Here is a 283,629-nt window from a genome sequence, read left to right as displayed (position 1 = left end):
TGCCCTCCAAGTGTGAGTACTGGTGTTTCCATTAAGCGCCTGAAAGCTCAGAAAGCATCCGGAGAAAAAGTAAACTCACGATTAGACCGAGCATGACTTTTTGCTTGAATTTCTGCAGAATTATTACAAGTAGTTTTACAATAGGAGTGAGGATCACTCTGTAAATTTGAGTGGCTCTTCTGACCGCCATACAGATAGGAATACAGATTTATCCGTCTGAGAGTATTTGTCTAAAATTATTGCTGTCAAGATCTGTGTGAGGAGACAGCATACAGAGGAAGGTTGGAAACAGCCCTAGAGCCACACTGAACTTTGGGAAAGCCCAAATCTGGACCACGCTGCCTCCCCTGCCCTGTCTCCCCAGCATGACCCCACTACCACGGTGGGGACACATCCTGACATGGGGGTTGCATCATGGCCATCATTCACACATTATACAGACCAGGTCTTCTGTCCCGACAGCATGGCTGTGAAAGTTATAGCATCGCCTGCACAGGAAAGCTACGTTAGAAGACTAATTAATGTATTTTGGCTGTCTTCTAATGAAACTCGGCAGCTGGAAGCAGGCACAGAGCCAGCGCCACGTGACCGCTCAGTACTTCCTTGGACACGTTTCAGGAATCTCTTTGCTGATGTATCCAGTTGTCCTGCACAACTTCCCCCCCCACCCTCCCCGAACTGAACTAATCAATGTCTGTCTGCTCGATATCGTGGAGGGACAGGGAGAAACGCGCACAGACAAGCTGTTGTACATCAACCTCTGTATTATAAATATGCTGGTGATAGAGCTATACACAGTATTTTACTCCACCATTTATCTTCACGCAAGCAGAAAGGCTGTAAGCGGATGAGTGTCTGCCATGGAGAGCAGTTTTAAGTGACGTTATTGCATTCTTGACTTAAGCCCATTTTTCTGGTTTCCATGCAAACGTCAATGAATTTTAAAAGGGAGCATTCAGTCCAGACCTTCCGATTCAGACAAAATACAGTATCTCTCTATATGGGGATTATACTCTTGCTTGGCAGAGGGATGAATCCAATGGATTTCTCCTGCCTCTCACAGTTAGGACCCCGGACTGTCTCAAAGCACGCATCCCCGTTACCTCCACCGTTTGCTGCGGCAGCTCTCACAAGCGCTGGGCAGGAGCGTATATTCTAAATGCATAGGGATGTATATGCTTGCACCTCATACATGTATGTACGCACACATACAGGTGTGTGTCCGGGACCAAAGACAACAGGAATGTAAATATATTTTACGCCTAATTATGGAAAGTACTTTGGCAGGAGGCAGCCAGGGGCACAAAGAGCTACTATTGAGATTCCTCAAGGCATGGCCTCCATTCAGTACACAATCGACAATATTTAGACAGTATGGGCTAGTTCCTTCCTTCACAAGGTAACTTCCTCCGCCTGGCAGCCCTCAGGCAGGCTATAAAATGACCTTATGTTTAAGGACAGTGTCAAGTTAAATAAGCAGTCAAAGGAAAACCGCGCCTGCTCGCTCTCCCTGTATCTCCACCCTTGTTTTACGGTTCTCTTCTGCTTTGTCTGCAGAGCACAGGCAGCTTCTCCAGCTGAACGGAGCTGAAAAGCTGCCGAAGCCGATGCCACCGCGCTGCCCGGCAGCAGCCTGAGTAATCCCACTGCATGGCACACAGCGGCTGCTCTGAGCAGGCTGGCAAGCAGCAGGAAGAAAAGTGAAAAGAAATGATGGCATGCAAATTAAAACTTACATATTAATCCCAAAGGAATTTCAGTTTGGGTTCTGCCCCTCTCATGTCGCCCCCTTCTATGAGATGCCCAAACATTTTCTTGCCTTGCTGCTGTGCAGCTTCACTGGCCATCCCCTCTCGCTGTGCCGTGTCCCGTTCCGATCTGCTACCCGTAACTCTCGGTTCCAGACCACAAGGCACATTGGCTTCTGAAAGTCTGGCTCTACAACCAAATAAAAAGCTTTTCATTGACACTCAAACATATGTGCAGCAATTCAAAAGCCTTATTTTTGTGTTTTACAGTGCTCCCACCTGAATAAATTCATTTTAAGTGCCACTTTTCCATTTGTGCATTATGAAATGTTGGGAGGTCTGGATGCCATAGCCAGGTACCAAAAGGCAATATATTTCCCATTGCAGGAGTCTGTTGGTGCTGCTCTAACCCAGAGCCATCCTCCCGCTAAAGCTTTGCGGAGCTCTGACCCACGCAGCCTCCCAACATGACCAGAGCCCTGCCTTGGACCCACAGCCACAGACAGACGGACAGACAGACAGCCGCACATCCGCCGCTCGCAGGGAGGGATGGGCGAGTAGCCTGGTAAGCTGTAAAGCAATGGTGGGACTTGAATGTGACATGTCCCAGTGGAAAAAAAATTACCAATATAAAATTTTTCCTAATCCACCCACCTTCCTGCTCCCCGCTGGAGCAGAACAGCTCCATTATACCGCGGGGTTTGCTCAAAGCCAGAACCTGCGCGGGGAAAGGAGGGCTTCCCCCGCCCCTCAGTACACACACACACACAACTCCGATCGGACTGCATTTCTCACAACCACCCAATTTAAATACAGATGTGATTCTGGCCATTTTCAGCTATAAGCACAGCATCGCCTTAAATTACATGTGTATCTGTGGGTGTAAATGCCTGTGTATGCAATAGATACAGGTATACTCACCTTACACATTAACGTGTACAACAGAAATCTGGAGAAATAAAGTAGCATGGGATTGTTGCCTCTGCCTATATTTAATTTTCCAGACATTTTTAATCACGTGGAATGACGGCGTAGGTGTATCAGAGCATCACTGGCTACCGATCCAGAGGACAAAGATGCTCCATGTGCACAGCTAAATGATCTGAAGCTCTGTCTGTAGTGGGAACATGTATCATCCTATCAAACACAGAAAATACCAGCAAGTTCAGCGTCTTTCATAAAGAAGGATTAAAATCCAGATCACAATGACTCCAAAAGCAAGAGGTACTATATAAGCTCGCTTCTACCCATTCAGTAAATGACAGGTTTGCCCCAGCCCTCGGTAGCTCTCAAGCAAAACACAGAAGGTTTAAGTTTATTCTGCCGGTGCAAGGAAACTTCTGTGAGAAAGCAAAGAGGCGTCTGGCCGGGAAGGCTGCAGCACATGGTTCCTCACTCCTCGCACATACCAACCTTTCACAGTAATGCAGGGACAGAAGCACTAGGTGGCAAAAAGAGCCAACAGGTCCTTATTAGCTACACTCTGGAAATGAGCATTAAGGTATCTATAAAGTTTCAGGTAGTTTAATAACAACCGCGATGGATATCAGCCCATATAGCCATCAGCACGGTTTATTGTTCCTGGTGAAGGAATGGAAACGAGGGCTCACAATCATAGAAAGAAAAGGGGGAGAAAGGGGTTAAACTCCAAACTGTTACTGAATAAATGTTAGCAAAGTACAAATAGCATCTTGCTGGATTTCTGTGCGCTGTTTCCTTCCTGCTAATGGCAGTGTAATAAAGCATCAAAATAAACAGTAATCAAAAAAAAATGGCTAGGATCGGTCTGTATTCCAGATGAGAAACATCTGCAGGGGTAGATCAGCAGATCTTTTCTCTGTTTCCTGGGCAATTAGTTGGACAATGCTGCATTCTCGTAGGTAAAATCATTCTTCCAGCCTCTTCTATCACTTCATAAATTAAATCAGTATTTTTGGAAAGGAAGGGAAAAAGAAAAATCAATAAATACCTCTAGATAAATAAGAGCAAAAGACTCCCTTAGATATAGTTTAGATCCCTGCCTTCACGAACATTTCCTGTACAGCCCTTCTCATCTCTAGCTGCATTTTCTCAAATGGATGGGTGGAAAAAAGAACCCTCAAACAAACCCAAAACCCTTTAAAATTTAAAAATGAGAGTATAATTTTTCCTATACTAAAATAAATAAGAGAAGGGTAGGGTTAGACCAATGTATTAACTGTCTGACTCATTACCAGACAATAAACAAGGACAGTCTCATTAATTTTGGAACCACTACAGCCAATTATGAAAGCATTGTGTTTGCCATACACATTGATTAGAAAAGCTGTTTATTTGAACTAATAAAGCAGTAAATGAGCTGAAATTGTCTTTTCTTTATTTTTAATATGATAAATGGAATAAACTATGAGTACATCTGTTCCGAGCCTCTTTTCCACAATATGGTACATCTGAAAAGCCTGAAAAATGTTCTTTGCTATTCCAACATTTCAAATTAATGATTTTCTGCAAAGCATCACCTACAAAACATCCGTCAGTGCTTGCACAGTTTAATCCTCATTCTGCATTTAGTTCACATTCTAAACTAAACCACGTTACGTGAGGAGGAGAAAACGGGTATTAGCCAACAAACAAATGGTGGGTATCATAGCCCATGGACCTTGAGCCTCCCCCTGGCAGGATAAGCCCCTGGTCATCTCAAACAGGGATATGCACACAAACTGCTCTTATTTTAAAAAGATTTCCGCCAAAGAGCAAAAGAAAGTCCATACACAAATCCACGCCCTACTGCAGCAGCCCTCTTTTCTAGAGAGACACCACACTATTGTGTTTTTCAGTGGAGTAAATGCTGGATCTCATTTTTTGCCCAGGAATTGCGATGACTGAGCCCGTTAATCCAAATACATGGTCCAGGCTCAGGATGTCCCAGCTGGAGCTGGGATCCCAGACCTGCTCCCTGCACCACCTCTGGGAGGGAGCTCAGTAAAGCAGGAAATGGGGCAAAAAATGTCAGCAGATAATGAACACCTTATTTTAGGCCGTGGTCAAGTAATTTTCTTTTCTGAGACAGGATTTTTTTTTATTGTATTTAATGATATTTATTTTTTTTAGGGCGGCCACAGTGAAGTTTCTACATAAAGGAAAAGCAAACAGCAGAAGAGTCTTTCTTGGACTTTGATCCTCCCTGTCGATAGCAAACCATGAAGTGTTTGTTAAAATCCTAATCCGATTTAAAACTGCTTTTGAATGTGTTAGGGTAGGAAGTGCTGGCACTCGCTGTCCCATCCAGCCCAGGATTTTAAAGCCGAGTTCCTCTGCTTGTGCAAAACCAGTGTCCCCCTCCCGGGCAGCTGTTGTTTAGGCCAAGAGATCCCACCTGGAGATAAAGCCCATTGGAAATGGACAGTTAATACATCTCTTTATTTGGGTAGCCTTTTACTCCCTGAAGAAAGACTCATTTTCTCAGCAGAGGTAACAACATGGCCCACTGGGGTGCCATGGCTCATCGGACACCACCAGCCTAACTGGACCCTGCCCAGCTTCCCAAATCCCTCGCTGCATTCCTCGCCACCAAAGCCAAGCAGGACAGGCAATCCCTGTGAGCGTCCTCCCGGGCTGGGACACATAGCGGTTGCCACCTCCACCTCCTTTCCAACACAGGATTCCACACTGGTGGGAGGTGGGTCAGCACAGCCCCCTGCCGCGGTGTAACCCCAATCGCTGTCAGGCCGTCCCAAAAGTCCTGACTCCACGGAAGAGAACAGAATGCTTGTATCGGCAATATTGCAGAATCAGCCAGTTTCTATTGATCGCTAATTAATGAGTCGCTGGAGCTCTGTGCAGCTCTCTCTCAACTGCATAAAGCAGGGGAACAGTTCAAGCAAGAGCAAGCGCCTGCTCCGTGCTGGCAGTCACTCAGAAACACTTGAAAATAAGGCAAGTTAGATAGTTGCTTAACGCACGGTTGACACACCGGGGAGCCTGAGCAACGCCTGGACACCCAGTGCACAAACACACAAATCTCGGATCATGGAATATGAATCCCAACAGGAATGAAACCCCGTAGGAATGAAACCTGCCGTAGCAGGCCCCAGAGCCACCAAACGAGTGCTCATCCTGGGCAAAGCCCTGGCCCTCGTCTGAGCTTTGCTGCCACGAACCCCGCTGACAACACGACCCTGCTTACAGCCATCCCAACAGCAACGGGCAGCTCTTGCACCGACTGCTAAAGAGCACTTGTGTGTTGTGGATCTGGAACAGTATTTTTCTAAATGTCTGTTGAACTTAGCACATAAAACTATTTCTACTTTTTTCTTTTAAAAATACCATTCCGAAGGGAATCAGTATCAAGCAATCTGCAAAAAACTAATACCATGATCGTTGACCAAACTTCAGCTGCTCCATCTTGCCCTTGTTGAGAAAGGCAGACAACCTGTTGTTGGGAAAATGCCATGCCACAACCCACCCGCCCTCTCCAGGGCTCCACCATTCCCACCCAGACCCCCAGCAGGTGCTCGGGGACCAGCAGTCCCATCCAAAAGGCTTTACTGACCAGCTTCAGGATAAACTGTTGGCTAGATATTTTGAAACTTAAGAAAATACACATGCACAAGGAGCAATCAGAGATGCTCATTTCCCTGCAGGTCTGAGCTCAGGGCAGGCAGTGCACTGCAAAACCTAATGAGCGAAGTTGTTTTGAGAGCACAAAGTGTCCTTATTCTTCACAAAATGGAAAATTCGTAAGATGTCCGCAGGCAAGCCAAGCAAAACACAAACCGCATGCTGCCGTGGCACGGGGGCACAAACGCTGTTATTGTTAATGTGACAAAGTCACACATCTAGTCACACAAATTACCAGAATGCAGAATTCCTCAGTTTAAAGAAGAAAAGTAAAAGTATTGTCAAAATGAGCCACGCTTGGGTCCAGGGCCAGCTCAACTGCATTCCTTCAAATGGTACGGTGCTTCCTTTCTTTTGGGAAAGGAGAGGGAGGAAATGGGATCCCACTTACTCTATATCAAGCAGTATCTATAACTTAAATGTACAACAAAAAAAACACTACAAATGTCTGAAATAGGCTCCGGCTGCCCTGGATAAGCCATACCTCCACCCAGGCAACCAAAGGCCCGGCAGAAAGCCAGCAGCATCAGGAGCGACCAACCCCTCGCAGATGCAGCACCATGGTGGAGCATCCTCTGCCACCTCCACATCCAGCTGCGCAGCGAGGGTCCAGAGAGCAGCCAGGAGACCAGAGGCTAAAGACTATTCATCTAAAAAGACCCATATTTCTACTCAGGGCAGAGTTAACAAGGGCTTAAGGCACATACAGCCTGCCCAGAAGCGCTGGCCTTGCTCTACGACTGCAGGTAGAGCTGGGCTGTGCCTATGAACACTCATGTGCATCACAGCAGCATTTTCACAGCAGAGCTCTTTCAGGATTAGAGATGTCCAACTTGAGAATACCCACATTTCAGACCAGGAGGACAGGGGTGCAGCAGGAACGCTGGCCAGGGAGCGATGCTGTGCAGGGAGCGGAGCTTGGTTACCTGCAGGTCTCACAGCACGTCAGCAGATGGGTTTTTATGCCACCCATCATTTATTACAATACCTTATCATTCTCTGGACCTCTGTTTTGCTGTCAACAGGGAGCATCACTCTTTGTTGAGGGATTATCTGGAAATGCAACTTCAGCATAGGTACTCCTGTAGCCCAATGACTCCGTTATTCCAGAGCCAGAGAGGTGTAAGGCCCTGCTACACCCTGTGGTCTGGAACGACAGCCCTTGCTTCAAGGAGTTTATGAAGGAGAAAAATAGGAACATTAAAGATTTAGGATCCTCACATCTGGATTCTGTCATCGCAGCAGGATAAAACAAAGCTGTGATCCAACCTTCTTTGGTCAAGTGTGCATCAGAAGATGAACGTACACACCTCAGCTTGGCGTGTCATTATTTTCTACATGTACAGTCTACTAAGATTGTCAGGAGCAGAGATTTCGACATGAAAACTAAGGCCCCAGGACACCAGGATCAGAAGTGTGCTGGTAACTGGCAAGATGTCAGAACAGTTTCCTCGGCTGGAGCCGAAAAGCAGCAATTTTGCCTTGGAACTGCTTATGAATCCCAGCTCCAGAAAAGCTTAAGAGACTCAATGTGATCATTCACACAGTAAAACGAGTCTGCGTGTTTGCAGGACGCAGGTGTCAGTTCCGGGGAGATGGAATAGCGTGGTTCTTCGGGGGGAAAAACTCCCTTCCATGTGCCAACGCACATTTAGTCATGACTGCAGCTCTCATGTCACTGGATCCCAGCTTGAACACGGTCTAAGAGCTGCTTCAGCCCAACAATTACTTACTTAATGTTTTTCAGAAAGTTTCAGAAGGCAGGAACAGGGGACAGACAACATGAAGCACCACCCCTCCCTTCCAAGAGCAACTTTGCAATAGCAAAATGACCTTTACTTCAGGAGAATGTGCTTATGTAGCAAGAATGTTATATTTTTTTAAATGATCTCTTTTCAAACAATTAAAATACACACCCACACCATATGCAAGTACGCAAGTCAAAAACCTCTGCTTTACATCACACACAGCACTTTTAAATGACATCTCCTTTTTCCGGGGTGGAAAATCACAGTCAGCATTTGTATATAAATATTATTACACAGCTTGAATGTACAAGCCAGGAAACAGAGAGTGCTGCATGACAACGTGCTAAAAATTCCTTGCTGCATTTTTTTTTTTTTTACGTTAAGAACCCAGCACTGTTTGTACAGTTATTCCATTGTCACACACCACGTTGTGCCTACAGTGACTGGCAGTTCACGCAGCTACAGAACCAACGATTCGTCCCCAAACCAAAGTACAACGGCACGTAGGAAATCGTCTCCTCATCTTGGGATACTGATGCACCGCTCTCCAGAAAATCACAGATTAATTTAACCTGTGCATGCATTAAATCCCAGGCTGTTGTTAGGCGCTGACTACACACATACCTATGAATAGTAACATTTTAATTAGGAGTGTGAGCATGTCCTCCAAAAAGAAAGAGATGAAGAGACCATGTTGATCATTCTCTTTAAAGTAATATTAGATGTCTTAATAACATTATTTTAATAATAAAAGTAGTTATAATTAGATAGATTTTCATGCACAACAATCCTATTTTATAACCCACAAGCCACTAACAAGGCCAAAGACTAGGACTTGACTTTGTTTGGGGCTAAGATCACACTTAGGATCAGCTTACAACGCAATTGCTTGAGCGGGGCTGTTGAGTAGCATGAGATCCCAATTTCTCCTGGGAGATTTTAACTTGCTATTCCAGGACTAGAGAGACAGTAGCTTAATAGTCCAGGACTTTTCCATCTCCAAGCAACAAATGACAAAACCTGAAATTGAAGTCTTCATCAAATCCTAATCCCCCTGTATCAAATGGTGAACTCTCTACTTTGCTGCTAAAAATACACCAAACTGGCCTACGCTAGCTGTTTAAGCATCCATAAATAGTGGTTTGTTTTTTGAAAGCCACACACTTCCATGTGTCCACAACGTGCTGTTTGACTTTGAAAACAAAAACACTTCCACTGGAGATACACACTGTTCCATTAAAAAAAGCCTATCCAATCCCTAAAGCATGAAAGCCTTAAATGGGGATAAACCACGTCCAGAACACGCCTATCACAAATGTCCTACTGACAAAACACTGGGCGCTTTTTGGGATACTGCAGCATTCACATTAAATTCGTGTTTGTAAGCACTAAGATCGTCAAATACAGAGCAATAAAAGAAAGCCCATTACTAACACAGATACACCGCAGGAATCAGCGGGACGTACAAGTGCAAGAAAGGCCCTAGGTAGGGTTGTCCTTAAACAATCTTACTGGGTTCCTGCTGGACAAAGCAGAAGTAACATTAGCATCTTTGACAAGTCATTTCAGGGTTAATAAGAGAACCTGGGACAAAAGAAGGACACGTGACATCCCCCTAAAAGTATATTTTTTTAGAAAAGAATTGGCTCAGCGCTAGGACTCCTGCTTAGGCTGCAGAAAACAGAAGGGGAATAAGGAGGTGGTTCCCATTCAACTTTGGGTTTCACCACTCTACAAATTTCACTATAAATTGCCGAAGAGCAACAGCAAAACCTTCCCGGCACCCTTTGGAGCTTCCGACCTCAGAGCCCTTCCGCTGAGTCCACAGCAGCCGGACGAGGGCTCCTGTCTAAGAAACCCCTGGGATCTTATCAGTAGGACAAATCCACATCATTTTATTAATCGTATCACTGAATTTGTCTAGATATGACAAAAAATGATGAGGGCTCCCTGCCCCATTGACTGCCAAGCTCCTGTCAGGGATATTAATTAGCAGGTCAGCTATCAGAATTTGACATTCCCAACAGTTTGGGGGTGGCAAAATTTGATTTGATTTTGAAATTCAGAGTCGTTTCCAGACTTTAACCACTCCACTTCTGAGGACTTTGATAATTAACACAAGTTTTGAGGTGAAATCTCAATTCTCTTTCAACACACACCTTAATGAAATTTGCAAAGACAACAAATAAACAGGTCAAAGTCTCTACAAACAACTTTTCCCTTCTGACGTTAACCCTTTCAAAGAGTATTGTACATAACTCAATAGTCTCAATGGACAGTAGACTTCACTTTTAAACTGAAAAAGTGAGGGGTTAGACTGGACTGAAATACAAATCTCGTAACTCCTGCAACTCTGGGCCAGTAAGCCCTTATGTATTTTTCTCTTCTTTTGTTTTCCATTTCCCAAACATTTTCCATTTATGCCACAGATAAGAAAAGCTCCTACACTGCGCTGTGCACCAAAGCTTCAGTGAAGACGTGCACAAGGACTTCATAGTATTTTCCCTCTGAGGAACTTGACCGTCACGTCCCATTACATTTGAAATTCAGGCTATTTTTGCCCATGTGCATCATTCAGCGCTTGCCCTCATCGGCTCTCGCCTGCCAGGACGATGACTAACTTTCTCCCTCCACTTGTTCCCTCCACCCCTGAGAACATTCACATCCATCTGGAGTTTCTCACAACAAAATATTTTTAAGCTAACCAAAACACCATAAAACAGGATCAGCAAACTCCACTCACTTGTCCCCATGTCCTCCCAAGTGTCGTCACCCAGCTCCATCACAGCCCCGGGCTGGAACCGAGCCGGTGCCCTTGACCTGGGGCTGGTGGAGGCTCCCATTGATGCCAACACGGCTCTGCAGGGCTCCCTGGGGGAGAAACCCTCTTTGAAACGGGGTCTGTACAGACCTCCTCTTAATCAGATCCTGTTCATTGTCGACCATTTAATTTAACGTCCCATTTTAAAAGAAACAAGAGAATCACAGGCTGTCAGGGACCTCTGGAGATCATCCGGTCCAACCCCCTGCCAGAGCAGGGTCCCCCAGAGCAGATTGCACAGGAACATGTCCAGGTGGGGTTTGAATATCTCCAGAGGAGGAGACTCCACACCTCCCTGGGCAGCCTGTGCCAGGGCTCTGCCACCATCAAAGTAAAGAAGTTTTTCCTCGTGTTGAGACAAAATTTTCCATGTTCCAGTTTGTGCCCATTGCCCCTTGTGCTGTCACTGGGCACCACTGAGAAGAGCCTGGCCCCATCCTCTTGCTACCCGCCCTGTAGATATTGCTGAGCATTGATGAGATCCCCTCTCAGTCTGCTCTTCTCCAGGCTGAACAGCCCCCGGAGATGAACAGCCCCAGCACAGAGATGCTCTAGTCCCTGATGGTCTTCAAGGAGCCCACCTGTCCTCCTGCTCCAAGCTCTACAGCCTGACTTCTACTCTCCATCCCAGCCAGAATATGAGGCTCAGGAGGATGCTTTACACAAACTACCCATATTCTACCCAAAGAACAGAAAGCTGAGGAGGGACAGAAACAAAAGGATGCTATCAACTGAACATGAATTAGTTACATTAATTAGCAAGTGGGAACCAAACAAGATGTAACAGCATTAAGCTGCAGCAGAGAGCATGGATTTCGAGGTGCAGGAATATCCTGGTGATTAAGAACGGTGTGGCAGAGACATCCCCACCATCAGGGATGCCCAAGGCTGGCCTGGAGACGCGGCTGCTGGGAAGGGCTGAGGAGGAGCTGCAGCCTGCGGAGAGGTGACGGGAGCTGGCAGCTCCAAAGCCCAGCCAGCCCCGAGCTGCCGGCACCCCTCACCCCCAGCCCCGCGTTTTCGCCTTTCCGCGCATCCTCCTCCCAACCTTAACCTCAATATTGCAGAACCCACGCAGTGCTGCCCCACCTCCCCTCCGCAAGGTCAGAAAAGCAGGTCTTGCAGAAGCAAGCACTTATTAATTTCAAATACTATCTGGTTTTGTTCATCAGCAGCCGGGGCTAATTACTATGCTGAGGAAATATGTCGCCTGAAATTCGTTGCCCCGACTGCTCGTCCGTAGGCTGTGAGTACCCCACATCAATAAGATCATCGACTCGCGGGAAGAAAGAAACACTCCGAAGAGAACTAGTGACAGCAGAAAGGAAGAACATGAGGGTGCCCAAAAAAGATTTTTATGAGTAACAAAGCAAGAAAAAAAGCTTTTTGAGATCCATTAAAGGCAAATCATTTAACTTTCCTTCCTGTTGCTGTTTTAAGTTTCCACATTACTGCACCATTAATTAGGCAAAACTTGAGGAAGCGATGGGTATTTTGACAGAGCATGGACTGCTGGACGCGGCCCAGCAGAACTGTCATAACATTTTGATATACAGCATTAGGGGAGCTGGGGGGTTGAGATTTTTAAAGAAAGAGGGGGAAAAAATAAAAACCACCACCAAACCCCAGTAATTCTGTGAAAGGTAACAGGTTAAGGCAGCAAAGAAAAGTGGGTTTTAAGTGTTAAAAAAAAAAATCCTTGGAAATCATATATTTTCCAGTCTATAACTTTTTAATGGATCTAATCTGGGTATTTTCAAAGCAGGGACAGGAGGAAATTGGTCAGGAAAATATTTAAGTGTCAGAATATGGTAATTATATACAAGTATGTGACTCTGTAATACCCAGCAATACTTCAAAGAGGGAAGGGCTGAGTTAATTTTATTCTACTGCCCTACCCTGTGGAAGAGTAAATGCACGTGGGATGGAGCAACAGGAGGATGGGAGCTGATCCTGCAGGGAGAGACAGAGCCCCCCTCACCAACGTGGGTCTGGGGGCGAGGTGCAGCCCCCCTGCTCGGCTGCTTTATTTTGATTTCTTGTTTGTAAATTCACTTGATGAGTTGAATCAGGACCCACACTAGCTCGGCTCCCCCCAGCCGTCGAGGGTCAGATGCTGAGCGAGGAAAACTCTCCTAAGGATGGCAGTGAGCTGCAGGGCTTCATTTTATACTGGTACTTTGTGCTAAAGCCAGCTTGGCTGGCAGAGGTGAGATAATTTATTAGAGCAACAGATACAGCTGGAAAAAGCTCTGGGGAAGGCAGTGCCTTCAGCGGGCCAGTGAAAAGCCGGAGGGATGCAGGCGTCTTCTCCTGCTCCAGCCATTCACACGGGACAGGGAGGGAGAAGAGGGACCTTCGCTTGACACCTCTCCATAAGGAGGTATTTTGATTTCTGCGTTACCTGAGGCTTTCCCACAGCAAGGTGCAACTGCAAAGCTGCCCAGCACCCAGCCAGGGCGAGCCAACACCCACCAACCCGCTGGGAAGTTCACGCAAAGGGTTAACAGGGAACAAACTGGCGCCGGTTGCTTGAGGAATGTTACTTTCCTGAAGGAACCTTGCCTTGGAGGAATATTTTGTCTTGCAGCTTATTTCAGGAGTTATAAATCATTAATGAAATGTTACATTTCATCCTTTTCTATTGTAATATGTATTATATGTACAAAAATTAAAACCAGTTAAATATTACCGTACGGGGATGGAAATAGGAGCCACATCAAACCCTATGAGTGTTACAGGGCACAAAGGAGCTGTGGTTAAAATACACAGTTAATCACCACCAATCCTGGGAAAACAGCAAAGAACTACAATACAGAACGGTTTCATAATATTAAAAAAAAAAAACAAAAACAAAACCACACAATTGTTTTCTATCAGCACAGCCACCTAGCTATCCGCAGCGTCCAGACACCATCTCCAGTGAAGTCCTTGCATTTTAAACCTTAACCTCAGAAATAACAGAAATTAGTTAACAGACATACTGCTAACTACTGCAGCAGCTAAATTGGAATTCAGTATGTTCCTTTTTGCTACAAGTTTCATAAACTTAAGCCCAGAAATGCAACAGGAAAGAAACATTAGCGCTGCCTTGGCAATCAAACACTTGAAAGCTCAAGTGATTTATACATTCGCGTTGTAGGACTTCAGCTCTTTTTAAAGAAATGGCCCCAACATCTTACCCAACAAATCAAAACTAATTACCCACAAAAAATATTTTAAAGCTGAAAATAAGTTATTTAACTGAAGAGACCTCAGAGATCATTCTGCTGTAGTCTTTTTTTCAGGGCGAGCTCAATTCTACAGAAGGGAAAAGGAAGGAAAAATAACATAACAGTAACTTATTGGAGGTTTTATGGCAATACAATTCATGCAGTATGGCTACTAGTGACCAGCATCCCTGTCTGTATCAGGTGGAAGGTATAGATTTTATTCCTGCAAAAATAAAGCTGGATTTGCTGTTTGCTTTTGATCACTTCATATGTGCAAAAAAAAAGAAAGCTGATGTTTAAGTGTTTGCTTTGCTGTTCGTTAATTACATCATTTCTAAAAATGGAGCCTTGCAGTGAAAAACTATCTGGCTTTTTAGGAAAGCGCTATAGCTTTTTCTATCCAAAATATAACTCAGTATTAGCGAGGGTTTCAGGGAAGGATGCAGCATTTTTTCAGGCTGCTGTCAATAATTCGTATCTCTCTTTATAGACTGGTGCCAGAGAAGTGAGAACAATCCCAATACTTGGATTTTTAAGGCTCAAACTGGCATGCTATAGCAATACAAACACCAAGAGGGCTGGTAAAGCACCGCTTTATAGTCACTCTGACTTTTAATGTCAGTGCTTTTCCATGATGTTTCTTTGTTTGCCAGGGAACACAATTTCCTCCATATGAAAATTCATTTTCTTAGTCACAAGCAAACTGGGAGGGCTTTGAGAAAGGTGTGCCGGCAGGTAACAGGCTGGTAGCACCAGTTCTTCCTTTGCATTTGAAAAAAATAGATATATACCAACCATTACAAGTCTATAAATCCATTAGAAAGACAATCCCCAGCTGTTCCAGACCCAACCGAGACAAGGGGCTGCGCCGTGCCAGGGGACTACATTCTGCCAACCGGGGGCATCGGCCACATCTGGCAGCAGCTGGGCACATTCGCCCAAAGGGACGGTGACCAAAGGGACAAGAGTGAAGCCTCAGGCGGGCCCAAGGAGGGGGGACACGATTCGGGGTACTTCAGCAATAGATTTGTTAAAACCTTCTGGGCTGAACGCCACCGTCACAGCCTGCACTGCTGGGAGAGCGGGGACGGGCTGTCCCCATGGCCCCCTGCCCACCCCACTCCTGCATCCCCGTGCAGCCGGGGGGACAAAGCTCCAGTGGGGCCATGGGACAGAGAAAGCACTATATTTGCATTATTAAGTTGCAGGATGGCCAACATCCCTGCGCAGACCTGGCATTCCATTGCAAGCCCTCCCTCAACACAGGATGCTCCACAGAAGGGACATCCTCCTTATCACCTTTCAGGTGACCTGGGGCCAGGTCTCCCAGGCACTCAGAGGGAATATGGATAGCAACACTTCCACCGCCCTGAAAATATGTTTGCATTTGTTCACTTAGTTGCTAAAAATGCTTGAGTCACATGGGAACGCCTGGGAAGGCAGCCCAGGAATTTCGTTTGTAAGCAGAATTGTGTTTCTGGAGATTATTGACCTGAACTGTAAATAAATACTCAGGAAAAAAAATAGAAATAGTCACAATTTATGGTCCTCAAGATGATCTATTCAATCAGAAACAGAAGTATTTCCCATAGGGCCCTCACCAGTCTACTATCAAGTGCCCAAGTCCTGTAGATTGGAAAATAACCCACAGCCCATCCGCGGAGGCTGAGTGGATCCAGTTTCAGACCTGGAGCCTATGATGGGAAAATCCATATCTTAGATTTACAGAGTCTCTGCCTGATGACAAGCGCTGTCGTTCTGCCAGTTGGGCAGCAGGAACAATCACAGCAGCTTCAGAATCTTCTTTATTCGTTGCAACCGAGCCCTATCTGCTCTCTACCCCAAGGATTTCTACCTGTGCAAGCTGCAGTTGTGCAGAACAGCCAGTCTAAAGAAATCTGTATTCTGGTAAGGAATCAGCTTCAGAATTTGCATTTACCTCAATGGAATTTTTTATCCCAGTGAACAGCAAATTGCTCTGATATCCTGAGTTCAGATTTTGAGACTAAGCCAGCACACAGCAAACATGAATCAGAAAACTACATCAAACCAGCAAAACTTTGAAAAGCAACTGCAAAAGACGGTACACTCAGGTGGAATTAAAGTTGCCAGACAGTCGGATAGAATTGCAAAAAATAAAGAAGTATCATACCTGATCCTTCAAAAAAACCTTACATGCAAACCTACAACCCAATAATCCAAATAATTCCCAAATGGGGTTTTTATCCCATCAATGACAGTTAACTGCCAGTGCCCAGAGGTTTACATGTGCCCGCAGCATCCTGTCACTTTAATACTGAGCCGTTAGATATTCTTTGGGATCACAGGCAAAATAACGTGGTTCTGCCCAGTCCTATGTCAGACACATACACATATATACCATGCTGAAGTATAAGGTAAATATTATATATACAGATTTAAGTGCATAAGAAAAAATAGTAAAATAATTTTTGCCATTGAGTGGGGGGACCAGTCAAACTTAACCACAGCTTATGAAAACCCCTTTTCAAGAGAAGCTGTTGAGCAAGAGCTTGCTATTGTCACCTGAGTGCAGAAGAAACGCTAGCCCTGATCTTGATTTTTGACTTGATAGCTGCAAGAATCACGTTCTGTTTCCTGCTTGTACCTAATCTGAGCGGAAATGGAAGAAGCAACAGGCCAGCAAGAGGCAAAGGAAAGAGTTGCTGCTGGCATTCCTAGGAGAGAGGGCAAGTCAGGGAGACTGGGTGGGGTGTAGAAGGACAGGCAGAGTTTTTGCCCTGGATTCTCTTTGCTCATTCAGGATCTCCTTTTTTGCCCCTCCATTGAAGAATCCCATTTTTCCATCTTCCTCACACAGACCATCTTTCCAAACTCCTCATTACCTTTTGCTTCACACTTTATGCGCTTTTATAGTACCTCACTGAGCATGAGCTTGTTTTAGTTAATGGTGTAGGTTCAGTTACTACAATTGTTCCTAAGCACCACATTATTCATGTAAAATCAGGTCAATAGTTATTAAAAGCTGAAGTGAATTACCAAACACAAGTGAATCATGAGTTACTGCAGCAAGCAAGAGTGCTGGCGTTATGGTTCCCACCTCAAACCCTGGATGTACAGGTGGTGTCAGTGCTGGAAATCTCCCAAAAATACCCGACAGTGACACTTGTTTTGGAATATGGTTCCCCTTGGTAACATCCCAACCCGCCTCAGAGCATGTCGCGCAGCTCTCCATCACCCAGCTCCCTCCTCTGAGGCAAAGCCGCCGCAGACAGAGGACTTGCCATTTTCTGAGCACAACTTTCCAACTGCAGCCTGCGATTGCTCCACAGACTTTTCTGTAGGTGTGCTTCTTTTTTTTTTTTTTTAAGCCACTCATCAGGAACTTGTATGGAATTTCCCACCCCAAACTGTGGCCAAAGCACCAGTTCAAGACTAAAGAACATCCCTTATACCAAACTAAAATATTCTCATCTTTTATGAGCCGATGCCCCCGAAGCTGATTTCCATTCCTTGTGTTAATACTCAAAAATAACTCGGAATGTTCCCATAGCCAGGTAAGGCCACAGAGCAAGACTGCGAGAGAAGGAAGGAAATGAAACACAGTTGGTGCTAATTATGCAAAACAAGATGTGACCTAAAGGATGTGAGTAATGTCTGGATACAAGCAACAGGTGCCTGATAAGAGAGGAGGAAATCCAGGCCTTTCATCTGTGCCGCAGAAGCGGACAACAGCGATAGCTTCATTTATAGCAGAGATAACGATACTTAGTCACCTCCAGGGTGGATTACAAAGCTTATAAAGTAATTTCATAACCAGAAGAGGAGATGTGCTGCCCCCATGTCAGGGAGCCCGGCTGCCAGGGAGAAGCCCCCGCCACGGGCCAGGATGTTTCAAGGCAGCAAGATAACACTCAGAAACACTCTTTCATGATTTATCGCTGCATGAATGGGACCGGCACTCCCCTTCACCCACCAGAAATATGGGGTCTGCTTCCACATCCGTCCATCTCTCTGGGTTACGAGAACGGGCTTCCCTCTCCCTTCCCACGGAGGCTAGGGTGGGATCCAGAAGGCAGCTCCTGAGAAGTGGTATCTCCCTGGGGAGCAATAGGCTCGATCACTTCCAGTCCTCCCAGATCCTGCTAATCTGCTAAAGCTCGCAAACACAGCCCTGCAAGAACTGCACCCAAGCCTAATATCTCTGCATGGAAGCAGGCACTTCTGTTTTCTGTTTGGCATCTGCTTTGCAGCACCTGATTTCTCTTTGGCGTCTCGACACAGACCCAGTTCAGGCTGGGACTGACAGCCCACAGTACCGCTGCCAAGGCAGCGGTCACCGTTTCCCCAATATTTTTGCTATTCCACACCTACCTTCTCTTATTTATTTCCAGGCATGATAGACCAGCACAGTAACTGCCGTTAGCGGTGCACAAGGGGAGGAGAATTCCTATAGCAACATCCAAACAATTTACCTAACATATCTATGACAAATGTTTGCCACAATACATCAGTAAATTCATCAGTAGGTCCAATTTTTCCTACTCTGCCTACGGCTAGAAGCATCACAAGTGTCAGACAATCAGAAATACACGATGCTGCCTTGGATGGATTTTGCAGCAATGCATTTCCATGCAAGGGGCATGTCACCTCAGTGGATTAAAAGATAAAGATCCAGTTATCCAGGTTTTATGAACTACTTCTAAGAGTTAGGTGATAAAAAACTGAAAATCCCTTTTCTCATTTTTCATAGGAAATTTTAATCTACGGTTTCCATCCTTATAACATACACAGAAATGGTTAAGTAAATAATGAGAAGGAAAAAGTTCTCCTCCTTGTATCTCTAACATATGGCAAAACCACCCATAAGGACATCCTTTGGTTTCCAGGGACGAGGCCAAGTTTAAAAACCACCTCTTCTGTGGTTGAACCCACTGCAAGCAAATTAGAAAATTCCATATGCAGTATCAGTTTGGGCAGGGAATTAGCGACTTCTTCACGCAGGAGTGCTGCTCTCACCCTGCCTTACCATAAGCCTAGAAACCACAACCAGAAAGGATTTGGAGGTACATGAAAACCTCAGCAGATGAAGCCTACACATGTGCTCTTGATCCAGCTTAAAGATAGTAAAACGCCAAGTGACCAAAGATTTAAGACAGAACATGGCTACGCATTCAAAACATCTCAGAAGCACAAGCCGTGCATTCCCCGGGGGGTTGCACTTTCACTTTACTAAATTGCCTGCATATTTGCTTTTTTCTGATGGTAGATTAGGAACCGTGCATTTCCTTAAACCGCCAGCTTTTGGCCAAGACACACACGCCCTTCCTGGAGCCCTGCCAGCCCGGCCTCGCAGAAGAGGCGGATCCAGAGACCCACGTTCCAACCTGAGCTGCCCCAAGGCAAGCCCAGGAGCCGGCCACTGGCCATTGCCCGGTGCTCCCCACGGAGCCAGCACTCTCGGGCCGGGCAGGCGGCAGTGCACTTCAAAAGAAGAAAACTTGGCTGAGGAGCCTGACCCCTCTGAATCAGGCCCAGGGTTCAGCCTGCCGCATTTTATTAAATCTTTATACAATAATTTTGCGACAGTGAAAAGCGCAAATTTGAAAGCTCAGAGGAATAAGCCCGTGTTCCATCTAATGTGCCTGGCTGTAAGGGGAACTTTTTTTTAATTTAAAAAGGTAGGGAAAAAAGGAATACAACCTTAAAAACATGGGCAGTAACACACATTCCTCTAAGGCAAACCCAACCTGTGAGCCCCAAAACCCCTGTGTGCTTCCAGAGGCGGGTTATGAGTGTGCTGCACAGAGCGGGCTATACAGCCTTCGTGTGAAAGCCCCTTAAATATTCTTTATCTGTGACTCTGCTCAGCGCTCACACACATGGCTGCTTCATGCAACGCCATCTGCTGCCTCAGGTAATCAGGGAGAAAACTGCCCTCCAGCTGTCCCCAGGTGTGAGCTGCTGAGAAACCCCATCCTCCAAACCGGCCCCGTTCCCTCCTCCAGGCACACACGTACAACCGGGATACCTGACCTGCGCTGCGCACGGTTTGGTGGCTGGATTGTGGCCTGGCGAGGCACAGCACTTTAAGGGACATGGCCAGAAGGGTATCTGACATCTGAAGACACTCGTCCCGCTGGCAGGGGTGAGGAGCAGAAGTGGTTGCTCAGCACCACCCGGGCGATGCTGTCCGGTGGCTGTGGGAAGAGATCATCCACCGTTGCTTTAGCAGGGTAGTAGCTGTTAAGTACCCGAGACTCTCAGGGCTTTACAAGTAACGAATAGCAATAGTAAATACAAATGCAAGTAACTAATAACATGCACCTTACAGGATCAGCAGTGGTTAGCAGAGTGGGGTACAAAACGTCCATTTCAGATGTCATCTTACTGTAGTCCCTTCATAGCATCACAGCTCTTCCCCTAATTGCAGGGCATCAAAAGTTGACTGCAAAAGGGTTTATCTAGAAGATGATGATGAGTATTTTCTGTTCTCATTGGAAAGGAAAAAGACAGGCAAATAGTGGAGGTTCCAGGCACAGGTAGTATTAGTCATTCTGCTGCTCCATACTGTTTCAGTAAAACAAATAATATTACCTGATCCTGACAGATAAAGTAACACAAAGCCCTACAGAAGATAAGGGTGCAGCCTCTATCACAAAGCGCAGGCAACTTTTCAGCTTTTCCAAGGATATGCAAGAACAAAATCAAAGTATTTACAGGCAATGCAGTTGCAGCACTGCCACAATTCATCCCAGTGAAGAAATCACATTCAAAAATCTACAGCCATTTCAGGGTGTAAATGTGCATGAAATGAATAAGCAACTAATTTCCTGCACAAGAAAGGAACGTAGAGTTCTGCATCACTGGTACTGCCAACACGTATAAGTGTATTACATGTCTTGGGATAAGTGGTATTTCTCTTGAAGCCTTGGCTTCCAGAGTCCCAGGATGATAACGTGACGCTCCTCCCTGGCAGTCTTTATCAACCCCACAGACCCCTCGCTACAAGGACAGTCTCACCCTTGCAGGCAGCAGCACAATCTTCTTTTTACAGCAGAACAAGGAGATTTGCAAAGCAGAGCAGAGCACCAGAGGGGCGGCAGAGGTGGGGGGAGACACCAGCCCTCCCATGCACATCCCACCCCAGCGCGGCAGCGAGTGCATCTTCTCGGCTTCTCTTTGTGAACAGGAGGAGGAAGGAGCCAGGAGGTTCCAGAGAGCAGACAACCAGCACACCACCCTGCTGCTGGGGCTTCGCTTTCGTCACCCACAGTTCAGCTTCTGAATCCCAACCCAAACTGGGTCCCGCTGGCACAAACAGGAACGGCAGCTGGGAGGGACCCACAGTTCCAGTCCAAAGCAGCCGTTCTTGCTGCGTAGCAAACATGATAAACTCCAGCAAGAAACACCTCTGTCCATAGGGAAGAACACCAAATATGTTTTAAATATGTGCTAGGGATAGAGGCAGAAGGAAGAAGAAATGGATTAACTCAAAGATTGCCCATTTCAGAATTCTGTGCTTAAAAAGGTTTCATACAGTTTGCAGTGATACCAGCAATATTCTGAGTTCTCTCGCTCCACGTTTTCTCTCCCTAGAGCCGTATGGCCAGACCCCATTTCCTCCTCAGCCCTCCACACACACATGAATAATAATTTTTATTTCCTCTCTTCAGTTTATTGCTAGGGCTTTTGTCAAAAGCGTGCTGGCTAGCTGTGCTTTGCCTGTAACTAGTGTGTAATTACAGTGTCAGCCTTCTTTGCTACTGCATAGCAGTCTGCAGTTGCCACATAGGCGGCCAGGGGCTCATGGGAAGATGCTCACTGTACTGCAACAAAGGGCTTCCCCTGTGTCTATTGTAGATGTGCCCCTGAAATACAGAACTCAGCATTCATGTAGAAAAGCCTTTCATTATGAGATGCTCAACTCTCACACTACTGCAAAGCTACAGCAAAACTCAAATCAAGAGTCAGAATTTATGCACACATGGCTGTTGAAAAATGATGGGGTCAGAGCAGATTTTTTTTGCCCAGGCATTTGAGTCTCTCTGCTTTGAGCTAGTTTCCAGCACTAAATACTGTGAGATTTTTTTATTATTATTATTTTTTCCTCTATGTAACCTTTTTAAAAATTGCATTTCCTTCCATTATCCATTTATTTGCCAGTTTTCAAAATCACAGACAAGAATTCCTATGCTTGCCTATCCTTCAAGCAGTATTATTTTGTAAAGAACGTGACCAATAACAAAGCGACATTAACAACCATATTCTATTTATTCTGAAAAGCAAGCATCAGTCTTGTATACTTGAAATCTAGTAACATTTTATGTACCACTCAGATAAGCTGTTCTTTAGCGAGTCTCCTTCTTCCGTCCTTTCCTTGTTAAATTGCATTTGCCCATGACCCATGAACACTGCTCCCACTTGGAAAGGTCTCTGCCCTCAGAGACAAACACATACGTAACCAAACAATCAGTCTTAGAGCAGACGCTCTCAGAGAGAGAATCCTTTTCTGTGGGGTTTAGCTGCAGTAACAGACAATGTTCATATTAGCACCGAATAAACAACACAGACATTTTTTCAGTGCTGTGCAAGCTTTTCAGTATACGTGCCATAAATATGGCAGGAAATGAGAAGGGGCTTGGGTTTGTACTCTGAATATGTCTCTTCACACACATTAAAAATACACTGTTATTCTTAATGCATTTTCAGTGTGAAGCAACCTGCCTCTGAGGATCCCAGAGCACCCATGAGGAGAGACCCAGCCTGTAGCTGCTTCTGCACCAGCTGAGAACGGAGAGAGATTCTCCATTTGCTGAATGGGAACCGAAGCACAGAAGGACATTTCAGAGCTCTCAGCACACAGTGAGGGCAAGGTTTTCGGGGAAGCTCAACACCCAACGGCAGAACAGCAGTTACTTGCTAAAGCTCATTCAAAAATCTGGCCCTGAGGGCCTGCCCCGGGTTGCCTGCAGATGAGGTCCAACAGGAATTACAAAAAGCTAAACATGGTAAAAATTGCAAAGCAGAGAACAGCACAGAAATCACCTCACTTCCACCAAGCTAGACCATCTCCTGGCTCTTGGTGGTTTTGTGTAACCTGCACAGCTCTGCGCTACCTCTTCTACCATCTCAAGAAACAAGAGCCATAAAATAAATATTTATATTGCATATGTGACATGCAAATATAGCTATGGCTTTGGCTTACATTTTCATACAGCTATTGCCAGCAAATCGCACAGGGGAAGGACGCGTGTGTGTGACAACACTGCAGTAAAAGGCACGAACCGCAGGTCTAAAAACAGGAAAATGAAGCCGGGCACTGAAGGAAAATCATAGGATCGTGGAACAGCACCAACACCTCCTCGATTCACAGTCGCACACCCCAAAACCGGGGCTCGCCAAAGCCTCCAGCCTCACACGGCCCCGCTCCTCCCGATACCGGCAGAGGGGTAGCGCGGCCGCCCGCCCCTCCCCGCCTCCCACCGACCTGCCGCCCCCCGCCCCGCTCCACAGCGACGGGAGGCGGGGGCGGCTCCGGCGGCCGGGGAGGCACAGACGGGCTCTGCTAAGGGCTGGGGACATCCTGACGGCTACTCTCGGCTACCGGCGATACCAGCAGAGGGGTGGCCGGGGCAGCCCGCAGGGGAAGAGGGGGGTCAGTGGGGCCCCCCCAACGGCCGGGAGAGCGGTGCCCCCCACTTCCCCCGCGGCGGCGGCCACCGCCGTTACCTCCAGCCCCGGGCGGGGGGCGCGGTGCATGCGCAGCTGCCGCTACCCTCCATTCATAAAAAAAAAAAAAGGAGAAAAAAAAAAAAGGAGAAAAAAAAAGGAAAAAAAAAAGCGCAAGCCGTCTCCGTCCTCCGCAACTCGCAACAAGTTCCTCTCCAGCCCCCCATTCATAAAAAAGGCAGCCGAGCATGCGCGGTGGCGCCCCGGTGCCCACCCATTCATAGAGTCGGGAGGCCGCGCATGCGCAGAAGGAGGCGCTGCCCTCCCATTCATAAAATAGCCATTTTCCCAGGCAGCGGCGGTTGCAGCATCGCGGCTGCCGCTGACAGCGCCGCGCTCGCAGGTCCCTTCCCGCAGCTCCAGCGGCTTCTGCCAGGATTTTCCCAGGTCCAGCCCCCCTCGTCCGCCTCGGATTTAGGATTAACTCGCCTGTGGAGAGATGGTCTTAGCTGAATTACTTAAAGTAAGTACGAGATCTGTGTTTGCCAGCAAATGTTAAATATTTTTAACTAGAAAAAATAAAGCCTGCTCCCCGAGGGAAAATCTTGCGCTCTTTCTAGATGTATTCATCTAGTGCCTTGAAGATCACTGATCATAACCATGTTTCTGACTATGACTTTTCTAACAGCAATTATCTATAATTATATACAGTGGATAGCTGCCTGGTGCTTCACAACCTAAAGGAGACTTTGTATTCTGAAGAAATATCCTGTTTCTTGCAGAATTTGCATTTGTGTTCCTGTCTTTCTTATTTATACCTCTCTTCTGTGTTCTTTCATCAACATCTGCATTTGGTGTATGTATATGGCAGGCAGGCTTCACCATACTTGCGTTGGGTTTATTTGCAGGGCTTTTACAGCAGAATAAGGCTCCTCTTTCTGTTGATGGGATGTCTTCTCCTTCATCCCTTCTTCCTTCCCCAAAAAAGGAGCACAAATACATGGTTACCTGGGCAGACAAGTAAGAATTGAATATTTCTTGCTTTGGAATATGAGAACTGATTATACGCATTTCCTCTCTTTTTCCAAAGCCTTGTGTCTTGTTAGTGTCAAGTAGTTCTGAGCTGTCTCCATAATAGGACACTTCAGAGATCAACCACTGGTGTGTCAGATCTTTCCTGCATGACCTTTGCTCTTTAGCATTTTATTTCATGCAACTGTCTTTTTTTTTTTTTTCTTTTTTTGGCCTCGTTGCCTTATTCCATCACTGTTCTCTTCCCTGTCTTGCTGTACACTTGGTTGCTTTGGTTTTAAATCTGGATGGATTATATATTTTAAAGGCTAGATAAGTAATAAAAATGTGTACCTAGAATAATTTCATAAAGGTATATGAAATACACTATATATGGAAGAAAACCCTGTCTTGGTGCTCTTCTCTACGAACTGCGTAGCAAAGATAAGCCAGGATTTTATTTTCTGGTACCAGTCCTGGCGTCACAGAAAGACAAGCCTAGAGACGACATGTTCTGAAAATTCATTATCAGAAGGGGAATGGGAAAAACAGAAAAGGGCATATAAAAGGCACAAAGGTCTTAGAGGAAAGCAGGACTGGAAATGCAGACCTTGGAAATGGAAGTGCAAATGAATACAAGCATTAATCACAGGACGAAAAGGCTTCACTCTTTTTCTTCAAGTGCCCACAGGTCTGATTTCTTGATTTAAATCTTTTATAGCCATAAGTTTTTTCTTTAAAGGGTGAAGGAGAGAAAGAAAGAGAAAAGGAAAAGCATCACTGAATTATCCGGAGTAGAAAAGGCATGTTCTAGATTCTTTAAAACTTCTTCAGCTGCTGCCTTTCTTCCCTGCCATGCTAAGGGTACAGGATGTCAAAAATCAGCTCAGGAATTACTGTTTAATTAGGTAAAGAGAAACCCAGCTTTCCCAATATTAAGGCTTCCCCCCTCTCTCTTTATTTTGGGTTAAAGAATAAAGCTCCAATTTGTGCACTGAATCACAATGATCCTGATGACTGGCTTCCCCCTTCTCCATATAAAAATGAATGATAGCAGGAGGAGGGGTTGTTCTCAGTTATTGGAACCCCACTGGGGATGTCTCATTGATAAATGTGCCATTTTCCATGGGCTACTGTGTTTTCTGTTGCTAGAAGGGACTCTATATTGGTATTATAAAATTAAAAGGACTATTTCTGAATACTGCAGTCCTTTTGAAATTCCCCGTGAGGTATGCGCAGGGGAGAAATTATTTGTTCTCCTCCTGAAACAGCAAAACAAAAGCTGTTTTCATGGAATCGTGACTAATTCCCAAATCATACTGGGAAATGCAACATCTCAAAAAGCAATTCCCCCCTACCCCCCCCCCCCCCCAAAAAAAAAAAAATCCTGTTATCAGACTTCAGTGAAATTAAATTTACAACCCTTGCAACACTACAGCAATAATTAATTCTGATTAGTTTTCCAAATATTGCAATTAGTTCTGATATTCCATATTCCAATTAGTTCTGATAGTGTTCCAAATATTAACTGTAAAACCAAAAAATTCATTGATCATATTGCTATACAATTTCCCAAATTCGGCCCAGTACTGAAAACTGCCTCTTCATAGGCAAACAGTTGCACAAATATTGTTTGTTTTTTATTCTTTTCAAATGTGATACAATGTATTTCCTTAAGAAAATACAAAATCCTTCTAATACGGTTATCACTTAGTACCATTAGCTTATTAGATCATATCTGAGCTTAGTTTTCTGGCCTTAAAATAAATGTTCTTAGCCAATAAAAAGCCTTGACTAAGAAATTTGAGTCCCTAGAGATCTGCACATTACTAGGCCAAAATGTGCTTTATTCACTCGCATCACAGGAACAGGCTTTAGCTGGACAGAGACAGCTTCTTGGAAGTCTACAGGTCTCATTTCCCAGCTTCTGAATTTCCACGCTCTGGCAAGAATTTAGTGTCTCGTTTTAAAAATGGCAGGTTTCCCTAATAAGCTTTCTAATTTTTTTTCCCTTGTTACTTGTAGAGAAAATTCTAGCTGTCCTTAGATAGATAAGGCTGCTAAGACAAGGAATAAAAAGAATTAACATCAATATTTTGTTAATATTAATACACACTATAGAAAAAAGCTTCTTTTTTTTTTTTAAAGCATTTACAGCTTGACTCAAAATTCAGACAGCCTAACTCAGTCTTAATGAACTCCGACATTATATATTATTCTTAATCGCACATTAAAAACATATGCTTACTGAAAGGTCTCCTTTAACTTCCAGTGTCGTCTTCCCTCATTAAAAGCTTTTATTGAACCTTTTGATTTCCGTCAGTAGCAGCATGTCCCTCGTCGCTGCCGGGAGGTCTGGACAAGAGGATGTCCTTAATTCCAGACAAAGGCAATGGCAGAATTCGTTCCCCTATCACCAGCTCCTCCTCTGTGGGGACTTGGGATTGAGTCCTTTATTGATCCCTCTTGTTTGCTGTGGTGGGAGCGAGTCCTGGCCGAGCACCTGCCTGGTCCCAGCTCGCTGCTCCACCAGGCCAGCCCCACATGGTGCATATACTCTATGAAGCCCTATGGATCTTCAATTTGCAAGTATTTTTTGATAGCAAGGACAGGTCTTACACCAGACACCCTGGATTCATTTTCAGTGTGTGTCCAGGGTATTTCTTTCTTCTCCAAACGCCTATAAACTGCTGGGAGTCCTGGCCTCCAGCGCGGTGCCAGAGCCAGTGAGGCAGGGCTTGTGCACATCCCCAAAGCGGGGATGCAGCCGTCATCAACACTTCCTAGACAAGGTTTTCTAGTCTGTGTAACCAAACCACCTCAGGATACAGAATAGTCATGACTGTTCTAAAAGCATAAAAGGAATTTTGCATTGTTTACCATCAATTCTGAACGGGGTTGACTTGCACAGGCCTTGGAATATATGGCCTCCCTTGACATTATACTACTTCAAAGTATATTGTTTTCAATTATGATAATTTCTTTGTATGCAGATGTATCTGTAAAGATTCTATTGTTTTTTAATTGTCTTCCTGTTGCCCCATTGTCTCAGAAATTCACATTTCCCATATAGCAAAGAAAATAGGCAAATTTCTGCAGTACGTTTACGGCAACTATTACTACAAATATGTTAATCTTGAAGAGGTGATTGTCACATCTCTTTCAGAGACTGTAATTCAGCTTTTGCATGGATAATAACAGGTCTAGTAGCATAGTAACCAAGAGGAGGTGTGATCCTGCTGTTAGGTGAGGAGGTCCAGAGGTCTCTGGTCCATCCCCTCACCATCGCTGACACAAAGCAAAACTCCAGCAAGAAGTTCAGACCCTAATGCAGCCCCAGTGCCCGGCATCTCTCTCCGGCAAATTTTTATCCCTTCTTCACAATAGCTTGTGGTGCTTCAGGATTTGGAAAATTCTTGGAAACCTTATTGAAAACTCAAGTTTATTTTACCCTGCTAGAAAAGCTTCTCTAGGTTATGGTAAGAAGGCAGAAGGCAACTCTTTCCATACCATTACTCTCCATCCCACCTAGTACCATTATAACCATTAGAGATGTTTCGGAGCCGGCCACCACTGCCCCAGCGATGGGCAGCACTGCCCCAGCTGCATGTTCAGCAGCTCCCCAACATTCCAGGCTCAAGAGAGGGAGCACCCACACCATTACAGAACACGCAGGGGACAATGCGGCGCCAGCACTCCCAGGAGAAGGCCTGGATTGCCGACGCAAACAGCTCTTCCCTGACACCGGTGCTGCTCAGACACAACAGAAGGCACAGGCTGCTCGTGAGGTGTAATTAAGGCGTAATTCATTAGAAGGGGGTAAAGTGACCCCTCATCTGGTACTTGCAGATTACAAAGGATAGAAAGAGCTGACGGTGGCTACGTTACTTCTCTGATCACACTGGTGGTCTGTCTATTAGCAAACACGCTCCAGGCACCACGTTTGGGGCATTTCTGTCCTACGACATCTAAGACTGAGTTCAGACTCAGCACATCAGCATCTGCACATTGACATTTTCTGCATCTTTCAGCCTTGGATTGGGCAAAGCTGCAGTACCTCGTACCTGGTGCAGGGTGGGCAGGAGGTGGGTCATGGGAGCATGTTTTCCCATTTTCCTGTTGCCTTCCCCAGGGCTGTGGGCACGGGGGATGTGTCAGGGTCACACCAGTGCTTCTCAGGGCTGGGATTTGCAGAATTGCTTCCATACGGGACCCGATTCTGGGCTCCAAGTCCCCTATTCTCACTATTCTTTTGTTACTGCATACATCTAGAATGTCATAAAACATGTGAGAAAGAACTTATTAAAATTATTAACTAATAGGTAACCGAGCCAGTTATAAACACTATATATGTCTGCACTCATTAGACATGTAAGTCAAGATACATTTTGGTTTTTTAGTAACTGGAAGACAAGTTATTCAACTCCACTTGGAAAATAAAAGTACTGGAACCTTGTTGCTTCAGAAATTGTTCTGCAGACATTAATGAGAATGAGCTTTCCTGGGGGTTTATATGACTTTCTCATGGAATTGCCTACAAGGAGGTAGCTTTCTATAAAATTACATAGACAAGTTCAAAATCCTATTCAAATATAAGATCACTTCTGTTTTAATTTCATATGACTAAAGAATCTTACAAAACTTTCGACTCTGAAGTAATACCAAAACACTTTAAAATAACGGTTGGTTTCCTACAGCTTTAGGACTTGTAATTATCTAGTACAATAGTAATTTTAAATTGGCAGTATCTTGATGAAGAGATGAAACAAGCACTGCAGCACACTTATGAACTTGACTTTTGAATCCAATTTTGCTCACTTGGAAGGAAGTATATTTTGACTTGAAAATTGTATGTGGTGAGCAACCATACAGTCCCTGGATGGCATGGGGGAAGAGAAATTTTCTCTACATGGGAGTTTGTTGACATTTCTGCTTTGAAAAGAACTTCATTGTTTCACCGACCTCTAAAGAATGAATAAATGTAAGAACATAATCATGAATTTTTCTTCCTGTTGTCTACATTCAGAAAATTGCCTGTACAATTGCAACCAGTGAATTTGTGCCTACATTAATGCTATAATATGTCTGTAATTACTGGTGATCCAAGATTAACTAACCTTGTTTACAAGTATTCTGTATGGCATTTTTTCCTCAATTAAAATGCAATTTACAGTCAGGCTGGGTTAGCGCAGTGGCCAGCAAAGGCACTACATAAAGCTTCGTAGCTTCTGCAAAGTTATGGTGCTTAAGTATCTTAAATCTTCTACTCTGCTTTGTTATTATCTCTTCTTCCATTTTTCTTCTTTTTAAGCTTCAGTTTTCTTCAAATGACACATCTTGTTATAATAAATCTGTTCAATCTGAGCAATTAATTCAGTGTCTGCAAGCAGCACACAACTGCCATTGCCAGAAAGAGAAGATCTGTTCACAACACTGGTAAGAATGGACTTCAGGCCTTTCTTACCACAGCAGATGAGCCCTTTGAGCAGAAATGTTCTTTCTTAGGGGTTTTGACACGTGCAGCTAATCTTTAGTAACCAGCCCCTTCTTGGTTAGCCAGACTGGCTGCCACAGGCAGCTTCAGGCCCTCTAAAGGTGGGGAAAGGGGGACATGGACATCTCAGCCTGTTCGTTCTTGCTTTCCTTCCCAACCAAAGTTGCTCACGTTTGTCACCACTTCTACCTAGGGCTGCTTCAGACATGCAGTGGCCACTTCCATGTGCCATACGCTGAATTCAGTCACTTCAACATCTGAGCCAATGCCAGCAACTACAAGACACAGTTGACCACTATGAACCCCACCTTGCTCACCTGCACAGGACTTCAGAGCCAATGCAGAGTCCCAAGGTTACACCCCTTTCAAGGTCTTAAGTTCTGCCAGGTCACCCCAAACACTAATTTTGAGGGGAGACGTGGCTGGAACAGAAGCTGCAGTTTCTAAGATACCAACGTTGCTGCTCAAGGCAATGTTGTCCTTGCTGACAAACGCCCTGTGTGCATGAAGGTTTCCTGGCAGGGAGATGGAAAGGGAGGTGAAAAAGGGCAAGGCGTCTTGCTTCTGCAGTGGGAATGAGCTTTCCTGCTGCTGAGCGGACATCTTACCTCGTGATTGTTTACAGGAGTATCTCGTATCCTTATATCTGCCTGCAAACCAACTGCCTTTCAAAGGGTGAATTGCTTGTGCTGTTCCTGTCATCCTGGAACAGTTTCAGACTTGTTGCAGCTACGTAGGTCCCTGTGGGGAACACGCCAACCAAAAATGGTCAAGTTCTGATGCCTTTGGGGATCTTCCAAGGAAGTCCCCAGGATCCATCCACATACCCAGGCAGGCACACCTCAGCCTGCAAGGTGTCACGGGAGCAGTTTGGCTTCTTGACTTGCTTCTGATCCAGCACGAGTCCTTAACCTGAGAACTTCCCTGGATTCCTCTTCTCTGCCATGAGAGCTGGAGCGCTGTGCACATACACAGCTACCTAGTACATTTTGCTGAAGTTTTTCTTTTCATGGGATGCAGACATAAAGTTTAAAGCAGAAACAGCTCAGGGAAAGGTGTGCTCAAGGCACGTGCCAGTGGAAGCACGCAGACACAAAAACTGAAGCAACCACACCATAAAATATTGTCATTGTCACCTGAGCAGATCCCAATGGAGGAGAACCTCCTTGCACAACGAACGCCACCCAGCTCACTCTCTAGTTCAGCACTGGAGATGTTTGACCTGGATCTGTCACCAGCAATCTTACTGCACCGCTGAAACTTCTAGCAGCAAGACCATCAGCAGCAATGTAGTCACGGTCCTTGGAAAATTCCATAAATATCAGAAATTTATGTCCCTTAAGTGTAGCTCAAAAGGGGAGAGCAGTTAACTGTGGAAATCCTCTGCTCAGGAGCAAGAAGGCAGGGCAGAAGTTGAAGGACCATGTGTCCTAGCACCAAAAACTGGTGGGGTGTGTATGTATGGTGTTTTCAAGGTGATCTTCAGCAAGAGAGACCTTATGTCCAGAGCAGGGATCTGGGAATTAGGAGACCTGGGTCTTATTTGGCTGTCTTCTCTCCAGAGGTTTTATCCAAGTAGATCTTGTGCCCAAATATCTGCTGGGTCTTTGAGTTTGCCGAGCCAGGGCTTCCATTCCCCTTGCTCTGCAGTAGTTTGCCTGTTAGACAATTTGAAACAGCATTATAATGAAAATAGATTATGAATAATTTTCAGCATTAACTATCCCAAAGTGTGGTGTTTGGTCCAGGGTTCATCTCCTTTCTGTGATAATCGACTCGGAAATCCTGATTAGCATTATCTCAGTTAAGCCATCTCTTAATGTCTGCCCGCATATGGCCATGTCTGTGTACCAGGGGGTTGGGTGTTTTAAGAGTGCCGGTGGCTATAATCCCGCTCCAAATTAACCTGATGACCTAACTGCTACATGACATCATTGCCAGCTCAGCACCATTGCAGAATGTGCAACTACAGAGTTAACAGAAAGCGCAAATGCCAGCTCCTGTCCTGGGGAATTGGGGGGGGCCCTCCCGCTTGCTGCTTGCCGGGGCGAGGGGCTCCCCACGGGTGCCACCAGCGATGCAGGACACCCTCAACATGCCACCCTGGCTCAGAGCTGCCGTGTCGGGGAAAAGCAGCATCGGACCAGCCTCGCCGCATCGGCAGAGGCGGCGGATGCTGCCTAAGGGCTAAAGAGCTCTGCTCAACACAGGCGCTGGCACACAGCGCACCTTGGAATAAATAACGGTCCGTGCACCCAGCCTAAACCTTCTGCGGATGGACCAGACTCCAGAGACTTGGTAACAAGTGGGACCAAGGTTAGGCCAGAGCACAGAGCCCCGTGCTGGAGGTTATTTAAAAATTCTGGAGGGGCAACGAAGGCAGCGCTGCCGGTGACATGCAGGAGCAGACAGACAGGCTCGGAGCATCGCTCAGCGTGCCACCATTTCCTCCAGCGACCTCCCAGCTAAGATCTGCACTGCTGCACTTACCCTGGCCAGCCAAAACAGCTGCATCTCCCTCCTTAAAAATAACAAAACAACTGTGAAGTCAAAGTCTTCCTGCAAACACAGCACCCAGCCGATGCAGAACTGGCTATTTTGTTAAACTCTGGCTTGAAGCACTTTTATCTATTGAACTATTTTTTATATCGTGACACTGGATTCTGATGTACAAAAGAGAATCAATTTTTCCCTCTGCATGTCCCACAGTTGTCAGAATCATTGCTTCTTTTTATTTTTTACATACGGTAAATAAGAATAGATGCTTTAAAAACTCTCTTGTTTCTCGAGTCAGGATGTCAATGAGCTATGAATAATGAAAAAAAAAATTTGCATGAATGGCCAAGACCCAGCAGAGAATTTTAACTAGTGAAGAGCAACAGCATAAGGAGCTGCATTACAATAATGATTCATTACTGCTAGATAAAGCGCTTCTTCCTGCTCGTCCTGAGCAGTATGTGCCGTGCTGAGCAGGGGCTGCTGCTCCGGCCTCCCTGCCCCGGCGGCAGCCCCTCTCCCATCCATCTCAGGAGAACTGGCAGAGCTTCAGCCCCTCAGATGCCAAGTGATCTATCCAAGCAACGATTTACCAATGTAATAGTGGACTCTAGTAACGTTTTTCAGTGGGTAAAAATGCACTTCCCTTTCTCCTTCCAAAAATGCATAATTAGTTCCTGCTCCAATTTTTGTAGCACTGTATTAAATTGGGGGGGTGGATATGCTCTTGCAGGAGAGCTGTACATTTAGTCACACACACACATTTCTCATGTGTGAGTTGGTCGTAGCTGGATGCAGTTTTTTCCTGACTTTTTTCAGGCTACTGTAATATTAAAATCCTTCATGCTGTTGGAAAAGGTTAATTTGTTTGTCTGAAGACAAACAACTGGCAATGCCTTAGGCTGTTCGCTATTTCCTTTTGCTTGATACCAGAAGCTTTTCCCCTCCTGCAACTCGCTCTGAAGCTTTACTCCCCGCTTCTTTAAACTGATCTCCAACATTATATTATTGATGAATAAAGGTCACCCCGTGAGGAAATGGCACATCTACTAGAAAACAATGTGCACTTTCTAAATTTGAACCAAGTCGTTTCCGTTCTTTGATTTAAGTTTAGTTACTTCCTGTGGTTTCTTGTCCTACGCCGCTGCTGAATCTTTGGATCGACTCCAGGATAAATTGCACTCTTTCAATGAAATTAGAGACTGCGGCAGTACACAGCTTAGCTAGCATAGCTAGTAACCAGCGCTTCAACTAGATATTAGTCCACTTAGTGTTTTGACGAAGAGTGCCTCATTACCTGCGCGAGGTGACATGTCAAGTCTGAGCCCTGGACCTGTCCACTCCCACCCTGGTTTGCAACCGGACAAGCTGCTGAGCAAGAGCTTCCACCTCCCGCAGCAGGGCTGAAAGCAGCCTTTGAAACCAGCAACTCCCGCCGGAGACCGGACACTTCCCCGCCGAAGCCGAGCCACCCTCCCGCAGGCAGGTCCTGGGTTAGCGAGGACAAGTGCTCAGCCCCGTGCTCCGCAGCATTTTCGTATCGGGCCAAGGCTCCCGCGAGCCACGATTTTGCATCAGGTTTTTTAGGGATCGGAGTCAACTGAGGAAAAACCCTGAACCTTAGATAAGGCATTTCAGGCAGTTTGCTCACAAAAATACGTGTGAATGTACACCAGTAACCCTAAGATGTGCTTTTCCTCAGTAAAAATGATGGTCGGGCACTTGAGGGGCCCACCGTAGTGGCAGCCCTCACAGGATCAGAGGAGCTGTATATGGCCAAGCTTAGGGAGAGGAGCACGATAGCAAAGGAAGGGTGATGCACTTTACACCAGGGCGAGTGCTCTGACTCCCTCGCACAAAATTTTACCTTGTAAGACCTTCTGCATAATAACCAGCCTCAGTAAAGAGTCCTGTTTGGGCTGAGGCCACAGGGTAACTCAATAACCATGTGCTCTTTCTCTCCCCCACCCCTTTTTCTTTCTCCTTTCCTTCCCCCAGGACACTTAAGAGCAGATTTTTCACCAGTAATCAGACTGCTTTATCAATGGAGCCCCGGATTCCCCACAACATCACCGTTGTCCCCAACTCTGTGATGGTCCAGCCCTTGCTGGACAGCCGGATCCCCTATGGGCGGCTGCAGCATCCGCTCACCATCCTGCCGATTGACCAAATGAAGACAACTCACATCGAGAACGATTACACCGACAACCCCACCGCTTCCCAGCTGGCAGCCCAGAAGCGTCCCCGAGCCCCCCATGAACTGGTCTTGACCAACCAGCACCTGCAGCGGTGTGAGCAGGATGTCACCCACCCCTGGATTTCCTTCAGCGGGCGTCCCAGCTCCATCAGCAGCAGCAGCAGCACGTCTTCAGACCAAAGGCTCTTGGACCACATGGCCCCAGCACCTGTGGCGGAGCAGTCCTCCCCCCGAGCGGTTCGCATACAGCCCAAGGTGATTAACTGCAAACCCCTGGACCTGAAGGGACCCGTGTCTCAGGAACTGGACAAGCACTTTCTACTGTGCGAAGCCTGTGGGAAATGCAAGTGTAAGGAGTGCGCGCTGCCCCGGACTCTGCCTTCCTGCTGGGTGTGCAACCAAGAGTGCCTCTGCTCGGCACAGAACCTGGTCAACTACTCCACCTGCATGTGTCTCGTCAAGGGCGTCTTCTACCACTGCACCAACGAGGATGACGAGGGCACGTGTGCTGACCACCCCTGCTCCTGCTCCCACTCAAACTGCTGCGCCCGCTGGTCCTTCATGAGCGCCCTCTCCCTGGTGCTCCCTTGCTTGCTCTGCTACCTGCCAGCCACCGGCTGCGTCAAGCTGTCCCAGAGATGCTACGACCAAGTGAGCCGGCCCGGATGCAGATGCAAAAACACAAACAGTGTCATTTGCAAGGCACTGCCGGAGAGCAAAGGAAGCAGGCCAGAAAAGCCCTTTTGATAGTTTGGGAGGACGGGGGGTGGCGTTGGCTCTTTTTAATAACCTGTGTTCTGAGGATGACATTAGCCTTTTGCCTTCGGAGAAAGCAGAAGCAACTGTTTCCACAAACTGAAGCACTTTGGGTTATTCAGGGTTTTGGAACTGGTCAGAATTTAAATAGATGGGGCCAAAGGAGGAATCTTAATAATGTAGAGTGAAGGCTGAAAACCTATGTATATCGTGAAGTACAGCTGCTTAAAAACTCCCGGTTCGGAGGGACGGACGGCTGCTCACCATGCCTGCATACCACAAGAACCATTAACTGCTCGCTTGGCAGGCACGGCAGCACCAGCAATACCTACTCCCTTCTGCAGAAAGCTGCACTGGATTCGCGTTCAGGGTGGGATGCTTGGTTTTGCTTTCCTTCCAAACTCCAGTGTGCTCCCAGCAGCCTGCTGAAGGCAACGGGTTCACTCCCTCCTTCCCCACCCGCACACCGTTAGAAGGGCCAGTTGCACACAAAGTACGTGTTTCTCAAAAGCTTTCTGTGTCCCTCAAAGATTTTGAGCCAGAAGTAAAAATACAGTTCACTTGCTTAAGGGTCTCTTAACATTCAGACATTCAGCTTTCTTGGAACCCACCCGGCCACGTTGATTTGGACCCTCTTTTTTAAAGCAAGATGGTAGCAGTGTTGCTCCCTCCATGGGAAGAATGCGTTCAGGCGGTTGTGTCAACACCGTGTCGTTCTCCCTGTAAGCTGATCCGTAGCATCAGGTTTCACTCAATGGAATATTAATTTTACATCAACACTACAAACCCGCTCCAGAAGGATGGTGGTCGAATCCCGTTTCCCCAGCGCGCCGCTTGCTCCCCACTGCTGGAGCAAAGGGCGGCTTAATTTCCACAAAGTGAAGACGTTCAGTGTTTGCTTCTCTAAACCTCTCAAGCTCTGTTAAGAAGTCACAAAAACCTAAGCATAGGACACACATAGGTATATTTTTATAGGGATATCAATCCAGTACCTCCTCTCCTGGAACAAGCTCTTCTTTGCTCATTAAATATTAAGTTCTTTTTAATTTTTTTTTGTCTTGGGGAAGAATGGCATTCGCTTGAAGTACAGCCCGTTCCCCCATCTCTATTGCTGCTGTTCAACTTTTGCCTCCTCTGTCCAAAAGTGTGTCTTTTTAAATGTAGAGAGTGCTTTTAATGTTTATTTTAGTATTAACAAATGCTAGGGAAAGCCAGGGGAGGGAAGAGAACGTATTTAAGAAATTTGCCCGTGGTTTTCAGTCAGTGAATATCATTGGCTTTGTCCGTGCACTCATCCTAGGGCCAGTTCTGCATTCTCATGAGATGCAGTAACCCCTTTATCTTGACAACTACAAGGTGCTAAAGAAAAATCTTTGTCCAAACATGCAACACTGTAATATGTAGGTAGGTACTTGTTGCATGCAGAAAACTGATCTAGTCTCTCTTTTTTTTTTTTTTTTAATTAGAGGAAATTTCCTCCGTAAATGCACAGCAGTGACAGTGAAATGTCATCTCTAATTAGATAAGCAATAGGCAGAGCTCATGTAGCATTTCCAGGAATCCCATTTGCTTGGCCGCAATACAGTTGGAGCGTAAGGGTTGGCAGGAGCATGCTGATGGGAGTTCTGGTGTCTTTTGTTTTAGGAATTCATTTAACCTGGATGACTTGGGGTTTAGTTAAGCTAAATTGTAGATATTTATTGAATGGAGAATTTAAAAAAAAAAAAACAACCAACTTTCTATATTTATAACATTTGCTAGCTTGTGTCTGATAAATCATAGGAAAAGGGATACTACATCTGTCACCAGATACCAATTCCTATGGTTTATCCTTGTCTTGACTGTATGGGGACACCAGAAAGAAGGAAGCAGGTGGGGATCCAGAGCTGTATCTGTTAGCTTGCACAAATGAGAAGGGAAAGGGTAAAAGGAAAACCAACCCCAAACTAGCTGAGCTGTTGGTCGAATGTATAAGGTATTGTATTTAATAAGAGAAAACCTTTTCCTATGATGCAAACAGGCTACAAAACGCAGCAGGAGAGCTATTTACCTGCTGCCCTCCTCTGCTGGGACCATACATATCCAAACGGCCTCCACCTATGGTTGTTTTGCCTTTTTGACCCTCTGTCCTCGGCTGTTCCTGGGGGATCTGTGCTGAAAAACTGCAATAGCAAAGCCCGTGGTTTAGATGCATGGTCCTTGCAAGCAAATACAACGCTGGAGTGGTCGCCACTGTGCCAATCTACACTCATGTATATACACCCAGCAATCCCCTATGGATTTCCTTTCATTGTACATAGCTGTAAACTATTTCTCTGTTGGTTTCTTTTAATATATAAATCCTGCTATGGTGTAAGCCGATCCCGCGCTGGAAGGCTGTAAAGCGTTAGTGGATGTGTTAGAGCAGTGGTAAATGTAGCAGAGCGACCCTCCCTCTCCTCCCGGCGCAGCGGCCGGACTCTGCTCCATCACCTCCTGGCCCAACACACGGCAAAAACTCACTGAGCTCTTTGCAGAGGGCTCGGAAGGGCTCGGGGCAGCCGAAGCGGGGGCTCTGCCGGTGGTGCTGCACCGCGGGGCTGGCGGAGGGTACGTCTCCGGTCAATAATGTCTTTATTCCCTTCTTTTTCCCCACCCCAACGCCTCTGTTCCCCATCCCTTTTTAAGGTACTTGGGTCTCCTGCCACCCCTCAGCCGTACCGCGGGCACGGTGCCGTGTAACCCAGCCCCGGCGAGGGCAGGGAGGGGGCAGCTCTGGCCATCCTCCCTGCAGGTCGTGTGCCCCCCTTGCAAACTGACGAATGGCTGCTAATTAGCACAGGGATGTGCGCTCTCCGGCCGTGTCGGCACGGTGCGGTGGCGCCATGAAGGCAAGAGAGGAGGGCAGGCTCCCCGGGACCGGTGCTGTGCCACCGCAAAGCAGCTCTGGAGGAGGAGGAGGAGGAGGATGGCAGAGCAATTAGACTTTACCACCTTCAACTGCTAATTGCTGCAGCACGTTCGTATCCGGGTGTTCTCCTCTGCCCACACACAGAAGCCCAGAGAGCAAGAAGGGGTGACTTTATGACGCATTGGCAATGCCACACCATGTCCCCGGAGCTGGAGCTCACCATCAGCAGAGTGGCTTCAGCAGCCGAGTAAACCATCACAGCACCCTATGTCCCAGCACCTGCCGGGCACAAGGACCAGCTACAAAATTCACACCGTTGCTCCCCGGGCACCGGGTTTCCCACCCCGACGAGCCCTCGCCCTTTCGCAGCACGGGGTGTTCCTCTCCCCTCCCACGCTCCAACAGGCCGATAAAGGTTTCCCCCTTCTCCTGTTGCCACCCCACCACATACACACCCTGAAAAGTTACCACAGAAGGTTTTCTTTGTATAGAATATTTATTTTGAAGCTCTATTTTAATAGTATTTATTTTAGAAAGTCTACTATTGTAAGAGTTCTTCTGTTTGTGAAGAAAAACAAGTACTGATGAATGTACTGATCTAGAAATTATATATATATATATAAATATATATTGTTAAATATATAAATGGCTGTTGTGGTTTTTAGAAAAAAAAATCCCAAAGAATGTTTATAGCAATTATTCTAAAAATACAAGCAGAGAGTAGCCCAAAATCAGATATTTGATACTACGCACAGCAGGAGCGATCGAGGGAGTGGAGAGCCCGGGTGGGAGAACTCGTAATACAGATGGCACGCTGGCCCCGGGGACGCTGGCGCGGGGGTGCGGACACCCCCCACCCGAAGGGGAATCGCAGATCCCGCTATGCACCAGTGATGGTTGTGATATCCACCAGTGCCACACGGGAAAGCCGTGGCCGGGGCAGAGCTTCCCAGGGGAAGAGGCACCCCCAGCCCCCCGCACCTCAGCGAGGGGAGCCCCGCTGCTGGGGGGAGCCCCAAAGGCACACAGCCCCTCGCCAGGATGCTCTCCAGTCCCATTTTATTCCAGCTGAGGACCTCAGGGCGATGCTGGGGCTGTTCTGCCCTACAGCCTGGCTCATCAGGGTGCACATCATTTAAATATTCTTCAAGTCACCTGCAGCCGGGAAGAGCCTCAGCAAGAATACCCTACTCCGTCCACTTGTAGGAGCAATTCTCTCCTTCCCTCCGCCTATAACATATGCCTGGGAGACTTGCACTGAAGTCAGGCTGCTTCTTCCACAGGGCCAGAGCTCAACTTGTAGTACAAAAATTTGACTGGAGATTAAAAAAACCCCACAAAGTCAGTGGTACGCACCGCGGAGAGGGATTTTGCAGAGAGGCACATCCCACAGAGCCTCCCTCGACCCGCTCCCTCCTGTCGTGCTTCTCATTGCCAGGAGCAGAGCCTGTGGTATTTGCACACCAGGCAGTTCGAGACGGGTCCGCTCGAGCGCCACAGCCACCCCGAGGGAGCGAGGATGGACGGACCATGCAGGACAGGGCTGGAGGTCAGAGGAAAAGGCCAGGGGGCTCTCCCCTCCCGCTCCTCCTCTTGCTCTCATTCAAACGTTCATAAAACCATAAGTACATGGCCTCAGGCAGGCATAATTTTCCTAATTTATGAGCGTCCAGGACAGGAGGGGAGCTCTCAGCTGCCCCCAAGGTGCTCTGCAGGGCTCCGCATCCCCCCCATCACCCACCCGTGCCTGCAACCCTCGGCCACCCACGATGAGGGGCACCTCTGCACGTAGGGAGCAGGAGGGGACAGAAAACCCTCTTCATTTCCCCAAGTCATTCAAAACCCTTCCCGCATTGACACCGATATTAGCTCTCCGCAGCTACGGCGGTGCCCCAGACTCCTCCCGGAAAGGGCCGTGCAGGGCAGGATGTGGCCCCAGCCCCACTAGCCACTGGCGTGGGGGGAACGCAGCCACCGGCACCAAGCATACAGCGCGCCGAGGACAGCACCGAGCCACTCACGTGCCAATGCAAGCAGCCACTTGCTTACAGCCGCCTCACCAAAGAGCCGGGCATTGTTTCCTTCACCATTATTTATTTTTAGAGACAAAAAGTCAGAGCTGCTCCTACAGCATGATTTACCCCGGTGGGGCTGTGCTGCCGACAGCGGTTGCCGGTGCCCTGGCTGGATTCCGAGCATCCATGGCTCCCATCCACCGGGACACAAACCCCGACCTCCCCCCGGCCTCGGCTGCTGCCTCCCACCTCACCAGCATCACATTCGACTGCTAAAAATAAACTATCCAGGTTATTTTTCACCATTCCTGTTATTTATTTGCACGCACTATGGAGCTATGACTCATTAAAAGACACGCCACGTTTTGTGTCATCCGCGAAGGTAACCTGAGTGCTTTACCTGGCCTGAAACAATACTATTGAAAAAATAATGCTGAGTTAGTCACTGGATCAGATAAAGAGACAATAACTACACTGTACAGATCATGACATCTGATGCCAAAAAATCTGCAATAAGGAGAAGACGCTGAATTTGTTATGCTGGTGGTGGTGTGTTGTTTTTGTTTTTTTAACAAACAGACTGAGCCAGGATGTATAAATTTAAATCAGAGTTTGGCAACACTGACTGATGTCTTGCACATAAAGCATTAAAAATATCAGCTCATCGTTCACGTCTCTCTGCTGGAAGCGAACCAGAGGACTCTTGTTGATTTGACTAGTAGATGTTAAAGCAATATTTTTTCAATCAGAATTATCACCTCTTTTAAATCATTTTTTACACCATTTTCAATAATTGGCCATTGAAGGGAACCAATTCCAACAGCACGAGCACAGGTTATAAGGTGGCAAAGAGAGTTACAGAGCTAAAAGAATAACAGACTTCCCAGTTCACTGTCTGCTCCGAAGCAACCACAGCTCTTGGAGGTCAGACCAGAAAGAGAATTTCTAGTGAATCAGAGTACCCAAAATACCCATTAAGCAATGCATTAATTCTGAGTGAATGGGCTGAAACTTATAGAAATGAGCTAAAAAGCTAATTTTAAAGTTTCCTTTAAAGCTATTTTGCTAAAACATGTACTTAATAAACCTGCTGAGATTTTTCCAAAGGTTTAAAAAAAAAAAGCCACCGGTGATGAGATGTGAGGTTTGTCGGCGCTGCCAGCAGCGGGAAGAGGGGACAGGGAGAGCAAACAAGTGACGCTGGGCCAAAGTTGCATCCATCCTCGAAGACAAAGGCAGCGATTATATGGCTTCACACCAAAGACTAAATAAAGCCCTGAAGATGGGGCTTTTCATTCACTGGCAGCTGGGAGGTGGTTTGTTTTTTGGCCAGGGAGCAGGACGCATTCTTCCATGCTGAGACGCCTCTGCAAGAGCGAGGGGAACAATAGACGCGGCGGGATCCAGGAAAAGGCAGGAATTGCAGCGGGCATCGGCTGCCCGGTGGAAAGCTGGGGCTCAAGGGGCGCAGGGCTTGCTCAGCACCCTGCCATGGGGGACCCGCAGGATGCGGCCCGCCCAGGCCACGTGCCCAGCACCGCTCGCCCTCAGCCCCGGGGCCAGGGCAGAACCCGTCCCCCACGTGCGGTTCGTGGGGGGCTGCAACACCAACCCGCCCAAGCTTCTCCAGGAAGGGATATTTTTTTTTTTCAGTTCTTTGCAATTCTAGAAATGTTGTCCCACCGCACGTACACATGCCTGCAGGTCTACAGGTACGTACACGGAGCCGGAGTGGGGTTATTCAGTGCCATTCCCCTCAGTGAGCACCTCTGCTCTGTTTACATGGACATTAGATAAGGGATTCAAGGTCTGGTATGTCTTTTAAATAAAAAAAGGGTTATTAAAAGTCAGCAGAACCACATCCATGATCATGCTGCTGGTTCAGGAGCTTTTCTTTCCTGTCTTGAATTTCCAGGCATGATGCTGGGGCAAGCATGGCAAGCAGGAGCCTGGCTGCGGCACTGAGGAGGGCTGCGCTGCTCCCAGGCGGGTACCAGCTCCCGCGATGCTTCTTTCCCAGTAATAAATAATTTCTATTGCCAAGATTAGACACCAGTGGTGAATGGGCATGACAGCAGGAAGGAGAGCCCTGAGTCCCAAGCCCCATCCGGACAAGGAGCCGGCTCCTCGCAGGGGATCCACAGACCGGCACATGTCACCCACGGATGAAGTTTGGCCTTTTGTGAGCAGCAGACAAATGGCCAGGATAAAGATAAATTGCCTTCACATTTTGTTTTACTTCCTAATGACAATAACCTCCTGTGTGAGACAGCGAATCACCGGGCTGCCCGCTCCGACCCCCACCGAGCGCTGTAAAACTTTAAGGATCTCCTCAAAGAGCCGAGAAGAACCACGACCCTTCAGAGGGCACCTGTGCTCCCACACAAAGCCAGTGCTTCCTTTTCAGGGACATTACAAGACGGCTGTAAAGGTCAAGGCAAAGCCTTCCAGCAGGGAGATGCGGATCTCTCCCCTCCTCTTGCACCCCACGCCAGTGGGGCTCAGCCTTGGCCACCTCCGGGACGAGGGGCACGGAGCCACCCGCGCCTTCAACAGACCCCGGGGGCCCGAGAGGGACACCGGGTGCTGGGTTTGGAGGCAGAATTGGGGTGAAAGGGGTTCACAGAAGCTGCTTGGTCCACTGGAGCCCATCGTAGCCCTGGGGAAAGCAGCCCTGGGCACCCAACCTGGGCACACCAAGGCTTCTGCTACTTCCTCAGGGGTTATCACAGGTTAAAAAAATAACCAGCAAGCTGCAAAAAAGCCGTCAAAGGCATGACTAGAGGAGATATTCTTCATAAGATTTTTTTTTAAAAAAAAAAAAAAAAAAAAAGAAAAAAAAGACAGCTGCATCTATTTTGCACTGGGTCAGCAGTCACCCGGCAGCAGCTTGGGCTGAACGACAGCTCGGGACTCAGCGCTCCCCCCACCCAGCAATCCCCACTGCCTACTAAACCCAGAAAACAGCAAAGGGGATAGGGCAGAGTTTCCAAACCGAGCGGGCAGGATTTCCAGCCTCTCAGGTTTCTATATGCTTCTGCCAGACCGTCACCCACCAGCCTACACAGGCCGTGGGGCAGCATCCCTGGGGGCAGCCCCAGCAAGGGATGGGGCAGGGTGAGCATCCCCCCCAGCATCTCCCGCTCCCTTCCCAGCCCGGCTTGGCTCCGCAAACCCAAGCGGGGTTTGTCCTCCCAAGCACAAAGGCCCAAGAATTATGAAATAATTTCTTTTTCTGTATACCTGAACTGAGGCTCAATTGGAACACGTGCTGCCCGCTTGCTCTGCAGCGCTGCAGCTTTCATTGACGATTTTTCTCCCCTTACAACAAGGGAATAAATAGAAATTTATGCATGAAGACATTCTTATGAATAAATCATAAAACCAAGCTCCGCTCGGTGCCAGGTATGTTTGTGATTATGTGATGCCATTATGTAACTGGGTTTTCCTAATCAGAAACATGATATTCTCGGAGCATGAAACTGGGACGTTCTGCACCACGTCCCCTCGCTCCAATTACCGCGCTGGAGCGTCCGACCGTGCGCGGAGCAGCAAAATCCTCCACCGTGAAATGTCCTGCTCTGAGCTGGGAAGGAAACGGTTCACGTTGCCTCTTCCCTGGATCCGTCTTGCCCAAGACACAGTAAAGCATGAATACACGAATAAAAAAATCCATTGTTGTTGATACGGTGTTTAATTGCTTTTCACAAAGAATGAACTGTTAGCACAGATTCTCCACTTTAGACCCTATGTGGGGGTCTATGGTCTAAAGTGCCCAGGGCTCCACCAAACCCAGATTTTTATCATCTCTCGTGTTCGAGGATGAGGAGTTTCCATTCTGTTTTCACCAGTCTCATGGCGCTGCTGCCCTTCTGCAAACAGCTTCAAGGCTGGCAGGAACCAGCGCTCCTGATATTCACATAAATAACCCTTATAAAGACAACTACCAAATTTATTTTTTCCTTTACATGGGTGTCTGTATCCACTGCTAAGAAACTCCCCGGCTGTATTTCAGAGCAACTGAAATGCAGCAAAGCTCTAGCTGGGGGATGTTCAGCTACTGGGAATTAGGGACAGGACAAATCCCAGTTCACCGGCAGAGATCTGCCTAAAACTCTGAGAAAAGCAACGATGCCCCCGGTGAGGTCCCTGCCACCCGCAGCATCCCTCTTCACCGGAGCATCGGGACGCGGCACCCATCCGCTCTCACCCAGGAGAGAGAGTTTTGGCCACACGGTTTCTGAGTGAATAGGAGGTGGGGATGTAAAATAAGGCCAGAGAGCACGCACTGAGGTCCCGAGATAAAAAAAAAACCCTGAATTGGAAAGACCCCACACTGCTGGGAAGTGATGGGCTTTTCTGCCGGTCCCAAAGAAGTGAGTGGAAAATGCGGGTTAGGACTCCGGCAAGGCAGCAATATATCTTAACGATCCCTCAGCCGGCTCCTTTTCAGCGTGAGCCTGGCTAAACGCTGTAAACTGCAAAGGAAACCCAGAATGACAAACAATTGTAGGAACCTAAAAAACCAAGTTCCTCTGGATTTCATGGGAAGTGCGATTTTAAATACTCCGACCTGTCTGTCTGGGGGGAAGTGGGCAATAAATAGCAGCCTGGTTGTTATCAAGAGGATGTGAGCTATTTATAAAAAATTCTTGGGCTTTTTGAACTCTGTTTAAAGAGGCAATATCCTTCACTTGGGTAATTGGGGGACTAAAATGCTAAAGCAAACAAGATTACTCAGCCACCTTGGGAAAGTTTAGTGCTTACTTGTGTGTTTCTGAAATTTCGAGCCTATTTAAACAGCTGCGCTGTTATTGTCCCCAAATCCAGAGGAGAGAAAAGGTCTTTCAGACCGTTGCGTACACGGGGACATACCCGCAGCCAAGAGCTGCCCCTCACGCACGGGGTCTGACCATCACAGCTCAGTGATCCCAGCTGCTGGCAGCTACGTCACTTCATTAAATAATATCTTACATCAATTAAATGTCTCACCTGAAAAGGGGCTTCTGAGTGCCTTACAACACGCTGGCTTCCCAGCGGGATTAAACGATCTCCAACGCTGAGGCAAAGCATGGGCATCAACTCCTGCGACGGCAGAGGAGGGGGAGGTTTTGGTGGGAGGGCAAGGGGAAGAGGAAAATGGGCACCTGTATAAGGCAGGATGTGCCCGGCAACACAAATGTCCACACCAAGCAATAAAGACCTCCTTCGCTCCAGGGAAACTCATCCCATCCCTCTGACAAATAACTATTTTTAATTAATTAGGAAAAACTTTGCCACCTTTGCTGGGACAACCACCTCCCCATCCCCGGCGCTGCACCCCACCTTCGGGTGCTTCAGAGAGAGCGGGGCTGAGAGCCCAGCGCCGAGCCTGGGGGGCACAGCCATCCTAGGAGGGATGGGAAAAGGCCCGGGTGGCCTTGGCCGGCGTGCCCTTACCCTCCCTGCGCCATGCAAGTGACCAAGGAACGATGGATTTAGGGTTGTTGAACTGGGGAGCTTTGAGGGCAAGCCTCGGAGCTGCTCCCCTTCGCGAGGTCCCAGCCCCTGCGGTGGAAAGCAACGCCTGAGACATGGCAGGGAAATGTCCCTCCCGCTCCTTCTCACTGTCCCAGGACCCGCATGTCAGGATGTGGCACCAAACAGAGCCCTCAAGGGTTTCCACTGGCTGCTTTTTTTATTTTTCTGAGCACGGCCGTCAGGCAGACAACATTGCTCCTGTGTGGGAACCACACACAAAGTGTCCTGACAAAATGATGGCATCCTCTAAAATATACAAACATGCTCAAAAGAAGGAAAACCATGAAATTAAGGATAACAAACAACAAAGAGAAACTCATACACAGAATCTGTTAGTGTTTATGAGTCACTAAGGCCTTCCTGTCTCCTCTTATAAATTGTGGGAATCCGCTGTGGTCCATCCTCTCCTCGCAAACCACCGAGGTGCTATTTTCCTCACAGCCCCAGTGCCCGGCGTGGGGGGAGCCTGCTGCACAAATGAAAGATATTTTTTTTCCTCTTTCTTTCTTTTTTTTTTTTTTTTGTCCTTTTTTTCTTCAAAGTAGGAAACCAAATCTGAGGAGTAAATGCTGCAAGGCGCGTAAACAGAGGCGACTGCAGAAGCCTTCGCAGTGAGATCACCGAGCGCCTTGGCCCGGCGCTGTTTTCCGACAGCAGAGGGCTTAACAATGGAATGGATGGGAAATGCCAGGAAAAGTTAAAGAGCTTTGGACACGAGGGCTTTGTAAAAAGCTCATTCTTTATTATTAACAAACAACTTCTCCCCATCCTCCTTCCTTTCTCCCTTCAGCAAACAAGAATTTTCTTTCTTAAATATAATTTTTTTAATCTTAGCATTTTTAACCTCTCCCAGCGTGTCCGTTCTGCTCCATCGAGGGCACCCCACCACATCGGGATGCCAACCACTGCATCACACCTCCACGCACAGCCACCATCACCCTGAGCTTTGCCCTGACTTCAGAGCCCCAGTCTCCCCTCCAGGTCGCTGGTGGGTTTGCAGGACGGTGCAGTCCCCCCCCGGCAAAGGACAGACACTGCAGGACCCCCCAGGAGCAAAGAGCATCACCCTTTGGGTGGGCAGAGCCTGTGCAAATGCTTCCTCTAATCTGAGGGAAGGATGCTCAGCCCATGCTTCCTGGCTAAAACTGGAATACACAAACTAGAACCAGGAACAACAAGCTTTTTTGGATTTTTATGTGAAAGCCTCACACACCAGAGGATCCCGGATGGCTCCAAGAGAAGCCACCCAGACTCACTCAGAGCAGGGCCAGCCTTGAGCAGCTCATCCAAGCTGCAAGGAACACACTGGCTGAACACATTTGCATCTGTGGGGACTTTCAGTACCAACTTTGTGTGCAGAGATAAAAATACAAACAAAGATTGCAAGATGCTCTAAAACGGCATTTGATACTAAAAGGCGATACCGAGCCTTTGGGAGAACGGTACGTAACCCCACACAGCGCCTCGACGCGACGGTGTCGAGCACTGCCGAAAGCTCAAGGGAGACTAAATCTTGTGGTTTCACTGCCAAAATTCCCTCCTTGCCTTCTTCCTGGGGAAACGCCGCTGGCCACTGACCAGTTCCGTAGTTTGTAGAGCCGCAAGGGAAGGACAGAGCGGAGCAGCGGGTGCTGCTCCCACAGCCGGGAGCGGGGCCCGCGTGGCGGGGGCTCTCAGCAGCACACCTCCACTGAGATTTCCGCTCACTTCACACGGTTCCTCCTGCCAGTTCTCAAAACAGTTTTCCTGCTCCCTCTGGATTTCTTGGTTTCCATGCCACAAGCACTGGAAGTAAAATTATTATAATAATGATTACGCTACAACAAAAAGGCTACCCCCAAAATTACAGACTTTGGAAGAAACAGGGGAGTTAAAAACCCCTGAAACGTCAGCCATAAGTGTTATAATTTTATGTTTGCGCTAACTGGAGGACATGCTTCAGCTGCCCCTTTCATCACCAGCAGCATCTCCTTCGCCGGAGGAGCCCCGTGCCCAGGGCAGGGGCTTGGGGAGAGGCAGAGACCCCGCTGCTGAGGACGCTAAAAGCACCGACAAAAAACTATTTCAATACTAACAGTGTGAGATATGGAGTGGAACCAAACCAGGATTCTTACAGCTACTCTGTACCACTGCAAATGGCTGCAGAAGGAGCAGCAACTCCGGGGCACCGAACCCGCTGTACCCAAAGGGAGGACGGTGCCTCCGTGAGACAGGTGCCTGGAGCTGAACTCTTCATTCAGATTGAATCATTCAGAAAGTTGTACCCTCTAATGTCAAGGAAGTCTCTCTCACTCATATGCACACTGTAAAAATCTGTACTACAGATTTCTACCCCTCAAGAGCTCCTAGGTGGGTGTGATTTACTGCAGAAGCAGCCGTAGCATCCAGCCCGGTGCCCGACGTGAGCCATGCCGCAGCGACAGACGCACGTTCCGCACAGAGCCAGCAGCGCCACTTGAAACTTCCAGCTTTATATAGACTGGCAGTTATCGGGAAATGTTGCAGAAACCTCTCTATTCCCCCAGGATTATTAAAGAGATAGTTAAAATAAAACCAAAATAGTGTAAATTTTTTCAGCATCCCCACGAGTTGCGATTTCTGGGGTGTTGCAATGGGCCTGTTCTTTCAGTATTAGGTTCCTCCACTATATGACCACTTGTATGACAACGGAGTATAGAGCCGGGGAGCCCAATGCCGTAACCCTCCCCACAACCCGGATTGCCACCAAAATGATCCACACGCCCCACACATGGCTGGGAGCAGCAGGGGCGGGGGGGCCGCGCCAGGGCTCCCTGCCCTGGCACCGAGCTCCAGCCTCCCCGCCGGCTCCCGACACCTCCAACTGCTTTTTAGCTGTGGGAACAAATTAATTCCCTTTTCTGCCTCAGCCAGAGGCAGGGGAGCCGAAGCACTACTCGCGCACAAAACGACTCTCCTCCTCCTCTCGTCTAGTTTTTTTACTTGCTTTTCTCCTGTTTCACACAAAGTTGATCACGTGTTAGCAAAGGTGCTGGGAAACTCGCCCACCCGAAAACGCATCTCTGCTCCCTCAGCAAGCCGGAGGATGGCATGGCCCACGCCACGCAGACACGAGGGTGGCCTTGCAGGGGACCCTCGCTCCAGGTATCGAGTTTGTGCTGTTTGCCCCAGTGCTGGGCCAGCCCCAAATCAAAGCCATGCCCGCAGGCCCAGATTCATATATAACCCCGTGGAAAAAAACCCTGGTGTGGGTGCCCTGGGATCTGCTGGGGTCTCAAAGCCCCTCTCACACGTGGCATCAGGCACATCCCAGTTTCAGTACATCCGTAACGCGGAGCATGTGGCGGGCACTGGGAGAGGCAGGGCTGACAAAGCATGAATAAAACAATAGGTACCACTCATCGCCCTGAGGGCTTCCCCATACCGGGACTTAATTTCCCTGAAAAACAAAGAACAATTCCCCGCATCATGTATTGATGGGTCTTGGGTTTGGTCCCCAGTACGGACACACACAATTTTTTTCTTTTACATTTTTGTGTGATGACTTGCATGACAAGCCTAATAAAAGCCTAGACAAATAACCCAAAACACACAAAAATGTAGTACTGTTTCATATTAACTTCCAAAGCACTTCACTGGCTGTAGGAATAAGCGACATTAAAACATCGGAACAAAAAAAAAATTAAAAAAAATATCAACCATGTATGGAAAAGATATATTTGTAAAAATGCCCACTTAAAAATCATTCACTGTTATGGAGTTGACAATGAGAAAACCTATCATGGAATGGTTCAGGTTAGAAGAGACCTTAAAGATCAGCCAGTGCCAGCCCCTGCCCTGGGCAGGGACACCTCCCACCACACCAGCTTGCTCCAAGCCCCGTCCAACCTGGCCTTGAACCCCTCCAGGGATGGGGCAGCCACAGCTTCTCTGGGCAACCTGGGCCAGGGGCTCACCACCCTCACAGCAAAGAATTTCTTCCTAATATCCAATCTAAATCTCCCCTCTTTCAGTTTGAAGCCGTTACCCCATCTCCTATCATTACACTCCCTGATAAAGAGTCCCTGTGGGCAGAGCTGCTCTTGGGGCACCTTTGTGCAGGGGTGACCGATCTGGAAACACCGACGCAGGCAGCTGCAGCCCTCCAGCAGAGCCCAGGGGCACAAGATATTTAGAAAAAAAAAAATAGAAAAAAAAAATCCCACTCGCTCATCCGTCAATAGCCCTGTTGTGCCCCGATCCCTTATTTGGACAAAGGTTGGTGTTCTTGGGCCACAGCTGCAAGGTTGGGCTGTGGAGTCAGGGGAGGTCCTGGGGCGGGAGATGGTATGGAGGAGCCTCGTGGGCCTTGGCAGGTCAGTACAGCCCCACTGACACCCTGCCAGCTCTGGGGAAAACCTCCCCGAGAGCCTATGCCGGGGTTCTGTGGGAACCACGCTCAGCCCCGGCGCAGGACGCAGCGTTGGCATGCGGGGAAGGACAACGTGGTGCCAGCCAGGGCTGCCTCTGCGGGACCCATCGGATGCCACAGCTTCGGCCCCGGCCAGCTCAGATGATCCGAGATCTGCCCCTGCCTTCGGAGCCCAGGGCATCACCCCAGTAACTGCCAGCAGCGAGGGGCAACAGCTATAAAGCCCTCCCTACACCAGAGCAGCAGCATGGCCTGGGGGGGCAGGAGGCGTCCCCATCCCCAACCTGGGGACAGCCCTCATGGGAAAATAACATCCATCCCACCGGAGAGAGCGGGGCCGTGGCAGAGGGAGAATCATCTGGTCTCAGCAGAGCGGAGAGGCCGTTCTGGAGAGGTTTTTCTTGGCAGGAGCCGATGGGGCTCTCGCTTCCTGCCCGGCGGGGGGACATCCCCCCCCAGGGGACCCTGAGGTCGGCGCATCCCATTTCATGTCCTGCCTCCCAGCCTCACTCAACTCCATTCCGGCCAGCAGAGAACAGCCTCTACCCTCCAGCCACACGGGCATGCCGTCCCAAAAAAAATAAAGAATATTAAAAAAAAAAAACAAACCTACCAAAAAACACCAAAAAAACATCTATACTGTAACAGGAAAAACAAACAACATCTGTGCTTTAAACCAGGATCTCTCTTCTCTTCACCCCCCAATATATTTATAACCTACCTGTGGGTCTTCTAAGCTTTTTTTAATCTAATGACCCTAATGGCTTGGGGAAGCAGGCGGTAAAAATATGAAAGCGTGATCTATATCTACATGAACTGCTCTATGTAGAAATGAGACAAGTTCTTTGCGAAGCTGATAGTGGACTGAAAACAACCTTTTCTGACTCTGATTGTGCCAAGCAGCTGGAAGAAAGAAACACCAGCAGGAATGGAAAAATGTTTCCACTTGTTTTCCTAGGCTGCCTGCCACGGCAGAGCCCCCAGAGTGGGACGGGGGGCTCGGCAGCCAGGGGTCCCCGTGAAACCCCCCGGGGCTTTGCCCAGCTGCCTTGGGCAGGAGGGAGATGTTCCCGGCCCCTCGGTGCCAAGCAACCAGCCCCACTCCCAGCCTTGCCAGCCACGCCAGGGGCAACCTGAGGTGGGTAAGTGGAAACCGACCCCCGCTGTGCAATGCAGAAACCAGTAGCTAAACTTTAAACCACTTCCTCTACCTCCGAACAATGCACAGAGGAATTTCCACAAATCCCAAGGCTGCCCTGACTTCCATTTCTAAACTTGGAAAAAGAAATACCAGGACATTCCTTTGTTGTTCCAGCTCACTCGCTGTTTGATCTGGGTTTTTTTTTCTCCAGCTGAGCCAATTAAAGAATCCCAGTTTCCCCTGGAAAAAAGCATAAACCAGTAACAAACAATGCGCTTGCTTCTTTGATTTTTAACTAATTGTTTTCGAGTTGGATCAAAACCTGCCACCTCATTCTCGTCGGCATGGTTTAATGCTTAAATAGTGTCTTGGCCAGAGAGGAGAGAGCGATAGAGGCATTTATACTGCATTCCTGTCCTCTGAAAGGAAATGGCCTAGCGCTGCGTTTATTGAACAGTTGCTATTTCATATCACAGGAGTGGCTTGGAAGATATTCCCCTCCAAAAAAACCCCACGGCCAGCCCCCAGCCGTGCCCGGCGCAGTCCTACAGTCCCACACCAGCTGCTGGGGCAGAAACTCCTCGACACTTACACATGCTCCTGCGAAACGTTTCTATTCTTTGCTTTTATTTTCAGGGCTTTCATCCTTTTGTCTCCCTTTTCCACCTGCCATGCCGCCCGCTCGGATCCCTCCCATCCCCGGACACCTTCGTCCCCCAGTACCATCCCCTTCACCACTCGACAGCTCCTCTCCCCGTGGGCAGCGTCCCGGCTGTCCCCTGCCCCACAGCCAGACGTCCCGCCGCAGGGACAGCCTCCTCCACCAGTGTCTGTGGCTGTCCCACCAGTATCTGTGACCATCTGCCATGGAAGCTCCGGGCACCAGCAGAAGGAACTGGGAACCAAAGCAGTGACACCCAGCAAGGTCGCAGTCCCTGCTCGCCCCATGGGGACACGGGACCTCATGCATGGGCATCTCCTGCGTGGCCTCCGCATTTGTCCCCTCCACTGTCCCCAGGGGTGTTTGGATGGGAAAACACCATTTCCTTGAACTTACAAAGAATCTGTCAGCATAAATCACCGTGCTGGAAAACAAGACACGCACTCAGATGCGAGGCGCTTGCCTTCCGTTTGCTCCAGGAGTTTTTAACGGTCATGGGAGCTCCAGAAGCACTGAGGATGAGGTCTGGGTGCCTACGCTGGGCAGAGATGTACACCTTGACTTGCAGTGGGTGAAACTGATAATACGGTATTCCAATAAACCCCACAACCAAAAATACTGCAAGCAGCCACCTAAGCACAAATAAATAGCAAAGCTAGTAGGGAGACTCTTGCCTCAAGTGTAAGGAAGCATCTATTCTTCTGCCAGGAAGAAAGAGAGACGCAAACCTTGAACTTGAGGAGGAAGGACCGGGTTCCTGTTGTTCAACTGCAGTAATTAATTGCATACGTATCAAGAGAGGCCAAAAGGGGAAACACGAGCTGTTCGTGGAAAGCCAGCACGGAGCCAGTGCCACTGGCGGGTGATGGTGGGAAGATGCGACTCCTCCATCACCTGGGCTGAGGCTCTACCAGGAGGCTCCAGGGGCCTGGCCCAGCCCAGCTGGTGGCTGAAAACCATTGTAATGGCCTGAATCCAGCCCTAATGGCTGGAACGAGCCTTCAAGTTCCAGCCCAGAGCAGACAACAGACAATCGTGTCCTCAGCAGGCTGGAGCCCGAGAAGACCCTAAGAGAGATATGCTACTGTGCAGCATCAAAGTGGTGTTGGGTATCATTAGTGAAATTTTCTTCTCATGATATGACAGAGCTGAAGCTCAGACCACTCTTTTTGGTTTGGTTTTTTTTTTTGGTGGTATCTTATCATCCAAGAGCTCATTAGCCAGGAATTCCTCACGCTGTTTATTTTCCATTTGTCCATATGTTCCCCACAAACTCAGCCTAGTCTCTGTTTTAAGTTTATACTTAGAAGCAGTAATTGGAAGGGATGAACAAAGGCACGAAGGAAGGCAACACAAGCACAAACAAACTTACCAGATGTTTTGGATTCCTGCATTTCCCCAAGAAGCAGGATCCTTAATGTTTTGATCATGTCATCACAGCACAGAGCTGTTGCAGTCCAGAATACAACTGGCTCCTCTCTTCTGACTACTGGCCACAGAGACAATAATTCAAGTCACCACGAGGAACCCAAATCTGCTCTTACCGCAAGCAAAAGCAAAATCCTGGGATGTGCCTATTCGGCATCAGTGCCTATGGTGCGATTGTCCCAGGGATGGATTTGGCTTTAGACTTTGAAACCACAGGACAAAACTGAATTCCTCAATCCACACAACCAGCTTCCAAGGTGGACCAAGAGCTCGCGTGGCCCCGCAAGTGCCATGCTGAGTTGAGAGCCAGAGGAGAGCCACAAAGCCAGCACTGGGACACCGTCCCTGTCCCCTCCCCGTCTGTGTCTCACTGCTCCCCCACAGACGGTTCACCCTGCCGAGTCCCTCTGCATCGGGGATTTGCATCCTCAGAGACCGGCACCGCTTTGGCTTCAGAAGCAAAAGCAACTGGTTTAGTTGTGTAGGTGTGAAATCTTTTGTGCATTTTCTTCTTTCAGTTCAAGAGTGCTTTTTTCCTTTAAGTTTTATGCCAATTCAAAATCCAACAAAATAAAACAATATTAATCTGAAACGGGGCGTTGAACTAGTTAAATTAAAATGGTGTACGTTTGCTTGTAGATAAGGCATTGTTTTTCAATACAGCTATTGCAAAACACTTGGGACAACATCGAGATACTCTACAGAACGGAAAGAATTAAAATGAAAAAGGGATACTGGCAATTTTGCACGGCCCAAGGAGCAGCAGACGAGAGCCGCTAGAGTGGGGAGACGACATTTACATTATGGTTAGGAGCCTTCTCTCCCATTCAGAGTGCAGCAGTGAAAACAGGCCGTGAGATTAATGAGAGGAAAAACTGCGACCGCAGCAAATAGAATGACTCATGCCTACTCGATGGTCTTAATTTCTAATCTGGAATAGTAATTTTCTGCTGGACCAGATTAAAAATATTTCTCCTCCTGCTGAGCCCATAGCCCATAGGGATCCGGCAGCCGACACTCAGGGCGCCGACCGCTGCTGGGGTTTAATGGCTGAATGAAGCCAGCCTCAGAATTACCCAAGCTCTACCTCAGGGACGCACCCGGCAACACCGGCTGGGGGACGAGGAACAGAAACGCACGACAGAGAAATCCCCGCCGTCTCCCTCCCGTTCTACAGAGCAACGAGCCCTTCAAACACCGCCACCACAGGCTCGCAGAAATCGACTGAATACACGGAATTAATTAAAGGGAAAGCACTAAAAGCAGACTAAATACTGGAAATCATGTACTAAAGCACAGCTCGCATCATGATCGGAAGGGGAACTTCCCAATTTGATTGCAGAAAGCAATTTACTTCAATTAGCAGGGACATAAACAGAGCGCTTGCTTAATAGAAGTATTGCATCTCCAAAAAAGCAAGCTTTCGTAATTGCATCTCCGCTCTTGGCACTTGCTGAACTTTCAAAGCCTGGTTTATGAGAGACGGGCCAAAATAACCCTTTGGTTTCAGTCAGTCCTGCCTCCTGCCCAAACGCACCTTCAGCAGAGGAACGCGGGCGCCTTCCTGGGGGGAGATTTAAGCCACGTCCCAATAAAGGGACACTGTGGGGACAAAGAGGAGATCACTGAGGGGAAAGGCAGCAGCCAGAGCCTTCCTCTGCTGCCTCCTCCTCCCCGGGCGTTTGCTAAGGGCAGCAGCATCTACAGCTGTGCTTTGCTCAGACCCGAGCCCCAAAGCCCGGCCTCGCTTGCCCCCGTGCAGGCGTGAGCAGAGGCGGCCGCCCCGAGGTACGAACCGGGCACTCGGCCCCTCCACGTCGGTGCTGTGCTCACCTCCGCCGGCTCGGCCAGCCAGGTCTGCAGCCTCCTCCGCCGGGACCTGGCCCATCACCTCCCACGGAGACACCTGAAAATGAAGAATTAGTGAAATAGCTGGCAGCATCCTTCAGTGACATCCCTGGGAAGAGCAGGAGGAGGCTGTCAGGAGCCACAGCTCTGCACTGGTAGCCCAGACCAAGCACTGTCCAGTGCAGGATCCCACCCCTCATCCCTCTCCTCTGGAAACTGGAAGAGAATTTACCCTTCCAGGCTCCACGGTCCCCCTGTGCCCAGCCCCTGGCCCGATCCTGAAACCAGGGGCTGGGCTGAGGAGAGACCAGTCCCGGCTCAACCCAGGGTGTTGGCACGAAGAGCTCCCAGCCAAACTCAGGAGAACCAGCTCATATCTACACCGGCTAATTATTCCAAAGTGAACCCCAGTTCACTCACTGTTACTGCAGTCACTGTCCTGTACTTTATATTATAACATACAGTTGTTCCGGTGGTTTAAATTTACTTTTTTGGGGGGAGTTTTAAAACACCATCATGTCAAAGCCAAGCTCTGTTATTCTTTACATCACTGCTTGCACCTGCAGACTCCATCCAATCTTTAGATTTGCCAGGCATCGGTGGGCTAGGTCTTTGGGGTTTTGGTTTTGTGGTTTTTTTGCAAAGTCAGAGTTAGGGCTTTGGGTAGAGTTAAGTCGCTGTGTTTCTGCTGCCCCATTCCTGAGGCGCGGGGTGCTGCTGCCAGTGGCTGCCCCGGCAGTAACCCAGCGCCATCAATAGCTTCACCCTCAGCTCCCGAGCCGAGGGGCAAATCCCAACAGCGCTCCACGCTACCAGTAAGATTTTGTGCTGGTCCCACTTACCACCATGCAACTTGGAGAAATAACTCAAGCCTGCCCTTGCACAAGTAAGGAGCGCGGCCCACACCAAAGGCCGCTGCCGCAGGTCACAGCCTGTCCGCTGGGGCAGGGGGAGCTGCTTTCCCCCCAGCAGCGCTCCCCATTGCCTGCTGCAGGCACAGAAGCCCCAGACCAAGTAACACCCACCCACAGCTGGGGCTTTTGAGCACTCCTGCCCCGGTGGCAGCTGTGGGAGGGAGTCGGCAGTGGTTGCAGCTGCGTCGCAGGCTCCCGGGTGGCCATGGAGGGGCTCAGCCACTGCCTTCCAGCCACGGCACCGTGCGGCCTCGGAGGGCATCCTGCAGCACGGCACAGCCCGGCACAGCTCCCCGCAGCACCGCCGGCTCCCATGGCACGGCATGGCCTCACACGGCAGCACCGCTCTTGCGTTGTTTCCGTTTTTTGGCTGCTCTGTGCACCCATCAGAAGCGGTGACGCCGGCGCAGGAGCCGTGTCTGCGGTCACAGTGCTGCCCACAGCCCCAGCCCCAGCCCCGCACTGTGATCTTTTTGCCGCCAGACCCTCTCTCACGGTGGCACCAGGAGGGCGGCCTCAGCTTCTCCCTCCCCTGACACCCGCAGCAGGAATGGCTGGTTTTGGGGCAGGACGATGCTGTTTGGAGTAGCCACATGCCACAAACCCAACAGAGCAGCCACCACCTTGCTCCCAGCCCAGGACCTTGTGTTTCCATCCCATGACAGAGTACATTTGGTAAATGGCCACTGCAGCAAACCCAGGGCAGCCCCAGTTTTCAGACGGGCACAGCACAGGGACCGTCTTTGTGTTGAAAGTGAACCCTCCAAAGTGAACGCAGGGCACAGTGCCGTAACTCACCACCAGATACCTTTAACCTGGCCAGCACAACATGAGTGTGTACAGGGACTGGTGGAGAGAAGAGCAGTGACAAGGAGCCCAAAAACATTAAAACAATGCAATACGTAGGCAAAAGTTCCTTCAGGCATCCCAGCGAGGACGGCAGACCCGCAGCAGGGAGGGATGGCCCCGCACACACCCGGCTGCATCCCAGCCTCATGGTACTTGACCATTGAACATCTGCAACCCCTTTTCTTTTTTCTTCTTTCTTTTTTCTTTTTTTTCTCCTCCCAGATCACTTTAAAGGTCCAGATTAGGGCATAATTAGAAAAGCAGTTAAAGTGGCGGCCTGGCGAGGGCAGTGACCTCGGGCGGTGGCAGGAAGCGGCAGCGGTGGGTGGGCTGGGGGTGCAGCCCCGCACCCTGCACAACCCCCGCCGGCCGCCTGGGAACCCCCACTTGGTAACAAATGCTCCTTCTCCATCCCCCATCACCGCCTCGGTTTCTTCATCTGCTCAAAGAAAACAGGCGTTTTGGTGAAACGGCCGCGCCGAGCGATGCTGAGCGCCCGTCCCAGCGCTGCTCACTCACACACAGGGTGCCCTATCCTCTCTCCATCCCCCAGCCCGGCAGCGCCGGCTCCAACCCACGCAGCCAGGGGCTGCCACACTGTCACTCGTGCCCCGGCACCGGCACGTGGCCGATGACCCGTCCTGGTCTGCCCCGGGCGCTCGGCTGTCGGCCCCGCGGTGTGGGTGCTGCCACGCAGGGCTGTCTGCCACCTCCGCGCTCCCTTATCGCCGCCGCGACCTTTGCCGGTCGCAGATTAGGGGCTGGAGCCAGTTGGATTTGTTTGATTTCTGTTGATGGTTATTAGGCAGAGGAAGTGCCAGAAGGGATTTTGACCTCGAGTTTAAACCTGTTCCAATTAGAGACACTGAGCCTTTAATTACCGCGCTCCAGCCACTTCAGTTAAAGCAACAACAAAAACAAACACAAAATCTGGTCAAAGATGGGCTTTTCTTCTCATCGGCTCTTCAGTCTGCTTTGTCCATGCGGGTGTGGGGCATTTTGCCCCACAAAGTCCCTCGTGTCACCTCTGGACCCAGCAGCTGCTGCAGGTGACGCCACTCCGGGGTGATGCCCATGGGCAGGAGGCACCTGCCCTCGCCCACCACCCCGGCACAGCACCCACCACCCTGACACAGCACCCACCACTGCTCAAAAGATGTTCCAAGGACCGTCTCCTGGTGCCCAGGGGGCTCCAGCTGACAAACACCCAAAGTTAGAGTTCAGGGGCCCATTAGAGCTCACCGAGAGATGGTGGATATTTTGGTAACACTGATTTCTTACTTAACATAACTTCTATTGCGTAATTCAACTTTAAAAAAAAAGCAGTCCAGAGTGTGCTCGTACTTTGCTCCACTTGGCGCTGGGTCACGGCGGGTGTTTTACTCGCCCCTGGGGACTACAGCACCCTTTGGCTCCCGGCGCAGCCCCCTTCTGATGCTCCAGACCCCGGCAGAGACGCCTGCCTTTTGCTTTATTTCTTATATCCATTGCTATTAGGTTTTATTAACATATTTTAAGATTAGCAAAATAATGCTTGTGTCTGTGTACGTCCTATGATTGAAAAATCATTTCTAGGATACATCCTGTGATTGATTTTTTGTGTTAAACAATGACTAAACCCTGGTATTTTCCTTCGCTGCCTGGCTTTTGTCCATTCCCCCAAAATTGTAGAAAAAAAACCAAAATGGAAATCTTCATCCTGAGTGCCCCAGCGGTGCGGGCACATGCAAGTAGCTGAAGCGGGGTGAGATCCCGGTGGGGTGCAGGGTCCTGGGGGGCTCTCCCCTGCCCCCCCTGCCCCAGGAGCAGCCCGTGCTCGCAGGGACCCAGCGGCCACAGCCCCGCGGGCCCCCTCTCCCGCAGCAGCACCGCTCGCGTGTCCCAAAGGTGCTGTCTTTTACCCTAGAATCTCCCTCACCTGGGGGTGCCCAAAAGCAGCTCGATCCAACCCCCTGCGGCCCTTCCCTGGGAAATTCAGTTCATCAAGGTGGAGAAAAACCCGAAGCACAGATAAACGCACGGGGCGTATTTTGTACATAAGCGCCTGGATAGATTTGTCACCAGCTGGGTACGGCGCCCTCGCCATCGCCTGAGCCCCAGTCACCAGGAGATTGGGTTATTTAGGTGCTTGTGGATTAAGTCTCCGTTTTGGCACCTCGTTTCCCCTCGCCAGCTGCTGCCGCAGGAACCTCATGGCAGGGTGGGAGCAGGGATGGGGAGCCGCTTGCGGGAGAGGCTCCGCATCCCCTCTCCTGGCTGCGGGATGGGTGGAATCCAACCCCCAGCGAGGGCAGGATGACTCCAACTGCAGCCACATCGTGTGGTGCTTTTATAACCTTACATTTTATTGTAAACCTCAGCAAAATCTGCCCGGTTTGATCACCTGGCTTGTCCCTAATTGCTTCTGGTAGCCACACAATGGGAAGGCTGCCGTATGGGGAAGCCTTCAGGTGATCATTCCGGCATCTCTTTTCCACCACCCAAACTCTGTACGTCTAATTCTACCTCCAGAGCCACATTTGGCCAGCAGCCGACCGGGATTTTTGCGCTGGGTGAAGCGCCGGGGCGGGTGCGCGGTGGTTATCCCACCTCCGTCCCTGCAGGGCGACCACGGCACCGGGGACCCGCTCCAGCCCCGAGCTGCTCCTGGGGACACAGGGACGGACTGGACGCCCCTCTGCCTTCCTCACAGGAACACCGACGGACACGGCCGTGCCGGAGCTCGACACCCCTCTGGAACCCCAGCACCTCACAGGAATGGGAACTTGCTATAGACATCCAACAGTTAATGAAAGAGAAAACCATGAACTTCACCGTTACTTTTTCTTGCATTTTCGTACGTTTATGAGACTCATGAAGGCCAAGCAGGCCTAGGACGTTAATTAAAGTTTCTTCATAGAGCACACGGACCAGAGGGCACGGGGGCCAGCACAGCACGCTCTGCTGTGGGGACACAGCAAACACCCCACAGGACGAACTGCAAAAATAACACACCCAGCGGGATGGTTTGAGCATGGCTTTTGTTGGTTTGAATTTGAAAAAAAAAAAGAAAGAAAACAAACCCACACCAAAATGTTCATTGGCGTTTACACACACGAGATTATCCAAACAAACGATATACAATTATTTTGCAAGGAAACCGGCTAAGGACTATTTGGAGGAGAGAGAAACTCCTCATTGTCCGAGGTCACAGTAACTCTCACCATATTTTCTCAGCAATACACGTGGTAAGAAAGACTCCTAGTACAACCCTTTGGACGAAAGGAGCAATCTAAAATGAAAAGACATGCAACTTTACTGACCTGGTGTTGAGAAACAGCCGCTGAATGGATGTAAACTTCCCAGATGGAGCGGGGAATGGACTCGGGTGGTAACAGGAGCGGGCTGGATGAGCGCCAGGGCGCTGCCGGTACCCACACTGCGAGATGGTTTGATGTGATGAGTGATAAGTGTCACCACTAAAACGGCCTTGGAAATGTTCTGCATTTGAGGAGTTTTTAGAAAGGTTCATTAATCCAACTGCTGACGGGTTTGGCTTATCGTGTGTATTTTTGCAACATGTTTCTTTCTCTTTCCTTCCAATTAAAGCTATGCCATCTTTTAAAGACGAGGCAATGGAAACAACAGTAGGTACTATAAAAACTTAATTCATCGCGTAAAAAGACATCAGCACGTCCCCCAGCCCCTCCAGACAGGGTCTGGGTACAGGGAGGCACCACAGCCCTGGGCTGGGCTGCAGAGTTTGGCTGAATTACTTCTTCTGGCCCTTCCAGGTGCTTCCTACCACCCCCTGCCTCAGGATCTCCGGGGCACCCCCTCCACCCGCACCAGTATCTGAAAAGAGGAGAGCGCAGCAGCCCAGGGGCACGGCAATCCAGCCCGGGAATCATTTCCACTAACGAAGCCACCCAAAATGAGTCAGTCCTGGGCTTTGTGTGGCCGAAACACAAAGCAATGAATTCACTGCAGCGTTTTGCTTGTGAGAAAGGACTTTTGCTTTACTTGCAAAAGGGTTTCTAGAAATCATTCCTAAATCTGGCAATATTTATCAGCTTCTTGGAAATATAATTGTGCATCAGCCAGAGCAAGAGGAGAGGGGGAAAAAAGGCTTTTTTAAGTAACTGGGAGGTCTCCCATTTAGGGGTTTTATTCCTCAGCTTAATCCTCTGTTTCACATGGATGCCACGGACAATTAGCACCAATCTTTTCACTGGAGGCCGAGCTCCCGCCGGAGCGGGCGGAAGAGCCCAGACAATGGGCAGATCCCATTCCTTTCCTCCGCGGCCGTCCTGCCTTCTCCACAGGCAGAGCTGGTTTCCTCCAGCACGTGCTGTCCTCCCTTATTGGATCCCTCTGCCCTCGGGCTGCTCTCCTGCTTTCATGGGAACTGGAAATCAGCTCTCAAGACGTGCTTCCTACAAGACCTGGAAAAATAACCTTAGAGCGACTTTCAAATGATTGCAAAATATTTTTAAAAAATCGAATCGGACAAACAATTCTGGTATTTGGACTAAAAGAAAAGCAACTCCTCTGTAACACAGACGAGCTTTTCTAAACAAGACTGTTACTGACGCAGAAGAGTTTTATCATTTTGAGACGTGCCATGGAATGACCTGTGCCAGCAGCCACGCCGTCCCCGCCGACATCTCCCATCCTGGCTCACACCAACCTCTGCCTTCATCGGGAACAACCGGCGTTTCTGCAGAGCCGCCGGCTCACCCCAGCACCCAGTGCCAGGATGGCTGCCAGGACCCCACTGTGGCAGGAGGGACCTGGAAGCCCCCAAAGCACCTGGGAGCTGGGCCAGGGCCAAGCACAAGCCCCAGGGCGGGCAGCAGGGAGCAATGTGTGTCCCTCGGAGCTCTCGTCCCACCCAGGCACATCCTGTGCGTGCCCTCAACAGCCCACAAAGCCCCATCCCTCTTCCAGGCACAGCTGGCTAAAAGCGATACTAGAGAGCTTGATGCTTCTTGCATAGAAATGGTGAGACTATTAAATTTAGGGTGATTTGCTACAGAATCTCAATCTCTATTGGTATTTCTTGTTATCCCCTCCAAGGCCAACGGCCAAAGGAGAGGTCCTGCCTTCGTTCAGGTCAGTCCCTCGCTCAGAGGCTGCATCCACACGTTTCAGCGTGCTCATCACAGCCGGGTAAGGCTCAGAGAGAGGGTCAGAGTCCAAGAAATTCTGGGGTTATCAAAATGCATCAAAGCGGAAGCAAATCTAAAACAGGGGGAGTAGTGATGTGACACTGACATTTCAGAGATGCCACTTTAGGCGTACGCAGTACAAAAGGTGTGACACAAACCATCCCACCCCAGCAAGCTCCAGCAAAATCCCATCACCGGGTCTTCCGCAAAGGTCACCACGCGAGGCAGCACATTTTAAAACCGCCATGGAAATGACAAGTCTTGCCCATGGCAAGGGCTGAGTCTGTCCAGCTGCTCCCTCTCCGGAGAAGGACGCAGAATGCTGCTTTCCACACTCAAAAGATGAAACCCGTTCCCGGGAGATGGAGCCTGAATCCTGTCTGAACCTGCCCAGAGGTTCACAGTGCTGGAAGAGAGAACAACCTGGCTGGCAAAGCGCAGGCAGGAAGGCCAAAGGGATTTATTGGGTCACTGCAGATGACCACAGACCTGCCACTTACGTAGGATAAAGTGGCTGAGCTGTCACAGACCCAAAATAATTATTTGAGCCTGGAGGCGGTGCTAACCCCTGCCAACCACAACCGCGGGGGCCTTCAGAGCCATCAGCCGCCCGCTCTGGGCATGGCATCCCTCCCTGCGCTCCCGGAACCGCCGTCTGCGGAGGAACATCTCAGCTCTAGGTGTCTGCAGCGTCAGGCCACCCAATGAAGAGGAACAGGAATGCCAAATATTCCAAGTTCTCCGAATATACAAGACCAAATAAGGCCCAGATGCCTGGAGGGTAAACACAAGGCTGATCTACCAAGTTTGGGCAAATGTGATTCAGAGTTCCCTAGTGCTGCAGATTTTGCCTCACGGGATAAACTTAATAATTCTCTCTGTGTACACTTATTCTTGTTTAAAAAGGGAAGCCTCTGCGTAACCTCCATCTGTCTTTGTCAGCCCCGACTGCTTGTTTGCGAGGACTATACATCGGAGTTCAGCCATGAACCAAAACCACCAACAAACCCTTTCATGAGGCGGGTAAGTTATATATGTGAGAACAAGAAAAACCCAACACTCCCCCAAAAATGTAGGGAATCGCCGTTTCCTGATCTGCCAGGCTGACGCCAAAGACTGTCTCTGGGTTTGAAGCCCTGGTTACAAAGGGGAAGCCAGACACCTCGAAATGGAGATTTGCATTACACCTTCTCAGGAAAAGTCATGAAATTCGCACAGATCATCTGCATTTGTAACCAATAAACAGGTGCAATAAAGCATTGAAACTAAATTAAACACTGCTCTACAGGAAAATTTGCTACATAAGTGACATTTATTAATGTTCTGCTATATTTACAGTTTTAACATAGTAAAACTCCAAAGTGAATTACCACTTGGCAGAAAGCACAGAAGTGCACATTCAATCTACATTTATAACACATCGTAGTCTCTGCTAACACAAATTAGAAAAGCAAGAATTACAGGTACGTTAGGAATTGTCTCAAAAGTCCCAAGCCGAAGTGGGGGGGGGAACAAAAAAAAAAAAAAAAAGGCCTTTGTTTTGCAAGGTAATTTTTTTTATACAAAGTTGCAACGTGATCTTTCATTTTTACACTATCAATGTGTACTGTGAAAATCCCTAGATAGTCCAAAAAGTAGGTAGTATGAAAGCAAAGTATGCTACAACATTGAGAATATAGACCATAAAAAAAAAAAACCCTAATACTTGTGCCACCTTCAAAGTAATACTCTCTCCCAGTTCCACCTCAGGGATCCATACCGCACAGACCCGCTTTTCCTTTCGGGCACTGGCTGGAAGCCGCAGAAAGGTGGGGAGCCGTGGCAAGGCCATCGCTCCCACTCCCCAGAGCATCCATCCTGGCTCCTGCCGCATCCATCCCTGCTCCCAGCATGTCCATCCCCGATCCCGCCGGGCCAGAGGAGGACACAAAGCAAGTCTGTCCCCTGCTGGCCCCGGGGCCAGGGCTCAGGCGACCCGCATCACTACAGCACAAACTACAGAAGGCTTCATTAGCACGGCACGGACTGGACTGCAATAGCTTTGTCAAACATTAGCCACTAATGATTCAATGGTTACAGTATTCTGCATTAATTATTAAAATTTTACACCTAGAAACAAATAGAAAGAAATGCTTCTCCTTTTTTTTTTTTGTATTTTTTTTTCCAACAGTACTTTTATTTTCATTTATTTTAAAGCAGGTGACTATTTTTTCTTCTGCTCCAAAGTCTTGATTCACTTCCTGCAGGTGTCCTGCTGCTTCTTGAGGGAGAATTCACTAACGCAGGAAGACATTTGCCAGAAAACATCTGTCGGAGAAGGATATTGAATATTGAAACTATAGTTAGATTGTTATTTCGGATAACAGAAGGATGTAGTTCACAAAGAGTGCAGGATGTCTAAGGCTTATAAAGTATCTCAGTACACAATGACGTGACTCTAGCAAAACACTCGGTAGTTTTGTGCATATTTTATAGTTTTAAAGAGTTAAAATTCCGTAGGGGAAAACGGACACCAAATCAGACAATGCTCTTAGAAACACTAGCAGGAAAACATACAGGTGTCTGAAGTTACGCTGCATTTGCACTATGCGAAGAAAATTTGACTCAGTCTTCAGTTGCTGCATCCTGCCAGGATAACTGTGAGGTTTTTATCTTTGTACCAAGTGTCCTGGTCCGACACCAAGCGCCTGCCCGTCCACACTGGACACAACCGCTGGAACCCCAGATCCAACAGAAACCACCCACAGCCGATGTGCTCATGGGATAATGTCCATTACTGGCACACACAGATGGAACAGGAAACACCAAGCTTGCCATTACATTCATTTTCACAGTTATTATTTGCTGGTTTGCACTAATTACTCCTCTCCTCCTAATTTTCTAAAGTGTATTCCTGCTCTAAAATGAAAATGTTCATTCACCATGTTCTTTTCATTAAGCCCAACAGAGAAAAATCTAGTCTTCAGAACAATAATACACTGAAAATCCAAGTCTTTTGTGGTTTCCCTGCTCAGAATTTTGGATTAAAGATTTATTTTCAGGAGAAGTGTCGAAGTTGTAATATTTAGAAATTATTCTGGACATTTATCTCAATATATCTGAGAGTGCTTTTTGAAAGCTCTAAAATGACAAAAAAAAATTTTAAAAAATTTAACAAACTCTACACCTCCATCCTCACAAGCAAGGAGTCAAGTAAGGTCTCTAAAATTATAATTTCAAATCCCAAATGTAGGAAAAGCCTGTGCAACAAGAAACCACACAGCTCCTTAATAAATGAAAAATTAAGTTTCAGCAAAGAAGCAAAATTAAAAAAAAAAAAAAAAGAAGTTCAGTAAGAACAAACTACAGACGATAAAGCTGTTGCCTAAACGCTCACACTACGTGACCATACAACTGGGGGAAATAAACCCGCTGGTGACTCAGCAGGAATTTGAGAGGATATTACAAATCCTGGAGGAGGTCATAAACCATAACTTTGTTAAACAGAACCGAAACACTTAAATAAATTGACTGAACTATTTTTATACACTATCACCAGTGGAAAACTCAAGCTGGAAAACACTGCACAATGCCCGTTTTGTGTAGCACGTTCTCTCTACAGAGTAGAAAAGCAGCAGAATCTTACGCAATTTGCAGTTTCTAATAAAAGGAAAGTGCATTTGGAAAATCAAACCTCGGCTTTAAAATCTGAACAATTTAATGACCCCCAATTTAGCGCTGGGGTTTGTTTGGTTTCTTTATACCGCTGTCACAGCTGCAATTGCCTCAATCCCATCTTGGGGAAATCTAGTGTTATTATGATATTTCTAAAGGGAGCATCGTGTTGCACTTGCCATCTGGGAAGCAACCTATTACAGGATTTCCTTCCCCTCAGGGAGGGACAGTTAATGCAAGGCCATTATCTGCTGTAAGCAGGAAATTATGCTAGAAGGGTTCAGCTACTTAAGCCTCCTCCTTTAAAGTCCCATTAAGGCAGCAGAAACGTTAAGGTTCGGCCTTAAAGCAAAAGGCTTTTCGGCATTAATGTTTTTGAAGGATGCTCAGGCAGGACAGTAGTTCAGGTACGTGGCAGGGGTTTTCAAAGAGCAAAGGTGTGCAAGAGTTTAATTTCTTCAGGAACTTGGCAAAAACTTTAAACAGCAAGCAAAATTCAGACAAATTGTTCTTTCTGGGACATAAGCCAGAGACACTGGTACAATCTTCTAAGAACATTTTGTGACCTTTACTCATGTTTAGGACATACCACGTATGCTATTTATTCTGAAAGAGGCACCTGCCAAATACAGCGCAATACCAAGGGGCAAAGATTTTGTTCCTACAGTTCAAGTAACACAATCTAATGAATATTCAGTTCCTCAAAGCAAAAGCTCAGGAAGAAATGTCAAGTATTCCTCTGCTTCCCACCAGGTCAGTCTGGACTCTGTAGAAACAGGAGCTGCACACGGGATGCCAAGAAACAACTGTTTTCTCCTGCCTTGTGTTCTAAAAATAGCCAATCAAAGAAAAGTCTAGCCTAAACGAGTCACTAAATTGGAGTTAAAACAAAACAGAACAAATTCAGGAAAGCAGAAAGTTTACCTTTAGTAAATAAAGAGAACTCTGGTTCTGGGCAGAGTGGAAAACGTATCTGGCATCTTCCTAACCTTTGCATAATTAATAAATCCTCTGAGAAACAGCAGAAAACCTAGATGAAAGAAACACGTTTGTCCAGTTAACACAGATTTTGCTTCTTCAATTAGAAAACCAGCAGTTCAACACACCATTCCTAGTACAGAGGGAACTAAGTCACTGGGATGCACAACAGCTGATTAAAGACAAGCATTTTTCTGGTACCAATAACACCTAACCTTTCAATTTCAAAAACAAACTTTCCTTAGCCAGTCACAAAACATTTGCCTCCAAATAAGATCCAGTTACTTCCAAAGGAGGAGAAAAAAGAAAAAAAAACCCAAAATGAACAACCTCAACCCACTCTTCTATTTAAGAATAGATACAACATCAGTTACTATGAAAACAAGCTTTGTTCTCTTCCTTACTCCTTCTGGATGATAAATAGGATGCTGCCACCAAGAAATGACAACAAAGGGACAGTGTTTACGTGTACCTTTAAAACATAGCAGGCTTTCATTCAATAAGAGGATGAGTACTCTGAGGGTGACATTTCAATCTTACATCTACGCACACATATTTCAGTAGCCAGTAAAGCTATGCTCTCAAAAGCCCTCACTGCACTTCACAGAGTTTGAAGCATGCATTCCCTCTTCCCCCCAGAACAAACACTCACCTAGTACAAGGAAGACCCACCAAAGCCAGTACTGGCCATCAAAGTAACCCGGAAAATAGGTGGAGAACTGAAAAAAAGAACAAACCCACACAAACAACAAGTTAGAGCATACATGTCGATTTCTGAACCCAAATCTATTCTTACCAATTGCGTACAGAGTGCTACACTTCATCATCTGCACAGACTGCAGGGAACAAACCATCTCCACAAACTTGCATTTAAGGTTTTTCTACACATGTCAGACCAACTCTAATCAAGGGGAATGGAACAGACTCAATACCCAGCCATAAACTCCCGCAAGCAGTGGAGCAGAAAGGCACCACTGAGCAAATACTCCTATTTTCCCTGACATCTTTAATGCTTATAAACCACAGTTGCAGCTTCTGAAAGGGAAGAGCATGTTTACAGCAGTGCATGCTGTACCACGCTAATTACACTGTAAGGCTGGATAGTATATCCAACAAAAGTATAGTTAAAAAAGAAATCCCAGACCTGTGGAACCCTCTGACAAGATTTTCTATTGGGAAAAATTACTGCCTATAAAAGGCACTGACACTATTAGAGCACTGAAGTTCACTATGTCAGTGATAAATACAGTGTAATTTTTTTGTTTTCATTCTATTCAAGTTTAAAAACCTAAGGAAAGGTAAGCTTGTTATCAAGGTTTAAATCAAATCCACAGTTAAGGTCACCTGTTTCACTGCCACACCACTTAATCCAGCAAATAGTTAACACCACTGTTACAAGGTGACCCCAAAAATCTTAACTTTCTACAGAAAAAGTTAACAGATGCTGGATTTGCAAATTACAGTTCCTAGCCCAAAGAGATTAGCTATGAAGTGACAGCCCTAACACTAATGCTCTCTACTTCTACTTGTGCACAACTGGTATTGTTTGCTTGAAATTCAAAATTTGGCCTGGAATGTCTGTGTGCCATTTTCATAGACACCTTCTTTCCGTGAGCTCCAAATAAAGCTTTTTTCATATTTTCTCACAGTCCCTCCAATAAATAGCTGGATTTTTTTCCATTCCTTCCAGCATCAGCACATCCGTACCCTTTTTTTTTTTTTCCTGGAAAGGTTTCTCTTTCTTCCCCTTCAAGTTTTAAAAATACTACGTCAGCCTTACTTGCTTCTGTAGGCAGAGCTCTGTGCCCAGCAGGGGCACCCAGTTTCCCATAACACAAACCAGTTCTGATCAGTCACCCCCTTCCTCTCCCCGTGTGATCTGGTGGAGCAGAGCCCAGTGGATGTTTTAACTGAGTTTATACGGAAATAAAACGGGAAAATGTGTTTCCTCCTGATCCCCTGCTGCTTGTGCCGCAGGCACATCACACCAGAGGGCACCAGAGGGCTTCTCCTATCCATGTGACAAAGCAGTGGCTGCCTCTTCTTCCCCAAACGAAAAGCAAACCTCACGCTTCCTAACTTTCAAGTCCTTGTTTCCCTCTTCTCATCAATCACACTCACGGTTATCCCACGTTTTAGAGAATTATTTTTTTTCAGAGGAGCACCTAAGGCACATCATACTGGAGAGAAACATCCCTATGCTAACGGCAGACCTTGCTTTGCCTGGATACATGTTTTACAAAGATCAGAGATCACTGTTACTGCTCAACGCACAAACACATTTTGATCCAATACTGTGGTTCTGTCAGAGAGTGCCATACTTGGGTGAGCAATCTTTATTCTCTTTTATTGCAATAATAATTCCAGCATACAAACAGGACAGAATCATGAAAAAGCCCTGTTCTCAGTGAATAAGGGGCTCAAAATCTATTTTGTTATAAAAAGCTAAGTTTATAACTAACTTCAGTATAAGGGAGATAAAAACAAGCTAGGGAAAACAATACCAGTGTCCATGTACATGTTTTTGCACTAAACAACTTACCCTGACAATAAGGATCCACTTAATAAGAGACAGACCAAACCCAGAAATGGCCCCGTATCGTCCTGCAGCTGAAGTAGTCAGACAGAAAGACAGGAAAAATCCAATCCAGTTGAAGAGGAATGCCACTAAAAGCAGGAGAAAAGCAGCAGGTCAAGCCCTCTTTATATTCCAAAGGGAAAAAAAAAAAAACAAACCATAAAACCCTTGCACACAGGTTTTTCCTGATGCTACATAAACCTAAGTGTGAAAATAACTCCAGATATTTTGGGTCACTGCCTGAAAAAAAGTTAAGTTCCATCATGTACTTACTGAAGAAAGTTAGCATGAAAATGCCGTCATTTCCTATCCTCAGCTGGTCGGTGTCGTCAAAATCATCCCGTGTCACAAAGTCGTCATCCTGTAAAGCAAAGGGAGGCAAGACGGGGGTGGATTTGAGTCATTCCAGTCCATACAGCAATTCCATTTAGGCACATGGCTCTTCAAAAAAGGACCAGCAAATTGTATAGCCCGCAAAAAGCGGTGTATGATGGAGGGATACAAAGCGCTTTGTTTACATTTAAGGAAAGCCCCCTGTGGGGGCAGAGGGGAATCCTAAATCTCAAATAGCTCCAAATGCAAACAGGAAAAATTCCTGCTTCTCATCCTGAGATGATACAGGGCATGAAATACTACCTCAGTGGCAGTATTTTAAATTTTTTTTTTTTTTTTTTTTTTTTTTTTTTTTAAGATGGTCATGATTGGGCATGTTCTTGTTCTCACTTTAATGAATTCCCTTACTCATCAAAAAAATTAAACTTATCATCTCAGCAAGGAATTTGGCTTCTATGAAGAAATATAATGAGCAGCAGACAACTAATGCTAGCAGGGGTGGAGGAAGAAGCTGAACAAGAGAGAATGCTGAAAAAAACACACAAAAAAATTAAAAAATAATTATTCTGACAATGATTTTAGCCTTGTATCAGCTACACCGCCCTCTGGAAAAGTCAACTAAATAAGCAGCAGGAGTATCAAATGTAGATATGCTAGATAGCTGAACAATTAATCCTAAATATTCTTTTTAAAAAACAGTGACAGTGCACAGGGCTACAGGACAGTTCCTCTGTCAGCTTGCCAAACTAATCTGGACAGCACATGCTGGCATTACTGAGATGTCTTACATCATCATAGCCGCCCAGAGGATAATTTTAAAAAAAAAAAAAAAAAAAAAAAAAAAAAAAAAAAAAACACCAAACCCAACAACCAAATCAGCTACAGAACTCTGAAGTGTGTAATATCACCACCCCAGAAAAGCTTTTAAAAAAAAAAAAAGTCATGGTCATGACACTTGATGGGCAGGAGTCAAACCAGAAATTCTAGAGAAGAAACGCAAAGGACAGAGCCAGCCGAGCACACTCACCCTTCCCGGAACCAAGGGAATTGTAGCTTCAGCCTTGGTTCTCTCTGCCTCATCATAGCTAGGCAGTGTTGTGGCCACATTGTAAGATGGAGGCTTTGGAAATCCTGACTCATCCTTGTAGTCAAAATAAGCTGGAAAAAAAAAAGTTACATAGAAGGTATCTTGTTAGTTCCTTAAGAACACCATGTTGGGAATGAGAAGCATTTCAGATGACTTCAAAATACCCCACTATCCCACACTGCTGAATCCTGCTCCTCCTGTTCCCTCCCCACCCTTCCAGCCTCCTGCCATCCCAAACCAGAAAGCGAAAAAACACGGGAGCATCTTATCTAATATAAAGTAATACACGGAGCACTACTTTAACATGCTTGGCTGTACTTATTTTTAAAATAAAGATATATGCTGTGTCCCTCCCGACTTCAATAAACAGAAGTAGTCATATTTCCAAATGCAAGCGGTTTGAGTGAGTCAAAAAAGGATCACTGCAGATCTCAGGCCACTGGTGACCCATTTTTCCAGAGAGAGACTCCAAACTGTTTTCTGATGGAGGGGAGCGGGATTGGAACAGAAATCAAACATAGCACTTCTGAGCCTGTTGCTGAGATGCACTAAGGAACCAGAGCTAATGGGACACCTTTACGGTTAGTAAAAGCTTATGGTTATCCAAACCTGGCTGGCTGTTTGAGGGACTGACAGTACGTTGCATTTGATTCACAAATCTTATTTGAGTAATTGACTATGAAACTTATGGAGGGAAAAAGTGAAAAGAATTACCTAAGTCAAAATACTCTGATATGTAACCAAGCTGTTATAAATAAAACTGTCGGATATATAAAACAAGCTGTTTTGCTAAAAGCTATTAGTGACATGACAGTACGATGGTTCAGAAGAGTATAATCCTTACGACCAAGTCCTTAGTTATTGAAAACTGCAGAAAGAGTGAATTCTTTAATTGCTTTTAAGTAACAAGTCCCTTTTGGAAGGAGCACAGCATCATCCAAATGCCAAATAATGAGGAGAACCACAAATCCTCGTAGCACTTTGATTTTTAACTGCCTTCAATCTACTGAGAACACTGTGAAATGTAACTTGAACACTGCTTGATGGGATGACATCAGATGAATGCAGCCAAAACGCATCTTCTAAACCACAAGTAACAATAGTCTCTCTGGATCAATTCTGATCCTTCGCAGCCTTGGTAAGGATGCTGCAATGCCGTCCGTCAATAAGGAGAACAATTAAGCAAGACCAAGAGAGCGAACCTAGCTATTTCCTCTCAGTTACATTTACCTGTATTCTCCGCAGAAATGCTGCTGTAAGGCGGAGGGGCATCATTCACCACTGCCGCAGTCTCGCCTGGCTCCTCTTCATTCTGTAGCTGAACAGACCCACACATGAGAGAGGTTAATGGGGTTTCTCAAATTCTGTCAAATTACCCCTGTAGCTTTAATTGCACCCAACAGATTCTTCTGGAAGAGGACTGTTCTACGTCACCATGGGACACTCGAGCAGCTGCTCAGCTTCCCTCCGAAGCACTCCCACTTGAAATGATCAATATGCCATCTCAGTTTTAATGTGTTTTTAAGTCATATCCTCACACACCTGGACTTCGACAAAGCACAGCAGACATCTTTTCAGTACCTTTCCATTTCCCTGGCACTTCCTCAGATTCCTCAGCTCACACTGCTTAGGAGCTGCAGTTGCATCTGTTTTAGTCGCAGAAACAGCAGGAGACACCCAACAAAAGACTCCGTTGCTGCCTGTGGCTTTGCTAAGGAAGGGGTTTTTCATGGATACATTACATAATGACACATATAAGTATGAAGCTTGCCATTTCCCTTCAACCTTTCGCACTGTATTATTGAAAAGGAGACGGTTTATTTTGGGCACTGTGCTTCCCACAGGCTCTGTATAAATAACCACACGGCTTATCAAATACAGAGTGTCACTTGCACGAAGCAGGTAACACAAACATGGGCTTTGATCAGAGGCGCTGACAATACCACGCCAGAAGTGTTCAAAGCAGAACACACCAGAAAGGAATTTACAGATCAACTGCCACCGTTTTGGTTTTTTCTTCTTCCCATTTCTCATCTCATCACCAAAGAAAGCGAATTTTGATGCAGAAAGACAACTCATTTCAAAAAAGCACCTTGGGACTGAACCACTTGCCTGAACAGAGAGACATTACCCTCTTTCGCAATCACCACAAAACAGCAGCAACCCTGCAACTTCTTCCTTAATGTCTTCTTGAACTATCCCTCCTGCACACCCCTGCTAACCCTTGTGAAGCCATCCACGACATTTTGCTTTCTTTTCTTTGGACAGATATGTTGCCACTCGAGTCCTTCCTAAGCATTTCATGCAGGGGGATGGGGATATGTTCTTATTTTACTTGTATGTTTCATCAGGAACAAAAAACAAAACAAAACAACAACCAACAAATCAGCTCACACTTCTAAATGAAGGTCTTGGTTTACACATAACCATTTTGCCTCTTGGGTTTTTATTCCTTTTGCTGCCTATGATCAAAGACCAGACTACATCCATGTCCCCTCTGAAAGTCAAAGCAAAGCCAAAACTTTTTCAGATGTATTGAGTGCAACTCATTGGACATTTGCATCCCAACCACAGCTGCGTGTCTGAACTGAGAGACATCCAAGTCCCACTACTCAGTTTTCTGAGAAGAGCGTGGATTGTCTCACAGTTAACCGACAGCCGCACGCCTCCACCCGCTGCACACCCGGGAGCATGCACAGGACGGGGAGCTGCAAGCCCATGGTTCCTCCTCGCACTGCAGCCGGACACAACATCCCGCAGCCTTCCACCTCCTCAGCGTGGAGGCTGTCAGCGTAGCTGGTGTGTCATGGCTCCCTACGCCAGTTACATCAAAAAGATTTTAAACACACCTGCTGTTAAAGGACATTAACCGAGTAAGGCTGAAATGACTTGGGTTAACAGGCGACGACACAAGCGTTTCTGCTGGCAGGTCCAAGGGGTTGGCCAAGAGGGGAAAGGGAAGAAATGACACTGTGAAGCACTGGAAAAGATTCAGCAGCACTGTCACCCACTCAGCTGTACCAAACCAACAGCCCATCCCAGCCCTCCGCTGTTTCACTGGCAGGCGAAGCTCACCTCGGTACTCGAACAGCAAGTCTCCATCCTCTGCCCAGTCACATTTTCCAAACAGGAGAGGTGGAAAAAAAAAGAAAAAAAAAAAAAAAAAAGAGGGAGCTGGTCAGCCCCAAGCTCTCTGGGTAAGGACTCCCCACGTGGCACAAAGCTGAACTGCCTCCTTGAAGGAGGAGAAATGAAGTGATCCGGATGAAAACTTAATCCGTATTACGCCAAGAGCACCTCCCAGCACAGATGCTGTGGCTGCTGGCAGGAGACATCTAAAATGCTGGCTCTAGCCAGATGTGCACCCACACAAACCAGGGTGGAGGTGGCAGGTACCTGCCTCAATGGCTGCAGCTTTAATTAGCCTCAGGGCACCAAGCAAACATGATAAGCTGCAGAAACTCCTACAACAGAAATTCATCTTCATCCTTTTCAAACCAGCTAATTCGGCATGAGCCCTTACCAAGAAATAAAAATGCCCTTTTTTTTTTTTTTTTTTTTTTTATAAACCCCATGGAGTTCAGTCATTAGTAGAAAATGCAAACTAACTTGTGAAGTAATTGCCTATTAAAATAAGCTTTAAAAAAAATTTAAAAAAAAAAAGAGCGCACTGCTATAGAAATTCAAGAGCAGCCTGCACACAGCACGAGAGGGGCAACCTAAGGAATAACCCAGTAAAATGCAGAGTCAAACCAGTTGATTCAGTCTCTCCAGCTCTGTAGTCTATCAATTTTTAGGTAATTCTCTACCATGCTTATTTTTAGTCTATCCATGAAAATTCAATACTTCTCCCCTTTTTTTCTTCCACATACACAAGACCTAGTCTGTTAGCGAAGGAGGAAAGGCTCCGACAGACTAGGGACAGTCTCTGGGTACCGCATGCCCTGCATCACCTGCTCTCCTCATCAGGGGTGGCAGAAATTAAACCCCTGATGTTTGTAAGAAAAAAAGACATATACAACCTAACAGTCAAATCACCAAGGAGGGCAAAAGGAAAACACTAGATGTGACAACACTGCAAGAGACAAAACAAAAGAGGATTAATTCCTACCACTGGAATTCTTACAAGGTTCTTCTTTCAACAGTAAGAAGAAACACGTATTCTTACAACTACCTTGTGCAGGAGAAAGCCACATGAACTTACTGCTGGCTTCAAACCATTACAATTCAGGTAATGACACAAAAAACGTAGTGACTTTTTAAAGTTGAGCTAGAGGCTGTAGAAGGTATACAGTTACAGAGAACAGATTCTTCTTCTAATGGACAAGGTACACAAATGCCTTCCAGCCTTTTTAATGATTCCAGGCATCTAAAATTCAACTAAGTGCTTATTAGCAAAGCAGTCCCGGTTCATGTGACAGGAAGAATGAGTCATCGTTCGCCTCGCGTGGCCCAGCACCGCTGCACCATGCTCCCTGCATGGCCCAGACGCCGTCTGCAGCACCGGGTACATGCAATGAGGAAGAGGAAGGCTGCGCTACTCGGGACGGCGGGCAATTCCCCCCCCTCCAAGCCACCGCCAAGAGTCTTCAGAACCCGGAGAACCTGATGAAAGCGGCGTTTGGCTGAAGTCTGTTTTGCTGAGGCTGTGGGATATTCTTTGAGTCACTGGTGGATTTTAGCCTTTAAAGCAGGATTCTTGTATTTGTGGCCTTAAAAAGTAGACAGCCTTTACAGCAATGCGTACAGTTATGAAAACAGAAGTTTGGCTGTGATTTTTTCACTGGATTGATATAACAACAGAAAGTTGCCTGGCAGAACAGGATAAATCCCTGGGACTTCCCCCCCCCCCCCCCCCCCCCCCAACAAACACCATCAGAATCTTGGCTGTGAGAAGACATCGCCACTTCCCCCTGCTTGAGACACATCACGTGTAAATACACACAGCACAGTAGCATTAAAGTTCAAAACTTACAAAACGTTTTTAAATACTTTGGTGTAAACTTTGAAGAAAGCATTTCCATTAAATATGTCTGTTAATTCTTCCAAATTTTCTAAACTTAGCACATAGGCTGCTGACACAGTTTTGGATCTTTTTTTTTTTCTTTTCTTTCCCTTGCCCCAAGTCCTTAGGCTGCATGCAAATATTCTCTACACTACATCAGCATTACTACAAACTTCGCCTTAGCAATGTATCATCAGTAATATATTAACTCAGCTATGTATCATCAAGGTTTACTGCATTTCGATTCTTATTATATATTCTGGCACGCAAGGCAGAACTGCACAGAAATCCCACAGGAATTCTAGACTGAAGATAACCCTAATCGGATCTCATTTTTGTTGTTACTAGGGTTTCTCTGAGATTTCAAAAAAGGCAGATATTTAGGCTAACGACAGAAAGAGAATCAATTTTTTTTTTAAAAGGTGATAGGATTGATTTTTTCCAGAACAACGAAGTTATAACCTTTGCAAGAAAACGTTAAAATAAATAAATAAATAGAAATGTGTATCACTACTAAAATTGAGATTACTCTGGCAAGGCAAAGCCTGCCCGCAAAAAGGTTACACTTCATTCCCATTGCAACACCCCTTACTTTTCTCTTTCCATCTCTCTGGCCCTTTGGAAGCAAATGAAAATTGCTGCCAACCCTGAAGAAGAGGAGACTTATTTTTATTGACTTACGCTTCACTTTAAACATACTCTGATTTGAAATCCTGACTTTTGCCCAATGCTGTTGCAGATTCCTATAACTTAGTATCAGCTTATTAATCAGCAGGAGTAACGATAAGCTATTAGACAAGTCAACCCACATGCATCAGCCCTCTCCTTTCCTTGATGAGCAAATAACTGTTTTCTCCCATGGGCACTTCCAGCTCGTTTAACCGATGGAGAGTGAGAGCACGAATGGCGTGTCTCCCCCAGCTACCTCCACCCAGGTGTGTGCAGTGTGACTCTGGGGGACACGCTTGGCAGCCGCACTGTCTAACCAAACCCTCCCCAGGCTTCTCCCTGCACCGGGAGATGCTGATGCCCCTGCCCAAGCCTCCCACTGTGGAATCAATTCTCCCCAGGGCCCCGAGCACAGCCCAGCTCTGGGGAGTGACCTCCCAAGGTCTCTGCCAACCTGAGCTACTCTTTCATTTTAATAAAGGGCTGAAAAACATGCCTCCACTCCCCCTCCCAAAAAACGCTTCTTCTCCCCCCAGCTGGACCAGCTCCCTGCCCTGCAGCAAGCACAGAGCTGCACCCAGGCAGTGGGACACACAGGGCAAGGACCAGAAACCAGTGGGAGCATCCAACTGAAGGGTACGTTTGCAACGACCCTCCCAGCTACCAAGTTAAAAACACCAATCAAAACAGCTTTATGTCCATCAAAAACACAATCCGTGCTCACGAGGATGTCGTTCTTCACTGACTCACTGCAGTTAATGGCCTGACAACATGGAAATACACCTCAGCCCTGGGAAACACGCTGATCTAATTCCCCTGCCCCTGTTCAAATGCGGAATTATACTGGTCTGGCAAGACTGTAAACAAGCACTGGGGCCAGTACAAACCTGTGTACAGACTGTCCTTGGGTTTGCGTGTTCAAGGTCTTAATACACAAGAAGTAGGTTTAAATCTTAGATAGCTGTTATTAAACTTCAAACGCTTGACAACGCGTAAGGCCTTACTGTAGTATTTAGGATCACATTAACCTTTTTTCTGGACATTAAGACATCACAGAAAGAATTCTGTATCTTTTAAACATTTTAAAATACCACATTTTTTTAATTCTCATATGAAGAATGTTAACTATCTTAAAAAAAAAATAATCCCATTGTGCCACCATATATCAAATTTGTCTATCTCACAAGAAGAGGCAAAAACAGAACGAATAGATACATCTTAATAATGAAATTTTCTTATTAGTCCCAATGACAAACAATCAGAATTCACACACACACACCACTTTTGCTGCTTGCTTTCGGTACGGCTCCCTTCGAAACACGATGCCGAGCCCACGCAAAGAGGTACCACACCTCCTGTGGGCCACATAACAACCGAAGGCCTGAGGGACTGTTCCTACATCTGCGTCCCAGATGGGGGCTACTGAGCCCCACTGAATTTCAGTGATGACAGAAAAGTCACCAAAGAAGCCCAGATACGAGTCCAACACAATCCTGATACCCAAGATGATAATTTTTTTTTTTAAAAAGCTTGCATGCAAGGCCATTTTCTGCTGTTACACAAGCTACATGATAAGACTGGACTACTACTGTTCAACAGCATTTCCCAAGTCCTTTGAGTTTTAAAGATGGAATCTATTTTCATTCTATAATTACTTTTTCCCATAGAAACACTAAAACCCTGCGCACTCACCTGGCAGGTGCCATTGCCTACAGAAGTGGGTGTTTCAGAACAAACCAGTGAGATTTCAGTCACCTGAACACAGACCGGGCTGGACATCAGGCAGCTTCAGGAAACGCGTGGGCCCCCACCAGCTGCAGCAGAACATAGGAGCAGTGGCTGTGCAAGAGACCAGACTTCACTCTGCAACTTCTTTAAAAAATCTTTACTGTTACAGGCACCTCCTACCCTACTTATACAAAAAAAAGAAAAAAACATGAAAATGACCTACCCTGGAAGTTTCCTGACCAGTCGTATCAGATGCCTGTACCTTTGGCAAGCACATCTTCTGCATGCTACCAGGACCTCACCAAGGAAACAAGTAGCCACTGACATTACTAATTCTAAATACCTACATTACAAAAAACATGGTATATTCTCATCTTTTAGTTTCAATCTGCATGCCCATTTCAACTGAAAAAAAAAATAAAATACAAGCTTAAGGTAAGCACAAGGTGACAACTGACATCCGCCTTCCTATTTCACTCCAGCCTTCCCAGATATTAAGTAAGCACTGTGGTCCTTCACGGATTTAAACAGTATTCGCACTGTATCTTCAGCAAGAAAGAAAACTAAACAAACGGAAAAATCTTTCTTCCTTATGTTTCCTATGGACACCATCCTTTACAAAATGATCCATGTAAGCCTTCAACAAGTGGAACAGGAAGAAATATCACTAAAAATGGAATATGTCTTCATTATTTAACACACCCACCATTTTCTAAGTGGGTTTACATTACTCATATACATCACATATGTTTTCAAACGCTTCAAGTAAAAAGCATGCCTCGGTTAACATACAGTGTAAATAAACCTGTTAAAAGCCTGGCTATTTTTTCCAGAATGGAGGCCAGTTTCTATTCCGAGGATGAAATACAGTTCTGCCACTGAACTCACAATCCAGGGGTTACGCTCAAAAGGCTTTAAACACTTAATCCCAACGACATCCCTGTATAACTTTCCCAAAGGCAAGTCTGAATGACAACAGCCTCCCAGTGTCCCTTTTTGGGACCCAGCACTGCCCAGAATAACGATTCCTGCCTTCCAAAAATCTCCCATTCCCACCTCCACAAGCAGAGTAGGAACCGAAGCCAGCATCTGCCCCCATTGCCCAGACCATGCTCCCGACGGAAGGGGCCGGGGGAAGCCGAGATCGTGGCTCTGGAGTTTTAGCTTTATTCTTCATCAAGCTGCACTTCCTCGGTGTATCAGATCAGACCGCTACATCATCCACAGGCGTCATCACAGGCTATTTTTTTATCAGATTATCTAATGCCCAAACAAAGCACAAGGGCTATAAAGTTAGCTTTAGGAAATAAATCGTATGCCATCGTACATCCCTTTAACACCGCACGAATCAGTGAAAGGTCACCGACTGTGAGTTTGCAGCAGAGGCAGCTCCTGGGGGCACACGGCCCACCCCACACCCCCCATCTGCAGGGCCACACGAGCCAAGGAACAGGGCAGAAGGATAAATGCACAGGTTCCCAACTCAGTTATACATTTCTCTTGCCCTCGGTTTATCCTCATTAACTATCACCTCATTTCCTGAAAATACACAAACTCAGGGAATCCTACAAATATCTTACAGGTTCAAATAGTGCCCACACCTCAACAGCGCAGCTCCTACACACAGGTCTAACACCAGTAACACTTCCCGGAGCCGGAGTTACTGGACTCTGGCATGCTCAGACAGTGCATCACCTCTAGCTGTACAGGAACCGCCAGTGATGTGACAAACCCCACTACCCCATTACCCCTCTTTCCCCCTCAAAAAAATTATCAAGTTTTAAAATTCTCCGTTCTCCTCCACTGCCTCATAATCCAGTAACTCAAAGATTAAATGAGCTTGTTCTGAATTTCTACAAGCTACCCCTACTTACTGGATCCTCTATTAGCTTTAGTCATTAAGGTTATCAATTCACTACAAGTCCCTCCTCGTTGAAACATGTAATGTTCGTTAACTGTACATTCATGTACAATTTTCCATATATTTCAATGTATGGAAAAAAAAAATGACACATTCAATGCTGCAGAGACTGACCCACCCTCTCATCTCCTCTTCGTCCAAATATCAGTCCCGAATCCTTAGTTTCAACAGCTTGCAGAGATTTTTGGAGCAACACAAGCACTAAGAGCCAGTTCAGCAGTAACACACCTTACAACAATAGGAATACCAGTTTCCTGGCAGAGGGCAAGGAAAAAAGCAGCAATTTCTAAACTGCTACACAAAAGTAAATATATTTATATGCGAGTTTCTGATTCCGCACTCCAGTTACACCAGTCATTTCACGGGGCCTCCGTTATCTGTTTGTCTTTGGCAGTATAAATCCTTTGGGGCCCAGCCTGCCTCCCTAATCTCTGCAGCACCAGGCAGTCACACTCTGCAGCGAGCGCGGTGTCTGCTGGCTGTCAGATGTGTTAGCAGGAGCTGGCGAAACAGCAGCTTTACACTTTTCTCTTTAAGGAAAACCAGGACTGGGCATATCGGTCAGGTACGGAGTCGCTGAAGAACGAGGCAACAGCGTCCTTTGGCACGTTCCGTCACCTATCTCCAGGGGCTCAAGGCGATGGGAAGCTAGATCCCTTTGTAAGAGACATTTGTGAAGGCGTTTGTCGGGGTCCTATACTAACAGCAGGACTCTGGTGGGAAAGGCGATAAGTGAAAAGGCCTGGTTATCTGTACCTACCATTTCCGAGAACAACAACAAAGATAATTGTCTTTGTAAGTGAGCACATGTGTATTACACAGAGTCAAAGAAAAAAAAAATACTTAAGTTTTACTTCACTTTTACATTTCTAGTATGTAAAAAACAGAGACCTCCAGCTGTCATGATGAGACTAATATCCCTTCCCAATGGGAAGGTGCGTCTCATATCCTGAAGAGAGTGAGCCTACCCACGCTGAAAACGCTGCCAAGGCCAAGTCATAACACAGTGTTTTTTTATGGGAACCTCGGTATTGTGTACCGTTTAGAGGGATTTCTCTCCCTTACTTTAAGCAAGAAAAGACAGAAACGCGCATGATCTGTGTCACGGAGCAGGACCCCACCGACCCTGAACCCCCTCTGCAAGGCTGGCGCTGATGGCAGGACACGTCCTCTCCTTCAGGAGGCCGGGAAGGAAGAACGACCCCAAATTTACGAGGGAGCTCAGTTAAGGCCAGTCTCCGGCCTACAGGGATTTCAATCCGAGCCAGAGGGGTCCACATGTAAGAGATAAATCGAATTAACGCTAATTTCAAGACAAAGCAGAACAAGTTCCCTCCTCGAACCGGCGGGGACAGCGCCCTGCGCACAAGGTCGCACCGGCCCCGGGAGAGGCCTGGGGCAGCGCGGCCCCGGCCCGGCCCCCAGCGCCTCAGCGACAGCCGAGGCCTCCGCCCCGGGCGCCGCCGGAGGCCGCGGGCCCGCTCGCCGCCGCGCTCCCCCCGCCTCCCCGCAGCGGGACAGCGGCGGCCGCGCCCGCAGGCCCGGCCCGGCCACAGGCCCCGGGAGACGCCCGGCTTCGGGCCGGGGCTGAGGCGCCGCCCGTCCGCGGGCCCCGTCCGCGGCGGGAGGCGGCGCCAGCGCCTCCGGACCCACCGCGCGGCCCCGCCGTCCGTCCTCCCCGGCGCGGCCTACGGAGCCCGCCGCCCCCCTCACCTGCTGGTACCGGCCGCTGCTGGGCTCGGCGGCCGCGGCCGCCATGGCGCTCGGCGGTGCGAGGGCGGGCGAGGGAGCGGGCGGGGGGGGCTCGGCGGCGGCGCTGCCCGGCCGCCTCCCGACGGGCGCTGCGGAGGCGGAGGCACCGGGTGGCTCCTCGCTGCGGGCTCCGCTCCCGCCCTCCTCCCGTCACGCTCGGTCGCGCCCGCCTCCCGCCCCGCCCGCCCGGGGCCGCGTCCTGCCGGCAGTCGGGGCCGCCCGGGCGGGGCAGCACTCAGGGGAGCGGTCACAGAACCATGGAACGATGGAATGGTTTGGGTGGGAAGGAAATTTAAAGCTCACCCAGTGCCACCCCCTGCCCTGGGCAGGGACACCTCCCACGACACCAGGTTGCTCCAAGCCCCGTCCAACCTGACCTTGAACACCTCCAGGGATGGGGCAGCCACAGCTTCTCTGGGCAACCTGGGCCAGGGGATCACTGCCCTCACAGATCTGAATCTCCCCTCTTTCAGTGTAAAACCGTTCCCCCTCCTCCTATGGCTCCCCTCCCTGATCCAGAGTCCCTGCCCAGCTTTCCTGGAGCCCCTTGAGGGACTGGAAGGGGCTCCAAGGTCTCCCCGGAGCCTTCTCTTCTCCAGGCTGAACCCCCCCAACTCTCTCAGCCTGTCCTCACAGCAGAGGGGCTCCAGCCCTCCCAGCATCTCCGAGGCCTCCTCTGGCCCCGCTCGAACAGCATCGTGTCCTTCTGCTGTTGGTGCCCCAGAGCTGGAGGCAGCACTGCAGGGGGGTCTCCCCAGAGCGGGGCAGAGGGGCAGAATCCCCCCCTCGCCCTGCTGCCCACGCTGCTGGGGATGCAGCCCAGGCTGCGGGGGGGTTTCTGGGCTGCCAGCGCATGTTGCTGGCTCATGTGGGGCTTCTCATCCACCAGCACCTGCAAGTCCTTCTTCTCAGGGCTGCTCTCCAGCCATTCTCTGCCCAGCCTGGATTTGTGCTTGGGGTTGGCCCGACCCATGTGCAGGACCTTGCACTTGCCCTTGTTGAACCCCATGACGTTTGCACAGGCCCACTTCTCGAGACTGTCCAGGTCCCTCTGGATGGCATCCCTTCCCTCTTGTGTGTCAACTGCCCCGCTGCTCCACTCTGGGGAGACCCTCCTGCAGTGCTGCGTCCAGCTCTTGGGCCCCCAACATAAGAAGGACATGGACCTGTTGGAGCAGGTCCACAGCAGGCCACGAAGATGATCAGGGGGCTGGAGCCCAGTGGAGCTGTGGCTGCCCCATCCCTGGAGGTGTTCAAGGCCAGGTTGGATGGGGCTTGGAGCAACCTGGTGTGGTGGGAGGTGTCCCTGCCCAGGGCAGGGGGTGGCACTGGATGAGCTTTAAGGTCCCTTCCAACCCAAACCATTCTAGGATTCTATGATATGATTCTACGATATACACCCATCAGCTATCCCTGTCACCAACACCACATCGTTATGCCAATACGTGCCTGCACCACCATTCCCAGCAGGCAGAGAAGAGGCCTGCAACGTGCTGCACTGCAGCTGAAGCAAACATGAGATGTTGGCCAACTCCTCCGAAAGCGCCATCAGATCTTTCATATCCACACAACGCAGATGGCGTTGCAGATTCAAAATCTCATTCCAAAAGAAGCATGCGTAGGAAACCATGCAGAGACAGAAGTTTGATTATTCAGAGAGTTTTTGCCTTGAATGTTACATTGGTTAAGAGACTTCCCAGCTTGTGTAACCTTTATTTTCTACATGCACAGTTCAGCTATAGTCAGGCTTGTACAAAACTACCCACATCAATCCCTAAGGTTGATGAGACTTAAATATATCAGCTTTAGGATGAGGAAGGCTGAATCAGCCCCGCTGGGATTCCAAGCCGCAAATTCAGAGTCGCAAGCATTTAAAACTGAGGACATGGTTTTGAACTGCATACTCAGTCATAAATACATGCCTTAATGCTCATTATTCAGTACCATCATCAGGTTGGATTTATTTTTTTTTCTGCATTTTGCCTTTGCAGGAGTAGATAGTTCACTGATGTCTTAGCGAGATGAATGAACATCACAGTCCTCACATTGAATGAGAGGCAGGAATTGTAAAGGATTTTAGCCAGGCGTAACCTCAAAGAGTGGCTCCTGAGAAATGCTGGAGCCACAAGGAGAATGCAGGTTTCTTGCAACAGAGATACCTTTGAAGGAGCTGGAATGAGAGCTGCAGGCACTGACAGACTCTCTGGTTTCACCTTTCCACAAGATTCACAATTTGCACTAAGAATCTCTCTGCAGTAAGAAGCTGTGCTGATGACATGCATGGATTTACTTACCATTGATGTGGGATTATATCCCTAAATAAGGCTATAGCCAGTGGTAATTAGCTGTACACTGATTGACTTGGACATCGTAGAGACTAAAATAAGAAGCAACCTGTACGCGTCCTCAGAAAAGATGCTGCAAAGTATCCTGAAGAAATGGTGAAACAGTTTGTGTCGAAGCCGTTTTGGGGACAGCTGGAAGCTAATTAGCCATCTAGTCTGAGCAAGACTAATCAGGAGGGGCAATGGCAATTTCTTCCAGCTGCTTTCTGTGTATGTATTTTATTTTCTTAGGTGGGGAAGCTCTGTAGAAAGATGATGCTGTGGTTACAGTGCATGACTGGTTCTGCTTTAATTTCCCACATGGTTTTAGGCAAATCACTTCACGCCTCTCTGTTTTTTGACTTTTCCTCTAGTGCAAAATGTCTTTTCTCCCAAGAGACGTTCTGAAGATTGAAGTCATTGCTTTTTAGTGACTTCCACACGGGATGCACTGTGAAAGTATTTGAAAGTAATTGAAAGTATTACAGAATTGCAGTACTGTGAGTCTTCTGAAATCCTAGTGCTGTGCAAGTGTTCCTTTAATTATTGTGTAGGACTGAGCAATAAAGGGAATGCTTTTAATCTACACTTTGTAATAAATATTGAACCTTAAAAGCTAAATAATAAACCTCAAAGGCAGAGCATTTTAAAGCTAGACTAATAAGAAATAAGCAGGACATTTAAACTAGATCGTTCTTCTAATCTTTTAGTGATAAATGACACAATTAAGAAAGAAGCAAAGAAAAAATGTTCACATGAGCTAATGGGTCAGATTGTACCTCTGAAGCTCTCCAGTTTAATAGCTTAATCACATGCAAGCAGGCTGCAACTGGTGGGTTAAGAAAAAGTGACAGTGTTCATTAAAAGGCTGGATTATGCGCCCATTTGCAATGCTGGGCTCAAGAAAGACAGAAACTTTATGACAACTCTGATCCAAAGGCTGCTGGTATCAACAGAAACTTCACCGTGCTGCCCACAAAAACCTGAGTGCTTCAGCATGGCTGGGAGCTGAGCTGTTGCCGTCCGCTTGGTTCCCTCCGTCCCAGTAGCTGTTTGTAGTGTTCACTGGTTGTCGGTACATTTACATTCTTACTGAAAAAACTTTTTGTCATCAATTATAAATAATAAAGTGAGGAGTATTCCTGTGCCCCTAGAGGCATACATACTCGATATGCAAGAAATGGAATCACAGGGTTTGAATATACATACGTGTCAAGTCTTGTTTTCACACTGTGGAATAACATCCTGAATTATAGTTGTATAATTAGGCTGAAGAGATTTGTTAAGGATTAATAAATACTGCCTAACAGATGTTCCTCCCCAAAACATCATGAAAGATGTCTGCAGCCGTGAAAATGTAAAGGAAGGGCAAGAAACAGGAGATGGGTCTCTCTTATGTTAACTTTGATATGGTTGTCAATTGTTTCTAGCAATCTACTGATAGGAAGTTATCTTTGCTTTGAGACACCACGATATACCTCGATGCTCCTCAGTTTCTTAATATTTTGTACTCACTACCATGTTGTATTTGAATCATCTTTTAGCTTTTTGCCAGTTCAAAGCTTTATTGACAGAGTACAGTATTATTCTTATCTCAAGTTGGTTTAAAACCATGTTACTGATGTATCTGCAGCAGCTCAGGGCCTCGTTGGGTCGTTCTGGTTTTGCTGCCTCTTCAGAGAAACCGAATTGGTGATGACCGGTCTATGCAAGCATGAACCCCAGCTGTTTCACAGGCAGCATGGCTTCACACCTCTGGACGTGCCTGCCTTTATGCTGCCCGGTCAAACACGCTCTGACACAGCCTCTAAAAGCACTTGGGGGCCCCAGGACAGCCCTTGGCCAAACACGCTGCACCACACCTTGGCCAGCTTCGGCAGACAGCAGGTTCCCTGGCACGGCAGATGCAGGCGTGGATCACTGTACGCAGCTTTGAACACGCACGCAGCTGCAATTTTCCATGACTGCCTGTTGTAACAACAAAAGCCGCTTGATCAGGTCAGGTCTGCCGTAACGAGGAGGACCTACACAGCGAGCACAACCACACACGCTCTTACAGCCCAGGCTGAGCTCTTCGTAAGCAGTGCCTTGTTTACTGGTGCACAAAATTATGCCCCAATAAGCCGCAGGTATTGTAACGAAGGGGAACGAAGATAGCAGCAGCACTGCGGTGGAAGACACTCCCAACAGGACTTCTCTTCTTCTGAAATTCAGCAGCAGAACTGAGGTTCAGATATTGCATGATGAAGCCAAGTTTGTGCTGACTGAGAGTGGGGCAAGGCAGACAGCTGAGCTCCAAATTACCTTAATCTAGTGTAGCCAATTCTGTCTGAGCCTGATTTTTGGAGTCCTAGCTCACTGATTTCACCAGTGATCTTTGTCACTCCATTATTTCTTCAGCTTACCGGAGAAATCACGATTAACCAATGGTTAATTTAATCTTGCTATCCAGATTAAATCCCCCCTTACTGCATAGCCTAGCAGTTTTTAACTCCGGTGAGGAGAGAGTGAAGCTCTGCCAGCTTTCCCATGGGAGCCTCATCTGCAAAAACGGGAAGGGGCTGGCATGCGTGCTCTCTGGAGCTGCCTGTTCATGCATTGCCCGAGCGCGTCAGCTTGCTGTGACACCCCAACAAACTCCTAACTGGGATTTGGGTGCTGCTGGGAGAGCTAAGCAGTGAGCGGGGCTTGCAGAAAAGAGCAGCTCCCCTTCAGATCTCTCCAACGTGGAATCTTGTTTCTCCTTTTCTTACAAATAGGCGTGAGAAGGTAAGTGGAACATGCTGGAGCAGGAAGAGGTGACAGATGGTGGATATTAAAAAAACTCTTTAATTACAGGATTTGGAGAGAGAGTCCTTTATGCAGATAATTTTTTAATTGTTGCTATTTTTAGGAAAAAAATCCCAGTGCTCCCAAGCAGTTCCCGGTAGTGAAAGCCCTGGTCTCTGGGCGCTGTTGGCTCTAATCTCTTCAACACAGAGAAAAAGAAAATGCTGTGTTTGTTAGAATGCTGTGGTTAAACTTCAGCTTCTTCTGCAGAGAAGTGTTTGTTTCCTTCCATCTGCTGGCTTTGCAAGAAAGGAAAATCAGCCTGTTCAGATACCAGGAAGTTCTTCAACATTTGAACAGCTAGCTGTAAACGAAGAAACAATAACATGCATAAATTATCATACCTAAAAATACCCTGCATTCTAGTCACCCATATAACCCAGCCCTGGAGCAATTCCTAAGTAACGTAAGACTGCATAAAGTATGCAGATACACGGGATGTGGGCAGAACGGGGCAGCTGTGGCAGCAGATGCATGTGCCCAGCTCTCTTGCACCGTTGTAGTTTTTTCCTCCCATCAAAACATGTTTTGCTTTTACAGGGAGCTGCCGGCTGCCTCCTACGTCTTTGTGCACCGTGTCTGCCAAAGCCACTTGCACAGGAGATTAAAGTGAGAGCCAGACCTTCTGCAAGCAACAGAGACCCACAGCATTTGAATTTAAACCAAATCCATCCTGACGCTGGGGCAGTGCGAGCAGCGTGGTAGGTTCTGTAAGGCTGATCCTCAAATGCAGCAGCTCTCCATACGGAAAAGTGCAGTAGAGCAGGCAAGGCAGGCGGCAGGGGATGAGGTGATGGCTGTCCACAGGCCACTCTGATGGCAGACAAAGCCAACAGCCCACAAGTCACCCCAGGGAGGGACACGGCTGTTGCCCTACAGCTCACCGTTGTGGGAAGCCCACAGTGTCTCTTGCAATCAATTCCTATGCAGTCTGTGCTTCCAGTATTTGCTTTTCAGAAAACCCCCGAGCTCTTGCCGTGTTTCCATGGTAACGCTGAGCAATCCGATGTGGGTTATCTGCAGAATGGAGGTGCTGGTGTGGTGCACTCTCTCACCCGAGCCCTGCAGTAGTTTTGGCTTTGCACACCAGAAGCTGCAGGTGTGCTGCAGTAACAGTGATGTGTTCTTCACCACGACTCCCACGTCAGTGTGCAGGTCAGGAGGTACACTCACCAGATTCCCTTCATGCCGACAGTACCTGGGGAATAGACTGAAGCGGCCCCAGGACGGGGACTGTTCAGACCTCAGCCAGGTCCCCGCTGCCCCTCCATCCCAGTGGAGGCTCAGCACCTCCGTCCTGTGCTTATGAACCCACCGACGCTGTAATTTCTGCCATTGTCCACAGCACCGATGGGTCTATCACACCGATATGACCCCGACAGGAAAAGTGTAAAAGCCATTTCACAGAGCCAAAGCCCAGGGTGCCTTGTGCTGCAGGAGAGACGAGGATGCCGCTGCTGTCAGCTCTTCACCCAGCACTACAGCCACCGAAATACTTTCCTGCCTGCTGGCTAACCACTGCTGATGGAAACACATGGCGCTTTCAATTTACTCAGTTTCTGTGGCCTAAAATTCTTCCTGTGTCTGACCACAGCAGTCTGGCTACGGCCCGTCACACCCATCATTCCCCACCCAAATGCAAACCAAGCCAGGGCTTCTCAGCATCCGTGATGAGGTAGTATCAGGAGCACTCAGTCTAGCCAGGTCATTTAAATTATTAAAATAAGAAGGAACTGCACAAGCTGGATCCTAGCAGAGCAATTTGTGTATTATTCTTTCTTCTAATAGAAGTAAAAAGCTGTCTAACTTTGAAGTAAGAGCTTTGCATCTCAACAACGAACAAAGACTTTGCAAGGAGAGGTTGGGCACGTTTCCATCACAGCTTGAAGGCAGCCAGAGCAAGAGCAGAAGGGTCTTTCTGGGGATACCACTGCTGTTGGGAGCAGCACAAACATCCGCAGGTCACGGTCTGTTCCTTGTCCCTGCAGCTGAAGCCCACAAACAACCCCAACGTGCCCTGAAGCGGGTCCCTATGGAACACTTCAAGTGCGAGAGCTGTTGGTTCCTGCCCAGGCATGGCTGATGGCTTCACTCTGGGGATGGTGGGTCATGGCCAGATGCCCAGAGCAGCCGAGGGGCCAAGTCAGGGACACCCCAGCAGCAGCATGAAGGAATAAGTACATTTAAAGATCTAATGGTCTTTTTAACACATTTGAGGAAAATGCTGGTTCCCAAAAAGCATAAAGCACATTTCCAGTGTTCACAACTGATGTCAAAAGAATATGGTTACAAAGTTACATAAGCGCTTTGTATAAAATCGTAATAGAACTTTGATTGAACTTCATCTGAACTCCTGAAATTAAAACTTAATTGGGCCTTTTGCACCTGGTCTAGATGTAGGAACAATTAAACTTAATTATGTCCTTGCATATCCACCTGGACCAGATGTAGAAACAAATTAACCGAAACTTAGATCAAAGAAACGGAATTGTTGAAGGATTACCGTCCGGAGAGGTTACTGAGGGCGAACAAGGTGCTCCCAGTGCCTGGTCTGGGTGCAGGATGACAAGACAGACATATCGTCTGTGGAATGGAGCTGAGATAAGAGTGTGTCTGAGAGGAGCCCGAGGAGATTATCATACCAAAACGCACATCCTCTCGTAAATAATGAGCACGCTAATTAAGGGGGTCACCCGCAAACGTTTAAAGCATTAACTGGAGTGGGTATGTATGATGGGGGCTGTAGCTCACCCACGGGCTGTGTCTCGCCTCTGCAGCTGTCGGTCCGTCAGAGCCGCTGGCTGCGGTCAAACGCCCGTTCTGCAGAACCGAAATAAAGACAAATCCCTCGACTCAGCGTGTGGGTTGTGTTTTTGCACGCTGGCTTGAAGAACCCTGATTTAGGGACAACGGTCCTTCGATTATGCGAACGGCTGTTAGCAGCCCAACCACTTCGTTACTGGGTGCAATTAACCGCTTATTTGCATTCTAACCCTAAAGGGTGACCTGCGATCCCGGCGGGACCGGGCATGGCGGGGCCGGGACACCTCCTCTCGCCGTGAGGGGCCGGGCCCGGCGCTCACCGCCCACCGGCGGGGCGGGCGCGGAGGCCGGCCCGGGCGGCTGAGGGGCTCCCGGGGCGGGAAGCGGCGGCGGGCGGACGGGCAGGTAGGTAGGTGATCGGGGCGGCGGTAAGATGGCGGCGTAGCGGCGCTCCCTTCAGCTCGGCCCCCGCCATGAAGCTCGTCATCCTGGAGACGTACGCGCAGGCCAGCGAGTGGGCCGCCAAGTACATCCGCAACCGCATCGTCCACTTCGGGCCTGGTCCCGGGCGGTTTTTCACGCTGGGGCTGCCCACAGGTGGGTACCGGGGCCGGGAGGGGGCCGGGGGGACCCGGCCTGGCCTGGCCTGAGGCGGCGGCTCCCCCGCAGGCAGCACGCCGCTGGGCTGCTACAAGAAGCTGGTGGAGTACTGCCGGAACGGGGACCTCTCCTTCAAGTACGTGAAAACCTTCAACATGGACGAGTACGTGGGTGAGTGCTGTTGGGCTCTCGTTGCTGGTGTGGCCGTGTATTGTCCATCGGCACAGTCCGGTCACGGAGGCTGGTGGGCCCCCGGTCCTGCAGCCCCACTGTCTCACTAATGTGGGGAGAAAATCCCACCTGCAAAAGATTCATGGTAGGAAGGATAAAATTTGTTAACGGGGACAATTTGAAAACCTATATAAGACATGTTTAAGGGTATTGGGTGTTGCCTGGTATTACACACACTGCTGTATTGTACCTGTACTTGGCTATTGGCCAGCTAAGGATCCCTCTTCTTATGGCAAGCCGAAATACTGTGCGATATTAACTAGCACCTTTGCTCTGGGATTATAAAGGTCACTTTAGCTCCAGGTCTCTCACAAGGACTGATGTGATGCCCTTCGGCAGCTAACGTGCACCCCTGTTAAGATAACAGAGGACAATTTCATTTATGAAGCTGTGATGAAATAGCCTCCTCAGAAGACAGAGTACAGAGAGATTAGCGGTCAAGCCTAAAGCTCCAAAGGTGAAAACATACAGGCTAAATATTTGCTAATGCGAATCTTGGTCTGGCCAAGAAGTTTTTCTGTGAACAATCCTTATCAAGCAGCATTAGGGAATAGGCAGTCCAGTGTGGGTTTATAGCATTCAAGGGGGAAATAAATCACACAGTAAGTTATTCCCCAAGTTTCTGCACAGTTTTTTAATTGTTCTTGCTAATACAAACTGGTAGGAATGCTGAAGAGGTAGTAACAGTTGAGGCGTAGCGTTTGCCTGCTTTTCTGGAATATCCATCGCATGTTAATATGAGCACATGCCTTATGGGAGCTATTGTGATTTTTATTTTGCTATTTGGGGAAATAAAAATGACTCATGAAAGTTGAGGGAGTCACAAATGACAGACAGAGAAAGTAGTGCTTTACCAAAGGCACTGCAAGGGCCTAGAGGTGGTTTATGTTAGGGGTGATATTCTTTCAGTTGGTCTTACTCCTGTGCATGCTCTGTTACCAGGTCTCCCGAGGGATCACCCAGAAAGTTACCATTCCTTCATGTGGAATAACTTCTTTAAGCATATTGACATCTCGCCAGAAAATGTTCACATTTTGGATGGAAATGCACCTGATCTACAGGCAGAGTGCAACGCGTTTGAGGATAAAATCAAAGCAGCTGGAGGAATTGAACTCTTTGTTGGAGGTGAAAACCTGAAGGACTATTGGTCTCTCAACACTGGCAGGAAGCACTGCCTTTCCTCCACCAGCTGTCTCATTTATTGTCAGGAGAGTTCATTTTCAGTGCAGTGGATTTGCAGTGAAAGTCACCCCATACTCCATTGCCCTGGGCACTCGTGTGCTGGCAGCCTTGTCTTCCAATGTACCGCTCCCCCAGTTTTAAGTATTTGAATCCAGTAAGGGAATTGTTCAGGAAACGATTAGGAGGAGAGGCAGGCAGGGCTAGAATTGTACCAAATACAAAATGTATTACGGATGCCAGTGCTAACAGGAAACTGCTAGGAGTAGTCAGAGTCCTCTGAGCCAACAGGAGCTCAACGCAAGCTTTTCCCATCAGCTTGCCTTAAGATTCTGACATCTACTTCTTGTCCCAGCACAACTAGGGAAGAGTCTTTGTTGCCTTCGGGGGGGGGGGGGTTTGCTATCATTCCTACTGCAAGCAAATTTAAGCTGGAGCAGAAAAATTGCAAGTGTTTTTCTCAGATTTGTATCTATTCCTGAAGCATTGAGTGTCCTTCTAATAGGAGTGCTGCTGGCTCTGCTTCCTACAGTAACCATTACAGCCACTGACCTACCTCTCAAACCCTCTCTGTCACAGGTATTGGCCCAGATGGTCACATTGCCTTCAACGAGCCTGGATCGAGTTTGGTATCCAGGACACGCGTGAAGACCTTGGCTATGGACACTATATTGGCTAATGCCAGGTTCTTTGATGGTGACCTCTCCAAAGTCCCCACTATGGCTTTGACGGTTGGAGTAGGCACTGTCATGGATGCCAGAGAGGTTAGGAGAAGAGCAGTGACTTCAGACAGGGCTTCCTGGAGCGGCTAGAGATTATCCAGTCTTGGAGCCACATTGCACCCTGCTGGCGTAGGCCAGCTTCTGCTTTTCCTGCCACTGGCTGCTGAATACCTGACCCTCCTGTTCTCTTGCGTCCTGCAACACTCTGGAAAAGCTCTTGCTCCATATTCCATTTTTGCTCTACTAATGCTTACGTTCGTGTAACCCTGCAGTACAGCTGTGATCCACAGGGAGCTAGAAAGGCTTGGGAGGATGTCTTTGGTTAAGAATCTCACTTGGGGAAATAACTGCAAGAATCACTGGTTGACTTGATGTTACACCAGCAGATCATGACAACTGTATGGGATAGCTTTTAATTGAGTCTACACCTTGATTTAATCTTGTTAAGTCTCAGCATATAGGTGCCTAACAGGGGAGCTCAAAGGATCGAAATGATTACAATGACTTACTAGGCTATGATTGAATTGACAAATAAAACGAAGACAGAGTAAACAGAATAGTGATATGGTGAAGTGCCTCTGGGGAGGTCCCTGTTAGGGACCGGGGCAGCTCTTAGTTCAGCAGGGTGTGGGTGTGTGCTCTCTCTGAATTCGTCTTCTCAACCCTAACTGCCATCCTCTGTGTCTCTGAGTCCAGGTGATGATTCTTATCACAGGAGCCCACAAAGCCTTTGCTTTGTACAAAGCCATTGAGGAAGGTGTCAACCACATGTGGACAGTGTCTGCTTTCCAGCAACACCCCAACACTGTGTTTGTGTGCGATGAGGATGCCACGCTGGAACTCAAAGTGAAGACAGTGAAATACTTTAAAGGTGAGTGTTCGACCAGGCCAAGCAGCTGTTGTACTTAATTTTTAAATGTCACAAGCCATGCTTTGCTTTAGACGTTTCTATTTCATCAACTCCCAAAGGAGTACATTCCTTAAATCTATGAGCTGACATGTACAGTGAGAATAAAAGTGCAAAGGGAATGCTTAACTGTGTGGGCATGGGAGCAAAGGAACAAGGACTCTAGTAATGCCTAATTTCATTAGCAACCAATGAATGACAATTTTGCTTTATTGTCATCTTTTTACTTTCTATATCAGGTTTAATGCTGGTTCACAACAAGCTTGTGGAACCCTTACACAGCATGAAGGAGACAGAAGCAGAAAGAAGCCAGTCTAAGAAGCCATACAGCGATTAATCTCGCTGTTCAGAGTGGTGCTGAACCAGCTTTTCTGTTGAAAACCAGCTGTGAAGAAAGGGAATTGCTGCAGAAACTCATATTTGTTCTTAAATTAGCAAAATGATTATGTGCTTGCTTCTCATTATTAAAAAGATGCCAAACACCTGCCTTAATTAACCAAATGAGGATGGGATCCAGTATACTGCAATTCCACAAACTTCTGCCACTAACTTACTCTCTAAAGACAAAGTCAATGGAGAGCAAGTAGTTGAATCTATGAAGCAACTGTAATGAGGACTGAAGGCCCCAAAACTTAAGCATGAAGATATGTGAAAGTACAATGCTGCAGAAACCAAATGGGTAATCGCTTTGGGATGTATTCCTTGCAATTAGGACAAGTACCTTGCGTCATTCCCCCTCCACAAAACACTTACGTTACAGTCATTTAAAATGGGAGCTGAGCTTGTTCAGCCTGGAGAAGAGAAAGCTTCAGCATGACCCAGTGGCAGCATGTTTCACCACTACGAGGAGGTCATCAGGAAGATGAAGCCAGGCTCTCCTGGGCAGTGTGTGTGGGAGGAAGACGAGAAGAGACAATGGGGCTTGAGTTAAGACAAGATGCTCAGACTGGATCTAAGGAAAAGCCCTACCCCAGAGGACAGGCAAGCCGTGGGGCAGGTTGCCCAATGAGGTTGTGCAGACTCTGTCCTCAAGAGGTTTTAAAGACCTGACTGGGTAAGCCCTGGCTGAGTCCCACTTCCAGCCAGATGTGGGACTTGAGACCATCTTGGCAAAAGCAAGGGTACAGACAGCATTCATCAGTGCTGTGTTAACAATGCAATGCAGTTAATGGTTAGTTTGCACATCTATAAGATTTTATTTGTTGTCACACAAGAAGTCTTACATGTTCAGTTTCAGGGTATGATTTTATGTGCCCTGGTGCTTTACGATGTACTGCAGGAGTGTAGATTTTTTCAGATTAAGCATAAATGGCTTCTCTCTGTGCTGCTCAGCACTCTGTTATCTGTCAGTGCGGAGCCTGGAGCCATCAGTTCTCTCTCCCTCCTTCCCATGCTTTACATTGCTACAAGGAAATGCCAAATAAGAAACATGCTGTTCCCTCTGACCTCAGGTGGACAACAGCCTGTAGTGGCAAGACGCCACCAATTCTGCATCTTGATTCCTAGGCTTCCTATCCAATGAAGGGCAAGACAAACTGGGTAGGATTTATTTTCTTTACGCAGAAATCTTCTAAGCTGTTGATCTGTACTGTAACTTCCTACAGTAAATGTCTTAATTTTTTCTAAACGGTCATATTGTCTGTATGTGGTGCACAGTCCCCATTGTAGTAGTGAAACATGGACCAGTTTATGAGGCTGAACGGGACTTGTAATACCATCTTTGAACAGAACAACAAAACCTTCAAAGCACGAGGAAAAAACTGTTATTTGCACAAGATTTCTGTCACTTAGAACCAAAGCTGTATTGAAAGCAGTTTGGTAGAAAATAGCTACTGCTGTGCTCGACCTCAAGAGCTTCCTCCCTCATCCAGTAATTGCCGGCAGGTTTCCACAAAACACTTGCTGCTGTTCTGTCCTGCCAGGCAGCAGCCGTTTCATAGAACACAAAGGGATCTTTAAAGGAAAATGGAGATCACAGTTCTCTTACCTTTTACCACAAAATGTCTGCAAATAACCTAACATTCTGTACATGCACAGAGTGGGAGCGAGTGAGAGGAGATCTACAAGAGGAAAAAACAACTGAGAAAGAAACTCTGCATCACGTTACTTGAGTTGCCTGCCTTGCTGTCAGTGGAGACAGGTTCTGGTTTTAGCTGTCCCACCTTTGCAACACCAGCTGATTGTCCTACAGCTGTAGTCACCTCCTTGTCCTCTCCTCAGAGGGTCTGTCCTCCTCTGCCTCACTGCAGGATATGGGAGCTCCAGCCCAGGGGTCCCCAAGTGCCCAGAATTCAGACACGGTGGTGACTACATCACCATTCCTCCTCTCTCCACGCAAAGTTCTTGAAAGCAGAGGTAGTTCATTGTAACATCTTCAAATACTTCACCATAACGCTTGTGCTCTGGCAGCCGTCCCCTGCCATGGCTTTTCATCCCAACGTTCCCTTTGGCATCCAGGCCCTGCACTTGGCCACCTCTGTCCTGGCGGAAGGGACTTGCCCAGCCTCCTGTAGGTTTGAGAGCTTCAATACCATCTCCTCCATCCAGGCAGGAAAATGGGGGTTAAGCACGTGCTTGTCGTCCTCATCACAAACATTCCCCATCTGCCCACATATGCAGCTTAGTGGGAGGAAAGCCCCTTCCAAAAGCAGGCAGCTTTTGGACTCTGCCTGTAGTTAAAAAAAAATTGCGGCCAGAGTGGAAACTAGCATGAGGATGGCAGCCAAAAACTGGCTGTATCCACAGCAGTGTCCCACACTAGTGTCACCGTAGCCACTGTGCATCAAGTAGGGGCTTGCATCTCCCAGGGAAAACCACGGGGTTTTGAGTATGAGGACACTTTGCATATGTGAACATCCAAACTTCCACCAGCAGAACAGGTCCTGGGCCAGCTCCGCTCGAGAGCTTTGTGCAAGCCCAGGGCTGGTCTCTGTCACTCCACAGATGCCTGTGAGCGCCTCAGCCCCATGGCACACGAGTACCAGAGGCCATTACCACCCACACACAGACCTGCGCTGCCATGTACATGCCATAATGAAGACAAACGGGGAGACAACTATGTTTACTGTCTTAAAGTGAATTTAGTGCATGTGAAAGGTGCAGGAAATACAATTTAAACCATACACAATGTAAACTTTCCCTACATGCTGTCCTATAGCCTAAACCAAGACATCCGCTTTTACCATCGTTTTAATCACTGCCCATTCCAATAGTACAGACTTTCATCATCTGTGAAAGGAACTAGATCAGCACTCATTTTGGCCAGATATCCGAGTATAAATTTATTTACTATCAGCCAAAACTCACTGAGAGGTGTTCACCTTGAGTTTCCAAAGAGTCTTCCAGCTCCTGAGCTATCCGTCTGGACCCTGCTTTTTGTTTTGAACACAGCACATGCAGTTTTAATTTCAAAATAAATTTTTAGACCCTTCTGCAAGTGGAAAAACTTCTAAAAAATTAGTGGTTCCTTCCAGTAATTACCTTCATGCTCACAAAACTACTTACTGAGCTTTTAGGGTTTTGAAATAATTTGAAGTGCAAGAACAGTGGAAATAAGGTAGTCCAGAAGGAAATATCAACTCATCAAATTTCTCATATGAAGAGTTAGTAAAAAATAAATTACTTCACCATCTGAGAAGACAAGGTAATTTTCAACATCTTGAATTCAAGTTAATCTCAACTACGTATCCACAAAATGCGTTTCAATATCTGACTGATACTTTTCATCCTCTCAGTGGCCACACGCTCAGTCAAAATACGGAGAGGCCATGTGAGTTAAGACAACAGCAACACTGAGTGAGATGAGTCACCAAACTGATTCAAATGTCTCGAAACAGCTGTTGGTCATTTTCTGCCACAGCATTCAGTAATGCAGAGGCCCAGGCATTACAGCCAGTACAAAGGGGGCTAATCAACTTTACCATCATTAGAAAGCACCACTGACACAGCAACGAGCTGTTTTTCAGAGAAACAGGTCAGGAAATGCTATAGAAGCAACAGGCTCAGTTGCTGAATACAGAAGAAATTTTCTGTATTGTATCAGAAAACTTCCCCCGTCCAAGCAGCGTTGCTAAACAGCTCCAGAAAGAGCAGTACAGCTGTAACACCACCACCCTAGAACCCACAACGGATACGCACCAAGATCCTCAAACAGTCCGTCTCCCTCAAGGAGACCCCCAAATATTTCTATGATTTAGGGCTTCAGTTTTGTTTGTTTGCTTTTGAAAAAGGGGCACCTCTTAGTTTACATTTTTTTCCAGTACTTGTCCAACTTCTGACTGGTTGTATGTGTCTTCAGCAATGGATATGATATTTAGGGCCTTCAATGGTGATCCTGACCCCAGGATGGGTAAAATGGTCTCCTTTGGTTTTGGCAACAGCCTCTGAAGTGTGAGTATCCTGCAGTGCAAGGTAGTTACCATTTTTCTATCACATAATGGAAGTGAAAAGCAAACAAACTTGACACAAAAATGGAAAGCATCTGTCTCTGGCTTGTCCAGCTTTTGTTGCTAGAGAAAGCTACTAGTCTTCATCTTCAGCTTCCCAGAACTCACCATCAATATGCATGGCTTGAAACAATCTGCAAGACAGCCAAGAATTTACATCAGGATGCACAAATATGTAAAATATGTACCAAAAAAAATATCAGTCTAAACGTGACAAAAAAACCCAAAAGCAGCAAGTTTCACAATATTTTTCAGTATCATAAACCACTCATACTGCACTCTTCAAACTGCAGGTTATTAAAATAAGCCGCTCTGCACTACTATAGCATAACAGAAGGTTTTACAGTACCTTACAAACGTGATGTCTCAAGAAATCCCTGAAAATATTAATAATCCAAAACATAGTAAAGTTAGCTAGCATGCTGCCATTCTTACCTGCTCTTTAGGCAGTATATAACCAGCAGCCAAGCCTGCCTGCTCCCAAGACTGCAGCTTTTTAGAAGCCGCTTTCTTGCCCAAAGCCTTGTGTTGCACTATCACATACCTGAGCATCTGCAAGGAAACATTTCACTACAGGCTCTGCCTCTCTGTCAGAGGCAGCAAGTAAAGCATCAGGAACAGGCCTAGAAGACTTCTCCAGAATTTTAAAACAAAAGTTCTTAAAAAGCAAAACCATATCCCAAATCACTCCTGATTTTTTTTATTGTTAGTGTCAGGTCCTTCTAAGTGTAAATATTTGAGAGAAGAAAACTGTGTCTTAAACTGTATAGCTACAAATTTCCAGGTAACAATAATCTGGGAGAGACTGTAAGAAAAAATACAACAAGTCATATGGCACTGGAAGAAATACCTGTAAATACTGACCTATTAAAGCACGGGGAAGATGGATCATTGAAGTGTCTATATGGGTTCATCCTCGACAGAGAACCCATGCAGAGCCAGCAGAAATACTGCATGCAGCCAGTACACGTCATTTTGTTACAGCCATCTAGTTTCTGGCAGGGGAAGGAAACAAGAAACAGCAGTAAGAAAATCTCACCGTGTCAGTCTTCAGGCCTGTCTCTGTATGAGAACAGTCCTCAAAACCACATCAACTAATGAATACATTTTACCCCGACTCTATCATAACTCTCATATTTTTTCACTGTTCAGGAGAATTAGGAACTAGAATCACAGAACTGTAGATTGGTTATAATACTAACAATAATGGAAATCAGTATTTTTCTGAAGCTAGTTCTATTTACTGGCTGTAGTTTGAAACAGCGGCAGCCTGAAACACATGGAAAACAAAGGGATTCATATGGATCCGTATTCAACCTGGATCTTTTTAGTACTGGAGGCTGAACAACACCCAGCTGCTGTATTTACTCAAGTCCCTGAGCTCCAGAACCATCACCTCCTTTTCTATACAACGCAGACAGGAATGGAAAGTTCTCTTACCATTTCCTAGAAATTTACCTTCCCTGGTGAACTTGGAGGCTTTAAATAAATCTCTGTTCCAGCCTAAATACAGAACCGACTCCACAATTTATGTTAGTTTCTGTTATGGGTTCCTATGATTCTCCAGCTTTTCCCCTCCGTGCTCACCTCTATGTGAGTGCCACAGCAAGGACAAGACTTGGAGTTCTTTTCTAGCCATTCTTTACTCTCCATCTCCTCAAGAGCTTTCTGAATCACTCGTTTGCCGTAGCGTTGTTCCAAAAATCGTTTAGTTGCCTCGTCTGCTTCTAAATATTCATTTCGCAAATCCATTAATTTCTCTGGGGAATAAAACAAAAAAACTCAAAACAAAACCAAAAAGAAACAAAGAAACCCCCACTTTTGTAATATATAAAGAAGTCCAGCTAATCATAGAATAGTTTGGGTTGGAGGGGACCTTTAAAGGCCATCTAGTCCCACCCCCTGCCACGAGCAGGGACATCTTCAAGTAGATCAGGTTGCTCAGAGCCCCGTCCAGCCTGACCTTGAACAGCAGCATAAAGTACTCTCAAAGGAAACTAACATCGTTAATTAAAAAGCAAGTAAAACATTAGAATATCTAAGAAGAAGATGAGAATATTAAAACCCCTCTACCTCAAAATTCAACGGTTTTGCACTGTTTCATGATAAAAGAGACCAGACAATGGAATTACAACAAATCTACAATGTAAAACAAACTCAAAAATGGAAATATTTTTTCTGAACACACATTTAATAAAACTTTGTCACATGATTTTGAGGCCAAACAGATAGAGAAACATCTGCCTGATTCCAACATCAACCCTGATGACAAAAAGTAGCAGACTCGCAGGAAAGGGTGAAAAAAAAAAAAGGCACATAAATAAAATTATTCTTCCCCTGTTATGGTCTCTCAGAATTTGGCAATCAGCAGTTTAGGGACTTTCTGAGCTGCAGACTGTCATCAAACGAATACTTTTTAATTGCCAGCAACAGACCTACTCCAAATGAACCTGTCTGATCTTTTAGAAAACTCACACGTTGATGAGTTTCCTTGCCTAATTTCTAATTTTCGGTCTTTTTCACACAAGACTTAATGGTTTCTTGATCCATTTCTGAAGTACAACAACTCACCAGCAGTAACTTTGCACGGAGAGACCCCATGGTAAGTCATTTTACAGAGAGTACAAAAAGCGTAGTTACAACAGGAACATATGCCCATGGTGCAACCTGGTTCTTGCATGACGGGCGTCTGACAGCCCGGGCGAGGGCAATACACCACATCCGCCATCAGGTCCAAGCTGGACTGCAGAAGCAGGCGGTCATAGCGTGCAAACAGCTGCTCTCCAACCAACTCCTTAACCTAAACAAAGATCAAAGATAGATTACGTGCATCTGAAATTCTGAGCCTGCCAGCTTCAGCAAAAAAACAGTATCAATGAAAAAGTACCTACAACTGCGATGAATCCACTTTATATTCTCCAATATGTCAAGAAATTACTCCTAGAATGCTATTTTAATAACAGTTAAATAATCAAATGAAAAGCATGTGGTGTCAAATGCAATGGGACATTAATTCAGGTCTCTGACAAATGCCAGTACCAATAGAGTGGGCAAAGTAGAGAATCAACTAGGTTGGAAGGGACCTTTAAGATCATCAAGTCCAACCATCAACCCAACACTGACAAGTCCACCACTAACCCATGTCCCTCAGCACCACGTTTGCCCGGCTTTTAAATGCCTCCAGGGATGGTAATTCCATCACTTCCCTGGGCAGCCTGTTCCAATGCTTGACAACCCTTTCAGGGAAGAAATTTTTGGCATTTTGCCAACACTGATGCCTCTGTGTGGCTCAGAGTATGGGAAAAAACTGCCCCGGGTCTATTCCCAATGCTCACCATGAAAAGCCACACCTTGTCTTCTGTAACTATTGGTAAGTTAGCACAACTCTACTGTCAGTGCTTGCACACTTCTATTACCTGGCCAGGAGTAGCAACAGAAGAACACTTCGGTTCTGGACAGTTGAGACAATGGACCTGCCCATCCCTGATCTGAATTTCAAAGTAGTCCTTCAGGCATGCTTTGCAGTACACATGGCTGCACTCGGTGAAGTACATACATTCACTGCCCAGCTTCTCACAGAAGCAGATATTGCACAAGTACATCTTACTGTTAAAGCTCTTCCTCCTCTGAGCCTGATCAAAGTCCAAGATTTCCCTAATCAGACTCGACAACGACTCCACATCCCGTACAGCTCTTGCATCGAAGATTTCTTCTTCAGCTGCTGCAGAGCCCGCTGCACCACCACAATCCTTCTCGGCAGCAAGAGGGACCAAAGGTGTCCTGCTCTGCCCGCTCCCTTGATGGCACATTTTTAGCTCATAGGGGGAGGAAATATTCAAGTAACTCAGTGTTTCTTCCTTCAGAAACTGCATCCAGGCAAATAAGACCACACAGCCTCGATTCTCTTCCCATACGTTGTCTAAGTGTTTGCAAAGAGCACTGAGCTGGAAAAAAAAAAATACAATTACAGATTTCAGTATGTTCTGACAACTCGTTACTGTTTTCCTCTGCCACGGTCCTCCTTAATGCTTATTTAGATTTCAGATTGTGGAGTTTTTATAGATACATAAAATACATATAAAAATAATGCTCATAGATGCAAGCTTTTATTCCTCAGAATGGTGACCAAATACAAACACGTAGGAAACAAAAGAAGAGCCAACTGAAAGGGCAATGTAACTGCTTATGTCTTAATTTTACTTTCATCTACTATATTAACATCCACCCAAAAGAGCACTGTAAATTATGAACTTACTCATGATCACAAAAGCTCTGTTAAAACGTTAAAACTATGTTGCAAACCTGGGCCCGGGAGAGCCATTTGCCACTGAGGGTAAAGAGTGGCGGGGAAGTTGAGGGGTAGTCTGGCGGGAGTTCAAAATTCAGCACGAGGGGAGGCAGAAAGCACACGGTGTATTCAAACCCGCTGTTCTGGAGGCTTTCTGTGGAATTGCCTGAATCTAAGAGAATTGAGAGAGTTTGAGAAATAACAAGAAAATGAAAACTAATGAACCGTAACTGTTTATGACAGCACCCAATATGTCTCTTTTCATCTGATAAATTTCTGGGTTTAAAATCATTTATTCAACCCTAAATAACAGAACTTCTCAGTGCAGTAGAATTTCATGGGGTTGTACATACATGGTTAAATCACTAAACACCGGTACTGTGAAATATCAGACCCTACGCAAACCAAGAACCTGGAAAGACGTACCCTCAAGGGGAAAAAAAAAACCAACAACAAAACCCAAACCAACAGAACTTAATTATTCTAAAGAAATACTATTACTCATCTCTAATTTTAAAGGTCACTAAAGAAGTTATGAGGATGAAATCACCCATTCGGACGTAAACCCCACCAATACCACAAGCACAGTATCGGGTCAGTCGTGGCTTTCTCCAGTCAGTGCTCTGCAGGTCGCTAAAGCAGCAACCATCTGAGCATGTACCAGAAAATTAGCTTGTTAAAAACTAATTTTGGGATAAAACAAGACATCTCAACTCACCACTCACAAAAATTTTGAAGTTTTGGGGCAACTCCAGACAAATTCTTGTTTCTCCTCCTTGGGCTGACTCGGCTCTCTTAAACTCATCTTCATCATAAATACTCGCCAAAGCCAGCAGCTCATCCTCCTGAGCTTCTTTGTCTTCTGAAGACATTTAAATTTTCTGTGGAGTAACACCACTCTGCAAGATCAACTGAATTAACGCACTATTCAAATTATTTATTTGGGGTACCTATTTTATAGTACTGTAAGATTTAGAAACCCAAGTATCTGATATATAATGACGTAAAATGTAATTAAGATTTTTTTACAGGTTGAAAAAATATTGATAGCTTTATAAAATAAAACAAACACCTTAACAGAACATTGAAAAGTCAAAAAGCAATCTGTCGTAAGTGTTAGTAGCTAAAGACTGCTGTGAGGGGGAAAAACTAGTGAAACACACCAATGGCAAAAGCGACAGAGGGACATTTCAATAATTTTGAAAGGGAAAACAGACACCACCACCACCCCCACCCCCAAAAAAAACCAAGAAAAAGGAATTAGTAACAGTATCTCTCGTCCAGTGTTCCAAAACAAACAAGCAAACAGCCACATTTATGACTAAAGTTATTGAAGATATCAATAAGCAGCTTCAAATCCTACACAAGCATCTTGCAGATGCACTCCTATACCATTTCAGTTCTAGATTTGGGGCAATAAAGCTACATTTAATGGATTACCTTTTTATTCACAACTGCGCAGCGGCAAAGCTGTAGGTTCTGGTGCTGACCAGGGACAGCCACGTTAGGAGGGCCAGAGCAGAGCCCCTGATCATTCCCCTGGGAGAACCGGAGGTCATAAAATTTTCCTCATATACGCCATGAAAAATGTTGACTTTTGTCATGGAAGTGCATATGGTTATGGCACCGGTACTTCTGAGCTGCCTGTAGACAAATAAACAAACAAATGCTCAGAGGGATTAAAGTCCTCTCACCAATTTTGTTACGAACAGTAACTGATGTTTCGTTTGACCAGACATGCTCAGTAATTCAGAATAATCTCTTTACAGCTCTTATAGCAGTAACTTATTTATGTGTGTAAGCTGTGAACACTGCAGTTCTGTTACCTGTTATCGGGAGCCTGATAAGGGCTGAAATCTCACCCTGCTGCTTCCCCCCACACTATTCAGGGAGATTATTCACTGGTGAACAGCAAAGAAGAGGCAGCCCTTCCAAACCAGTAGCACGGGGAAGAAGAAACATAACCAAAAAAATATATGGGGAGCAGTGGAAAAATTAAAGGAAAAGGTGAGTTTTCAGGTCAAGCTCCCTGACAAAAGCAGCTGTACAACTGTTATTTCAGTTTTAGCCATTCCCATCTTTTCCTAGAATCACAGAATGGTTTGGGTTGAAAGGGACCTTAAAGCCCACCCAGTGCCACCCCCTGCCCTGGGCAGGGACACCTCCCACCACACCAGGTTGCTCCAAGCCCCGTCCAACCTGGCCTTGAACCCCTCCAGGGATGGGGCAGCCACAGCTTCTCTGGGCAACCTGGGCCAGGGGCTCACCAAGAATTTCTTCCTGATATCTGAATCTCCCCTCTTTCAGTGTAAAACCGTTCCCCCTCGTCCCATCGCTCCCCTCCCTGATCCAGAGTCCCTCCCCAGCTTTCCTGGAGCCCCTTGAGGGACTGGAAGGGGCTCCAAGGTCTCCCCGGAGCCTTCTCTTCTCCAGGCTGAACCCCCCCAGCTCTCTCAGCCTGTCCTCACAGCAGAGGGGCTCCAGCCCTCGCAGCACCGTCCCGGCCCCAGCACACCACCTAAGCCATGCCGGCAGCTCTCCTGAAGCTACGGGCAGCACCAGCAGCCCCTCACCCCCCATCCCGCCGGGGCGGAGGGAGGCCCGGGCCGCACCGGCCGCTCCCCAGGCCTGCGGCACAGTAGGGCCCGCTCCTCCTCCGCCCGGCCTCACCGTTACCTCAGCCGCGGGGAGCAGCGCGGGGCCAGGAACGGCGAGGCAGGGCCCGGCCCCTCACGGCACCACGGAGGCGGTGAAGGGAAGGGAGCGGAAGCGCAGGGCAGCCGGGCGCAGGCACGGCCCGGCTTCGGCCCCGCAGCGCCGCCGGCGACCGGGAGGAACAACCGCAGGGCCCGGCCCCAGCTCGGCCCGACCCGGCCCCGGCGCCCCTCCGCCCTTCCCTCAGCAGCCCTATCAGCGGGTGTTTATTAGCGCTGCTTCATTAACGGGGGTTTCACACAACTCCACCCGTGCCAGCAAGAAAAGCATTGAAGCATTCCCGCCCCCGGATCGGACGGCCCCCCCTCAGGCCTGCCCCACCGCCATCGCAATCAACAGCGGGAGAAGCTCATCCAGTAGAATCCAGTGCATTTATTGTCTTGCAATATCCGAACAGGTGTTTCAGCTTTGGATTGTAACACATACAAATTAATGTTTGCAAGTTTAATGACAATCAGTACTAGAAGCACATCATTGTATAAAGCTCATAGAAAAAAAAAAATGCCAAATTAGTCATGTATTTTTTTTTCCTGGGAAAAAAAACACAAAACAAAACCCTAAGCATTCCAAATGAAGGCCTCGTGGAAGCAAGCATACCCCCTTCAGAAAAAGTTAGGAACAAGTCAGAATCGACTATGAGCATAGGCAGCCAAAATACAAATACTCATTCTTTCTACAAGCAGCTGATTTAGCTAGAGACAGAGTTTACATGGTCGAATGAGATGGGACATTGGCCAGGAGCACGCTCTCATGCACAGCCTGAGCCACGGGAGGGGACAGCTGCTGCTCTACCCATCAGATAAATGAATGACCTTGTGTTAACGGTGAACTGCTCAAGTGCAAACCAAAGTAAATCTAGATTAGTAGGAGAGCTGGACTAAGATGAGCAACTGAAAGACTATGCTTCAGGGTCTAGAAGAAGCACCCCCTGTCCCAGTTATATTCCTGCAGTCCTGGCCTTAATGGGCACTTTATACAGACACTGTTGCTCTAATCCACAAGGGAAAGCAAACAGCATGCCAAGTTTGACTTCAGATGTTGCCGTCTCGCTACTTTAAAGCAAGATTGACTCATGGTGGACATTAAAAATGGAGAACCAGCTTAGGGCTGTTTCTGTAGGTCTAGAAAGAATACCAGAACTTCTAAATACAATCCTAATGGCAAGAAATACTGTTTATTTGAATAGTTAGCTACCTAAGTGTTCTGACTCGATGCACTGACCAAACCTCTCCAAGAGTTAAGAGTGCTGTGGTATTGACTTGCTTCAGTTGTATCCAGAACATACAAAGTTGACAACTTAAAGCTTTATTGTAATTCGCAATAATATAAACAAGTGCTGAAATTCAGTCAATGTCCATTTCAGGAAGCTTCTTCTCAGTGGCAGTGGGGGCAGCACCAGCCCCACTCTGCTCAGCAGCCTGGGACCCAGTGGTGGCTTCTCCCCCACCTTCTACTGGTCCATTAGGTTCAGCTGGTTTCTGCTCCTCCTTTGGGAGTTCAACTTTGGGTTTTGGTTTTGTGACTATAGGATTACAAATACTTGTCAATTCCTAGAAAACAGAAGTAAAACACTGTTAGAGATGTTTCTATCTACCAACAGTTGGTAGATAATGCTGCTCAAATTAACTTTTGATAGCACCAGCTGGGTGTTTGAGTTGACAGCTGATGTCCCCCAATACATGTTGAACAGATTAATACCCAGTCACCGTCCTGCTAGTAGAGATTTCTCACCTCAGAATTTTCCATATAGACCAAGACGACAGAAAGATTCACAGAAATTCAGCCAAGTAAGAGACTTACTTTAGTTTTAGCTTGTATCTCTTTAGCTTTTATAACTGGATCCAAAGTAAGACTTCTCTTGTTTTGAAGATTAAGTTTATTGTTCATCCACTCCATAGCTTCATTCGCACTCTTCTCCACTTTTGCTACATCAGCTTCATCTAGATGGTCATACTGTTCATCCTGCAACAGACAACTTAGTAGTAGCATGTAAAATAGTTGTCTTTAACATCTAAATTGAATGCTTATTTCTTCAAGCTTTGAGCTTCAAAACACTAGAAAGACCATTTAGCCCAAAGGCTGTTCTAATTAGCAGAGCAGTTAAGCTGATCCCCCACAGCTCTGTAACCAGAGAACTGAAGCTCTACTGCTGCTGGCATTTTCCCCTCCCTGAGGAAATCAACACCTGATTAAAAGAGACTGTTAAATTTTCAAGCCAACATCCACTTCTGAAAATACAGTAATTATCAAGAACCCAGAAGCTACCCAGGAGGCTGCCCCAGCTTTTTGTTTGAAGGAGCTTACTTAAAATTCAGAGAAGATTTGTACCACTTCCTTGCATTTGCCAGAAGGATGGAAATACCTTTGCTTTGAATGCATGAACAGTTTTCATGTACTGTTGAATCTGCTTCCCTAAGTCCTCAAATGCTTTTGGTCTTTCCTCCGATTCTTGAAACCTTGCCTGGATAGGCTGACCCAGAGCCTGAAACAAAGTACAATAGGTATCAAAACCCATGCCATGTCATAATATGATCCTGCAAGATTTGACAGGGTACATCAGCATTTCTGAACCCCTTATGGAACTTTTACTCTTCCCTCCACTTACAGGAGTGACTGAATCTCCCTCACCTCCATATTCTTATGGATCTACTGGAGATCTGCTCCTCATACACTTAATGAGACAAACTACTTAGTTTGCATCAGTGCCGATCTCTGGATCAGCAGACCCAAGACAGCTCCCCACATGAACAAAGTTCTCTAGATTCAGCCAATTCCAATGGGAATGTAAGAACCACTTACCTTCAATTCTGTCAATTTATCAATGTAAATTTGTTTGGGTTGGTCTTCACCGTCTTCATAAAGCCAGTTTTCTGTATCTTCCAGCTTCAGCGTGAAGCTATTTCGATCCTGAAGCAATCCATACAAAACAGGTAGGTGAGAATTCTATTAGGTGGCAGATGGTATTAAGTGGTACTTGGAACATTTCTGGAAGGGTTATGTTTTTAGAATGTAAAGAACTGTCTGAACTCTTTATCCTATTTTAGTTAAGAATAAGCAACAAAGTATTCTTCAGCATGGCTTTGTGGTGGAGAGCAGGACTAAGGAAGTGACACCCACTGTTCAGATCAATACTGTCACATAAAAGCGTATTTCCCCCCACCTGTTTTTTTTCCCCCTTCACACTTACATTATCACTACACAAGCAAGTCTGAGAACAGAGTGGAACTTGTCTTTAGCAAAGGTACCATGAATCTCACTTGGCTTGTCCCAGTTTTAGCTCTGCAGACACCTTGCTAGCAAGGCTCCCATTATAATAAACGGAGGTCTAGCCAAGAGTTCAGAGTGATTCATCTGACTAACATAGTCATCTAAGTCACAATTTTATTAATTACACACCAAGCTCCTTTAGTACACCAGGAAAAGCTAATTAATAATATCAAAGAGAATTTTAGGCAACCTATTCAGATACAGCTTCCCACATTTAGTCAGACTAATCCCACCCGTTATGTTCCTAGGTAGGGTTGTTCATTCTTTCTTTTTACTCAAACTATTCCTAAACATTGACAGAGCACCAAAATAGATCAGATTGCCTTAAAATGATTGTGCAAGTGCTCCTAGTCTGTTTCAGTCTGAACACACATGCTCTGATATCATCTTAATTACTGCAACTGTTTTGGAGAACACACAGTATATCCTGGGTACCATCTGCTTGTACTTGGGCCACATTTAGAAGGTTATCTTCATAGCCAGAAAGGTAAAAAGCTGTTTCTCCAAATTTGAAGTCTGAAAATATAGTCTAAGTAAACATAGTATCTGATACATGTCAAAGGTTATTAAAACAGAACTGTTCATTTTAACAAAACACATTAAAAGACAATCAAGCTAGCAATACTTACGTCTTCACTAACAAACTTCTCATAAATACTGCAGAGTTTGTCTCTCATATCATACACATATTCTTCCACTGCATTCTTGGCATCGTTCCTCTCTTTCTCTAGCTTATCCTGCATTATCATTTTACCCTGTGAACAAGTTGTCAAGTTAGCTGGCTAGAAACCTACTCATTTAACATTTATTGTCGGGATACCTTGTGAGCAAAGACTTAAGTTTGACTAAAGATTTTGAAATACTGTGGTTTACAGAACTGCCCTAAACACAGCACATGAATAAAAACTAATTTCAGTTTTGCCGGGATATCCAATACAGCACAGAAGAACCTTGCTGCAGTTGAGGAACCTTCACCCTGATGGTAGCAGCCATCCAGTACCTCATAACTGCAGGTCATTTTGGAAATACTCACTCTGAACTAGCTTTCCTGCAGAACACCTCTTCAGTAAGATTTACAGCATTCACTTAACAGGAATAATATATTTTGGCTCCATGGGACACTGTTGTTCACCTCAGAAAAAACTGCATGTTTTTTCCTTTTCACCTTTACTTGATCACCCTTAACCACATCCAATGAACAGCAAAATTTCTGGAGATTGACCAGTGAAATATTTAGCTTGGACAAGTAAGAGTTTACCTCGTTCTCGATGAATAAGTTCAGCATGTCCTTCCCTATCTGCCACACCAACTGATTCTCAATGGGAAGGTCCACTGTAGTGGTCTTTACTTTAGCCTTCTTGGCTTGAGGTGGCTGATCCACTTTCTTGTCTTTTGAGTCAGCCTGAGAAGTCTGCATTAAAGAAATAGACTCAAAGTCAAAGACAGCATCACTAGTTCGTTCGATCTGAGTATTCAAGACTTACAATAGGAAGAGTACTATTGAGCTAGCACACCTCAACATCAGAACTACATATTATCTGTCATTCTGACACTTCAGCTGCTAAAAAGCTGAAAAAAAAAGTGAACTTTACTGGGCACCCTGACTACACTCATGGGGGTGGTGGTTCTTAGAGTACAACACTTTTCTAGTATTAAGTTATTGAAAACTAAACTATTATTTCTTCCATGAACAGGAAAGTTCACCCACTTTATCTGTACCACATCACTTGACAGGTCTGCAATTATCCATGCCATTTATGTACTCCTAAAGCTCTAACCACAATGCAGACTACCAATATATTCAAATAAAAGTTTAGCTTCCAGAGCTATGACAAAGGCAGCAGATATGCTCATGCACTACATGCTGGCACGAATCTTCCAGAAGTACCCTGTAAGAAAATAGGTTCATGTTACCTCCATTTCTTCAGACTCTGCCTTATTTTCAGGTTGAGCCTGCTGGTGTTCTTCAGTCTTTTGTTGCTCTTCCTGGTCTACTTGCATTTTCTGAAATTCATGAAGAGATACAATTTGACATATTAAACAATGCATAACCAGATCATTGCTACAGTTCCTAAGCTGATCACTTCACTTATACCTAATGCTCTTTAGGCAAAAGAAACAGAATGAAAACTCAAGTAAAGTCTCAAGGTATAAATTATAAGAGCTTTTAGTCTTTGCTTAGGCAAGCAACAGCTCCATGATTAGAAAGTTCATCTATACCTCACAGTCCTGGTTTCAAGAGATCTGTCACTGGTGTAACATACTTCAATTAGTACTTAATCACATCTTCATATTTTAGTTGCTGGACAGGTCTACCAAATCCCTACACAAGTCTTAGAACCTTCCCAGAATTGGCCAATTGTGCTTCATGAGTTTTCTAAGTAGCTAAGAGCAATGAGTTTCCTACCTCTTCCTCTTTCGCATGCTGATCTGTTTCCATAGGCTCTTCATTCTCATCTGACTTATGAACCTCCACTAAAGATGCACTTGACACACTGAAGATACCATGGATATTTACTCTAACTTTGACCTTCACTTTTGAACTGGATCCATCTGTTTGAGGCGTGACCTTCTGAACCAAGAAGTGAGCTAAACAATCCCAGAGAGAAAAACACACCATTTGATTAACTTCATTGCCAAATGCAAAGTAAAACCTGACTGTTGCTGACAACAGATCACTGCAATGCACTCCGATGCGCAAGTGCTACTCAAGTCAAACAGTTCAGTGTTTCACACAGCAAAGCTAGGATACATGGCTACTAGAACTTCTCCATGGCACACTGTAAAAGCTGGTGTTATCTTGTATTTTAGTAAAAGACCGCACAATTCTGAGTATGCCCCTTTCAGGTTTGCTCCAACATTAAGATGCTAGTTATTGAGCCTATTTGCCCACAAACTTAATGTTACTCCACCCATTTTACTGTGGATCCATGACTTTGGAAACCCGTTCCTACAGCATTTGTAGTAGTTGCACTTTCCAGACTACATTAATTAGACAGAAGTCCTGAGACATGTGCAAGACTATTAACAAAGCTTAAAGTTACAGAATGGTCTTAACCTATAGCAGGATCTGGGTAAGGCAACTCCTTGGGAGAGCTGTAGTATGCCTCAAGAGTAAAAGGCTCCTTTCTGTAGAATGTGAGGACCTTGGAAAATGGAGCAGGATGGTTCTTGGGAAAGACCTCACAGTCACTGTAAGAGAAAACACAGAGCATTTATTCAGTATGTGGGATAATGCGTCTTATAAAGTTAACAAAACTCTTCTAGATACTCTTATACCTTAAGGAACAGCTTTTTAAAAAAGTGACAAAAGAGTCTAACCTGTTAAGTTAAAATAAGACCAAGCGCCATGCAGGAAGTGCTAAACTGCCATCCATCCTCGGTTTTGTTTTCTACTGTCATTAACTTAAGAAAAAGTATCAAATCTAAATTTTTAAATAGGCACTATTCTTAAAGTGTTATTTACTCTCATTGTCATCAGGTAGTTTTAAATTGTATGTAACCATGCAAAAAGATTGACTTTTTTTTTACCTTAGCCCTTCCTCTGCTGGTGAATTCCATCGTAAAGAAACAGGATATGGTATCAAATCTGTGATAGAAAATTCTCTCACTTTGAAAGCCGGAGATAAAATAGCACACTGAAAGAGCACAAGAGTCATATTACAAACAGTCAAACTTCAGGTGAACAGTAATTTATTCAGCAAGTAGCTATTTACGCTGCTTAATATGTAGATTTACTCTAGGTTAAGGGAGGACTAAAACTGATGGGCTTGGAACCTGCATAATAAGTACTGGAAGCTCTTATGGACCCTTCCTTTTCAGGAAGCTGACCCAGTCTGTTCACTCTGAAAACGGAAATACAAAAATCCTCATTTAGAGCCATCATGTTTGGTTTGCTGTGGTTAGGCTACTGAATTGTTTTCAGTAGCAACATAAGAAATCAGAAAACGTCAATTAAAATTACTTTTTATAGTGACATAGTAGTAAGGATCTTTTTGCATACTGTAATACAAAACTCTACTTTTAAGCGGATTCCAACACCTAATTCATACCACTGATGGAACAGAGCTCTAAGCACAAGTATTTGAGGAGAGAAATGAGATGATCACAGCAGAATTAAGGTGCACACAGAAGATGGTAGCACTAGTAACCACAGAGTATTTACTACTGCTTAAGCCATTCAACAGTGACCAATTCCAGTTCAGGACACAGATCTCCATTAGCAAGAATCTAAGCTTTCATTTCCACCCTTGTTGCTAAGCAACTGCCGTAACACAAGTTTATCAGCAGTGCTGTAAAAAAAAAAATTTTCCCTTGTTTAACCTAGACCCCCAAAGGAGCCTGGAGGAGAAGACATCATCATAAGAGCTTTAACAGACTCCCAGGTTCCAGACATAGCACAAGCAGAGTACACATTTCGCTTCAAGCTACACCGATCCATTGATTTCGCTTTAACAGCACAAAGGAATCACTTAAAGCTGCTGTTCTCATTCTTCCAACTGCTTTCCTGAAGCTTATTTGAATCCATTCTATGATACACGTGAAGTATCTTTTATATTACCTGTGAACTCTGGCTCAAATATTTATGGATTTCAATACAAATACTCACAGTAAAACAAACAGCACTTTTTACCTGCAGAGCACAACCTCGTGCCACAGCCTCATCTGCATTCAAAGTTGTACTGACTTCTTTGCCAAAAAATTTACTGATCTTCTCTTTTACGGCAGGGATTCTTGTGGTACCACCAACTATCTCTACTGCATAAATATCCTCCTTCTTTAACTCTAGAAAGGAGTTAGGCATTAGTTTTTATAAATTAAGTGTTGCTGTTTTACGTGAATATGCGTGAACATTGTAAACTAAATGTTTTACTAAACCAACCATTATTTTGAGCTTGTTCGCTAAGTAATAAGAGTTTTAGATCTTAGCTTGTATGAAAGTTTTAAAGAGCTTGTAACTGCTAAGCGAGAAATTGATAGCTATGCTAAATCCATTTGTCCAACTTCTGTCAACACCCAAAGGAAGCTTGTATTATGGATCTCTTTTCTGTATGCAGAATACAGAATGTGCATACACTTACTGGCTTGCTCCAGCACACTGCGAAGGGGTGGTTCTACTCTTGCAAGGAGTCCATCACACATCTCTAAAAATTTGCTTCTGTTGGAAGAAGCCATAAATAAAGCTTTAGTATTCCATAAGCAAGTTAATTCTGCAAATACAACAGGACACCAAAATGGTAAGAATGCCGTTTTAACTATGTACTGCAGGTTTTTCTCTCCCCCAATCCTAGTTTTATACTTATTTTGCATATTCCCCCAGACAAATCTGGTTCTAGTAGTCTAGGCACACTTGCAACATTCACAGCCCTTCCTCCTAACTCAAGGCCACCAACCAGTCTCTAAACATTACGATGTTGAGCAGCACCCCTGCACATGTTCTTACATTTACCACCTCCCTCCAGTCCTAAGAACTAGGACTTTATGCTAAGTTACTTTCTTGACTGAAGCAACTTCAATGAAGGGCACTCTAAAGCTTACGTTTGTAAAAGCATAAACATTACCTGTTCATTGTTCCAGAGACATCTATGTCATTCATGAAGCATTCTATGTTCATCGGGAGATCAGAGGCATTGGCACTCATCAATTTTTTCAGTTTTTCACATTCCTGGTACAGCCTCAACAACGCACGAATCTTTGACTTTATGTCTAGTTTGTATTTCTTTCCAAATTCTTCACAAAAGTATTCAACTAACATCTCATCAAACTTTCTGCCTCCAAGTGTTGTATCAAATGATGTAGCAAGAACCTTAAAAAAATTCAACTCTTCAGTAATAGTACAATTTGTCATTACTTCACTGAAACTGATTAGCAGTTAATGTGAACATATTTGCTTGTTTCAAATATAGTCCTAAGATAAAGCAAGTATTACAACATTACTACAGAGGAAGAATGATACTGGTGCAGCCACAACACAAAAAATCCAGTACAGTTCATTTTTATTCTGCCCTTCCCATCGCCAGTAAGGAGTTTCTTTTGATAAGCCTCATCTAGAAGTCTAACCTATCCCAAACAATAAAGCTTTGTCTCATACTCATCTTTCAGATTTCATGGACACTGCTGGCAATAATTAAGCTATTCTCCTATATTTCAGGGCAATCTAAGTAGCAATTGCATCACTAACATCTGATAGTTTATGTGGATTGTAACTGCAGTAATAGTCATACACATCTTAAGATATTTGGGTTTTTTTTTTTTTTTTTTTTTTTTTTTTTTTTTTTACAGCCTACCAAGTCTAAACCATTATTATCCTATGGCTTTTGTAGCTGATACAGTATGTTTGAAGTGCTATTAGAGAAAGAACCACCATTACCACGGCCAAATTCTGGCAGCTACACAAGTTAGATGTCTTTGTGAACAGTAATTCTCACACAAATTGCAGTGCACACATAAGCAGTTACAAGCTCCCGGAGAAGAAAAAAACATCTGCTATCTCAAATGCTAAAAAGCAGCCTTGGGCACAGCAGCCCTCCTGTAATGAGGTGACAACTTTTAAAAGAAATTTAGGAAGGCAGAGCAAGGCTTAGCAACACAATCTGTTCAGTAACTTGTACTGTAAGCAGACCATCAGAGTTTCCAGGCTCTGCTTCGCCACTGTCAGTTTGAATCATATCCCAGTTTAATATTTGATGCCTCATAAGGGTGGAACATGCTTACACCAAGCTAAAAATAAAACATGAAGAGAATAAATGTTATTAACTCCTGCAAAAAGGAGCTCATTTTTGATGAGGGAATTATCTGCAAAGAACATCTGTAGCCCATCCACCTCAGCTGATTCTACTTTTTAAATATATTTTGAACTTTCTTTAAATAGACATCAGTAAAGTATCACATTATTCTCAACACACATTAGACTAGGTTTGGTCACTACACTGTTTTAACTGCCTTGCTGTCCAGCTCTCCATTCTATACTCAAAAGCATCCCTTCAATAATTGTATGGTTTCAAAGTTTAAAAGACAAATATGAGAAACACAAAGTAGGTTATGTTTCCTCACAACAAAACTAATGCTTTCAGAACTCTTGACTTCTCTTCATTTCACTACCCCATACTTTGAAATGTGTGTCTGTTTCTCAAGCCGAATAAGCTATTGGAACTGAAAAAAATCCAGACTGTTATTGTAAAAGAGCCAACTAAGAAATGTTAGTATTTGCTGGAAAATAGTAATGCTTCAGCAACTTACACTTAGAAGTACACTGTAACTTAACTTCCACTTGCAGCTTAAAGTAATTAAGAATTATTTTTTTTTTTACCATTCACTGTGGTGCTCATGTAAAAGAATAAAAACACATTGTCACTTACAACATTCTAGAAATTCCTGTTTTAATGCTGGATCTCATGACTGAACTGGATTATTTTTTGAAAGCAGCATACAGTCAGCTATGATAATTTCTGAATAAGTAATTTAATCCAGGTTTGTTATTCTTTGCCAAAGTCTGCTGATTAAGACATGTTTACTTCCTCCACATATCGCTCAAAAGCTCTCTAGTTCCCTGCCCTACTTTTAACTCCAGACAAAGTACAATTTTTAGAATATGAATTGAGTTGTCTGAACGTGCTTATATAAAGACAGGCAAGCTTGCCTGTCACAGGCCATGTATGTACTGATGAATATTACTGCTGGTGATTAAAATGGATGCATAACACATTGTTTACTTTCAGTTTTCCTTTGTTGAATGCACAAACAGAAACTTGATATGCAGAATGCCCCATATCCACAAAAACAACATTCCGTGGCTTCTCTTCCAAGGCAGGCAGGTCTTGCTTATAGATTCCATATGCAAGGGCAACTACACAGACAGAAGAGCCAAAGACAACATTCAGTTTTGTAATTGCTTAATAAGTGGTACATCAGTAAACAGCATCAGCATTTCATCTTACTTTTCAAACTACAGAAATTGATTATCTCATTAAAGAAAATTCCCAATGCTAAAGAAACATGGAAGAACACTAAACAGCATTAGTCCCTCCTAGTAGCTGCATTAAAACAAAAATATTCAAGAAGTCTCTTTATGCCTCTGTAAATCAGTGAAGGAAAACAGAACAGAGCTTAAGAAACTTTGTGATCAACTAATCTATTTTAAGTTTACAAAACTAGCAGTAATACCAAAGGGTATGGACGAATGACAGATTAAAAGCCCTTTTACGTAATAAAACTACAATATTAGGTGAGAGAGAAAGGAAGGTATTACCTGCAGTTGTTTCATTTATTAGTCTCAGACAGTTGAGACCAGCAATCTGTGTAGCATCCATCACAGATCTCCTTTCTGCATCTGTGTAAAAAGAAGGAACCTGCAAGAAGATCAGACAGCTAATATTAACATTTAGAAAAGCCATCTTTAGTAAACAGTTACAACAAGTGCATATAGGGACTTGGTATAGAGAACAGCTGAGGTATCCTTCAAATTTAGTGTTCATGTCAGCTGCAATAGAGAAAGCAAAGAAAACATCACATGAAGACAAAGTTACTTTTTGCAAACCTTCTTCCATTCCCTCTCACAAGCTACTCATTTTAGGAGCAAAGAACCAGAAACAGGTGTCAAATATTATTTATGCTGCTAATTAGCAGCAATTTAAGACATTTCACCATTACAGAAGCAAATCTAGTTTTGGAGAAGAGATGTGAGTAAGGTTTGGTTTTAAATACAAGAGACAAAGACCTGAATATTCAGGTTTAATGGGCAATTTAAAGCTGTTACAACCAACCTCTTCAGTTTATGATACTAACCAAATACATAATTATTTATTATCACATACTTACAGAAACAACACAGTCAACTACAGGCTTCTTAAGCGCATTCTCAGCAGTCTCTTTTAATTTGGTAAGAAGCATTCCTGTCACCTGTTCAATAGTAAAGTTTCTTTCTTCTTCCATATACATGGCCTTCAAATAAAAATTGTGTACATATATATTACACTACAGTAAAAAACATGCACTACAAACGTAAGGAACACATGCAAGAAACAGTCTTTACAAAAAACAAGCTGAAGTAATGCAGCTCTATGCCACCTTCTCTCCAACGGCCTAGCTTGTGCATAGCAAGTGCAATAAGATAATACATAAGCACTGGAATGCACATTTAAGAATTCACATACACAAAGCTGCTCTGGACACAGATTTTTTTTAATCCAAATCACTAGACAATGCCTCGGATGCCCTCCTCCCTACTGTTTTGGAATAAGTTAATTAGTTATTACTAAAATCCAAAACAGAAGTTCAGCCATTGTTAAAAGAGAAGTTTTTACCATTTCACCTGAAGTACTAAGCTGACATCTTAGACCCTTGCAGTATCTGAACAGCATAATAAGTACACCGGTCAAGTAGCTTGTCTTGACAAATTTAACATGGAGTCAAGGGGAAAAAAAAAAGCACTGCTAACAGTTTGTATGAGACTGGCTTTGCAAGGCAGAGAAATTGTATAACTGTGTTAAAATCAGTCTCACCTAACACCTGGAGAGACCATCTCTTATTCCCTGTTTAAGGCTTTCCATTCACAAGAGAACAGAGACTACAGCAAGCAGATTCAAAATAAAGAGATAAAAGGAAACTTTATCAGTTTCCTCCTCTGGCTCTTCTTCAAATATGCCAGACTTACCTTGATGCCAGTTGAGCCTGTTGGCAGCTGGACAAGTTCATACGCAAGGCTTGCTTTTTCAGCTTGAACAAAGGGATCTGAGAATGCACGACCATGAAATCTTTTAAAACTTTGTACTGTATTCTTTGCATTTGAAATAACCTAGAGGAAAAGAAATCTTTAATACAACATGTCAGGGGAACATTGCATTTCAAACAGAAGACAGAGTTTTGTTCTCATGCTTCCCTCACCAGAATATTTGTCATTTGTATCTTAATAGTACCAGGGCAGTTGCTAGAAGGTAAGCAACTTCATTCTGATTGCTCAGGTAACCTACAAGAATTTGAGATTTAAGATAAAATGTATGCTAGAAAACTGAGTTGAGATTTTACCAAAAATTGATTAAAATAGCACTCAACTTTCATAGTGTATGTGTAGGGCAATTTAAAAAAAGTTAGCAAAGTGTCTTTCCCTTTTACCTGTTTCCTACCACCCTACCTTTCTACTGCGTCGCAGCCAGTAATTTAGCAAACATAACAAGCATATTGATGTAAACTCCAGTTCAGGTTCATCACATGCATGTGACAGTCAACACACAGGATATTCTCACAAAACAGCTCAAGGACCTTGACATGAAGCTTTAAAAAGTCAGGAGGGCCCCAAGATGATAGTGTCAGCTTGATTTGACTGACAAAAGATAGATTGTCTTTTATTAACAGCAGATATCAGTGCAAGTGGAGAACTGAAAAATCGTTACAGCTTGTTTTCACGTAGTGCAAGTAAACTTGTTTAATTCTTTCATTTCTATTAGAGCAAGACACATACTGAAAAAACACAGTAATTGACAACGCAGACAAGCACTGTACCATACAACATTTACCTGTGATTCAGTTTCAGTCAAGTGTCTATTTCCTAAGTAACCTGGTTTTGATTTTCTGTAAGTTTAGTTTCTGCAGGACATACCTCATCTCTACTGGATCTCTGTATCAATGAATTTCTTTAAGCTAAGCAGACACTCAATTGCAGAAAAAACATCTGTATTTAGTTCTAGCACAGTTCTTCTGTTCTTGAATAACATGGTTGTGTCCAGGCATTTTTGTATTCTAGATAATGAATCTTCACACATCTCTAGGTATTTTAGGCTAAGAAAAACCAAGTGTTTGAATAGTCACTTCCTGTAGAGGACTTCAAAAAAAGAGTCATGTTTTATAGGGGTTTTACAGCAACACAAGATATGATACAGCAGGACCTAAATGTCACAAGCAGGACAAATCAGCTTAACTTCTTCTTGGTCCTTAAATCATATTTACCTACCTACACCAACAGAAACTCAAAGTATGAGCAAGAATGCCTAAATCAGATACTTAGGTTGTAACTCAACCACAAAGAGGGAAGAAAGCTATATGTATCTACATTTAATTATGTCCCCTTTCAGAAAATTATGCATTTAATGGAATTCTATAGAATGTAACCACATAATTAAAAGCTGTCATAATGCACACAAACTGGAACAAGCTAAGGTAGGATGAAACACTACTGCTCTGCTTGAGAATTTACATTTGCAACCTAAAAAAAAAAATTAGTATTTATAAGAATTCCTTAAGAGGCAAAGATTTTTTTTTCCCTTTTTATACATTTCATTATGTACAACTATCAACCTTTAGATTTCTATCCAAGATGACAAAGCAGCATTACATGCTGAACAGCTGAATTAAGCTCAGCTGTTCATTACAGTTATGGAGACATGTCCATTACAGTTATGGACACCAGCTTAGAGACATTTGTAACCTTCAATGATAAAAAACACATTCTGCTAATCTGACATTTGACTACTAAAGTTGCTTTTACCCAAATTATACGCTCACCTGGCTTTTAGCTGCAGCACCAATCGAGCGATTCTTGGGTCCAAAGGCTATACATGACCTGTAAGGAGAAAGATTTCCAGTTAGTAAGTGATTGGTTGAACTACACTGCCTATCTTTTTGTTAAAAATGTTGATAGTATAACTAGATTGGAGATATTTTAAATAGTATTTGGTCCATTAAGCAAGTTACTCACTCACTACAATACATGCATGGAATGTTCTGTAAATTCTGGAAAGAAACAGGCACTCTAAATTACATTAAAACAGTAACACTCCTCACTGCAGAGCAGCACTGAACCCGAACTTACTCATACTATTTCAAGATTTACATCTAGGTAATAACTCAGTAGACACCCTTTACCTCAATAATTACCTGCCTATCTAAGCCACTCAAAGATAAGTCATTTGCTAATAATACAGGAAACATTCAATTGTTCAGAAGAAATACACAAGGTAAATTTGATATTAAGAGAATAATTCCTGTATCATGGTACATATTCTGGTACATCTGTACCAAATGCTTACTAAATTTTTCAGTTTTACAGCAAGCCCTTCATGAGCAGGAAGACAAAATCTGAAAGAAAGACTGGTGTTTATGGGTTTCATCTGTACTCACTGAAATAATGTAGATTACAGGAAGAAAAGTCATACTTCACTATAAACTACTTTGTGATAGCTTGGAGCTCTGAAAAATACAGAATAAAAAAAATCCTCCCTCTTAGAGAAATTCCTAGACCTATTAATCCTCTTGATTTACATATTTTAACTACAGAAGCCTTAAGAAAATTAGATCCAGCCTTCTAATCCAAGTTCCTCATACCATTGAGGTAAACTTAGAGGGGAAAAAAACCTGCTATTAGTCAATTTACTGTTGTCAGACATTTACTATTCACACAATATACTAACAGCATAATTAAGCTGCTCTCTATGCAGCAGGTCAAGAAACTGCTTTACAGCAGGGCTATGCCAACAAACAAATTCCAACTCAGCCTGAGGTTTAGAACTGGTCTTCCAAGCAGCAATTGTCAAAAACAGACTTGAAGACTAGAGTGATATAATTGCATTGGTTTTATATCTTCCTCCAATTTATTAATAAGCTTAACAAATGAAACAAGGCCCACCCTAAAGCATATGCTGCAACAGAAGTAACATTTCTGAATTAATCTGTTATTATTTGAAATAACTATTCAAGCGATTGGTTAACAAAAAGTGAGGAAGTTCGTAGCATTTTAACCACCACAGTGGAGGTCATCAGAGATCTTACGAAGCAACTGAAGCAGAGCTTTGAACTTCCTTACACACCTGGAGGCATTACTTCTCCTTTGCCCTCCCACCTGCCCTCACTTCTTCAGAAGACATCCCCTGACAGAATATTTCCTCTACACTGAAAATTTGGTTTTCGGCATTCCCTCAGAACAGTACTTCAAGATTAAGTCTTGTTAAAAACTCTACCATTTTCATTATACTTTTTTTTCAATTTCACTTCTAGCCTTTCATAACTGAATTATTTCCTGAAAGATGCACTGTGTCAGATATTTTATATAGCTCATCTCCTTCAATGAGCTAGATTTGTCTTCATATCTCAAATATATGAAAGCAGAACCTCAACTCCCTGAGGGTCAGATGCCTAGAGCTATCAGAAGACTGCTTTGAAATGCTTTACATTAAATGTTTTCCTAGTACATCTAACCTTTAAACCTCTGTATTACTGAGAATCCTTCAGAGACTAGTCCTTACTCTAGCACATGTACCAAATTTAAAGTTTCTTTCTTCATGTATTCATTGCTTAGAAACAGTAACAGGCAAACAGAACTAAGGGACTGTCTAATGAGAAGCAAGGTCATTTTATGGTTCTGGTCTTTTTAAAGAGGTATGAGGGATCTGAAAGAAAAAAAAAACACAAGACAATGCATCTGACTCACCAAGACCGCTACTTATTTTAGTACCTTCTCAAAATAAAGCTATCCTACATATAGTAAGCTGTAGAAACACTTTTAAGACAGCTTTCCAAACAGTTCCCCTCTGGGTCTGATGCACTGGAAGTTCTTTTTCCACCTTCCATTTTGCAATTCATTCTTAGAAAAGTTTTATCCCAGTCCTCCCTCTCCTTCTTAGCAAGTTTCTTATTAAAAATAAACAATGCACACTCTTCTTCAGAAATGTGTTGGAAGGCTTATTTATATAAGCTCAGTTAGAATATACTATAACCACTGTAAAGCATAACATGCTTCAAGACCAAGTTCACCAGCAAATTGCACTGTTAGTCCCCCTTCCCAGGAAAGGGGATGTCTGATGCTGTACTGTCTATTCACATTCTATTTCCCCATCCTCATAACTCATCAATCTGGTGGCTAGTTTCAAGTGAGAGCTTAAAGGACCCAATACTCAAAACAAGTGCAAATTTTTTTGCCGAACAAAGAAATACACAGACTGAAAGGAAGGCTGCTAAGAAGCTTTTCTAAGCTTTGACCCAACGGCAGGCCAAGGAGCTCGCACAGAGCTAAGCACCAGCTCAGCATTCACCTCCACGGTCCAGTTGCACTAGGGGAAACAGGTATATAGGAAATTAAGATTTGTAACTTCCAACATGGAGAGAGATGCGTTGTTTTTATTATATTCACGCACCCTATCCTTTTAATCATAACAGCAAAGCCCTGCCTCAGGAAGGACAAACTGGTCGCACTATAGAAAAAGGAAAGGAGCAGAGCGGGTCACGCGGAACATCTCTCCGCGTTTGCCGCATGATACCTGTTCTTCTTTTCAGCATTTACTAAAGAAACCCGCTTCTCCCCAACGCGGCTCGCTTACCCCCCCGCACCACGGCAGGACGGGGCCCAGCGGACACCTTCCCTTCAGGTGGAGGCCGCAGCCCCGCTTCTCCCCTCAGCCCTCCCCAGCCCCGCTTCTACCCTCAGCCCAGCCCGCCTCAGGCCCCACTCACGGCGTGCTGCGGTCGCTGTACTCATTGGCGATGGTCTCGATACCGCCGGCGCGGGCCACGGCCACATAACAGCTCTGGAAACCCAAATCGATGCCCACCACCGACATGGCTGAGGCGGGGGAAGGTGGCTGAGGCGGCGGAGGAGCGGCGGCTCAGGCCCGTTTAAATGCGCGGCGGCGGCGGGCGCTGCCTCCTCGGGGCGGGGGGACTTCTCGAAAGATCCCGTCGGGCCGCCGCTGAGGGGAAAGGGGTCAACTCTCGCGAGACTACCGCCGAGCGAGACCGCGCAGGCGCGGGAGCGCACGCATGGGGGCGTGGCTATCCAAGACCACGCCCGTTGCGCGGGTGGGCGGAGCCCCCTGCTCCGCCCACCCGCGCAATTGTCCTTTTCTTCCCCAAAAAGCCCTTTTTTCTTTCGACCTAAGCACCTCCTGAGTAGTTCTATGTGCTGTTAGGATAAGGCCAAGTGGACGGTGCTGCAGGCGGGTGGGGGGCAACCCCCCAGCACAAATACAGGGTGGGTGGGGAATGGCTGGAGAGCAGCCCTGAGGAGGGGGACGTGGGGGGTGTCGCTGGATGAGAAGCTCAACATGAGCCTATCCTGGCTTGTGTCAGGAATAGTGTGGCTAGCAGGACTAGGGAAGTGTCCAGAGAAGGGCAACGGAGCTGGTGAGGGGTCTGGGGCACCCTCAAGTCTTGTGAGGAGCGGCTGAGGGAGCTGGGGGTGTTCAGCCTGGAGAAAAGGAGGCCGAGGGGACACCTTCTCGCTCTCTACAACTCCCTGAAAGGAGGGTGTAGCCAGGGGGGGTCGGCCTCTTCTCCCACGGAACAGGCGACAGGACAAGAGGAAACAGCCTCAAGGTGCACCAGGGGAGGTTTAGGAAAAGTTTCTTCATGGAAAGGGTTATCAAGGATTGGAACAGGCAGCCCAGGGAAGTGGTTGAGGCACTATCCCTGGAGGGCAGACGGGTGCTGAGGGACATGGGTTAGTGGGGGTTTTGTCAATGTTAGGTTAATGGTTGGACTTGATGATCTTAAAGGTCTTTTCCAACCTAAAAGACTGTGATTCTATGTGCGCTGACAGCCCAGAAACCCCCCGCAGCCTGGGCTGCATCCCCATCAGCGTGGGCAGCAGGGCGAGGGGGGGATTCTGCCCCTCTGGGGAGACCCCCCTGCAGTGCTGCCTCCAGCTCTGGGGCACCAACAGCAGAAGGACGTGGACCTGTTGGATTAATCCTAACACAAACCTAATTCTGACACTTATATTCATGGATGTTGTGAAACTGAATGTTTGGGAATGTTTTTAATTCTGAGCTAAAACGTGCCTAAAATAGGGCAACAAAATGTGTTACAAACAGTCTGTTTCCAAATTCCCAGCCCTGTATTTACACTGCTGCTCCTTGTTCTAATGATCCAGAAAACACATGGCAGAGAAATTCAATATTTGAAGCAGGAAGGAGTCCTGCCCCAGAGGCTGTGGAGCAGCCTCAGCGCTGCGCGTTTGCCATTCCTGGCAGCACCCGGAGTGACGCTGCTCTGGCAGCTGCCAGTGGGCTGGGAATTGCATCACGGTGCTAATGACAGAATAATAATGAAGTATTTCACCTCGGATGTCCTTGAGCGTAGAGCGAGGCACCAAGGAATGGAACCAGCCCACACATGGAGAATATTGTACAACACATACCCACGGCACAAAGAACAGTGAGAAAGAACATCACCTGGGTTACCCCCTGTTTGTTTTTTTTTTTCACTTTGATTTTTAAAAGGAGAGACCCTGCCAGCAGAGGGGCCGGGAGCTGGTGTCAGAGGGGATCCGTGCCCGGAGCTCCCACGGCCCCGCACTGGGACACGGGCCTGGGACCTGGCCAGGGATGCTGCCCCGGAGACAGGGGGGCGGTGGGAGAGAGGGGATCCGCCAACCCAAACCGGCCTGATCTGCAGGGGCACCCCCCCAGCTGGGGGAAAAATAAAGAAATCGACTCAAAAAATAAAGAAATCAACTCAAAACATGAGGTGTCAAGATGTAGTCATCTGAAGTGGAACAGATTCCATGATTCTCCCACTCTCCTCTATTTTCTGAATGTTTTTTCTTGTAAAAAGTGAGACTTCTAATGTACAAAACATGAAAAGACTGTAAGAAATATTTCCAATAAATAATTAGGATTTGATGACAGCTGGAAGACACATAGCTTATCCTGAACTCTTGTAATTTGTACTCTTTAATAAGACTTTATCATTTCTTCCCTGGTGAAGACTGATTTGCAGTAGAGAGAGCGGTTGTGAAAGGAAACAGCAAAGTACCAGTTGGGGTAATTCGACTTACTGGATTTTACCTACGAGCTTGACAGCTCTTGACTTTTGAGATGATTCTATATATGCTTTTTTTTTATTCTGTATGTGCTTTTTTGATATTTTTTCCCACTCCTATAACTTCTGATTAATCCTTTTTGAATCCAGATTGGCTATTCCTTTTGCCACAGATTTTTGACCTTCAGTGTGTTATAAAAACATAGTCATTGCTGAGGGCACTGAGAATCCTACACAAAACTGTGCACATCACCCAGTACGGAGGCATTTATAGTTAATTTGGCGAACATCCCCTTCTTGGGGTGTCGGTAGGGTGAAGCAGGTTCCCACCTGGAGCCTGGAAGAAGCCGTGGACAGGGATGGTTTTGGCTGTGAGCCGGCTCACCCAGGGTCTGGGCGCCTTTCCCAGCTCCGTGCCTTGCAGCTCGGGGAGCGCCGCAGGCAGGATCCACTCTTCTGCTCCCGTAGGGTTCACCTTCCCCAAGAGTGTGTGTTCTACCAGCTATACACAGCTGAGAAGCTTTGCATTTGGAAAGAAATTGGAATAACCAAAGCCTCTTTGTCTCAATTTCCAATATAGATATTCCCACTGAGGTCAAACCTTGGCCAACATTTCCAGCCTCCCAGTTGGGAGTTCAGAATAAACCGGTGTTTGTGGTCTGCTAAATTTGTAACAGCCTAAAACAATTGTTATTAGAGAGTGACAATTACCCTCAGAGGACTGATCCAAAGCTAAGAGATACTCAAAAGGTAAGTCTTAATTTATTGCTTATGTGAGCATGGAAAACAAACTGGGAAATGAAGCCTGCCTAGGCCAGTGTGGTGGCTAAAATGCATCAAGAAGGAAGGAGACGTGAAAAGAGAGAGGGGGGAAAAAAAGAGAAACAAAGAGTAGGAAGAAAAAATGTCTGGAATAATGGGCAGCCTGGTCCTAAAGCACATTCTTTGTCTGCATTTCTGTCCATTCCCCAGTACGATGGTAAGGCACTGAAGAAAGAACAGGCACGAGTTTAGTTGCCTTTTATATCCCCTGTGGTATGGGCTTGATACCCTCCACCCACGGCATGGCAGTGTGTGGTCAGGGGACGTTTGACCTGGTCCGTGTCTGTCCTGCTGGAGCCCACTCAAATGCCCTGGACTCTGCTGCTCCACCTTCCCTCACCAGGCAAATAAACACAAACTCTTTCACCCGACACAGAGGCAGAAAACTTTGCTGTGATTCTCTGTGGATGCTTAAGGAGTATGCCAACAGTGTGCAGATTTGTTTCAAATAACTTCAAAGCCGGGGTTTGTTTCGTGGTGTCCCAGAGATGCGTCCTCTGCTTGGGTGTGCACTGAAGTCATCACGTTGTTTAGGCCTTTCTGTGTTAAACTGTTCATTAGCTTGTGAAATTGAGTTACTAAGGGTCTGGAATTGCCAAGAACTCATGAATTTTATGTTCAATGGTTTCCAGCTTTTAATTAATAGAGGTATTTATTATGTTACATTTTTAAAACTCTGTCACAGTATCTAATTATTCCAGAAGACCTGAACCATGAAAATCAAGAATAAATAAACCTGACATGCTGGAAATTATGGGGAGAAATCTGCATGTTTATCATTGCTTTCAATAGCTTTCTAGCACATTTTCAAATTGGATTTGCGGCACTGAATACATTTGTTTTTAACGGAGATGTATGACTAGAAGTGTCTCAGTACATTAAGAAATATCAAGGCAAAATTCAACTATGAGGTAGCATATCACCTTGCCACATTAATTTAAGGAAGTAATTTAATTTCTTACATCAAGGCAGACTTCATCTTCTTCTGAGCAAGTAACTTGCCTTTTTCTTATGCACTTAAATACATAATCTGTGAATCCCTATCAGGCATAAATATTCCTTATTTGAATATACTGTGTTTGTCATTTGGAATGTGTGGTGTATGTTGCTACTTAGTTGCTTATCAATAAAGTCATAAATAGCTGAATACTTTTTGTTCTCTTTTGTTATCACAATAATCAGAAATTTTATTTTAAATTAAGGAGAAAAAAACAGAAGAAGAATCATTAAAAAAGGCTGTTGAAGATGCAGCTTGTCTCTTTTAAAATAGATGGCAACTATTCTAAGAACAAAATGTCTCAGAAATTCTCAGGCTTTTGAAGATAATGTAAACAAAACAGCAAAAGCATTGAAGTTTCATAATCACATCATATGCTCAAGACTTTCAGAGTTCAGTAATATATTTAATCAGCTACTGCTATATATAAGAAAACATGAGTCAAAGAATGTATTCAAAATGTAATGATAAGATGGCCTAAACCTCCTGGCTGTTTTTTAAAGGAGGAATACTTTGCTGCTGATATACTTGATACCATTTCACTGCTCTGAGCGGCAAACAGATCTTCTGTAGCGACAGGCTACGAATATCTAATCCTCAAAAAACATGGCTATAAAAAAATGGGAAAAAGACTGATGCGTCTCTGTTAGTTTGTATGCTGTGGGTGATTTTGTATTCTTCAAAGTGTCCCCATTGTGCTTTCATTCGGTGGTTCACCTGATCTGTGCCTTAGTGCTGATCTCAGTCTGCAGCCTCTGGACTTTCCCAGACTTACTCCTCCAGGAGCTTCGCAGAGAAATCCTGGCCCAGCAGATTAAGAATTCCCCTTTTTGTATTATTGGTATGCAAAATAGATGTGTGATTTCAGTGGAATTGTTTACATACTGTGAACCTGCCACTACGGCCTCTCTCAGTGTACGCCCCGCATCTTCAGCCTCTGTTTACAGCGGCATGTCTTGCACTTCATTAATGCCGGCCAAACACCAAAATGAACATGGGCTTAAAATAAGTCCTAGCTGTTATCTGTCACAGGCTATTCTTTGGGCTGCTGTAAATAGTCATTGCATGTCATCTAATGTATGGTTCATAGTGCTATTCTGGGATATTCAAACAGAAATGGGTTTTGCAATCTCCTCAGCTGAGGGTATCTGGAGTATCATGTTGCCCCGAGCTCTGGTATGACTCATACCACATATAACACGGTTCTCAGAAAATCCTGCCCCTCTGTGCTACAGAAGGTTACTCGGGAGCCCTTTTCACCAGTGCAGTTATCTCAAGAATTTGCAGTGAAATAAATGCTGAAGAGATAAATTTCCCTCTTATTCTGGTTTTCATAGTCTTCCATCAAACTTGAAAGATAATTAGATTTCATGCATTTGAAGTATCAGAGATGGACAATTGCCCACCAAGCAAAACCCAAAACAACAAACTGAAAATTTTCCACAGAAACAAAAGCAAATAGAAAAAAAGGAGGAAAAACAGATACAAGAAAAGGAATATTGGAATGTGATGGGCACTATAGCAACAAATGTGGAAGTCTAAAGAATATACAAATGTGTCCTGAAACAATTATTTGCTCCTGGATGTTGTGTATTACACATACATCATAATTGTATAATTAAGGCTAGTTCATAGTTTTGCATATAATTTCTAAGACTGGAAATTAGTGCCTTGAGGCAGCCTGCCCGCATGAACGGGCTTACATTTTAAACGTGTAAGATCCTTCGCAGCGTGTTGGTCCGTGAAAGGTGGCAGCAAAATGCCAGAGGCTTTATTCGGACAGGTTGATGGGTCAGCCTCCCCACTGAGTTCTGGAGGCACTGTGCTGAGCTGCAGGTCCAGCGGACAGAATTTTTAAGATATTGATAAAGTAAGGATGGTGTCATATCATTTCAAACTATGAAACAGTGGCTATGGTAAAGAAGAAAAAATTATCAGTGCTAAATGCAAGTGTACATCCCGTCACAGAATGAATGGCTTTAGGAGAGAAATTTTAAAATTGTGATGAGGTTTTTTGATGTGACATGAAATTAGGAGACATTATCGATTAAAAGTATCCCAATGACTAGAGTAGTTAAGACTGGAATGAAATTAAATGGTACGTGGATTTAGGTCATGTCACATGAACTAATAGCAAAAAAATTCTGTTAGAAACGGGAAGCTCCTCAGTAGGAAATAATGGCAGAAGAGAATGACTTACATCCAGCCTGGCTGAGCAGAGGATGGCTCAGCGGGTGGACACCATCCTGCAAACATGAAGAAGAAAGTCTCTTAAGATGCGTAAGGTATCTCCATCTGAGACAGGAAAGTGTTAGTGTCGTCGGGATGTGGAATAATACTACGCTTAATTCTTGTCACGCACATTCAAAAGCATTGCAGAGGCTCCCAGAAGGGACACGGTGATGGTCAGGGGAATGGACAGTCGGTATTAGGGATGGAGATTGCCCTTGTGTGAGTGAAATGAATACAAGAGGGGATACAAGCAATGCTGTAAGCACAGCGGGGACGGGAATAAGTACTTAAACTAAAGAAGAGCTGACATGAACAAATGGATAAACTGATCACCAATAAATTAACTCAGAAATCAGGGGGATGCTGGAGCAATTGGAGCAATCAAGCTTTGGAAAGTCTGCTAAAGAGAGCTGGGAAGAAAAAAAACATACAGCTTTAAAGATGAATCAGCGTGAGTGTATAGATGGGATTCTGTGAAATGGTTCCCACGATAACTGGACGTGGCAGCAGTACTCAGTGGGTAACTTTGAACTCTGCAATTCCAAAGCACGAGAATCCTAAAAGGATTGAAGCCACTGTCACTCCTTGTCCAGCCCTTCCCCATGGCGCCTGGTGACAGATCCAGGAGTTGGGCCCTGTGAGCCCATCTCAGTGGGGCGAAGTGCTGAGTTGGGCACCCAACGGGAGCTCAGCACCTATTTTCTCCATCCAGACTATCCACAAACCTCCTAAAAGTTCCAGTAGCTTGTGTGGGGTGCACACATATTTGGTGGGGGTGACAGCCATCCCCTCTTGTCCCGTTGGAGTTTGGACTGCCAGCTAGGCATCGGGGCTGCACTGTCCCTTGCCTAGCCAACAGCCCCGAGCCCCTCCACCTGCCGTGAGGCTCCTTTGTACGCTATGGTCTGCTGGCTGTCTGCCCAGGAAAGGAAAACATCTGAATTTGTTCTAAACCAATTTAATACATACCAGTGACATATTTAGTGATGTAAGCTTCCACAAACCGCACACACAAATGACGTCCCCACTACGTCGACGTGCTTGACGCGCCATCGGGAGACATTCAGGATCTGTTGACACACAGAGATACTTAGCGTTCGCTGAAATGTGAGCTGGGGAATCTAAAAATAGGGCAGAGTTTTCTAGGCTGGAGCAGGAACAGTCACCCAGCAGGCACTCACGGAGGGTACAATCAGGATAACACCACAGCCCCATAGCAACGCCACCCCAGTGCTGCCCCCTAGAAAAAGGGTGTTCATCTCTACTTCACAGATTATCATTAAGTTCATTTACATGCATTATAATAATAAAGCCTATTTTTTACTTTTTATTTCAATGGGAACTGTGATTGGGTATCCATACAGATTACAGGGGCTTGGGGGGCATTATCCCTTTCAATCTATTTTTACAACAGATGACCTAATGAAGACTAATCTGATTTAAGGCTCAAAAAGCTTCCTTTGTGTGAACATTGACCAGGATATCTGTCTTTTTTCTTTCAGCTTTCTGTACTATCCTCTAATTGCCTGTTTATATGGCGGATACCAAAGGAGTCTGATATTATGCAAGCCTGGAATGTTAATAATAGAGCCAGCGTCTGCTCTTAGTTACCGATATAAATATTGAGAATCTGCATTGATTTTACTGGAACAGACCTACATCCATACTGGCACTAATTTTATATATATCACAAGTACTTTTCTCTTGCATTGCCTCTTAAGTAGTTGAAAGAAATACTTTTTGTGACTCTGCAGAAGAGGAGACCCTTTTCACCATCAAATGTAATCTCATAATACATTCAGCAATTTATACTGCAAGGAAAATACAGAAGAAGGAATGAAGGAACCCATCTTGCTTGGGAAGTTATGAGACAGAAACATAACTGAGAGATTTTGAGTTTTGCTTTACTTTATGCCTAGGTAGGGATTCCCATATTTCTGCTTCTCACAAGCAAGTAATCTGAAATCAGGACAGATGGGATCTCACCTGGAGTTCCTTACCCCAATGTGCTAGAACATGCTGTGCTGAGGCCAGTTCACTGAAATCCACCAGATGGCACAATATGAGAAAACCATCATATAAATGCCGCGTACAGGCAACACTCAGGAGGGAGATAGTAGTTTTGCTCTTTATATCCCTTGTAAGAGACAGCAGGGTACCATGTTTGTGCTCGGGGTTCACTGCAGTGAGTGCTCTTTCACTTGGCTGCTCTGGTTTTGTTCTTGTGATGAGAAGAAACTTTGGGATTTTCTTCATTTTAGGTTGGCTGTTTTTTTAAGAAAGTCTCTGTAGGTAGAGACAGTATCTTACATTAGGCCAACCGGTGCTTGGAAAAGGTAGAAAAGCTTTGAGAAAATCCTCCTTTGCATTTTTTAAATATTTGCTTCAATAACGCCAGGTGGATTCAGATCCAGCTGAAACATGCAGCAGCCCAGCGCTGATCCAGACTTTCCAGTAAACCACTTTCTATCATGTTCTGACGTAAAGCTCCATTGCCCCAGACACCCTGCCTGGCTCTTGGATTTCAGTCTGGACTGGCACTACAGGTGTGGCATTGTTCCTTGGAAGAATTAGGTTATTATCTGGAAATTAAGACTCCAGATGCCCTGGCAAAGAATCACATCAGGAAAAGCTTTAATTAGAGAAATAAAACCTGGTTTGGTAAGATCGCTTAATTTCTTCCAGACATTTTATTTCATAGGCAGTGTCAAAATGTTTACTTTTTGTTCTGAATCAGGAAACACAGAAAACAGAAGAAAAGACTCTGCAGTACCCCAGGTTGTGTCCACATTGTGACTGTAGTGCTATTTAGAAATACCTGAACCAAATTTGTTTCGTGTACCCAAAAGCAGTAACCTGGAGTTTTGCGTGAGCTTGTTCCCTGGGCAGAGCAGCAAAGCAACCTGGCCAGCTGCACTGTGTCACCTGAACGTACTGCTGTGTGTAAACTTGCAGTTCCTGCAGGTACGACTGAGGGGAGGCAGGAAATCCCAGGCAGGGAGTGATTCAAACTTACTGATGATATTCCTTATCACAGAGATTTTTTTTCCAGCCTGCATTTTTGCCTGAATAAGGATCTTCTGTGTTTCTGTCTCTCACTTTTAGTTTTTTCTGATGCTGAAAACGCTAACAGCTCTACACGCAGGAATTTGGTAGCTAGTGTGGGTGTTTTGCTTTGGTTGCTTTTTTTTTCTAATTATCATCATTATTTCCATGTCCAATTTGAATTGTGCTTTTATTTGTAATTTTTTTCATTATGGAATAGATGATATGACTGATTTCTCTTTGGATATGTTCTGCAAGAACGCTAGGGGAAAAAAATAAAATTCACATTTAAATAATGCCAGGTGGCACCATCTCTAGTGCTCCCAGTTTATCATTATTATTGTCCAGCATTAGCACAGCCAGCTACTTAATTGCTTGTCATTTTGGAAGACTGACCAGAGTTTTGGGTAACTGCCACTAGTAGCCAGCAGTCTTGGCAAGGAAGTTTTAACCATTTATTCATGGACTCTGTTCTTCCTAAGCCAATGGGAAGAAAGCTCTGACAACATTTTTCCATTTTCACATACAAACCCTTATTCATTTCATAAGCACAGAAAAGTGCTGGAGGGTTGGAAGCATAGTGAGAAAGGACACTGAGGAGCTGACACAAGGCAGCACAGTGTTGGTGCCACTGAGCCTTCAGTACTTTCCCCATTTTTTTCTCCTGTCTTGCCTGCATACCTCCTCCCTTTCCTGCTGAGAGAGGGGCACATTTTGGAAAGTAATTTCCCTGTCCAGCATATTTAGAAATAGGTTAATGACACTGCAACTTTAAATAGCAACTGAATGTGCAAAGGTAGGATTTATGGGCACCGTCAGTTCATTGAGCAGCAGCTCCCTGGAACTGTCCCCCCGACAGCGAAGCCAGCACTGTGCAGTGACTCTGCACATTTAGTCTGGAGAGTCTCGGAGTCGCATCCCTCCAGTGCGCTCATCAGCCCGTGGTGAACTGCCTCTGAGCAAAAGAATGGCTGTGAAACAGAGATTCAGGCTGTAGGAACCTGCGGACTTTGAACTCACAAGAACACTTTCAAACTCCTCAGGTAGAAGGATTTCAAGTGCATTGTTCTAATAAAATGTACATCTTCAAAGCGTAAGGAAGAGCCTACACACTCTATGGAATAATCTGGCACACGATACCAGAAATTTTGCTAGACTGGTAAATTTAGGGAACTGTCGTTCTGCTGCATTGACATTAGGAGAGTTGCACAGGTACTAGAAGCACCAGAAGTTGTTAAGTAGAGTACAGATATTGCTATTGATGTGTAATTTACTCCAAGATGTTAAGTGATACTGAGGTAAAAAAGGGATCAGCAGATAGGAACTTATTATAAAGCATGGATTGTTATAAATAGCTGTTCTTAGCTATTTTCTATTTTTAGGAAAATTTCTTAGTCAATCCTAAAACAGGAAATTCTTCTGTCTGACTTTCTCTGTTAAAAGTGAGATCACAGACATTAAAATTCAAATATTGAGGCCAAACTCTGCTGCATTTATAATGTACCAGGCATCACACATCAGAATTAGCAAGGTGCCAGATACGATTAATCACAGGTTATCGCAGAGCATCATCCAAAACAGGACGATGATTAGATACCGCAAGAAATGCCAGATATAGAAGAAAACATGACACATACAGAACAGCCACTAGCCTTAGACATTACAATTACAGAGTTTGGAGACAGGAACTACCACAATATTCAACAATTAGTCCCGTGGTAATTAATCCTGATGAGTTGGAGCTGTTTATGTCTAACAGAATCCCTCAGTATCTTACCTTCCCAGTGTGATATTTAATTGGTGCCATTGTACCCAGCAGATGTTGTTACCATTCCTGTTATTATAAATACTATGTGACACACAGCAGGAAGTTCTGGCTCTGGTATCTCCTGGCTGGATTTGTGCACCATTCGAGGTGAAACACCTCTATGCCACATGCCTGCTAATTCAAGACCTGGGATACTCATCGCCTGAAAGCATCAGATTTTTATTGCTGTGTTATATGTGACATATATTTTACTTTTATACATGAATTACTTAAAATATAAACTTGTATAGCCATCTGTTCTCACTACTGTTACATTCCTATTTTTTCTTCCCACAAATTCTGTTGTACCATGTGCCCACCCTGTATCTTGTCTCAAGGCAAGTGTGAGCTTTTCTCATCAAGGGCTGCCTCTTACCCTATTTCTACAGTTCCTCACACAGTAATGATCCAACTGGTACAGTTGGATTCTGCTGAACTTAAGAAAATACAATATGTATTTTTATTTTATATGATAAAGGAATGCCACTGACTCACAAGCAGCACATTTTAAAGAGCTACATAGCTGATACTAACCTATTACAAATCGGTAACAGTTCATCTATTTCACTAAATGTAAATGTCCAGTGGAATGCCCCTTTATTGCCTATCAATTGTCTCTGTGACAGGATAGTTCTGAATTGATACTGAAAATGGTTGGATATAAAGTACTTCCAGGACAGTAATAACCGCAATTCAGCATTATAAAAAATGTTTTCTTGAGGATTTTTATCACAAAATTTAAGATATCATTTTAAAACTGATCCCTTGAGATCACAATGTGTTTTGATAGAGCCAATACATGAAGCCACATTCCTTGCTTCCCTGAATCCAGGATATTGGCTGCTCTACTTGTGCCAGCTGGCAAAGATTCCCATGGGGATGCCTGCCAGGTATGTGCCATCAGAAAGCTACAGCCGCTGCTACTCATCTTTTCTGTCCCTAGACCTCTCCTCCCATGCCAGCGACTCTAAGGAGATGATGCAGGAGCCAAAAATACTAGCTGCTGTTGGCATAGCTGGGAGACTAACAGTGTCTTGGGCTGAATGGAGTAAAAGAAAGAATTTGCCTTATGATTCCTAGACATATCTGAACTACATTACCTTAAAATCAAGTATAGATCACATTGGGTTAACACAAACATGACTTCTCAGTATCCTCTGGCTATGAGAGTCATGTTTAATGGATTACTGAGCCATGGTTGTGCACCCATACCAGTAGCAGAATTAATCTCAATTTTACTGAGATTTCTCTTTCTGTCAGGGTGGGGTATAAAAATTTGACCTGCTAAAAATTAGTAAATGCTTGCAACTTTTTAGGAGTGATGAGTTAAATTATTCTGTTCTGAAATCTAGTTCTTTCTAACATTTTTTCTGTAGCCTTCATGTTATGACCAGAGAGCTAGTATGCTTTCTGATTTGTCACATAGCTGAAAGCTCTTGAGAAGCTGGAGCGGTCTACCTGCAGCTACACTGAATTATTCATGTGGACTAATGAAGGTGAAACTATCCCAAAGTCACCCTGCGGTCTGGCCTGCTGGCTGGCTGAGGCAGCTCGGAGGTGGTGCCCTGTGGCAGGACAGACCTGGATCAATAACCCCCCTCTTCCTCACCTCCCGTGCTCCCCTCTGACGGCCTACATCAGCCAAAAAGCCTTCAACAGTCAACACACAGAGTCAGTTGTCTCAGTTACAGTCCGTTCCACTGCTGGGTTCAGGTATTTAAAACATATCCCTTCTAAGAAAACTTACAAAGTTTTAAGTGAGAGGCAGGTTCTTGTAAGACTGACTGAAAGAAGAGGGAAGCGGCGGTTAGGCGCTGACAGGCCGGGAGCCGGCGGCTGACGGCGGAGCGGCTGAGGCGGCGGAGCGGCTGAGGCGGCGGAGCGGCTGACGCGGCGGAGCGGCTGAGGCGGCGGAGCGGGCCCGACGGAGGGCTCAGCGCCCTGAGGACACACCGTGCGCCGCGCCATCACAACCGTGCGCCGCGGGGCTGGCGCAGAGGCCAGCGCAGAGCTGGCTGGACGAGGCGGAAAGCGCAGGGCTGAGGCGGCAGGGACGGGGACCGGGGACCGCGGCTGCCCTGGGCCGCCCGGCCGGGGGCCACGATAGACACACACCCCCCCCGCGCCAGGGCGGTGCCATGACAACGCGGGAGGAGGCGAGGCGAGGCGAGCCGGAAAGCGCGGCCCTCCCGACGCGTCCTCTCTGGCCGCAGGAGGATTTACTCTCTGTGGCGGCCGCTCGTTCCCCCAATGGGAGGCGGCGGCGGGCGGCATGGCCCGGCATGCACCGCGGCCCGCGCCTCACTTCCCGGCCGGGCCGCTAAGATGGCGACTCCCATGCACCGACTCATCGCTCGGAGACAGGCGTGAGTGTGGCGGATGGTCCCATAGGCAGGGGGGTCCCGTAGGCGAGCCGGAGCGAGGGGAGGCCCGCCGGGCAGCGCCCTGAGGCATCGTCTGGCGGGGAGAGGGCGGCTGCGGGCCCCGGGGGAGCGGGGCCGGGGCAGGAACAGGGGCGTCCCCCGCGAGTGGGTCCGGGGGCTTTCTGAGGGCACACATTCCCTTTCTCGGCGGTGCTCTGCATCCCAGGCAGAGTGCTGCTTGTCTGTAAGGATATTGCCCCAAAATACGGCCCGGTTAGTGACATGACTGTGGTGAAATGATGAGAGTGAAAGTGGCATTGTGGAAAAGGAGAGGAAGTCTTCAAAGTTTCGCTTTTGGTGTTAACGCTGGTTAGCAGCGTTTTGGGAGAAGGCTCCCTTACAGGTGTCGGCATGCCAGAGTTCTCGGTGAAGTGTGTAAGATCTTTTCATGCCGGCAGTTACCCGTCTTCATTGTAGACTTCAAACAGTCAGATTAAAAAATAAATTCTAGGTTCATGTCATGATCTATCTACAGAACTATAAAAGAAGGGGGAAAATGCCAAACAAGCAACATTTATTCAGATATAGATATTGCATTCAAGTAATCCTCTCAACACCAAAGGGATCTGATTGCCAAACACTGAAATGAGGAAAAGCCAACATTTTTGCTTGTTTCTGTTAAGTATGGCAAATACCTGTGTTCCACTCTCCTGTGTTACTTGCGTTGGCTTTTTTTGTTTGTTGTGTTGGGGTTTGTTTTTTGTTTGTTTTTCCTTCCTTAGAATAATTTATTTCTTGCATTTCAATTTTTGGAGCATGTTTTTTTTTTTTTGCCTGATCATAGGAGTTGGACAGAATATGGATGACTTCTGCATTCTCTTTCCTTTTTTATTTTTCAGTATGATTTCTTTTCTATTTTCTAATGAGAAGTAACTTGTGATTTCAAAGTACTCATGGAATGCTTGTTCTTTTAAGCTGGTATTTTATTATGAGTCAAGGATTGATTTCTTACGCTACTTTATATGTCTCAACGTGCTCGATGGGTATATGCTGAGTTGTACATCTGCCAGCCTTTGCTTCTAGGTTGTGGTTGTTGATCCTGGTTAAAAGTTTGCTTCAGTCTCGTGCTTTTCATTAGTAGTTAAAACTTGTTAGTGCTGATATGGTATTTATAGATCTGTAGTTGTTGAGCTGTTTTGATCTGTTTTCCTGGTAATTACTTATATTGCTTTTAGGGCTTGATCTTATCATTTTAGCTTGCATAGAATTGTCTGTCCTGGTCATGTGAGTACTACTAAAACCCTGGAAATACTGAGTTATTTTATTATTGCTTTAAACTCCCATTTTATTCCTGTGGAGACAGATCTGGGCTAGTTTGAGGTATAAAAACATTCACTTTTTAGTTATGTGTGTTGATGAAGAGGAGGGAGTATCCTTGTTCTGTTTATATGTAATTTGTGGCAGAGCCAGAAGTCCAAGCAAGACAACGCAAACCATTCAAAGATGTTGGGATTTTTTTGTTCATTACTAGATGTACTGCTTGCTGTTAAAGTTCAAGTTAATTGTGCGGCATAGGTTGCAAGTTTAATTAGTTTTCTAGTGCAGATTTAGGTTAGTATTTCTAAAGCCAGATTATGAAACCGAATACTCTTTGTATTGAAAAAGGGATAGATGTTCAGAACAAGATTCCCTTCAAGATGGCTAGAGTTGAAAGAGAAGCAATTCACACTTTGCCTTGAAAAGCAACACTCATTTTGAGAGAAAAATGCTCCCTAGTGGTCTGTCACTTCGTGCTCTCTGAATACTAAATGAACAGTCTAGGAGCCTCCTCCTAGTTAAGCCAAGGCTGTTGATTTCAGGTAATTTAGATGGGCTGACCTTGAAAAATTAGTAATTTGGTGTTTGGAAAAAAAAATGATAGGAGGTGGAAATAAGTTACAGTATTTGCAGTGAACTGCATGGGAGCTACAAAGTCCTTATTTCGGTCCTGGCTCTAAAACTAACTTGTGATTCTGACCTTGATTGAGTCACTTGACCACTGTATGAGTGTCCTTATTTGTAAAGGAGGAGGGTGTCTGTCCTAAGGAGGAGAAGATAGCAAAACACCTTTTGCAAAGCTTCTGAATAGTGGAGTAAGAGCTAGAATAGGAAAATATACATTTTCTCCCTTAACTGGCTTTTAATAATGGTCAAAGGATTTTACCACAGTGTGAAAACGGAAATGTGGATGTAAAATGCTCACTAAATCCTTCAGGTATTTGGATGGTGCAGAGTAGTAAGTGAAGTCTTGCTTGATTTACATTGCGTGAAGTGAGCAAGAATCTGGTTGGTCTTATGATAAACCTTCTGCCAGCCTTTAATGAATCTTATGAAAATGCAAATAAGCTACAACTAGGAGCATCTCTGTTTTGTTTGCTCAAAGTCCTAGGCTCTCTGTGAGAATTTGGCAGTTTGGTACTTGAATGTTTAATACTAGCATTTGGAAATGAGGCTGCCTGCTTTCTGCTAACAGTGTTCTAAAGATAATTATTTATCTGAAGCAAGCTAGAATCATATGCAGTTATTGGATGGTTACAAATTGTATGCAGTGTAATCATTCCCAGTAACTGTTGTACAATTATTATCCTATAGTGCTAAAAGCTGTGCCAATTAGGTTGATCAAAATGTGATTTTGGTGACAGGATTAATCTTTGTTTACTGACAGAGAATGGTCCTAGTAGCGTTTTTCAAAATGTTTAGACTGCTTACAATATCTAAAGGGGGTGGGATATCATGGAGTCTCAAGAGTACAGGAAGGTACAAGGCAGGCTCACCAGCACTAGTGTAAAACTAAAAATGGAATTCAGGTGCAGTTGATGAGTGTGGTGACAGTTATGTCAGTAGTTCAGCATTTGCTACTTTAGCAGAAGATGACTGAAGCTGAAGCTCTGGAATAGAGGAAAAAGTGTCTCCTTGTTCTCTTTCATAAATAGTTGATATGAGAATGTTTTAATAAATGAAAATATGTTTGCCTAAATTCTGTATGTATCTGATGTTACTGTTCTTGTCCTGATTTAAGATGTGATGTATAATAGCTAAAGCACCCACGAATGTCTGGTGTAATCATAACTACATACACTCTTTAGAATCTGTATGACAAAAAAAAAGGTTTTTTCAATAGGTAGAACAGGCTTGGAATCAGTCACTTAAGCAATTCTGCATTTTTCTAGGGAGGCAAACAAGCAGCATGTAAGATGTCAAAAATGTTTAGAGTTTGGACATTGGACGTATGAATGTACAGGGAAGAGAAAATACCTGCATAGACCTTCAAGGACAGCTCAATTAGCGAAAATTCTTAAAGAAAAAGAAAAGCGGTTATTACTGCAGCAAAGGTAAGATTGACAGAATGAAAATGTCTACTTTATTAATTAAAAGATAATTTTTATGTGGGTGGGAGAGATGGTGTCTTAGCCCATTTTCTGTTATCCTTTCTTCCAGACTGTGTGACGCTTGCTTAATATTAGAGCCATTTTGTGTGTTAGTGGAGTATGTGCATTTGGGTCCCACAAAATTAAAATGTTGTTCATTGACACCTGCTCATCTGAAATACAATTAAAACTTTTTTGGCCTGTCTGAAACAAAAAAGGGCACTAAGCTAAAGTTAAAACATTTGGAGCCTTTTTTTTTTTTTTGTAATGAAATGCTGTTTCCTGAATTGCTTGGTTGCATATGTTTGTGTGCTGGTACGAGCAGGTTGGTGTAAAAACTGTAAATGTATTCATAAAAAAAGAAGGAATTTTTTTGACTTCTGTTTAGGTTTGCTGTTAGACTGTGCAGTTGAAACCTGGTCTTCTATGTATGACCTGACAGGTCCTGAAAGATGGTGAATTGAAGGTGAAATTGCTTGTTGCTTAGCCATTGTGCTCGAGTCTATATATGGGGTAATTTTATATAGGAGTTACAGGCCTGTTCAGCGTCTGTCATGAATGGAGTTTTTTGAGCTGTAAGTCTAACAGTCCACAGTGTGAGGGGTACGTGCTGTGAAAAGTCATCTCAAGAAAGGAAGACTAAGTAATCCTTGGACGGGGAACAGTTTTTAATCCTGCTTAAATTGAGCTGGATTCATACTGGTTATATCATCATAAGTTCTCTGAAGCTCCTTAACTGTGCCATGGGGCACCCAGTTCCATAGGTGCCAATATTACACTTTCAAGGATGAAGCTTATTCTTCATGGAAAGAACAACTTTCTAGGGCACGCTTTTACTTACCGCATAGCTTGCTTTGGAAGGTTGTTTCTTGTCTGCAGAGAAGTTGGGTCTCCTACAGGTCTGCTTCAGAGTATTTGTACATCATCTTTAAAGATCTGATAATGAATTATTAACCAGAAGGCAAACATAGTCTAATAAGGTTAATATTTACTTTTTGACAACCACGTACAAGATTTTTCAGCATTAACTCATTTCAGCAGTTGTTCCAGGATCCTTCTGTTTGCCCAGTGTTGACCCCACAATTCTGATAGCCATTATGGAGGTTTTGCTTACTGGTGCCAGTAGAGCCTGCTGCTTGCCCATCCTAGAGTAGGGAGGAAAGGGGAGAAAATGCTTGTTCAATAACTTAGTGATGTTACTGCATTTAGCCAAACCCAGGATGCCTGAATCTTATTTATGGTTCTGAAGACGGTGTGGTGCCACAGGGAAGATGACCAAGTGACAGGAATGAGATCTGTTTGATCTGCGGGGGACTGACCCCTCTCAGCTGCGTAGTTCCCAGAGTTGTGAACTCTCTATACTCATCCAGACGGGAAACGCTAGAGGGAGACACAGACCCGTGCCTCTGGAGCCCGTGTTACTCGCTTGCTGAATTAGGTCCTGTCTTCTGAAAGATGCTTTGGGATCCAATTCTGTTTACTCACAACAAACCTGTGAAACACCTGGTTACCTATCGTAAGGGTATAAGGCCCTCATAATATAAATATTGACAGCATTCAGCAACACAGGAGGGATTATAACTTGGTTCAAAATTTGAAGATCAATGAATCTTCCTCTTGCCAACAGGAGATTGTGGGGTGTGTGGAAAACTCTTCTGTGTAAATACAATATTTTCATACCATATGTGTGAAAATAAAAAGAAGAAAAATCTTATTTTTTTCTGACAAACAAATGGCATCAAGAACCTTTATTAAAATACAATATAACTTACACCTAATGCTTTTTTCTTTTTACCCTTTTCTGGAGTTTTTATCAGCACATACTACTGTCTAATTTCGAAATGAAATATATTTGCAGTTTTTACTTTTATTGCTGTGTATTTAGGATGACTTCCAATAATAGATTTCAGTTGAGGAGAAAGTATCCTGGTTCATGAAAGAACGTACAACTTTAAGCACGTTGTAAGTATATGATGAGGGACTGCTTTAATCACACATGTACGTTCCAGGTTGAATTATGTGCTATGTATCTGCAGTGCATTGAGAAGAGCATGTGACTGGTACATTTGACTGAAAGCATTTTATTTTCTTTTCAAAATGTACAAAAAAAATCCAGAAGTAAAGACTGGTTTAAAAAAATCCTTTAGTGTTTTGCTAAAAGAAACTTTCTTCTGTGTTATTTACCACTAAAACTTTCTGGGAGTGTATGAATACATGGGAATCTGAAAGATAAATAGCTGGAAAGCATCAATATAAATAGATTGTTCTGTGTCTTTTTGTACTTGAAAGAAATGAATGGTGAAAGCTACATACTAATTCAATATTTTACCCTGTGTTTGAATTAGTTCAATTATTGCTAAATACGGTTATACAGAACTTTTTTTATATCCTTTTCTCCTGTGCCTTTCCCATCCCCCAAAATGTTGTTGTCTGTATAATATGAAGAAGAATAGAGTAAACCATACTTATCACGGAAAATTAGAGGTGAATTTCTGCTTTTTTTTTTTCTTTCCTGATTTGTAGGTATTGTTGTTTTTCTGGTTTGAATAGCGACTGAAAATAGATGCCAAAAGAACTTTGGGTGGTGTGGCACTCTGGTGGTGGGATACCGATTTTCTAATGTTAAACTGAGCTCCACTGTGCTCCTGTTTATTTAATTTTCTTATTGCATTAATCGAAGCCATTGTTTTTCCCCCCTTAATTAGTGCTGGAGAAAGTACTGCAGAAAGGAAGGCCAAGAAAAAAAGGTATGCGGGGAACAATGACAAATTGTGCAGCTGTGTCAGTGTGTGATCTTGCATGGGGTATGGCGGCAGGAAACTTGGAAGGGGCGTGTGGGGAAACTCAACATTACAAATACAGTTTTGATTTTACTGCTTTTAGGCTTTTACAGACATTTGTATGACAGATATTTGGAGAATTTCTACTCCTCCCTGTCCAAAAACTCTAAATTCTTTGTCCTCTGCTTTTCTCCCTACTGATTGTCCTATCTCTACGTGATCTTGATTTAATAATAAAAATCTTCCTATTTCTGCCTCAAAGTTTGCCAAGTGTATTTTAAACAATTGTGCAAGAATGGCATACTGTTTTCTAGCTCGTAATCACTCCAGCTACCCGTCTTGCTCTTCCGTTTCTTGTTTTCATTCCCTTCTGGTGGCAGTTGTCTCTCTCTCAAGCTTTGTGTAGAGAATGGAATGAAGCATCCAGAAAAAAAAAGCCAAAACCCAACCCCAAAACCAAACAAAAACCCCCAATCCAAGACCAAATAAACCTCCCCTCCCAGTACTAATTTAAGCCAAGAACCCTTTCTCTTCTGATGTCATTTCTACTCCACTTTGCAGTTACGTTTGCTTGGGAATTTGCTTCTGTTTTTATTAGCAAAATGCTTTCTGGAACAGCTGTAACCCTGTCTGTAATACTCCTGCTAATCATGTTCTGAGTTTTCCTGACGGGGGATACCTGTACAGTAGTAGCCTCATTATCTCTTCGCATTTAGTTGACTGTTCTCTGTCTCTGATTTTGTAAAAACAGTTTTTGGAAGATTTTTTTTTTTTAAAGACTAGGCCTTGTTCTTTGTGTGGCAGTCATTAAATAAGCCACAGCAGTTTTTTAAAACATGCCTTTATTTTAGGCTATCATATGGAATGTGGCTTTACTGGAATGCTTCTTGGTGAGTGTCTTAGTTCTACTATCAGAATATGTTTTAACAAAGGCTTCTCTCTCAGTAGCGTCCATTTATTGTTAGAGTTACTTAGGACTAATGAGATCATAAGTTAACTGATTTCTGAACAGTGTAGTTCAGACCTCTTCCCGCCTCAGCTTTCTCATGCGGCAGTCTCCTACTTGGCATAATGATTTTCAGAATATTTGAGCTCTAAACCAATGCAAAAATGCAAAGAGCAAAAGGATTTATGGGGGAGGGGGTGGTTTGGTCACTTTTTCCTTAGAATTTTAAAATTCTTCTAGGTTTGAATTGTTATCCTGGTTTTATGTAAGCAGCAAATCCATCAATGTAAATTCCTTTCCAGATAGTTTGCTATTTATACTTTTATTATGGTACAGGAAGAATTAAATGCAGAAAATTCAGCAAAGGGTTACCATTGAATATACTAGTTCCAGATTAAAAAAAAAAAAAAGCAAAAGTTAGGGTTCTGGCAGTAGTGAGCACTAACCTTTTGCATAGTGTATGTTTGTTTTGATATAAACAGTAATAAGTAAGCTACAGGCTTAACCAGAAAAACAGGAACAGGCAAAACAGCTGTTGTACAATAATTGTGACCTCAGGTGACACCGAGCTGTCTTCTGGGTGCATGTTGGCTCCAGCGTTCCCATGCGGCATGCTCTGGTTATTAACTGAAAGCCCGTTTTATGCTTGGATCACGGATAAATCTACCTGTCTGAAGGGTAGAATCATGCCTTAATTAACTTGTTTCTTCAGGCTTGCAGCTGTGATTGTGCCCAAAATTGTAGATTCAATTTAAGTAGCCTGTTTAAAATCAGCTGGGGTTGTTAGATGATTGCAATAGAATTAGAAGGGACAAAAAGGCTCAGAGAAGGGCAATAGCATGTGTTACAAAAGGCAGCAGTCATCCCACAGTTGGTGTGTAGAGATCATACGAGATATTAACACTTGCAAACTTGTTTTGAGGAGAATGAATGTTTGTCAGCTGGGGAAATTTTGTATCTGTACAGTGGTGTAGTAGACCCCAAAATCTTAGATCTACCAGTCTATAGTATTGGGATTGTCACATTACCTAATTAGGACAAGGTGAAGTAGGTGAATTTTACTTGCTCCCATCTCCATCCTCATTCTGTAACTGGCAACAGGCCACATCTTGCATCACCTGAAAACAAGTATCTGCTTGTTTCTTCTCTCATAGATCTAGCTATTGCTTCTGTCTAGGAGAGGCAGTATTAAGTGTTATATTCTGATGTTTGTGAGTGGATTTCAGATTATAACCTAAATATTGGAGGTCCATGGACTGCTTCTATGGATTCTATGACAGATGATTAGGAAGAGAAAGTTCAGAGTTATCATTCAGGTGATCCTCTGACTGATTCTTGTCCATATAAATGGCTCTGCACATCTAATGAAACTGTTCAGATTCAAACTACTAGTCCCATTTTTTTGTTTGTTTTCCTCATCCTAAAACTAGTTTTTCACAAACAGTAAGTCTGTATTTAATCAGCCCTTATGGATTTATCTTTAATAAACAGCCATTGTGGCTGCATGCACAGAGATAACAGATTACAGATACATTATAAAATCTTCAGTGGTTCACAGCTTAACACATGCATCCAGATTTGTCAGCTGATGTGACCATGGCTGATACCATGAAAAAACATTACTCTTTCTCTAATAGCCTTAACATAAGCATTTCCTGAGTTACTATATTTAACCAAACCCTCTGATAAAAACTACTACATTAATTTCCTAATGGAAAAAAGATTCTGCATTATTATGTCTAGCATTTTTGCGTGCTATTTGGTTGGCTTGGCGGGAAGGGAGGTGAATTAGTACCTTTACACTTTGATTGGAGAAAGATCTATGGGAGAACTTAATTGTACTTTCTTGGAATTCATATTGCCTTACTTAATCAGAGACCTTCATCTTGAGAACAACAGCCTCAGTGAGGGCTAAACATAGCAAAGTGGGTTTCTATATCCTCTGCAATTTTTTCTATGTTTGTAATTTTGTCTTTATCTTTGACTGTTTCCACTCCTCTTCCACCCTGAAAACAAGCATCCTGTAGTGGCAGGTAATTTGGGTTCTTTTGCCAGGAGTAATCTAAGAACAATTTCCGTTGAGTACAATTCTGACATTTGTGAAATCACTGATGAAACTTCCACTGACTCTTACATTGCCAAAATTCCACTCCTTATTACAGTGGTGTGCTAGGGAACTGATCTTTGTTAATTTTTCCCTGAGGTTTTAGTAGTACAGGACATTCATGCTTCTCCTGCAGCCTTGCTCTTCTATTTAGCCAAGTTAGAAAAGACACTCATCATTACTATGAACAAGATCCTTGCCAGCTTTCAAGATTAACCTTTTTCTGTAGTCCTGTTCTGGCTTACTTCATGTACATGGTGTCACTCTGCCATTGCTCAAATGACCAAAATGCATTTGCTCAGAATTAGAGGGGTGTGGGGTTCTCTTACATTGTCAGGCCTGGAAATTTTCAGACCAAATAATTGATCTGTGGGTTACAACACGGTGTAAAGAACAGTGTGTAATGAACACTGTCTCTGGCAGGCCTGTTCTCATCTGTGTATTTGTTTTCTTTCAGATCTAAAAGCGTGACCAGTTCCAGCAGCAGTAGCAGTGCCAGCTCGGCTAGTGATTCCTCATCCGACAGTGAAGATTCTTCTACCTCCTCTTCTTCTGATGACAGTGACAGCGATGAGAGCTCCTCGACTTCCTCATCTTCTCCATCCTCAAGTAGCACTTCCTCTTCTTCAGAGTTTGAATCGGATTCTAGTTCCTCCAGCAGTAGCAGCAGCAGCAGCACAGACAGTAGTTCTGATGATGAGCCACCAAAGAAAAAGAAGAAGAAATAGTGTGGTGCAGTGTAGAACTGTTGTTTAGTGAATGATAACACTCTTCAACGATGTTTTGAGCACATGGTTGCCAAACAGTTTACCTGGTCAACATTTCTACTGCTAAAACTTTCTAAATGTTTTGCATAGTTGTTCATAGGACATGAAAGGTATTCGATGGCACGTGAGGCTTACTGAAAGAGTATTTTTGTGGTTTATCCTTTTATGGAAAATTTTACTTTTTTAGTTCAAAAATCTATCATCAGATTTGTTTATATGAGCTAAGGTCCAGTAACCTGGATGTTTACATGCTGGAAAGCAAAAGCATTTTTGTTGCAGATCATGCTGTGCATCATATGCTACTCCTCTGTTTATGACAGCTTCACTTACATTGAGAAAATCCTCTAAACTATTAGAAGCAAAAGTTTTATACTGCTGGCTGTAGGGCACTGTCATTGTCGAAATTGAATGCACAACGTTGCACACAGAGGGCCTTCCATCTCACCGTTAACAAATGTATTATATGCTGCTGAGCTCTTTTTCTGATGGCTTTTCCTGATGCTTTCAGGTTGAGTCTTAACTGCAACATAAAACTTTAAATAGTGTTCATTTGTTAACGATCAGTATACTACTCGTACTGTACAGAGGCTTTAGTCTTTTCAACCCGCCTGTTTCCTTAGCTCATGTATTTGTAGTATCTTCTGGAGACACAGAGTGTCTCTTGCAGCAGCGTCTGGGTAAGAGCGAGCAGTGTACTGCGGAAGAATGATCACTGATGCTGCTTAGGGGTTTCATCTTTGTGCCTTTTTTTTGTAAATTAAATGTATCCTCGTGAGAGAAGGGCTTGAGTGGGTGTTTTTCAGAACTCCACTAGCTTTCCATACAGAATACGGTCAGTAAAACCAGAGAACTAGTAGTAATGAACAAAATGGGCACTGTTTTCAAGGAAATAGGAAAAAGGCTATTTTCACTGGTTGCTCAGTAAGAAAAGGAGTCACCTTTAGAGGTCCCAAAGGAAAGTGTTTCCCTTTTGATATTTTTTGCAAAAAATTGTTGTGTAATGCAAGATTACTGATCTGTTTTGTTGGGCATATGGTGACTGGCATTATAGTCTGCAGTATAATCAGTCCATTATTTTTATGTAATTCTGTGTACGTGTCTGTGAAAATCTGGCATGGGAGAAGCAAGTTAGTGCAAAAAAAACCCAAACAACAAAAGCAAAATCCAAGAGTACTGCAGAACAATTATTGCTGGTTGCACATTGAAAGTTATTTGTTCTTTTGGTGGATTGAAGCAGTTGGCATTAGTATTTTAATTTGTGATGCAGTCTCCTAAATTTCTTATCGTTGGAGTGCCCTTTTTTGGGGAGGGGCATCACATGTGGATGAATTCTTAAATATCTTGGTTTAGGTAAAATATAGTAACTAAACTATTTTTTATATTTTTATGGAGAAAGTAGTGCGTAGAATTACTTTTGAATAAACTGTGCTTATTTAAATGTTTGAAAATATGTATGTTGTGTGTTTTAGTCTGTAATCATTACTGTGTTTTACAGAACACTCTGCAGACTGTAAATAAAATTACCAGAAAATTGTTGAAGTTGTCTTGAGTGAATGTACCATTTAATGGGAAAAGTTAATAAATTATTAAACGGTAGTTGCTAAGTTCATGCTTACTGCAAATCCAAATGGAAGCGATACCGTAGTAGCAAAGTGTGGGTGTGGAAGCCCTTTGGAGTATTGAGGCTCAGGTACCTCTGCCACCCTTTTAAGACCATCTTGTACATTTGTTTCTTTAATGCTGCTGGTGTTTGTGTGTAGGTGGTTTTGTCGGAAGTGTGCATTGCTTTGCACAAATATGTTATTTCTCCCCATTAGGTTGTCTCTGCCAAGAAAAGAGATGTTTAAGACTGTTAGATGAGGACCAAGTACTAAAGCTCGTCAGCTCCGGGGGGCTGGTCTCTTCGGGCTTCTGTTCAGGTTTGGTGTCTTAAGTGCAGACAAATTGGGTCCCTTCACAAAGAGAGAAGGAAACACTTGTGTGTGTGTTGGGCACTGTCAGCAGCGGCTAGGGGATGGTAATGTAATTACAGATGATACTAAGGAGACCTTAATTTAACTTCTGGTCTGCTGTTGGCTCATGAGTGGAGGCTGGAAGAGGTGGCTTGCTGCTTTCACTGGGCTCTGGTACTGCCAGCTGCTGGTCACATCCCAGACCAACCATAACTGCCTCTGTCCTGAGATATTTATTTTTTTAAATGTTTGATTTCAAAGACAATATTTTTGTTGTGTTTTTTTTTTAATTGCCCTTTCTGTTGAATTTGTCACTACATGTTCTTGTTTTACAGAGTAAAACCCAGCAGCCTGTCAAGAGCCAGTTAACCTTTCCCTAGATCACATCCTGATTTCTTACTGCATGCTTTGATTCAAACTTTTTTCAACAGGAAAGGTATTTCTTTGATTACTGTCTTCCAAAGCTCTAGGTTATGTACAAAAGATCATTGATTTTAAAAAAAAAAAAAAGCCAACAAAAAAACCCCACTAACTAGAAATTATTATCTTTATTAAGCAGTTACATGAGACCTGCGTAGCTCTGAACAGCCTCAATTTTAATCCTTCCAATTAGAAGTAAAGCTGCCGTCGCTAATTGAAGGGAAGCAATTGCTGCAGTCTGGTAGAAAAACAGCCTCAGGAAAAGGCATCGCATTTCAAGGAGAACCACTGGAACCGATGGGAGAGCAGGAGGAGGGAGAGACAACCTGATCTTCTGGTCCAGGCCTTTATTAAATCAAACATCTGTCAGTCAGGAACAGGTTTTTGGGTGCCCTCAATGAAATTGCATTATACAGTCTCTTGTGGATTGATGGATTTATTTATTTATTTTTTAGGGAGGAGTCCTTAATAAATAGGACTTGCTATCAAGTGGATTTGATTTATAAAGAGACGATTCAACATACCTTAACCCCATGGGTTTAATTTGCTTTATGAATTATATTTACCCAAGCTCTGCTTTTAACCAGACACTGAGACATCAGCGGTGTCAGCGGCAGAGCTTCACAGCCTTGTGTTGTTAATTGAGATGGGGGGGGTGGTGGTGGTAATACCAAATGTGAGAATAGGTTTGACTTCTGGGATGGGGGTGTATCAGAACCATCACTGGCAGAACATAATTGTAGAAACATCATTGAAACATGATAGGAATGGGGTATTTTTATTATTCCCTGTTGCTTTCTGTTGTTTCCAGCAGAGCGTCACTTTCCCAGGGGCACTGCCCATAGAGCAGAGGGAGTTGTGGGTGCATTTGGGTTCCAGGTAGGTTGGGGATCCTGCCCCGTTTGATCCCGTTTTGGTCATATTTCAATGTCCTGCCAAACTTCAGATTGAACTGTCAGTTAAATTAGTTCTGAGCTGATTGAGATTGGCTCTAGACTTAACGCTGTTATTGTGTCTTTTTAAAGCATTTTTGTATGAAGGGTCTCTGCAGTCACAGTATCACAGACTATACTTTTCAAAGAAAACTTAGATTCTGGAGTTTGTTATGCTTGTGAAAAAAAAAAAAGGGTGGCTTTTTTTGCACTGTTCTGCTGCGCTTCACTCATGTTTCAAATATTGAAGTATTACTTTTAAAATAAGAATTCAAAGTAGAACTATTTTGAAATCAGTTTATGTGGAGGAAGTAGTTTTTGTTTAAATGCCAAATGTTTATACATGATAGTTGTAGGGTTTTCAAAAATAGCCTCTTCTGGACATTATTTTAAATGCCAATTCTGGAAGCTGCGGTAACCCTGCTGGTGTAAGGGGGCTGTCCCTGGGGCAGCTCGGCTTCGGTCCGAGCTCTGCTGCCCGGTTTAGGTCAGATCTGCTGGTTTTGGTCAAAAATGAGCGTCGCGATGCTCCGCTGAGATGAAAACCGGAGTTCTCCGGCAGAGCAGGGAGTTGCACAAAGGCGTCGGAGCGGCTCGGGAGCGGCGCTGCCCCGCGGGGCCTGCCCGGGGGGCGCTGGGAGGATTCTGGAGAAAATTCTGAAATAATTATTTAGAAAAATTAACTGCTGCCCCTGCGTGCCCCAGCACGCGGCCAACGGGCCTGTCACCGACCGATCTGCGGGTAATTACCGGCGATGACTTTACGCCCCGTCTCAGAGCAGTTACAAAGGGGTGTTTGTTCCGAAGTCCAATATTGAAATTTAAATATTGGCGAGCACGTGACCCCGCGCGCCGCCGCCAGGGGGCGGAGCGCGCGCAGCCCTACCACGTGACGCGGGCCGAGCCGCGCCCCTCCCTCCCCGCCCGGCGGGGTCACGTGCTCGCGGCGTCCCCTCGTCGGCGGGTCACGTGAGCGGCGGCGGGGCTGCGGCGGCGCGGGGGCTGCCGGGAAGCGCGAGTGCCCGGCTGCGGGCGGAGGGAGGGAGGCCGGAGCCGGGCGAGGGGCCGCGGGCTGCCCAGGCCGACGTCGCCGGCCCTCCCCGACCTCGCCTCGCCGACAGCCCGGCCCCGGCCCGCGATGGAGCGCCGGGACCCCTGGGGAGCCGTCGTCGCCTCCCGCCAGTGAGCCGCTCCCCCCCCCCCCCCCGCCCCCGAGCCTCGTCCCCCCGCTGGGGGCCAGGCCTGCCCCCGCGCTCCCCGGGCGGTCGGTGACTCGGCCGCGGCGCCCCCGCTCCCTCGGGCCTCTTCGCCCGCCCCCCCCCCACTCCTCCCCGCCCGGCGGGCCGGTGGCGGCAGCCAGGAAATGGTCCGGGCCTAGCGGAGCGGTGAACGGAGGTGAGACGCAGCCGGGGGTGGGGAGGCGCCGGGGCCGGCCGCGGGGCAGGGGGACAGGCCCTCCCGCCGACGCCGACATCACCGCAGGGTCCCGGGAGCGGCCACCGTCGGGTCCCGCTCCGCTCCCCCGCGCTCGCTTCTGGGGGAGCTGCCCCGTCCCGGCTCTCCGTGCCGGCGTTACCTGTGCGGGGCCCGGCCCCCCCCGCCCCGCAGGGCTGCCGTTCCCGGCGGTTGGAATCGCCCGTTCCATGGCGCATCTCTGCCGCTTCGAACCGCGGGAGCGCCGCCTGTCCCCGCTCACCTCCTGGGGGAGTGACACGGCGAGAGGGGTCCCACAGCCGGCGGGGCCGGTGCCGGGCACCGCTCCCCCTCTCGTCCTAGAGAGCAAAGCCCGGGTGGCCCCCCTTAAACTGTCTGTTTAGGGGGGATGTGGGGGCTGGTGGGGCGATGCAGTCCCCTCTCTCGGCCGTTGGGTTTAATCCTGTTCCAGTAATTGACGTCAAGGCTTTGTTCCTTCCCCTTTGCTCTCTGCGTTTGAGGCCCTGAGCCGCTCTGGGACGGAGCGGGCAGGGTGGGGGGCTGCGGGGTCCTGGGGAACGGCTTCATGGAGGTGCTGCCGAAGGTGAGGAGAAGGGAGGCTCAGGGGGTTACTGACACAGTCACATCCTCCTGGCCAGTGACTGGATAGTCCTTACATAAAGCGTCATCCCTGATGAGGATTGTGCTGTACTGTGTAATCAAAAGAGCGATCGCTTAACGTTTCTGGAGCCTGGGCCAACAAGTGTTTTCTTTTTTCTTTCTTTTTTTTTTTCCCAATGAACGAAACAAAGCAAGGAAGTGTTGAGAGTTGTAATATGGATATTGGTACTTTCAGTTGCTGTGTCTTTCATTTACTCCTTGAAATGAGAAAGTGGTTAACTGCATTTGGGGGGAAAAACGGAGAGTGCTTATACCTGTATCTCAAATATGGCCCGAAAAGATGATATTCTAACAAAAAGCGAGCTCTGCTTAGCAGGTGTGGGCCCTTCTATTTCACAAGCCCATCTCCTCAGCTTATTATGGCCTTGTTTGATCATTTACTTATGAAGAGTCTGACAGTTTTAAATGTTCCCATGTTTCCACTGATGTCAGTCAGACCTCCCACTTGCCTCTGTGAGCTGAACAGGCACTTACTCAGCATCAGTAGTCTTTGAAATTAACAACTTCTGCTGCAGTCTATGCTTTTGTTTGTCACCTTGTTGCCAGCTCCCTTCTGATTACTGAACTACTTCTGGGTATATTTCTAGTTCCTTGCATTTCTTTAAAACTTCTGAATACTCCTCTTAAGTCACTGGAACACAGTGCTTTGCAGCCCGGGGGTGTTATTGCGAAATAGGCTCTGGTCAAGTGCTTTGGAGGAGTGGTTCTAGGCTTGATTTGTCATTTCGTTATCTACTCTAATGAGAGAAACATTATTAAACTCATAGTGCTAGTGTTGTGTCGTCCACCTCAGCAAGGTGTGATATATACAGTCTTAGTCACATAGAGACTGTATAGGGGTATTGTATTGGAGTTATACAATGGCTCATAATGGTAATCATGCAGTTCTTGTTGGTCTGTAACAACAAAGAAAATTTTTGGTATTATTAATATCTTGGCTTTATTAGTGTATCAATGTTAATTTTTATGCTTTCCTCACTGCTATGCAGTGTATTTGCAGCTTTGTTCAAACTCTCCTCTTTTGAACAGTTTTAAAAGTCATGGAAGAAAACGGTAAATTTCAATTCCAGTCTCAAAACCAGTTTCAGGTCCGTAATATTTCCTTCAAACATCTCTGCACTTCTCATTTTCTGACTTTTCTCCAGTGTCTCAAACATTGAGAGAGCGAGGCCGAGTACCTGGAATAGGTTTTTGTGCAAGAAGGCACACAGCAAGCAAAAAAAAAAATAGTTCGTATTTGTGTGGTTTGCATTCTTCCCAGTTATAATGATCTGAACTTGAGAAAGCATGATAAAACTTCAGTGAAATATTACTTCTAGGTTGTATTTTTAGTAAGCTGCAATATACAGATGCTTTTGCATGTTATGAACCAGCTGTTTAATGAGAAGAAGCTGCATACTTTTATCTGCAAAAGCCATACACTTTGTGTTCTGCAGGTTTTGTAGATAACTAGTTGCAGCAGAAATCTGTCCTGACTTCACAGTTGATGGGTAATAAGTTGGCACACACGCACTAGTTCCTTCTTCCTTTTCTAGCTCACAGCTGCTGGCAAGGATGTTCCGCTGCACTTTGTTTTCCACTGAGGGTGCCCCTGGATGTCGGATGTGACTAAAGACGTACATGAGTTGTGTGTTACTGACTGAGAGCAGTTCATGCAGTTCACAGCATCTCGTGAAGCAGACAGGGGACTCTGTGGCCAAGTGATGGTGAAACTGCTGTCCCCTTGTCACCCCCCTGGTATTTTCAGTGCTTATGAGGGTTACCATAACTGCTTCTGATGCCTCCCTTCCTGCTCATCCTCTTGTTTTGTGAGTTTTTTAGTCATTACTACACTTTTTTCTCCAGATCAACAGAAATCTGCAGTGTTGAGGGTAGAAACATTAACCCTTGGTGGTACCTGTGTCTGAGGCTGAATCTTGAGACATGAAATCAGCCCCTATCCGATAGGCAGATTTTGCCCTTCTTGGGCACATGGAAAGAGTATGAGCATCTTTCAAGAAGCTGCCTCTACCAGCAGGAGTGTGTATGTAGAACTTGGAGGAAAGTTAGTCGCACAGTGTCGTTTTTGGGGTCTGCCTGTCTGAGGATGTAAGAATAGTCTTGGGATTTTAGTGACTTTGAGGTTTCCTTTCTGCTGCAGTAATTGTTCTCGGCCACATAATTTCAGATTGTTACTCACATGTGGTTTGTTCTACAGGCATGTTTCCTTTCTCTCATCTTACTGTAGTCTCACAGTTACCTTCAATAGAGGCTAAGAAATAACTGAACTTGAGTCCACTTGTCTTGTCACTCGATTTTAATGTCTCTCTTGGAGTTTGTATCAAGAAAGAAGCGATGTTGATGTCATTTTCGCTAAGCAGTGAGAAAAGAACGCTCCAAATGGTGAGGAGATGGAGAGGCCGTAGGATGAAGAGGAACCGTCTGGAAATGAGTCAGGAAACTTTTAACAGATTACATTTAGGTAGAGAAGGGTTAGATGTACGTAAAATATATTGCTAACTGTGTTAAAATAAGAAATCAGGTTCATGGAATTGCAAAGCTAAAGATGAAAGAACTTATCTGGCAAATACTCTTCTCTTGCAGGATTGTTCCTTCTCTGCAGTTACTAATGACTAACAGGATGCTCTCCAGCTTGGGAAATGACAGGGGCTCTGTCACTGCATAGGAAATACAGCTGTACAGGCTTGTGCTCTTTCCTCTTATAAAGCTTTTCTCCTAAGTTTAGTCAGCCCGAATTTTTAAAGTAGTACTGATGTCTTACTCTGTATTTGTCTCTTATGGGAATCCAGATTTATTCTTTTCAGATACTTGAACTAGATGTACGTATTCCTGTTGAATTAAAATTTCCCATGTCGAATAACCGTACCAGTGCTCTCTGAAATGAAGATGTGATGGTGTAGAGGTAGTACAGCGCAGAGCTGCAGCCTTGCACGGCTTCCTTCCTTGGCTGGTTCTGTGCCAGCTTCGTACGTGCCGTCCAAAATTCCATTTTCCCCGTAGCTGTGATATTGTTTGCCTCATGCACTCGGTGTCAGCCATCTCCCCAGGCTCTCAAATTCTTGCAGTTTTCCAAGTTTCTTTCTCCAATTTTGTGTTTCAGACCTCTTTTTTTCCCTAATGTAGTGAACTATATTTTCTCCCCAAGCTTGTAGTTCTTCACGTTGTCATGTCTCTTGTTCTTACTTGATTCATTAATTCTTGCTGATGAATGTAAAACCCAGTTTATTAACTGGCAGTAGCGCCAGGTACGGACAGGAAAAAAAGAAAAAAAAAAATCTCTTTGTGCTCAGTACTCTACAAACATTGAATAAGAGAAGTTCTTGCCCTGAAGTCTTGAACTAATTTTCTTCTGTTAACAGCTCATTAAGAAAGGTTTTCCTGCACTTCTTTCTATTGAGCTATAGAACCCAGTCCCAACACCACCTCACTAGGCAGCTCGTAGCACCCTTTTATTCATCTCTCTTTATTACACTTTATCATCGTTTTTATTCATGTCATGACACCTATTGATCATTTACTCACTTTCTATGTTTTATACTTAAACACATATAGTGTACTTTTACTAATATTGTAGTCCTGTCATGATGATGTTTTTCAGGACAGACTGTTTTATCATTCCAAGTCTCTCCCCATGGATAGGTGTCCTCCTCTCCAGCCTCACACCAGTCTCTTGCTGTTTATTCCCAGTATAACACTGGGGGCGTAAAGACGAGGTGTAGTAGACAAGAGGCCGGAATAACGGTGCGGTTCTCTTCAGTGTTAGCACTGGGGTTATTTTCCTGCGAAGGATTGATGTTTCCCCCTTTGTCCGCAGTTTCCAAGAGTCACTTTAAGATGCTTTTGGACTGGATGCAAAACTTTCCTCAGCTTTTAAGTTTAGTGGCTTATTCATGGAGGGGCAGAAGGGAGTGCTGGAAATAGGTGTGCTCCTCCTGAAGCTCTGGAGGGTGGCTCTGCTGGGGCTGGGAAGGCTGTTGGAGAATTTGTCAAACCAAAATGGATCCCTAAACTTAGTGCTTTTAAAAATTTACCTTTTACTGTACGTGGTGTTAAAATGAGGAGGTTTTGGTATGCTGCAACTCTCTAATCTGGCAACAGGGGTGAGTACTTGGTGTCTCACTAGAGTTGGGTCACAGATCACTTTATTTACATATATTTTTCCAGTCTTAAGGAAAAAGTAACTTTATGTTTAAATTTTAGAACTAAGCATTGGGAAAATAGCGTTTCTAAACAGTGACAAGTTAAAAAGTACTTTTCAGGCAGGAAAAATTGTTTAAACTTGTCCTTAGCTCAGATTCCAAGATTTCATCAAGGTAAATTGCTGCCTATTAGATACTTTCCTCAACAGTTTTGGTTCCTGCTGAAATTTCACACCATTGAATAATCTCTCTTTCCAGCGTTTCCACCGAAGCGTAGCAGGTTCATATGAATCTTTACTTTGAGAGTCGCGTCGCGATCTGTGATCAGGCAGAGATGGGAGAAATGGAATTGTGTTTCAAATACAGAAACCAAATAAATACGAGGAGCACAGAGCAGATGTTTTGTTGCTCTTCTGGCTGCATACACCGTATAGATCCCGAGGTAGGAGGCACCTACCCATAGATAGACACAAACTCATAGATAAATGTACAGCCACCCCGAGGCCATATAAGGCAATGTTAGTGTAACCTCCTCCAGCATCAGAAAATCTGGAAACAAGTTGTGATAGCTTTATTTACCCAAGCAGACACTTCTCTTCGGCCCTTTTTTTCTGCGTAGAGCAGTCAGAAACATAGAATGCACTTTTGTTAGTGTTAGTGTGATCCTGTTGCAAGTGTCTGTTTTTAAATGAATATTTAATATTTATATTGGTTGTCTGCAATATTTATACATAAATTACGCTTAAAAATACTGAATGTGGACTTCCTGTATGTCCCCATGTATGTCCCCACCTGTGCTAACATTACTATGAAAGATCAATAGCTGATCATAATTCTACACTTTGTACATTCACGTGTATTTTTTATGTTCCTGTATTTAATTTAAGTTCCAAAAGACGTTAAAGAGATTTCAGTGATGGAAGTGCTTAAATGGTTTTAATCAGGCTTTGATGTGCACAAATCATTAAAGCGAGTAGGATGAGGAGATAAGAGTCCACAATTCTCTTTGTATAGTTTGGCTGCAGAGCAGCTAAGGGAGTATTTTTCCTATAGGGGAGGGTTACAGCAAACCAAAAAAGCCACATCAAAATGGGAACTTAGTTTTTGTGTGTTATGTATTTTGTGGGCAGAGGAGTAACCAGAGTTTCTGGAAAAAAAAATCAGAAATGTGCCAATCTCATTTTCCAGTGTTCCATTACTATTACCATAAGCATTTCCGTATTTAAAGGTAATTAAAAAAATTGCTTGGTCAAAGTCCAAATCTGAAAAATTGAGCCATTAAGATGAAAATTTTGGAAAAATTGAATATGGAGAAATGGGTTAAAGGACTTAATGGAGGAAAATGTTGTAAAGTTAATTTAGGGAGTTGTACTGGTTTTTTGACATAAATAAGAATAGTAACCTAATGGAAGTTGCTGGGATTGAAAAATGCTTGATTTTATGAAGAAGTCTTAATACTATTTTATTCTTGTAATTTCAAGGCCCTTGAGGCATAAAGATTGTCCGAGATGAGATAAAATGGACAATCTTGTGTCATTTTTTTTTTTGATGTGCTGGGCGGTCCTGTACAGAAAAGAGCTTACTGAGAGTTTTGTTTGTGTGTTTTGAGTAGATTTTTGTATATTTGGGTGGACAGGTGGCTGGTGGTGGTGGGGTTTGCTGTTTGTCTGAGATTTACCCATAAACCTTCCCGTTGGCATGTGGTCTGTGTGTGCGCGGGCTGTGGGTGGAAGCAGCACGGCCACTCTCCCTGATGGGGGGATTGGCTTAAATTCACACGTGAAATTTTGGAACTGCTGTGTTTAATTTTGTCCTTATGATGCTGCTAGGATAAATGAGCATCTTATTAGAATGTTGATCTGAGACGGTGAAAACTGGCGTAGATAGCCTTTGAAAGATAAAGGGTGAAAAGGTTTTTCCTGGAGCAATGATTACTTCTGCTGAAATATCTGCGCCAATTATATTTAATGAGGAAAAAAACCAAGTAAGAAGTTTGTATTGTGACACATTCTTAGCCAGTAATTACCAGAAATATGTTTTACTAGGGGAGAATTTTAACAAGGAGTCTTGAGCTTAAATTTGTTAATCACTAATAATCTCCTAAAAAAGGACTTTTCTTTCTTCATTTGTCTCCAATTTTCTCCTTTTTAAGAAAAAGTTGCATTCTTTTATGGCCACGTGAAGCAAGATCCATGCTGAATTGATGTTTAAAGATGTTTTCATGGTGTCCTCTTCATGTACCTAACTGGCCTAAGCAGTTTGTGATGACTTTTGTTGTTTGTTAGGGTGAGTTTTTTTGATAAATCCAATTCCCGTGTGCTCTGCCCCGCAGAGAAACAGCGTGGGGGACGCTGCTGAGTGCAGGGACTTGCTGCCGGACTCTCCTCCTGCTCTCTGTCCCGGTGCGCGCCAGCGTGTGTTTATTCAGAGGAATGTTAAATACATTCAGTCATGATTTACTGACAGACTTGAAAACTAAAGATGGTCAGAAGTGGGTGTGGTTTAATCTTGGTTTCTATTTAAGAGAAGATGAGTACAAAATTTGGATCTCATTGGCTGGTATAATGGGGTGATTTCTTGCTAGCAGGAGTGTACTTTGTATTTATACAATTTATTTTAATCTATTATACAGCTTAATATTTTTTAAATTATTATGCATAAGTAAATAGTGAATCATACCTTTAAAAAATTAATCTTGTACATAATAGAATTCAGTTAATTCAGCCAACAATGAGGAGTTGCTGTCCATGCCAGGTGCCTAAGAAAGGCAGCAAAACAGTTTAATTGAAGCTATTTGTCCGCCATAGGCATGGAAACTTTAACAACAAGAAGCATTTCTTGCCATATAATTTCTGTAGCACTTGAAAGCGGTTTTATCTGTTAACAGAGACATTATAAGGTTTAAGCTTTGTAACAAACTGAGGCGCTGGAAGTCTCTGTGTGAACTGAACTGGGCTATTGCATCAAGTGTTTTGAAATTCAACTGAAATTTGACAAGGCTTTTGCATGGTTGCTTGTGTTTTTCTTTAACTTCATACAAGAAAAAGCTTGACTTCTTTCTGTAGTGGCAAGATTCAGTGAGTCTCACTGATTTTGAATTATATGTTTTGTTATGGTTCTATGTTTCGCAGTTTCATCTCTGTCAAGTCTTTTAGATTACAGTTAAAAATCCGTTAGGAGCAGCAGTTCAAAAGCAGCTTGCACAATATATTTACTAGTTTATCAAATGCAGAAGTTAAGTTCTTGGTCTGCCCAGACCAAAAACTGTTTAGATAACTTTAGATATAAGCACAAGTCCAGGTTGGGTGGAGAATGGCTGGAGAGCAGCCCTGAGGAGAAGGACTTGGGGGTGTTAGTGGATGAGAAGCTCAACACGAGCCAGCAACGTGCGCTGGCAGCCCAGAAACCCCCCACAGCCTGGGCTGCATCCCCAGCAGCGTGGGCAGCAGGGCGAGGGGGGGATTCTGCCCCTCTGCTCCGCTCTGGGGAGACCCCCCTGCAGTGCTGCCTGCAGCTCTGGGGCACCAACAGCAGAAGGACACGGAGCTGTTGGAGCAGGGCCAGAGGAGGCCTTGGAGATGCTGGGAGGGCTGGAGCCCCTCTGCTGTGAGGACAGGCTGAGAGAGTTGGGGGGTTCAGCCTGGAGAAGAGAAGGCTCCGGGGAGACCTTGGAGCCCCTTCCAGTCCCTCAAGGGGCTCCAGGAAAGCTGGGGAGGGACTCTGGAGCAGGGAGGGGAGCCATAGGAGGAGGGGGAATGGTTTTACACTGAAAGAGGGGAGATTTAGATGAGATCTCAGGAAGAAATTGTTTGCTGTGAGGGTGGTGAGCCCCTGGCCCAGGTTGCCCAGAGAAGCTGTGGCTGCCCCATCCCTGGAGGGGTTCAAGGCCAGGTTGGACGGGGCTTGGAGCAACCTGGTGTGGTGGGAGGTGTCCCTGCCCAGGGCAGGGGGTGGCACTGGATGGTCTTTACGGTCCCTTCCAACTCTAACCTTTCTGTGATCTTCTGCAGAAGATACTTCATAATTACTGTTGTTCATAATGATCACATCCCTGGTGTACCTGGGCAGTCCGGGGCTGAGCGTGGGTTGCCCCCGAGCAGTGCTGGTGCTCTGTGGGGATGGCCATGAAGGTGCCGTGGCATTCCGGGTTGCCCTGTTGGGGACACAGGGTCCCTGTCCACAGGGAGCGGCATGGGGCATGTTCTGTCCTGGGTGGCTGGGTCTCTTTTTGGTGCTTAAATCTGATAGACCTGTGAACAGCATGACTTCTGTTTTAAGGCCACATCCAAAAAAGGGAGAAAAAGGTCTAAGGACTTTGCGGGGGGGGGAGGCGGAGGGGGAACCCACAACCTCAAGTCATTAGGGGAAAAAAAGCTAATGTTACTTTATTATAAGGGTCTTCTATAGCTTAGTTAACGTCTGTCAGCTGTTTTCCTGAAGTAATAGATACTATACTAAATGTCTTGGTACTCGGTGGCTGCTGAAATGTTAATATTTTTCTCAGTCTACTTACAGGGATTATAAAATACAGGTGGCATTTAATAAATAGGATGAAAGATTAAAACTTTCCAACTTTTTTAACCATTGTTTGTTTGGAAGCATTGCACATCAAAGCTGTGGCTTTCCTGGTGAATTTCAGCTTCCCTCTGTAGATAGTTCTGGTCCCTTCCTCTTGCTTTGAATTTTTTTTTTTGCTTTGTCTGCAAATCTTAAATACTCTTCTAGTGGGTTTTTTCAAAGTTTAACTAATATGCGCTTTCATCATCTTAGTGTATTTCAATTTTAAAAGAAAGTTTTAAGTTATCAGAAAGTATCCCAGGTCTCAGAGCTGTCATGTCATTCACGTGTTAGCAGCAGTTTTTAGACAGGCAGCGAATGGTGATGAGTTCGGTAAACGTTTTGCGTACGAGTTAGGGTTGAAAACTGGGAATCAGAGTTAAAATTCTCTCTTTTCTGGTACTCAAAATTGTGGATTTTAAGAAGTCTGTTGAACCCTTCCAGTTTTCAAAATGCAAAGCGATCCTGGAAATACTGTAACTGCGAACGGGCCCGTTGGTGCCATGTGAGTTCAAGCCATCCCTTCTGAAAAGGTATTTACATGCTGACATGCGTGAACCTGGCTGGCTTTTGCTGCTTCCCCTCCCCCCCCTTTGGCTGTTCTGCTAACAGTCTGGAAACAGAATTCACGTTGTGCTACCCAGTCTTGCTGTAGCCTACCTCGAGTGATTTCCCGTGTTTCTGAAGAGACTGAAATCACAAAATAGTGAAGTTTTTAATGCTGGCTGGGCCGCCAACCTGCTCCCCAGCGTCCTTCTGCTCTTCTTTCATCAGCTGTAACCTTGTCAGCTGTTGCAGAGAGAGTCCACCTGTGACACTGCGATGCAAAAAACACAGGCAGTAATTCAATGAGACTTACGTGGATTTGGGGGAGAATTTTCTTTGTTAGGGTTTTTTGTTGTTACTTTGTTTTAAACAGATTGCTTATTCCTGCTCTCTAATGCTGGTATGACTGTTTTGGAGGCAATGGAGCGTTCAAACTTACCTGAGTTTAAAAATAACTCTGACCTCAAAGTCCCTATTTTGAACTTGCACAGATTTCCCCATTTTCCCTAATTGGGCTGGACCAGCTCCAGTAGCCGCCTGCGCCAGCGCGCCCAGGAGAGCGGTGTGGGGTGGGGGCTGCACGGGACGTCCGCCCTAAACCGGGGACTCAGAACCACACCCAGACTGTCCTCTCAAATGCTAAAAATTGCCTTTTGCTTCAAGTACCAAGTAGAGCTGGGCACAGGATGTAGTAACAGCCCCAAAATATTTTATTATTGATACTTGTGAAGATGCATCAAATAAAAGTTGTGTTTAGAAAATAAGCCGTGTTTGAAGTAGCAAGGGGAAGAGGCAGAGATACTATCGGTATTTTTATAGTGTTGTCGTGTGGAAGAGACCTTACTCCTGTGAACAGTTACAAAAGACCTAAGTGGTTTTATACAGTGGCTGAAGTTATTATCTCAAAGCCTGATGTTCATTTTAGTATGTTATGCAGCAGAACACGTGAACCTTGGTTATGATAGGAAGGGCAAGATAAATGTCTTGTGAGACAGTGCAGACAGATGATCTTTCAATAAGGCTGGAGGAAATGGCAGTTAAACCTGGGTAAAGTATGTGATAAACTTTTTCTCTCCTCGCTTTTTCCGTAGTGCTGTTAAGGTGGGAGAAGGTAGTGAACCTTGAAACGAACGTGATCTTTTGCCTTTTCACTCTTTTGGTTTAGATGGCACCTCATTAAAACATCATCTACTGTTTCAAATCTTATACAGAGCATATTTATCAGAGAATTTCTGTGAAATGAATACTTTCTTAATCCTAATGCCATAGAGTTCATAACACTCAAATGTAATGATGTCTTTTATGAAAGTAAATTAATGTGAGGAAGTCAGAACTATAATAGCCAGATTAATGTTGGATGTCTGAATAACTATTGCTTAATAAAATTTAAACACCAATTGTTTTGGCTTCAAAGTTTAAACAGATGAACATGTAGGCACAGGAATTCGGTTATTAAGTTTCTGCCCAATTAAACTGCAGAATATTGTTGGGAAACAGTATTAGAATATGCTTTGGTTTGCCTGTGTGGACATGAAAAGGTTGCATGTAAAAAATTTTGTGTTCATGATGCTCCATCTTTGCACTGTGCAAATTATAGCATCTACCAGCGATGGAGAACTGGAGGAGGACGTCATTGTGTTAGATTGAATTGGACTGTAGTTTGCTGAGTTGAGATTTGCGCAAGAAACAAAATTGTGTTCCCAGTGGATGATAGGGCTCTGTTGAGTTCAGCCTGCTCTCCAGTGCTTTGGGGTTTGTTGTCTCCTGAACTGTAGGAGGTCAGGGCTCAAGCTTCAGATGGCATTAAAAAGAGTATCATTGCCTTGTTTAAGAAAGCCTTGTATTCCTGAGAGTAGTTTTGGTATTGCAAGATGAAGCAAATAGAAATGCAAAAATTTGGGAAGGCAACACTGAAATTCTGTTTGGGTTAACAACAGAAATGAGCTTTACTCTTCTGGCTCAGGCTCCGTTATTGATAACGAGTACATTGTGGCTCCTCTTTTTTATCTGACTTAATGTTGTGATTGATGCAGAAAATGACAATTTTAGTAGATTCTGGCTTTGTTGTATCACAGTGTTCAATTTTAGGAATACTCTTTTCCTTTGAGAGTCAGTAACACCACTGCTGGGTCATCCCCTGGGATCTGTGCCCTCCGCGTGTGCCTTTGCTTTATGGCAGAGGGACGGCCGATGGAGGAGCGAATCTTCCTCTGCGTCTGCCCAGAGAGGGGGAGAGAGCAGGGACGGTGCTGTTGATCCTCGGCTTCCCTGATCCTCTACCGTTTCTGAAGAGACAGGACAAAAAGGAGGGACTGCAGATGGTGTCCTGTGAGCAGCTCTGCTCGCTGCGAAGAGAAAAAGCTGGGAACTTTGTTTCTGTGTGAGGTCAATAACAGGGAGGGCGGAACCAGACGTCTTTGCTACCCTGGAATACTTTTGCACAAAAATACTGTGATATTTTAAAGGACGGATAGTTTTGGATCTCCTAAGATCCCTTGAGTAAATTACATCAAACCAGTCTTGCAAATTCTTCCTGGATGTAAACAATTTTCAGCTATTTTAGCAGTATGTTTTAGAAATGGACTTAAAACTTGGTTTTAAATGAGCTGTATTGCAGCTGAAGTTAGACAGTACCTCCTTAATTTGACTTGTAAAATCCAGTTGCGGGGTCTTAACTGTTTCCTTAGTCAAAATGCAGTCCTTGCCTCGGTGTGCTGACTCTCGTGTATGATGAATAATATACTCATTTATACTCATTTCTCATTTGAACTTGTTTAATGAGACGTTACGGTTATAGAGCCTCTTTAGTTGTAAAAGATTCCCAAGTCCTTCTTCAGTAGTTAGTGTTGAGTTACAAATCACCACTATAATTCTTAAATCCATCATTGCAGTGTGGTGGCTTCTCAAGCAGAAGAAGCCGGCGGGCCTGTACATGGGTAGCCTGATACAGTTTTGGGGAGCAAAGGGGAAATCTGGCAGGTAAAACTGAAGAGCAGGACGTAATTACTTGTATTATCACTTGACGACACTGGAATTAACAGCGTACTCTTACAAAAAGTACTGTGAAATTTTCCTCGACTAACGGTGGTGAGGGATTTGTGTTCGTTTGCCTGAGAAGCAGTGACAAGTCCAGGCGTATAGAGCTTTCTTGGGGATTTCTGTGGTATTTTGGAGCTGAGTAGGAAGCAGAAGTGCCTACAGCAAACTGCTCGCTCTGCCCTCCCTGCTAGTTCTCGTCAAACATTAACCTGACCTAGGCCAACTGACTTTTTTTTAATTTATTTATTTTTCTGAAGCTCTCCCACCCTTGCAATGCGTACAAAGGTGTCGACGTCCAGCTCTTACAGTACTTTATGATCTCCCTGTTGAATGTGCAGAAGGGATCCCTGACATGAAAGGTGGAATAGGAACATTTATGTTTATATTACAGAAACAAGAAACACTTAGATTTATATTAATGGTGAATCACTGGTTTGTATTTGTATCGTTTTACCAGTAGCTCGGACCCTCTGATGAAACCCCAGAAAGAGGGGTAGCAGCTCTCTTCTAGAGCTGGAGCTATGTAACAGTTGATTCTCATCCACATATCTGAATGAGATTATGGTTTAAGCTTTCTTACGTTCACGTATGCAATCTTACCGTGTGAGCGTGCCCAGCAGCGAGTTGATTGGCACCGAGTTACAATTTAAGTGTACTGCTGCTATCACCACTTTTTCTTCGGTGGAGCAGAACCGTTTGGAGTTGGAGCCCCCCCCCCCCAAACCAAACACCCCTCCCTTGGCACAGGATCCCTCTGCAGCATTAACCAGAGCTGATGGAAAACGGCAGCCGCTGTGTCAGAGGGGTGCGGGGGAGAAATGAAATGGAATACTTCGTCCTTTTGAAAAGTTGTTTTTTTCCCCTTTCTTGACACATATGAATATTATTTGAATTCTCTGTAAGCTCTTGTTCTTAGTTTTGTTCCTTATTTCAGTGTTAGAAAACTCTAATAGGACAGCTTTGATGATTATAGTGCTTCTGTATTTGCAACATTGTGATTATCCTTTAAACTTTACCTGTAGAAGTGTACTGTTTGTGCTCTCTTGTGCAAAGCTGTGTCATTTTAGTAGGAAACGTTTTATTGTTTCTACATTTTTTTTCTTTACCGTAACATAGAAAGCTAGATGTTAAGACCACACGTTCACTTTTATGTGATAAGTATTCAATAGTTCTTGGTGACACCAGGTCATGTTCCTCTTTTGTGTGTTGGTGGGTGTTTGTTAATTTTGTTCTTGCAGGGCAGTTATTTTTTAATTTCTCCCTTTCTTAATAGCTCTTAAGTGAGTGTATTTGTATTAAAAACTGTCAGAGTAGCATTTCAGGATTGTGTACATGATTTTAGTGACAGGATTAGTAGCGATGCCGTACTCAATGCATGAGTTTTGGGAGAAGCATGCCATGCCAGCTCCTTAGATACTCCTTGCTAGTCATGGTACAAGTAAGAAAAATATTTGAAATAAATACCAGGTATCTTTGGGATGGAGCTGGATGCAGCATTTAGGCAGTTTCTGGTATTTTTAAATGCCTTATGAAAACGTATTATTCCTTATTACAAGCAAGATTTCCAGCTTTTTTTTTCCTCTTTTTTTTTTTAAATAAATTTGTTTGAGTTGTCTGTGCTTCATGCAGCTGGGTGTGCCCTGCACGAAGTGCTAGATACTGTGTGTTCTGTCTGAAGACTGTTTATCATTCATGGCCAAATGTTGTCAAACAAAATTTGTGTTTCATCAAAGCCAATTAACCAGCACTGGATAAATGAACTGTTTGATTTTCTCTTGCTTATGAAAGCAATTCAGATGGAAGAAAGCCCTTGAGTTAAATGAGGAGGTCTTGAAGGAAGTCAAGGTGTTGTAAACATGCTTTGAAGATCCACTAATGCCTGGTTGAGAAGTGGTGGGTTTGGATCACTTTTTGATGGGCTATGTGTGGAGAGTTCCTTGGGCAGACCTTCACTTTTGATGGTTTTGCCTTACGGTGTCTGGGAAGATAGAGCGGTGCTGCTGGTGAACTTGTGCAAGGCTCTTGCGTGCCTGATGTGGTTCAAGAAGGGCGAGAAATAGGCTGCTAGCCCTACGTCTCTACCCAGGGATTGGCCAAGGTCCTCTTTCCTTTAATGGTGTTACCAGTAAAACTCTGCCAATGTGGGTGTGTTGGTTGTTTTTTTTAAACCGAAAATGTGGTCCAGAAATCCCATACCTGGTTTCTGTCTCCTTGCTTCAGAGCTGAGGGAACAGGAGGTGGGAGGCAGTAGAAGATCTAGATATCTTCTATTCGACTAGATATGAGGGAAGAAAATTTTTACAATGAGGGTGGTGAGACATTGGCCCAGGTTGCCCAGAGAAGCTGTGGCTGCCCTATCCCTGGAAACATTCAAGGTCAGGTTGGACGGGGCTTGGAGCATCCTGGTCTGGTGGGAGGTATCCCTGCTTATTGCAGGGGGAGGTTGGACTAGATGACCTTAAAAGATTCCTTCCAACCTGAACCATTCTATGAAAGCTGCAGCCGATGGGCAGGGCAGCAGCAACACAGCAATTTCATAACACAAGTTATAAAGTCCAAGATGATGATTGCTTGAGTCAACTCTAGCCAAAGCCATGCCCTCTTTGGATTAAGGATGAACAGAAATACCAAACAGGATTTAGTAAGATGTTGGAACGAGAAATGAAAATTGTGTTTCTGGTATGGATGATTTGAATGATGCTCGACTAGTTCAGTACGTGTAGATCAGCAGTTAACAGTGGTTAAAGAATATGCACAAGTGGATTTTGTGGCAGAAGGTTCTGTGAACTTCCTGCTGAATTTCCTGCTAGCTTTCAACTTTTCGTATTGAGCTGGAGAAGAGATTTCAACAGAGTCAGTTGTGTAGTGAAATCAGGCAGTAAATGGGCTGGGCAGGGTACAGCCTGTCTAACTGCAAAAATAACGACTCAAACCATATAGAGTTAGACTTTCTGAAAATGGAAATGCTATGCTGTGCTTTAGGCCGGTTTTCTATTTTCTTTTAATTTTTGAACTTTTCTTTCCCCAGATGTGGAAATTAAGGTGACTTTGGTCCTTGCTGCGGGGGCATGAGTTTTGTCTCCCTTAGCCTGGCTCTGCTCCTCCTGGGTGTTCACGCTTTCGCTCAGGCCTCCCGGGACAAGGGAAAGGGAAATTATAGCAGGATCCTCTTGATAGCAGCAGGTACAAGTCAACACATTCTTCATCTTCCACTTCAGGCCTGGTGTGCAGGGAGGGAGGAGCAGGGATGCTGTCCCCTTGCCCAGAGAGTGGGGTGGGGGGTGGCAGGAGTTCAGTTGCACAAAGATGCTCCCAACTCTTATATTCTGGGAAAAGGTTTAAATCTGGGGAGTGGGTATGGATATTGGAGAGGGAGAAGTAGTTCTGCCTCCATGCAGCTCTGATTGGGTCTGCAGCGCTGGGGCAGAGGTTATTCCCACCAGTCAGCGGTGGAACTGAGAGAGAACAGAGCTTCCCAGGCCAGCGTGGGATGGGGCTGGTGTCAGCTCAGGCTTGGCGTGGAAAAAACTGAGCAAATAGTACATAACTTTGATCACAGTAGTAGAATTTTGCATAGTAGATTTTAAAAGTTCGTTATAGTTACAAGTGGTCTGAACACTTAGTTTTGCAATTTCCTCTGTGCTGAAGTTAATTGCTAGCAATGATGATTTAGTAGGCATGCCTTCGTCTTCTGCTTTTCAGAGTACCTCTACTGCTTGTGTTTCCTGAATTTGGGCAGGTTTATCTTGCGTTACGTTTCGTGGCTGTGGAAGATTTGACTGGGAAGTTGTCTGAAGTCCAGAGCTAGGGAAGCCCCACTAACTTCATTTATTTACATGTTCAGTGCTAATGTGATTTTAATAGCGTCATGCACACTGGAGGCACTTAAAATATCTCTGTGTAGAGATTTAAAAGATTAGATACAAACAAGAGTAACTTGAATCACATTCAAACTATTGACTAATAAAAAATTAATTAAAAAAACCCCGAAACCCAATCCCCATACAGTCAAAATGACTACCCATGAAGATATTTGTCATTGACTATATTACAAAAAAACGGGGAGGAGTGATAAAAAGTGTGATTTAGCTGGTGTATTTCTAATGACTCATCCTCCATTGACCTGGCAGGTATAGCCAGATCAGCTCTGGTTTTGCTCCAGCCCTGATCTCAAGTGGATCTTTGCTATAATGTTCCTTTCACGTGACAGCATTGGCACAAATGTTGGGGTTTTCCTCAGTCCCAAGAGTTACAGTAAACGTCGATACAGTTTTGAAAGATGATGCTTGTCTCTGTAAAAAATAGTAAAGATCTTTGTTAATATTTAACTCTCTATTTGTAAAATGGAGGTGTAAAATTCTTAGTTAAGATTGTAGTCTTCAACCTGTATAGCTGTATATAGTTCACAGTCTTAGTTTATTGATGTGAATGAACTACTCAAAGATTAGGCACTCCTGCTCCTTGCCTCACATTTTGCCTTTAATAGTAAAATGGCATAGATTCAAACTGTTCCAGTTGGCTTTAACTGATCAGTATCTATAATTAAATCTGATATTTGTCTCTGTTTAAATCCTACACGTATAAGAAATTGGGCTGCAGTCTGAAGAATAAGCTTTTTAAAGCTCAAACTTTTACAAGAAGTTTGCCATTAATGTCAAAATGATGCAGATTGTTTGCTTGCCACGGTCCCGTGTACGGGTCCCGCTCTCCGTAGGCAGCCTTAACGTTCACCTGTACTCACATGAGTTCAGCTGATTACAGGATAACTGGAGAGAAAAGTAATTTTTCACATATAATTTAAAAGTTATCATATTCAGAGGCTTGATATGACTGTTGAGTTGGGTTACGCTAGTGCTTTTGCCTTGTTCACAATGCAGGGAAATAAACCCGTCGCCTTAAAAAATGTCAAAGATTTAAACTTTCGCTGTGGATCTATTCTGATTTTGGCATCCTCTTAAATTTCACTATACTCAGAGTGATAGACGAAATGAAGCCAAATGAGTAAGAAATTACAGTAAGAGATTAAATGTTATTAAGGTGAAAAGGTTAATATTTTAACCTTTTAGGGATATGTTTATTAAGTGATAGGTTGAAGTCGTCTTGTTTAGAATGGAGTAGCTGGGTTTGCACAGCTTTCAAAGTAATGCTGTAGCAATTTTATTTTCTTTTAATAATCATGCAGCTGTCTAAAAACATGAAATAACAATTTTCTAAGCAGAAGACATTTTCATTTTATACTGCAAATTATGTGGAAGAACATCTGTTTCTTTCCTAGAAGCACCTGCCATTCTTTTTGCAGATCAATAAGGTGCATTTATAAATCTCTTGATATGAAGTATAGCACATGTTAGAAGAACTAGTACCCACCTTATTTATCATCTTGTTTTGTTTACTCCTTTAAGTCTGAATGCTTTATCAAGCTCAAAGGGAATCCTTTCCAACTTTTTTTTTTTTTTTTTGGTGTGTTGCAACAATTTGACGTATTTCTGGTAACTGAAGCAGGAAGACCAAACTGCAAAGTAAAATTGCATTTTTTTACTTTTTTTACTTACTCTACTGCAAAGTAAGAGGGGAGATTGGCAGTTTTTTAATCTGCATTTTTGCAATAGGAGAATAGTGTATGGTTTAAGGCAAAAGGCACAATATTGCCAGAACTTCACTGAAATTACTGCTTTGAGTAGAAATGTCTTTTGGGAGTTGGAGGAAGGGAAACCTGGAAACAACATCAAAGCTTGAGGTTAGAATACGTTGGGGAAAGGGTGCCAATAAAGGTAAGTCAGCAGCAAAAATACACCCAAACCTGCAGTAGAAGTCAGGCACTGGATGGGTGGGGGGATGAGAGAGTAAAATTGCAGAACATTTTGGGGGTTGTGGAGGAGAAAAAGTATTTTAGAAATGAATGGGAGATGTACAGCGTGGGTTGAAATAGCTCAATGATTCAAGCAGGTGAAATGGTTTGAAATAGTTACTTGCCTGAGGACATCGTGGATTTTTTTCATTTTTTAATTACTGCATGAACTTCCCCTGTTAGAAGCTACCTTGAAGTGTGGGTTGTAGCTCTTCGAAGTGTGAGGTATCTGAAGTTGGACGGACATCTTTGCAGTTTTGAGGGGTCACAGTCAGCAGAGGGTTCTTAACTGAGATCGGGCAAAAGAGGTAGAGGGGCTCACTGCGCGCCTGCATCCCTCCTCCCTTCCATCTGTCATCAGAAATTATCTTTTTGTTCATAGCAACATGAACCGTGAAGACCGGAATGTGCTGCGTATGAAAGAAAGGGAAAGGCGAAATCAAGAAATTCAACAGGGTGAAGAAGCCTTTCCACCTAACTCTCCTCTCTTTGCTGAACCGTACAAAGTTGTGAGTTTATGCAGTTCTTACACTTGTTTTTTTTTAGCAGTTGTATGCAGATTTGTATTTGAAATTTATTGTTATCTGCGCTCTTTTTATATCCACAGCTCTTACGTCAACCAAGTATTTGAGCAGGGCTGGAAAATAAGGATGCGCAGTTAGTAACCAGCTCTACTGGCGGATTTATAGTAATGCTTGTGAAGGAGAGGCTGCTTTGCAGGGAGTGAGAAAAGCATGATAAACCCATGAAATTTATTTGCTTTCTTCAGCTTTTGCTACACCGACTCAAAACAATTAAACTGTCCATGGATCATGCCAAACTGCTTTTTTTTGGTGCTTTAGCCTGTTGCTAAACTTTCTAACTTTCAATCAGTGTAATCCAGACCTGGGTGGGTTCAGAAAGAGAATATTTAAGTAGGCAGTTAATTTTAAATGCTGAAATGCCTGATATAATAGAATTATCAGCTTTAGCTAGTGGGGCAGTAGTTTGTATCTGATTTTTTTTTAGTTTGTTTTGAAGAAGTTGGCTCTGTGATCTTGAGCAGCTTTCAGCCTGTGCTGGGTTTCCTTCCAGCTTTGCTTTGCTGAACAGAACTGTAAAAAATAACCTAAGTCTGGGATAGCTAAAAAAGTACCATTTCAGATTTTAATTATGTAGCTCAAAACTCACTTTGAAAGCAAACCTGTTCCCTTATCACAATTTCGGCTGGTTTGCAAGAAGTAAAACATTGTGACTGAAAACTGTCCTCCTGCAGGAGGAAAGTTGAGAGATGTTTGGGTTTTTTTATTCCTGTCCTCCCATCACTTTACTGTGGGTGATAACCAAACCCCGCATGCGTGAGGTTAGCTAAAGCTACTTGGGATCCATGGGATACAGTGTACCTTATTTGAAAACAAACTGGTTGTATAAGAAAGAACCCTTCCTTCTATATACTCTTGTTGGCAATAAGAATTATGCCGGTATAAATACCAATTAAAAATTACATACAGTGATGAGGTTAAGCTGATTTTATTTTACTGTTAATTAAAACTTTTTAGGAGTAATACATTCTAATACAGTTTTCAGGGTGAAAGTCTTTAAGGTGACAGTAAGCATCTACAATTTTTAAACTTGTATCCAGCTCACCAGTGCATCATTTGAAGCACTGCTTAGTGCTGTTTCAGCTGCTCCTGTTGCTGAAATAGATCTTTTCCTTATGCTTCATGGGGTTAAGTTACTGCTTTAAGAACCAAAATTGGGAATTGGAAACAATGGCAAAAAAGACGTGGATGCTAGCCATGTTCTTGTCCCTAACATTTGGATTAATTGCTGTAGTTGTCCAGTCAATTAACTGAAAGTGAAGTTGTGATTTTTAAAGCGTTACTTTTTAAAATTATTTTCACAGACCAGCAAAGAAGACAAATTGTCTAGTCGTATTCAGAGCATGCTTGGTAATTATGATGAAATGAAGGATCTTATAGGAGATAGGTCGCTACAAAAGCTTGTTGGAATTCCCAAACCAACCGTACCATCAACACCAGATGAAAAATCAAACCAAAGTTTCTTTGGTGATCAGAGACATAATGCTGGCTCCCATCAGAGCAGCAAATGGACTCCTGTAGGACCTGCACCCAGCACTTCCTCGCAATCTCAGAAACGGTCCTCGGGTTTACAGAGCGGACACAGTAGTCAGCGCAGCAGTGGCAATAACACTAGCAGTAGTGGCCAGAGACATGACCGTGACTCGTACAGTAGCAGCAGCAGTCGCAAAAAAAGCCAGCATGGGTCCGAACACTCCAAACCCCGGTCTTCCAGCCCTGGAAAACCATCTACCGTTTCTTCATTGAGCTCCAGCCATTCGAGATCTCATGGAAATGATCACCACAGCAAAGAACATCAACGTTCAAAATCTCCCCGGGATCCTGATGCCAACTGGGACTCTCCCTCCCGTGTTCCCTCATTTTCAAGTGGACAGCACTCTAACCAGTCCTTTCCACCTTCACTAATGTCCAAGTCCAGTTCAATGTTACAGAAACCCACTGCGTACGTCAGGCCAATGGATGGGCAGGAATCCATGGAACCAAAGTTATCCTCCGAACACTACAGTAGCCAGACTCACAGCAGCAACGTGAATGAGCTGAAGCCCAGCAGCAAAGCGCATCTCACCAAGCTGAAAATACCTTCTCAACCGCTAGATGTAAGTTGCTGTCTGATTCCTGGCTTCTTAAACCTAAGTCCCTTTGGGCTGGGATTTTCCAGCTTCTTTAAAATCCCAACCTACCTAACCAAAATTTAGTTTTTAGTAAACACTGGTGTTTTTTTGTTACGCGAAGCATCTTAAACGTATGCAGTGAAGACCTGTATTTTAACTGAGGAATTTACAAAACTAATTATTTTTTCCTTCTGATTCTTCCATGTGGATACTGTGATTTTTGTTAGGTAAAGGCTATGAGACATTCAGAAAGACTAACTTAATCCAGAAACGCTAATTTTCATAGAGTATTTCTATAGTCAGAGGTTAGTGAAATAGCAGGATATTCACAAATATGTTGACAAGCTAGATACATATATTGTCGTTACTGGGAGCCATGTTGTCTTAGACTAGTGATACTATCTGCATGTATCAGATTTTCTTTTGAAGTGTGTAGCAATTACTAGATGTGGTTATTATAGCTTCACCTGGGGAAAATAAGCTAACGCTAAAACACACTAAATTGAACAGGGTTCAGAGTTTGTATTGGGTACGCTGGATACAAAATAGTGTTAGGTTAACAACTTTTAGTAGTTTGGTAATTCCTGAATCATTAAGGCACAGTCTCTAACTACAGCTCACTTATAAGGAGAGTGCCTTTCTTAATAATAAAATGTCGTTCCATCTCCTGTTAAACTGCGTGAATCACAGTAGTTAGAGAAAAGCATTTGTTCCTGGGATTTCAACAAATAGCAAAATAAGATCCAGGACACAGGTAAGGAAATTTGAAAATTAATTATTTTCTTATTCGTGAAGACTTGATGTGCTGATGCAGTGAATTGTGTAGTAGCTTTGCTTCCTTTCTGCCTGTGGCAGCCAGGGATGCAGAAGTATTATAATTATTGCTGTTTCCAGATTCATGCTGTAATGTCTGTTTTACTTCATGATGCGGTTTCGTTACTGTATATTCACGGTCGTGCATTTGAATTCAGATACTATCCAGTGACTTCTTCAGGAAATGATTGAAAGCTATGATTGTCTTTCTCTTTAGAAGTTTTTAATATCACTGGCTACCTATGATCACTGTAACTGTCAAGTGAAAAGTAGATTATTGTGGCAGTTTTATAGATCTCATGTGTTTGCTTTTCGTAACTGGATGTGACTCATACCATAAAAATATGGATCTATCTGATATTAAAATTAATGTTGCTGAAAAGAATTAGCAAGGTGTGTTTGTATCTGTAGAAAGTCCATATGAATCATGATAAGGATTGAAGGGGTTTTTTTTAACTGTTTCTAGCCCCTGGTATCTTTTAAGGAAAATTTGCTTTAGGAAATGTTAATCTTGAGTTTTGATTTGTAGGCATCAGCATCTGGTGATGTGAGCTGTGTGGATGAAATTCTCAAAGTAAGTTCTTTGTGCTTTTGTTCTTAACTTATTTGTTGAACGTACAAACATTACGAAGGAGGTGGGAAGTACTCTGCAGTTGATTAGTGCCTTGGCTGCAAGTCCTTACAGGAGGGCTCTTCAATTACTCCTCTAGCAGGTAGACTGGGGAGAACTGGCAGCAGAGCCGGGCACTGGGCGTTGCTGGGTGTGCGCATCGCCTGCTGGATACCCTCACTGCATTCTTGCTCTTCTGGGCCACCTCCCTGTTAACCGCACCAGAATCACCCATTTCTTCCACCAAAATACAGTCCTGACATTTTGATATCTTTTTAGATTATAGTAATTTTTTGCTACCCCACAGCAGAACTTCCCCTTCTCTTCCACCTAAGCTATTTTCTCAAGTATTGTACTCCTCATGCAATCCCCTGGTCGTATGTCTATCATTACAAAAGAATCATCAGATTCCCCTGGAGCATTTCCACGGCTTACTGTTTGCTCTGACTTTCAGTACTCCATGGCCCTTGGAGATGCTTAGAGACAATACAAGGCACTTTTTTCCAGCGTCAGGCATTTGATTTTCCTCTTTTTCCTCAAACTTGACAGGCTTCCCTTTCGTAGGATACTTCTTTCTGCCTCTGTATCCTACATGTGCTCTTCACAGTCTGAAATGATCGGACTCTGACTTCTACTGCAGTTTATGTTCAGGCCAACCAATTTTACTGGTTTATGTCTTTCTGCTTGTTGTTACGTCTTAACTATCTGTTCTCATGGGTAATAATTTAAGATTTAGGTTTACGTGTAAAATCTTTGTTACACATTTGGGAAATTACGATTTGAATATAAAGCTTAGCGAAGTGTGGACAATGAACTGAAAACTGACAGACAGGTTACCTTTTGAATCAAGATTGTAACTTGAAATCTTTGTGTTAATTTTGTTAATAGCTTTTCTCTTTTGTTCTGGTTATAGGAGATGACCCATTCTTGGCCTCCTCCGCTGACTGCTATTCATACACCATGCAAAACGGAACCGTCAAAATTTCCTTTTCCAACAAAGGTCAGTCCTGTAGTCAAATACTGGGTGCTGTTGAAAGAGTAACTCCTATTAAAGATCAGGATTTTGAAACTCCTTTAAATTCAATTCTATATAGTTCTGGGTTTGTTTCAGTGCTTTGTATCTCTCTAGCTTGCTTCACAGCAACATTTTTCAGCAGTAGCCTTATGAGGAATGTCATCGTTTTTCCTCTGGTTTACACACACAGAGCAGTCTGCAAAGATGTCTATAATATGGCTTTCCTTTTACTTTTTAATTTTTGTTTCATAAATTCAGACCTTCTTCAGGATACTTCTGAAGCTTGAAAATGCCATTGAGCCTTTTTCCCCATTAGGGAAGCGTTTTGCACCTTTTTGTATAGTGTTTACCTTCATCTAGCAAAACAATGGAGACTGGCTGGTAAATGCTAAGAAATTTAAGTGACATTTTCTGCATAAACTGAATTTTCCTTATAACTTTGAAGTCCATTAATAGTTCTATTAGATCTTATATTTTCAGTTACCAAAGCAATGGAGACTGGCAGGTCTAAGAAATTCAAATGTAATTTTCTGCATAAACTGAATTTTCTTCATAATTCCATCAATAGTTCTATTAGATCTTATATTTTCAATTACAAAAAAATTAGAAGTTTTAAAATCAGATGTTTTGCTAAAGAAATTTTTAGATCTCTTGTTCCGAAAGATCTCTTCCAAACCTCCCATATACTTAATAACTACTGAAGTGTGCAAGCTATTAGTTCTAAAGAGAAATCAGTTGCTCTTTGCCGCTGTTGGCAGCACAGGGCATGTTTCTAGGGGACCTGCTTGAGCTGACGGCTCTGAAGAAGGAGTCCTCCTGCTCTCGGCTGCTGGCTCCCCCCAGCTGCGGGGTTTCGGGGCAGACTGGCAGTGGCGGTTGTTGCCTTGAGCACAGCTCTGCAGTCGGTGGTATCTTGGAAGCTGCTGGGTGGAGATGGGCAGGGGAGATAGCTGTGGGTAGCAACTTCAGCTATCACCAGCTGAACTGTACTTGCTGACTCATTCAAGAATTCATGTTTTGTTTCCTGTATCTACTGATTACCAGTAAAAGATTGAACTCGACAATGTAATTTTTCTCCAGACTCAACATATCTCCGAAATGGATTGGGGTACTCCATGCCTAATTTGGCATAACTTCAGAGCGAAGAAATGATGCTGTTTGTCTTTTAAAAATTGCCTTCATATAATGAAGACTCCACTTTTTCTGACCAGACTGCTGTTCTAGAGCACCACTTGCTGTTATCAGTTTCCTGTTTGATCCAAATTGCTCCCCGAAATGAAACAGTGGAGTACTTTAAGAAGGTTTTCTCACCCTGAGATCTCTAATGTAATCTGTCTAAACAGATTGTCTTATGTGAATGCTTTAGCATCACCTTTTTTTGGGCAGTGTCAGGTCCCATGCTGTAAGTGCACATCCACAGACCTCCCGCAGACGGGTGCAAGTTGAACAGTTCGGGGTCTCATCCTGCTGGGATGTCCCGGGGCTGGGGACAGTCCTCTTGTCATCGTCTTCTGCCTTGCCTCTTCCTGTCGCTCTGCATCTTGCACACTTCTCTCCAGTCAGCTGAAAACACAGAACATACTGTACAGGTCGCAGCTTTACTTTTGAAGGCATATCTAGAAACAAATGTCATTATCTAGTTTCTTAACATTATAATGATGAGCTAGATTAATATTAATCTTGCCTATATTACCTTTAGCCAGGGTTTATTTCCTGTGTTACATAAAACTGTGAACTTGGAAATAATTCTTACCTTTTTATAGTAAAGCAAGAAATTCCACACCTTTCCTCATCAACAAAGGGTACTTATTCCACTGCTTTGAAAAGTCTTCCTGAACCTCTGGGAGGTGTTGTCCCTTCGCACACTTTTCAGCATACTTGATCGTGGGGTTGCTAGAACCGCTCGTTTCTGTGTTTCCCTGGTATTTGACTCAGTTTGGGAAGAAAGAAGGTGTGCGGAGATATATGTGTCTTGGTGACGCAGAGAGAAACTACGTAAGATTGCAGAGTCTTGTTGATATTTGAACAAAAAAGGTAGGTTGTGGTTTTTTTGAACCTATCGACCTGGATTGTGTTTCTTCACCCGGTTTGCAAAAAAATTCCATTTATGGCTGCTCTGAGTCTTTTGACTTGTCGCCAGCTTTTTTATTTTGTGGCTGCACATCTTGGCCGTGGAACTTTGTCAACTTCTCTCTCTTCATCCAAAGCCTATAATTTCCTCTGCCTTCTCCCCTCTGTCATTCTTGGCAGCGGGATCTTCTCAGAATTCCAGTGAGTTAGCGAGCCATAGGCTTGTGCAGTTGGGACCCAGAGCAGAATTCAGAAAGCAAAACAAAGCAGTGGTTTACTTTAATCAAGCAGTACTGTTCGAGGAAAGCTTGTTTTTAATACTGTGCTCTACCTATTTAAAGTAGTATGCTGCAGTGTTACACAGCATTCGTCTTGTGTGCAGAAGTTTGGTGTGTTTTGCCTGTGCACATAAAATTAAGCTTCCTTTGGCTGGCCAGTCAATTTTATTTGTAAGAGTGTTGGGATAAGGTGATTTTCCCTGTGTGTAGATAGTAGCTTGAAGGAACCCAGACTCCTGACTGGGGCCTCTCTGCATTTACTATAAATATATCTAATAATTATCAGGAAGTCTTTGAATCAGAAGATAAAACTTCATGAAAATAGGTCAGGGAAACTTTTATGGATGCTATGAAAAAAACGTAGATTCCTGAGCCTTGATAAAAAATGTTATCCAATGACCTAACCCTCTATGACTTTATCCTATGTAATTTTTTTAAGCCATGGGCTCGCATTCAAAAACTCCAAAAATACTGGCATGTTTGTAAAAGATATTAAAAACACCAGCTGTTTCTTAGAGGGTGGAAGTTTTTCATTTCAAAGCCCCGGAGAGCATTGGCAGTTTCCGTGCCTGCGCAGGGGCCTCCAGGCGTCTGCAGAGGTGGATCCTGTCTCCAGGTTTGTTCAGCATCTGGAGCTCCTGAGGAGGCCAGAACTCAGGTCCCTTGAGCTGCTGTAATACCGAAACTCTCTTCCGAGAAATAAAAAGCCGATCTGACCTGAGATTTCGAACGTTAAGTGGAAACGGGTCCCATTCCCCGCAGCCGGGACTCCAGACAAGCTGGTAACTTCCAGAGGAGAACCCGGTCCCGCCTGCCGTTCTGGCCCGCCGGCGAGCGGTTTTCTCTCCACACTTTCTGTATTTGAGTACAAGCTGCGATTTTGTTTCCTGCTTAGGTGTCTTTGCCATCTAACCTCAGCAGTCTATTATACTTTGGTTAAAAGTGTTTCCTTCCTTTAAGTTGTTTTTAATTTCTTCTTTCTGAAGTAGACCTTTAGAAGATACTGCTCTACATAACTCGGGAGTTGAAAGTATAGCAATTTTTTTTTTTTTTTAATCTCTGAGTTTCTGAAAGAAATGTGTATTCAAAAGCAAAATAGATGGCAAGGGAGTTGGAAAAAGTTGCACATTTATACATAACACCTCGTTAAAGTGCACTTAACAGACAGACTGCACTATACCTTAAAAATAGGAAGTTGACTGAAGCCAGCAATTGGGCAGGTGCTTTCTGCAGAATTTGTTTTGAGTGTTGGTGAGGACGGGTGCCGGTTCCTCATCTGGTGCCCAGCCCAGCCCAGTTGCTCTGTAGATGTGGTGTTCCATTACTGAGTGATATTTACTTCTTTTTTGACTTATGGTTTGTCAGCTTGTCTAAGCTGACTGTGGAAAAAGGCAATCCGGGAATCACACTCGCACTTCTCACACCTATGTGAATGATAAAAATCAGTTTTTATTTTGAAGGAAGTGTAGCTGTTGCTTTCTCTTGATGTCACAAGGCTTCTCTCCATCTTTGCTTTGCACTTTAAACATAGGTTAATTTTATTTTTATTGTCCTTTTCTTTCTTTCAATTAGGAAAGATTTGAAGCACCTTACAAGGAAGGTTCCATACCAAGGTCCCTATCAACAAAATACTGTTCAATGCATCATTGCAACTGCTTTCACTTTTGAAATAAAAAGTTAAGGGAAATTAGAAATATTAAGTGCACTTTGCTGTGTAAAGCCTTTGTGTTTTTAAAAAATCAAATTTTGTAAACTGCGTATATAACTGCTTCACGTCACTGACGTGGCTGTTTGGGAAGGCTGTTTCGCAGGTATACAATAAAACCCTGGAATTTGTTGCTGAATTGTAGTTCTGGTTTGCCATCGCCAGAGCATTTAAGTAAAACGTGTATATAACTCTATGAATTGAGTCAAATATTTTCAATTTTTATTTATAGGGCCAGCATTTGTCCTCATTTTAAAATGAGGTCAGGAAGGTCCTATTTTAAAATGGCAGTCTAGTCTAGAAGGAGGTTGTCAGTAACACGGTAGCCTCTGCATATTTGTTTGTTAAAACTATATTTTAGGGTTTCAAAAAAATTTATAATCTACTATGTCTTGGGAGTCAGAATTGGGTTTTCTGGAATGGGAATACTGAAGATTGTACAAGTGCTAAAATTTGCAAAGCTTCATCTTTCAAGGCTGGATTTACAGATTCATTATATCTCAAAGGAAGTTCCCTATCATTGTTTATTGGGTTTTGTACAAATGAATTGTGTGATTACATGAAGATCTGGTCTCTGGGGGGAGGACCGATGTGTTGCCGGCTGCGCCCCCCTGCCTTTGCCAGGGGTGGCGGGGAGCCGGGGGGAGCCGGGCTTTGGGCAGAGTGGGCAGAGCTCTTCAGATTTTATGTTTCATTGTCCTCTGGGCTCCTTTGCATGAGATATTTTTTTGGTTGATACGTTACTGTACTCATTCCTTGTCCACCACGATGCTGTATGTGTCTGAAAAAGAAAAATGCAGAGCAAAGAATTTGAATGAAAATACATAAAACTAGCAGCCAAGCTTTTCTGTGTATAAGGAAGATAAAGAAAAATATACTGAATGCTTCCTCTCCGTGCTAAACATAGATGGAGATAGGATTTATGGAAGTTCCATAGTGATTTTGGAGTTTCAGCCATCACTGCACATGACCCTTAGAACTGAGCAAGTGGGAGAGCTGGGCTGAGGAAGAGGAGGCTGAAGCACTCCTTCCCTGGGCTGGATGGAGGAGTTGGGGCCCAGCTACAGAATCACTCTTCCTCTTTTGTTGTTAGATTTTTTTCCTTTTTTAGAGGTTAGGTGCCGTCCTTGAAGTGGAAAGAATATCTGGATTACAGCATGTTTTTTGATATGTTAAAATTCCCAGTGAAAAAACCACTTGTGATCTTTTATTCCCTTAGGAGTCTCAACAGTCCAGTTTTGGCACTGGAGAACAGAGTGAGTATATTAAACTTCCTGTGATGTGTTTAATGTTTTTGTTGTGATTCAGTATTCTTGGTATGTTGTGCTTTTTAGAGAATGAGATTTTCCAGACTGGTCATAGCATGGAGCCTAAGTTAAGATTTTCTGTACTTTCTCAAGTTTTAACCTGTAAAACAATTGCTTGGTTTTCTTTCGGATTTCTTGCTGAGAGCTAGAAAGTTATGACCGAGTTGCAAGGTTGTTACTGTCTTCTAGGAAAAAAAAATACGTTATTTTTGATTTGTCACGTTTCTCATTCTTGAAAAAATGTCTCCTTGGTTGATCTAATTGAAAATAGCTGAGTACTAAAACAAAACACCCTTTAAAAAATCCAAATCTCTGCTGGGGGACATACTAGAAACTGAAATGGTGCGTATGTTTATATTTCAATAGAAAAAGCACATTGCCATTTCACAGTTCATTTTCACTTTGTCATTTTAAAATCAAGAGAATGAACTGGTCAAGCACTCATACAGTAATACGCTTAGCAATATCCTTGCATTTCTTGTCCCGTGGTGCACTTTCAGATTTCAGACAAAAGCAGCTTTTATTTCTCTTTAACTGTGTTGTTGTTTTGAATATTGAACTTGAAAATTGAATTACATTTGTGCTGTTACCTTCCAAAAGTCTTTCCACTCCCTCTTGAAGTGATTAAACAGATTAAATAGTAAAGGAGTAATGGTTTATTCTTAGATGTTCACAAGCAGCTTAATCTAAACACCTGATACAGTGGGGAGTTAAGGAAACAAATTAAAACTTAATTCCATAATGCTAAACCATAGATTTCCATTATAGGAGCAACTGGTCTTTAGGTGTGTAAATGGAGAGGCAGGGGTAGGCGAAACACAGAACCAGTTTTTAACTCCTGTTTGAATTTTCTGGGAAATTTTTAACAACCTCAGTTCTTATTTCTGTTTAACTACGCAATTTGCCAGAATTAAAGAAAAGGGAAGGAAACGCCTCCAAACTGAAAAGCAGATTACATCAGTATGTATTCCTCTTGTAAGAATTGGTTTCTGAGTTAGATTTCTGGATCTAAAGATCCACTCATCCGCTGAAAAGCTACGTAGGGATGCTGAAATAAGTCAGAGCCTGACAGGCTGATTTATATCCTGTCTCCTGCACGTGGAAAGCAATAGATTAATCTTGATAGAAGCAAAACAGTTTTTCACACCATTAATAACAAATTAAGCGTGTATTGGTTTAGACAGCAGTGACTTAAATAATTTTCTAGATATTCTTGATTAAATTATTTTCTGTATTTATTATTTTGTCTCTACATCCACTCCAGTCTGTGGGAGATTGTAGCTGGTGTTAGGTAGTTACTACTTTCTCTTAGCTAAGACTGTACTTCTGGCAGTTTGGGAATGACTTATTTTGCTGGCTGAGTTTTCAACTGTGCTTTTTTTTTTTCCTTCTTCTTCTTCTAGAACGATACAATCCTTCATCAAAAACATCCAACGGTCATCAGTCCAAATCGTAAGTGGCTGTTGAGAAAACGTTTCTCAGACAACAGTTGAATTTTAAGAGACTTGGAAAATAGCTGTTTCTTTTACTAGAATGTGTCAGTTCTTACACAGACACTTTAGCACACTTCTGCTTCACTGGCAAAAAAAGGGGATAATTTTTAAGCAGAGTAGAGCAAATATGATGCATTGGAGTGAATATCAAATGCACTGTGCCACCTTTCCGTTCCCCTGTTTTCTTGTCAGTTGTCAGGAGAGGTGTCCAAGGGTTTGGATGTTGGAATCAGCTTGTGAACCAGAAAGGTATCGGCATATAAGAGTGGGCAGGATGGGATGGGACTTGCCAACCAAGAGCTGTCACCTGGGAGTGGGACATAGGGGATGCTCAAATAGGGGATGGCAAATTATGTTTGGCATCTGATTAAATTTGTTCTATCCAGTCTCTTAACTGACTGGCAAACATTTCTATTAGTTACAGACACAGACCCAATATTTTACTTTATCAATTGTGCAACTGGAAGAAACAATAAAAATCAACTGGAATATTCTAGCTGGCTGTAGCCCACCTTTCTCATACCTGAAAATCAATTACATGCTGTTAAAAGATTGTTTCCAAACAAATATGTCCACGAAAAGAAATGTTTACCATCTGATTGTACGTTTAATGAATGAAAGTGGTTGTAGATTCTGAAAACTTGGTGTTCGAAGTCAACATTTATTATGATGCAATCACAAAATGAAGTCTAGTTCTTCTGTTCGTCTGTGCACGTGTTACAGTATTAGCAAGATTAAAAAGCACATGTCCTATGGGAAGGGAATAGAACAAAAAGAAAACCCCCTCAATTGTTTTAGACTTACAGTCACTTTCACAAAAATATGTAGTTTCAGAAGACGCTCGTATGGAGCCAGTTGAACAAGTGGTAGGAATAGAGGTTCCCATTGGGCTTTGCTCTCGTGACAGCAGCGTAGACTGCTAGGATGGAGCTGAGCTATTTCCAAAGCTGGGGAATGTGAGCACTTCTAAGAACAAGAGGTAGCATTGGACATGTGTTGAACTGGGATGCACAGGAAGAAGTTTACTGTGACAATACAGTTTTAAATAATTTTTTTTTTAAAGTGATTGTGATCTGGTCAAAACACATAAAAAAGGAGATAAATGTATCTTTTGGAAAAGGTTAGCAATGAAGAGTATTTCAGGAACTAGATCCTAGAGGCTGGTATATCTTTTCAGATCATCAGTAGAACAGCTATACTGTGAAATGCAGAATTATTAGACTTTTAATCCTTTCTCATTTTCTTTCTCCAGATGTGAATCGAACCAGACAGAGTAAGATGTTTTATTTTTGTAATCAAAGGTGTTTTTCAATAAGCACAAAGGCCCTGTACCCTGCTATATGTTTTCAGTCTGTTTGCATATTTTCAGTATTGTGAAATAGTGTGTATATGTCTGACTACCATAAGTAATTATGCATTTGAATAGTAATAAAATAATTCTGTCTTAGAACAGTTGCACTGTTGCCACAAGACAGGAAACAGCCACTAGTGTTAGCTTTCTTGATTCCATTTAAAACGGTATTCTTGGCCATTGTGTATAAGAAGTTGAACATCCACGTTAGCTTCTCCCGCATTAGTAAAATGTGTCAAATTTCCTTTCTAAATTAAACAGAATGGACTAAGGAGTCAAAGTACTAAAATCCTTAGTCTTCTCTAAAGAATGACTTAACTCACCATTCCTAAACGTTAAATGTTAGAATGGTATCTTGTGGATTTCACCCACGCAGCCTATTCTGCAGTATAAACAATAGCATGTTGAAATACAGAAGAATGCTTTGAAAGTAATTAAAGTACGTGGAAAAACTTGTCTCACTTTCTCCCTTTTACTTAGTATGTTGAAAGATGACTTAAAACTTAGCAGTAGTGAAGACAGCGATGGAGAGCAGGTATGTTCATTACATCAATTTCAGAAAAACATAACAAAGGCACTCACAGTTCAGTACCGCGACAGCGTTCAAAATTCTCGCTGCAAACTGAGCAGCGTAAGAGGAGGTTTATGATTTAGAAACAAAAATCAAATGGCATGTTTTTAGACGAACTTCAGGTAAATGTAAATTTACCTAAATGTAAATTTGGGGAAAATTATCTCTTTTGTTGAAACAGTACACTTTTATCTAGAAAATCTTGTTTTATCTGAACGTAAAATGGTAATGGCCCACTGTTTAAAAATAGAACCCTTCACGTTCTGTCACTCCAGCTAAAGAGCACTTGGTGTGAACGTCTCTGCACGTTAGTAGCATAGGCTGGTGTTTGGGGTGATAAGGGATTATCATCTGTGAGTATAGCGTAACTGGGAGTATAGCGGCACCTTTATTTTTATCGAAAAGTCTCTTTTTTCCTTTTTGTCAATGCTAATTTTGTGCAGCTTCTGCCAGAAATGCCATTTGGCTTGCTAAATTAAAAATACCTTGTAGGGTCTGTGCTACCCAGCAGTAATCCACACTCCTCTTTTTGTTTCTTTTCTTCCTGTTCCCAGTTCCAGTACTTTATTTGCTTCATGTGGAAAACTTTGAGGATAGTATATTTAATTGGTTAACTCCTGGTACTCTGGGCGTCTCAGGAATAGCATTGTGAAATGTTGAATCATCTGATTCAAAAAGATGGAAACACAGTGAGTGGTGGAACTAGGAACTTGTAGAGCTGTAGTCAGAATATGTAGGACTGAGCTGCTAGGTTTGTGGTGAAAACTTGGAGAAAACTCTGATTTATTTTCCTTTCTGTATAAGGAGAATGCAGACAAATTTAAACTGCTGCAAGTACTGAATTAAGATGCTATTTAGGCTAAATAATTTAAAAAATGTAAAGGCTCTAAATTGATGCTTTGCAATTTAATTATATATACAATCCTAAAATAACTTCTAGAAGTTTCATGCTGTTTTTCTTAATTGCAGGACTGCGATAAGACCGTGCCAAGGAGCACACCTGGAAGGTAGGCATTCCTGGAAGATTGCAGCATAGAGAGTAGAGCGGTGATATTCCGTCCAGTCAGCACTCTGGGCTTGATCTCATTTCTAAAATACACGTTTGTCTTTTGTCTTGTGTTAAAGCAAAAGGTGATTAGAATTCAATCAGTGATGAAATAGTGTATAACCTGCAAGTTGTTGTAACCACTTTGGGGAGGGGGGGGAAAAAACAATCAGGGTGAACTGTGTTCAGTTATGTTGAATGTTCTAGTAAACGTTAATTAAAATATGGCATTTTATTCTTTCTAATGAAAGGACTACTAGGATATATTTGTGCCTTGGCTAGTGTTTGTTTATTTTTCCTCATTTTTGTTTTCAGTAATTCTGAACCTTCGCAGCATAACAGCGAAGGAGCAGATAATTCAAGGGATGACTCGAGCAGCCATAGTGGATCTGAAAGCAGTTCAGGATCTGACTCTGAAAGTGAAAGCAGTTCCAGTGACAGTGAAGCTAATGAACCATCACAGAGCGCATCCCCCGAGGTAGGATTTGACGTGTATTTGGGCTGTCTTTGTTAGCTTGGCATTAATCCTGACTTTTAGAAGCAGAAAAATATTAATAAATTCTCCAACTGTTAAAAAAAAAAAATCAGACTGACAAAGGTGGGATCACTTTCAAGATGGAATATTCTTCTGCTGAAGTACCTGTAATTGGATATAGTAACAATTCTTTATATAAGCACACGTTTGACATTTGACTTTGAGGTGATTTTTACCACCAGTTTCCTGTTGAGGTGCAGAAGTTAGATATAGTAACAGTAGCTTAAACCTCTGGGCTTTTAGTCTGGAAAGCTCTGGCAGCGAGTATTGCCTGTTGATAGCTCCAGAGGAATGGAAAATGAGAGCTGGTATTATTTTCAGTTTTAAATTGAAAGAGGGGAGATTTAGGTTAGATATTAGGAAGAAATTCTTTGCTGTGAGGGTGGTGAGCCCCTGGCCCAGGTTGCCCAGAGAAGCTGTGGCCGCCCCATCCCTGGAGGGGTTCAAGGCCAGGTTGGACGGGGCTTGGAGCAACCTTCTGTGGTGGGAGGTGTCCCTGCCCAGGGCAGGGGGTGGCACTGGATGGGCTTTAAGGTCCCTTCCAACTCTAACCATTCCATGATTCTATGATTTATCATCATCATCATTGTTATGCGTCAACCTATATGTCATTTGTTATTTATCTCAGGTTTTTTTCGTGTACCTCTCGGAAGAAGTGTGAAATATTTTATCTAACGCTGGGTTTTTTATTTGTTTTTAGCCAGAGCCACCACCAACAAACAAATGGCAACTGGATAACTGGTTGAACAAAGTTAATTCACATAAAGTGTCACCAGCTTCTTCTGTGGACAGCAATATCCCATCCTCCCAAGGCTACAAAAAAGAGGGACGGGATCAGGGGACAGGGAGTGGATATGCTGATCAAAGCGGATCCAAGGATTCGATTTCTTCTACACCAGGGCGAGATTCCAAACCCGCCCAAAAGGGCTCAGAAAGCAGTCGCGGCAGGCAGAAATCGCCTGCCCAGAGTGACAGCTCAACACAGAGGAGGACTGTAGGTAAAAAGCAGCCCAAGAAAGCAGAAAAGACGTCTGTTGAAGAGCCAAGAGGAGGTCTTAAAATAGAAAGTGAAACCCCAGTAGACATGGCAACAAATATACCTTCAAACAGGCATAAGGCAGCCACAAAAGGCTCCAGGAAACCCAATATAAAGAAAGAGCCCAAATCTTCCCCTCGGCCTACAACAGAGAAAAAGAAATATAAGGCTTCAAGCAAATCTGCCCAGAAATCCAGGGAATTCATAGAAACAGATACCTCATCCTCTGATTCAGATGAAAATGAGAGCCTGCCTCCTTCATCGCAAACACCCAAATACTCTGAGAGCAATAGGACTCCTGTTAAATCTTCCATGGAGGAGGATGACAGCTTTTTTCGGCAAAGAATGTTCTCTCCTATGGAAGAGAAAGAGCTTCTTTCACCACTCAGTGATCCTGATGAAAGGTACCCACTTATTGTGAAGATTGACCTGAGCCTCTTATCAAGAATACCAGGGAAGCCTTACAAGGATGCTGATGCACCCAAAGTGGAAAAGAAAAACGTGCCAGAGAAGCACACGAGAGAATCCCAGAAGCAGCCATCTGACAAAAGTGCTACAAAAGGCAAAAGGAAACATAAGCAGGTGATAATTTTTAGATAGAGATTTTCCTGTTATCTTGGCCTGCTGGTGTCAAGCACGTGGCCCAGCAGCCCAGACCATACCTCAGTGGAGTGACTTTGAGCGATTTTGGGGATGACTTTGGCTAGCTGGTTTGGGTAGAACACATTGATCGTCCCTGTGCTGTTAGAGTAGAGACTGCTGGGGTTTTCTTTTGAAGCGGGGAAGGGAGAAGGTAGCGCCTGTGGGAGTGTTGACACTGTAGCTAGAGCTCATGGAGGCAGCGCAGCTTCAGGACCTCCCAGCACTGAGCATCCCCACCCTCTTGTGCCTCCACCCCATTGGCACCAGCCCCTGTTGCACCTGGCCAAAAAATAAAAATAAATAAGGGCAGTTTTCAGCTGGATCAGCTCCTCGAACCAGTGAATGATGCAGTTTCATATTGCCAGGACAAGGAATGGGGCAGAAAAGAGCCTGGGGCATGACAGCAACAGAAACCATAATCCAGGTGTGCTGCTTTACTGGGAGCAGAGGGATGTCTCCATAATGATAGTTAATCTTTTCCAAAAAAGCACTTCAACTTTTCAACTGTAGATAAAAAAGCAGGAATGCCTGGGGGCAGTAAAATGGACAGGAATCAATGGGGGAGCTGAATAGAAATAATACTCATGAATGGGGGGAATGGTAAGTGGTTGGTAGTGTAATTTTAAACCGCTTTTAGAAACCTGAGGACATAAACAGTCTGTGTACAGAGCAAACCTGTGACTGTACAATGGACTCAGTGGTCCATTGAGTTTTTATAAATTTCTGGTTTCCATGAAGTTTGGACTGTGACCCTGGTTCAGGGATTCAAAAATTGCCATGCTACTCTGGATTTCATTTTGACAGTTTCATTTTGACAGGGATTTGGCAGTGGTTGTAAGACTTTGTTGACGTGTGGAATCAAAGGGTTATATGATATCATCCGGAGAGTCATTGACTCTCTCTAGGAGATAGATCGTTTCAGTTAAACCAGTTTTCCTACTGAGCAACTAAGTAAACTTGGTCACTTTCTGAAATTAGTGTTGTCTAGGAGACTTGATGTGTAACTGCAAACAGGGCTTTCTCCTGTACTCTTCCTAACTAAGATTCCTGTTTACTCTGGATAAGGAAATTAAATGAAAAGGTGTGAGAGTTTGGTGTTTTGTTTTTTGTTTTTTTTTTTTTTTGTAAAATTGGAGTAATTCTGACCAGTGACTAATTAGTTTTTGCAGGAATTACTAAATAATTCCTCATGTTCATGGGAGTGCCCTCACAGGTTCCCGTGGCGCTGAATACACTGACTTTCATTTCTTTGACCAGTTACACCTTTCAGTCCACGTTTGGAGCTATAGCATTAAAGATCTGTGCTCTTACATCTAAACCAGAAAGCTTTGGGAAGACCAATTAAATTTAGGCTTTATTCCCAGCAAATAGTCTGGTTGTTAATTGGTTTGAGTCCTCAGATTACCCTCGTACGTACCAGGGACGATGCCAGCCTGTTTGAGGCAACGAAAGAAAACCCACCCTTTCCCCCACCCCTCCGGCTTTTAGGTTTGGGAGTGCTCTGTACCTGACTGTCACGACTTGATTTCTACACATTACTTGCTCGGGTGCTTCCTTGGTGATAAGGCTCAGGGTTGCAGCATCGGTGTGACAAAAATGAAACCTTTTGGGTTTGAATCTGGGTTATGTTACCAGATGACTTCGTCTGTGAGGCCCTATTTTCCATTTTAATTCACTGTATTAGTAATTGCAGTGCTTGCTGAAGACAGCTTAGACATTTACCTTCAAGGCACTTTGACTTTGGGATTAAATTTATATAAAAATCTCTGAGCTTACTTTAATAGACTACAAGACTTTTACCTTTTTCTGACATTCACAAGACACCTCTGTTGGGCTCCACAACGTAAAATCTGTCTCTTGATCTTTTTAGTGAAGCCTTCAGCAAATTTTTCTGGTATTTCATGGTGATAATTTGTTTGTGCTAAAATGAACGATTTAACTGCTACTTCTTTTATGCAGGTTGGTAATTTAGAAGCCAGACTTTGTTTTTCATTATGTTCCAGTATCAGGGTCTGGTTGAGTATTTGGTACGGACAAGATGCTGTAGGGATATTTTTGTGGTCTGTACTTGTCTTATTCTGTACACTGCAAAATACCTGCTAAATGAAGTCTCTTAACGTGAAACATTGCCACTCTCAGTGAAGCTGTAAATGTGGACGTTTGCCTGGATGTATTTCTTGTTTGCTTTATTCAGAATGAGGATGAAAACAGAGCCAGTGAAAGCAAGAAAACGAAACTGGAAGAAAAAGCTCCATCAGGACACAAGACTTCTAGCAGTAGGGAGTGAGTATCTTGGCTGTGTTTTCAATGTTGGAGGCTCAGGGTGAGCAAGGAGAAGATGGATGACCGTCTTTCCCCCTTTTCTCCTCCCCCTCCCGTCCCCAAAGTGTTCCCTCATTATTAATTGGCGGGTAAAATTAAATTTCATTGCTCCTTACCCTTCAGACAGACTTATTTCAGAATTTCTACTAGTAGTTGGCCAAAAGCAGTACAAACAAGGACAGCTGTTGTACATAACAGAAGTCAGGTAACCCCTCGTGCAGGGCTGGTATATTATGGAATATATGCGTCCTGGTTTTTCCCTAATGTTACAGCGGGGATTTGGTTTGTTTTAGAAATCAGCTGTGCATCTAGCTTTTTGATCTTGCAAAATCGATGCTTTTAAATTTAACCCAGTCTGGTAATTCTCCATTTAGTGAGTTTGTAAACTGAGAGTAAATGACTTAACTGGCATTGTCTGGGAAGCTGATGGCATTGAAATTTGGATCCATGGATTTAGCCTCACATTTGCTTCATAGATTAGCTAAAGAAAAGTGTGAGTGACACAAAAGCAAAGTAATACAAAATTAGCAAATCAGTAATGTTGTTTAATACTCTTCTGCTTGTATGTTATTTCTGTAATTTTACATGCTTTTTGTAATAGCCGTTATGCTTTTATTTGATTTATTTCTTGGTCAGTGTTAATCCACAGGAAAGAGTAAGGTTTTTTCCACTGCCTTTTAAAACTCTGCTATTTCAGGTCATGCAACTGAAAACTGGTATAATTATGTCATGGAAAATATTGCTGTATAGTGAGTAATTGCCAAGTTACAAATATGTGAGGAGCTGTGGCACATCAGATGTGAGAAATCTTGTTTGCCTGTTCAGAATTAGAGTGCCTCACTATTTGTTAGGAAACAGATGTAGCCTGAACAGATGCATTTCTAGCTTGATTATGCTTTTTTACCTATTATTTCTGATCTTTGCTTGACTGCCAGTGCAGTTATCTGAAGGCCGTTTAACTTAATGAAACTACGATTTTATAAAAATAATCTAGTAGAAATAATTATTATGGGAAGCCAAGAATAGCCAACTGTAGCCCTCAGCAGCCAAGGTACTGCAAGGCTGCATGGAGAAACTTCCCAGTTTCCTGGGTTCCGTAGAACATTTATCTGGACCATCTTTTTTCTGAGCTGTTGGGCTGAGCAGTCTGCCACAGACAGGCTGGCGCTGCCATTGGCATTAATTTCTTACGCTGTAAGTGATTCGGGTGTTTTTTTTAAGAGCTGTTGTAGGGATGTGGTTTTATGGTTAGAACTTGTCTGCTGTGTTTTCAGGTCAGAACAAATAAAATGGTGAAAACGAGTTCAATCTGGCTTCACAGAAACGAGATGATTATTCTTGTTCTTTTCCTCCATACCTGGTTTGCTAGGTCTAACAACAAAAACCTTTGTTCTTTAAAAATGGGGGTTTTTTAGTTTAAAATAAAAAGTTTTGGGGTTTGTTTGTGTTGGATTTTGGGGTTTTGTTTTTGGTTTTTTGTTTGGTTTTTTTTGTAAGGAAAAAAACCCCAAACCTCAATTCGTTCATTTTATCCAGGTCTACAAAGCCAAGTGCTGTTAAAGAGAAGGATTTACTGCCGTCTCCTGCTGCCCCGGTCCCGCAGAAAGATTCCAAGCAAGAACACGGGTCACGGAAGAGGACGGTCAGTCAGTCGTCATCCTTAAAGTCCAGTAGCAACCTCAGCAAGGAGAGCGGCGGTGGCAGTAAAAGCAGCTCATCTTCTAAGCAAAAGAAGACAGAGGGGAAAGGTTCTGGCAGCGCTAAAGAGCCCAAGGTAAAGGGCTTATTCTGTAAATGCCTCCAGCCTCTTCCTTTGCTTTGCAGTTTGATGCGCTTAGTGTGATCTGAACAGTAATTTGCAGTTCAAGTTAAAACATAATTAGTTTCAGATAAACATTGTTTATGTCATAGTGCTTAAGTGCCTTGGAAGTCTATAAATTAGAAAATAATTTGGGAGAGATTGTGGAATACTAATGCTTATTCCTACCAAATTCTTGCATTAATTAGTGAAATGTGTTTAGTAGTCTTCTGATTACAGATGCTGCTTCTTTATTTTTTAATTTGTTAATAGGAAATACCACTAGAAAGCAGTTTATGCAACATAAATGGAACAATGAGGTTACTCTTGTCTCATCGGAGCAGATACAGATCTTGCCCTGATTTTTTTAAGGAGAGCAGGCGCTCAGTCTGTGCTCAGCACTAGGATGAGAAGCTATAGCTCCTGTTTTCCGACACTGTGGGAGCCCAGAACGGTTGTATTAAGTCCAGCTCGGGGATCTACCATGCTTTCTGTGGTTGGAGTAGAGAAAGCATGTTTATAAAGATGGTGCAGAAAATGTTTTTAAAGAGGTTTAGGTTAGGAAGATATTTAGATGGTAGCATTAAAAAATATTATAGGCAGATGATACTCTTAGGCCACTCAATTGAAACGTGCTTTTTCATCAGTATATAAATGTGTGTTACTGGACAGAAATTAGCCTGTGAGGGCATCTGAGAGCATGTTGTTGAATAGCTGTGATGAGCAGTTTCTGTTGTATGGTCAGTTACAGAATCACAGACTGGCAGGGGCTGGCAGGGACCTCTGGAGATCACCCAGTCCAACCCCCTGCCAGAGCAGGGTCACCCAGAGCAGGTGGCACAGGAACGCGTCCAGGCGGGTTTGGAATGTCTGCAGAGACAGAGACTCCCCCACCTCTCTGGGCTTGCCAGGGCTCTGCCACCCTCAAAGTAAAGAAGTTCCTTCTCATGTTTAGGTGGAACTTCCTATGTTCAAGTTTGCGTTGAGCGTATTCAGTCTTTGCTGTGCTGCAGGTGTTGGGGGGGGCGGCTTCAAAGCCCCAAAGCGTCCTACAGGCTGTGGAGGCGCCCCGAGTTTAAGCAACTGCTAAGCCTCGGTTGTTGGATTTGCAGTCTCTGAAAAGCTTAGAAGCAAAGCCTAAAAATGTTCAGGAAGGATCATTGATTTGGGGAGGTGGAAAGCAGCAAACAGTCATCAGCAATGGCAGAAAGTAACTTAGTCATCAGGGTGGAGCTGGTGAATCTCTGCGCGGGCAGACGTGCTGCGTGACTTCACACGCCAGTACCCTGAGCTTTGGAAGGCTGGCAGGGCGGCGTGTCGCGGCTGCGTAAGGCGCTTCCAGGAGCTGTAGGCAGTGCGTTTACCTCACAGACTGGGGCTCTGCCCTGTCTTTATTCGTCAGCATAGCAATGTCCCTAAGCCAGCAGTTAGTTTGTGAGATGTTTATTGTTTTATACTTCAGATATGCTTAGTCATGCCTTTCTTAAAGTTGTATATAGTCTTCCTGTGTTTCCCTGCATCTGTTGTTATTGTGCCTGCCTTACAGTGGTAGATAGTACATTGCTCTGCAAATCTGGTGCCTTGCGACTCCAGGATCCTTCTGGTTACTGATAATCTGATGAATGTAGGTTATGAAATACATCTATATAGATGACCTTTGGTCATGGTAAATGAAGAGAGAGGAAAACACATATGAAGCTGGGGAGTTGTTTTATACTGCTTAGTTACTAGAAATTGATTAACTTACTATTCACAGAATGTTTCTAGTGTCCGGTCTTCACCCTGAAGTGTCATGTTGAGCCTTGTATAATTTAGGGGAGCAAGGACAGTGTGTTGTGAAGACAGCTAACTTTTCTCCTTGAAGATGATGCTTATCTTTCCGAAATATATATATTTTTTTTTCCAAGGCAAAGACATTCAGCAGAGAAATGAGAAATTGTAAAAATATTCATCCCGTTCTTGTTAGAGTGGAAAAACAGGACTTAGAAACAGTGACATGGGAGATTCGGGGAGGGATTTCATGGACCCAGGTGTGTAGAAAGCCTGGACTGCATTCCCTCTTCTAAAGGAGATCCCCTGGTGTGGGAGAACGAGGAGTTTGGTTACAGCTACTGTGTCTTCTCTGTGCCGGCATGAGGTGAAAGCCTCGTGGAAGCTGTGTTACTGTCTACGGTGAATGGCAGCTAAAGCAGCTGCAAAACTGACCTTATTGCATATAGAGTGAAGTCATGGGAGAAATTTATACCACAAATGCTTTTCTTGAAGGCAGGGAAGATTTAACTGTTCTTTAAACTTATTATTCGGCAACAATTTTCCTTTCAGGAAAAGATTCTGAACAATTCATCAAACTGCCCTCCTGCCTCTGCTCCATCTACGGAAAGTTCAAAGTCAAGAAGAGCAAAACTTGTTTTTGATGATAGGTAAGTACGGCAAAAGGTGCCTTTCCCTCTGTGAATCTTGATGCGTAGCCAGGTCCCCGCAGAGAATCGTTGTCCTTTTGCTTCAGAAAAGCTGTTAAGTACAAGCTCAGGCTCTGGAGAGCTGTGCGTTGTTCCTGCGGGGATGTGCTGTCTTCCCTGTGCCATGGGCCGGGCAGACGGCGCAGTCCCATGGCCTGCCCTGTACATTCCTGCCGAGCATAAAAGGACCAGCAATAAGCTTAAATAGCTCAGGGTTGTTCTGTTTTCAAACGCTGATGGGTCCTTTTCACCTTAACCAGGGCACTGCTGCTGCCTGTCTGCCTCTCCTCACCAGAGCCCACGTCCTCTAGAGTCAGGAGTTGGGGTCGTTGATAGTAGAGAGGAGCCTTCAGTTTTTGACATTCCAGATCCCCAAGAGCAGGATTGGGATTTAATCCTGTGGAGTCAAAGAAAATATCTTGAGAAGAAATTAAAACAAATATTTTACAGTCTTGTGCCAACTTTATGTTTCTCTTGTACCAATTCAAATCTCAGCAGAATGTTTGCTCTTAAAGCGTTTCTATTTGTTGTTCTTTAAATTCACTTTATAGATAAAATTATGTTTATACCAAATGTAAAAGTAACTTCCTGGTTAAGATCTCTTTGGAAGTGGACGAGCAAATTGGTCAGTGTTTTTCTCCTGATAGTTATTCCTTAAAAAAAAAAAAAGAAAACAGTCGAGTGAATTAGATGGTTAGAGTACACTAACAATCACTTAGGACAAAATAGTTTATGGGGATTTTCTAATTATTCCAAGACAAAACAGGTCCAAGAAATTGAGATAAGATCGAACTTTAAAAAAAAAAAAAAATCTGAATGTGTATTGATGTATAGGAAGACATAATGAGAGCATCTTCCAAGGAACAGTAATTGTGCTTTAGGGAGGTGACGTGATAACTTTGTGGTTATGACTGAGACGTTGTCGGATTTTGTGGGCCTAGAACTGATCGAACTAATTTTGTAGGTACATAATCTTTTTACTATGAACTCTTGCTTTGTAATGACATCGGTTTCCTGTAAGTGGACTGTTAACAGTGTTGATTTTAAATATCTTTAATACAAATAAGTTAAGTAAGGTAGGATGGATGGAGGAATTTATTTCAAACTTTAATCAACTTATAGGTAATATGTTAATATATTGTCATGTATTATTACACTTTTATAATTATCCTCTGCTCATCTAGTTGTGAAAGTCATTTAGCATTGATTGCCTTGGGTGGCTAAGCAAAAGCAATTAACACCTGAATGTATCTTGGTTTATTTAGTATTATCATCATAATTTTTAAATGTTTCACAGCCTCAGTAATGCCAGTCCTGGAGGCACTGGATTAGTTAGTCCTCAGATTTTCAGAGGCTTTTTCCTTCCCCCGCCCCTGTTGCTGGTCAAGTATTTGTTTTGCTTGACTATCAAATGCAGTAAATTTAACCAAGTCATCTTTACTTACCGACTTGCTTGAAATACTGTTTAGAATTACCTGAAACTAGAGAACTAATTTTAAAATATTTTTAACAGTTTTGTCATACTGTAACTAATCATACTAGTTAACTTTAACAGTTTTATCGTAGTGTAGCTTCTGTAACCTGCGTTAGAAAAGATCTGAAATTTGACAGTAAGAACCGTCAAGTCATAAAAGGAAATGCAGCGTGGGTGGGGCTGGGTCCATAAACTTGTGTTCTCTGTTGCAGGACTTACTCAGCTGATCATTATTTACAAGAAGCAAAGAAGTTAAAACATAACGCAGACGCATTGGTAAGTACATCTCCAATACTTATCTAATGTTTGCCATTATACTGGGGTTATACTGGGGGTTTGTTTACTGCTTTTGCCATTTTGCTGCCCTTTTGTACTGGAGCTTTCTTGTACTTCCTCTCTGGTTTTTTGTCCTTAAAAATTTTCTCCGCTCTCCCCAGTCTGACAGGTTTGAGAAGGCTGTGTACTACCTAGATGCTGTGGTGTCATTCATTGAGTGTGGGAATGCATTGGAGAAAAATGCTCAGGAATCCAAGTCCCCGTTCCCTATGTATTCAGAAACTGTGGAATTAATCAAGTAAGCATTGCAAAGCACGTACAAAAGTCAGGTGGGTGGGGAAGAGGTCTGGAAATCAGAGCTTTCTTTTAGATTTACTAAAGTTTTGCCACCAATTTTTGAAATCTCTTATTCTTCAGTAAAACTGGATGTTCCAGTTGCTGTAGCTTAAAGTGTTTTCGTGAAGGTTAAGATCCTTTCTGCTAAGGCTCTTGACGTCTCTCTACAATGTATAACACACAAGAAGCAAAATTACTCCAATTACTGCCTAGTCAGCATTTTGTTTGGGTCTGAGAGAGTTTCCTGAAACGGTGAAGAGAGTTGAAACTGGAAATTTGTAAGAACATAAGTGTTTTATGATTGATAAATGATACTGTAATCTTCATTTTATCGTTTACTTTATGTCTTTGTTTGTAGATACACTATGAAACTGAAGAATTACTTGGCACCGGATGCTACGGCTGCAGATAAAAGGCTAGCAGTGCTTTGGTATGTCTGTTTGGAACTTAATACAATGCACTGAATAATTTCAAATGTTTTATCTGCATGAAATGCTGTATTATGCTGAGTTGTCAGGTGATGCTGAGCCAACTGTATGAGATTTCCGCTTGGCTGCATGTAAAGATTAACGCTGTATATCTGGTTACTGTAAATCGGGGCAGAGAGGATGTTGACAAGGGCCAAGTCTTTGAAATATTAAGGAAATCGGTAGATTTGTGCGGAGTAACCACAGAAGGGATGGGGGTCCTTCCTATGTACTCATCCAGGGATAAGTCCTAATTTGGACTGGCTGTGAAGAATTGTCACTGGCCTCCTAGATCAATGGAACAGCCCCAGCAGGTGTAAGGAGCAGAACCAGGTGGTGTCAGGCAGAAAAGAAAGGGGAGGCCATGGCAGAACGTGTTGGACTCAGAATGTCCTGACACGAGCGAAAAATCAATGATGCCCTTGTCTAGGAAGTAGCTCAGTGTCGTCTCCTAAGCCAAGAACTGTAAAGGGGTTATACCAGCAACATCACTGAAAATTAGAGTTTCAGCTTAAAGCACACAAAGCTATGCTTTTGTTTCCTTGTAAAGGTGATTATGGATTTTTTTGATAGACCTACAATTTGGGAGTTTGCAGAGAAAGCTTTAAAAACACAGCTAGGAGATTTTTGAACTTCACTCAGTTGTGATTAACTTGACTTTAACTGTAAATGTTTTGTTATTCTGTCTTTGGTCAGTCTTCGGTGTCAATCTCTACTATACCTAAGGCTTTTCAAACTGAAAAAGGAAAGTGCATTGAAATATTCTAAAACTCTGACTGAACATCTGAAGGTAATTGCAGTATTTTCTTAGAATATTAGAACCTAATCAAATTAAAGCTCTACATCACTTTGCATTCCTGAAGCCAATTTTCAGACTGCTGCGTGTGAACCTGGAGTATACCCTATTTAGAACTGGACCTTGAAAGTATATTAAAGTTAAGTAATTTAAAGCTGGGAAGAGACAGCATGGCTGTCATAACCATACTGCTCCCAGCATGATAGCGCTCTCTTAGCAATTTGATCTAGCTTTTGTTGTCTTTAATAAATTTAGTAGGCTTTGTTTTTCTTGCTGCAGATACAACAAACTGAAACGTCACTTTTGTGTTTAAGCTTAGGGGAATTCAGGATGTAGGGCTGTATTTCACAGGCTGCAGCTGTTCAGCTTTCGCAAAAGCTGGCACCGGAGCCAACTTCTCCTTGAAAACCAAACTGGTCTTTCTGAGGTTTTGTCGTTTGCAGTGGGATGTTTGATTATTTTTTTTTTCTTATTCCACCACATGAATTTAACTCAATTCTTCTGCAATTGATTTAAGTGCTGTCCTTGGTAAAGGATACCAAGAGACACATCCTTTGAATTAACGTATTCGAATCAAGATGTTGCAGATGAGAAAAGCAGTTATGATACTTCTGTAATGTTACTCAGTCCGTAAGACAGATTTTTCACAGGAAGGCTTGGGGATAGGTAACTAATGTCATTGGGTTTCTCTGAAACTTCCCGCTATCAATACTGAGAGGAAACAGTTCTCAAAATGTTCTCATAGGTGGCAATAGGATCTAATGCTTAGAACAGAAGACCGCTCCAATCCTATATATATTTAGTGGCCTTCTTTGTGTTGCTAAAATAATCCTTTAATTTGTATTTTAGGCATCAGTAAAAAATGATATTTTTCCCAAATTTGAATTTACTGTGATGTTATTCAGAATGTTGGTTATCGTTTAAAAGAAAAATAACAAGAAATAATTTGGTTTAAAATAACCAATTAAATAACCAGGTAAATAATAACTAGTTAAAGTATAAACAAATCAGGTGACAGATTTATTTTTTCCCCAACAGAATTCCTATAATAATTCTCAAGCACCATCACCTGGTATGGGAAGGTAAGTAGTAAAAGCTGTTACCTGTATTTCTCAGTTTACAGCTAGTTTTCTCTGTAACCTGTGTGCCTGAGGTGCTCAAAAAATAGCTTTTTACTGTTTGAAGTGTTAGGGTGGTTCTTCTAAAGGTGTAGATTTTGACCCAGTTGTTTGCGTAATAAAAGGTTTGGAAAACTGCTGCTTGTGCTAGTGCTCAGCAGAGAGTCTGTCAGGAGACTCCCTGTTGCACTAACACACAAGTCACTTGTCTCAGTGAGTTCTCTTGTTTTATTTATCCCTGGAGGTGTTTAAAAGGCAGGTAGACATGGTGGACTTGGCAGTGTTGGGTTAATGGTTGGACTCGATGATCTTAAAGGTCTTTTCCAACCTAAATGATACTATGATTTAATGCTTTTCTGCTCAAAACAATAGCTTTATTAATGCTGCAAGCCCAGGCAGCTACAGGTAGCTTCAGGGTTGTCTGTTCCATAGTACAGCATTTTACTTCTATTCTTTAAAACCTAACAATGGAGCTTTGAGAGATTATTCTGAGTTTTAGGAGGGCATTTCAGATTGGCATCGTGTTATCTGAAAGTGTAATATGGCAGAATAGTTATCACGTAGTTGTAATGGTTTCATTATTATTCTTTAAGATTCATTTTATTTAAACAGTGAATTTAAGATTTTATTGAATTAAAAGGCAAGGAGGTTCGGTGGTTAGGTTTTGGCTGTGAAGCTAAAACATAAGAGTTGGAGGATCCTCAGCAGTTGTTACCAGTTCACGCGTGTCACTTGTTGTAGGGCAAATCCTGACTTCTTGATGCGTAAAGTGGGAGTGCTTTAGTGTCTTGCGCTCTGAGATGTGGGAAGAGAGGTCCTGGAGAGCATTAATCTTACAGCATGATGTGACCGAAGTACCTATATTTGCATTTTACAATGTAATACTTTTCTCTGGATAAGCAGCAAGCCTGTCGGTATGCCGTCTCCAGTGTCTCCAAAGCTGTCTCCAGGGAATTCAGGAAATTACTCTTCTGGGGCAGCCAACCCTTCAGGGAGCGGGTCTTCGGTGACGATCCCCCAGAGGATCCATCAGATGGCGGCCAGCTACGTCCAAGTTACGTCCAACTTCCTCTATGCCACTGAAATTTGGGACCAAGCCGAACAGCTGTCTAAAGAACAGAAAGGTAAGGGCTGGCACGGGTGGGTTGTACCCTCGGATGTACCAGGGTGTGCTGAAATGCTCACGGGCTTTGAGTCTTGGAGTGGCAGTTAATGGTGCATGGGATGTTTAACCAGGGCCTCTGCCAAAGTAAGATGGGAAGTGATACCTCCGGTTACAGTGGTACCCCAGCTGGGTGTCCTGGTGGTCAGGGTGGTGTTGGAGATGTAACGTTTCCTACCAGCTATGTGTTGAAAAAAAAAAAAAAAAAAAAAATCTTTGTTGCATTTGTCATAAAACGTTAGCTGTAGGAAGGGGAACTCCGTACATTTCCATTTCTGAAATTCTTAAGTGAAATACACATTTGAGGCGGAAGGCCAAGGAAGTTTTACAATAGTTTAACCGTACTCTAATTATTCCTATCAGCCAGTCTGCAAAAGAGTAAAGAAATTGATTAGAAAGGACTGTTTTCCATTATTTTTATTCTTCCATCCATCTTTTTCTTCTGTCAATCTGAGAAAGATTCATGCTGAAAAGGTGGGGAGTTTGGGTGTAATATTTCCCATATGAAAATACGTGCCTAGTTTAACTTATGTTTCTGTTGTTTTAGAGTTCTTTGCTGAACTGGATAAAGTTATGGGCCCTCTGATTTTTAACTCGAGCATCATGACAGACCTAGTGCGTTACACCCGGCAGGGATTGCATTGGTTGCGCCTGGATGCCAAGTGATACTTTGAACTGAAGGAATGGAAAAATCGAACACATTTTTTCTCGCTGCCTCTGATTTATCTCCACAACACTGTGTCATGTCGATAAGGAAGACTGCCATAACACATTGCTTAGTTGACACTAAGAGCAAGGATTGCTTTCACATGTCTCCCATCCTCATTTGTGTTTTGTGTTTTAACCCCCAATCATCTGGTCAATGGACTTCTTCAGTATTCCCGTTTTAAGTTATTTAAATATATTAAAATTTGCTACATATAAAGGTGTAGTTTTGCTGATCTATCATGGATAGATCATTGGAATTCCGGTCATAATACATAAATAGTCAGTTTAAATCCTATTTATTTTAATTTTTTTAATTTTAATTTTGAAAAGCCCAGTGTGGGGCAGTTTTTAGCTATTTCTTCCCTGAATTTACCCTTTCGAGTACTTAGCAGAAATTAAACATAGACACTTTATTTAAGTACTTTGTGAGCTTTGTTACTCTGTAATGTCTTGTGGTGGTAGAGCCTGTAAAAGGAACTAGGGTTGATAGGTTCTAACGTGTAGGGACACCATACTTTTCATGCCTAATGCCTATGAGTCGACTAATAATGGCAACTACAGATTTATTATTGCAGAATTTGTACTAAATAGAAAAATTCCAGATATTCTTCTACGTATTAAGATACTTCGTTTAAATGAATTATAAAGAAATTTTTATGGAAAAGTATTTAGCTGGATCTGACTTGGATTGTTTTCAAGGCAGTTTCAAAACATCGATTAACACTATAACAATCACAAAACATTACAGTAATTTGCATTTAATGTAATATGGAAGTAGTGGTGTAAGAATGAACTTCAGTCCGATAGGTGCGATGCATACAGGAGAGGTTTCTGAAATGGACAATCTTGTGCTTTTTTGCATCTCTTCATTTAAAACACGTTTTGTTTCCTTGCTTGTCATTTTTTGACGCTTACAAAATCGGTGAACTTTGTGGTTAAAAACACAACAGTAGTTAAATTCCTAGCAGAACTGTCATTTGCATCTTTTCCATTGACTGAGAAACCAGGAATCTTAAGTAGAAATCGAGGTCCGTGTTTTCCTTTTAGGGTCTGATCGGTAACAGACACTACGGGATGACAGTGCAACAGCCGTCGTGGGGTGGGAGCACACAGCTATTACAGGGAAACCGACTGTTTCGATGCAGAATGGATTTAAAACTTGTATTTACCCCGTGTTAATGAAGGTCCTGTTAATGTTTGATGGAGCGTAATCCTCGCTTGCAAGGGAGCGACTCGGTGCGACAGAATTGGTTCACGGAGTTGCAGTTGGCCGCTCTCAAAAAGTGTAAACCAAAGTACCTTTCCACGTAAGGTGCTTGTCTGAGTAAAAGGTTTCAAACGCTACTGCTTTCAGTATTGCTTAGTGCCCCGAACACGTCTGGTGTGCCTTATGCCTTACTTTTAGATGAAGATTTTATGAACTGTTTACAAGATGTTTTACAGCAGGACCAGGTATACTGTATGCAGTGGTCTTCTGCAGTACTTTGGTAAAATTCCATTTCCTTTTTCAAAGTCCTAGCGTCTGTCCCACGAACTGACTTCTCCTTGTGGTGGTCTCCTTTCGAAGAGTCAAACTCTGAATCCTTTGGAGTGAGATTGTGGAATGCTGCTTTGTTTTCTCTCCCGTTTAACCCTTTATTCTGTACCAGATATGAACGTGCATGTTCAGGAAAATGATTGCACTAAATTTTTTGTGTAGTAGTAGTTAAGTGCCAAAATCACGGCAACCTCGAGAGAAGGAATAGAATTCTACGCTACTTAGTACTGCAGTATGTCCTATGGGCTTTAAGAGTTTAGAAGTTTTGCAAATTAGTAACCTACTAAAAGGTAGCTGCATATTCGTAGAGCTTCCTTTGCGTTCCAGCGTGTTTTGTACTTCCAGAAAAGCTTTGCTACATACGACTTGTTACATGGTTAACAGACCTGGGACTTTTTCCACGATAGCTGAATTTACTCGTCAGGTCTGTTGGAGCATCCTTTTTATTGAATCACTGTGCAAGGTCACGTTTCTGTTAGTGTTTGCTGTTCGAGACAGAACTCTGTACCCTCAGACTCCGCATCTTGGTTAATGGGACACTGTCAACTATTTTTCCTTTAATACTCTAAAGTGCCTAGCACACTTTTGACGCTATATAAAAAAATATCTTCTTAGAAGTTGCATTCATAGTTTATTTTTTGTGTAGTGCTGCACTAGCCGGCATGGCTGATTTTTGGCTTGCTCCTTCGTGCACAGTTACCATTGCTCTTAGCAGGAATGGTCTCATCTCTGGGAATTTTTTTTCCTTAACTCGAGTCCCACAAATACCTTTTGGTGTCACGCGAAATTGGTCTCTTAAAAAAAAGTATCTCTTATTCCTAGATCAGTGGATCTTAAAAAAAATTGTCTTCAATGACCAGAAGACTTTTTACATCGTGTCAAAATGTGGACCTGAACTGGTTGAAAGTGTCCCACCTGCACAGTGTACGTTGTAGTAAAATCCCCTCCAGAGTGCTGTCCCGCGTCGTCTGTCTGTCCGGGAGATGTGCAGAGGTCTTGTTAATTGGAAAGAAATGCCTTATGCGTCTGTGGCTATTTCAAACAGATACATTTAAATTTCGCAATTCCAAAAGCATATCTTAACTTGGGATTTACCATTGTTTCCGAGAGAAAAGTGATGTACTTTGTCAGATTTCGTAGCTTAAAAATAATGCCAGTACGTTACAGGCTTCCATCCCTCTGTCAAAGTGGGGGCGGATGGTCCAAAGCTGCCCGTGGTTCCTCCCCCGCGGCAGCGCGCGTCGCTCCAGTCCTCGCACGCGGCGCAGTAGTGACTAACGACGAGGGAATCCCTAACTCTTGGCTTCCTCATTGATTCCCTGCAGGACTGTATATTAAATACATATCAACGCCGTAATTTGAATTCCCTCACTGAACGCGGTCCCAGCTGGTGAATCTTAAAAATGGCTTAATCAGACTAGGCTTGCTCAGATATCACAACTATTTGAATTTGCTGTCAAACTTGCAGGTTCCGAGGTGATAAGGTGCAACCATTTATAATTATAAACAAATCTTCAGGACCCCAGAGTCAAACAGCCCGAGACTTTTAGTTTGATTTGAAACTATTAGCCATAAAGCAGAGCATATGGATGGCTCTTCTTGGCTTTTGATGGCAGTATGCAATTTGTATTGTATGTGTCTTTTAATATATATGTATATATATATGAACTCAGTCTGTCCAAAGTATATGTTATACTTGTTTTTAGATTATGGTGCAACTGACTATATTGATATATTATTTATTGAGTGCTGAGTCACCATCTTATTGGTGATAAATCTTGCATATTATACAGGAGTGCAATGTATATTCCTTTAGATTGCTGAGGCTTGATTGCTGTGATAACAAAAAAATGCCCTGAAATGTATTTATGAATGGCCCCAACATACGGAGAGTCAGGACTTTATGGAAAAAAAATGTAGCGCTTGCCTGGGGCAAGTAAAATAAAGCCGTAGGCGGATAATTAATGCAGTTTGCCAAAATGGCAAACCACTGGAGAGAGAGACTACCTTTGCTGTATTTAATATTTCATTTACCTAACAGATATTTGCTGTCACTGCAGTGTTTATATTAAGGCAGATACAAAAGGGCCTGAGCAAGTCAAGTTTGAATTACCCATTGGGGAGTAAACAACTTCCAAATTCTTAGATTTCTGACAAATACTTTGGTCAGCGTTTCAATTACTCCATCTGATGAATCAGTGTTATGGAAAACCCTGGGTTTCCAAGCGACACAGTTAATGCCAGACATCTTTCCGTCTAAAGGGTAGCCAAAGCTTTTGCCAGCCAACTCAGACAAATCCAGACCTATTCCAGGAGATGAACTTCCTAAGGAGGAAAGTTACGTCAGCTCGAACAATCAGGGAATGGTGGTGTGTGTTGGGCTCCGTTGCTTTTCGAGGAATGGGTCCGTGCGGCCGCGGTGGCGTTTGCCCACAGCAGGGCCGGGGGGGCCCGGGGAGGGCTCTGCCCTGCGCCAGCGCCGCCACACGGGCTCCTCTGCTTGCTGGGATCCGCCGGCGCTCGGCCGAGTTTCACCCAAACACAGCGTAGGGAGCAGCTGGACACGCTGTGCTGCAGCATGGGGTTCATGTTGGCTGTCCTCGTGTGAAGGCTTCACCTCTTCTAGTTTCATCTGGAAACCTTGGTGGGTTTCCACCGTTCCGGGCGTTAAGTCTGGATGCGCACGGGCGGAGCGGATCCAGGCACATTAGAACACAGCGTTCCCTGTCTTCGGTTTTTGTATGCAACCCCCGCGGTCGGTGTCGTTGGGTGCGCGGAACTTGCGCAGCGCTTGGTTTTGGCTGCGTTGGCATTACACATCCGAAAACTCAACTCTAAGGACCAGGCATGACGTTTGCAAGCACAGTTCCTGACATTTGTATCTGGTCCCCCTTTTAAATTGTTTTAAGAAATTTTGTATATGGAGGATAAAGTGCTTATATATTTATTAAAAATCCTTTATCTTATTTGAAATTATTATTTGGTGAAGAAAGGTTTTTCTTTCGGGGGAGGGCTGGGGGGGGGTGGGGGGAAGGTAACTTTTAACCTGTCACTTATAAATGAAGCCCTTATTAATCGTACAGAAAGGTACTGTTAGTAACTAATGGGATGTCTCTGTTTTATGCTTTGTACATGACAAGTCCATGTGTTACATTTTTGTTTCTATCAAAATATTTAGGCATCTGTCTTCAACCAAAACCTAAAAGAAAACAAACTGTGATTTTTATTTGTTGCAATACATTTGAAATTTCAAAGGGTACTTTGGGGCTCAAAATTAGGATTTCTAAGTCAGTATGTGCATTTCACGTAATAAAGCTGTTAATGGTGAGCAAAGTATTATATACTAACTAGATTTTTTCCACATCTGTATAGTATATTCTATGTATTTTGTGGTATTGAGATTATAGAAAGTTTAGTGTCTGAAACATGCGTTTAATGTGTATTTTTAAACAAATTTATGGCAATTAAAATATTTGGAGAAAAGGGTATCACATTTCAATTTGTAAAGATCTTTTTAACTACTGTGTCATTAAAATGCTTTGTACAATGCAAAACTGTAACTGGAGAAACTAAGTTTAATAAATATCAAATAGATTTTCTGTATTAAACTTCCAAACCACTGTGCTCGTGTCTGTTGCGTGGCCGTTCTCCTCCCCGATGCTGCATTTTTAAGCAGAGTTGTCTTTTTTGATCCTCGTGCTTTGTGTATAACAAAAGGCAAGCAGCATTCAGTATTTGTGCCCCCGACTTGTTGGTATTTGCCTAATCAAAAGTGACTTTGTTTCTTTTAGCCCTCCAAGTTAACGTGCAACCGGTCAAAAATGGATTTTGATCGATTTATTTTAAAATAGTAGATGCTTCGGTTTCAGAAGTCAGTCTAGGACAGTCATTTAAGCAAGTGCGATTAGAAGTAATTAAAAGTAAATACTTCCCCCCCCTGTTATCACTGGTTATATTTGGGATATTGGAAATGCTATCAGTATTATCAGTTTGTTTGGTCCTTCTTTTATCAGCACCTCAGATAAGGGCCTGTTAGAGAGTTCAGCTGCTGAGATGGAAACCAGGTGGAAGCCTGATCTACTTTCTGCACTTGCCAGGTTGAAGGATAAATGTCTAAAGTCCAGTCTGAAATGAGCACTTCTGCTTGAAGTCCGTGATGTGCGCTCACCGCACACTTTGCTCAGAGGATACAAGGAAAACCAAGGTGGCTTGCTGAATATAAATTTTTAATTCACACCTTAAAAAAAAATAATATATATGAACCATTACAAAAAACCAAAACGAAGAGGAGAGGCAGAGTCCTTTTATTGAGCTTGGCCAGAGAGTCATCCTGACGCTGCTGCAGAGCGACAGCCTTGGCTAGGAAACGCGCTCAAGCTCTTTGAAGTCCTTTTACCAGTTCATATGACAGAAATGTTAAATATACTTATTGCTCGAGTCACTGTCCTAGCTTTTGAACGGTCAATAAATATTTCCCAAGTAGAGGGGAGCATCGTTAGCAGTAACAGTGATGAGTGTTTTCATGGCGACAGGTCACTCCGAGGCTGTTCTAAGGAAACAGCGATTCTTCCTGGAAAACAAAACATCATCAGGCGCTGCCAGCTCGGACAGGCATCCACGCGTACATCCCCAGCAGTGCTGCGCTTACTGCGACAGCAGTGCTCGGGCCCAGCTCCTGCAGCCGTGCACGTTGTATTCACCTCTTTAACTCTATTCAGTTCAGCTTGATTCATTTATGTTCTTTGCTTTGCACAACAGCTCCAAAGTGCCTGTTTCCCAGGGCTATACTGTCAGGCTGGGGTGCAGAAATTACAGGCTCTATAAATCCCTTTCTGTCTGTATCTTCCTGTAGCTGCTGTTACAGTTCGCCTCTGTTAGTCGGTAGAACGAAATGACGCGTTTCAAGTGCATGTAAAATAGCAGCTCGACTACCATGTCCTATTGTATTTATGGATAGTCTCTGCTTTGTGGTATGTGTACAGCAGGTGCCACACAAAATCAGCTTTCGGTCACTAAGCAGTAATTTTAACGAATCAGTTTAACTATATGGAGTTGGACGATTTGCTAATGTCTTGTGTTCATGAGAACTAAATGGCTTTTGGTATTTTAGCTGTCTTAAACTATGAGTTTAAGTAATCGCCTTAAAGTGATTAATTTAGGGTAAGATACTGCTTTTAATTGATAAGTGCTCCCAAGTGAACAGTATTGGCTTTAAGAAGGCTTAATTTTAAGGTCTCTTAAGTGTCTACCTAAAAGCTGTCTAGAATCCCGTGTTCCTTTTTCAAGAGACAGGTTATTTTGGGTTGCAAGGAAAGGACTAAGGCTTGTAATCAAGGGCACGTGGACTCTGCTCTGTTTGCATTGCTTACAAAAGAGGTCTGAATCTATTGCCCCATCCCTATTCCTGGTATCTTTTTCTATGCACAGAATTAATTCCGTATCTCGTTTGGGTAAGAATAAGTGGGAAATTCCTCTACATAACACAATATCAAGTGTCGCCGAACCTTAACATTGATGAGGGTCCGTTACCTGCACAGCATGGTGATGCATTCGCTGTTATCCCTGCACGAGGCTCCGACGGGTCGCAGCGAGACGCCTCTCCAGAACGGTGTCATCCGCCTCTGCCTGCTGAGCGGGGGGTGCAGGGAAGCACAGAGGGTCTGAAACAGAGGGGTCGTGCCGCCGTCAGAGCATCCGCGGCTGCGAGCACTCGGTCACTCTGATGCTGAGCTCAGTAGTCTCAAGTGAGAAACGTGAAATCTTTCTCATTTTCAGATGCTAGCATGATCTGGTAATGTGTACTTGCTTGTATCTTAACCCCAAAGAAGCAAAAAGTATAAAAACTGGTTTTTTAATCCTCGTGGAGGGAAGGCAGAATGAATTGCTAAGGTACATCTCAGAGCAATCCAGCATTCACCAGGCAGTTACTCTACTTTTTTACGATGTTGAATCCTCTAAGAGATCTCTGCTGTCACCTCTAACTCCTGCCAGTTATTCATGCAAATCCTAACGCTTTTTATTAACTGCCTGACCATTTCGAATTAGCGCTTTAAATAGTTCTCTCTTTACCTGGCTGAGCAGCAGCGAGCAGAGCAGTAGGACTGCCATCGCTTTCCAGGAGTGCATCTTCACGCTGTGAGCCGCCACTTCCACCGCGGGACCGGCCTTGGGCGGAGGAGGTAGGAAGAGCCCCAAATAGAACTTCCCAAGCCTCAGCTAGATTTTTATAGACTTCATTCTCTTATCATTGCATCAGCTGTCAGTCATTACAGGAACAAAGTTCGTTTCGGAGCAAGAGGGAATTACTAAGTTAGCATCTGCTGAAGTGATCTGGTTCAAGGCCTGTCTGTTTAGCTAATGATTTACTCTCCTTCCACTTGTACTTTGTCTGGTCAGCTTACCACATGCGCCAACTGTTCCTTTTTTTAAAACCTACCTAATGTGTTACCAGAACTCTATGGTGTATTTGCAAGCAAGAGGGTGTTTGGCCCACAGTATTATGGTAAAGATCAAAAGCCATAACCCTATTTAACTTCCGTGACGTTTACAGCGTGTGTGGCTTTGATTTTGTCAGCCAGAGGTAAGTATTGTCTTATCGAGCTTGTTTGGAGCAGAGAATCACGCTTGTGATTCTGCTCCCCGTTCTTGGTACATGAAAGAATCACAAGGAAGTTACTTCACCTTCCTTTCCACGCACGTGGCACTTAAAAAGCAGATGTAATACTTTTCAGATGGGTTTTGGAATTTAAAAGTGTTATGTGTGATAAATAATAGACCTCTTTTGCCAAGGATCCAGATGTGCAGTTGCAGATGCTGATCCCTAGACAGCTAATCCCCAAAGCAGAAGCGACTGCCACAGGGGTGTTCCAGAGCCGAGTTGCTCCATGTGGCCAGAGGATGGTTTCTTTAGAAGAGCCGCCGGCTGCAGTCTGCTCCGAACCTTACAGCATCACTCACCGTTAGTCTTCTCAAAGGTGCCAGCAACTCCCATTGATGGGGATGGGCAGTTTGTAATTAAGAGGAATCTTAATTTTTTCCATTGTGAAACGAGATTGTGACAGCCCAGAGAAGAGAGTGTTTAAGAAGAGCTCTCTCTTACCCCTCATTCTCTCTAAAATTCTCCCAGTTTACAAACATGGGGACAAGGGAAAAGCGTACGCCTGAGATCACCAGTCTTTAAATGGACCTTGCTGGTACTCGCTGCTGCTCCTCAGCTGCGGGATCTCGTGCCTCCGGCTCCCACATCCATCCCGTGAATGCCAGGTCTGCTGGGTACAAGACTTGTGAGATTGCAGAATAACATAATAAAGAGATTACCAGTTTACTTGTGTCGAGTACACACAGGCTTTGGTGCACACTGTGTTTTAAGTTACTTCAAGTAGGAAGATACTGTACAAAAAAATGAACTACATTTTAGCTGAATTGGAAATAGAAATCTGGATGTAACAGGCTGCCGTTCTCTGTGATTGCTTGATATGGAGGCGTAAGTGCCAGCGTGGAAGGTGAGTTACCTAGATTAAGATAATGCCATGTTGTCAGGTTCCTGTCTGCAATGATTACCCCTTAGCCCAAACTTCACTGGATTAAATAAAAACCCTTTACATTGTATTGTCTACAGCTCCTATTGGAAAATTTGTTCCTTTCCTACAATGGTTCTTACACTCTTTCCTCTGACCTGTTTGTCGTCCTGCCCTGTGAGGAGGAATCAAACCCCTTCATCATTTCACCTTCCTGGGGCTTACAGAGGGAAGGAAATGCGACAGTGGATCATGGCACAACAAACAGCTGAACTTTAAAAGTTTCTTTTACGTTTGGCTGTGAATTTCTCAGTTGTTTTTCCCATTAAATCCTTTCTTTACATGCATCCGAGTTCTAATTTCTGCTGTTTCTGCTAGGCACTGTACTAGAGCAGGGAAAGGAAAGCAAGAGGCAGCAGCAGCAGTCTCACCTTCACCTCTGGAGCACAGGATCTGCAGTGACAGCTCTTTCAATTCTGACAGCAGTGCCCTCTGCAAGTCGTCAGCTTTTGGCTAGGTGAGACTAGTACTTTGTGACAATACGTACGTCAAAATTGTTCTGTCTCCTTCTGGATTACTAATAGCATCAGCATATCCCTTTCAGGCAGCAACGTGTTTACTCTGGGCAAGAAACCAGGGACAATAAAATAAAACTGAACCAGTTGTTTCCATGCATACAAGTCCAGCACACCAGTAAAATGCCACAGCAAAGATGTTATAACAAAAAAAAAAAAAAAAAAAAAAGGACACAAAATGTTGCTCTGTTGCCACTTCTAACATTTAGGAAAGGGAGAACAGAAATTAATTAATGACTGAAAAATTTTCAAGCGCTTTGTTCGGATTCTGAAATACCTACTGTCCAAACTCCTGAATGCCACACATCCACAGGAGCCATCCCTGCTGGTAACGGGTTCTGCATCCCTCTCCCTGCCCGGCGGGAGGCACAGGGCGGCGGAGGCAGCGGAGAATGGCTGGGCAGGGTTGTGACAGGCCGGCGGTGGAGCAAAGGGTGAGGAGGCCCAGGCTGGCGGCTGCCTCGCTGCTGACGATGCGGCGGGGCTGAGCCACTGCCCACGCAGTCGCTGGGCTGCGGGGCCTCGGGTAACTGGTCGGCGGCTGGGGTGAAGGTGCCACGCTGTTGACAGTAGCCCGGCAACTGGTTCAGACACAGTTCAGCTGTCTGTGAATGGGGACAGAGACCTTGTGAGAGCAACCGAGATGCGCTGCTCGCCTTCAGCAGAGCTGCTGAGACAAAAGTCGTGGAAAAAACAACTATTTACTGAAGCTACCAATGTAAAAGTTCACATGTGCTCTCATTGATGCTACCTGTCAGCTGCTGTGGGTGCTCTCAGAGGCTAAATAAGCAGAACACAAGTAAAGTTTTGAATAAAGTCTGCCTCTAGATGTCTTCGCCAGCTCTCACAGTCATAGCAGTCAGTTCGTTCCTCCCTGCTTGGTTAAGCCGCCTAGAAAATACCAACGAACTGAAACTCAGAGTTAAATTTAAGCATGGAATATTTTTAGCACAACTTGCTGCAGTGTGACTTGTATTACTCCTGTTGATGCCAACCTCAGACTGTGCTCGGAGTAAACACAAGAGCAGTAGGAACAGCCTAAGACTGAGTTTAGTCTCACGTGCTTTTTAAAGGTATGTTGAGCCCCAAAAGAACAAAGCATTCAGCTATAAAAATTGCATACCCCCCAACTTCCTGACATGGGAGACAGCATCTTTGGCTTCCAGAGAGCCCAGCCCTGAGCGCACCAAGAGACCAACACAGGGAAACGTCACTCCTGCCCTGCGGATAAGATAAACGCTCAGTACCAGCTACAAGAACAGCAGGACAGGAGATAAATGTGTGGCTCTGCACAGTGCATGAGCTTCAGACAGTCAGCTCAAGGCTGAAAGGAAGAAGTAAAGGGATAAAGGAACCAGCCAGATGTGCCAGACTTTGAATAGTGAAGCTTGTTTATACACTGAGAGCCACAGGGTGAATTTGTCACATACTTAAGTAACTTCAGTACAGATATTTGTTTTTAAATCATCTTCAGGTATTAAACAGTCTTGTTTCTCCTGGTAGTTTCCAAGAAGAAACTTCTGATCCAGCCTATTAACACTAATCAGATATCAGAATTGCAGTTAAGCATCCAATTAACATTAATATGATAACTAGGTAAATAATAACACAGAATCACAGAATAGCCCAGGTTGGAAGGGACCTCAAAAGATCCCTTTTGTGGGGAGCCCAGATGAGATTATGCAGCACCCTGTCCAGTCACCACCACGTCCCTGGGGATGTTGTTCCAGTGATTGATTGTTCTCACAGTAAAAAAATTCCACTCTTACATCGAGATGAAATCTCTCCCGCTGCAAATTTTACCCATTGCCCCGTGTCTTCTGGATGTGAAGGGATGAGCCTCTGTACAGAGGTCAAAGTCCACATTCAATCCCGAGCCATCAGCCAGCTCATGCCGTTTTGGTCAATACCAAACGAGGTGCCTGTTTGTTTTTCACAGGTATCAAGGTTAAAGAAAAAAGCAGTGGCCAGTGCTGGAAAGGTAAAAGGAGCAATGAGCCGTTATTTCCAATCACCTCCAGCTGAAGGCACCCCTCGCTACACTAGTTATACTGAGAAACGTTTCAAAGAAACAGGAGCCAAAAAAGGCTGGAAATGCTCTAACAGAAGAGTCTGAGCATACAGAACTTTAGCCCGATTATCTCCCTGTACAGAGTGAACCAGACAGAGATTTGCTGCTACTCACCTTAAAGATCTCAAGACACAGATTTCACACAAAGTCATGGGACAAAGTTAAAGTTTATTAGACAAGACTTATCTCCCTCTTAATACCCTTGTAGTCATGCGAACAAGCTTAGCAACACCAAGTTGATAATACAGGGTGGTAACAGTCTTCTTATTAAGTCGATTACTGGTCGTTTTCATAGTCAGCAGGGTTCTTCCTCTTCAGCCTCTCAAACTCTTGTGTTCCCCAGGAGTAGAGGAGATAGGCTGCCAGAAAAGCTGGAAAGGAAAGGGGACACTCACAAGTCACACTGCAATCAACACAGAGTGGCTCATACCACCAGGCTTCTGTGCAAGAGACCGCATTACAGAAGGCCACCATTACACAGACAGAATCATCTCAGTTGGAAGGGACCTTTCAGACCATCAAGTCCAACCATCAGCCTAACTCTGACAAAACCCCCACTAACCCATGTCCCTCAGCACCACGTCTGCCCATCTTCTAAATACCTCTGGGGATGGTGCCTCAACCACTTCCCTGGGCAGCCTCTTCCAATGCTTGATAACCCTTTCCATGAAGAAACTTTTCCTAATATCCACCCTAAACCTCCCCTGGTGCACCTTGAGGCTGTTTCCTCTTGTCCTGTTGCCTGTTCCCTGGGAGAAGAGACCAACCCCCCCTGGCTACACCCTCCTTTCAGGGAGTTGTAGAGAGCGAGAAGGTCTCCCCTCGGCCTCCTTTTCTCCAGGCTGAACACCCCCAGCTCCCTCAGCCGCTCCTCACAAGACTTGAGGGTGCTCCAGACCCCTCACCAGCTCCATTGCCCTTCTCTGGACACGCTCCAGCACCTCAAGGTCTTTCTTGTGGTGAGGGGCCCAAACCTGGACACAGCACTCGAGGTGGGGCCTCCCCAGTGCCCAGTACAGGGGGACGGTCACTGCCCCGGTCCTGCTGGCCACACTCTTGCTGACACAGGCCGGGATACTGGTGGCCGCCTTGGCGACCTGGGCACACTGCTGGCTCATGTTTAGCCGGCTGTCGACCAACACCCCCAGCTCCTACTCCTCCTTTCAGGGAGTTGTAGAGAGCGAGAAGGTCTCCCCTCAGCCTCCTTTTCTCCAGGCTGAACACCCCCAGCTCCCTCAGCGGCTCCTCATCAGACTTGTGCCTCAGACCCCTCACCAGCTCCCTTGCCTTTCTCTGGACAATCCCCCATCCCCAAAATGGAGACGCTGAGGAGGAAAACGGGGGGTGGGGGGTGTTCGATCCCTGAGGTATCTCCCCATACTCACGGGGCACCACCTTGAAGACCTGGGAGCTGAACCGGCGCCAGACGTTGGGCACCCCGTGCGAGAAGACGTTGGGGAAGGCGCGTTGCTCGAAAGGCGAGAGGCTGTAGGTGATGACATGGCGGACCCGCGCCAGGTTACCGAAGTGAAGGCCCATGGCGGCTCCGTGTCACCTTCCCCACCGGACGCCTCTGCCGCCGCCCGCACCGGAAGCGGAAGCGGCATCTCCGATGCCGCTTCCGCTTCCGGTGCGGACGGCGGCCCGTTGCCTCAGCTGCGCCCCTCAGCGCTGCCGCCGGCTGGTGACGGTGTAAAATCACCGTTTCTATACTCCAGTTGTAATAATTTAATCGCGGTGACACTTCCCCTGAGTAAGGAGGGGTTCGAAAGGCGAGTGGGTGCCGCTTCGTTACCAAAGCTTGTCCTCGACATCATTAACAGCGAACTAATGTTGAGAGGCCGTATGCACATAACGGACAACGAGGATTCTATCCTTGAACGTGTCAAGGGTGAATTAATGAGAGAACGCCTAATCGAGGAAAGTATGTATTGTTATCATTCTTGAGGAGGCACATCCTGGAACATATGAGCAGATAGACCTTGAAACTGCAACTAAACTACATGTGGCAAAAAGTTAAGCCAAATTGGCAGAAAAGTGAAGATTTTAAGTGTCTTAGCTGATGTACCTTCATTATAATACTGAAAATCACACCCATAGGTCAAAGATGACTCTCGCGCAGGTGAAGACCGTTCCCCTGAGCACACTCTAACTCGATTGTGTAACCATATGTAAATTACTAAGCAATCAAATACAGGTACTAATATGATAATGATGTTGTAAGATGTGTATAAAAATTGCGCAGAGTCCCGTTTGATGTGCTTGATTTGTGGGAAACCAGCAAGCACCCAGCCTTGTACAACTCTGAAATAAATAATCAATGTCTCATCCTGGCATGTGAGATTGGGTATTGCACACCAGGTAACGAATCTGATTTCTCAGACAACAGCTTTGTGAGTGGACGCCTCAAAATCCTCTCATTCATAGCAAAACCAAGCTTATCATCATAGAAGAGGCCAGCATTTTATAGCAATGACGGTTTCCTACCTCAGCAAGAGGTCTTGACTACTGGGATTATTCTTCAAATAAGTATTGCTGCAGACTAAAAACGGTGTAGCAGCATAAATCCTCCCTGGAGAACGTCTCAACCTTTAATCCATTGCTGAGGCTACGTATTTCCAAAACTGCTTGTAGCTGACCCAAAAATGTATTTTCTTAGCTTGATTTCAGCCCTTTGTCTTTTCCATTTGTGCCAAAGAAAGAATTAATTTTATTATCCTCCTCGGAGGCCCAGTAAAGCTGAATTCCTACTGTTGTAAAGGGATTAGTGGGAGTGACCCTCTATTAAGCAATTTGTTTCAAACCAAGCAAACGTAGCATGGACCAGGGGCTGGGATTTTTTTTTTTGTTTGACATCAAGATATTTACCTTGAGCTTTTAGTACTTACTTCAAACGTACATTCAATTAGAGCCAAAGCGAGGGCTATTTTTAGTTCAACAGCTCCAGGCTAATGCAATCTTCAATTAGGAACTTCATTTTGATAGAAGTTAAATGACTGTTAGCCAGATCCTATTGCTCTTCCCCCGAGTACTTACAGCTTGGAGAGGTGTCACACCAGCAGTGCCGAGCTGAGCCATTGTCACAGTCACAGAGTCCCCTCGGGTTCAGCCCTTCCCCTGCCAGGCAGAACTCCCAACCCCAGGCTGAGCCCAGGGGCGTTGCACAGGTCAGATCTCAGGGTAGGTGGCTTACTGTAGCAAGTTCAGGTATTTATGTATTGATGCATTAGTGAGTCACCATTTTAAGGGCTACTCCTAATAAGTGGCAAATACAGTGCTACTCCACATCCTTTTATTAATAATAATAAAAAAAAAATCTTAAAATCCCTACCAAAGCTGGGGGTTTTTGTGTCTGAGCCCCATCTAAAGCCCTCTTAGCTTGGGTCTCCAGCCTGAAACTAGCATTTTTGACCAAAAAAACACTAGAAAAGTCCAGGAGAAAATAAATAAATTGTAGTAAAAATTTGGTTTGAAAGCACATAGAATTAAGGCAGTGTTACCCTACAATCTCACTGAGAGAGGAAATGAGGCTGTGGCCCCACATTTTCAGACTACAAAACCAATTTAACAGCATTTAAATAAACTAATTTTAAAGGCTTCTAAAGGCCTTTTTTTTTTTTTTTTTCAGCTGACAGCATTGAACATTTCACAATTCCCAAGCAAGTGGCAGTGTAGTTCCATGTGCCTGATCCTGTGCCCTCACCCTGTGAGCAGCTTGTGATTTGTTCTTGGACTAGATCAGACCTTTCTGTTTTTAACAGCTCACCAGTAAGCTGGTGCCAGTTCTTACTCAAATAGTTCAGTTATTTAAATTTTTACAAGTTACCACACAGCTGTCCTTAAATTCTCACCACCCATGGTTGAGAAAGCCCAAAGAGCACAACAGAAGAAAAGCAAGAAACAACCTTGAAACTTTTTACAGAACCATAAGGAAGAGTTGTCTTCTTGCTTGGGTGAACTGGAAATGTGGTAGGGAAAAAGAATTAAGAACTGAGACAGCAATTTTAACATTAAAGACTCTCCTCTCTTCCTAGAGACTTGCTGGAGTTGTCACACAAAAGATTTCTTCATAAAGAGGAAAACTAGCAGGCACTGAATGTAAGTGGTATGCATGATAGGCATTTATTTCTTATTTTAAATCTGTAACAAAACAGCTTAAAATAGACAACTGGTAGTTGAAACCTTTTCCATATTTTAAATGCAAAATTATTCCAATAAAAAGATATTATTTACATTTAATTTCATATTCTAGAAAGGCTGAGTGGCTACAAAAATAAGTGCTATGATGTAAACACCTTCTACTAACTCCATGCTCAATCCTAACTGATTTTATAGCGCTCTTAGAACTACACAAATGCTGTTCAGTTGATTACAGCTACAGATACTTTGAGAATGCAGAAATACCCAAACCCGGAGTAAAACCAATGAGGAGTCACCCACTACCGACAAGTGCACTTGGTAGCTATCATATCTTCGTACTCTTTGTAGACGATGGAGCCATCAGGCTCTATGGTCAGGACGCTCAGTGGGCTGTATTCGGCAGGAACACAGGAGGGCTTTGGAACAGAGGAGTCCAGTGTCTCGTATATTATGTTCTGTACCATTGTGTGGACAGGAGAGCCGTAACGATGCCCGACAACCCGTGGGCAGTCGCCTTTGCAGTACTGAGGGCTGTACCTGTGTGGTGCTATGATCCATCTGTCCCATTTTAGTTGGCTAAAACTTAGACGGAAGTTGTGGAGCTCACACTCGTTTTGAGGGAAAAGAAATTGTTTGAAATATTCGCTCAAATTGTGAGGTGGAGTTGCTGGTGCTTCTTTCAGATTCTCATCTCTTCGGCGTCGAGAGGCCCTTTTACCCTGTGAATTCTCTTTTCCTTTGTTGCCCGTAGGATCAACACGCAGACTGTTCCTTTGCCTGGGCCGCACTGGGTTTTTCCTTCTGTGTCTAAGTGAGTTCCACCTGTGATAAGCTTGCTCACTGGTATCATTCAGATAAAGAAGAAGAGAAGGGGGAACCAGTGCCACATTAATGGGATTTTCCAGTTTAGTGTTCTGTTGTGGATCACCCACCAGACAAGTGAAGTTCACAGCCATATGAATATTCCTCCTGTTAGTAGCAATTAGAGGCTGGAGAAAAGAAGTCACATCAATCTCAACCCACTTGCGTTTTCTAACTTCAAAGTGCAGGCTAAAAGCTACAGAGTGCGAAATGCTGGGACATACTTGGCTAGAAAAATCATGCTCCTTGACAAATAAATGGCACATGCATGTAATGGAAGAAGAAATGGGAACCGATGTGTCAAAGGAATATAGCAAGACAGACTTGAGTAAGTGCTCTAGAGCAGTAACACGATCCAGGTTGAAGAGTAAATCCACCGAGTGAACATCTCCTGAAAAGGGAAACAAAATTCTATAGAGTTAGTGCATCTTAATTTTCCCCTAGGCATAAATACTATCATGTAGTGGATAAGTAGAAAATACTCAGCAGCAGAAGAAACCAATGTAGACGCCCTCCCTTACTTTTATTATATGGAGTTTCTACTTTGGTAAGGGATATAAGATTTAAAAGTTAAGAAATGACAACAAAACCAAGAAACCCCATGATTTTTAGAGGTATTAGGATTCATTTAATTTAAAAAAAAAAACCAAAAACCAAAACAGTATAGGAGGAAGCTAACAGTAATCTTTTCAGTGTTGATATGGGGAAACAGGAACTAGACACTCCAGATTATACAAGCCATGAAAGGAAATAACTAAAGTTTTAAAGTGAATGCTTTCAGAGCTTTTTAGCATTAGCTCTACTTATTCTTCCTACTTATATATTTTTTTCCTATTTAAATCACTTGACCAGCAGCTACCAGCAAGTCTGAGTAATGTCAAGGCAGAAATTTATTTATTATCACTACTTAAAAAAAAATTATCATTGTTTCATGAGTGTCATTTTGCTTTTCTTTTATGAAACAGAACCAGAGCTTCCAAGTTATTCTGAATGCACATTTCTGCCACATTCACCTCTACTGTAAGATACACTACTCTTATCTTTGCCCCAATATTAAACATTTTTATGCATTCTTTGAATTTGCTCCAATTTCCATCTTATTTTGAGATTGATGAACCTGTTTCCTGGCCTGTTTTCTAGATGTGGACATAACATATGTTTAATATATTGCTTTTTTTTTACTACGCACCACTGTATTTTTTCTGTGAATTAGAACCTCAAATGCATTAAGTGATGTCTTCAAACTTACATACGCCAAATAACCAGAAATCAGATGGGGGCTCTGTGGATCTTGATGAACTTATCTTTTCTATATTAATGAATTTTTCTACAATCATGAATTTGAATAGCCTCAATAATTGTAGGAAGTTGATTCAGGCTGCTACTTTAATTATTACTACATTTAGGATATATAATCATGAGATTAACTATTAATTGTGAGTATATTTCTGAATCAGAAGATTATATTATGCCAGGAAATTTTAGTCACGAACATTGATTTTAATTTTATTTTTTCCATAGTGAATACTTCTTAACTGATCCTCGATCTCAAAGTTCACTGTGCACGAGTATGATATTTGTGTTTAAGGTTATCTGTCTTTCCAAGTGAAAAAATCCAAGCCAGGAGAACTCAGATCACTTGCCAGCAGTCCCATAAGTAGAATTAAAGGCCAAGGATTTCTAGCTGCTGTTGCTGTGACCAGCCCACATTGAAGAAAACCATGAAAGCACAGTAAGTTACAAGGGCCCCAGCCATCCTAGTTTTTCAGTCCTCTGCCTGATTTACAAGTAGTTCTACTCTTCCCTTTAGGATATTCACACATTTGGGTTGTGTTTTGTCCCTAGCAAGCGTACAAAGCAGGGAGAAAAGTGATCTTGCAATGGGATTCTGGCAGTTTGTTACAAGTCTCATTACAGTGCTACGTTTTTATGGCCTTAAAAAAAGCAGAACTGAGATGGGCAGTAGAAGGAAATGTGATGCCATTACACCTAACCATTTTTCTACTTTTCCTACTTAGAAGTGATTGTAGAGTTTTCTCTGACTCACTATAATAAGATGAGTCATCCTGAAACTTCAATAGCGACTTGAACATAGTACCATTTGCATGGCAGTTCCCAAACTGTGGGGAAGTCTATGTCTAATACCATTCAAGGAGAAGTAGGTTATGAAAAACTCCTACTGTTTAAGAGAAGAACCATCAGGATTAAAATAGCAACAACTCTAAAGAAATAAGATATTTTTATACTATGCTGCAAGCACAGAACACACAGAAAACCCCTGTTTGACCTTTGCAACAGAGGCCACCCCACACCTACCTTTCAGGAGGTCCTTGTGACGATGCTTGCATTCAGAACATGGAGTGAAAAGTCGAACAGTGTTATAGAGGTGGCTTTTGTTAGCCTTAGGGATTCCCTCCTTGGTAGCAGACATCTTATACAGCCTCTTCATGTACCGAAGGGCTCTGGAGTGTGGCTGTAGCTTGGGGGCCTCACCCTCCCAGTTCTGGTGTCCCCGGTCAGACAGCACCTTGAGAAGGGGAGGCAGGAGGGCATATCCACGTCTCACGCCTTTCGGCAGCCGCAACAATGGATTTAGCTCAATGGCGGTGTCCTCAGGAGCCACCAATAACCCAGGGCTCTTGTCAAAGACCACACGACCCCTGGAGTGGGGGGAACACTGGATACTCAAAGAAAGCCAGTGAAGACAGCAATAGAAACAAACACAAATTCTCCAAGTACTCTCCATGCTCTTTAGGGTTACAGCCAAAAAAAAAACCAACCTCTCCTAAAATAGTCAAGAAAAAAAGAGCACCTAAGCCCCATCCCTTATATATGTCACAGCTGTGGAATGGGAGGGAGGAATCTTTCTGATTAGAAACCAAAGAGAAAGACCTGCAGCTGTCTGCTGAAACCACATGCTTGTCTGCATTTAGACTAGAGCCTTTGCCCATGAAAAATCCTTATTCTGAGAGTTAACCTTTTTCACGTGTCAATTACAAAACAAGAGCGTGTGCCATCCTCCAGAGGGAGCTGGGGAGACAAGTTGGTATTGGCTAGTCTAACTAAATCTGTTTATTTGCAGAAATACATAATGCTAAATATTATTGCTATTAGCAATAATAAGCTAATAAAAAAAAGAAATAAACTGGTTTTCATTTTCTCATATACTTCTCACATTTCGTTTCTGTGTTGACTGTAATACCCGCTTGAGGGAGGTAACTGTGACCCTGGTACCATCAGCTTCGTTTTCATTCCAGCACACAGCACGTATTTTCCTCCAGTCTGAGGTAAGGCATCCAAAAAGCAGAATGCTTTTTCACTCAGTATCAGATGTCTGTGGAGTGTGCTCCAAAAGACTCCAAATGGAGTAATATTGATTGCATCAGGAATATTCAGAAACTCTTGTAGCTGAGCATAACTCAAGGGATGGAGTTTAGTTTTATTTCATTAGGAAAATACAGGGGGGAAAAAATGTGTTTTCATAACAGGTGTTTTTAATTAGAGCTATGCTATCAATAATCTAGTGAAATGTCACCCATAATTTAACTTTCATATCTTAAGGCTTCTGAGTAAGGATTGCTTGTTGGGAGAGTGTTTAATTAACTTACAAAAATGTCAGTCTGGCATTCTTTGATTTGGAGTAGGTTAACTCAGATAACAATCTATAGTATGAAACTATATAACCTTTGCTGCTAAATGTCTTAAAGCTGATTTGATTATGATAAGAGGGGGATACTGTCACTTCTAAGGTCACCTATGCTTAAACTGTTTTGTACAAGGTGATCTGCACTTTGATTTATTTTAAAAATATATCCTTCAGTCAGGTATGCTTGCACCAAACAAGCTCATCTGCTCCCTCCCTTGTGGGTCTGAATTAGTCCCACTTTACATTCATTTCAAACAAATGTAACTACAGTTTCAGCTGTTTGGTGACAATTAAGATGCCCTTTAACCCTACCCTCTTCCACAAACCGAATGTGCATTTCTGCTCTCTCCTTTGCACTGATTTTCCTGTTATCAGATCTTATGGTGGGTCCAGTCAGGGAGCTGAAATGGTAGGGAAATAATCCAACAAAAAGTGAATATTTGCTTTACGTTATTGAAACCACTGGGGAAGTTGAGAACAATTAAGCCTATCTTGAATAATTCAGGGCTCGACTGGACGTGAGTGCTACTTCTGGTTGCTAAAGGCGTAGGAAATCCTTAAGTGTTATTCTGTACGGTGAGTGCCAAAATAATCTTACATATTTTTATATATACACTGCATTGAAGAGTTCATAAAGATGTAGCTTTTGAAAATTTTACTTGAGTAGACTGAAAAGTTGAGGAAACAGGTGAAAGGATATGGAGATTTTTAACTGTAGATTTAAACCTAGCCCTGACCAGATATATCCCCCTCTTTTGCATAGTCTGGTGGCCTGATCGTAAAGCTCATCCACATGTATTCGCTGTCTTGTTAGAAATGTAAGCAGAGAAGTCAAAGTCCAAATACATCCAACTTGAGCCAATATATCCCTGAAGAGGCACCTTCACTGATTGTAACGAGAAGGAGAAACCTAACGCAAACTGCCTGGTGGTGCACTGGCCAAAGCTGGGAGATGCTGTAGTGGTGGCTGGAGGCCACCAACACAACTGTTTCTCATCTCGTGGTCAAGCATAATGCTGATTACCATCCTGTGGTGCTTTGGTGTAGAAGAAGGTTAGATCCTGTTTATTTTCCTTCATCCTGGGGTCTGGCTGTGTGAGATGCTGTGGAGGCTTTCAAAGGGTCTTATGGCTAAGTTTTCCCATTTTTAGTAACTGGTTGGTCTAGACCTGTGGAAATGTTCAGTAGGTCAATTGATTTGACTGTGGGATTGACTACTTGACCCTTTAGAAAATGATAGATAATTTTCAGTGCATAAATAGGAGCTGAAGTGCTCAGAGGGGCTATAGGAATGCAGGAATTCTTTTCATTACTGAAGCCTTAGAGTCTTCATGTGAATTTATTTATAACTTCAGGCATTTCTTGAGCAGCTTCTAATAAACTGGACTTCCTTTGCTCTGCAGTAGCCTATAATAAAGAGGGAGAAAACTGGAGTTTATGTTGCTGTTGATTACTTCCTCTGAAACACAGTTCCCCTGCACAGATCCCTGATCCAGCCCAGTCCCAGCAATCCCTACGTGCAGAACTGGTGCCCAGTGACTTGCAGGGGAGCCGTGAGCTGGGGGAGGGAATGCAAGAGGAAAGAGAGAGCCCTGTAAGCCATGCTCGCTGCCAAAGCCAGTTTATCCTCTGAACGGTGACTATTTACGGGGCTTCAGGTTTCTCAACGCTTGGACACATTTGCTGAAGAGTTATAAATTGCAGCTGTATTTGAGGGAAGATTCTGGCATACTTACACTTGTAGGAAGTTGCAAATACATGTGCACAAGCATTTAAGATGTTAAAGACTTGTTTAGTAAAACACAGTATCCGAGGAGATTAGTTTCTTAAATCTCTTTAAAATCCAGACCATTATTAGATTGTTTGATAATCTTATGTTTTGTATATCTTGAATATTTATTCTCTCTATTATTAATCATTAGATTGTTGCAGCAGAAACTGTATTTTCCTTTTTTTCCCTGGGAAACACTAAGTGAGTACGTAATCCATACTACCACGAAGTAATAACAATTTTCAAATTCCTATAAAACAGACCTGAAGAATGTGTAGCTTTGCCCTGGAACTAGATAATGACGTTTGTTTGTTTCCACATGGGAGCAAAAGCATTAATCACAGGCATAGCTGTTATGCCCCGATAAACAAAGTGTTTTCATTTTGGCTCACTGAGCTGACTCAGTGGACTTTGAAATATAAGAAGTATCAGGTGCTCTCTGCAAGGCCCATTAATAATGTTGCAGAAACTTAGCTAACTGCTCGCGCACAGGAACAGCTGAGATACGTGTCTGCTATACAGATGTGAGCTCTAGAGATTTCTAACAATTTCAAAAGAAGAAATGTTTCCTGTTACTTCTAATAGCTTTTTCCTGCCATAAACCAAAAAGATCAAACAAATCATTTTAAAGAACCAATGCATATATACATATGTCATCGTTCGACAAGACAGAATCAGAGCTAAAAAACTATGTAACACTGATCTTATGACTAGAGTGTAAAACAGCTGTTTTTTTAATCACTGATGATAGCAGCCTATGCTCAAGTCAGCCCATTTTTATCTCCTGGATGTTAGCATCAGCAGTCCCTTAAATTGGTGAGAGCCAGAAGACTGGGCTGCATTTGCCTCTGTTCCTAACCACCTCCTGGTACCTGATCGTTAGAGCAGTCCCCGGAGTCTCTGTAGTCATACCTGCCATTTGAGCTGTTTTTCACACACACAGTGGATGAGATTTTCCCCATTTATCATATCTTTAATTGTCCCATGGAAGTCTTATTTCCCTAGCTGAAAGGTCAACCTCCCTGAAAAGCTTGGAAAAGAACTGAAAAGTCCTAGGCATAGACATAAGCTGTGGCAGTGATGGATAGTTTATGAATTCATTTTTTCGTGCAGACTACTTCTCCTATGACCTATGCAGCTTTGCATGTATCTTTTGTTTTCTAAATGTTTTAATTTACCATCACTTTATTATCATTACTTATAGAACCTGGAAATTTCCCTAATGGACCATGAGCCTATTTTCCTGTGTGCTGCATAAATACAGACTGAACTGCCCAGAGAGTTTGTAATCTAAATATAGGACAAGAGAAAGGCCTTAGCATACGAACAGTTATCTTCTATTTGTTGGCATCATAGAAAAGCAGAGTTTTAGGGATTTAAGGGAGATTATAAGAGAGCATTGCTGCTGTTTGCATCAGGGGCGGCGTGAAGATCTTGTTTGAAAATTTAACTGGTGAAGAATGGAAGCTGGCCCCATGAGAGGGAGTCGGCAAAGTACACCTACCTTGTTGGGGTGCTCTGAGGATGAATATATTAAACATTATGAAGCATTCAAGCCCTAGGATAATACTAGTTTTGTAAGGACCTGAAATAGATACACACAGCTCGGCACACAGCCACGATCATGACTGTGTCTCAAGTATTGTTTGGTGTCTGCAGGATACTGCTGTAATAGCCAGCAGCAGTGATGATGGACTTTAGAGAAATGGTGAAACATGGTGGGTTTTCCACAGTAATCAGGTTTTACAACGTCAAATAATTCAAAACTTTCAAGTTACAATTGTCTCAGTTCCTTGGACAAGGGAAAACCCTGCATGAGGAGGATATGCCCAAGAGGGCCTCTTTCTTTGTTTACACGCCCGCCGAGGTCCCCAAAGCACCAGGATGAAGAAAGATCGTTCCCTGGTGGTTGACTCCAGTGAGGAAGGTGAGAAGGGGGAGGAGATGAGCGTTGTGTTGTACCGGGCAGCGAGGAGCGCTCAGAAGAGAAATACTCCTCCTCCACAGGTGTCTCCCGCTTTCTCTGTACCTGAAGACACTGGTCTCTGAACCGCTCCCCATGGAGTGGAGTTGGCTGCTGCAAAGGCAGGGGCTGGCATATTGTTATGTTTTACTCTCCTGCCAAGGGCACAGCAGTGAGTCAGTCAAAAAGAGAAAAAAAACATTGCCTCTGCCTCTGCCTGCTTCACTAAGGCATCCGCGTCTAAAGTACTGGATTCCCACTTTACAAAAACATACATTATAATGGTGCCTAAAGTTAATGTACACTTCCATTATTCACAATAGGTATCGGCGCTTTGTGCTAAAAGATCTAGCTATAGCTGATCCAGTACTCAATTTAGTTCTACATAGAATTTCTAGATTTATGGAAATAAATTCTAGATTTATGGAAGTATCATTTTACTAAACATTTTAATAGCTCGTGCATTCTATATAATGAATTAGGATGTTCTGACCAAAAGTGAAACCTCATCGCTGGTTTATTGTACTATTTATATGTCAATAAAAATAAGTAACTCTTTCAAGTGTTACAAAATACTAGCTGACAGATGAAACAGCTTGGTCTGAGTGTGGAGTTTGATGTACAAAGATACAGCAATAAAAATAAACGTAGTGGCTTCTCAGAGGATGCCGAGGAAGGTGGTGCCAAGCTGGAATGGTGGCACATTTCAGAGCTCCTGCTGCCATCCCTTTGGGCACGTCACCTTGCTGTTACCTTCTGTGGCATTGCTGTACACCCACCGCTGAATAACACTGAGGAGAAGTGACCTTGTGAACACTTTACACAACTAGAAATAATAAATGTTCTTGACAGGGTAATCAGTTGGTTCATTTCCTACATGAGTTTAGTGGCTTTATAGGCAGCAGCGTGAGAAAAGTTTTATTTCGTCCTGTTGTGAAAACAAATGATTAGCAAACAGCAACCTGTGGCTTCCCTCTGCCACTGAAAACGAGCCTCTTTTTCCCTTTGCTGGGAGACTGCTGGTGGCCATTGGGATATTGGTGTGGTATCTTTGTCAAACCTCTTCAGCTTTCCTGACCTGAGGGTACATGCTTCTGGAGTGCTCTCTTAGAGTGCTCTTCTGTATCAAGAGTTTGGTTTATAACTCATTCACACGTTACTGTTCATCATCCATGTGATGACTGGGGAAAAATGTAGATACTCAGTGCTAAAGTATGGCACTCACAATTTTACCTGCTAAGCAAATATCCCATGGAAAACTAGTAGGTTTCTCCTTGGTGTAATCAGATATTCTTTTAAAAAATAATGAGATCTCATTCTCTGAAAAGAAAGAACAGCTGCAGAAAAGAGCTACCGAAGGTAGCAGAGAAAGTTCCCGGAGGGGCCCTTCAAGAGAGGGACACCTCTATTTACGTTATTTCTAGGCTGTGTAGCATCTAATAGGTGTATAGCAAAAATATCAGAGTTAAAGTTTTGGTATGCACTATCTGCAAAGAGTAAAATCTGTGACATTGCCTTTATGTAGATCTTTGAAAAGCCATTCTAGGGAAAGTTTTGTGCATGCTTACAAACACGGCTGCCCATGTGGAACCTGGATGAGGTAGTCTTTTAATGTAGTTAAGTATTTATGGAAATGAAACTTCTGAATTGTGTAAATAGAACTGCTGTTTGTTTGCACGTGCTGTTTCTGTTACAGGGAGGTGCTATACACGCATCCATAAAATGTGGCTTTCAGGCCAAGTTTCAGAATCCATTTAACCCAGTCTGAGGCTTCCACTATCAGGGGTGAGTTTTGCCTTTTCCTCCTTGGCTTTTAGCCTTTTTCCGTGTGTTGGTGGAACAGTTTTCACCTGGGCTGTGAGCTGAACGACCAGTTCTATGATTCCCCAGCTGCACGTTCAATATAAAGCTGTGGGGCAGACTAATATGTGCTCTGTACTAAGAAAGAAGGTTGGAGGTACTGGCCTGCTGCTTTTGAGAGTGTCTTGTAGTTAGCTTAATTTGGGTATAATGTGAAATTACACAAATGAGAAAATGTAAATGAGCAGGTAGAAATTAGTTGGGGTTTTTTGTTTGTTTGGGTGGTTTTTTCCCCTTCTCTTCATGATTCCTTAATCCTACCTGTGTGTTTATCTCCTTTCCCTTTTTTCAGAAGGGAGAAGAAAAATATTTGGAACAAATATTTAAAAAAACCTAGGAAATTGGGGTCTTATATTGGATGCTCTTCCTCTTGTATTGGTGTGGAAAACTGAATTTGCTAAGCTTATTATCACTTTCAGCCTTCCTGGTGTATTTTCCTGCCTGGCAAACTCTTGTTTACAAACTGGAGAGCAAAGAAAACCCTGAGGGATAAAAATTGTGAAAAATGGAGAGCCTGCTGCTGTTACCTCAAACCTCACCTCAGACAGCGTACAGGGCAGGTAAGTTGCTGTATAATCAGTGCGATTTCAGGGTGGCTTGTTTGTTTGTTTGTTTTTCAGAAATGTTTTCATTGTTCCTAAATAAAATAACAGTTCTGGCTATTCTTGCAGCATCTCTGCCATAGGGTTCAGTTGTGGCTGTAAGGTAGGAGTTGGGGAACTGTGTCTTTCTCATTTTATTGAGATCTTGTTTATTTTCTACTACTATCTGATATGGTGAAGATACAAGCCTTTATGTGACCCTTAGTGAGAAAAAAGGCTAATTTAGCTTCTTAAAACTGCAGGGAAATAAATTACAGAATTAGATTCTTTTCCAGTCTCTCCATTCTTATGCTTCATACACGGATACGCTCCTGGTGTGCGGCTATGTGTTTGGTTTATGGTCGGACTCGGTGACCTTAAGGGTCTTTTCCAGCCTAAATGACTCCGATTCTCTCCTGGAGCTGGTCCTGTGCCTCAGAGCCCTGCGCTGGCGGCGAGCGCTCGCCCGCCGTGGCTCACAGAAAAGCCTCTCCCCTGCCGGCAGCTTCAGGTTCATTACCCTGACCCCACCTCCGTGCCTCCCCCTGGGCAGGGCAGGGCCCTCCCCGCTACCTTCCCGGGATACAAGTAGCCCCGGCAGCGGCGGGGGCCGGGAGTTTTGCCCGCGGTGTCCCCGCGGGAGGCGGAGCTGGCGCGGCCGGCCCGGGGAGCGCCGCGGGGTCCAGGTAAGCCCGTCCCGGGGGATGGGGGATGCTCGGAGACGGCGTTGTCCCCGCGGACCTGGCAGAGGAAGCTACAGCCCGATGTGACGAACGCTGGCGGTGATGATCCACGTTACAGAAATTACACTGATTGCTTCTAATTACTGTAACTGTGCGCGCCCAGCTGGAGGCGAGTGGCCTTTGAGAAGGTGAATGGGGGTTGCGGAGGTGGAGGGCTTTGGGAATGCTGGGGGGGAGGGAGCCAGCGAAAGTTCGGGGAGCTCTTTGGAAGCCGCACAAAGCGGCGCTTCCACCAGCCTGGGATTGGAACGATGGGGGGAAGCGCGTGTGGCCGGCGCAGCCCCCCGCCCGCCTTCAGCGGTCACGGGTGAGCGGGGGGGCGGCGTGTTCCCTCGGTGTGTTGCCGCGAATCGCGTGTGCAGTGGTAAAGGCGCGCTGCCGGGTAGCATGCTGTTGTCTGCTAAGAACAGAAGAGTTCTTAAAAATTATTTTATCTCAGCTGGTATTATTTCAGTGGTAAAAAGCATTCTTTCAACGTTTAGAATATGTGGAATTATAGTGCTAAAACAGTTTTGTCATGTAACAGTGTGGCTTATTTGTGCTGTCTTCAGCAGGAGGGTTTTTAATCTTTCTAGAATTTACAGAATCTGAGCTACATAATTATTTCCTGCAAAAATCACAGGGGCAGTAATTGTCTGGACCCTTCTTTTCCTGTTGTGCAAAGACCTGTTAATAGGATTCTTCTCTCAGAAAGAAAAGTCTCCGTAGCAGCATTTAATGTCAAGAATGAAGCAGTGTCAGGTAGAAACTGAATGTATTTCAATGCAGAAGCATATTCTAAAAAATTCCAGACTTAACTTTAGAGTGGTGTTTTGCAAAGTATTCTTGATGTGATGTATTTAAAAAGTAGAAACATCTCCAATTGGTATGCACTGATGTGTGAAAATTAATGAGAAAACAGCAAAATTAAAACTTGAAAAACAATTTGAGTGTGCATTTAGAAAATAGAAATCCAGGTTGAAAAAATTAGGGGAGAGAAAGAAAAGTATTTTCATGTGGTGGGGGGAGGGAATCATATAAGATTTTCCAGCCACTTAACAAATGGTGAGAGACTATGCAAATGTATTTATTTATTAATTTGCCTGAGAGGGTTCTGGTATGCTCTGATACTGTCTCTTGTTTGGCCTTATTTAGTGCTAAGGTGCAAGTCCAAACACGCCAAGGGCCACATTCATACTCCCAGAGCTACTTGGGCCTGTCAGGGTCCCACTGGCTGCACGCACACCCCAGGGCAAACTGGAAACCACATCCAAGCATCCAGTGACAGAAACTTCAGGATGTGGCTGGAGAGGGGCTGGGGAATGGGCCACCGAGGTCCCCTGCCTGGCCAGCCCCGACACAGCCTCTCCAGCCCTGTCTCTGGCTCAGGGTGAAGGGTGAAGGAGCGTAGCTGGTCCTTCTGCCTGCTACCAGGTGTTTGGTACTTTCAGTTTTAACCCACTCATTTCCTCATTCTGCCTTTGCCAGAGTTTTTCATCTGGGAATTTGCATTCTGGTTGGTTCCTTTGCCTAGAATTTTGGGCAGCTGGGGACAAAATGAATCCTGTATTTCTAAGAACAAGCTGAGGGAAGAAAAAGATGTCTTCCCTATTTTCAATACTTCTGACCTGTCACTGAAGAACTCTTGTTTCCCACGCTTTGGAGAAGGGAACTAAACTTTGTTTTGCATGAATTTGCATCAGGGATGTGCTTTTTGTTGTTCCCTCTGAAAATCTTCCCAAGTCTGGCCAATTAACAAGTCTCTGAAAAATGTACATGCTTTGATTTTATATTTTTTTTTTTAGTAACTTAAAATGTCTGAAGATTCTGTCCTCAACATGCTGGAATCTCCAAGAGCTTCCAGCCGTGGCTGGGCTGACTCTGTGCCAGTCCCAAAGCATAAATGAAGATACTGCCATTGACCTGTGGCTTCAGATGATAAACCAGATTGTCACCACTGTGGCTGGTTCCAGTTGGCCTTGGCCAGTTTGGAGCTAAGAGCTGGCACTGGCTGAGCCCTCTGGGGTGGCTTGACAGGAGACCTGCTGGCACGAAACAGGGAAAATGGATTTGTAAAATAATTGAAGGGTGGGGCAGGCACAGAAGTGGAATAGGAGTGCTGCGAGTGTGTGTTTAACATAATTTTATATGTATAGAATTTTAATACCGAGTAAACAAAAAGCAAAGGAGAGGTGTGGAAAAGAAACTAATTGTAGTTAGTTCTTTGTTTATAATGTTTTCCTAATCTAAGTTATTAAAATGAAGTTTTAATTTCTTTAGAAGTTTTTTGCAAAGGAAAACTTGTGTTAGAAATATCATTGATATCAAATTTGACTATATCTCAAACTTTATGCTTTGAGAAGTTCCCTCTAATTTCTGCTACCTGGGTTTTCATCTTTTTGGTGTTGTGGTATCAGCTCACTGGACAGCACAGCAGGTATCATCCAGAATACTGTGGACATCCACACCTCCACTGCTTGTGCTGGAAGCGTTGGCCAAGTGCAAGGCCGTGTGATTTCAGTGTCTTCAGGTGATTCCAGTAGCGGAGCGCTCCCCAGCTCAGGTGCTCGGTGTTCCCTGCCTATCACCCTGCTGTGTTTCAGCGCAGGTTTTTGCTCTTTTTTTTTTCAGTGTACCATTTGCACACTCCAAGGAGCGAGGGCGAATGTAAACTTCCTTTAAACAAGGGATTTATTTATCTCAAGTGTATGCAAAAGATTAATTGCTGTGCATATCTCCTGCGCATTCCTTTGGGTCTGACTTAGGTCTGATTCAAAACAGCAAAATCAATGTAAAGGTGCATTTACTTCAGTTGGCCTTGAAAAAGCTTTTTAAAGGATAACAACAGAACTTAATGTTGTGTCAAATTATGTCTGTCTTTAAAAATGAATAAATTTATTATAATCTGACAAGGGCACTTTCTGGTGACCTGGGAGATCCTTCACTATCAGGAGGAGGATGATTTTTATGGCTTAAGTGTTTTTAGTTTTTGGCATTGAACAATGCTGAGTGCTAAGGTGTGAGAATGAGCACCTGACAGTGGGACCTGGAGGTGAAATCGGTCATACCAATACTGAGGATGATGCTCCTGCTGATTCGGGGATTCCCTGTTCCTGTGGTTGTACAATGCATGTCAAGCCAGAATGGGAACCAGACGTTTAGAAAATTATGCCCAAATACAGTCTGTGCATCATCACAGATGACACAGAACTTATATTTTTTGCTCTGTGGGCATGCAGGGATGTAGACTATGTGTCTCAGAATGAGATTTATAATTTTTTTCTTATGCGGTTTAACAGAGTGCTTGTACTTGCTCTCAGAGATATGCATCACTCTATAAATACAAGCATGGCCTGTGTTCCTGCCAGAGCAGCAGTTGGCTCAGGGAGGCTTTGGGTACGGGGTAAAACACGTGCTGCTTCTGCCTCCTGCCTGTATGTGAGGTGACCCGTGTGCTGGCGGAGTTAGCCTGGGGATCTTCCATCAGCCTCTTGCTGTCCCCAAAGACTTCTCGTGTCTGACACTGGGAGGACTCACAGAATAAATGAGGAATGACAGAAGGTAGTCCAAGAATGAATACTTTTGGGCTACTGTGTAGGCATATGTAAAGTGTTTGAGCTTGGAAAATCTTCATAAAGTGAATGAATGTAAATAATCAAATGAACTGATCATAAGCAACTGTAAGTTAACAGACTGTTTAAAAACATGGACTTGTCAACAATGACATGGTCAAATCAAAGGTAGGCCAATGAGATGCTTTCTCTCTCCTTCCTCTTTATTCTTTCCAGCTCACCCTCTTTTGACAGGCATTTTATTTGCCTTTTTCCCTGTCTTCTGTGATGTGACGAGCTTCCATCAGCCCTCGGAGATAAACAGTAACAGTCCTGCTTTAACCGGGCCTTAAGTATCCTGGAGTGAAGTCTATCAGACTGAGACAATGTGTGGACCTGTAATTTATTCTGCTTAGGAATCTGTACTTTCCCTGTTCAAGGGCGAGCTCTTCCGCTGGGGTGGTAGTTTTCAGTAATGACCAAAATGACCAGCTTGTTTTTGGCTTTTTGAGCAAAGCCTCTAGCTTGCTTAGCAAGAATGTTCTTCCTTCTCACTAAGTTAAGAATACTTAATATTCCCTTGGTTTTATTAGTTTGATTTTATTTTGTGTCTTGAGCTTTGAGATTTTGTTCATTTCTCTTTTTGCCTGAGGAGCCCTTGTTCTGCTGGCTCTCGCCGTGTCTGTGTGCCTGGGCTGCAGCTCTTCCTTGTCGCTCTCTTACTTCCAAGCCCCAATCTCTTTGCTGGGCAAATCCGAACTCCTCTTGTTTCCCATCTGATCTTTGTCTTCATCCTCCTCCAAATGTGCATTTTTGTTTTTTTGGTGCCCCCCCCCAATTACTTTCCTTTGTTGGCTCCTATTTCAAGCCTCCTTCCTAGGACAGTTGTACCCATCGCTTTCCCTCTGGCCCACCAGTCCAGCCTCAACACGCTTTCACTCTGCTATATTCCACCTGATTGTAACTCTTCTCTGAATTTGGAAATTCCTTTGCTCCACCTGACTGACCGAAGCAGCACAGAGGCGAGAGCAGAGCCGAAAGGAGCTCTGGTTTCACTAGCTGTGGGCCGTGCTGGACTTCCAAAAGAAATTCCAAGAATAGCCTTGTAAGCTGTGGATGGACTGCATGGAAACTTAAATTCAGTAGAGACTTGATGTATTAATGCAAAGGGATTGTTCTGGGGTTTAAATTCAGTCCCAAATTTAGATTACTTAGATTTCACAGATAAATCAAACCCAAGTACTTGGTGCAATGGCTGTTCCTTGCCAGATTTTTAGTCTGAACTCTAAAGGACAAGAGCTACTGTTTCATAAAGGATTGCCAGATATTATTTTTTTTTAACCTTGATAAGACAATGTATTATCTTGAGACTTGTTCTGAAACAGCTGGAACACTTCATCTGACAAGTTAAAAAAAGAACACCCAAACCCTATGACCACATCTCCACCTGGAATATTCCCATCAAATGGATAAACATCTGTCATAATAAGTACCCACAGCAGGAAGCAGCGCTGGTACACATAGGACCTTTCTAGAATACACAAACCTCTCTTTTTTTTATCCCAAATACGAAATGACATCTCTCCTCTTTGGGATTTTATTCTTGGTGCGGCATTCCATGTGTGGAGCTATATAAGATTATGTCTTGGATCTCTTCTGCACCTGTCCCTGTTACTAGACAGGCTTCTAGCTTTGAGAACAGGGAAGGAGGATGATCAGAATTTGAAAATAATATCTTTTTGCTATTCATCTGTCAAGGAGTAATTATGCATCTTATAAACTTGCAGTCCTGGTTTGAAGTGAATGTTTCTTGTTAATTATTTTTTATGATAATAATATAAATCAGCAAGGGTTTTTTCATTGTTTTTCTGAAAAAAGTTAGTCATATAAAATTACAAATGAGTATTTATTTTAGATTCGTCAACAAACTTTCCATCAGTTGTAAAACAAATGATTGAGATAGTAAACATACTCTTTGAGCTGAGTTTTGTGATAATCTTAGAGCCTGTAAAATTTAAAGGCTTGACCCAAGGGTTGTTTGTACTTTTGTGACTAATCTGTAGACTGTAAAGCTGATCTCTGGGTTTTTACCGTTCAATCTGTGAAATGGTCACGTCATGTTGCATATTTATTGCTTAAGTTGAATTTTGTGGTACCTACAATATCACAAGCCGTTTTTACAGGACCGTTTGTAGAAGGCTCAAGAGTGACTTTGTTGCATACCTCATACTGTAGAAATCCAAGCACTAGCAATGTAATGCTGCTCGTACGTTACTGACACTACCAGTGTTGTCCTGAGACATGACCAGTGTCTCGGTTCCCCAAACTGCCCCGTTCAGCTCTTCACCCAATCGAGCCTTTTAGGGGAACAGTATTCCCAGCACCACTAGGTCTGATTTAGGAGATTTATGCAAGCCCTAGGATGTGGTGCCCACCCCACTTCGGCACGCTCAGAACAGCAGCGATGTGATGATGGGATCTGGCAGAGCTGGAATTCTCTGCTCCCTCGACCACTGACTGCGCATCCCGAGCGGTAACAGCTTGGCTTGTGTTGGGAATGTGTGTTTGGTGGAGGCTGAAAGGAGGTCATCTGTGCTGATTCCCCACGACGGCTGTACGTGCATATTCCGCATTGCTGAGGGATTTAGACATTCAAGGGTCCTTCCAGCCTCAGATCGGATGAGCTCATACCATTTGTGGTTTTGTTGAATCCAGGCATCGCGTGGTCTTTCTGTGTATGGCAAGTGTGGAGTTTGCACCTGTCCCAGCCTCCCTCTGCTCATTCCCTCACCTGTCCCTGCTGCTGAAGACCATTTGTAGAAGAAGCTCTAAGGCAATTTAATTGTAAGATTGTAGGGGTAGGAGTGCTGTCCTCGCGGTCCCCTGCTTTAGCTACCTCCAGTGCTCTAGGAGACCTCAGGAGGAGTTAACTGCCCAAGGAAGCGTCCTGCTTTCAGGTGCGTTTTGCAGCCCTTGTGCAGTTATGCTGATGACCATCTACACAGTTTGGTGGTTCTATGATGGTTTTGCGTGTCCTGAATACCTTGAAATAAAATGTTTGATTCTGTGTGGAATTGGAATGTTTTATGTGTCACAAAACAAAAGCTTGTACTTTTAAGGTTTTTTTTTATAGACAAGCTGAAAAAGTGATTTTGATATGAACTGAAGCAATTCTTAACTGATTCAAACTGAAAATATCTACGATGGGACAAAGCCAGAAAGCTGTTCCTGGCAGATCTCTGCTGGCAAGGTTCATGTCTTTGACGTTCTACTGGTGTGAAACTTTGGGTTTCTAGTCCCAGTCTCATGAGAATTCCCTGTGAACCCTTGACTAAAATAAGTGGTTTAACTGGAGGATATGACTCTCTCCATAAGCAGCATCTGTTCCTCGGGAAGCTCCAAGTGGCATTTCCCAGCAAGGGCTGAGGAGCCCCGTGTATCAGGCAGATGCAGAACCATAACCAAGCTTAGAATTACCCGGGTGAGAGCGACACCAGGATGTACCGGTCCCTCCCTGCCATTCCTTTTGCACCAGCTGCTCTCCTTTTCCCTGTGGCACATCTCGCACACTAATGTGGAAGAGACACTTAAAATCCATATTAAGGCCTATGGTAAGTGGCACGGTTTCTGGAATGGCTTCTGTGGTATTTCAGAGGTGTCTTGGGGGGTGTTTCAGGAGGGTCAGTAGAACTTCTTGTAGCACTCTAAGGGAATATGAGCTTGCATGCCTACCCTTGGGTCTCTCAGGCTTAAGAATCTGAGCCTATAACCTGAGCTGACCCCTGAAGTGCACCCACAAAGCTTGCCTGTTGCGTGATGATTTAACGCAGGAAATCTGGTCTGTCCGTAGAGCAGGGGGTTGCACAGTAGACTTGTTCTCTTTCCACTTTTGCCATTAACTGATTGCATGAATGCGGCTAAATCATTGTGTAGCCCCAAGCCTGTCCATTGAATAACTTCTGTCAGCTCTTCATCTGAGAAATGTTGAGTTCAAAGGACCTTTATATATATTGCAAGTGATTTTGCCTATATTATATAAAACTGACTGGTAAAACAAGAAGGATTTGCTCATATTAAACAAAAAAGAAATGCTTTCCAGGTTAGCGCGTTTTGGTAGTGAATTGTCAGTCGTTAGATGAGACTAACAGAGTTTCCCGTTGTGTACCTAGGAAAATTGCTTCTTTTAATATATAAAACCAGATATAAAAAGCAGAGATCATGTGTAGCATCTTGTTTATCCACTTATAGGAGTTTCCAGAGCAGACGCCTTCTGTGCTTCCTGTTTTCTGTTAATAACTTCTACTCTACTTCAACTCTAGCACATGAAAAACATCTTGAAGCTTGTTCCTGGGTTTTTTCCATAGTGAAGACTCTCACAAAAGCTGTTGTGAAATTTCCATTGTGGATAGCTTGTAGAATAAGGTCCTTATTAGCAGAAAAGGTTCATAGAAAAGAAAATGTATGCTTCCTAAAATACTAATCTTAAATGTAAAATGGCTCTCTATTATTTTGTCATCCCAATGCCACCTGAAGTTCAGGGAGACTCCAGAATTTAAATGATTAACTGGTATTTCCAGACTGCTGGCCAAATGAGTGCTTACCAAATGTGAAGTTATGTGATTAATGAGCCAGGTTTGCTTGGAGACCTCCAAAACTCTTTTTAGTGTTTGATTGTAAGAATAATATTGCTTTTACTTGTGAAAATACATGTGCTCAAGTTGCCTTGTTGGACAGACTGATTTTTTTTTTTCAAAAGCTGCGTTCAAGAGACGTTAGTTCAGACCCTGCTGGTTTTATACATCTATAAGCTCCACTGCAGTAAACGCACGCATGTGAGAAAGAAATACCTGTTATCAGTCATTCTTCTGATCTGAACTTGCTTAATGCCCAGACCTTCATGTTCCATATCTCTGTTGACTGTGTGTAATTTTGGCCTTTAAAAACCACAAGCTGCTGGCCTAAGCGCTGGCAGAGTCTGTGGCTTCCTTCGCTGTACGTCGGTTTATCTGGGAGCGTGGCAGAGCCGCCCCGCGCTCTATCTGGAATTTAATCGCCTAGTGCTCCTTTTCTTTATGACATCTAATGGCTACATTATTTATTTAGCCTCGCCATAACAAAGCCACCATTGTACTTGTGTGTTGTGAGAGAAAGCAGAGAGCCTGCCGCTGCCTTTGCCGTGTAACTGGATCGACATACCACCAGAAGCCCTTGATATTTATTTATTTTTCTTAGTGCAGAAAGAGAGGAGCACATACCTGATGACAAAAGCAGGCAGCAGCTGGCATTTCTGCTCTTCAGCTGGACCCTTGTCCCCGGGGAGCCATAATGTCCCTCTCTTCTTACTTTCTCACATTTTACAACGCTTAAAAGGTAAACAAATGGATCACAGTCTCCTTGGGAGTTGTTTATTAGCATCCTGCACTGCTCTTTAATACTTAGATATGTGTGTGACTCCTGAACAAATTTTTTAAATGTAGTGACAAATCTCATTTAAATATGAGTTTTATAATAGTCTGTGGAAAAAAAAAGAGAACTTACAACTTCTGATGAGTGACACATTCCTGAAACAATGCCCCGTTTCTTTTTTTTTTAATGCCCTTTCATTTAGCCGGTTTAAAGGAAGAGTTTTGCTATTGATTTGGGTGGAATCAGTATCAGACTCAAAGCAGATCTCTGCTAAGCCTGTTTGCTGGGTACAGGTTTGTGCCGCGGGTACCGCACCCCCGAGGGTGCACCCTCTGCCAGTGGCTCAGGGGAGCACAGGTCAGAGGGACAAGCCCTAATTAACGCTTTTTGCAGTTCTTACCCAGACTGTTGGATGTGGAAGGAAGCTCGGCAGAGCACTGACACCGCGAGCATGAAGTGACTGGGGATGAATTTCTGCGTTAGAGCACGAGTTGCTGGGACGTGGCTGCCCTGCCCCGCTCCCCTCCTCTCCCACGGCGTCAGCTCGACGTTCAGCCAGTTCCTCGGTGAGCTCTTTCAGCTCAATAAACCAGCAGAAAACCAAACACAAACCCTGAACAGCTCCTGCCGGGTTAGCAAACCGAATGGACTCGGCAGAGCCCACAAGCGCTGGGGCTGCAGTAAGGCCAGCGTGGGGATGGGGGAAGAAGTGGGCAGAGGAGGACAAAGGCAAATCTCGCCCCTTTCGGCAGCAGTTGGGATTCTGCTGCATTTCCATTTTAATGGCTTGAGGGGATTCCGCTCTGAGGCCCAGGGATGGCTGGGAATCTGCGAGCCACACAAAATGAAGTTCAGCTGGTTTGAGAAACTATGTTAAACAGTAAAATTAAACCCACTCACCTGGGCTGGTGCAGCCCCTTGGTTCAGACACTCAAATGTCCCCGTGTTGTGTGGTACAGCATATGCTATTCTCTGAAGATTTTCCTGTGGGTTCAAAGAGCTCAGGCGCTGGTGGTGCAGCATTTAAATGTGCTTACAGCGTGGTTTCAGCTGGGAACCGTGTTCAGCTAAATATTGTTTTCTTTTTCTAATGAGGCTTTCAAATATGATATGATTTGACCTCACGTCTGTAGGTGAGAACATTAAGTATTTTACCAGGGACAAATCCTGTAACCCTACTCAGTCAAAACTCCCAGTGAAGATTTATGTGAGCGAGAGCGTGGCTATGCTGTTGGGGGACAGTGCCAATTTTAGGTAATTCTCGGCAGCCGTGCGTTCCCCAGCACGTGGCTGGCTGCTTCTGCTCCGCGCTGCAGCAGAAACCCCTGCTCCTCGCAGCTGCTTCCATTGCTGTGAACTGGGAAACCAGCCTTAAACGGAGCGCGAGCAAAGGAAGGTTCTGTAGGTTGCTTTGGCTGCGGAACATTTCGTATCCCATCAGGGACTGAAGGAACACGGGGACCTGTCTCTGATCCAGGGTACATCTGCATGACTTAGAACAATAGCACTGGCTTTGTGTTACCTTTCTTCTATACACTATTACTAAACAATTTACTAAATCATAGGAAATGCTAAAAAAATACTTGTGTTTGCTGTAATGTTATGCAGAAGGATTAACTCCTGTAGGAGTTACTGGATTCTAGTGAAAAAGTAATGAATATAATCTATAATAGCCCTGTTGGAGTCCTGCCCTGCGAGCTGGTTTGGTTACTAGGTAGGGCAGCCACATCCGTGAAGTCTGGGATTGATGAGTTCTCTCAGGGATATTATTCTATTAGGCTGCTGTTACTTGGATGATTTTGGTGGGTAAACCCCAGGATTTTTATTTTTACTTTGTATCTGTGCTGCCGTTGACCTAGTTTTTGAAGCCAATAACCCCGAGCCGCCATCTGTATCCCAGCTGATGCCAAGTAATGAAAATAACATTGAAAGGTAATAGCCCAGTGGGCGATTGGAGGTTTTTATGGGTAGCATTTGCTGTTTGTGTTGCTTCCCCTGTCGGATTTCACTTCCCGACACCTCGTACCAAAGGCTAGGAAGGCAGATGTGCAGGGAGTAGCACTGCGGGGCCGGGAGGCTCCGATCAGCCCACGGCTCTCTACCCGCGTGAGGCGGGCGAGGAATCCCAGGGTCGCTGTGGTTTTACTTCATCCTGATGCATTAAGGGGCTCACCAGAGACTAATTGGATGTATGTGGGGCTGTATGAAAAAAGACTGTCACAGCCACGAGAAATTATTTTAATATTGCGTGCTTATCTGATACCTCTACAGTTTGTCAGCACTTTTGTGATGTCGGTACTGTGAAATTAGGATGAAATGAGCAGCGACGGAATGTGAGGTGCCGATGAATGGTGAGCAGGCGTCTCCCCTGGTTGTTGTTGATCGCTGGCGTTTTCTGTGTTTTATCCAGACTTATTGGTCCTTGCCCTCAGGAGCTGCACACAAGTGCAGAACACATCCTGGTGGTGTGCAGGTTAAGCAGAAGATCTGGAAAATAACATTAAGAGGCAAGTTTTGGCCCGTAAACCTAATTTTCTACTTCCAAGCAGTTTTGTGCAGTGGCTGTGGCAGTGTTCAGAAATGACAGGCAACCACTGACATCTTTATCATGAGCATTGTGAGATTTTACGCATCTCTGAAAGCATTAGTTGTAAAAATTCAAGGGATTCCCTGAAAGTCTTAACTCTCCATTAAGAAATCCACTGTATATATCAATATTTCTGGCTGTGAAGAAGAGTTTGAAAACATAATGTAAATGCACTCTAAACGTTTAGGAACCCAAGGACAGATAAAACCAACCTCAGCTCTGTTGTTTTTACAAAGTCCTTTGACTGTTTTTACTCTTGGTTCTGTTTATTATTGTTACCATGGAAGTTTACAGGTAACAAACCTAAGCATGCGTTTTCATGACTTGTAGATCTCCTGAGAATACTTTGGTTATGTCCTAGTGGTGATGAATGATGGCTGGTGTGCTTGTGCTGACCTGAGAGGAAGTTTTCTGCCTTGGGTCTATCGTATTCTCTGATTTTGATGCATTGTAGTGCTTTTTAATTGCCAAGAGCAGCTGTAAATTCTCTCATCCGGGGTCTCTCCATCCCATCCCATTCAGTCGTTATTAGTCATTAAACATAATACCGCATTTAAGTCGGGGCAGGGCTGTGGTTACGCTGTCTCTCAGGAGCGCGTTGTTCTGGCCGTCCCTCCTGCGCGGCTGTGCCGACGGGTGACTCCAATCCCAGCACGGAGCAAAGAGCAGTTACTCAGCCCAAAGCTACAGCGCTTCATGCAAAGGCAGTGGGAAGGTTTAATTGTTAATTCTTGTAAAACAGGGATTTGTTGTGACAGCCGGGGCCCTGAAGGAGCTCTAGCCCTGCTCCCCGTTAGCTCTGCCCAGGGTTTGGGGTTTCAGCAGCCAAGGGGGGCTGCGCTGCCCTCCCCCATCGTAACCAGCCTCAGAACAACTTGCCATTGTGAGATACAAATCATTAGAGCTGTGGACCATATATAATATTTAATAACTTCTTTACAAGGCAACTGGTTTATAATTTAGGAGGAACATTTGGAGGCATGTGATTTATATCTGAAATAATTTTATAACTAGTGAATGCTATTATTGTATGTATAGTACTGTGCATTATTGCGAGTTACTAGTAAAACTTATTATTGCAAGTTACTAGTAAAACTTCGGCTGGTTTAGAACTCTGGATTACGTGATACTGTGCTGACAGGGCCCTTTTCCCGAGGCTTTGCGTTGTTTTGCAGAGTTTCAGGTGATTGCTCCGAGCTGTTGCTGACACTCTCTGTCCTGCAGAGCTTTCGGCACCTTCACCTTAGGGGGGAACTTGTGTTTGATTCTGAGAGTCTCACGGTTTTTAATGGATTTATCCTGACAGCAGGGTGGCAAGTTGTTTATCCCCCATTTACATAAAAGAGACACTTTGTTTAGGAACACTTCAACTTCCATGTCTGTTCAGTTCTTGTTCAGAGTGGGCAGGAGTCACAGGTGGGGTGCTGTGCTGTGTCCGGAAAAGTCTGGACACTGTCATACCTCGATGTGCTCAAATATCTTAAAAAAATCTCATTGTAATCTAAGGGCCAAAGCTTACAAAGATCTGTGGCAAATCTCGGTGCTAACCTGAACTCTCCAATGTTAGCAGCCTCTCTGCCGAATTCAGCTGTCCCCTGTGCCCGGAGAGGCAGCAGTTGGTGCATTAACCCTCCAAGACCCAAGGCCTCGGGTGGAAGAATGATGACTTCGGCTTTCTATATTTATTTTTTTGTTGTTGTGGTATGTTTGAACCTTTACTATTCATGTAGAGCTAAGATCAGATTTCTGTCTGCAGCACTTTAACAAATTGGTAATCTCTGAAATACCTGCGCAAAATTTACAGTTACAAAAGAAATGCACGAAGCCCCCTGCGCAGAGGAGGCGCGACCGGCGTCACCAGCTCTGTCCCCAAGGAGAGCTTTGCTCGTGTCCTGGCAGGAGGACTTGCTCAGGTTTGTCTTTTTCCTGCCAAGCTGGCATCACGCAGGGCAAGATTATTTTTTTTCTTCTCATGTCTTGGACCATTGGAAACAGTCCCCTCGCCTCCCGTTGCAGAACACTTGACGCGATCAGATACCAAGTCACTGCTTTGTGAAAACAGTATTTAATGCAGTGACTAAACACGGAGTTAGTTACTGAGTAACTTCCCAGGAGCCCTTCTATACTCCGGGAGGTACTGATCACATCATGTGCTGGTGGGGGAAAAAAAATTATGCTTAGGGATGGCCTGTTTGTGTACAGGATTTTGAGGAGGAGCCCGGATGGTTGCTCTCGGCGGAGGCTACTGTATTCCCCTCCTGCACAGGAGATGCAGAATTTAGATGTTCCCAACGAAATGATCCCTGTCCCCTCCTATTTCTGCTGTGCAGTAAAGCAGGGATGGATTCTGAAGCCTCTGCAGTGTCTTCAGCAGAATCTGTGTCCCACTGGAGAGCTGTCTACTCCTTGCCACCATGTAAAGATTGAACATAGCCACAGGCGAGCGGATTCTTTTTGTAGGAAATGTTGAAGGAGTCCCTGGTTTTCCTTTGAGAGACGACACCTAAGAACAAATCAGAGAGCTGTTGCTTGCATGGCATTATCCAGTTGGCAGCTTAGTTTGAGGAAAAAAATAGTGGCATAAAATCGGCTTATTTTTTAAGCCCAGCTGGAAACGAGCAGGAATTCATCTCACCGGATAAGGATGTTATAAAATGTTCAGGCTCCATCGCATATATTTGGAGGCAGGAAAGAATTTATTGCACAGGCTTGAGTTGATTCAGAGTTGCACAAAATAGATGAAAGCCTCAATCTGTGTGCCTTCTGTGCTGTTTTATGAACAAAACATTAAAAAAACAAACAAGAAAAAAAAAACGAAAAAACCTGCAGCATACAAAACATAGCTTCAGTGTTTCCTTGAACTGTATTAACTTTTATTGTGCAACCCTCTTCCTCTCCCCTTTTGGAAGTAGTACCTAATTTTTTAAGAAAATAAAATCATTGGATTAAATCTACCTGCTTTCAGTTGGATTTAATTAGCTTTTGTCTGGCAGTGTGTCTCAGCTGCCCCAGAGCAGGGGCTCTTCCCCGTGCGGTGTGACCCGGGCTGGGGACAGGGGAGGACGAGGTGTGGGGGAGCCGAGGGATGCTCCTCCGGTGATACCACCCAGGGGGCTGCACGGGAGGGGGTGCGTTGGTCCCGGGGGGCGAGGGCCGCTCCTGCTCTCTCCGCTGTGGCCGCGGCATCATCTTCATGGAATTTTTCAGTTGTGCCCACGCGGGAGTCGTGGCTGCTGCCCAACAGCTGGGCAGAAAAAGCGCCATCGTTAATGATTGACTGGTGAGATAATGAAATAGCCGAGCCTGCTGTTTGCTTTTCTTCCTTTTCCACTGCCACTGTAACACTGCGCGCGGCGGAATGGCATGAACCAAAGGGCAGCCTCCAGCGTGAGGCGGAGGAGCTGCCTGTGACAGTCACTCGTGCAGCTTTGGTGCTCGTGCCCTGCGTGGAGCCACCCGCTGCCTCTGAGACGTCCCAGTGGCGGGGCCAGGTGGGATCAGGGAAATCTCTGACACGGTACGAGTCGCATTTGAAAACACTTCAGATTCTGATGTTTGCGATTTCTTTTCCGCTGACTTTCAGATAATTTCTACAGACGTAGCTGGGATGTGGACCCAAAGCATTAGCTTTGGTTTTCTAAAGAGAAAATTGGAGGTAGAAAATCTGAGCTAGCTGTATTTACTGTGAATGTGCATCCAGATCTCTAGAGGTAACTAAACTAAATGTCATCTCAGAGTGGTACATATATTCTAGATGTCTGTATCTGGTATGTATTGGCTCTCTGTAATTCAACAGTTGCTGTGATGCCTATGTGTATATTTGCTTCATGCAAGAAAAGAATGAAAATAACATTCTGGTTACTCTGTGTTGTATCTAGTTTGCTGTAAATCTGGTAGGAACAGTGATTCTGCTGATCCATGGTCTAAGTAACTGCGCCTTCATCTCTGGATAAGTGCCTGTGTTTGGGGAGGGAGAGCGATTTAGCGAAACCCCGAGGGCGGACCTTTGAGGGCCCCAGTGGCTGTGTCTGTGCTGTGCTCTGGATGATCGCCCTCGTCTCTCCTTACACACAGCTTTTCCCTCATTGAGACGGTGGCACTTGAGCGTGTCCCAGAGCCGCTGGAGGATGCCACACAGGTCCTCAGACCTCACAGGGTTTAATGCAGAGTTTGTGCGATGCTGCATGGTCTGAGTGCTTCCAGGTGCACCCAGGTGTGCCCATGGGCATCCTGGCAGCAGTTTCCAAGTGCTTTGCAAGGTCTGCACGGAACAGGAGGCGCAGAGTGTGTGCTCTGCTGCTGGTCACACGCGGTGAGGATGATCAGAGACGTATCGCAAGTGCACGCCCAGACCCAGGCATGAGCTGGTGGAGGTGCAGGAGAAGATAGTGTTACGTTGGAAAACAGTGTGGAAGTGTCCTGTTTTCTATGGATCCTGTCTCCCCACCAAGGGCTGACTCAGCTGTCAAGTTTCTTCCAGAGCATCTGCTGCCAAAGTCCATCTGCTCCATCCGGAGGCACCCTTCTGTGACAGTCTGCAGGAAAACAGGGGAAGGAGCAGTATATATCTTGGAAAATATTAAAACCACACTTTGAAATGTTTAACCTGGGGTTGAAAGCAGCCTTAGGCATATGTAATTGCACAAGGCAGCCTGAACTTCTGGGCTTATCCCCTCTGTCTCTGCGTGTGCAAGATGACATTTTTCATAGGGAAATGCGTGAATGTAACCAAGGAAGTGGAACAATGGCAGAACTTAATTTACAGCAGAGAATTTATCTTTAAAATGATAACATTATTAGTGTGTTATAATGTGTAAGGGACCGATGTCACACCTGTTGTGCGCACGGACAGTCCGGTGTGCCACGTCTGGCGTGACCATCATTCTAATACAAGCGCAGGAGCTCTGCTCTACCTTTGGGTGTGCAGATTATGTATTTTTTTCTTTTTTTTCAGAATAAATAAAATGTAGATCCATATTAAATAGATGAGGTAAGAGGTCTGGCAGTTAGACGTTTTTACAGAAAAAATAGTTACCTTCATAGAAATGCACGTCATGATCCTTCGGCACAGGCAGTGTTTAAGTGGCGAGGCAGATGGTGAAACGCAGGTTATAGGTGACCAATTTGGGGACTCAAAGAGGAGGTTCCTGGAGAACAGATTAAATGTAGAAAGCCGTGTCTGAAAAATCTCACACTTTTCTGTTTGGGTAGGTACTAACTGCTATGAAGTGTTACAGACAGGGAATCGCGTGGTCTCTTGTTTATATGCCAGGCAGGCGATCCTCTAAATGAAACTCCGCTTCTCAGTGGAATTACTCGCCTGTTGTCAGAGGTGCGGTAACTGCCCTGGTGCCAGCTGCCTTGTTAAAGTCTCGCTGGTTATTGCTCCAGGTACTGCCTTTTCCCAGAATTATATAAATTTATGCTTTCCCCAGTCTTTTTCCACCAGCATCCCCTGTCAGTGTTGCAGCATGTCTGAATACTGTTTGCAGACCAGGTGCTTCATTTCTGCCTGTGATTCTGAGCAACTTGCACCCTGCCATTAAACTCTACTAACATAACTAATAGATATTTCCAGATTATTTTTAATTTACACGCTTTCTCATTGTTTGTTACGGAAACCAGTAAGATTAAGAATAAATGCTTATGAATTTTGCCTAAATGAAAGATATTGGAAAATACTCAAATGCAATACTTGCCAAAGGAATGGACCAGCGTAATATAATGTGTCTTTTATATATTTGGTGTTTTTCTCTTATTCCAGTGGAATGTTCTGTAGTAACTGGATATTACATTACTGTCTCCCTCAGCCTGAAGGCAGGCACGATTATGTTTAACATCTGGATGAGTCAGACTGAAAACAGACATCCTCTGGAAGGGAATAGTTTCTGCTTCTTATGTCAAAATAAAGAAGTTAAAGGGCTAATGGCTCTTTTAATACCAAATAAATTAATATTAATTCATAATCCTTAATCTGTATATAAGAAAATGGAAGTGCTAATATTGTTTGCTAATTACATTTTAGACTGGCAATGTGCTATGAAAAGGTAGAAAAGTTATATGCTTTATTGAGGGGAGTAAGTTATTAAAAAAGTTAATTTGTAGTTAGGAGAAGCGCTGGGGAGGCCAGAGTGCTGGGTGCTGTTCCAGTGTAGGACTCTCAAACGGTTTTATGGTAAGGCAAATAATCCTGCTGGTATTGGCGGTGTGTGGTTAAAGTTTGTGAGATATACTCTGAGGTACAAGGAGATTGTTTTGTTAGATGAAGTTCTGTTGCCACATCTCTGCCTTCGTTCTCTCTTTGTCTGTTTTTCTCACGTGCTCAGTCTCCTCCTCCCCTGTGCTCAGTGTTACGAGGTTTTCCAATTAGCACAAGCTGATTGCTGTGCTCCCCTGCTCTCTGGGTGAGCCAGCCTGGCTGTGCCATCCCTCTGCTCTGGGAAGATCTGGTAGGATTCTCCGTCCAACATTGTACGTGTGGGTAATCCCTAGGTGGGAATGACTGGGGATATGGTGAAGGGAGCATGAGTGTTTCCGTTTCCTTCACAAAGTTCATAGCACACAGTCTAAAGCTTGCCAAGTTCAGCAGAAGGCTTCTCATTACATTTAAGGGGCAGAGAATGAATTGTTTAATCCATCTTTATTATGTCTAAAAGCAATAATCTAAATATAAATACACACATATATATATTTATATAGATCAATAATATATATAATCCCACTTGATGAAGTGTGAGCTGAACACTTGCCCCTTGCCCGGCCCGGTGCCTCTGGATCCACCTAGTCTAAAGCTGGAGCAGCAGCAGCAATGTTTCTCATGGCAGTTTTGTCTGTGGAAAACATAATTACAGCACAGGGAAACTGGAGTCTGCAGGGGTTTTATCTGTGTGGGCCTCTTGGGCTGTGATGACTGAGCCATCCATTAAGCTTCTGAGAACAGTTTTATATTATAACAGAAGAAAGCATATCTAGCTGCCAGAAAACCACTATTCTTCAGAAGATAAGATGACTTTATGGCGTTTCCCAGCCAGCCAGCTCTCACTCATGACTTTGGGTGAGAGCTAGCTCTCTCAGAGCTCTAAGAAAGCCCAGGAAAGGCAAATTCTGATCCGTATAGTGCTGTGACTACATTTGATTTGGGATGCGGGGCAGTTGCTGGAGCTGTCTGATTTTTCTAATTACAAGCTGCTAATAACAGACATATTTTTAAAACTCTGTCTTGCATAGAGTGACGACAGACTCTTACTGTTAGTTATTCTGGACCCAAACCATACATCAGTTGGAGATGTTGAACTGGATTTCACCTATTTAGAGGCCGGTTTCTTCTCTTGTGGGCTTGGCTTGGCGCCTGTGCTGTGGAAGCTCGGTGCAGTCAGTAGTAGGTCAGGGGGACTAGGAGAATTTTATTTTTCTCTGGTGTTTCTTGGACGGCTTTGCTGGCGAGCTGTCAGTAAGGCGGAAATGAGAAAACATCTTCTGAGACGGCTCTGCCCACTAATGGGTGCGCTTATGTTGCGGCTTACCCTGTTCCTGGAAATCAAATCTCTTTTTTCTTGCTATGTTAAAATACGGTGGTTTATCCATCAGGGAGAAAGCAGTTCTCTGGCTGTGTCCTCCTCTGTCTGAGATTCCTCATCTATTTGAGATTCCTTGCCTCTCTGTGTACTGAATCGAGTGTGTGTGTGTGGGAAGTGGAAAGTAGTTTTCTGCCCTTAAAGAGTCGCTTTTTTTCCTAAACTTGTTGGGAGAGGAAGGAGACTAATGAAGGCTTTTTACTTTGGATTTTCTTATGTGTTTTCTAGGACATTGGATAATGTAAGCTAATTCTAAAGGCATACGTATAAAAAAAATCAACAGTGTCATTAGGTTTTTTCTCTTTCTGAAATTTTGAGTTCTTCAGAGTCTGTAATTCTTTAATTCTCTTGAATATTTTTGAGTCTGTTCTTGTAGCCTGTAAAAGCAGCATGGATAGTGAATTTACAGCATGGAATGAACTTGGTTAGATTTAAAAAAGAAAGAAGGGAAATTGTGATGAAATAAGAAGGGATGAAATGGAAGTGACTGTAAAGAAACGCGTACGTTTAGGATGAAGCTGTGATTTCTGGCAAAAGCATTTTTTGAGAAGTGCTTTCAGAAGTAGAAACAAGAAATAAGTGTTTGGTGTTTAGTAGATTAGGGAGTAAGGATGATGGGGAAGCCAAGAGAAATTTTTGAGGTTGAATGAGGAAAGTCAGGGAATTCAAGGACAATGGAGAAGTATGTGGCGGGTGAGTGCCCTAATTAAAAGGTCAGACTCTGTTGGGTGCTCAGAAAAGGTCTCTCACAGGGCTGTGAAGAATTGCCAAACCTGATCTTCCTCATTAAATCCTTGGCCAGAGATCGGACCATGGTTCTCGGGTCCCAAAGCATTTTATTTGGGCCGCAGCTTTTCACCAGCCAAGTATGTGTGTTATTGAAATGCCAAACGTTCATGTCCAGCAGTGAGATGTCATCGCTGCGTGGGAAGTGACTCCAGGGAAGGTGGAGGATGGACCAGTTCTGCCATTGCGGCTCAAGCAAAGCTCCCACGCTAGCCAGGAGGAATCTCTTCCTTCTGTAGAGAGCTCGGCAGAGCTGGGTAAGGAAGTTCAGGAAGATTTATCGCCCCCTCTCTTGTGTCCATCCATCCTGCCCCACGTCATGTCCTCTCCCCCCCCCCCCCCCCCCCCCCCCCCCCCCCCCCCAAAAAAAGGGGGATAGTGGGATGCAGTATTATTATTTTCATCCTCCTCTAAATTATTCAAGACACTTTCATAGCTCCAGAAAGCCTTAAGTCTGTCTATGGTGTTTACATTCCTCAAACTATGGTGAAATTTATTCCTGTGCACACAAGGCATAAACCTCATCTAAATCCCGTTTAGGCTCTGTTTTGAGAACGTCTGACACTTTGACTTTCCCTGGCTCTCAGTAGCCGGGTAAGGTTCCCACTGGGCCTGTGTAAACCAAACTTGAAAGTGTGTCCTTGGGTTTTGATGTATGATGTCCTTGGCAACTGCTAGCTACCTGCATGGTAGTTCTGGAAATTGCAGGAAATGAGAAATCTGCTTTTTAAGAGTCTCAGAAATCTTTGCAAGAAAAATACAGATTAGCGGAATGTGTGTTTTCCAGTCATCTAAAGGGGACGTCATCTGATATGCTTGCCTTCCTGTTTGAAACCTAAAGCTGAAAGTCCTAGGGGACAAAATTCTTGATTATAGGCTAGAAAAAATAATAAAGGGAATGTATCTCTTTAAAAGAGAGAAATGGTGACTTTCAGAGGTGCTGGGTACAAAGATGATGAGACAGCGACACTTTCCTGCATGTGGTATCCTTCCATTTCTTTCACCCTTTCAACAGTCCTGTGAAAGTGATGGAATTTGAAGACTTCAGACATTTGTCTGGAATTTCTGGATATTTCACAGTCTGGTCAAAGGAGCAGCTCTTATTTCCAGACATCTCATGTCTCAGAGACACAGTCACCAAGAATGCATCCGTGTTGTGCATGCGTGTAGATTTCTGTCCAGGAAGACCTGGATGGAGATCTGGGAACCTGTGCTAGATCATCAACCGATGACCTACTGAAGGTGTCTGTGATACCAGAGACTTGGTACTTGCCTTCACCAGATTTTCAGACTCTCCAGGCTTCCCTAGGGCAGCCAGGAAGATTGTCTGCTAAAGCAAGAGTCTCGCAGATGGTACTTTGGTAGCCATTAGATCTCATGGTCTGTGAAGCAGATGGGTCAGGTGCTGCAGACTGTGCAACTGATCGGAATCTGAAGAATTTCGGCTAATATTTACATCGGGTGTTTAACCTTTGATAAGAAACAGGTCATTCACAAACACGTACATGACATAATATTGGTAGGTTGGTCACGGTGTTTGCTTTGCATCAGACACCGTTCCTGTTGCTTGGAGAACAGTTGCATATTGTAGTTTGCTATGGATTAATAGCTGTGGTTTCCCCCTTTATTTCCATGGAGCCATATTTTTTTTTTTTTAAAAGGACGGTTTTAATAGAAATAGATCTCTGAAGTTTTCCACATGCCAGCATGTTAGCAGGGTGTTGCCTTTTTCTCCAGAGCGTTTTGGAGGAGAAATCCTGTTTGGTTTTCCAAAGTTACAATTCCTCACCCATAAGCACCAACAGCCCGGTCGCAAAAGAAGGTTTGAACTCTGCTTGTATTTATTATGGAAAATGCTCATTCTTACTTCTCTGATGGAAAGATTGTGTTGGTAAACTTTAATGGAACTGCACAAGTATGCAAACATACTGCGTGGCTGTGTTCAGCGCCAGGGGCTGTTCTTCCTGGGTTGTTGAGGGTAAATGAGAGGCTTAATGAAGAAAATACCTGTGTTTCGGATGGGTGACACTTTGGGCAAGCATTGTGTATAACTGCAGGTGAGTTATGGATTAATTAGCAGCACCTAATATAATCTAAATGATGTCAAACAAGAACAAACTGTAAGTAGAAGAAAGCTTACCCTTAAAAGACAGGTAACTTGTTAATTGGCCGCAGTCTGGAGTCGCTGATTTCTCTCTGTACAGTTAATTTGCCAGAGACATGAGGCTTTGACCTACTGAGTTGGTTGCAAGGAATTCAAGATTGTGCAATACAAACCACCTTTCCCTAGAATGAAGAGGTTGAGGTGGCGACTGGTATTTTAACAGCAGTCAGCGTGGGGCTGGAGACATCAGCAGGGCTTGAACCTGCACTGGTCGCTCGGGGACTGTATTTGATAATGTTTGGGTAAACACAGAATTCTAATGCACAGCACTGGTACCTGAGCTGAGAAAACATACAGTGTGGGCAGCGACAACGTGGATTTCCTGGCGCTGCCTTGCCACTACTAATTTTTTTTTTTTTGCATTATTATGGTGAAAACTTGTAACAAATCTTGTTTTTTGAGACATAAGACATCTTTATCCTAGCCCAGAGACAGCACAGCCCCTTGTACACAGTGTGTCATCTGGGTCTTGTTCTCCCTCAGCTGTCAGCCCGCTGGGAAGCATTAGCCACGGCCCAATCCCTACGGAGACCCTGTTTCTCTTCCACACTTTTTTTCATCTAATCTCTCTTGTTTGTCAGATCTATAAAGCAGAGAGTGTGTGCTTTATGTTTGCAATAGGCTTTGCATAGAGGGCTGTGCTCTGTGTAGGGTTTTCTGGGTAGTATTGGAGTACATATGATAAATAAGTGAGTGGAAGTCAAGTTAGCCTTTTTTTTTTAAAAAAAAAAAAAAACAAACAAAAAAACCCCAAAAACCACCACCAACCAACCAAAAACCTTTGGATCTTAATAGGTTGTTAGTGGATTTATTTCCTCCTTAAGCACGAAGCAACACACCGTTAATATACTTCCCTTTATCTTCTGGTGTTCTTGGTTCTGATATACTTCTAATTTAACGTTTTTCTTTTTTTGCTTTCAGAGGTTTACAATGAAAATATTGCGAGCTTGTCTGGAATGTGCACGTTGTGTTGCAGCCTTGCCAGGGCATTTCTAAGACCCAGAGACAATGTTGTCCGTGAGGGTGCTCTACCACCTACCAGCTGAGTAGAACAGTAACACCATTGTTACTGTCAGTGGAGTTTTAAGTACATTAATGTTTTTCTTTGCCATGTGACAGAGAAAGCAGTTTTCACATAGTTCTTTAAACACATTGAGACCAACGATTCTGCTTCCAGCGTTTAGGAAACATCTTCCCCCAAAGAAACATGTTAGATTTTCCTTAACATGTGTTTCATTACTGTATCGTTTCATTACATTTTAGCAGAGGCTTCTGGAGAAGAGTGTATTGCTGTTCTTGAGTATATTACTGCAGTTCTTATCGTTTTTCTGTCACTTCAAGGATGAGAATTTGCAAACTTGGTCTTAAGCAAAACAGATATGCAAAATGCAAGCCCATGGCAAGAGTGGGACCAGAGGGCACCCAGTGAGGCAGGGGGAAAGTCCTCTTGCTTGTCTGGCACTTCTCCATGGAGCAGAAGGAAAGGCTCAGGTCACTTCAGACGGGCTACGGGAGAGACTGTGCAAGAGGAGCAGACGGAGGAGGGAATGTCCTACAAGCTGCAGTGTCCTCCTGCAAATGGGGATTCAGTGCTTGCTGCTGCTGTTCTCAAGTCAGGTGTTTTTACCTCGGTATTCTAAGATATTGAAATTATATTTCCTATTATTTCTTTTTTTATTTTATCATAAAAACCTGAGACAAAAGACCTTGATTATGTTGCTGACCTCCCTGTAAATCATGAATAGGTAGCTTGAAATAATAGGGGAAAAGACATCTTGGGAACCGCTGGTAAAGGAAACCAAGAGGGTACTCTCATTGATATACATAAACCAAAGTACAACTGTTATTTAAATTCTACACATAGCTGGGAGAAGTTAGAGCCAAATTCTCGTCGTAAATCAGGGTGGCTCCATTAACTTCAGTGGAACGGTGCCAGCACATCCCAGACAAAGACTTGGCTCGGTCTATTAATAGCAACAGTCGAGTAGTTGAGCTGCTTGGAGAAGTTCCACTGGAACAAAATTTTGATTAAAAAAAAATGGAGATAAGAATGACAGAGGAATCTGCCTTCTGGTTCTCTCATGGAATGTGGCTCCCATGGGGTTCGGTCCTGTGCGCCTCCCAGCACCTCCAGATACCACCGGTTCGGCAAGACCCTGTGCTCACTGCGGTGCTCCCGGTTCTCCGGTGCAGTCCGTTCGTTTAGGTACCGCCATGGTGGTGTGACAGCAGCTGTGGTGCGATCTGATCCTGCGTTTAGTGTCAGTGCGGTCATCCCCTCCACTGCTTCTCTTTCTGTGCAGCTTCAGAAAATCCGAGGTTTTCCTTTCAGCGGGTATCTAAGGTTTTTATTTCTTTAAATTCTTCAACACACTGTGGTGAAAAGGATGGGGAATGTCGTCATCAGCTGTTGATGCTTCATGTTTCCTCTGTGACCCTGTTATTCAGGGATTAGACAATTAAATTTCACAGCTGCATTTTAGATCATCTGTAAAGAGAGAGAGAACTTCTCCGGGCGTCCTTGAGTCAGTTTCTTACTGAAATGTCCAAAAAAGCCCAGCAGAAGTTCCCACTGTGCAGTGTTATGCTGTTTTAATTTCCCAGAATCTAGTTAATTTATTTACTGTGTCCCACCAGTCCAAGTTCCCTTTATAGATTAACTTGTGTATTTTGGCTCCTGTCCACCTCTTCCTTTGGCTCAAAGTGAATGATACCAGGACTGTCTTTCAAACAAGGCAGGAATGTGAAGTTTTTTGATTAAACAGCAACATCACCCCTGAAACCTCTCTCTCTGCCAGACCTATGAGGCCCCGCCGCAGAAGTGGGGTACTGGGAATGACAGATGAAAGGTCTGGCGAGTTCAGCCTCTCTGAAGAAAACAGACATGTAATATTCTGGTAGGACTTGGAACAGTTTACATCTCCTCGGAAGGTGTGTCATGTGGAGCAGTTTGCCACCAAAGGTTTTCAAGACTATTGGCTTTATTTTAATAACTAATCAGCCTTTAGAACTCATTTAAATGCAAATTACTAAATCAGGTCTGTGGCTAGTACCTGCCTGCCTTGCCAGGTCCAGGCTGTTGTTAGGGGCTCATACTGGCTGTGAGCATGGCAGAGGGGTTTGCAGTGGCAGAGGCGGTTGAGGGGGTCACGCTGGTAGAGTTGTGACCATCTCCTGCATGTCTTCTGTTGGCCTATTGAGCGGGCTGCCGGTAGGGATCTCACTTGTTAAACTAAACCTGCATGCGCCATGTATAACAATCAGAGTAAATGTCAAATGCTGCTAATAAACACAGGCTGTTTTCTAGACTTTACAGAAGTTGTGTCTTTGTTGTACGTGAACACTAAGATGGTATTTTTCTAGTACATTTGGTGTGTTTGCAGGGGAGTTCTTCGCATCAGCCATAAAAATATTTGGCTGTCTCTTAAAATCTGTGATTTGCTACTGGCCGCAGAATCTCTCATCGAGATACTCTGTCGATCTCTCATCAGGGCACTTTCTATAAGCCTCTGGGAAAGGTTTTCAAAAATATGTATTCTTGAGCATGGATGGAAATGGCACGGAAACTCACTTAAACAACAAACCATTTTCATCACGTTCATCAAATAAAGTGTGATTTGGTTCTTGCTTCTCTGAGAAACAATGGAAGCCTTTAAGGAGAGGGGAGAAGCCTGATAAGATTGATTATAATAATGATTTCTTCATATTTGATAATTCTTTGGGGTTAATCTGTGCATTGCTTGTTCGGTACAGTTATCCACAGGGCACTGACGTGTCTGACTCACTGTCCATGTGTTCATATTTCTGCGTGAGATTTTCTGGAAGGAAATGTGGGGTTTGGGCACGCTTTGTGTACTGTCACTGCAGTCGTGCAGTTGCAAACCCCCATGCCGTTTAGGTCAGGGCCGCATCCGTCCGAATGAGAGCTAGATGAGAGCCAGGCACTGGCCCATGGTTATGCGCATTTTTGGAAGCACAACTCTTAAGTTACTGAAACTTCAACCACCAGGTGCGTGTTGTATTTAAGCGCCTCCAGGAGGAGGCAGCATCTGAGCTGGGAGTTTCAACCTCTCAGGTTTATTTCTAGGCAGATTCAGAAACTAGTTTTGATTCTGGCCCTTGATATTTTGCAGTTGTAATGAGAGGGCATCTTCTAATTGTATGTATAGTCTTTTAGATTTAATGAAGATCTAGAGAACTCTTGTTATTAAAGACTCAGTTGCTCTGTGATAGAGGAAATGATCATTCCAAGGTTCTGATAATTGGCTGAAGCCAGAAATTTACTTCTAGCTGCTCTAAATACTATTTTCAAGTTCTTATCTCGAGCATGTGTGTGGTGCTCGTTGTCTGATCTTCTCAGGTGCCATCAGAATCCTCCCACTGAGTTTTTTTTCACATTTCTCTTTTTTTTTTTTTTTTTTTAGGATCCTCTAGATATTATTGGAATGTGACTACAGAGAAAAATGCACTTTTCTAACAACTTGTTTGTGGACATTTAATCAGACTTTGATTTCTGGAAATGCTACAACATGGCTTCTTCAGGGAATGAGATAGCACAATGGACTCACAGGCAAGGTGGCAGGATTGGAGAGCTGGTGGAGCCCATCATCTCGCCTGAAAACAGTAATCGTCTTTCGCCGGTGAAGTCGATGGGCGGTGTAGACCATCTCCTGCACCTGCCTGGGAGAGCAGACTCTGCTTATAGCTCTTTCTCAGGGGGATCAAATGTTCCAGAGTATCCCACCCCTTTGTGCTATGGTGAAAACTGCTGTTTGCCTCCAGAGCAGGTATCGTACATGGACTCAGAATACGTAAGAGGTATTTATAATCCCAGTGCAGCAAACTCTGACCTCAGGTGCCTGCACCTGTACAAGGCACCAGACCTGAGCATCCATAGTAACTCTCACAGCTCCAGCCTCGCTGAACGCTGTGGAAGCACTCCTACCCGAGGGACTTCGAATCAGGGACCGCTGCCTCTGGCTGCACCCCCACCTTCTCCTCCCACCAGACTCGATAGCTATAAAGTCACTAGACACCTTGAAAACTCAAGAGGGAGACACAACTCTGGCAGTCACAGTGAGCGTAGTGTGCAGCCAGGTCCTGGCATGCAGGACAGTCAGCCAGCGGACAGGGATGTACCATGGAGGCAACATAGGGATGAGATGACTGAGCAAGATATAGTGGCTGCTCGGAGAAAGACTCTGGAAAACAAGGGTCTGTCTTCTTCTGATTCTACAAATGAGGTATTTATATCAAAAATTCAGGGGTTAATGACGGAGGAAAATGGAGAGTGGAGCCCTTCCCAACAACTTATAAAGAGAAACAATCCACACGTTTTTAGCAGGCCTTCTTCATTCATTTTTCAAGAATATTTAAAGACTGACTCTTTGGCAAATGTCCCTAAAATACTTTCTGCTTATAATTCAGTTCCTGCTTACAAAATTCCTGAAGAGATGAGCTCCAAGTCCTGTCGCCCAGTGCGTACCAGCCCCAGCACAGTTAATGATACACAAGAAGACGAACAGCATCCCTGCAGCATACGTAAGCCAGCTTTCAGAGACGCAGATCTGGAAAGCGTGGTGCCGGAGCCCAGCCACCGAAAAGGATCCTTGCCCTGCGCTCAGTGCCCAATCCCTGCTGAGGTGTGTTCAGACTTGGATCAAGATGTGTTTGAGGACAGTTGTGATATAAAATATATGGACAATGTTCTTCTAATTAAAAACGCTTCCAGGAAGCTGACCAGTTGTACAGATGAAAATCAGTGCTGTGACTCTGAAGGAAAAATTGGGAGCGATGTTAAGGAACCGCTCCGTAATCAGCAAGCCAAAATGCAGCGATTGTCACTGTCCTGCAGCCGCGGCACCACAGAAGCAGAGCACCCTCGCTGTGAGGGGTCAGATCAGGGAAACAAGCAATGCTATGGCAATACTAACCAAATGTCTTATTTCAGACCAAAGGAAGATTCCACGTCGTGGTTTTTACATGAAGTCAAGAAAGAAAAACAGGCTACCAACAGCAGCGCTGACCTTAGTGTGCATCTAGAACAAGAGGAACCTCCTGTTCCTTATCAGAAATGCCAAGCTGAATTTCAAAAACAGCTCTTAAGACAGCTTCAGGATGATCCTGCTGGTGAACAAATAACCAGGCAGACGACTCCCATGCTTTACTATCTTTCTGGGGGGAAAACAACCAACATCCTCCACCACCACAAGTTCACCCGGTGTCAGGAGGACTCGAGGAGTTCACCAAAGGCATTTCCAGCAAGCAGCTACTCTGCTTCAGCGCGGTGTCTAGAGATCCAAAGGGAAAGCAGTCAGCTTCAAAGGACCAGCCACCAACTTCCATACAGTGCTGACAATCTCCTGCTTGAGACTGAAGATCTCATTCTTGGGAGTCCTGCTTCATCCATGGAGGAGAGTTTCAAGAATGACTATAGAGAGAAACTTAAAGTGGCTCAGAAAAAGGTTCTGAGAGAAACTTCCTTTAAAAGAAAAGACTTACAGATGAGTTTGCCTGTTAGACTGAGACAGAAACCCTCTAAAAGGCCTTCAATTGAACACCTTAGGTCTTTCTCTTTATCCAGTGCAAGTGAGGATGCCAATCCTGTTCCTTGTTCCCCTTCTCACCTAGAATCCCTGGAAAGTTTCAATAGAGATGAAGAAATCAAGAGGCCACAAACAGGTCGCATAGGCGGAAGGAAAAGGGTAACCAAAGAGCAAAAGAAACTGTGTTACTCTGAACCTGAGAAACTTGATCAGCTGGCAGATAAGGAAGTATCATGGAATCAAGTCAGGGATGAAATCACTGAGCAAGATACAGTGGCAGCTAGGAAAAAGACTCTGGAGAACAGAGGGAGGGCACTTTCCAGTTCAAGTATCTCCAGGACAGAGCTGAAACAAATCCAGCATACTGCACTTATGGAATACATGGAGCGAAAGATTAATCAAAGGCCAGGTAGTTCCCAGCACCTCCCACTGCATAAGCCACCCCTGCAGAAGAGGCTGTCGCATCCCAAATGGCCTCCCGGCAAGGTTTCCAATCCAAACGGGAGCAGGAAGGTGCAAAACACTGAGGTTTTCTGCCAAGTTATCTCTAAAGAAAAATCGTCAGATGTTTCTCCTCCTTTGGCTTTTGCTCCCCCCCCGAGCGTGAGCAGTGGGGGCGATCCCAGCCCTGCTGCTGCTGGAACAGCCGCCTCTGAGCACGACCCGTCTCCTAGCGCAGCAGACGGGAGCTGCAGCAGCAAGTGTGCCTCAGCCGAAAGCCTCCCGCAGGCGGGCGATCCCGCATCGGGGAGAGCTCGCGAGGGGTCAAAATCGACTCCTCCTTCCACACAGGTAAGAAAGATGCTAAGTTAGTGATTAGTGTTCGAGTCCAAGTTACGACTATCTACCTGTTTTAGAGAACTGTGGGACTATACCCATGGAAAACTGCTGAACATCACAAATTAGGGATTAAGACTTGATTTATTATTAATTATTTTTTTTAGCGTGCAATAGAGAGATGATGGATGTGGAAGAGAAGCCACGTTTGCTCAATCTAGAGGAAATGCTGTGTAGCTGTTGGAAAGCAAAACGCATGCTCTGCTTTGCAGTGTGCAGGAGAAAATAATACAGGGGGATTTGGGGAGAAGTGCTACCAATTTTAACACATTAAATACTTATGGTTAATAGTAACCATTCATTATTCTTGAAAGTATTTTGTAAGAAAGTGTTGCAGGCAAACGAGGCGTTCTTTAATGTGAAAAGTGATAGGAGAACTGCATACGGATGGGAACTTCACAGCAGCTGCCTGAGAAGGGTGCGTGGGCTGGGCGAGTTCCCTGTTACCACTCAGCAGGGCACAGGGACGGGCAGGAAGGAAGAGGAGCGTCTGCTTCAAGGGACACGCTGTGCGAGTGCCGGGGGCTCCGCTCGAGGGTGGGCCAACACCAGGCGCCAGAGGGTCCCCTGCGGAGCCACTGAGGGGTGTGCGCGGGGTCTGGCACGCGGGAGATGCATTTGCAGAGAACACGTGCTGTACGCAGGATGCTCGCATTTCAGCAGCGACTGTTGTTAACTACAGCAACTTCATTACAGCACTATCCCAGAAAAGGTTGCTAGAGAGAGATTTTTATAAATGACCAACCTTTTTGGCCCCTGAATTTGAAGGACAGCAGCTGTCAATATTGTTGTTAAGAAGAATAAAGAAGATGAAAGGGTCAGAAAACAAATAATCTAATATGCTATTAAAATTACCCAACTGAAGAGGCTGACAGAGTTCCACCCATGCTGCCTACTTTCTGAATTGTAAGAGTCAGTGAGAGTATCTGTTGTGTTGCCAGCTGTTCTTTGGTTTTCTGGGACAAAGAGACGGACGTTACCTAGGAAGAGTGTAATAGCAACTTCATTAATAAAAAGAGATAGATAAACTCAAAAATACAAACCTTGGTGTAGCTACTCGGAGATCTACTGTTGGCTTCTGTTTTGGGGGATAACAAACAGGGGAGTAGAATGAAACCTAGCCTGAAAATGCTGGTTGTCCCAGTGTGCTGTTTTCATTTCCAGGAGCCTTACGGAAGCAGCGGTGGTGAGGCGGCACCGGCTCGGCGTTGTGAGAGCTGTCTCGGCTCCCCCAGGTAAGGCTGCGCCCAGGGTAGAGCCTGTGTCTGAGATGTGTGATCTCCAGCGGCAGCCACGTCCGTCTGCGTCTGTCCTTGTGTCTTGGGATCCTTTGCCCAGACGGGAATACTCATCCACTACGCTATTTTTTTTTTTTTTTTTCATTTTGGGACAGTCTTTAAAATAATTTCTAGGGTGTGGAGCAAAAGTGGAAATGCAGAGTGAACCTGAGCCGCTCTCCCCGCGGCAGCCGTGCTCCTTCACATCTCTGAGATTGCAGCTCCCTCATCTGAGCTCCGGCAAAAACGGCATCTGCAACAGCTCGGATGTCCCCAGTCTCGAAAAATACACCTGCTCGCAGAGTGGTGTAATAGGGGCTTTTGGTGTGTTTTTCTTTTAAAGGAAAAAACATACTGTGCCATTTACGCATAGCTAACAAGGAAGTTTGTACGTTAACACTCCATATTTATTTTTCTTCTTTGAGGAGCATCAGGGGAGAAAAAGATCTGAACTTTGTCTCGCCAAGGCGGTGACGCTGACACTTGTATAGTAATAAAATTCCCACTGCTTCAGTCATGCAAAAAGCTCCCAGTGGTTTCTGGAGGCTTGATTATATTAGGAAAAAAAATATGTATTTATACTAAGATTTTGAAGTTTTTCCTCAGATTTCCTGGTTTAGCTAAGAGGTTTAGCGGGTCAGCATGAGTGTCACTGGAAGTTCTGGACAGAACAGTAACATCAGAAACATATTTGATCATAGCTCTGTAATATATTCGAAGTAATGAAAAGATGAGAAATCCAGAACTGGTTTCATTAGTAATTAATTTAGATGATAATCTTTGGGAAATAGCTGTAAGTACAGGTTTCATTCTGTTACAGCTGTATCTCATTTTTCTCTGTTTTCCTCCACCAGAAAGTGCTGTTGAGCCGTGGCTCAACAACTAGACTGGGCGTGTTTGCAGTGTTAATTACTCAAATAAAAGTTCCAGCTGGGACCAGCAGGAAGAGCACGCTGTGATCATTACCTACCCCGATGGTGTCTGGGGGCTAGTGAAAAAAATCCTTGAGGACATTCTTATGCATATTTTGCATCCATCTGATTGCACAATACAATTTAGAGGTAGTTTCCACTGATATTACCCATTTTCCGTGGTAACTGCTGCAGATGGCTGGTTTAGCCCACAAGCTGGTCCTACCCGCTGCCGTTGCAATGGGGCCTGAGAATGAGTAAGAATAAGGCCCAGCCATGTTTGTGGTGATTTTCTTGGGTGTCTTTGTGGCTCTTCTTTTCATCGTCAATCACTCCACAAACACTTATCAATCCATGATCGCAATATTGTATCATCATCACATTGATTTATATGTCACAGTACAGCATCGCATTGCGATGTGGTGGTGTCTGCAGGGGGTATTTCTAGCACGTTTTTGATGGAAAGGCTTTTCCAGTGTTAATGGCATCACTAAATCATCAGAACTAGGTAGTTCAAGTTAAGCTCAAATGAGTTTTTTATTTTTAATTGCAGTGAAAATGTGCACATAATAGATATCTCTAAGTGACATTGTTAGTCATTATCTAGTACGAACTATGATTAAATTTCCCTTTGCCAAGCTGACTTCATTTTTTGATGAGAAGCTAAAATGACTGCGTTAAAGCTGCAGAGTAGAGCTGGAAGAAGGGAAACTGTGAGAGACGATGAAATAGCAAGACTTTTCCTTGATGAGCCACAGCGCCCCTCGGTTTGGCCACATGAGAAGCTTGTGCCGGGTGAGCCCCGCTGGGCTGCGGACCATCCGCACTCTGCATCCACGTCTGCCTCGGGAAACCTGCCCAGACAAGCAACGGCTGGAGATAGTGTGTGGCTCGTGGCGTTAAATATAATAGTCCAAGCATGTGGAAGCTCTCCTAGCACAACAGTCTGCTGGTATTTTCTTGAATCTAGAAACTATTCTCTGTGTGCGTGTGTGTCTATCTCCGCTGGGGGAGCAGCAGTCTTCGCTGTTAGGCGCTACCTCTCTTCATGGCTCTCCACTGCCCCGGTCTCTGTCAGGGAAAGAAAATTCCTACCTTCATGTATGGCTTAGGAAAGACGCCATCCATAGAGATGGGCTTAACGAGTACCTTTAGGGGCAGGAAGGAGCGATTGCTGCCATCGCCTTTATATGCGACCTTAGAGAAAAAGCTGAGCAACGGTGGACAGAACCTGTCTGCTTTTTTTGAGGGAGAAAATTTTTGCTTTGTGCCTACAACTTTGAAGCTTGTAGGTAAAGTTAACATAGTTAAATCAGGCCTTATAGATGTTCCTTCCATCTAATCCCTCTAGCTTTCCTCTCCACTGTCCCCTCATAATCCTTTTAAGTTATGAAAAATTCTGCTAGAGGAAGAAATAGGTTTAATACAATAGTATTTAAATACACAGATGCACTGGCTGTTTTCACAAGCAGTTCCATGGATGTATATGTGCACGTCAGTGATTGCAGAAGATGGTCTATGTGTGCTCCAGTCATCTTGTTTTCAACAGTGCCCCTATATCCTTGCAAGTTCTGGTCCAAAGTGTATTTTTAAATTACATACATCTACTTATTCTGTCATCATGAATATAATTATTTAATGCCTTGCAGACAGTAGCTTTTTCCATCGGAAGTGTCATGTCAGAAAACTCGAAGCACTGAGTCAGACGTGCATTGGCCAACTCAAGAGTAGAAGTTTGATCTCAAAATGGTTAACTGAAAGGATTTAGTAAAACTTTTACTTAAGTCTAAGGGCCTTTTCAAAGTGGAAGCCTCAGATGAAGTGTTTCCTCTGTGGTGGCATTCAGTTCTTAAGAGGAGGAAGCACTAGCTGTGGTCTCTAAGAAGGACTGAGAATTGATGCACAGGAGACAGTGATGGCGTAAACCAGTTCTCACTCTTGGGCTGAAACGTTCTTGCTATAGAAATAAGAAGGTGTAAGGAACAAGTCAGTAAAGATTTGCCCTCTTGCAATATAGTCAGTGTGTTACGAGAGGGCTGGTGGAGGGAAACGCAAAGTGCCTGTGGCGGCCTGGTGGTGCCAGGTGTGGCCTCAGAAAGGTCTCGGCAAGCCCTGGTCCCTGCAAGTGCCTCGTCCTGCCAGCAGCTGCTCGCCATGGCCGGTGGGATGCTGCGTGCTTTTCATCCAGTTGCCAAACAGCATCGGTGTGACATTTAGGGCACTTTTTACCACGGGTTTATTTCAGAAAACATGTATGTTGGTCATAATTAGACAAAGAAGTTTAATAGGGGTTCAAACAATCCGGTGCAGCGAGACATTTTACATACTCCCTTTTTTTCCCAAGTACAATTAATAGCTATTATGGAATATTAATTAAGAAACCTTTAATAAAAAGAGAAAGCTGGAAAGATAGTGACAATTACCTGCAGCTGCTTAAACAGTCTGCAAAAATATTTATTGTAGAGGAAGTGTCTGAAATCAAAGGAAGTGTGTTCTTTCTTATAGTTTCCGTGATCCTGAGAAAGATGGATGTGAGGATCATGAATGTAAAGACAGTGCCATAACTGGATGTGCGTGTTGTCAGGATATGAAGGGGCTGACTCCTGAAACTTCTAGTCCTGTCCCGAGAAGCGGAGGCGAGGAAGATGCTCAGGTGGAGGAGGAATGCAGCACTACATCTCTGAATGGCAACGCGTTAATAAATCCAGAGCAGCAGCCTGCAGCTCCTCCGGAGCAAGTACTGCCCTGCCACATAGCGTTACCTCAGCCTCACCCGGCAGACAAAGATACAGCCAAGGGTTTAGTTGCAAAGGAGACATCCGTGCACGATAGCCAAGATGACGTTCTCCCCGAGACAGAGACAGATCTGCCCCAAAGGAGACTGCAGTCTCCTGAGGACCAGCGCTATGAAGAACTTGCTATGGAGATCGTTGCCAAAGACCATTCTCTGGTTGATATTCTCATGCCTCATCCTGTTAGAAAAACTGCTTTGGACCTGATGGAGGGTCTGTTCCCTGTTAATGTTTCTGTGCTGGATAAATCACACCGAAAAAAGGGAGACGTACGGTATGTGCAGCAGAAAGAGTAAGTAGACAGAAACAATTATCTAGTATTTTAGACTATTTTAGCATAGAAATACCATGTATGTACTACTAGTAAGATGATGAGCATTTTTTTTTTTAATATTTATTTAACTAGCAAAATATTTTAGCTTTCTGATTTACATAGCAAGAAATATCTGAGGCTATGGGCATATGACAGAAGAAATGTGGTTTGAAGATACCTTATTAAAAGGGACTGTGACAAACCTGGGCTGCAAATCTTTTGCTCTCTATCTTTAAAAAAAATAGAAAAAATGCTGCTGTGAGAAGTGAGGAGAGTAATTCTGAAGTCAGGATGGATAAAACCATGAACACAATGTTTGAGAACAAAACTCAGCTTGCTACAGGTATTTATTTTCTGTTCCAGTAGCAGGAAAAGCAGTAAAGATGCAACAGAAGAATGTTGTGAATCTGAACGCTATGCCAAGCGAAGGAGCGAAGATCCTACCTCTAAGGGAAATCAAGTCCTGAACAGGAGCAGAGACGGCACAAATGACCTAGATGACATCACGTCTAAGAAAGTGGGTAGATGAACATCAGAGGAACTAGAGTTTCTTCACCACAGCAAAGAAGTTATTACTGTGGATATTTTTATTCATTACTTGTATCCCAATAATAATGTTTCACAGATAACTTTGAGTCCATTTTTGCTTATAGGTAAAGTCCTGGCAAATTGGCATACTGATCATAAATGGTGGTATTTAAATCCTGCCTGCTTTGATTCAGATCTCTCCTCCCACATACTTTTCTCTTCAGCAGGTCCTCAGGGATAGGTTGGATCTGGAATGAGCATGCAGAGTTGGCTATACGTTCCCGTGCCAGGCCAGCTCCTGTGCAGTAGCTGACTCACGGTTTAGCACTCAAATCTGGTCTCAAAATCTGTAAAATTCATTATAACTGGCAGCCTAAATAAGAAATATTTTTTACTCTTGAGAGAATTGGCAGCAGTTTCTGCGCACTGCAGTGCCCTGTTAATTTCCATACACGCAGGGAATAGAGGTAGCCTGGACATAGCTGGACCGCGATAGAAACACGGCAGCTTGGAAGGGCGAGATGTAGAAGAATTAGATACCTTTTTTTTTTTTCCTGTAGGAACCTGGCCATGCCCCAGCCCAGGTAATGACAATCTGCCTTCCTGAAGCTCCTCCTGCTGGGCACACGGTGATGGTTTTGGTACCCGCTGTCTGGCTGCCGCTCCTGTTCGTGGTGGCGTCAGCTGATTTACAAAAAAGCTGATAGGGATCTTCTCCCACCTTCTCTTGGGGCCTTTTTCCATGTCAGCATTTCCATAACAAACAGCCGCCTCTGCTTCGCTGCACAGGCACCATGGCTTGCTTGAATCAGCCATGGAATGGACTTTTTCTGTGAATATCATAAACGAAATTGCAGTCAGTTCTCGTAAAGCTTGGTAATAGAGCTGTGACTTCATGCTCATGTCTTAGAGCGTAACCATGTGTAATCATGTTGTAATCTTTATTGCAGTTCACTTCTGACTGATTGGAAGCTCTCTCTGAGCTAGGGATTATATCACTAGTTAAGGCGATTACCAGTAATTTGCTTTTCAGAGTTTGAGAATTAAGTACAGCTTAGAAAATTTTTCCTTTTTTTTCTTTCCTAGAGCTTAAAATTATTTTAAAACGGCAAAATTTGGCAAAGACAATGTGAGGAAAATCCATTCTCTAGAAATGATATGGATTCTCTTCGGCCATAACAGCTTCTATGATTTTTTTTTTTTTTTTTTTTTTAACCCTTTGCAGCTGGAACTCATCTCCAGCCTCCGGTCAAAGCTGCGGACGCTGTGGGAGGAAAGGGAGCTCGTCCTCTCTGAAGCCAGGGAGTGTGCGGAGCAGGGCGAGGAGCTGGAGGTGACGGTGCGGGAACTCTGCAAGCCCAACGAGTTCGAGCGCTACATGATGTTCATCGGGGACCTGGAGAAGGTTGTGAGCCTCTTACTCTGCCTGTCCAGCCGCCTTGCCCGAGTCCAAAACGCCATGAGGAGGATTGATGGCAATACAGATGCTGAAGAGAAGGTGAGGGACAAACGAGCAGGGTATTTAATTTGGTTTGTTCACTTCTCTTCAGGTGGGGCTGTGCTCACCTCATTTGTCTGACAGCTCTAAACGAAAGTTGTAAATTATACGGGAATCCCAGCCAGATTCAGAGGGCTTTTTGTTGTTTTTTTTTTTTTTTTTTTTTTTTTCCCCACAGTAATTACTGCCTGTGATATTGTATTTCACTTAATGGGCTTGTCTTAACTACAGCAAGCAGGAAGAAGATGTGGTCGCAACTTGAGACAAAATTCCCTGTAGTTTAACTCAACTAGCCAGTTTTGCTGGAAAGTGAGGAATTGTCTCACGTCACCAGGAAATCTTTTCAAGTCTGATATACGCTTTTTTGCTAGAGAAGACAAGCCAAATTTATCCCAGGAATGATGCTTTCCCGCTGTCCTTATTGCTTTTAGGCATGTTTTTATCAATACAATACCTGCTGTTATCTCTCATTTGGAAGTTAGAAAAGCAGAGAGTTAGAAAAGCTGGGATTTCCTGGAGCTGCGCTGCTTCTGACCTGTAGCTCTAGAGGTTTATCGTTGTTTACATGCAGAAAGGCACTAAAAGAGTCCTGCCGTGCAGTGTGGTATGGAGGATCAGGATCTACCCGCTCCAAAATGTCAGTCGTGTTAACATGAATAATTTGGGGCAGTATCTCATGCTGACTTTGGCCAACAGACTTGGTGGTTGGCGGGGGGTAGAGAGGGCTGCTGTTTCTTTAGTGATACGTTTATAGTCTTCATAGTAAATACATTAAAATCTTCTATTCAAGATTTTGAAAAACATGCTCAATAAAGACTTGGTTACATGCCAGCATTTTTACAACTATCTTCCAGTGGCTGCAATTGCCCCCATGTTAGCAAAACCAGTGGTCTTGATCATTGACTCCATTTTTAGGGTGTCGATGGTGACCATCGCTCTGTGGTACACTTACAGAAAATCTGTGAAGAACAGTAGAGCTGAAAGAGAATTAGCTAAAATATCAAAGGTATTAAAATCCTGTAGAACAGGCAAGGCTTGATTCTTGTGATTTGATAAAAAGAAACCTTCAATGAACAGCTACTGTCTCCATCAAAGTTATTTTATTGCATGTACCTTTTAATAGAAGTTACACTATCTTTTTAATATGACATTGGCACTCTGGCCACACGCAACTCACAAAATACAAAGATATGTGCATTAAAGAGCTTCTAATTGAAAGAAGATTGATACAGGAGAGTCTAAAATTAACAGAATGTTAAGTAGATTGAATTTTTTCCTGAGGGCAGCATGGAAGAAGAGAGCCTTGATGGGTTTTACTGGGTGCCTTTACCTTACAAGCCACAAGAATGAGTAATTCAATCAAGAAAAAACTCATGTGGAACACAAAGCCCACAAGAGGAAGTAATTAAACTAAATCGACTGTGGCTTCCAAATGAAGATCTAGAGTCTGCCAGGAATTATGAGTTTTCATAGTGTGCTGCTTTGTTTTTTCATCCTATTAGCAATCACTGAACGAACGGCACAAGCTCTTGTCTAGACAGCGGGAAGACGCAAAAGACCTGAAAGAGAATCTAGACCGCAGGGAGAGAGTGGTCTCTGGCATCCTTGCCAAATACCTGACTGACCAGCAGCTCCAGGACTACCGGCGCTTTGTTCAACTCAAGACCTCCTTGCTGATTGAACAGAAGGACCTTGAAGAGCAGATTAAATTTTTGGAAGAACAATTAGGAAGTCTTGAGAAAAGCATCCCCCTCTAATACCCACGAACCGCCCATTCGTTTTGACACATCGTAATTTGTGATGTTTCCCTGGAAATCCCCAGGTGCTCGGATTGGTGAATTCTTGCAATCCTGTTAGTGCCACGCTATCGACAAGTGCTTAGATGCTCTGGGCACACGCTGGACTTTCCTTCCCCTTTGGACAGCCCAACTGACAACATCTCTCATATGTAGCAAACTGCATTTTGGAAATGACTGATAGGATGTGTTGCTCCTATTAACTTGGCGCATATTTCCCTTTCTTGTTGTCTGTCCATCTGTTTCCAGATTGACATAATCTCAATAAAAGAACCATACAAATATTTTCCTCTTGTGGGTGGGTTGAGTGTTTGAAATGAAAAATGATGTGGGTGTTCAAATTTGAATTGGAGATTGCACAAAGCCATAGGAAATGTTATGGACCATTTCAGCGAAACTCCTCGTTTGTACTGTTTATATGTATGACACAGTAAAAATACACTGTAATGGAAGAAAATAATTATTTCCTTTCTTGGCAGTTGCCATCCATGAGTCTTTCCTGGCTCTGCATAATCCCGGCAGGCTGTTCAGTAGCAAGTTTTAGGAGGTCAGAAAAAAGAACGGTCCTTGTTGACATGAAAAAGAGCCGATCGTTGACGGAGGCAGCTTGAATGAGCACTTTTGGGAATGATAAACTCTGAAACCTATTCCTGCACAGTCATTTGCAAAGTCCTTGCTATGCTTTCAAAGTGCTTATTTTTCAAGCAGCACCTTCAGGGGTTTGTTTTTTAGGTAGTTTTCAATTGTTGGCGTGCACAAGGAGGTGCTCAGCGTGAGGGGAAGCTCTGCGGCAGCACGAGGCAGGTAGGACGAGTGGAGGAAATTATTCAGTTTCAATGAGGCTTTATATAAATCCCTTGGCAAAAAATCTTTTAAACTAATGTTGTGTGTTGAGTCAAGCCAGTAACGTTGCTGTATTTAAAATTTGAGTGTGTTTTGTTTGTTTAATTATTCAGTGAGAGGAATATTCCATCTGGGCTACTTACCTAGACCATGAGTAAGGCGGCTCCTGATTGAACTCAGGTTTCTTCCATAGGCAAAAGAGATGTTCGTTGTTTATGATGTTGGGCTTCACCAAGAAATGTTTCACTAGTGGTGTGTGTCCTGACTACAGTGAGTACCGTCACCACTGAGAGACCATCACTGTCCTGTTTCTGAGGCATCTTCTCCTTTGGGATTGCGTGAGCTTTCAATAAACACAGAGCCACGCAACATGGGGACTCCGTATGGGTTTAGATTGATGAGGGTTCGTTTAGATTGGGTTCGTTTTACCTCACATCACATTCTTCATCTGAGTTTACCCACTGGGCAACATGGATGAACTGATCAATAAATGGCAGCGTAGGAAAAGGAGACCACTGTAGGCGTTCTGCGTGAGTGATGTTTGTTACGGATAACGTGCCAACAGTCCTGCCTGCTGAAAGAGGCACCAAAGAGGGTACAACGCGCTGCACTTGCCCCTGAGCAAATTGAGAAGCGGCCTGGGAGTTACCGGACAGCGCAGTAAAGCACAAAGGGCTTGCCAGGCTCCAAGGGTGTCGTCAGAATAAACAAGCGTATCATCAGGTGCTGTCCAGACTCCAACAAAGCAGCATTGTTCTGTTCTAAGTTTGCATATTTATGCAGAAGTGCCCGTATCTATAGCCCTGCCCACATTTCAAGAGAAACAACATCGCATGCTGAGTAAGGCTGCCAAGACTTGGCACCAGAAGTCAGTTTTAGGATGTGTACCAACTATCAGTAAAGGTATTTGCAATAAAGCGTGCAAGTGGATGGTACATAGCAAAGAGTAGTTTCGGGAATATTAACATTTTGTTCCAGTGATCTGAACAAAATAGATTGTGCTTAATGCTGAAAACACGCTTTCACTTGGACACAAGCAACTGCAGGAGTGCAGGGACCAAGGTGCCCTGTGTTCTGTGGTTATTGCCTTAACATGTGGGGAAAAATGGCCAGACTTTGTAGTTCCTGTGAGCAGATCTGCTCAGTGGTTCTCAGAAGGCTTTTCATATGTAAATCTGAAAGCTGCCTTTTGAAAATCGTCTTTAAAATAACGGAACTGATGCTAACGGAATCAGTGGAGAATTTAAAAAATATGTTAAATGAGCTGTTTGCGTTATTTGAGAAACCTGACTTGGAGGTGCGCTCTGTTATTATTATCCCTAGTTGAGGAAAATCCACCAGATGGGAAAAGAAACGTTTGATAATTGAAGCTAATGCTTGCCTTTAAGGGGAAGAATGGGTCTGCCCTGTTTAGTTTCTCTTGTCTTTTTGGTCTTTCCTGTCATGGGAAGGATGGTTGCTGCTCCTCCCAGACTGGCATTCACAGGTATGCTTCAAAGAGCAACAATCAGAAATAACTTTTAATCTCTTTTCCAAAAAGTCACATATCTGTGCTCCTTGTTACTTTGTTAGAGCTGTGAATTTCAGGCAAAGTGAAAAATGGATACAGGGGTGGCATGGAGACCTCCTCGCTGCCAAGCAGAAACCCCCTTTCCAAAGCACCAGCAGGTCTGGATTGTCAGGTGGGTCCCAATTTTGGTACTGATCATTTGTTACCAATTTATTACTGGGGGCCAAGCCCAAGGTAACGATGGTAGTTCATACTGGACGTAAGTCACATGCAGCGTTCCTGGCACTCCGACATACTAAGATGTGGGCTTTTAAAGTCACAGTCTGATGTGCAAATGCAAATAATGATTTAATCTGATCCCCTCTTAAGAGCTTCACTGAGGGTCCTTTTTAATAGCTAGGAGCAGCCCTGGGTGCCTCTGGGACTGGTGAAAGCCACTGCCTGCAGGAGAAAGGGATCTTAGCTGCTGGCAGAGAGGACCACGTCAGGCAGGTGGCATCTGCATCCTCTGGGTGATCTTGTCTTTACATCAGTTTACATTATTTGTTTAAAATTCTTTCTCTGAAGTGGAGCGTGCAGACTGAGCTTGTTCACGGGGCTTGCAAGATGCCGTCCCAGTGAGTGAGACCTTGAATCATCCTGCAGCTCAGCTGTTTTACGTAAAGTAAGTGTCCCTCTCCGCTCCGGTCAGCTGTAGTCTTTGGAAGTATGGACTGAAGTCAAGAAATGGTTAAGTACCTGCTTTTGAATCCTATTTGGGGAAAAAAGAGGACTACCTTTTTCTTAAGGTTTAGTATTTAAAGCACTAAGTACATCCCCATACCAATAACCTTTGCTTATGTTTTTCCCAACTTCAAGTCATGCAGTTTAGCTGATATTCTCTTAACTTTATTCTGGGACATGACATGAGAAGACTTCATATTCCAGCCTAAGCTGCCTGAGGAGCTCTGTAAACAGATTTCCTACAGCCTTCCCGGGCTCTCCCTTCTCCAGCTGGGTGCCTCCTTCCACAGGTTCCTGCAGCAACAGAGACCAAAACCCCGAGTACCTGCTGCATCTGCCATTGCTGCAGCGCAGAGGCAGCTGACCCCGACCCCAGCCTTGGCCAGCACTGCTGCGGTCACGTTCATACGGCTCCCCGTTTGTTCTGCCTTCCTCTCCTCCCTCTTGGAGTGCAGAAACCAAGATGGCCAGAGCAGAGCACCTTCTTTTTACAACACTGATCCCACACTCCATAGAATCACAGAATGGTTTAGGTTGGAAGGGACCTTAAAGATCATCTAGTTCCAGCTCCCCTTCTTCAGACAAGACATTCAAGGCCAGGCTTGATGAGGCTCTGAGCAATGTGATCCATTAAAGATGTGTTAGGAAGTTCTTCACCATGAGGGTGGTGAGACACTGGAACAGGTTGCCCAGAGAGTTGGTGGAAGCCCCATCCCTGGAAGTTTTTAAGGCCAGGCTGGATGGGGCTCTGAGCAACCTGATCTAGTGGGAGATGTCCCTGCCTATGGCAGGGGGGTTGGAACTAGATGATCTTTAAGGTCCCTTCCAACCCTAACGATTCTATGATTCTATGTCCCTGCTGACTGCAGGGTGGTTGGACTAGATGACCTTTAAAGGTCCCTTACAACCCAACGCTTTCTATGATCCTATGAAAAACTTCTCTGGACAGCTATTGTCTGACCCTATACAAGCAGAAGACTGTTATCTGATATTTGGGCTGTAAATGGCAGTACGTAGTGATCTTGGGAAGGCAAATCTTGCAAATCTTGCAAATGTAAGGATTATGGAAATGAAACCCTGTGCGGTGTGTGTACGTAATTACTATTAATATCACCACTCACTAGCCTTCCGTTGGTGACTTCTCCAGCAAATGACACCGAGTTGCCTGTGCCCAGCGTGCGTGAGACCAGGGCAGCCTTAATGCTCTGCTCTCCCTCCCGAAGCTGGTGGCTTCCAGGGGCTGCAGGGCCTCGGCAGTTCACCAGTGCTGAGACCTGCCGCGCTACTTCTTATGCAGACGAAGTCAGGCGTGTGTGCTGGGGGAATGTAAGGAATGAAGGAGCTCCCTGCTACCTGACCCTCTGGGGAGAGCAGGCAGGAAATCCCCAGTGGGAGCAGGAACGCTTGGGAGTCTCCTGTTGCAGCCTGCAAGTCTAATTCCTTCTTAGCATCCCAGGGAGAAGGTAACATGACCCCGCCACTGTGAGAGGACTGCTATCCAAGACCTGCGGCGAGGCCTCTGAATTAATTGCGGCTACATCGAGAAGAATGCAAAATAATAGTGCTGAGGAGAAGGAAGAAGGTGGAACAGGCAAAACTTGAGAGCCGAGGTCTCCCCTGGGGGTGACGCTGTGGGAGGCTGGTGGGATTCCAGGAACCATCTCTGTAACTCATGTGGCCATCCACGCGCAAGCAGTGAGGGGGAGGAAACTGCAGTAGCGTATGTTCTGCTGAGCAAAAGCAGGTGGGCCTGATTTCGGGGTAAAAAGATCCCGTTTATTGCCTAGCGCCAGGGAGATGAGCAAGCACTACAGGTGTGGGCCAGAGCGAGTGGCCAGCGAGAGCAGAGTGAGCATCACGTCCCGCCTCTGACAGCACCTTGGCAGCAGCTGCTGGGATTTCAGACATAGCGGCTCATTTAGAATTTGATTTAACACCCACTGCAGTGTGTGGGAGTCACTGCTGGATCCGGAGCTGCTGTTTCAGCCTCTCCGGCACTAAACTGAAGGATTGTTTATTATTTTTTTAGTCCCAGGCCTCATTTTCTTCACTGGGGCGTTATGCTCTGGGACTTTTGCCTGTGGAGCTTATTAAGGAATGGAGGGGTGCAGGGGTTAATGTAAATGTACTCTGCAGAAGGTCTATTTGGTGCTTGTGAGAGCTGCATTTAATAAGTAGAAGGATGTTCTCTCTGCTTTGGGAATTCATGGCAACCATCTGAATAAAATTTTAAAAATAAACCCAGAGCAGCATTGCAAAGCTAATCTTCTGCGCCTGAAGGGAGCCCACGTATACATTAACGAATAATCAGGCTGTAGGAATCACACAACCTCTGGGTTTTACAAAACGCACTCAAGAAGCGGCACATGAATTTCAGTGCTAAACGGCATTAAAGGTTATCAAAGAGACTCTTAAATGTCACATGAGCCTCGAAGCTGAGTCATCTCATAGATAAATCCACGGAGAGGAAATATGGGCTGAACTGATAGTCTTGATTTAGAGAATAAGAGACGCTTCTAAAAATGTGTGGGAAACAGGCAGGTGTCTTTCTAATGGCCTTCAGCCTGTCATGTGAGAACAAGAACATCCCAAACTACCTCAAGAAGGAACCACTTGTGAAACAATCCCTCCCGAGATCCCTGCCCCTGGGCAGCTCCTGGTGGGATGGCTAATGGCTCCAGCACCGCTTTCTGACCTACAAAAGCTGTGCTGATATTAACAGTACGGATCTATTTTGCTTGGCCTTAAGATCAGAGGTATTTTTCATCCCAGTAATAATTAAAACAAAACCCCAGCTGCCTGTGCTGAGCTGGAAGGATGGAGATTGGCAGCGCGGTGTGGCTGCTGAGTGAGCCCCAGAGGGGCAGAGCTCTGCCGGCCGGGGGGGGCTGCAGCTAGGCTGGGGCTTTCCCAGCCCGGCCGTGGGGCTGCTGGTCCAGGCAGCACCTTTGCGTGGTGGCCCCAGCAGGCTTTCAGGTATCGTCCGAGTGCAGCGTTATCACCACCACAGGCCCTTTACATCTGGGCTTTGTTTCAAGCCTGATGAAGCACAGACAGGCGAGCTCTTAGCTGTGGCTGTCACAAAAGGAAGGATGCTGCGGCGGCCAATTCAAACAGGATGAAGAGACGGTGTGAAACGATGGGTGCGAGGTGAGTCGTGGGGACCGGGGAGGAAAGCGGTTGGGTGCAGCTCTGGCTGCACGTCCTGTGTGTTTTCAGAGAAGCTGCCAAGGCTCAGCCTAGATTAGGGGTGTTACTGGCAGAGCTGCTGTGGTAAATCCTGTCCCAGCGCCTGTGCTGGTGGATACGCTCAGATTGGCCAGAAAATCCAGTATGTTTTATTCCACTTGAGGAATGGTGCGAGTTCTACGCAAACAGTCTTTCCCTTGTAAAATCTGCATTTCTACCAGAAGCGTTTGTTGATACATATTTACCAAGAAGTGCTTTGCAGTGCAATTGGCTTTTTTTTTAAAAAACATTTTTCTTAATGTCCCTTTTGGGGGCAGTGAATAGGACCAGAGCACTTCCGATGGGGGCTTTCTACAGCAGGTCTGGTTTAGAAATCTTTGCAGGTGCAACAGTGTTGATCAGTGGAATGAGGTTGGTGAGAACAGTTTATCTATCTCTAAATGTGTTTTTTTTTTAAACTAGTCTAGATTATTTGGCAAGGACCCTGTTTTACTGCTGGCAGCTACATCACCATCAGAAAGCGTCTCCTGGTGGGACTTTTCTGGTAGTTCACTCCAAAACGGCCAGTCGGTGACCAGCCACCGTCGTTCAGTGACCAGCAGTTGGTGATGGTTCAGTTCAGTGTTGCACAAGCAGCATCCATGTGCTTAGTGATTTGCTTTGTCTCATAAATTAGTGAAATAAACTTCGGAACTGGAATAGAGAATGAATGTTCCTCATTACGATGCAGAGCTTTTGATCTACTCTGGCCCTGTTCTCTCCCTGCAGCAAACAAACACCCTGCTGTTCGTGCCCGTGCTACGTGCTGGCCAAGTCCCTGTTAACAACTTCTTAATTTGGGGGGAGTCCCACAAATCACTGGAAAGAGCAAAAACTGCCATGTTGCCATTTTACTCAGATTAAAATGCAAATCGGGAGGCAAGTGCATCCAAGGAATGTAGGTCACAGTGGAAACCTGCGGAGCGGGAGGAGAAGGGACAAGCTGTGGGGCTTGGGGACTGTCTCGAAAGGCCTCCTCTACCTTCAGCTGGCGGCTGCTGCTGGTCTGTTGGAGTTATTCTGTGACTCTTCCGGACCTTGTTTTTGTGATGAACCTGAAATCTCATAAAGTCTCCTTTGCAGTGCAGGAGCAGCATTTCCCAGGACTTCTATAGAACAGGTCTTTCTGTGCAGCACTCACAAGGGAACAGAGACAGCCAAAAACCTATTTGAGCCGGAGCAGGAGCGCTCCACCGCATGCTGCTCAAACAGCCGCATCCGGGAGGACAAAGTCTGTCCCTTTGTATATAATCGCGGCTGGAAGCTTGTTTGCAGGCCTCTCCAGTGCAGGTTGTTGAGCTGATACGCCTCAGAACAAAATGTGCTGAGGAATAGATGAACTGAGTTATCTTTAGAAAGACGGACTGAGCCAGGGTCAGACAAACATTAGCTTTGCTGATCTCTGATGCTGCCGAGCTAAAACCTGAGCCAGTTTTATTTGCGTAGGCGCCCCACTGAATGCGCAGCATCCATGGGTTGCGGATGACGCTGCTTGTGCTGCCTACAGGTCTAAAAAATTATCTTGATTTCTATTTGGATTATCAATATTGCACGCTTTAAAGCAGCGTCCAGGATGATTATCTCCATTTTATAGCAGGAAAACTGAGCTGTGGCAAGTAGGCAGGGAAAAGATGTAACCAAGGCAAAACAGCCCCGAGCTGCTGAATCGTGGTCCTGTGCCTTATCTGCACCTCCCGTCTCCAGCCCTACCCTGCTGCCAGCCTGCCCCCACCACACAAGCCATCTCCCCGGGGCAGGAGCCCAGGGGGCTAGGGTTTTTTGGTTTTATCCTCTTCTGCAATCAGCTTTGAAGGTGCAGAAGGCAGCTCCCGGCTCTGGGCTGGGCCAGAGGTTCAAAAGGCTGCTCGCCCAGCCTGTGGCACACAGCCTCTGCCCCAGGCCAGCAGCACCAGGAGCCATGTCCTCTATCACTTGTGAAAGCATCCTGGCTTAACTTCACAGCTCTCATTCATTCACGTGAAAATCCTACTGTGTTCAGACAGATTTGGCTGAAATTAAGTCAAAGAGTGAAATTAAGGAGATCTATGAAGCTGAGGGATTCATGGAACAGTCACAGCCTCAGTCTCTGCCAGAAAAACACTCCCATGATCATCCTACGGTGCCCCTTCCACAGTGTAAACGGCAACATACGAAAGCAAACCCCAGAAAGGCTGATGGACTGGTTTTACTTCAAACTAAGGGTGATGTATATTTTTGTAAGATTACAGCAGCACATTTTCAATACCTCTCAGTATTTGTTTGCACGTGAAGTCATGCAGCACTGGGTATACTAATCACAGCCTGCCTAAATACTATCTTTTCCTTCATCTGCTCAACAAGGAGGAGGAATGAGCTGAGTCACCACGAAGACTTGTTGGCAGAGCCTGGCCCACCCCACCCACAGCACCTGACCTTGCAGCTCCCCACCTTTGTGTTGCAACCTCCCTGCCAACTCCCAGCCCCCCCCCCGGGGAGCGCCGAAAGGACCAGGGCTCCGCTGTGGTTGTTGCCAGGCATTTTTCTAGCTCGTGGCTGTGATGCCTCTGAGGAAGGAGTAGCAGAGAACTTCCTTGATGATACGTGTTGCAACCAAGTCTTATCTCAGCCGTGACTTCTTGTTTTTCCTTTGACACAACAATACAAGAGCAATGAGACCTTCTCCCTACTTCCCTTACAGTGAAGTCAGAACTGCGCTTTATAGGTTGGTTGGTTGGTTCGCTTTTTTCTTAAACAGAAAACACTCCATCTTGGAACCTTACCTCCGACTCACATAGGTTTTACTCAGAATTATCACTAAAAATTCAGCTATGTGACTTGAACAGGTATCAAGCTTGTATCCATAACTAATGAACAAACTTCCCAATAAGGCCAAGTCAAACTGGAGAGTGTTTCCAATTCACACAGAAACCGAACGCTTTTACCAGGCAAAAGTCAGTCCTGCCAGTGCCTCAGATGTAACACACACACAGGCTCCCCTGGTTTCAGAAAATACAGAAAAAAGTATTTAATGTCAATAAACTTGGAAAGACTTTTTAAAACAGAGCAACAATTTTTTTTTTTCCTGGAACTCTGCAAGCTGACGCAGTGCAGCACAAATCAGGGTTTCAAATGACCATGCTGGTCAATGGTCACACCAACAGCGAGGGAGCAAATAGGATTTTTTTTTTAAACCCTACTCCAGATATAGAAGTCATGAGGCGCTTGATCATTAACGTTTGCTTAACAACTTAATTAGTTCAATACGGAAGCAGCCCGGTGCAGAATAATCCACTCTCTTCTGAGAGCGGGCGGAGCAGACCCCTCTGCAATCGCTGATGATGCTCGAGCAAATGTCACCAACTCCAAGGAGAACGTTTTAAAGTAAAAGAGGGCAGTGCTTCCGCCTTCAGCACAGTCCTACGGCATTCCTTGCCCAGCATTTGGGAGAAGCCAATTACAGCCAATTAGAAGTACTAGGCTTAATTCAAGGCTGAAAAAAACACATTCCTGAAGTCACTGGCTTGGAAAGAAAGGCAAAGCATGCAAACAAGTGTTTGAGTACGGAAACCAAAACACCTGACGGTGCTGGAAAGCAGAGCAAGGGCAGTATTGCCATCACCTTCCTCACCTCTGAATGATACAGGTGGTTTTGTTACATTTTTAGAGAAAACGTGATGGTTTACCAGACTGGCCCCAGGAATCGGACAGTTTCTCTTCTTAGCTCTGCCTCTTCACATCATTATTTTTTTAATTACTATTGGTTAATCTCACTGCAAATGTATTACTTAACCTGCAGTTAGCATGCTTTCTGGAGCTACGTGTAGTTCTATAGATAGAACAATTATGTTTATAATATAAAAGAAGAAGAGTTAGTTTTAGGTCAGTGATTCATGCTGTTGAGATAAACATTGCTTTAAGAGGTCATGCAGACATTCTATCATGAAGCACCTAACATAACATAAAGCCCAATTTTTATAAATATTTATTGTAAACAGGTCAAAATCAAAGGCCAAGTTTTAAATAAAAAGAATCAGACATACAAGCCCAACTTTGTTTCCAGTTGGCTACTCGGAAACTCTGCAGGATCCAGTTCCCAGGTTTTCAGTTCAGTTTTTCACTGTCAGACATCACCAAGGCTTTTATTCAGATTAAGTGATTGAACTACAGTCAAGTTTAAATGTTCACAGTATCATCAAGACATGTGGCTAGTCACACCTGGACAAAAAGTCTTTCAGGAAGAGGAAAAAAAATTTAAAATGCTAACCTAGCTTTGAAACTGAGGTAGACAGGTCACGGTGACTTGAGTGCTGAAGGTTGGGGTTTTATTTTTTTTTAAACCTGTTCATCTAATAAAATGCTTTAGGCAACAGTTGAGATTGTTATGTTAGTATTTCTGATAGTGACAAGCTTTGTTTTGAAAAAGTACACAATTTTTTTTAAATAGAAATATTCCTCTTCTGTTACCAAAATAATCAGAAACATCATAGAAAACTATGAATCTTGCTTCTAATAATTTAAGCCTGCTATATAACAAGCCATGTTAAAGTAGCCAGCTACCAGCTTGCTATTCACAGTGTAGGATATGCCATTCTTTACCTTACTTTTGCTCTCCATCCGAGGAACACAGATCAAGAAGGCAGTACCTTAAGCATTTTAACCTGTCTACACACACAGAGGTTGTTTTAGTTTTTCAACCATTAAAGTCTGCAGTCTCCACCAACACAGCAGCATGATGGTACATACAGCAGTTGTAACACTCCCTTTCCACAGGTGTCTGTGAGCTGGGTTTCATCCAGCGGCCTTTGGAGCCAGGCTCTATCACTGATTTAATTGAACATCCAAAAAGACAGACATGGAGAGAAGAAATCCAAGCTGCTTCTGTGAGAGAAAAATCCAGACCCCAGTCACGTTATTAAACAATTTTGATCCCAAGAAGGCAGAGGTTAGTGGCCAAAGAAAAGCTCAGAAACGGGTCTGCGTTTCACAACGACCTCCTCTTCCTCCTCCTCTGTTACCTCGGAGAGGGAGGAATATGAAGGGAAGCCCCCTCTGGTCTTTGGCTTCCGCCTCGGCCCCGTAGTGGCAGCCAGGAGCTTGTTTAAAGAAGAGGGCTTCCTTAAACCTTTGGTGAGATCGTAGAAAGCCATGTCATCGGATATGACCCCCAGAAACGTGCTAGTGGAGCTCAAGATTGAAGCCGCAAGCTTTGTGGTCTTCTTGATGGGCACGGAGGGCTCCGCACTGTGGGAAAGGCTGGGGTCCCCCAGCAAGCGCCTGACTGCAGAGGAGGCCCCTTCCTTTAAGTACTGGTGCGGCTTCTTCCCACTGTAGTCCCTCAGGTCGGTCTTGGCGTGGTAGCTGTAGACCAGCATGGTGATGATCTTCTCCTGGCCGTGTATGGCAGCCAGGTGGAGCGCCGTGTAGCCGCCATGCGACCTGGCGTCCACATTGACATGAGTCCCCCCTTTCTCGGCCGCTCTGATGATATTTGTCACCATGTCGCAGTTGCCGCTCTTGGCAGCCCAGTGCAGGGCGGTGAAGCCCGAGATGAAGTCCCTGCGGGCCGCCAAGCTGGCGTCGCCCAGCAGCAGCCCGTGGAGCTGCTGGGTCCACTGCCCGCCAGCTGCCATCACCAGCCACTGGTGCTCGGCCTCCTCCAGCGGCACCGCCGCCGCCGCCGTCTCCTCACTGGCCCGATGGGCCTTGGGCCCCCGCCGCAGGCCAGGTGAGCGGGACCCAACCTCCTCCTCTGGGGGCGACAAGGGGGATGCCGGCTCCTCAGGTGGCCCCGGGGTGGTGGTGGCAGCGGCAGGGGGCGGCACGCAGCGCACGGGCAGCATGCAGGGCTTGGGGAGCGGCTCCCGCCTGGACCCACCCGCACCGGCGGGCAGGGGCACCCCGCCGCCGCCGCCCTGGAAGAGATCCCGCAGCTCGGAGACGGCCCGCGGCGACGGCAGCTCCTCGGGGGGCACCGGCGACAGCCGCCCGCTGGGGACGGGGACAGCGACGGGGGCGCCGCCATTTTCCTCCGCTGCCAGCGCGCCCCCCGGCGGCGTGGCGCCCCCTGGCGCCGGGGCGGTGCGCAGCTGCCGCCTCAGGACGACCACCTTGGCGCCGTCCCGCTCCTTCACCACCGCCACCGCGTTCACCGCCGCCTTGAAGCGCTCCCGCCGCTCCGCCCGCTCCGCCGCCTCCCCGCCGGCCTCCAGCAGCGGCCGGAAGGTGCTCACCAGCTCGGTGTTGCGCACCCAGCCGCCGCGCTCCCGCAGGAAACCCAGCACGGCTGCCGGGCTGATGTCGAGCTCCGCCATCCCGCCGCCACAGGTGGTGGTGGAGCCGCCGCCGCCTCCTTCTCCTCTTCCGACTCCCCGCGGCGGAGGTGAGGGAGCCCGCCCGCCCTCTGGGGACTCACCGGGGTTTGCAGGCACCTGCGGCGGCCGCTCCCGCTGAGGTGATCGGGCCGGGCCGCCCCGCCTCGCCCTGCCTCCGCCTCCGTCTGAGGGAGCGGAGCGGCACCGGCGCCTGTCTCCTCCCGCGGGGCGGTGCTGAGGGGAACCCGCCCGGCCCCGCGCCGGGGCCGGCGATCCCCGCGGCAGGTGAGGAGCCGGGCGGGAAGGCCTGACTGTCGGGGAGCTGAGGAGAGCGTCGGGAAGGTGTATCACCGGTGTGTCAGCTCCTGGGAGACTCCTCAGGCAGGGAAAACGCTTCATTGACTTACTCCTCTTCCAGCTTCCCAAAATGCTTATTTTTTGTTGGTTTTTTTGGTTGGTTGGTTGGCTGTTTGTTGTTTTTTTTTTTCAATGGTAAATAAGTGGTGCGGATTTAGGTAGGAATCGCTCTGCAGAGTCAGGTCTCCGCTCTCCAAGAAGCCTCTGGTGTTGGGCAGGAGCTGCAGTTCTTCTGGGTTAACAGCTTCCTGCCTCAACATAAGTCAGAAGATGGATGGATGGATCAGTTTTTTGAAAGATATTCCACTCTATGTGATACTACATGTATTATATCTATTCTCTATATGTCTTTTACTTACATTGCATCTACAGTGTGCATATGTGTGCATATATAATTGATATACATCTGATATACATCTATATAATTGATTACATCTTTACAACATGCCTGCATCTAATCATGTACACCTGGAGAAGACAGAGCTCTTTTTCTAAAGCGAGAAGCTGTCTCTGCAGACATATCAATTACTTCTGCTTAAGCATTTAACATTATTGTTCTCTATTCTACAGGGGGAAAAAAAGAAAATCCCAGACAAATGCCTTTCCCCAGGCGAAGGAGTAGGGCTGAAGACCTCCTGGAGGGATGGCGTTCAGCCTGCAAACTTGTTTTCTCCTCCACAGAGTGTTGCAATTGAGATCGCTAAATTGATTCCTGAATGACTGAACAGTTTGTCTAGGAAAACAGCAAGAGAGACTGAGCACAGAATGAACACAGTCGGTGTGGTATGAAGACAGATAAAAGTAACTGTCTGTAGAAGGATGGATAAGAAAACAGATTCGTTTTTGTTTTCACTGTCTTAGAACTTGAATAAAATGGAGTATCAGCCTGTGCCAAAGTCTCCATTTTGAAGACAATTTGAGGTGCATTGATCCCCACGCAGTGCATCTCTCTCCCTTCTCGTTGATGCTGACCTCCCTTCTGCCTCTTCACACCTTTTCCTGGTGGTGGAAGAGCCTCTTCCCACAGATTGCTCAGAGTCTTCCTTTGGCAGCCTTTCCCCTTCCCTCTCCATCTTTGTGCAAATCTCTGAAAAGCTATTTTATCTCTTGCTAACAAGCTGGCGCTGAGCCAGTTCCTCAAAATCATTTTGCTGCTCTAATGTTCTTTCGCATAATAGCATGTAATCTTCATGCTGCTTGTAGCAATTCAGTGCTTCTACGTGAATCGCACACCTCTTATTACTGCCTTTTCACACGGCGTACACAGCAACCTCACCCTCTGCTGAAGCAGCCACTTGCGTCTAGCGTTTTACTGCATTAGCAATGCTTTCTAGCTTATGGCATCGCCACGGTTCTGCCTTGCCTACTGTAGAGAGCTAATAATGAGCATGCATCCAAACATTAATTGCTATGCCTTGCTTTCAGTGTTGATTTCTTTTCCTTACTAGAATCCATTGCAGGCATAAGAAAATCTCAGCAGTCTATGATTTTTGCATTGCAAACTTTCAGCCATACCCTAGGATTATAGTTCATATCTGCAAATGAGCGAGGAGGGAAAATAATTCAGGAGAATAGGTTCTTTAAAAAAAAAGCCCGCAACATTTTCTTATGCTACAAATGTTAAGGGAGAAGTTGTTCTTATTGCTTGAATAGGTTCAAGCGTGGCAGGGTATGTCCTCGGGCTCACCGCTGTGCGGAGGGTGTTTCTGTGGGTGCTCCCTCCCTGCCTGGACAGCCTGAGGAAAGCATCAGCCCCCTGTATCCTTTGAGACCCACGAGGGTGCCATCAGATCCCACCCGTTTTATCCCCAGCCTGGCATCTATCCTGCAGAGGGATCTCCGTGGTCCCCAGGAAGCCTTACTGCTCAGCACCCAAGGGGCAACTCTGGGGCCACTGAGGTCCCATCATCTCTCCAGGGCGTTGGGTTGGGGTCCCGAAGGAGGGGTGTTACTGAGACTGTTCCCCACTGCAGGTGCTGGCATTCCTTGTGGCCACTGAGCAGAAGGGCACATCCCCAGGAGGTCCTAGAAGAGGAGAGAAGGATGTCTCCAAGCGCACCTTGTGCCATGCCAGGGGTGAACTGGTTGCTCTCGTTTAACTGCCCTGACGCAAGGAGCTCTTTCCCCAGGTAATTTTCCAGTGATGCATCCAACCACCTGTCCCATGCGTGCTCCTTTGTGGGCAACCCGTGCCGTGTGATTGTGTTCCTTTTCACAGTCAGTAGGTGTTATGTTAGTCTTGTACTTTCTGTAATTAAGAAGGAAACAACACTTCTGGCTAATCCTGCGTACCATTTCCAGGCTGCAGCATGGGGTGCGTCCTGTTTGCCAACATTTCCCTCTATCCGTTGATGCCTTTTGGTTGCCCACCTTTCAGGCTGAGTGCCAAGTACCCAGGGACCAGATCCCAGTGAGCTCCTCTTACTTTACTGAGCACTGGTCATATTCTGATCAGATTGTGCAGCAGAAATTAAGCTGTCTGAATGAATTTTATTAATATAGATAATAAGAGCCTGGAGCATTATGGGTGTTGTGCTTATCAGTCATCTGAAATTTCCAGTCTTCAAAAGCATGAGAAGTTTTGCCTCTTTTTCTGTGTCACCAAAAACCTACAAAGCAAGTATTTTTTGTGGGGCTATTTACGGAATACTGTGGGCTGCTTCGTAGGAGATTTCAAGCCAACTGTCTTGATATTTTTAAATTACTGGCTGGGACAAAAACAATGTACAGAAACCCACGATTAAATTAATTTACTACTGCTTTTTTTAAACACAAATATTGCAGTTTGGTAGTTCTACGTCATAAGCCATAGATGGCCTCTATTTTGAACTCTACAACTGAGGAGAATTATCTTTCCAGTGAAGAAGTTTCACAAACTTTCAAACTACCAACATTACAGTGTAGTAATCGACATAGAGATCTGGGGCCTTTTGCGACCCCCTCGGGGGAGGAAGGTAAAGGTTATGTGAGTGTAATTATTCACACCGCACAAAACCAGGAAATGAAGTGGGAGATCAAGCAAAGCATCTAGTCAGAGCAAAGAAGTTTCTAGTGACACTTCAAAACTGAAGGAGGTGGTATCCCAGGTCCTGCTCCTTCATGTGTGACATTCTCAGAGCCACAGGGAAGGTCAGGTGCCAGGTTGGAAGCAACGGAGAAAGAAAAAGGGAATAAGGGGGATAGTCATAGTCGGAGAGGGTGCTGGTGCTTTGCAGGGAGGTGAAGCTTAGGTGCTATTGACTGCGGATGGGGTTTGTACCTCAAGGAAAACTTGTTTTCCTCTGAAATGATATCAGCGTTCGCGGAATAAATAGGATGACAAAGGCCATGATTTTCCACTTTCCTTGTTGATATTTTCGTGTGAAACAAAGAGCACGCATTGTGAAGGAAAATAGCTCTTCCTTTGTTCCATGGAGAAATGCAGTAACCTCCCATAGATAAACAATTGAGCAAAAGTCTGTGAAGGGGCAGGGAGAGGTGGAGAAGATTATTTGCAGAGAAAAGGCATTTTCTCATAAATGAGCAAGGTTCAGCTGTAACTCAAGGACCTCAGCAACCAGTTTGGACAATGTTTCTCAACCACAACCATTTAAATGCAGTTTTCCTTGTACCTCAGGGTGTGTATTTATTACATACTGCTTGTTCCACACAGGTGGTGCAAGGACCCATCCCAACCATCCTCTGGTTTTCAGGTGATGCCTGTGAACTTGATGGGATTTCTAGCAGGATAATGCAAAGCTGGCCTGAGGTGCAGTGTGGTAATTCTGCCCTTTGACGTGAGGAGCTGGGGAAATTTGTGGTCTGCTTCCAGCCATCCCGCTTACATTCACCAGGACCACTTAGTTTGCGTTGGGGCAATGGACCTGCAGCTCCTATTGACCTTCAGCTTAGAAGGACAGCACTTCTGTAGAAATGCCTTATACATCCCATATATTGTTAGTATAACCAGTGAAAGTTTAATAAGGTGCTTGGTGGTAGTACTGCTAAAAGAGTAGCCATGAAACCATTGGATTTCTAATAATCCCCAGGAGGACACATTGTGAGAAATGAAGAGTTTCCAATAAGCTGCTTCCTCCAGCCTGTGTTGAAAAACGTGATGGAGTTCTGTTTGTCTGCACCACCTGGATTTGCAGATCGAGGATTTTACTCAGCCCTGAAAGATGCAGCCATCTTCTAAGGCCTTGGTGTTGCTGTGGTATTCATGTGGCAGGTAGGATGATCACTTACTCGCTGTGTCTGCATGTGACGTAAAAGGGGCTGCGATAACATTTGTTTCTCTCCATTTTCATTGCCTTACCTGGGGTGACAACATGAAAAAGTAAAGCAACTCTTGCTGACCTCCCCACTATGCGCTGCTGCCATGCCACCATGCATGCAGCAAGGGGCATTTTCCTTCCCCTCCCCTGGACAAAGAGGTTCCAGGGTACATTTGTGCCTCTCTGCCCCAGCTCTTTAACTGTAGAAAATTCAGAGCTCATCCTAAATTCACTGTGCATTTAGCAGGTACAAATATTCCACAGAGTTTAAAATCCTTGCAGAAGCATCCAGCACTGTAATATACGTTGAGTTCCGAGCTATTAGGAATAATTTGCATAACAATTGATGCTTTAGCAGTTAAAGGGGCCACCAAATCCATTTCCCTTCTCTTGAAGCAGCTTTTATGCACCTGAAGCTTTTGAAATTAGCAGGGTTTCTCTTGAATTGGCATTAGAAAAAGTGTGCTTTTTGAAATAACA

The 283,629-nt window shown here is 44.4% G+C and overlaps 12 protein-coding genes and 1 long non-coding RNA gene across 33 annotated transcripts; 5 read left to right on the top strand and 8 right to left on the bottom strand.

The window, feature by feature from the left end:
• The first annotated feature begins 24,154 nt into the window (after positions 1-24,154).
• Positions 24,155-39,195, top strand: SPRY4 (sprouty RTK signaling antagonist 4). Its single transcript, XM_054217129.1, has 2 exons — positions 24,155-24,302; positions 34,779-39,195. Exon 2 carries the CDS (start codon positions 34,825-34,827, stop codon positions 35,722-35,724), a length of 900 nt encoding a protein of 299 aa, XP_054073104.1. The 5' UTR covers positions 24,155-24,302; positions 34,779-34,824; the 3' UTR covers positions 35,725-39,195.
• Positions 39,196-63,832: 24,637 nt separating this feature from the next.
• NDFIP1 (Nedd4 family interacting protein 1) lies at positions 63,833-82,350 on the bottom strand. Its single transcript, XM_054217133.1, has 8 exons — positions 82,206-82,350; positions 72,400-72,487; positions 71,110-71,240; positions 70,023-70,110; positions 69,714-69,838; positions 67,824-67,890; positions 67,118-67,223; positions 63,833-64,846 (listed from the first exon to the last, which is right to left on the bottom strand). Exons 1-7 carry the CDS (start codon positions 82,248-82,250, stop codon positions 67,120-67,122), a joined length of 648 nt encoding a protein of 215 aa, XP_054073108.1. The 5' UTR covers positions 82,251-82,350; the 3' UTR covers positions 63,833-64,846; positions 67,118-67,119.
• Positions 82,351-87,356: 5,006 nt separating this feature from the next.
• LOC128916020 (uncharacterized) lies at positions 87,357-91,342 on the bottom strand. Its single transcript, XR_008468827.1, has 3 exons — positions 91,182-91,342; positions 88,282-91,060; positions 87,357-87,701 (listed from the first exon to the last, which is right to left on the bottom strand). It is a non-coding gene; the product is annotated as an uncharacterized LOC128916020 (long non-coding RNA).
• Positions 90,622-95,426, top strand: GNPDA1 (glucosamine-6-phosphate deaminase 1). Of its 3 annotated transcripts, none has more exons than XM_054217130.1 (6): positions 90,622-90,757; positions 90,830-90,931; positions 91,934-92,116; positions 92,750-92,934; positions 93,589-93,763; positions 94,039-95,426. In XM_054217130.1, the coding sequence occupies exons 1-6, from the start codon at positions 90,634-90,636 to the stop codon at positions 94,134-94,136; spliced, it is 867 nt and encodes a 288-aa protein (XP_054073105.1). In that variant the 5' UTR covers positions 90,622-90,633; the 3' UTR covers positions 94,137-95,426. The 3 variants fall into 3 exon arrangements, with proteins under 3 accessions (XP_054073105.1, XP_054073106.1, XP_054073107.1); XM_054217132.1 differs by having other exon boundaries at positions 90,634-90,757; positions 90,859-90,931; XM_054217131.1 differs by lacking the exon at positions 90,830-90,931.
• On the bottom strand, positions 94,972-105,333 carry RNF14 (ring finger protein 14). 6 transcript variants are annotated; one of them, XM_054217123.1, is made up of 9 exons: positions 105,209-105,333; positions 103,973-104,176; positions 103,251-103,431; positions 102,547-102,704; positions 101,661-102,188; positions 100,816-101,044; positions 99,832-100,004; positions 99,109-99,239; positions 94,972-98,378 (listed from the first exon to the last, which is right to left on the bottom strand). In XM_054217123.1, the coding sequence occupies exons 3-9, from the start codon at positions 103,402-103,404 to the stop codon at positions 98,321-98,323; spliced, it is 1,431 nt and encodes a 476-aa protein (XP_054073098.1). In that variant the 5' UTR covers positions 103,405-103,431; positions 103,973-104,176; positions 105,209-105,333; the 3' UTR covers positions 94,972-98,320. The 6 variants fall into 6 exon arrangements, with proteins under 6 accessions (XP_054073098.1, XP_054073101.1, XP_054073097.1 ...); XM_054217126.1 differs by having other exon boundaries at positions 103,251-103,443; positions 105,203-105,297; XM_054217122.1 differs by having other exon boundaries at positions 105,203-105,297.
• A 266-nt stretch (positions 105,334-105,599) lies between these two features.
• Positions 105,600-123,219, bottom strand: HSPA4 (heat shock protein family A (Hsp70) member 4). 5 transcript variants are annotated; one of them, XM_054217225.1, is made up of 19 exons: positions 122,951-123,218; positions 120,011-120,068; positions 118,167-118,307; positions 117,332-117,454; positions 116,763-116,862; positions 116,227-116,360; positions 114,076-114,320; positions 113,596-113,672; positions 113,148-113,299; positions 112,046-112,152; positions 111,573-111,706; positions 110,922-111,103; positions 110,429-110,518; positions 109,773-109,925; positions 109,144-109,269; positions 108,047-108,154; positions 107,610-107,729; positions 107,048-107,209; positions 105,600-106,797 (listed from the first exon to the last, which is right to left on the bottom strand). In XM_054217225.1, exons 1-19 carry the CDS (start codon positions 123,055-123,057, stop codon positions 106,591-106,593), a joined length of 2,526 nt encoding a protein of 841 aa, XP_054073200.1. In that variant the 5' UTR covers positions 123,058-123,218; the 3' UTR covers positions 105,600-106,590. The 5 variants fall into 5 exon arrangements, with proteins under 5 accessions (XP_054073200.1, XP_054073202.1, XP_054073201.1 ...); XM_054217227.1 differs by lacking the exon at positions 122,951-123,218 and adding an exon at positions 119,109-119,330 and having other exon boundaries at positions 120,011-120,045; XM_054217226.1 differs by lacking the exon at positions 109,144-109,269 and having other exon boundaries at positions 122,951-123,219.
• Positions 123,220-136,432: 13,213 nt separating this feature from the next.
• On the top strand, positions 136,433-148,066 carry ZCCHC10 (zinc finger CCHC-type containing 10). Its single transcript, XM_054217481.1, has 4 exons — positions 136,433-136,526; positions 139,733-139,894; positions 142,636-142,677; positions 146,218-148,066. The coding sequence occupies exons 1-4, from the start codon at positions 136,486-136,488 to the stop codon at positions 146,486-146,488; spliced, it is 516 nt and encodes a 171-aa protein (XP_054073456.1). The 5' UTR covers positions 136,433-136,485; the 3' UTR covers positions 146,489-148,066.
• A 2,768-nt stretch (positions 148,067-150,834) lies between these two features.
• Positions 150,835-205,286, top strand: AFF4 (ALF transcription elongation factor 4). 6 transcript variants are annotated; one of them, XM_054217887.1, is made up of 23 exons: positions 150,903-151,013; positions 167,235-167,389; positions 170,437-170,563; positions 171,940-172,731; positions 174,089-174,133; positions 175,083-175,169; positions 180,457-180,493; positions 181,948-181,996; positions 183,290-183,310; positions 183,869-183,923; positions 184,929-184,966; positions 185,320-185,482; positions 186,240-187,157; positions 189,412-189,500; positions 191,076-191,313; positions 193,660-193,757; positions 195,483-195,546; positions 195,708-195,844; positions 196,241-196,312; positions 197,046-197,139; positions 198,184-198,227; positions 199,164-199,387; positions 199,973-205,286. In XM_054217887.1, exons 3-23 carry the CDS (start codon positions 170,441-170,443, stop codon positions 200,089-200,091), a joined length of 3,507 nt encoding a protein of 1,168 aa, XP_054073862.1. In that variant the 5' UTR covers positions 150,903-151,013; positions 167,235-167,389; positions 170,437-170,440; the 3' UTR covers positions 200,092-205,286. The 6 variants fall into 6 exon arrangements, with proteins under 6 accessions (XP_054073857.1, XP_054073863.1, XP_054073858.1 ...); XM_054217885.1 differs by lacking the exon at positions 150,903-151,013 and adding an exon at positions 151,056-151,226; XM_054217882.1 differs by lacking the exon at positions 167,235-167,389 and having other exon boundaries at positions 150,835-151,013.
• A 16-nt stretch (positions 205,287-205,302) lies between these two features.
• On the bottom strand, positions 205,303-207,884 carry LEAP2 (liver enriched antimicrobial peptide 2). Its single transcript, XM_054217890.1, has 3 exons — positions 207,740-207,884; positions 207,200-207,330; positions 205,303-206,240 (listed from the first exon to the last, which is right to left on the bottom strand). Exons 1-3 carry the CDS (start codon positions 207,794-207,796, stop codon positions 206,204-206,206), a joined length of 225 nt encoding a protein of 74 aa, XP_054073865.1. The 5' UTR covers positions 207,797-207,884; the 3' UTR covers positions 205,303-206,203.
• A 4,097-nt stretch (positions 207,885-211,981) lies between these two features.
• Positions 211,982-213,439, bottom strand: LOC128916371 (cytochrome b-c1 complex subunit 8). The gene is made up of 2 exons (XM_054217889.1): positions 213,219-213,439; positions 211,982-212,204 (listed from the first exon to the last, which is right to left on the bottom strand). The coding sequence occupies exons 1-2, from the start codon at positions 213,370-213,372 to the stop codon at positions 212,110-212,112; spliced, it is 249 nt and encodes an 82-aa protein (XP_054073864.1). The 5' UTR covers positions 213,373-213,439; the 3' UTR covers positions 211,982-212,109.
• Positions 213,440-216,272: 2,833 nt separating this feature from the next.
• Positions 216,273-219,580, bottom strand: GDF9 (growth differentiation factor 9). The gene is made up of 2 exons (XM_054217639.1): positions 219,151-219,580; positions 216,273-217,225 (listed from the first exon to the last, which is right to left on the bottom strand). The coding sequence occupies exons 1-2, from the start codon at positions 219,578-219,580 to the stop codon at positions 216,273-216,275; spliced, it is 1,383 nt and encodes a 460-aa protein (XP_054073614.1).
• A 7,711-nt stretch (positions 219,581-227,291) lies between these two features.
• SHROOM1 (shroom family member 1) lies at positions 227,292-267,573 on the top strand. Of its 5 annotated transcripts, XM_054217700.1 has the most exons (8): positions 227,292-227,526; positions 253,870-254,068; positions 254,873-256,782; positions 257,992-258,062; positions 261,521-262,081; positions 262,484-262,637; positions 263,874-264,146; positions 265,649-267,573. In XM_054217700.1, the coding sequence occupies exons 2-8, from the start codon at positions 253,975-253,977 to the stop codon at positions 265,901-265,903; spliced, it is 3,318 nt and encodes a 1,105-aa protein (XP_054073675.1). In that variant the 5' UTR covers positions 227,292-227,526; positions 253,870-253,974; the 3' UTR covers positions 265,904-267,573. The 5 variants fall into 5 exon arrangements, with proteins under 5 accessions (XP_054073675.1, XP_054073674.1, XP_054073671.1 ...); XM_054217699.1 differs by having other exon boundaries at positions 253,870-256,782; positions 262,487-262,637; XM_054217696.1 differs by having other exon boundaries at positions 253,870-256,782.
• An 8,163-nt stretch (positions 267,574-275,736) lies between these two features.
• SOWAHA (sosondowah ankyrin repeat domain family member A) lies at positions 275,737-278,698 on the bottom strand. Its single transcript, XM_054217391.1, has one exon. It carries the CDS (start codon positions 278,534-278,536, stop codon positions 277,169-277,171), a length of 1,368 nt encoding a protein of 455 aa, XP_054073366.1. The 5' UTR covers positions 278,537-278,698; the 3' UTR covers positions 275,737-277,168.
• Positions 278,699-283,629: the final 4,931 nt, after the last annotated feature.

Source organism: Rissa tridactyla, chromosome 11 (assembly GCF_028500815.1).
Source record: "Rissa tridactyla isolate bRisTri1 chromosome 11, bRisTri1.patW.cur.20221130, whole genome shotgun sequence".
Lineage (NCBI taxonomy): Eukaryota > Metazoa > Chordata > Aves > Charadriiformes > Laridae > Rissa > Rissa tridactyla.
Note: the sequence above shows the minus strand (reverse complement) of the source record. Positions and strands in the feature narration are given on the sequence as shown.

Bases quoted from the DNA above. Each gene is read 5' to 3' on its own strand.
- LEAP2 (XM_054217890.1), bottom strand. From the start codon at position 207,796: ATGCACTCCTGGAAAGCGATGGCAGTCCTACTGCTCTGCTCGCTGCTG. The intron at 207,331-207,739 runs GTAAAGAGAGAA...CCTCTGTTTCAG, and splicing joins GCTCGCTGCTGCTCAGCCAG to ACCCTCTGTGCTTCCCTGCA. The intron at 206,241-207,199 runs GTAACGGACCCT...TTTGTTTTCCAG, and splicing joins TGCATCACCATGCTGTGCAG to GAAGAATCGCTGTTTCCTTA.
- LOC128916371 (XM_054217889.1), bottom strand. From the start codon at position 213,372: ATGGGCCTTCACTTCGGTAACCTGGCGCGGGTCCGCCATGTCATCACC. The intron at 212,205-213,218 runs GTGAGTATGGGG...TTTCCTTTCCAG, and splicing joins GGTCTTCAAGGTGGTGCCCC to CTTTTCTGGCAGCCTATCTC.
- SOWAHA (XM_054217391.1), bottom strand. From the start codon at position 278,536: ATGGCGGAGCTCGACATCAGCCCGGCAGCCGTGCTGGGTTTCCTGCGG.
- GNPDA1 (XM_054217130.1), top strand. From the start codon at position 90,634: ATGAAGCTCGTCATCCTGGAGACGTACGCGCAGGCCAGCGAGTGGGCC. The intron at 92,935-93,588 runs GTTAGGAGAAGA...CTCTGAGTCCAG, and splicing joins CTGTCATGGATGCCAGAGAG to GTGATGATTCTTATCACAGG. The intron at 93,764-94,038 runs GTGAGTGTTCGA...TTTCTATATCAG, and splicing joins GACAGTGAAATACTTTAAAG to GTTTAATGCTGGTTCACAAC.
- ZCCHC10 (XM_054217481.1), top strand. From the start codon at position 136,486: ATGGCGACTCCCATGCACCGACTCATCGCTCGGAGACAGGC. The intron at 136,527-139,732 runs GTGAGTGTGGCG...GCATTTTTCTAG, and splicing joins CTCATCGCTCGGAGACAGGC to GGAGGCAAACAAGCAGCATG. The intron at 139,895-142,635 runs GTAAGATTGACA...CCCCTTAATTAG, and splicing joins CGGTTATTACTGCAGCAAAG to TGCTGGAGAAAGTACTGCAG.
- RNF14 (XM_054217123.1), bottom strand. From the start codon at position 103,404: ATGTCTTCAGAAGACAAAGAAGCTCAGGAGGATGAGCTGCTGGCTTTG. The intron at 101,045-101,660 runs GTAATAGAAGTG...ATCTTTGTTTAG, and splicing joins CTGTTGCTACTCCTGGCCAG to GTTAAGGAGTTGGTTGGAGA. The intron at 98,379-99,108 runs GTCAGTATTTAC...GCTGTCTTGCAG, and splicing joins TCTTCCCCGTGCTTTAATAG to ATTGTTTCAAGCCATGCATA.
- SHROOM1 (XM_054217696.1), top strand. From the start codon at position 253,975: ATGGCTTCTTCAGGGAATGAGATAGCACAATGGACTCACAGGCAAGGT. The intron at 258,063-261,520 runs GTAAGGCTGCGC...TCTTTCTTATAG, and splicing joins AGCTGTCTCGGCTCCCCCAG to TTTCCGTGATCCTGAGAAAG. The intron at 262,082-262,483 runs GTATGTGCAGCA...TTTCTGTTCCAG, and splicing joins CGAAAAAAGGGAGACGTACG to TAGCAGGAAAAGCAGTAAAG.
- AFF4 (XM_054217882.1), top strand. From the start codon at position 150,970: ATGGAGCGCCGGGACCCCTGGGGAGCCGTCGTCGCCTCCCGCCA. The intron at 174,134-175,082 runs GTAAGTTCTTTG...TTCTGGTTATAG, and splicing joins GTGTGGATGAAATTCTCAAA to GAGATGACCCATTCTTGGCC. The intron at 195,845-196,240 runs GTAAGCATTGCA...CTTTGTTTGTAG, and splicing joins GAAACTGTGGAATTAATCAA to ATACACTATGAAACTGAAGA.
- GDF9 (XM_054217639.1), bottom strand. From the start codon at position 219,580: ATGGAGAGTACTTGGAGAATTTGTGTTTGTTTCTATTGCTGTCTTCAC. The intron at 217,226-219,150 runs GTAGGTGTGGGG...TTCCCTTTTCAG, and splicing joins TCACAAGGACCTCCTGAAAG to GAGATGTTCACTCGGTGGAT.
- NDFIP1 (XM_054217133.1), bottom strand. From the start codon at position 82,250: ATGGCGGCCGCGGCCGCCGAGCCCAGCAGCGGCCGGTACCAGCAG. The intron at 72,488-82,205 runs GTGAGGGGGGCG...GGGTCTGTTCAG, and splicing joins GCAGCGGCCGGTACCAGCAG to CTACAGAATGAAGAGGAGCC. The intron at 67,891-69,713 runs GTAAGTTGTTTA...TCTTTTTTTCAG, and splicing joins AGTGGATCCTTATTGTCAGG to TTCTCCACCTATTTTCCGGG.
- HSPA4 (XM_054217225.1), bottom strand. From the start codon at position 123,057: ATGTCGGTGGTGGGCATCGATTTGGGTTTCCAGAGCTGTTATGTGGCC. The intron at 110,519-110,921 runs GTAGGAAACTCA...CATGAATTTCAG, and splicing joins AGCATGCGAAAGAGGAAGAG to AAAATGCAAGTAGACCAGGA. The intron at 109,926-110,428 runs GTAACATGAACC...TCTTTAATGCAG, and splicing joins CAGAGTCTGAAGAAATGGAG to ACTTCTCAGGCTGACTCAAA.
- SPRY4 (XM_054217129.1), top strand. From the start codon at position 34,825: ATGGAGCCCCGGATTCCCCACAACATCACCGTTGTCCCCAACTCTGTG.